The sequence below is a fragment of the Leopardus geoffroyi genome, chromosome A1, assembly GCF_018350155.1.
Source record: "Leopardus geoffroyi isolate Oge1 chromosome A1, O.geoffroyi_Oge1_pat1.0, whole genome shotgun sequence".
Lineage (NCBI taxonomy): Eukaryota > Metazoa > Chordata > Mammalia > Carnivora > Felidae > Leopardus > Leopardus geoffroyi.
In genome coordinates this window covers 25,105,001-25,327,822 of record NC_059326.1, presented here as the reverse complement: position 1 = coordinate 25,327,822, position 222,822 = coordinate 25,105,001, and the positions used below count along the sequence as shown (strand labels likewise).

Below are 222,822 nucleotides of genomic sequence, written 5' to 3'. Positions count from 1 at the left end.
TCAGCCAGGTCACGATCTCGCGGTCCGTGAGTTCGACCCCCGCGTCGGGCTCTGGGCTGATGGCTCAGAGCCTGGAGCCTGTTTCCGATTCTGTGTCTCCCTCTCTCTCTGCCCCTCCCCCGTTCATGCTCTGTCTCTCTCTGTCCCAAAAATAAATAAAGGTTGAAAAAAAAAAAAAAAAAGAATATAGGAAGGACACAGAGATCAGTACATCTTTGACTTGGCTCTTCTGTACAGAGCCCTTGACCACCAGAAATCATTGCTGAAGAATTAGCTAAAAATGGGGAGAAAAAAGGAAAAAAAGAAGGAAAGAAATCAAACACCACGTGAGAGTCTCACCACGGCATATATTTGGTTGTACAGCAGATCTAATTGTACTGTATATGGTGGCCAATCTGGAAGATTCTTCTTCTTGTGGTGTTATCTCCCGCCTGGGAACCTTCAAACCTCTTAATAAACTAGAAGGTAAAGAGGTATGTTCTAAGCTCCTTCACCTTCTTTCTAGCAGGGCGGTCAGCTTGCATTTAGGATACTCCTAAGTTGTGTGTGCCTCTGCAAGGAGCCAACAACATGTATTCCTGGTAGATTGCGGGGACAGGGCCTCAGTCAGATACGCCATTGTGGGGGTCATCGGCCCAGAGCCCCTCGAACAGGACCTACAAATGTCAATATCAAGAACACTAGTCCTCTCTAGACATACGCATGGGATGCCAAGCTTGGCCATCGTCCCAGCCTACCAGCCCTCTGCCGCCACGCTGGATGGACCGAGCCCCTTCTAAGATACAGATGACATCAAGGTTGCCAAGGAAAATCCCGAGCTGCCCCACTGCTGGGTGGCCGTTGGTAGTGAGACTTCCTCACAGTTCTTCCTGGATCTCTGGAAAATCTCCCTGGAAACTGCTAGGAGAAGCCTCTTTTTGCTGCACCTGTTTGCCTCAGGGCTTCTGGTTCTCTCTAATGATTTTCGGTGAGGGTGGGGGAGTAGACTTCGTGCTATCTGCATTATCAGCACAACTGATTTAACTGCATCCGGGACTGAGAGAAATTTTCAAAGATTTCCTTCCCTGGCAAAGCAGAGAAAACAAAATATTGTTGTTTAGGAATCAAATATTTGTACTCAAAAAAAATTTTTTTTACATTTATTTATTTTTGAGAAACAGAGTGAGACAAAGCGTGAGCGGGGGAGGGGCAGAGAGAGAAGGGGACACAGAATCTGAAGCAGGCTCCAGGCTCTGAGCAAGCGGTCAGCACAGAGCCTGATGTGGGCCTCGAACCCACGAACTGTGAGATCATGACCTGAGCCCAAGTCGCACGCTCAACCGACTGAGACACCCGGGCGCCCCAAATATTTGTACTTTAAAGCAAAGCTTTGCTGTAAGGAAAGGACAATGTAAACATGTATTCTCACTTTTGATCCAGAGTCAAGGAGATCTTTATTTATTTTTATTTTTTCATTTATAATTTACTTAGAGCGAGTGAGCACACAAGCTCAGGAGGGTCAGAGAGAGAGAGCGAGAGAGGGAGAGGAGGGAGAGACAGAATCCCAAGCAGGCTCTGCACCGTCAGCATGAAGTCCCAGGTGGGGCTCGAACTCACAAACTGTGAGATCACGACCTGAGCCAAAACCAAGAGTCAGATGCTCAACCGACTGAGCCACCCAGGCACCCCAAGGAGATCTTTAGATGTAAGGAGCATATCCTTATATTTTGTGCTATCCCTGGATATAAGGTCTGTTGAGACGAAACCAGAGCTCTGTTAAATTGAGGACAGGTCCATTGGTGGGTGTAAGCATGGGCCCGAGGGTGGTCTTCTCGAGGAAGGGATAAACGAAAGCCCAGCTGCTCCTTTTGTCTGTATGCATACACTTCACCTAGGTGAGGAGTGAGCCACAGGGTAGAATAAAGAATCCTTGGACTATTATCTCAAAATGTGAACAATTTTTATAACCTGTTCTAGGGGATGATGAACTCATCAAGGTGAGAAACTCGCCTGCTTTGAGAGAGCTGGGCTGTGACTGGGTGCTGTGTTCCAGTGATTTATAGTCCCCTTTAATGCAGTTGGGATTGGGAGCGAAGGTCAGAGTGGGTCTTTGAGCAGATGTATGAGAGTGGATTTTAGATATAAATTATGCAGCACTTGAAGTTCAACACAGATACAAATCGAGCAGCTCCTTCATGGCGTTTGGGGAGTTATGACTGATGTGTGGTCTGCTTATGAATGGGAGTCGGTCACCCTTCACTTATGAGAGTATTTTTCACATTAGGATACCCATAATTAATTAGGGGTTCATGTGGTGAGGTCATGAATGGAAATGCTTGGTGTTTTGACCCCCTAAATCTGTGTTCTTGCCCACAAGGCCTCAAGGATAGATTTCTCTCATAGTTCACAGAGGAATGATGCGATCTTGCCTCTCAGCACAGCAGGAAACACTTTCATGGGGCCATTAAATTGGAGCTTGTCCACGCTGCGGCAAGGAAGCTGATTTTTCGCGAGACAAATCGTGTAGGATATTTTATTTCGATCCAGGATCTAACTTGGAGACTCCTTGATGACGAATTTTTTTTTTTTTTTTCCTAAATATTTTGGATAGAGTTGGTTTACTTTTCCATTCGAGGGTGAAAAGGAATTCTAAACAACTCAGACTTTCGCCGGTCCAGCTAGTCAAATAAAGGAAAACTTGATGTGTTACGGCAGCCAGAAGGAATTTACTTCCCAGTGTAGCTAATCTGTGTCCACCTTCTGATGGTAGCATGCATGCCTGAAGCTTTGCTTTGAGTCGTTGCTGAAATAGTCAAGGAAGCCCCAGGAGCCCAGCTTATTTTTGTATGAGGTATTTGATGGTAAACATGTATACTCGGAGTGCTGGGCTCCTAAGAAAAGCAAGGCTTTATTTTGAAGTCCCGACGGCCGGCTCTCTGCCTCTCATTAAGAAGAAACCACCATGGGGCGCCTGGGTGGCGCAGTCGGTTAAGCGTCCGACTTCAGCCAGGTCACGATCTCGCGGTCTGTGAGTTCGAGCCCCGTGTCAGGCTCTGGGCTGACGGCTCAGAGCCTGGAGCCTGTTTCCGATTCTGTGTCTCCCTCTCTCTCTGCCCCTCCCCCGTTCATGCTCTGTCTCTCGCTGTCCCAAAAATAAATAAACGTTGAAAAAAAATTAAAAAAACAAAAAAAAAAAAAAAAAAAGAAGAAACCACCACGATCAACACTTGCTTTCTGCTCGAAGCCTGCAGGGTCCAGTGCTGTCGCATCTGAGAGGATTTTTATTTCTAGGTCTCTGAGTGGAAGTGCCTACCAGTTCTGTTCATTTGTTCCTGAAACGTGAGCTTTTGTAGTGAAGTGTCCTAGAGTGGACTTCAGTACAGAAGGGCACCATTATTTAGTAACACGGACTTTTGTGATGTTTGGAGCCTCCTGGGAAGGTCTGTAGGTTCACTGTGACCTAAAGCTTTTAAATAATTTATTTAAGTTTATTTATTTAGAGAGACACAGAGAGCGTGAGCAGGGGCAGAGACAGAGAGAGCGACAGAGAGAGAGAATGAATGAGAATCCCAAGCAGGCTCCACACTGGCAGCGCAGAGCCTGATGGGAGGCTCGAACTCATGAACTGTGAGATCCTGACCTGAGCTGAAATCAGGAGTCGGATGCTTAATCGACCGAACCACCCAGGTGCCCCTGAAGCTTTAAAATCAAAATCTTATCTTCCATGGGTTGTCTGTTTTGTCTTTCAGGAAATGCCGCAGGACTTTTTCCCTCCACATCAGAGGATTTTCTCCTTTTCTTCTCTATAGCCCACCCCTTACCCTGCCTCTTTCCTTGTCCCCTTGTTCTTCTTCATGGCTTCACAATTCTTGTGAGCACTTCGTCCTCTCTCTTCGGCACAGTAGGAATGGGCCACCTCATTCCACATATTCCGTTCTCGACTTTGCCAAACTGCTCAATGAACGCCAGTCACTGTTGCCCTCTAAATTTCTTGTTCGAGCCACAATCAGGTTTTCTGTTACTTTTAGCCGAAGGCGTTCCTGACTTAATCAGAAGGAAGGTACTTAATAATGATGAAGACCAGTTGTCAAAAGCCACCAGCAAATATTATTATGAATAATACAATGGAAAACAACTTATGTTAAAGTCAAGCAAGAACTGCACAGAGATGGTTCCTCCTGCCATTATTATTCAACAGTTTTTTCTTGAAGGCTCTAGGGAATGCGATAAGGACAATAAAAAGCAAAACAAACAAAACAAACAAACCAAAAAACCCAAGGGCGCCTGGGTGACTCAGATGAGCCTCTGACTTCAGCTCAGGTCATGATCTCACAGTTTGTGAGTGTGAGCCCCACATCGGGCTGTGCTGTCAGTACAGAGTCCGCATTGGGTCCTCTGTCCCCGTCTCTCTCTGCCCCTCCCACACTGGTGCTCTCTATCTCAAAAATAAACATAAAAAAAAAAAATACCATGAGACAAAAACATTAAAACCCATACAACAAATGGAGTCCTGAAAGTTCAACCGTGCAGAGTTGTATTTTTGTATTTTGTATGGTGTGCACCGTGGAATTGGGTTTTTGTGAGTTTAATAAGATCAGTTGTACAGCCAGCTGGGATTTGGGGGGTTAAGCCGTGCTTTCTAAATTAATTATTTCCTGGTTGTAGTTTGGTGCTATTTGATAGAACTTAGGTGTTTCAGCTTACGTATCTGTATAGCTGTAGGCTGGACTTTCCAGGATATTGGCAATTATCCAGAAATTTCTCAGATGTTTGGTTCCTGTTTCACTGGGTAAATTGGTCCGAGAGAATAACGGAGATCTGGGTATACACCACTCACTCACCTTCCCTCCGTATCCTCCCTCGTTCCCGGTAAAAAGTTCTCTTCTTTCCATTTGAGCTCAACTGTTGATTGTCTTATAGCAGACTTTGCACTATTACAGACTGGGTTATTGTTGATTTTGTAATCAATAGAAACAATAAGAAAAAAGAGATAAAACTTTTTTTGCATGTGATGTGACTGTTTTCTCTGAACATCTAGTAGAAGACAGAATTTGTTAAAGTGTTTGGATACCAACCAAACGTACAAAATAATAACTCTTCTCCGTTTTAGCAATACCCACGTAAAGCCTGAAAATGTCATTAACGGTAGTTACAAAACTTACAACATGCCGATGAAGAAACATAAGATAGAAAATGTAAGAAAAAATTTTACTTGAACAAATGAAAAATCATACTATATTCTTGGAAGGGAAGACATGATTGTTCTAAAAATGTCAATTCCCCCAAATTAATAGAAATATAATGCAATTGCAGTTAGAAACCCAGCAGTGTTGTGTTAATGTGTTTGTTTAGTTTTTAATTGGATAATGTGATCTTAAGGTTTATGTGGAAGAATAATTGTATTTGAACTTGCGAAAAAATATGAAAACAATAGTAAGGTGGTTTTTCCTTGATCAGATTTCAGAACACACTCTAAAGCCTCAAAACTGACCTGAAAGAAGTAAGCGTGATGACAAAGAGAAAGTGGCAGAGGGTAGAGAATCCAGAAATGGATTCTATCTAGTGGGAAGAGCTTGGTTTATTTAACCAAAGATACTGGCCCAAGGAGTTCTCCATCTAGAAGAAAATCAGGTTGGTTCCCTATCTCCTATTATAGTATAGAATAAAATTATGAAAGGATCAAAAAGTTAACGTAAAAAGAGAACAGTAAAAATTACAAAAGAGGGGCGCCTGGGTGGCGCAGTCGGTTAAGCGTCCGACTTCAGCCAGGTCGCGATCTCGCGGTCCGTGAGTTCGAGCCCCGCGTCGGGCTCTGGGCTGACGGCTCAGAGCCTGGAGCCTGTTTCCGATTCTGTGTCTCCCTCTCTCTCTGCCCCTCCTCCGTTCATGCTCTGTCTCTCTCTGTCCCCCAAATAAATAAATGTTGAAAAAAAAAATTAAAAAAAAATTACAAAAGAAATCTGGGAAAATGCAAATACAATCCAGGATTTGGAGAAACGGTGGTAATGAAGACTGAGAACCCAGTATCCATAAAAGAAAAGAGACAAGTTTGACTGTATAATATAGAGAACATAGAGGGTAAAATTGCCTTTGATAGACAATGTATTAAAATCTATATATACGATGACCTCTTACAAGTTTGACAAAAACATAAAACGAGAAGAAATTCGAAAGAAAAATGCCTGAAATGATAGGAGTAGACACCGTGGATGTGCAGACTTGTATCTGCCTCGGAGAGTGACCTCTTGGAATGCGGCCACCATATGAAGAAATCCGGACATGTGTTCCCACACCGACAGCCAGGACCAGCTGCCAACGTGTGAACCCGACCCTTGGGACTAGTTAGCTAAATGGCCAGTCACATGCATGACCTTAGCTGAGACCAGCAGAAGAACTATCGGGCTGAGCCCTGCCCAAACTGCTAATCTACAGAACCATGAGGAAATGAATGGTTGCTGTTTTAAGGCAGGGGTTGGCGAAAGGTTTTTTTGTTTTTTGTTTTTTTTAATTTAAAAAAAAGTTTGTTTTTGAGAGACCGGGAGCGCGAGGGAGTGGGGGACAGGCAGAGAGCGAGGGAGAGAGAATACGAGGCAGGCTCCAGGGTCGGAGCTGTCAGCGCAGAGCCCAGAGCCCGACGCGGGGCTCGAACTTGCCTACAGTGAGATCATAACCTGAGCTGACGTCAGACACCACCAGCTGAGCCACCCGGGTGCCCCCAAGGCAGGGGTTTTGCAAAAGTGTTTTAAAGGGTCAGGCAGCCTGTAAGATCTCTATCACGATGACTTACTTTTGGGTTGCGGGACAAGAGCAGCCGTCGACAGTAGGGGAAACGAATGGGTGTGGCTGTGCTGGAATAAAACTTTTTGTTTTTGCAAAGACAGGTGGCTGGCTGGCTGGCTGTCGTTTGGTAACCCCCACTGAATCGGTCGGTTGGGCCGCAATCACGAAGTGATACCGAGGGATGTCGGTGACGTTGTCAAGCGAACAAGGCAAGTTGCAGAACAACGCGTAGAGTGTGATTTTCGAAATTTTGGCCACAAACGTCTAAACCAAGCCCAGAAAACCTTCGGTATCCGTGCACGTCTGCATGCATACACGTGCGTGAGTGCAGCGAGGGCAGGGATGCCTCGGAGTAGTGGATTATTAGGCGGAGGCCCGTTGGAGGCGGGGTGTGCTGAGATGAATATTGGTTCCGTGCGGTTTCACGTTGTTTCCGGTTCTGCAACGAGCCAACGACTTCTGAACTTTGAACGCCATCGAAGAAGGAAACAATGAAAAAGAGTTAAATGCCTCGAGATTTCTGTCGCGCTCAGTCAAAGACCGCGTGCAGCCACTGGCTCCATCCACCGTCGTCACTAGAGGGTGCTGGGCATTTGCCAGGTGGCAGAAGGGAGCCCGGTGGCGGGGGTGGTAGGAAGACCGCATGCTGGAAAGAGGGGGGGGATTTTCTGTTTGAACTGTTGCTCCAGGCTTGGATTTTCTGAAGGCGGACGGAAGCCTGAAAGTCATTGGTCGTTGCCGAGTGGACCAAATACCTAAGGATTTATAGAGGCCATCAGCGGAGGCTCCTCTGACTCTTTGGGTGGAGCCTCCGCTGTTGGCCCATGGTCATCTATCCTAGGGGCCTTACCACAGAGCACCCCGCTGTCACAGCTGGGCCTTCTGGTGCGTTCTTGTAACCGTCATCTGGGTATCCGTGAGCAGAGGGGAGCCTCTGCTACGATTTGCGAGAACCCATCCTCACGGGGATGTGAAATTTCTCCCTTTCTCTGCAGAAAACCTCTCTTGATTGATCGTCCCAATTGCTGTGAGAAGGGAATCATTCACAAGAAGGATCACTGAGTAGCAGAGCAATTAAAAAAAAAAAAAGTGCTTAATAGCCAATGCCGCCAATTCCCGGCCCCGTCAGTGAGTCCACGATGGTGAACGTGGGACCAGCCCAAGCATCATGTTCTGGCGAATCCTCTGGCCCGTTGACACTTAGCCAAGCCCCTCACAAAAAGGCTGATAGAGCCAACTTGAAAGAAATTGTTTTTGGGCCCAGACGACTGAGAGTTTGAACATAAATGAAAAGTACAACCCATATGAATGGGTGGAGGAGTGTTTTCTTGTGTGGGGGAGGTAAGAGAAACTTTTTGACCAATTTTCATAGTATCTCACCTAAATATAGATGATACATAGGCATGTACATGTGTATATACTACACAGGCACATATATATATACACACACACGTATATGCCTACATATCATATATATATATATATATATATATATCTCATAACGCACACACAGCTTAGACTTGTCAGGCACAGTGTTTTAGCTTTTTCAAAGCAGTCTGATATCTGTTACCTCACTCGGATCAGCATACAGAGCTCTCGATGACTAAGTCAAACTTTGGTTTACTTTACGTTGGTACGCGGAAATGATCTCATCAGTCGGGGATGGCATGTTGGGGCGGCAATAAATTTTGAAGAAGATAATTTCGTCTCTGATTCCTGACTCCTTGGTTTTTCAGCGGCCTGGCAAGAAGGGACGGAAGGGGGCGGGGGCACCAGGGCTACAGAGGGTGCCAGAAAGGCGTGAGTCTTGCAAAGGCCTGAGCAGCAGCCGCGGCAGGAGGGAGGGAGGACGCCAGCCACCCTCCTGCCCTCTGTGCACTGAGCCCAAGACAAGAAGCAGGAATGAAATACTTGGAGGGAGTGGGAATTATCAAGTGCAGTCACATTTTAAGGGCATGGACGAGTACTCCCCCGGAGGACTTACGTATTTTTAGTGTTTTGTTTTTAAAGAAAAGGAAAAGAATACCACCACAACCGGAAAGGATTTGACACAACAGAATCAAGTTTCGAGGATGGGTTTGGAAGAAGTCATCCCACCATATGGCAGGAGTTTGAAGCCCCTTTCCATGGCTTCTTTCACTGTGGGTTTACGTGGCCTCCATGAAAACAGGGTGCAGTTTACCTGATGTCAACCAAGCACCAGAATCCTGCTTCTGTGCATGGTGGCCTTGGTGTGGTGTCTCAGCTGAGCCACATCGTGGCTCTAAGGCAGGCTTATGGGGTTCCTTGGTAATCCAGGAGGAACTTCAGTTCCAGAAATTTGGACCTGGAGGGACTCTAGGACTTCCCTTGTCCCACCCGCGTTAGGGGGCAGCCTCCTTCTCAATGCTTCGCTAGGACAAGTGACAAAAACAGTGAGGTCAGGAGAAATGTAGCCTGGGTGTGGGAGCGTGTGTCTAATTGTGTGGTACATGGGGTAGCGGGAAGGGAGGGAGAAAGGTGCCCACCGGGACAGGGGGACTGGCTTTCAAGGGTATTTGGCCTGAGCTTTGGCCTTCACTCCCCTTCGCCAGCATTCGACGTGGGACGGCCTGAGAGAGGGCAGGAAGGAGGTTGTGATGAGCCCATAAAACCTTCGGCTGTGTGGGTCTCCTACAGAACGTCAGTGTAGCTGTCTGCCTCCCTAGATTGCTGGTTCCAGGGTGACGGGAGGGGAGGCCTTGATTCCCACATGTGATCTCAGTGTAGAAGTTAAAGGCAAGGAGTGTGGAGTCAGACTCTTACTATCTGCCTGACCCTGGGCAAGTCACTTACGCTGTTTCTGAGTCTTCGTTAACAGGAAGCCAGTGATATGCTCCTACGATTAGTGTGGTGATTCAGTTCTATCTTTGGATGAAATAGAATATTAGAGGCCTGTCACAATCTAAGTATTTTTTTTTAAGTTTTTATTCATTTATTTTGAGAGAGACAGACAGTATGAGTGGGGGAGGGACGGAGAGAGAGAGGGAGAGCGAGAATCCCAAGCAGGCTCCGTGCTGTCAGCACAGAGCCCGATGTGGGGCTCGAACTCACGAACCCCGAGACCATGACCTGAGCCGAAACCGAGAATCGGAAACGTAACTGACTGAGCCATCTGGGTACCCCATAACCCAAGTATTTAATAAGTCACTGGGTTATTTAATAATAACCCAAGCATTTAATAAGCAATACGTGTATTGCTTCCCACCACACATCTATTGGGCTCCTTTTGGGCATCTGGAGTCAGATGGGGGCTAAGAGCCGCCTCCTAAGAGTTCATGACCACTGGGAGAGCATTCATTGGAGGCGTGCTCCCAATTTGAGTAATTGGCTGCTTTGAAATAAGCTTGATTATCTGGGAAAAGGAGGTGACAGTCCCTGAGGACAGGCCAGGGGACAGAAGCAACAAAGAGCAGCGTCTTGTTAGCGCGCTAGAGGGGCCTTCAATCACCGAGCCGGTTCCATTTGTTAGTGAGACTTGGGCTTTCCACACGAGGTGCCGCTCGTCCATTGCATTTATTCCGCCATTATCCAGCCGTAGAGCCCCGATGACAGTCCTTCATTAGTCCCCAGAGAGGGCTCTTCTTTGACCCTGACCGCATCACAGAGAACAGAAACTGGGCTGCTGATTGGGGAGGGCCGACGCATCATCACTCAGCTTGTGTTTGCACCGAAGGGGGGTGGGGGGGGGAAGTGACAAGTCTGCAGTTCGTGTTGTTACAGAGATGATGAGCTGTCTCAAACCAGCAATTTGGCTAAAAAGGAGTCTGCACGACTCCGAGCAAATTTGTCACTTTGTGTTCCCCTCCTCTTTCCTGAGTGTTAATGCAAGTTTGCAGTTGAATTTCAGATATTCTGAAATCGCATTTCCTGGCATTCATTGATGCTACGCTGAAAGCAGAATGCTAAGTACAGTACATTTTTTCTTTTGCACCCAAATGAATCTTGGAACTACATACGTATGCATATATATATATATATATTTTTTTTTTTTTCAATTCTTTTTGCTTTGGCACTATCATCTCCTGACCCAGACACCATCTCATTTCATTCAGTTCTAAACGTTTTTGTTTAGCTGTTGCTGCTGCACATCATCATTACTATGAGTTGTACCCAGATTTTTAACATAGCAGGCAATTGTACTTTTTCCAGAACCAAGTAAATGATGCGTGATTTTAGGATTTGTCCTGGCATTTTTTCTTTCCTTTCCTTCTTTTTTTTTGGGGGTCAGAAAAGGCTTGGAAGAAAATATCTAAAAACAGAGGGTCTCGAGAAACAAAACATCAGAAGATCTATTTAAAAATACTGTCTGAAAACTCCTTTGGCTGCACGGTTCAGATTAGGGGAGGGATTGGAGCTGTCCCGAGGAGGAATTTGCCCGTGGGATTCTGACGGAGCTGAAAATGCTGGAGAGTGGTAGCAGATAAGAGAAAGGAGGGCAGTCACAATCAGGAGGCAGGTGAGAAAGTTGTGGACTTGAGTCCTGGTGTCTCCTTGAGATAGATAATACAGGCTTCCGGTAGAGGTAGTCTTAAAAGGGTCATAAAAAGCCTTGACAGCTTGATGGATATGGACATCATCTATTTTTTTTCTTTCAGTGGAAAGAATGGGATCCTGTCAAAGCACTTCCTAACTAGGAAAAGGATTATCTGTGTGTAGACTAACTGAACGCACCCAGGCCCCGTGCCACCTGCTGCCGGCTGTCCTCACAACATGCCTGTTTACGCTGATGTACTGTTGGGTGTTTCGAGCCTCCTTGGACCGGCAGCGGTGGTGATGTGTTGTTCTCAGCCTTCCTGGAACCTTTCTGCATTTTGAGATCTCTTTTATATCGGTGACCGGAGCCGGTGGTAAGTACGCCCCCTAGCAGAAGGAAAACGCAGTCTGTGCGCCCGCCTACGCACAGCTCCGGTAGAAGACGAGGCGGGTGCCCGAACCACGACTGTTCCTCGAAGAGCCTACAGCAGTTCCTCGCTGCTGTCAGTAGTGGTAGTTATAGTCATAGAGCACTGTCCCCTGAGGAGCTCAAAGCACTTTGTAGACGCTGTGGCATTGATCCTCGTAACACGAGTGTAACAGGGAGAAGGAGCACGCATTGTTATCGTTTTATAGATGGGGAAACTTAACCGAGACGGGCAGAAATGACTTTCTGTCCACGTGGCGCAGGTCATGCCGTAGAGGTTTCATGAATTCTGATGTGTGTGCTAATCACCCCCGCTAAATCACCGCCGCGGACCAGCCTTTCTTAATAAGGATGTCAACTCAGGCGTATCGCAAAGACGTTGTTCCATAATGAAAAGTCATTCAAAGACAATTTAGTTCTTCTTTTATTTGTATTCTCACCAAAAAAGCTACAGGAGAGCTTATCGCAGGAGTTATCTCCGAGTCAAGATAAAAGAACAAAGGCCCCGGGGCGCCTGGGTGGCGCAGTCGGTTGAGCGTCTGACTTCAGCCAGGTCACGATCTTGCGGTCCGTGAGTTCGAGCCCCGCGTCAGGCTCTGGGCTGATGGCTCGGAGCCTGGAGCCTGTTTCCGATTCTGTGTCTCCCTCTCTCTCTGCCCCTGCCCCGTTCATGCTCTGTCTCTCTCTGTCCCAAAAATAAATAAACGTTGAAAAAAAAAAAATTAAAAAAAAAAAAAAAAGAACAAAGGCCCGATATCACGTCATGAACAGGGAGGAGGGGTGGGGCAGGGGTAAGATATGTGCTGGAAAATGTGTGCTGAAGCCAGTTACTGCAACGGATTTAGCTTTGAGATTCCTGGCAGTCAAGGCTAAAAGGAAAACTAGATGACTTACCAAGGTCTGCATCCATTAAAATAAAATATGCTGTGAGGCAACAGGTGTGTGGGCTCAAGTAGACCAATTAGCCTAGGAATAAAGGATAAATTTTGCATCTTCTGAAAATCATCCTATGACCAGATCATGGAGACGCTGGCTGCTTGTCCTAAAACACCACATGCACACACACACACACACACACACACACACACACACACCCCACCCCTTTATTTTCATATTCCAGTACGTAAAAGTTGAAGGTGATGTGTGGTTAAAATTAGCATTGAGAGCAGACCTAAAAGGCACAATGGGAATAGAAAGCTATAAGTAGCTGCTTGGTGACTGACAGGTGGAAGACAGTGGAGGGGACATTTTTGCCAGATATCAGCCTCGGTCTTTCTGCAATATATGATGGACTGTAGATTCTCCTTATATCAGCTCTTTCTGTCTCTTTCTCCTTGATTTACAGTATTGCTTGGATGTTTATAATCTTCAACTGTGAATGACCCCTGGGGACAGTTATCTTAACATTTACCTCAGGGGCCAGCTCTGATCTCCAAACAAATACCAAGTTCCAGAAAGAGTTCTTTGCTCACCGTGGCTGCAAAATAATCAGGTCTCCAAGCTCCCTGCAAATTGGGGGCTCTTTAAATGGTGTTTGAAAAAGAGGCATCTGGGCAGTTTTTCCTTGCTTATGCTTTTTACTCTAAACTGAGAATAACCTCAAGGGTTTTGCTTTTAGAGGCTTAGCTTTTCCAGTTCTGGAAAATGCATGAGGATGTCACCAGTTGTCCTAAACTTAAGCACTGCCCGAGACAAAATGTTGGCATGCTAAAAGTGTTGAAGGATCGAGAACATTCTCCTAAACACCATCTTTATGAGCGATGCCCACTTCAGCTAAATCCTGCCCAACTATATTTTCCTCGATGGTGTGCATGTGTGTGTGCATGTGTGTGTGCGTGTGTGTGTGCGTGTGTGTGTGTGTGTAGGAAATTCTGACATCTAGATATGAGGCAGAAAAGATTAGATGTTGCTTAGATAAACGGTGCCTCACAAACCACTTGCCGCCTTTTTAAACAGGGATAAAATACAACTTGATTTCGGTATTATTGATATTATTTCTGGCTCTTGAAGACCTATGAAATGAAAACTAAGCTTTAAAAGCTTTGCAGTTAATTGCTGCTGAGTTAAGTGGTTTTTTTTTTTTTTTTTTTTTTAAACACCTTCATGCTGACACATAATTTAGAAAATCAATCAGGGAGATGAGGATTAAAAATATGAGTCTAAAGTACTCCTGGCTAATTACAAAATGCTGTAATAAACTCTGAATGGCCCAGAGCACCACTGAGGGCCTGAGGCTCTTGCTGGGGATTGCTGGACAGAGGGATGTCATACGGCGAGGGTGAGAGCAGAGGAAGAGAGTTGGGGGGTGGGGGGTGGACACAGGAAAGGCCTCTGTCTGTTCTGCAAAAGGTGTTCCTGGTTAGTGAAAATCAGTCCTGCATAACATTTCTTCAAACACCGAGACTGTCAAATTATGGAGGAAGGCAGTAGTTGTAGAAATTGAAGGTGATATTTATGCCTTCCATAAATGGACACTGTGCCAGTAAATAAGGCCCACTTTCAATCCAGCCCTTGGTAATCTTATAAAGGATATAAACGTCTCGGGTCCTCCTGCTCTGTCTGTACCCTTTTTGTCCTAAGTGGCTCCTTTTCCCATTTACCAGTCTCCCAGTTTTCTCCACTCAAGAGGACATGCCTGTTTATAAACCATCACACCTTTACTGCGCATTTAAGCTTCCATTTTCCCTCCTGAAGGGGGTGATAATGCTCCCAAGAGAACAAAATTTTTTTCTCGGGTGGTGAGAAAAAAATAATATTCTCTTCATGTATACAGCATGGGTAAACATATAATGCATAAACAGATACACAGAATCTGTATATCTGCAGTATTAAATTTTATTTTTTTAAAAATTTTTAAATGTTTATTTATTTTTGAGAGAGAGAGAGAGAGCAGGGGAGGGGAAGAGGGAGAGAGAGAGAGGGAGACACAGAATCCGAGGCAGGCTCCAGGCTCCGAGCTGTCAGCACAGAGTCCGACGCGGGGCCTGAACTCACGAACCTCGAGATCATGACCTGAGCCGAAGTCGGAGCCCGACTGAACCACCCGGGCGCCCCAAGTGATAGTAAAACTTCATAGGTGAGAGCAAGTAGGAAAAACATGTCAATGGATCCAGTGTAGTATTGGGTACAGTAGTGAAAATGAGGTTGGGAACCCTTCTGTAGATTGAAGGGCCCAAGCGAAAGTTAAGTGGCCACTTCCCAGCAGGTCAATTCTTTGGCAAGGCTCTTTGCCAGTCCCTCTTCTGGGGGTAAAGAGGCTGAAGAAATGCACTGGGCACCAGTGCCTGGTCCCAGCCAACTGTGAGCTCGGGGTAGGGCAAAAATTTGAATTTAGAGCGTGGTGAGTCATTCCAGCTCGGGACATGAGAATTTTCAGAATTATGCAAGAGACAGTAGGCAAAAAAGAAGAAAAGGGAAGAGGAAGAGGAAGAAGGAAGGGCCACAGCAGTGGGAGAGCTGTGACGTCCTGCCATGTCCTGTGCGGAATATTTATCCCCGTTTCTCGGCTTTTCTTGGTTGAACACATCTGGCTGGTAACGCTTGGCGCTCGACTGGAACACTGCCTTGGGAACTGAACCGTGGGGAGGTGAATGCTTGTCTCATGCGGTGTCCCCCGCACGAGTTCAATCCTGTCCTTCCCACTGCTGGGCCAAATCCAGCTCTGTGATCCTTCAGACAGCGCAAAGCTTTCTTTCCCTGCCTTTGGCAGTTTCTGACTACTTGGGTCTTTTATGTGTTCTTAGTCCTTTCTTTTGGCCGGATGAGCTTTTGGTGCCTGATCTTGTGTCTGACGTCAGCCAGGGACATACAGGCTGTCAGGGAGTTTTGCGAAGTCTCGCAGATGAATAACCAGCCAGTCATCAGGGCATCGGAGGAGCACAGCGTCCTTATGAGGATTAAATTAGCACCAAACTTTGAGAAGGGAAGGAAGAGGCACACAGGAAATTACTAACCCATAACTCTAATTCCCTACCTGGTAAATTGCTGAAACGATCAATAGCACAGACCGTCTGGAAGCCCCCGGGGGGAGTAAAGGTGATAAATGTGTTGTGGTCCCATAATGGAGGGGATGGGGTCTGCAAATGGAGGCCCATCTCAAGGGGGACATTGGGGGGCTGCCACGGTAACCTCAGCAGTGTGCTCCTTGTGTCGCACAAGTGGGTCTGGAGTGTATCGGGCTAATTGGTTGAAGCAAGCAAAACACTGTGGGGTTGTCCGAGGTTTTTCTGAGGTGGGTCACATGATCACAAATCTCCAGGTTTTGGGGCCACGTGAATTTTTTACTGATTACAGTAGTGACTTGGGAGAGTCCCTGCAGGGCCAATGAGCGTCAGACTTGATACAAACATGAGTCACATGCGTTTAAGGCCTTGTTCATAGCTCCACTTGGGTCATTAATCCTTTAGCGTCCCAAGGTTAGGGTATGCTTTCAGTAATAGCGGGTATTAAGGGCTCAAGTTTGCGCGATTGATTACACTGAACTTGTTTTATACCAACTGATGAATCCATACCGGCTAGTATGACACCTGGCAGTGGTCAGTCACACGAGGATAATGGTGGACAGATGGTCAGGCCCCATGGCCCATGCATTCATGTGGATCAAACGATTGGGAGGAAATATTTGTTTTTTCTTCTTAGAACCTCAAGTAGGATGCCCTTAGAGACAGGTCCGTTGCAAACTGGTCAGCCTCAGATCTTACGTTGGACGCGTGGGCCTTTGAGGCATGGATAAGAGCCGGGGATCCCTTTGGGCACCCTGTCCCGAAGAGGAAACTGTAGAATTGTGCCACCGTCCCTGCATTCAAAGCCAGAAAACCTGGTTTCAGACTTCAGCGCTTGCTACCTACTCTTGGAAGGACCTTGAACAAGTCACCTGGGTCTCTTTGACCCGAGTTTCCCCTCTGTTAAGGGCAGATAATTCTACCACTACTTAAAAATGAGATTTTGCATTTATACATGGAAGATGTTGGCATATCATAGGCATCGAGTAGATGCTTAACCTGATTTTTACATGTGCTTGGTCCTGGCTGGGGAGGACCTGATTCTCAGGGCAGTAGGTGACACAGAGAGGAGGTCCACATCTATTTTCTTGACTTAAACTGACTTAAGGAATCTCCCAGCTGAACGAGGCATCCTGTTTTGTTCCTTGTCTTTCTAACGGCTGTGCAGAGACGGTCACAAGTAGGATGTGTCATTTCTGCCCCCATCCTTTTGAGTAGAACTCGGTCACACAGCCCCCGCCTGGCTCATGGGGGCTTCGGGATGCAGTCCCTGGATGGGCAGTCACTTCCCAGCGACATCTTCGCTCCACGCAGGGGCAGGAGGACACATCTTTGATGACCGGTAAGCTGTCACGGACACAAGTAGTAAATGTAGAAGGTCCTAGAACATGGAGGGGACGGGGTGTGAGATCATAGGCATTAAGGGGACAGGAAAAATGTTGGTTAATCCACCAAAAACAGTTTTTTGCCACATCAAGAAAACAGCTGTCTATCTCTAGCACCTGGCCTCTTAGCCACTCTTGTAAATGAATGCTTTTAAAGTCAACTCTCTGGGAGTATCTAAAAATACCATCTGACAGCCATTCGATTTCCCATTCGCTGTAAGCATTTCCCTGCAATGTGGGACATATCTACTGGGTAGAGTAGGATGTACCTGTAGAAAAGTGAAGTTTGACCCTGATGGGATTTCTAAGATAGGCTTATTTTTATTTGCACTTATTATGTTGGAAAATTGACAAGAGACGTTTAAGAGCCTGGGCTCAGGGTTACGTGGCAGGTTAATAGACTGTCAGGGAACAGGACCCAGGAGCCTAGCAATCCCAACCATGGCCCTCAGGACCCATTTATGACATGGATAAACCCAAGCTATGCCTTGGAACTCCAACTTCTGCAGTCAATGAAGCCTCTGTTACTCTGGCCACATTAGGAAATAAAGGTCCCCCTGCCCGCCAGCTGCGCGTCTTTTAATGGTGGGCGTGTTTACGGTAAAACTACCTCATGGAAAACAACTTGCCCCTTAATTGTGCTGTGCAATTGGAAATGGTGAACAGTTTCCTCCATTTAGTTCTCTAGGAAAATGAGCGGCTGCTAGGCCCAGAGCCTGCAATATCAGGCAAGTGTAAGGTCTGGATTGGGGTATATGCATGGCTTCTGCTTCCTTCCGGCCACATGTTCCTAACGTTCTGTATTCCTGGCCTTAATAGTTCTCTTCATGACCTCCCTTATTAAGAGTTGGCTTAAAATGGAATTTTCCTTAATGATGGTAGGTGAAAGCAGTTTCACAGAATCAATTTCAATTTTAAGAGCACCTTGAGGATTACCGGGAGTTTGTAAGTTTTATTAAATTGAATTGTGTTGTATTAATAGGCATTTCTGAAGCCAAGATTCTAGAGATCAGAATGTCAAATTTTTCCCTCTTGGCTTCACTTCAATGATTATAATGGAAAAAAATGATCTTTAAGTGAGACTTCTGAACAACATGCCTTGCCAAGGATGGTCCTCGTGGAAATCCAATCCCTTTAGCCACTCAAGCCTGCTACCGTTTAAAGTTTGAGGGTCTGTCTGGATTTGTGTGAAGAGTTTTCAAGGATTCGGGTCTTTCTTTTAGAGCTATTACTTGTATTTTCTACTCAGGGGGTAAAAGGACAATAATGTTCAAGTGCACAAAATTTATCCTTAGGCTCAGCTATCCTCAGGATTAGTACTTGAGGAGAGAGAGTAACACAATCTCTCTTTTTGACTGATAAGTACTGCCCCAGCCAGGACATCGTAATAGGACAAAATGCTGTCCCCTTAGGGAAGATTCTCAAGGTGATTTGCCCCTGTTGGTCTGGACTCCTGGTGAGAAGGCACTGTGTGACCTGCTTCGAAATCTTCAAGGTCATTTGTGTGTCTTATAACATTAGGGATCCCAAACTTCACTGTGCATTGGAGTCATTTAAAGAACTTTCCAAAAAACAGAAAATATGGAGTATTCAGGCTTCACCCTGACGTGTTAACTCTGAATTTGGGGGGGTGGCTCAGGGGGAATTCATATACTCAAAAAAATGTGCCTCGGGTCGGGTCCGTCCATTTGGAAATGGTGCTGGCTATGTTGTTTGCCTCTTACAAGCCGTCTTTGCCCTTCTCTTTGCTCCGAGACGCTGGCTCCATCGAGAGCTCTCTTGTTCTCTGCCTTCTTGGACTTGATTTGGGGAACCCTCAACAGGAGGTAAGAGGGATGAGAGTAGTGCGGTCGGGCACACTTTCTCCTGATTCTGCGTGCCTCCCTGCTGCCTGAGGCATCTCCTTGGGCTTGCTGTGGCCCTCTGACTCAAGATATTGCCGTCTTCTCCTTCTTTTTATGGCGGTAAAACTCGCATGACATTATATGTTTCAGGCGCCCAATGTTATAATTCACCACCTGTATACACAGTGAAGTGATCACTACCAAGTCTGGTCACCCTCCGTCACCTTACAATTGACCCCCTTCCCCTCTGGTCATTCGTAGTCAAGCTCTTGCTGCAAAGCCGTTGAAGCCAGAAGTGCACAAAGAACTAGAAGAGTTTATGGAGGCAATTAATCTGATTTTAACAAGTGAGAAAGAAAGTATAAGATGCCAGGACTTTTGCAGTGCTTTGTGCCAAGATAGAGAATGAGCATAAAAATCTCTCGTGCTGCAGGGAGTTGTGCAGTTTTCTCTTAAGGAGCAGAGTGTTCCTGGGGCACCTGGGGGGCTCAGTCAGTCAAACGTCTGACTTCAGCTCAGGTCATGATCTCGCTGCTCATGGGTTTGAGCCCTGCGTTGGGCTCTGTGCTGACAGCTCAGAGCCCGGAGCCTGCTTCGGATTCTGTGTCTCTGTCTCTTTCTGCCCCTCCTCCGCTCATGCTCGCTCGCGCGCGCTCTCTCTCTCTCTCTCTCTCAAAAATAAACATTAAAAAAAAATTTTTTTTTAATTTTTTTTTTTTAACGTTTATTTATTTTTGAGACAGAGAGAGACAGAGCGTGAACAGGGGAGGGGCAGAGAGAGAGGGAGACACAGAATCTGAAACAGGCTCCAGGCTCTGAGCTGTCAGCACAGAGCCCGACGCGGGGCTCGAACTCACAGACCGTTAGATCATGACCTGAGCCGAAGTCAGAAGCTTAACTGACCGAACCACCCAGGCGCCCCCAAAAAAAATTTTTTTTAAAAGAGCCAAGTGTTCCAAATTTGCTGACCCTTTCTTGGGGTGGCAAATCACTGTTAACGGTCTGCTGTCTAGGAGCCATTTTTTTTATTAAAAAAATTTTTTTTAAGTTTATTTTGAGAGAAAGAGAGCGAGCACGCACAAGCAGGAAAGGGAAGAGAGAGAGAGAGGGAGAGAGAGAATCCCAAGCAGGTTCTGTGCTGTCAGCACAGAGCCTGACATGGGGCTCGAACCCATGAATTGTGAGATCATGACCAGTCATGATTTCTGACTCATGAAATCAAGAGTCAGACGCTCAACCAACTGAGCCACCCAGGTGCCCCTAGGAGCCATTTTTAAAAAGAAAAATAAACCACACAATTATTTTTTTGCCTTCATGGAAAGGATGATGTTTTAAGAATAAGTGAGAGAGTTCAGAGGTTTTTGTTTTTTTTTTTGAAAAAAAAAAACAAACTTCTTCAATGAAGAAAGTGTTTCGAAAATGGAGGCAATTTTTAGTAAAAAATTTTGCATTATTTGGGATAGGACTGAATATTGAGTATTGTTATTTAGAAATTGCAGTCAATATATATTGTTTCATTTGGTTCTATGGATCTTTGTGAGGTACTCCTCAGTGATAGCCATTAAATTAAAAAATGTGAGGGGCGCCTGGGTGGCTCAGTCGGTTAAGTGGCCAACTTCGGCTCAGGTCATGATCTCGTGGTCCGTGAGTTCAAGCCCCGCATCGGGCTCTGTGCTGACAGCTCAGAGCCTGGGGCCTGTTTCAGATTCTGTGTCTCCCTCTCTCTGACCCTCCCCTGTTCATGCTCTGTCTCTCCCTGTCTCAAAAATAAAACATTAAAAACAAAAATTTTAAAAAATTAAAAAATGTGAGTCAATTGAATGTAGAACTTGACTTTGGGCTCACTGTGTTAAACCAAGATTTTGAGAATTACAGAACCACACTTAGTTACATTCTGTTCACTAAAAATATATATATTTAAAGGTTTATTTATTTATTTTGAGAGGAGGGAAGGGGCAGAGAGAGAGGGAGACGGAGAATCTCAAACAGGCTCTGTGCTGTCAGTGCAGAGCCCAATGCGGGGGGCTCGACCTCACGAACCTCATGACCCCAGCTGATATCAAGAGTCAGATGCTTAAGGGCGCCTGGGTGGCTCAGTCGGTTAAGCGGCCGACTTTGGCTCAGGTCATGATCTCGCAGTCCGTGAGTTCCAGCCCCGCGTCGGGCTCTGTGCTAACAGCTCGGAGCCTGGAGCCTGTTTCAGAATCTGTGTCTCCCTCTCTCTCTGACCCTCCCCCATTCATGCTCTGTCTCTCTCTGTCTCAAAAATAAATAAACATTAAAAAAAAAAAAGAGTCAGATGCTTAACCGACTGAGCTGCCCAGGCACCCCACTAAAAAGATTATTGATAACTTTTTGTAGAAGCAAAATATTTTTGTGTTATTGATAAATAAGGTACAACAACGTTAGGATGAAACAGTGACTTTATCTTCGTTTATCTTGTAAAAATTTCCGTTTGGGTAAGTTTTATCATATGCATACCATAATAACTTTTAAAACATCACGTTTGTAAATTAGGAAATACACCTGTAAAGGGTGGCACTCAAGAGAATTTACTGGTAGGATTTACTGGGAGAAGATTTTGTAGCTCACTGACTGTAGATTACCGATGATGGTATGTAGTTCTTAATACAGTCATTTGAAATATTGTGGGTCAACTTTATGAGAGAGTCCGAAGGATGTCTAGGGTCCAGGTTTCATACGCGGGATCTCAGGGTGTGTTTATCTGATAGAAACTCTGGTTTATAAATAGTAATGGCAAAAAAAAAAAAAAAAAAAAAAAAAAAAAAAAAAAGGCCCAGTAATGGCAATGCAGAATCAGATGCACCTAAACTTTATTAGACACCTACGGCATGCCAGGCACAAGGCAGGTCACAACAAACCATGCCATGGGGACTGCTAACCCATTTTACAGATGAGGAGACTCTGATTCTGAGGTGAAGTAATTATGCAGGGCTACACAGACGGCATGGAATATGCAAGCTGAAGACTTCCAAGTCCAAGTCCGGGATGTTCCCCTCGCTCCCAGTACGCAAGGCAATATTAAGGGCTCGGAATCGGAGGTCACGTCCTAGCTCTGACACTTGCTGAGCGATGGTAGGCAAATCACTTAACTTTTTTGGCGCCTCGCTTTCCTTACTGTAAAATGGGGCTAAAAGCAACAGGTGCTTAACCTTCTTGAATTGTTGACAAGATTAAATGGTAATAACAGCGCCTGGTACATAGTAAGCACTCAGTAAATATCTCCTGTTTCCTCAAATGCCGCTCTCTCGTTAGATTACAGTCCTTTTGGGGGCAAGAAATGGCATCTGATTTCTTCTCCTCTTTTTCTTCCTCATCTCCGCTACCAAGCACACTGCCTTGCTCAGAGACGATGCTCAAGTAAGCGTTCACTGATAAGGATTTCAGTTCGCCTGAACTTTCCAATCAGTAAATATTTATCGAGCGCCTGTGTGTGAGAAGCCCACGCAGCACCGTTTTGAAGTCTCGTCCTGTCCTGTGTTGTCTAATTTAATCCTCACCGCCACCCTAAATTGTAAGAACAATCGTGGCCATTCTGTCATCAAAGAAACTGAGGCTCGGTAGAAGGAATGCGGCAGAGGTCCCGCAGCTAGATGGGGGTGGACCCAGGGTTCCAACATAGGCACTCGACTTAGAGTCCGTGTGTCTGTCCACCGGCCAGTGCGGAGGCGAAGGTCTCCTCTGACACTATCACCTTAAGAGGTTGTCCTTGCTTATAGGGATGTAAGCCCGATCTCAGACCCATGTTTTGGAGACTGAACACGTTAAATCTCACAGAGCAAACTGAGTAAACGGAATCCTTATTACTTCTTTTTTTTTTTTTTTTAAGTTTTTATTTATTTATTTTGAGAGAGAGAGAGAGAGAGAGACAGCGTGTGGACAGGGGAGAGGCAGAGATAGAGGGAGAGGAGAGAATCCCAAGCATGCCCCCCACTGTCAGTGCGGAGCCCCACGACGGGCTCAGACTCCCAAACTGTGAGATCCAGACCTGAGCGGAAATCAAGAGTTGGATGCTTAACCGACTGAGCCACCCAGGCGCCCCTCCTTGTTACTTCTTGAAAAAATATTGTAATCGATTTATTTGGCACTATTCAGAGATCACATGCTATTTGTTAGCATTTCATTATCATTAAGGAGCAACTGATGGCTAATTAATTGAAGGGATTACACACTTAACTAATTAGATAATTTTTAAATTTCGCTTAGATTGGAGTGTACAGAATCACACAAATCACAATTAGAGTGGTGCTAATAAACAAAACCTTCAGTTTTGCCCCCGGTTGGTCAGAAGGGGAGACCCCCCCGACCCCCCACTGCGTCTTCATTGGGAAGCGTTCACTCCCATGGCTTCTGATGGTCTGCAATGACAAGGCCAATTATCATCTCCGACTGGGGCCAGAGACCTCACGGTCACTTATTTTTTAAATATTGTTGAAGTATAATTTGACATACAACGTTATATTAGTTTCAGCTGTGACATTTTCCAAACTGAAGGAGAATTTCTTAGAGACTAGAAGTCTTCTCCATAGGACATCTTTTTTTTTATTATTTTTTTAATGTTTATTTATTTTTGAGAAAGAGAGCGTGAGTGGTGGAAGGGCAGAGAGAGAGACAGAGAGAGAGAGGGAGACAAAGAATCAGAAGCTAGCACCAGGCCCCGAGCTGTCAGCACAGAGCCTGATGCGGGGCTTAAACTCACAAACTGTGAGATCATGACCTGAGCTGAAGTCAGATGCTTAACCGGCTGAGCCACCCAGGTGCCCCTCCATAGGACGTCTTTTAATCGAGCCTCCCTCTTGGATCAAATGAACAAATGGACTAATATTAGGAAAAAGTCAGAACTTTGGGGGGATTTCTAGCACTCCCAGATTCAGAAGGGAAGTTTGTAAGGATGGCGCTCAGCTCCAAAGACCCACGACTTTTGATGTTACTTATGAGGACCAGTCCTACACACGGTCTCCTTTCTGATTTTAAGAAGGGTTTACTTACCCTGGTTATCTTTGGAACTTGGGAGTGCCAACTGTTCTACTTTCTGGCACATTCTACCTCTGTTGGTTTCTTCAATATTCCCACACAGGTGAGTGGTTCTTCTATCAATAACGGCCATTCATCTCAACCAGCTGCCCCTGATAGCTGCCATTTTATTTTTTCACTTCCTTCCCTCTTAGATTTTTCCAACTGTTGACCTTTATTTGTTGCCCAATAGACTTACCAGCAGGCTTTCTTGGACGTCCTGGCTACTGCCTCCTACTTCCTCAGAAGGTGAGGGCCCCCAACTGTCTCTAAAGAGCTTGGCTCCAACCCTTGTTATCTGTACTCAGTGTGCTCCTTTGGCACCAAAGTAGACTATCCTCTGCCCTATGTAGCAAAAATAACACATATTCCCATCATGTCCTGCAATTTAGAGATGACAGGCATCATGATAATTTACTACACTCATCCAACTTTCATCCTCTTCTCCATAAATGAGGAGGGAAAGGTCAGAATGTCCCCTGCCTTGCCCACCCTCTGACTCCTGGGCCAACAGCTACGGTTTCTGTGACTCTCCGGGGAAAGGCAAGGGGCCCTGGGCTAATAGACCCTCCTGCTTGCTGAAATTTTCCCTGTGATTCATCATCGGACAGTTGCATGTAAAGAAAGCCTGGAGACTCTCAGATGCATGCTTGCCCTTTCCCTTTGTCTCTGCTCTACCTGTCTGTTTAGATTAGAAACCCACGAGGCATGTCTACCTCCATGCTCTATGTAGCGCCCACCAATTGTGGATGCTCACGGAACGTGGATGATTGATGATGGTGTTAATCTGAGTAATAACAGGCATTTTGGGTTTAATCGCAGGGAAGCTTCTCCGTACTGGGTTACGGATACGTGTGTTCTGCAGAGGAGGAAGGAGCCCAGCTAATGGACAACTAGGATGGCTCCGTTTGAAATGCTCCTCCCTTAAAAACAAAAGCCAACTAATCAATCAGGCAAATACAAAGCCTTCACAAAAGCTGTCCTATCAAGAATTGTAACAGTAGCTCCAGCTGTGCGTCAGCTGCTTGAGATTTTAAGTCAAAGGGGGAGAGAGGCGATTTCGTAGGAGGGCTTCAAGGCAGTGATTATTTATTGAGAACTTGCTAAGTGTCAGCTCCTTTATGTGTGGTATCTCAAATTACTTATAATTTCCTCATCTTGGAGACAAGAAAACTGAGCTTCTGAGGAGGGGGGGAGCGGTGACTTGTCCAAGTCACATGCTGTTTAGACTGGATGTTTTAGTCCCTCTAAAATTCCTATGCTGGAGCCCTAATCCCCAGTGGGATGGTATTCGGAGGGTTAGCTTTCGGGAGGTAATTAGGTTTTGTGAAGTCTTGCGGATGGGATTAGCGTCCTTGTAATAGATGAGGAGAGGCAAGGAACACACTCTGTCGCTCTCTCTGCCATGTGAGGACACAGTGAGAAGGTGGCCGTCTGCGAGACAGGAAGCAGGTCTCATCGGGAACCCAATCTGCTAACTCCTTGATCTTGGTCTTCCCAGCCGCCAGAACTGTGAGGAATAAGTACTTGTTGTGTAAACCACCCAGTGTGTGTGACATTTTGTTGTGCTGGACTGAGCTAAGACATACGGCCCGGGGAACTCCTTCTTGGCCTTCAGATTTGCGCATGGCCTGCTGACGTCAGCGTCCATGACCTCGCTATTTGCATCCTCATTTATTCTGATCAGCACTCTTTCCCTGGGTTCAATAAAAGAAGTTCTTGTTATGCTAATGTAGTAGGACAGTCCCTGTGCCCTTTTGTTTTCGTCCCTCCCCTCAGCAACCCCCCTCGAAGGACAGGAGGGAGTGTCTGTGGTCAGGTCACACTGGATAACGAGTCACTGTTATGCTGTGAGAGCCATCACTGTCAGCCACAGATACGGTAGCTGCCCCTTCACCCGGAGCCAGGCTGCTGAGCAGAAAAAGGCCAAGGACCAAGGCAGAGGTGAGGAAGGAGGGAGCCCACAAAGAGAAGGGCCCCGGGGCACCCATCAGAGGGTGACTCCACTGGGCCACTTGGCACTGAAATGGGAAAAGGGAGGATTTCCACCATTATCTGAACCCTGGGAGTTTTCGTGATCATCCGACAGCAAGACTTCCCTTCTAGGAATGAACCATACCCTCAGTTTCCCCTGAGATCATGGGTATAATCTGGGGGAATCACTGTACAAAGCCAAGAGGAACTTAAATGGGGTGGGGCGTTTATGACCACAATTAGAAAATTAAATTAAAAAAGAATCACTTAGAGAAGTTCCTCCCTTTATTTATTTATTTTTTTTAAATTTTTTTTTTTTTAATGTTTATTTTTGAGAGAGAGACAAAGTGTGAGCAGAGGAGGAACAGAGAGAGGGAGACACAGAATCCGAAGCAGGCTCCAGGCTCTGAGCCATCAGCACAGAGCCCGACGCGGGGCTCAAACTCACGAACTGTGAGATCATGACCTGAGCGGAAGTCGGATGCCTAACCAACTGAGCCACCCAGGTGCCCCTAGAAGTTCCTCCCTTTAAAATAAAAATACTAACAAATGTGAATAATTTCTTATATGCACATATACAATAGTAATTAAACACATCAGGCTTACTAGCCGGTTTCTTTGTCCGTGAAGAACCTTACGGGGCAGAGCTCGTGTTCCTTGGCCTTAGAAGTGCCTCCTGTGGGAGGAAGGCGCTCATCTGAACCTATTGGAGGTGAGCAGTCAATTCTTTGATAATGTGATTAATTACCTTCTTGTTTTTTCCATACATATATCTTTGAATTTCTGTACATTGCATTTTCTTAAAGCAAGGCTTGCTTGTAATCTGGGTGTGGAAGATTCCAGTGGGCAGTTACGGTGTCCCTGGATCTGCTGACCCTGGTCCACTGTTCTTTCCCCCAAACATGGCATAGTAGTGCCATTGGAGCTCTCTGCCTAATAAGAGGCTTAAGAAACACAAGAAGGCTCCCACTAATAGTCTGTAGAGGCAAATGACTTGACAGAATGCGGCCAGGGGGCCGGGCCACCCCTTTCACGAAGCCTGGACGTCAACACTGTGGTCTTGGGTTTTGTTCCCAGTTCCTGGCACAGAGGTCCTAAAACCCTGGGAATTGCCTGAGTGGTAGAAGTGCCTTTTATTATTCATAAGGTGCCCGTGTGAGACACATCTGAGTTTATGGTAATGAAGGGACTCTTGGTGGCCCTGAGATGGCTTCAGGATGGACACTGATTGCCAGAGGAATCAACCATGTGCAATCATGTGATTGGAGGGTTGTAACTTTCAGCATCCCTCTACCCCCGGGAAAGGGAGGGGTTGGGATGGAATTTTTCAATCACCAAAGGCCAATGACTTAATCAATCACTGCCAGGTAATGAATCCTCTATACAAACCCTTGAACGATAGGGTTAGGAGAGCTTCTGGGTTGGTGAACACACGGAGGAGCTGGGAGGGTGATGTCCTCTGCAAGGGTATGGAAGCTCCGTGTCCTTCTCCCCCCATACCTTGCCCTAAGCATCTTCCATTTGGCTATTCCTGAGCTGTATCTTTTATAATAAAACTAATGGTAAATATAGTGTTTTCCTGAGTTCTGTTAGCTATTCTGGCAGATTACTGAAGCTGAGCGGGGGTTTGTGGGAACCCCCAATTCATAGCTGGTCAGTCAGAAACACTGGTGGCCTGGGAGTTACAACTGGTGTCTGAAGTGGGGGCTGTCTTGTGGGACTGAGCCCTTCAACTTAGGTGACCCGACACCAACTCCAGGTGGAACGTGTCAGAATTGAATTGAATATAGGACAGCCAGTTGGCCTCAAAGAATTGGAGAATTGGTTGGTGTCAGAAAATATCTCAGGCTACATATCTTCCTTTGGTCTGGAATGAGTTCAGTTTTGCTGTCTTCCTTCTTGAGTGATACAACTCCAAGAAGAAGATGCTACCTTTAGAGAGAGGATAGGGCTCTCGGCCCATCTGGGCAGTGGGGAGGTGAATAGGATGACCAAACAGGGGGCTGGTGTTTGGATTATTGTGTGTCACATTCACCTTGATCAGTAAGCTGGACACAACCAGGATGAGCTCCTTCTGACTGTTAGATGCCTCATTCCTACCTGTGATCCTCGGAGAGACCATGAGCCCTGAAAAACACCATATTGTTCTGTGATGTCACCTCTGGAATGTTCTGAGTGTTTTGGTGACCAACTCCTGCACAGGACCTATACCTGGCACCTAACACTGGTATGGCTTTTTACTTGAGGTAGAAGTAATAATCTTAGCAAAGGTAATAGGTTTGGGCATCTCTGCTCCTAAGACTTTTTGGCGGCCCTTGACCCCAATGTGTCTTAATTTCTTAAAATCACATCTTATCAGATACCATCTTTATATGCTTTCAGACTCAGATTTTCATAATGTACATAAGTGACGAGAGGGGCTAAGTGAGTAGAAAGTCTCTTGTTTTTCAGGTGAGCAACTGAGGCTCAGAGGACAGGCTAGGAAGCAGAAATCTTATTTTCTCTTTTCCACAGCACTCAAGGCCAAATTTTACAAGAAAAGAGATACCAGGTCTGAAAGTCTAGAAATTCCCATCCCTCCCTCAGGTAGGGATATTCACAGAAGGGTGTAACTTAGTTGTAGCCAGAACAACTCACCCCTTTCCAACCTCTGGCAAGATATGTAGGATAAGCAGCATAGTCAAGGCCTCAGATTCAAGTTGCCAACCAGCCGTGTGCCGGCCAGTGGCGGCGGTGGGGCGGGGGCGGGGGCGGTTGCTTAGCCACTCTGGGTCTTGGGCTTGTCATCCCTCAAATGAGGAAGGATGGTTTGGCGACCTGGTAAGACCTTCCAGTCATCATAACACTTAAAGTTTCCATGACACTCTGGAATAAGCCCTTCTTCTCAGACTTAGATCTTTTGGGGCTTGCTGTTGTACAACCAGCCTGGAATTCTGGGGTCGGGTGGGATGGGGGAGAACGAGCACTGGGACCTGGAACCAAATTCACACGACCGAATCCGTTAAGCAGAAAAGCCAGGACGCGGGCCAAAAGGTACATGGTGCTTTGGAGATGCCAAGAGAATCGGGGCCTGCCGCATACCAAAGGTAGAGTGGAAGGGGGACTCAGGACAGAGGCCAATGAACGGGTGAAGTGTTGGTAGGCTGGGGAGTCTGAGGTCTCTTCCTGCTAAGCAGCCATTTCCTTGGTGGGGTTCTCCTGACTGGATTGTTTCCACTGCTGCTATGTCACAAAGGGGGCAGCCTTACTTCTTCAGAGTCACCTGAGGGCCTGTTGGAAGATGATGGCGGTGCAACCAGAGGGGCTGAAATGTAGGGTGGAGGAACCCAGTGCAGAGGTAACTACCTGAAAGCTACATACGGGGATGTGTAGGGACAGGATTGATCATCAGTGGGCATCATATCTATCTATCTATCTATCTATCTATCTATCTATCTATCTATCTCTATCCAGATATATAGATAGATATATCTATCTAAATAGATAGATATGGATAGATAGATAGATATAGATAGCTATAGATATATCTATCTAGATATCTATATATACTATATATAGATATCTATATAGATATGTATAGACATAAATACATAGCTAATATGTATATATATATAAAACATATTTAATGTAAAATTACATATATAATATAAACTATATAATTATATATAGTAAAATTATACATACGTTTTCTAAAGCCGTCTCGGGGTGCCTGGGTGGCTCAGTTGGTTAAGCGTCCGACTTCAGCTCAGGCCATGATCTCGCAGTCTGTGAGTTCGAGCCCCGCGTCGGGCTCTGTGCTCACAGGTCAGAGCCTGGAGCCTGCTTCAGATTCTGTGTCTCCCTCTCTCTCTGCCCCTCCCCTGCTCACGCTCTGTCTCTCTCTGTCTCAAAAGTAAATAAAAACGTTAAAAAAAAACAAAAAAAAAAAAAAAACAAAAAAAAAAACAAAGCCATCTCAAGGATTTTCAGAAGAATAGGATTAGAAAGAAAACCTTCAGCATTCTTTCAACAGGTAACAATCTAGGCAAGTATGTTCAGCAGGAGGGAGAAACAGGACACAAAAACATCCCAGCTATTTGTTTTCAAGTTATCCTTATAACCTTATTTTTTTTTTTAATTTTTAAAATGTTTATTTTTGAGAGAGAGAGAGAGAGAGAGAATGAGCGGGGGAGAGGCAGAGAGAGAGGGAGACACAGAATCCAAAGCAGAGTCCAGGCTCTGAGCTGTCAGCATAGAGCCTGATGCGGGGCTCGAACTCATGAACTGTGAGATCATGACCTGAGTCGCTTAACCGACTGAGCCACCCAGGAGTCTGTCCTTATAACTTTGTAATGGGCAGCCACTTCATCAGTTTCAGCTCATGAAGCTTAGAATACAAAACTTCGTCCTGGTCATCAGACGGCATGGTTTCCCCGTAGGGTTCCTACAGCTCTTAGGAACTTGTTTTAGGTCTGATTCTATCCACTGAAATGCCACGTAGTTCTGCTGACCACTACTCCCCCCAAGGGTGGGTTTGCTCCTTTGGTTTGTTCACAGCCCACGTAAATCACTCTCTGCATCACTAAGGGACGGGAAGAGGGTGCCAACCTGGGGGTGGGGGCAGGAATAGGATCTGCAATCGGGATCATGTGACGGAGAGGTTGGAAAAAGTCTTGAATCTACACCTGACGTAACTCTTCCTGCTTAGCTCCCAGAAACAGGCCAGCATGAAGGAGCAGAGAAGGGGAATAAAACCGGGGGGGGGGGGGGGGGGTGGCTTAAGGAGGCTCAAGCTTGTTCTGGGGCCATATCGACCGAGTGCTGATTCGATCATGTGGCAGGCACTAGGCCGTGTGAGTGTGAGGTACAGATTGTACAAGCGTGGGAGCCGGGAACCGCAGCCGCCCCTTTAGTAACGGCAGAGCTAGAGTTAGGGGCTTTGAGCCCAGGCCAGTGCCCACTCTCACTCCGTCACACGCCAGGCATGTGCCCCCAGGCTGGGCCTGGCCGCTTCTCAGCTCCCTGTTTCTTCTCTCGCTCTTAGGAAATAGCGCCTCCTCTCTCTGCATCCCAACTGCTTGTCCTTAGCTCCCTGAGGGTGTCAGCCACACGCTGCTTTATTCTGGGATCCGGTCCGTCTTGTTTAGAAGGGAATTGCGACAGCAGCTCTGTGTCTCCAGAAAGTGCCTCGGGCCTCCCAATCGAGTTGGGCATTTGGGCTTCTCAATTACCTGGCAAGTGCCGGTGGTTCACTATTTGTTCTCACCCTCAGGTCTTTTCAGGTCTTATTGATTTCCAGTTTTTCTTCTCACATTAAATATTTGTGTTTTCTGATCTATTTCCCAACAGCGCATTAACTTGCCAGCCATCAATGCTATTTCCTGCCCGAGCCCGCTGACCTGGTTCCCTTTGCACATAACGATTCCATTCTCGCGGGCTTCCTTATTTCCCCAATGAGTGCTAGCAGTGCGTCTCGTGAAGGCATTGTTTATGGCTGGATCATTAACGAAGGGTCTACACCAGACCCGATCGAGCTCCAACAGCATCCTCCAGTGCCCCGTGCAAGCCTCTTGTTCCCATTCTCCTTTGTTAGGGCTTGTTCTTCAAGAACAGGGAACTATGGAATCTGCCCACAATACCCACGTCTCTCCCCATTTGAGTAACTTTTAGGAGGAAGATCTCAGGAGATTGCATGTTAAACAATTTGCTGACATTTATTTGATCACCTATGATGGCATCTTTTCCTTATTGCTGTCAACTGTATAATTCTCTCAAAATCGATCGCATGGGCCTGGGAATCATCCTCTTACCTGTTAGCATTTATTAAAACCAACGTCGGCCGTATCGGGGTACTAGGCAGCTGAGTTAATTTCACAGTATGATGACACTCGGCCCTTGTCCCTTCATCTGAAAATTAGCAGCATACCCAGCTCTTCCTTTCGGCATCCTAGGGATCTCAGCTTCACGTACCTGAAAAATACCTCAGATGGCCAATGTTCTTTGCTGTAACCCTCAATAATGCTGGGAAAGTAGGTGTTTAAAAAAACCTGGTCAATAGGTTTTGAGTCTGCTGGGGCATTTGAACGCCTCTTCTGGTCTGTGGTAGCCGTAGTTTTCCAGGAGCAGAGAGCACTCTAGAGTACGTCAGCTACACCTGCCTAGTTACTGTCCAGTCCTCCCCAAACGCTTTAGATGGAAGGCCACCAACCTCAGACACTGCACCCTGGAAAGTCCCACTCAGAGAGTCCTGGTCCTTAGAAACTCCATGGATCTCCCCCTTTGTTCCCTGCCCTCCCCCCCTCCCCCCCACCTTCCTATTGGCCATTCTTCCTCCATGTTCTCCGTTTGCTGGAGGCCAGTGATCTGACAAAGGCACTCAGTGGTTGGTGATTTCAAGCATTTTCCTTGCAAGACCACTTGCATTGAAAAAGGAGATGCTGGGGTTGCCTGGGCAGCTCAGCAGTTTAAGTGTCCAGCTTCGGCTCAGGTCATGATCTCATGGTTTGTGGGTTCGAGCCTTGCATTGGGCTCTGTGCTGACAGCTCAGAGCCTGGAGCCTGCTTCGGATTCCATGTCTCCCTCGTGCTCTGCCCCTCCCCCACTCTCTCTTTCTCTCAAAAATAAATAAACACTGAAAAAAATTAAATAAAAAGGAGATGCCAGGGAGAGGGCCAGGTCTGATGCTACGGAGGGATTTCCATTCGCAGGGGGGATTCAGGCTCTGTGAGAGAGATGTCTGTGCCCAGGACCCTTTCTGGACCCTGGCACTAAGGCATCTTAGGTCTCAACTGGGAGCATGGTGCTCCTGAGGGCAGAGTCTCTCGGTTGTCTTCCTCACAAGGTGATGGAAAGGTCTGATGAGCCCCACGGCCAACTGTATTCCCCTTCCTGCATCCATCCTTTCAAGGAGAAGCCACACTTCTCCTCTTTCCCCTTCTGGGTCTGTATCCTTACCGGAGGACATTTCCCATAGATTAGGGAAGAGACAATCTCTCCTTCATGGGAAATGTTGGTCATGGCTGCTCTGGGGACCAGAATCATGCTGCCATAGCCTCTACCTCCCAGACTTAGAAGAACCTTTCAGAGTTCTGAAAGGCCCAGACCTCTCGGCAGACCTCAAGGACATCAAGCACAGATCAGTTTCGTCCATGATACCCAACTAGTGATACCCCTGGCTGTGGAGACCTATTGAGAAGGGGCTGGCTTCAAACATGGGCTGAGTCGTCCTGGGGTTTTGTTCCTCATGTGTTTGCTTAGCTCAGACGCTCGCTCCTCGGAAAGCCCAAACTTTGGTAAAGAAATACATTCGGCATTTGCTATAGTGCTTTAGGCCAGGAACATTCAAGCCTCACCGGCAGAACGGGCCACCTGTTTGGGCCTTATGACTGCTTGTCTCCCACTTCCTTGGCCTTTCACACCAGGAAGCAGGCAGAGCAGTTACGTTTAGGTTCATTTTAGAGGTGACATTCAGAGAAGCTAAGTGACTCTCTCAAGAGCACTCAAAGATGGGACTTTTGAGCCCCAAGCCACTGGGAATTCGGGGCCGCTACCCTCATTGGATTATATGTTCAAGATGGTGACAGGAAAACCAGCATGCTCGCGTGCAGGGGCCAGCCCCCTTTAAGGGCTACACGGATTCACCTGGGGTTTTGTGGAATTCACAGGGGAAAACCCCACTGCTATAGATTGGCCAGCGCACGGTCACAGCTGTGCAGTTTACAAATATGAATCGAAATGAAGATAGGGCTTCACCAAAGAGGCTAACTATACAAAGACAAATGAAATCACCACTTTGGCAGGCCGAAAGTGACGACAGGTTCATGGGGTTCAATCTGATCGCCTTCTTACTTTTCAGTGCATTTCGGTTGATTAGTTCACCCGCAAGGACTCATTATACCTCCACTGTAAGGGAAGCGTGCTGTTCCAGTTTCCATGTCTAGGCATGTCAAAAAAAAAAAGTGGGGGGGATAGGCCACTGCCCTCAGAGAACTGTAATTTATCTCTCTGGGGCGGGAAATGGAACAGGGCAGAAGAGAAGCTCTGCAAGGTAATGATACCAACACATGCGAAGTAAAACATCTGGGCCCTGTGAACGGCAAGAGTAAGTATGTGGTTTGGAGTCAGATATCCTGTTTTAAACCCTGCCTCTTGCCCCTTGCTGGCTCTGTGATTTTATATAAAACGTGATAGTTCTTCTCTGTAAGATATTACACATGAATATGGAAATCAACTAGCATATCCTCACATAATACTCATTCAGTAAGTGCTATTTCCTTTTCCTTGTTCTAGAAATCCTCCGCTAAGGAAATCTAAGCAACTTGTCTTTTTGAATTTGCAGTAATCATCTCGGTCGCTCTCTCTAAACAAAGAAAATGTCACACGTTGTCCCTTCATTGCTGAACTCTACAACAAACTCCCTGAGAGAAACAGGTCAGATGTCAGTGAGGTTGCTGCGGATGGTGGCACAGGTTGTGCATGGCAACCACAGTTGTGAATGGCACCCTCTAAAGCTGGTCATTGTAGAAACCCAGCGTGGCTCTGAATCGTGTTAGCATCCACATTTTCTGGATATGGAAATGTCAGTACAGAAATGAAACGATTTTGTACAGGTCATGCACCCAGACGGTGTAGAGCCGGGACTCTTTTTGGGTTTTGTGATACCCGGTCCCTTGATCCCCACATCGTACAGCCTGCATTAACGTATGCTCCTCTTTGACTTCCCTCGTTTGCACCCAGCGATAGTTGGTACTATTCACTGAATTTTCAAACTGACTGGAAGTTCCTTGGAGGCGGGTGGGGTCTGAGACTAGATGCCCAATTAATGTTAGCTGATTAATCAACGTAAATGTGGATGAAGAGTTGTTACAAGAACATTCAGAGTAGAAATATATTTAGGGCGAGGTGACCTTGTTTTCCTAAGGCCAAGAGGGAGCCTTTCTTTACGGACTAAATCCAGCTAGGTCTGACTGGAATTGGGGAAGAAAGAATTTGTTTTGTCTTAACGTTTTCTCAAAGTTTAATCAGGGTTCTCGGCGTCTCTGAAATGCCTGCATATTTGGTATTTTTCCTCAAATCTTCTCACTTGCAGAGGAAGGTGCTGACTTACTTTAGCCTCATCTTAGTACTATCCATAGGATTGTGAGTTTGATAAAATAGGTATGTTCTTCCAATAGCCATTAAAATAAATACATGACTATTAAACGTTGTTAAACGTTTTTGTGTTGTATCTAAGACAGTAGGCCATGAGTCAACACTGGCCTTGACCTCCTCCTTGATTCTGTCTGGGAATAGGAGGGAAGATACAGGACTCAGTCATGAGAGGAGGATTTGGTTTCCTGGGGAAGGAAGTCATGGGGACCTATTAGTCTATCAACATTTTCTGGATTGGGTGCTGTGGGCGTGTAACAGAGAAGGCACAGGGTCTGCGTGGGAAGCACTGGCCATTTAAAGGAGGGGACAAGATGCTAAGGTTGGTTGGTAAAAAGGACAGCTGGGGCTATGGCGGTGCCCATTTACAAACACGGATCCATCACTGGGCCAGGGAAAGTTAGACCAAGAGGTGATGTCACTGATCCCCGTTGTACAGATGTGAAAACCAAGGTCAGAGGGTAAGAGGTATCTGATGGCATGCACAGGGATAAGGGCCCAAATATCCAGACTGTTCACAGCTAGGGATCCACCACCTACACATTAAGGTTTTATTTAGTGCATTTCTGCTGAGGGAGCAGTCAGAAGTTCCTGGGGGAGCCCAGGCAGAATAAAGGCAGCTGAATATGATGATTTAACAACCATCATGGAGACTCTGAACAGTGATAAACAGGATAAAGGGCTAGTGATTCCTTTTCGGACGTTCGGTTGGATGAAGACGCGTATCTCTGTTTGAAACCGATCAGAAAATAAAGACAACTGGGGGAATCTGAACCCTGACTCAGTATTTGCTGATATTAAGTGATTAGTGTTAAATGTATTGTATTGTATTTGAAACATCTATTTATTTTTGAAAGACAGCGAGAGACAGCACAAGCAGAGGAGGGACAGAGAGAGAGAGAGAGAGAGAGAGAGAGAATCCCAAGAAGCCTCCTCACTGTCGGTGCAGAGCCCAATGTGGGGCTCGACCTCATGAACCGAGAGATCATGAAGCTGAAATCAGGAGTTAGACGCTTAACCAACTGGGCCACCCAGGCGCCCCCAGTATTAAATTTTAAAGGGATAATAATGGTATTGATGCTTTGTTAAAAAGACGCGCATTCACGGATTTATAGGCAAAATAACAGGATGTCTACACTTTGCTTTAAAATAACCCAGTGGCGGGGTGGGGGTGGTTGTGGAGTTGGGTGGACGTACAGATGAAACAAGTGTGGCCTGGCCTTGTGAGGCGGGGGGAGGGGTATGTGGACATTTATCGGGCTCTTCTCTTTTTGTATATGTTTGAAATTTTCCATAGTAAGAAGTTAACAGGGGCGCCTGGCTGGCTCCATCGGTTGAGCGACCGACTTCGGCTCAGGTCATGATCTCACGGTCTGTGGGTTTGAGCCCCGCGTCAGGCTCTGGGCTGACAGCTCAGAGCCTGGAGCCTGCTTTGGGTTCTGTGACTCCCTCCCTCTCTCTCTGCCCCTCCCCCGCTCGCGCTCTGTCTCTCTCTCTCAAAAAATAAATAAAAAACGGTAAAAAAAATTAAAAAAAAAAAAGAAGTTAACAAAAAAACGATCTTCACCCCCGTAACTACTGCAAGTGCTTTGATAAATCCTTGGCGATTTCCTGTGTGTGTGTTTCACACATACACGTTCGGGCAGCCAGGACTGGATTTGTGACCTCGCGGGTAAACCGGCACCGTTCATTTAACTTAGAGTCTTGAGTTTACTCCTCCATCTGTAAAATGGCAATTACGACAACACTTTATTAAGTCAGTGTTGCGAGGGTGAAGTTAATTCGGTGGGTAGAATGCTCAGCTCAGGGCCTAACACAAAACTGGAGCTCAGTGTTTGTTTTCTTCTCAAGACTGGGATATACACTGTTGACTACGACCACAATTCCCGTAGTAATGTGTTCTAGAACAGGATCCTGCTGTGATGGAGGCCCCCGTTGGCTGGAGAGGACCTCTCAAGACCCATTCCTTAGTGACTGTGGCCAATCGTCCCAGAAATCTAGGGTCAAGGGACCTTCAACTGACAAGGAAACGGGCCGTACTGCCCACAGTGACATTCATTCTGGTCTCAGCTTCGGCCACAAGAGCGACTGTGCCTTCCCAATTGGGAAATACGAAAACCACGGAGGCTGGATTTATTTAAAGTAAATGAGGTTCTGATTGCAGAATGTCCCTGCACCCTCACTATCTAGAAGATTAAGCACATCCTCACAAAGTTAATGACATGTGCTTATTGCAAAGTTAATGGCATAGAACTGTGCCTTCTATTTATCTAGCTCTTTGGGTCTTGAAGAATTCCAGCCAACATTATACACCGTGCAAATTATATTTCTCTCTACGCCCGAAGACATAATGCAGATAACCTGACTTGTTTTCTATCTTCTCTACCTGTAAAATTGTGAAAATAGCCTGAGAAATGAGGACTTGATATTTGGAGAGCATTGCAATGTACTTAAGGTGAAATGCTTTGGGTGTCTTTAGAAGTAGCTATGGTGATTTTTTTTTTTTTTTTTTTAATTCATTGCTGCAATTGTTACCTCTTCTCCAGGACACATTCCACCTGTTCACCACTTTTTGAATACACCTCAGAATTCTGCCATTAGCAAAACCTACTCTTCTCGATAACACCTTACGTTTCTGTGGTGCTCAGCAGTTTCAAAAACACGTTTGCAATTGTTATCTCATTCAGTCCTCACCACGGGGTGGTGACCCAAACAGGGCATGTGCTTTTATTTCCACTTTACAGGTACACTTAACTGACTTTATATGTTGGAAGGTGCCTAGGGGGTCAGGGAGTCTGAGTCCTTTTTACTAGTAAAAAATCTGGATCTCAGAGAGGGTGCAAGTGATCTCCAATTTCACAGCGCTCATCAAGTGACAGAACCAGGATGAGAATCCTTGTGATCCCCAATCTTAGCACGTTGGCCTTTAACCCTGGTGTAACCCCCACCTGGGCAAATGACACGTCCTACCTGGCTCCAAGCTGTCCCGAGTGCCCGCAGCTGGCATCCCTCGAGGGAGCTGGTTAGACATGGAGCTTCCTGGACCATATACCATACTGAGTGCATCAGTCTTACAAGTAGGGAGCTCGGAAATCTGCATTTAAGACACACTCAGACGATTATTCTACACTGGGAAGTGCAATTATCGGACTTAAGCTCTGTGGCTCTGATCCCCTTTGTGATATGATGGTCTTGAGGTGTATGGGCCACCAGCATGAATCGCTCCTTGGGAATTCCTTGGTGTCCCTTGCTGTCTTCGTTACCACATATCGAACTCTCACTGCTCAGTGATGGGTCTGTGATGGTGCCCCTCTCTTCCAAAATTACCATCTGGGCTCTGCTTTTTGCCTAACACTGCGTCAGCGGATGTTAAAGGGCTGGAAGGATAGACTCAGGGTGGCTAAGAGTGGAGGGCGAGCCTCGGTGGGACAAGGGAGAAGGCTCGGCTGGTGGACCGCACCACTGTTTTGGACGTAACGATTTGGGGGTCTGTCGGGGTGATTCATGGTGCCCCTTTGCCCACGCCGATTGTGGGGACATACCTGCAGCTGGGGGCGACTGAGAAGAGCGTGTGTTCCTCCACTAAGGGGACAGAAGTGTGCCAGAGCCCACGGTTAATGGTTTCATACGTTCTCTCTTTTAATCCTAAAAATATCTCTCTGAGGAAAGGCAGTAGATGTAGTTACCCCAATTTGAAAATGTGGAAACTGAAACTGAACTTGCCATATTCTTGTCACTGATCAAATCGTGGGGCTGGGGGCCCAAATATCAGGTGGACTTCAAGTGAATGCCCTTCCACCTACACAACATACGTGTGACGGTCATTATTCATGGATTCGCTATTTGTGTATGTGCCCACTCGCTAAAGTTTGTAACCAGCAAATCAATACCTGTGGCGCTTTGGTGGTCATTTACAGACATGTACAGAATGACAAAAAATTAAAGTCACCTGATACACACATTCTAGCTAAGGAACCCTTTTTTTTTTTTTTTAAGTTTTTTTTTTAACGTTTATTTATTTTTTTGAGACAGAGACAGAGCATGAATGGGGTAGGGTCAGGGAGAGAGGGAGACACAGAATCCCAATCAGGCTCCAGGCTCTGAGCTGTGGGCACAGAGCCCGATGGGGGGCTCGAACTCACAGACCCTGAGATCATGACCTGAGCCGAAGTCGGAGGCTCAACCGACTGAGCCACCCAGGTGCCCCCAAGGAGCCTTCTCGTTTCAGCTCTCACACTGTAAAATAGTGTCCTTTTCACAGTTTATTTAGGGCCACATTCTTGACGTTTTCGTGCTCTTTTGGGGGGTGGGGGATGATTGCACAGTTCAAATGGCCCCGAAGCACATTGCCCAAGGACTGTCTAGTGCCCTTTAATGAAAGAAGGTGTGATGTGCCTGATGGAGAGAACATGGGTTAGATAAGCTTTGCTCGGGCATGAGTGACAGCGCTGTTGGCTGAAAGTTCAATGTTAACGAGTCAATAGTGCATACTAAATAAGATGTCTTTCAACAGTAATCCACATGAATACAAGGTTATGTCTCGGTTGGTTGACAAAACTGTGACTAGAGGCGGGCAGGAACCGAACCCTGTATTTCTACCCGGGGCGATGGTCTGGCACTCGCGAATTCAGCGTTCGCGGTCACTTTCCAGACCCGAACGGCTGCAAGTAGGGGGTCGGCTGTATTTCCTTGCGAGGCCTCCGCGAAGCCAAATGCAAAAGTGTCCGCCGTGGCCCGGCCGGACTATCAGACGGAGTGTCTCGTGGGGGTAAGCCGGCCTCTTACCTGGCCAGCAGCCTCGGGCTCGTCGGCTCCTTCACTAACTCTCGGCTTCCCCGCTCTCTCCCGCAGAGGGGCACAGCCGAGCCTTTCCTGAGGCTCCACAACCTGTACCCCAGCCCGCGCTGCGCCAGGCAGGCCGCCCTGCCCAGGCTGAGCCGCAGAGTGACCAGCCAGCACTCCTACCCGCTGAATCGCTTCTCCTCCGTGCCCTTGGACCCCATGGAGCGCCCCACCTCGCAGGCGGACCTCGAGCTGGATTACAACCCTCCGCGAGTGCAGCTCAGCGACGAGATGTTCGTCTTCCAGGACGGGCGCTGGGTGAACGAAAACTGCCGCCTGTACAGAGAACTGTACTTCTCTCCGTCGTCCTCTTTCCACCACAAGCTGCACCACAAGCGGCTGGCCAAGGAGTACCTGCTGCAGGAGGAGAACAAGGCGCTGCGCGAGGAGAACAAGGCGCTGCGCGAGGAGAACAGGACCCTCCGCAAGGAGAACAGGATCCTGCAGGTCTTCTGGGAGGAGCGCAAGGCCACGCTGGGCCGGGAGGAGAGCAGGGCCGCCTCGCCGCTGCTGCACAAGGACAGCGCGGCCCTGGAGGTGGCGAAGGACGCGGCCTTGCAGATGCACCGCCTTCAGGAGGACAGCGGCCTGCAGCTCCTCAGGGAGGAGAACAGGGCCCTGCGACAGCGGCTGGAGCAGAGGAAGGCCTACTGGAGCCCGGCGGAGGAGAAGGCGGGCCCCGGGGAGGAAAGCACGGCGGTCCCCTCGGCCCACGAGGAGCTCCACGGCCCCGGGCTGCTGCCGGACCAGGGCACAGGCCTCTCCTCCCCTTTCGAGGAGTCCAAGGGGCCCTCGCCCCCCCAGGACGACTCCAAGACCCTCCGCGTCCTGCGCCAGATGGTCAGCAACCTGTCCGGGTCTCCCGGGGACGAGGAGAGCAAGGCCGGCCCTGGCCTGGCTGACGGGAGCCAGTCCCTGGAGCTGCTGAGGGAGATGCACCAGGCGCTGCAGGCCCTGCGGGAGGAGAACCAGAACCTGCAGGTCCTCCGCGAGGAGAACCGGCTGCTGCGGGAGGAGAACAGGGCCCTGCACGCGCTGCGCGAGGAGCACCGCGTCTTCCAGGAGGAGAACAAGGCCCTGTGGGAGAACAAAACGCTGAAGCTGCAGCAGAAGCTGGTCATCGACACGGTGACCGAGGTCACCGCCCGGATGGAGATGCTCATCGAGGAGCTCTACTCCTTCATGCCGGCAAAGAGCAAGGACCCCAAGAAGCCCAGCAGGGTCTGAGGCCCCCCCGAGGAGCCCTGGGCACGTGACACCCGGCCAGACAACGTCTCCTGCCTTCCCTTCGTCATCCCCGCCTCCCCCCACCAGGTGGCCCTCGCGGAAGAGCAGCGCTATCGCCTTCCTCAACTCAGAGAAGCAATAAAGGCATGGGGAGGCCGGCCGGTTAACATCAGCGTGCCGCTCTGGCTTCTTTTTCTTTCTTTTTCCGGCGGTTTTGGGTTCACAGCAGAAGTGAACAGAAGGTACAGAGAGTTCCTGTATACCCCTGCCCACCCCACCCCATGCACGCCCAGCCCCCTCCCCTGCTTATCAACATCCTCCTCCGGGGAGGTGCATCCTTCCAGCTCATGAACGCGCCTTAGCACATCGTTATTGCCCGAAGTTCCTGGTTTAGATTGTGGTTCGCGCTCAGGGTTGTATATTCTGTAGGTTTGGACAAATGGGTAATGACATGTATCCATCATTATAGTACCAGAGTATTTTCACTGCCCCCCCCCCCAATCCTCTCTGCTCTGCGCATTCACCCCTCCCTCCGCACCGCAGGCAACCACTGATCTTTTTACCGTCTCCACAGTTTTACCCTTTCCAGATGTCATAGATTGGAAACCCACAACATGTAGCCTTTTCAGGGTGTCTTCTTTTGTTTAGCAAAGTGCGTGTAAGTTTCCTCTATGCCTTTTCATGCCTTGGTAGCTCATTTCCTTTCTGTGCTGAGTAATATCGCGTTGTCTGGAGGGACCACCATTTATTCATTCACCTTGGACATCTTGGTTGCCTCCACGTTTTGGCAGTCATGAATCTGTCTTCTTTTGTCCCCCCCCCCCCCGCCCAAGTCTCGTCTTTCCTTATTGTCTGTTTTTCACTCCCCCCCTCCCCTTTTCCTTCTTTTTTTCTCCTACTCCTGTCCTCTTTCTCCCGTCTTTTTCTCTCGTCACCTTCAATTTCTGAAGTTCTGGCAATGGAGGATGGCCTGTGGGAGAAGAGGGCACTCAAGGCGAGGGCTGTTCAACTGCACTGCTATTGACACTGGGGGCTGGTAAGCCGTGGGGGGCTCTCCTGCATGTTGTGGGGGGGTTTATCAGCATCCCTGGCCTTTGTCCTCCAGATGCCAGTGACAGTTACCCAATCCCTAGTTGTGACAACCAAGTCTGTCTCCAGGTACTGCCACGCACCCCCTACCCCCAACATTGCTCTGAGTTTCTCAAAGTATATTCTCTGAGACACTAGTCCTTGACACGCTCTGAGACAATGAGGGCTTCCATGGGGAGAAATGCTGCCACGATCCTCTCCAGCAGACTCATAATCACACTCCAACTTAAAGGATCTGAGAAGTCCTGCAATGAAGAAATCTGCTTAACTTTGGTGAACCCAGAATACCTCAATTTGACTTGATCTTGAAATCGCTTTTTATGTCACCCTGCTGTTCTCCCAGTTTGGGAAGGGGTGCTCTGTGCCTTCCCCAACTCTAGGCTTACCTCCCTATCCCTGGGTGCCGGCTACTTACTCATAGTTCACACCTCCTAGTTGGATATAAGTGGTGGGGCAGGTGGCTACTAGGCTTATGGGAGGGAGCTACAGAGGCTCAAAATTTTGTGTCCTGGGCTTTGACTTCCCATTTCAAAGTTGGACATAGTGTAGAGCCAAGAGGTTGAAAGGAACCCTCGGGTGACCATAGAGGGAATGGGACCAAGGTTCCCAAACTCTGCTGTGTGGTATTGGGTATGACTGGACAGTGGGAGTGATTCCAGTCTGCAACAAAGTTGAGGAATCACAGGGGTCCTTGAGGTAAGCTGACTGATTCTCAGTATCATCTCCGTTCGCTAGTAATGGGTCTCTGTGAGGAGGCAGGTGTGAGGGAAAGAAGGAATTTACCCGTTTTGCTCATGGGAAACTGTTAGGACAGATAAGAGTTTGAGACTGGAATATTCCCACACCTAGTCCATCGTTCATGCTAGCTAGATTTCTGAGCCTTGAGTAAGGTCCAGAAGGTGAGGGAAAGGCAGGTGCCAATCACTTTTCATCCCTGTGATTCTCAGTACCTATGAGGCAGCCATTATGGTTTCTTCTACAGCTATAGAAACTGGAGTGCCAAGGATTTTCCAGAGGCTAGCTGGCTACGAAGGGCCAAACTGGGACTTCCGTACAGACCTAATGACTGCAGATCTCAAACTCCTGTTAAATCACATTGTCGAGTGAACCTGGGCTCCAAAAATTACGTTTAAAAATGGCTTCCGTGCTTATAGTTCAGATTTGGGAAGTTGTCGAGTCTTAACCAAAGTAGCATCAGAGATTCCAGATGAGGGAGAACAACGATAGGAGTATTTTCTCTTACCATTCAGTGACGACACATCTATCTATTCTGTACCCAGGGGCAGAGGGGCCTGATGGGCATGCACAGGCTCAGTGATTCATTCCCAGGTTGCCACCAAAATCTAACAGGAAGTTGTTGCTAATGGGCCTCTGGCCCTTTGCAGTTTTTTTTCTCCATTTGGTAAACGCATCACGCAAGGCATCGTGATATGCCATACTTTGTTTAGGGCAATGTCATAACCCCAGGGTGTAGGGTTTTTTTTTTTTTCTCCATTTATTTGATGAAACCAAATTGATTTCTGCAATTCTGGACAACTGGAAGACAAAAGGCAGACTCTCCCCATGTTTGTGTTACAAATATTAGCTTGGATTCATCTACACAACAGCAGCTGGGGGTTTCCTTGCAAGCTGAGGGAGCTCAGAGGACTTAATACTATTTAGCAGTGTCAACTTTCTCTGTCAAGCAGAATCTAAATGGGTGAAAAATTAGCAAGACAAACCATAAAATGTCATTTTTATGGAGTGGGGAAGATTTACTTCAAAACAGTGTTTCATTGCATAGTGCAATCTGTCACAGATAAGCTCACATTCCGTGGGAGCTAATTTCTTATAGAACAGTGTGAATTTCATTCTTCAAGGAGCACTTCCTTGAAACATCTCTGCTGCTTTTTCAGCTCTCTGTTGGCCTCAAGTCCCTCACTAATGTATGAGGCTGTTTTCTCTTTGCAGGGAGGATTTTGGCTGCAAGCCTCTGAGGTTTGCCTTTGGAGAGCCGAGCATCCTCCCTCTCCCATTTGGCCCTTGGCCTAGCTAACTGGCACTCTTGGTTGCTGGGGTCAACTGAACCCACCTGCTGAATTGGCTGAATCCTGCCCATAGCCCTGTGTAGTGCCCAATAGTGAGACATCAGGTCGAATAGAGAAGAACATCCACAGCCTAAAACAACTAGCTAGTTCATGGAAACTATAGTTGCCCAGAATTAATTCAGGGAAGGGATTCCAGTCGGAAAATCACCTAGGCGACGCGAGGACAGTGGTTGTGAGCTTACCAGAGAGTGCCAACAAGAGGGACCAGAATCAAAACAACTCGGAAGAAAATCTTGTTGGCTTTGGTACTCTCAGATTCTGTTCTTGAACTCTTCCCTTTGCTAAGGGCTTTTCGCGAAACGGGGCGACCTCGGTCTTCATGTGGCGAATGCTTGCCGTGGTCCTGTGTGACGCTGGGCAGCATGGGAAGTGGCTGGCACGAGGGCAAGATGTCTGATGGAGGAAGGTGGAGACCCTACGCCCTCAATAACCATCAGCTCATTGTCCTTGGAGTTGAACTTTTGATTCATCAGATGGAAAATGACTCTTACTGAAAGGCCAAGTCATTTTCGGAATATTCTGGATATACCAACAGGAGCTGCTGGAGACCACGTTCTTTCCGGGGAATGGGATTTCGAGCCCCTGAGTTGTTGGTAGGGCACAGAATGTTTGTGTTTGGAGCAGCCCGCCCCCTTCCTCATTCACATGCGAGTCTTCTGCAGCCTGAGCTCTTATCAGTTTCTCTGGGTAAATAGTTCTTTCCAAATTCTGTGCCTTCTTTGTTCACTCACACAATGGCCTTTGTAACCAAGAACAAAGTTAGGAACAGGTGACAGATTATTTTTAATGCTGTCAAGACAAGTGGCTGTTTAATTTTTTGACATTTTCTCTCTAGAAGCCTGCTTTTGTTCTTGGCGGATCGGGTGACTCAGAGCTATCAGAAATCCTCATGCCTTGGCAAGACTAAGTCCAAATCTTTTTCAGAAACTGGTCAGTCGTCATTTGGGAACACTGTGTGGAACAGAGTAGCATTGCTTGGTTGTCAGTTACTTTTTGTGGCCCTATGATTGGGTTGTCCTGACCTTTTCCCTCATTTCCTTCACTCATTCAGTCCATCACCAGGTCCTACTGATCCTGTCTCCTAAACAGCCCTTGGATCTTTCTACCTTTTTCTGTTCCCATGAGTGTGACCTTAGTCCTGGCCACCATCATCTTCTGGGTGACTCTGCATTGATTTCCAGACCTTCAAGGTTACTTTCAGCCCTTTTTCCGTGTTGCAGCCAGACTGGTTTTCTTAAATGTGTGTATGCCATCCCACTATTTCCTTATTTAAAATTCATCTCTAGCTTTCCGTGGTCCTGAGGATCAAATGAAACTTTACCCTGGGTCTCTGACTTGAGTGTGGATGCTCCTTTATATTCTTCTGGCCTTTTCTTTTTTTTTTTTTACATTTTTTTTTCAATGTTTATTTTTTTTGGGACAGAGAGAGACAGAGCATGAACGGGGGAGGGGCAGAGAGAGAGGGAGACACAGAATCGGAAACAGGCTCCAGGCTCTGAGCCATCAGCCCAGAGCCTGACGCGGGGCTCGAACTCACGGACCGCGAGATCGTGACCTGGCTGAAGTCGGACGCTTAACCGACTGCGCCACCCAGGCGCCCCACTTCTGGCCTTTTCAATTCAATTACACATCACTGTTTCTCAGGGTCCCCAGTGGGCTCATTCAGAATTCAACATAATTTAACCAAATGGCCTCCTTGTCTCTTGGAGATTACATCCAGAGAGGAGAGATTCTTCCTCCTGGGAAGGGCCGGCAGAGCTCTAGGGAAGATGTACTCGGACCAGTGAGGAAGGGTGGGGACACCTGGGCTGCCATGTGGTTGGTAATGGATCTTCCGTGGTCACGATCAGGCTGTTGGGTGAAGAGCCCAGTAACTTCCCACCTTGCCTTGTCTTTGGTGAAGATCACCTACTCTGAACCGCTCTGCACCCGCGGTGTAGAATTCAGAGCCAGCCTTCTGGGTACATAGCTAAGCTCCACCGCTTACTCTGAGACTTTGGGCAAGCCACTTAACCTCTCTGTGCCATGGTTTCCTCTTCTGGTGAAAGCAAATGGCACCTGCTTATCTCAGTTAGCTGTTGTTGCATCATAAACCCATTCCAAGACTTAGTGGCCTCTGAACCAGTTGTTTAGTTGGGCTGGAGTCAGCGGGGCAGTCCTGGTCGTGGCTGGGCCCGCCCCACCTGTGGTCAGCTGGCAGGTTGTCAGGTGACTCTGCTTCCGGCGGGTGGCCGACAGCTAGCTCTCCTTGACATGGCGTCTCGTCCTCCAGCGAGTTGTCCCAAGCTTCGTCTCACGGCAGAGGCAAGGGTCCGAGAGAGAGAGAACAGCATGCAAGGTCTTTTGGAATCTAGGCCAGCACTGGTCTGTCCTTACTTCTACTGACCACACCCCGTGGGCGAAAGCAGATTGTGAGGCCAGTCCAGATTCAGGGGGTGTGAAGGGCACTTCACCTCTTCATGGACATAGGGAAGCCACTGAGTAGGACCATCGATCCACTGAATCTATCCTACTACTTCATAGGTTGTCGCGGGGATTAGGTGAGCAAATGTACAGAAAGTGCTTAGCACTGAGACTAGTCTGTTGTCAACACTCAAGAATTTGTATCCACTTGTATCAGAATAATCACTTTTATGCGTATCTTTAAGAAAATGGGTAGAAATTGGAACAATTCACAGAAAACTGCTTCAACGATTTGTGAGTTTTGTAGTTTGTGTAGCTAGAATAATAATAATTATAATAATTATTATTATTATAATAATTATTATTATTTGTGGTACTGGAAGACTAAAGTCAGCACCTGAGTTTGTCGTTATGCTCTTAGATGCAGATTTTTTGGTGAGGATTGAATACATTAATGCATGAAAAATGATTAACTCACCATCTGGGATGTAATAACCACTAACTAATGGCAGCTATGATTATTATATGACCGCAACAGGGTCAATGATTTGGACAAAACCTGCCTTTTTCCCAGCCCCACTTTATTGCTAAAACAAATGAAGATTGGTTTAAAATGATGGCCGAGAACTCCGATCTAACAGGTGGTCAAGGTATGGCGCAGTAGAACGGAGCTTTATGATGGTGATTTGTCACTCACGTACACATAGAATGAGCCCCACACCTTCATGATGCAGCTTCCCTAGATCAATCGTGGCCAGTCTTCAGTTATTCTCCCCCACTTTCTTTCTTTTGCTAATCTTTAAATTTTTTTTTTTTTCAACGTTTATTTATTTTGGGACAGAGAGAGACAGAGCATGAACGGGGGAGGGGCAGAGAGAGAGGGAGACACAGAATCGGAAACAGGCTCCAGGCTCCGAGCCATCAGCTAAGAGCCCGACGCGGGGCTCGAACTCACGGACCGCGAGATCGTGACCTGGCTGAAGTCGGACGCTTAACCGACTGCGCCACCCAGGCGCCCCTCTTTTGCTAATCTTTAAAAGCAAATCCCCGACGTCACATCAATACTTCAGGATGTATCACTGATAGACATTTTGATTCATTTTCAGGAGACCTAACCACCCTATGATTGTCATATCTATAGCCAAACTAACCCGATTCTTAAATATCACCTAATACCCAGTTCATAATAAAACTTCCCCCATTGTCTGTGTGATTCAAACTAGATCCATATGTTATGTAAGAAACCTAAGTTTGTTTCACAGGAGGAGAATCCTGTGCAGTTCTTGGGGCATCCAGAGTTGGCTAGTGTTATTCGAAGCCCGGCCTGCCGAGGACCCGAAACGCACCTGATGCACGCAGAGAAAGTGGATGAATGTGGTTTCCTGAACCTTTTTTGCATCTTCCAGGAAATGTTAATGCTACCATTTGGTGGGTCTAAAGCCACATTGGTTTAGAACTATTCAGAAAGGTGCTCCCGAGAGCTGTGATGCGGGATGCCCCAAGATTGCTCACGGGTTAGCTTCATTAACCTCAAGGTCATTGGAAAGAGTAGAGACCCACGTTGTTACCTTGACACCTGAGATCTGGGTGAGAATAGAAGCAAGAGACTTGCTCAAGCTGAGGAAGGACCCCCACAGTGTGCTTCGATCCTGCAGATGGCAACTGGCCCCAAGCTATGGAGAACTTAATGTCAGGCTGTCACAGAAAACCAGACTTATTCTTAACATCTTTAAATTGTCTCTCTTTAAGGGTGTTGGCCGGGCTAGTCAGAGCTGGGGAAAAGAAGAGAGGATATGCCAAGAACCCTTAGTGAGGGTGTGTCTGCAGTAGAAAAATCTTAAAAACACAAACACGCTAGCTCTATATGTGTGGTGAGATTAATGGGGAAAGATCTTAATCTTTTGGACAAAATAGATTTATGTATTTATCCATTCATTCAACACCTAGGCTAGAAACCAGAGAGCCATGCTGAGTCCAAGCTCTCTCTCTCTTCCTACATGTAATAAATCACCAAATTTGGCCAGTTTTACCTCCTCAGAATTTCCTGAACTTGTCTCTTTCTCTTTATCTGTACAACCATCGACCCACTTCCCTTATCAGCTCTTGCCTGATCTATTGTGGTCTAATCCTAGATAAGTCCGTTTTCCACCCTGCAGTCATAGTGAGCCATTAAAATTTTTTTTTTTTTAACGTTTATTTTTATTATTGAGAGACAGACACAGAGCATGAGCAGGGGAGGGGCCGAGAGACGGAGAGACACAGAATCCGAAGCAGGCTCCAGGCCCTGAGCTGTCAGCACAGAGCCCGACGCGGGGCTCGAACTCACAAACCGCGAGATCATGACCTGAGCCGAAGTCGGACGCTTAACCGACGGAGCCACCCAGTGCCCCCAGAGTGTGCCATTTATTTAAAAAAATTTTTTTTTTCAACGTTTATTTATTTTTGGGACAGAGAGAGACAGAGCATGAACGGGGGAGGGGCAGAGAGAGAGGGAGACACAGAATCGGAAACAGGCTCCAGGCTCTGAGCCATCAGCCCAGAGCCCGACGCGGGGCTCGAACCCACGGACCGCGAGATCGTGACCTGGCTGAAGTCGGACGCTTAACCGACTGCGCCACCCAGGCGCCCCCAGAGTGTGCCATTTAAAACACTACTTGGACTCTGTTATCACTCTCCTTTAAAGCTTTGAATGGCTCCTTATTTCTTTCTGTGGACCTTCCACACCACAAATGCTGGACTGGATTATGGGTGTGCAGAAATAGTGATCCCTTTAGCTCAAAGGGTGGCCCAGTTGGGAACAGCCTCATTTATTTCCTCCCATATTCCACTCAGGTATGATTTACTGTGCGTGCCACCGTGGGAAGAGGCTTAGGGAATGAAATCCAAGCTGCTCAGACCTCTCTCTTCTCACTGGCTCCCCCTCCTGTGACTCCCGGCCCTGTGAGGGAGCAGTATGGAGCTGTCTTCAGCCTTCTAGATGTCATTCTTTGCTCACACAGGTCTCTGCATCTGGAACGTGTTTTGACCCCTTTTGTATCCTGTAATTCTTATTCATCCTCCAAGACTCAATTCAAGAATCATTTGCTTCAGGAAGTGTTCCCAACCTTTAAGCCTAGGCCAAGGGTCCCTCTTTTGTGTCTTTCCTGTTCCTAACCCATGGGCTATTCTCCTACCAGATCAACTCACCATATTACCAAGACATAGTTTGATTTTGCGTCTGTCCCTCCTTCCAATCTTACGGTTCCTTGAGAACAAGGTTAATCATCGAGAAATTCCTACTGCCCAGTACAGGGCCTGGCACACCGTAGGTGCTCAGTAGATAAAAAACACAAGGGATCGTGTAGAGGACAGCCGTGATACCCCTCGGCTGGCAGTTTAGCTCTAAACCCAATGTTTTCATGCCCTTTGCTAATGGGGTCTGATTTAAACTGTCCACCGGCACAGGATCATGAGGTCCAAAAATATCAGGAGACTGAAGTCAGCATCATTGAAAACATATAGTGGAACACTGCTCTCTCAGCAGTCATACTGTTTTTAACAGCAGCAGATGAGGAGAAACATGGCATTCCAAGCAGGGAGACAGAAAAGTGAGAATCGCTGCATTAGAAACGAAACCTTCCGACACTGACACGGCCTGTGGTTTGTATCACCACCTTCGCGGCCCCGAGGATTGAGTGTTATTTTAGTTGTTAGAGTTTGTAGGCTATCGCCTGGTAGAAAATAACCATTTCCAAGATGAGATAGACGTAAAGAGACTGGTACCAAATCAAGAGTGGAGAGCGATGCTATCATTTGTAGTGAGCGGAAGTTGGTAAAAATCTCCCATCTTGATCTTGCAAACACACAGGCACACTTGAGTTTGGGGGGGGGGGAGGGACATGCTCCCTTTAGAGCTCAGATTTGTGGGAGCCCAACAGGGGCAGAGATGTTCACCCAAGACTCTGTGTTTAGAGGTTGCCAAGATAGAGATGCCCTCCTTCGGCAACCATTAGGACAGCATGGTTAGGTCGCAATGGTCTGTCCGCTTCACTGATCATCCTTGGTGGAACAATGGTCAGGGAGGGAGGAGTGATGCTTCCGAATATTTGAGTAAGAAAGAAGACAGAGAAGTTGCAGCAGTGATTTTGATAACGGGCCCTCTCAGTAGGAAAGAGTTAGCTTTGACTTGATGCATGTTGCGTTCTGTGGGAAGGTGAATCAGAGAGCTTGTCTGTATACCATCTGCTACGTACAACAGAGCCTTACGGTGTTAGCAAGGGAAGACGTGATCATCACAGCCTAACTCATTTGTCTGATTTCCGGGGCTCTAGGGGTTTGCTAAACGTTCAAAGTAGCGAGATTTTCTTCCCCATTAACAAATTTCAGGATCCAAGAACTGAAACGCTCCAATACCCTGAAAAACAAAACAGAACACCCAAGTCTGTCTTAAACTGAGCAAGTGGAGGTGGCAGTATGAGAAAAATGATTATGGATAGGAGGGAAAACATGACCCCAAATCTCATTTGAACCCTAAATCTTACCCCATGTTACCAAAGTTCTGCCTTCTCCATGACTATACCTGATAAAGACTGCCCAGTAACCGTGACTGACATCTTTCAATATGGGACAGTTTTGATGATATGTGTATGCATAGCTGTATGAAGTTATCATTCATCATAAAGGGCTAGAGTATAGCTAGCTACAGTGCCTTAATATATATAAAATAACACATTGTCGATGCCTCCATTTATAGCGTATGCACATAATTTTTATATGTGTATATATAATTTCAAGAAAAATGAAAAAAAAAAATCTTAAAAAGATCCAAAACAGAAGAGGAACTCATTAAAACTTGTGTCATGGGTGAGAAAGGCGTGCTAATGAGGCATAAGCCAAAGGGCTATTCCATAATTTACCAAATGTTTTCTAAACACCTAAAACTGTGTTCCAGATTCTGTTACAGACACTGGGGGTTGTCGCTGAGGTTCAGGGCAGACATGGAGTTTACATTCTAGTAGGGGAGACAAACAGTAAACAAGTAATCCTATCAGCAAGATGATCTAAATGCTATGAAGAAATAAATCAGCTGCTGGACTAGAAGATATGTATGGTAGTTTCAGGCAGGATCGTCAGGAGAGGCCTCTGTGAGATTTCTGAAATGTTCAGTTCCCTAGCTCTATTCCCCTATTATTTAAAATTTATGGGGCGCCTGGGTGGCGCAGTCGGTTAAGCGTCCGACTTCAGCCAGGTCACGATCTCGCGGTCCGTGAGTTCGAGCCCCGCGTCAGGCTCTGGGCTGATGGCTCAGAGCCTGGAGCCTGTTTCCGATTCTGTGTCTCCCTCTCTCTCTGCCCCTCCCCCGTTCATGCTCTGTCTCTCTCTGTCCCAAAAATAAATAAACGTTGAAAAAAAAAAATTTTAAAAAAAAAATAAAAAAAAAAATAAAATTTATGTATGTATGTATGTATTTGTTTAGAGCATGGGGGAGGGGCAGAGAAAGAGGGAGAGACAGAATCTGAGCCATCAGCACAGAGCCTGATGCGGGGCTCAATCCCATGAACTGTGAGATCATGACCTGAACTGAGATCAAAGGTTGGGTGCTTAACCACCTGAGCCACCCAGGCACCCCTATTCCCCTGTTGTTATAAAGGACCCTCAACAATGCGATGGGAAGGGGTGGGGGAGGGAGAACATTCTGTAGTCTCAGTCTTCTGGTAAGCCTGTGGCTTTGACCATCACAGGGGCTCCTTAGATTTCATTCACTTAGGTGGGATCGGATGGCTACAGGGGGCTGGATTTGGCTATTTCCCTTCCCCAAGGTGGGGTGGGATCTGATGAAACCCCCAGCAGGTTAGGCTCTGGTGAGATGATTTTTCTCGAGCCCTTGTTAAAAAGAAGAATAGGGTGCTCTGATGTCTTTCAAAATGGCTACCGTTTCCCCTCCCACTGTAGAAAGCATGAGGAGAATTTTCTCTGATCGTTAATGTGAGAATCTGGCAGAACTCCTCCAGGTAAAATCCCCCAAAATGTGAGGGTCCTCCATGACCAGATCTCCCTCAGAGTTGTCCACATGAGCATCTAGTAATTCCTCAATCACAGTTCCAATTTTCCTACCCTAGCACTGGACTGGTTCTCATGGAAGTTTCTGCCCCAGTAAGTTGTGGTTCTCTGTATCTTCCTTTCTGTCTCTCCAGTTTGGGGGGTGACCCCAATTCTTAACTGATCTAAGAAGAGTCGCTGATTTCCAGTTTTTAAAGACTTTTTCTTGTGAGGATGGAAGGGAACAATAACTTTTGAGGGCCTCTTTGAGATAGCTGAGATGAATGAAGAAGAAGAACTGCCATGTGAGGGGTTGGGGGAAAGACTTTTCCAGGCAGGGAGTAGCATGTTCAAAGGCCCTGAGGTAGGAGCAGCCTGATGTGGAGGCCAGAGTGGGTGAGGCAGAAGGTGAGAGGCCATGGGTTCAAGACAAGCAGGGTCTAGATCGTGGAAGGGCTGGAAGGCCACGGCGGTGGGTGGGGGTGGGGACTCTTGGGGGAAGACAGGAAGGTTTTACATTTCAAATGGAAATAACTTATTTACCTTGGAGATAAAGACAAAATTAAATGGTATGATCCTGATAACTTTCCACATACTATAGAGGTAGAGAATTTACAGTAGAAATTCCCCACATGTCATTGTGGTTTTTGTATGTGTCTCTTAGCACACTACCATGTGATTGAACAAGCACGCTAGGAGACGACCCTTATTTGCTGATGGGTATTGCTCATTCCCTAGAGCAGCTTGTGTGAAGCCTGGGTAAAATCTAATTTGTGAGGGAGATGAAGCATATTCCCTGCTAGGCCTTATCTGCAAGGGCGACTGGGCCCAAGTTCTAGGAGGGTGGAAGGTGTCTCATCCTGCCTCCTCCAGATGGCACACTGTGGCCATAGAAGATTGGTTATGAACCCACATTATGGGTCATCCAAACAACGACATTGTTGCCCTCAGAACAAACTGCCCTGTTGTGTGGGTGAGGGGGACAGAGGGAGATGGAGCTGTGGGCTAAACATGGGGCCCACCCACAGTTTGCACCTGCCTTTGGTCTCTAGAAGTCAGATCTTGGAGTCCACGGAAATCATCGTTACGGTAACTTGGTTGTCCCGCAGGTAGAGGATGTTTTCCTAACCTTGACGAGGTACTCCTAGGAAAGTTGAATACATTAAAAAAATCTGGGTTTGTACAAAGAAGTGGACCAGCAATTGCCAGGTAAATTTGATTTGCGCAAAGTTCAAGTGCAGATTTTCACAAAAGCACCTCCCTTCCTGCGCCTTCTCGCTCCCCAAGTTCGCTTCTCTCTGCGCCACGTACCTGCTGAATTCTGTGGTTCAGGTTGTGCAGATTGTTGTGTTAATGCTCCAGTCGGTTTTCTAGGTGTGTAGGATGGTTTAGTGTTGGTCTGGCTGTATTTCATGGACGCGAGACGCACAAAAAACGTCCATGCTGTTCCGCCATCTTGGCTTCTCCCCCAAGTGCAGATTTTCGGATGAGAGAACTGTTTTTCCTCACAGAGCAGTTTTCTTGTTCTTTCTGAATTATTTGAATATGGTCCCGGTGATGCATTTTACTTCTCTGTTTGTATCCCGCAGACCTGATTTAGCTTTAACCGTTTCGAGTGACAAGACCTCCACCATCTACCTATAGAAATCATTCTGCGGACTAATTTTAGTTCTCGCAGTCACGTATTTGTCTATTATTCCTTTTCTCATTTTAATTCCATGATTTCTTTATTCCATCGCATGCCTTTGTTATGTTAAACCCTCCTGTAATATTTTAGGAAACTATGATGTTCTTGCTTAAGCACGTCCAGGTGCTAGAGATGCTATGGCTCGGAGTTTTCTTCATGAGCCGCCATCCCAATTTGGGGTCTCATGAGTGTAGGCATTTGCTCTCCCTGTTCTTCCCAAGGTAGACACGTGGAGCTGGGGGGGAAGCAAGCCACAGAGAGTGCCTGGCTGCCACCTGACAGTCAGCTTTCCATGGTCATGACTAGACTCTGAAGGCTCAAGGCAAGAATCCTCTCTGGCTTCTTTCAGCTTCCGGTGGCTCTAGGCCTTTCTTGGCTTCTGGCTACACCGCTCCATTCTCTGCCTCCATCTTTGCACAGCTTCTCCTCTGCATTTGTGTCTTCTGTTTCTTGTAAGGACACTTAACATTGGATTTGGGGTCCATTTGGGTAATCCAGGATGATCTCATTCTGAGATCCTAACTTAATTATATCCGCGAAGACCCTCTTATCCAAATAAGGTCACCTCCACAATTTCTGGGGGTTATGCATGGACATAACTTTTGGGGAGCTGTCACTGACCACACTGCAGGAGTCCTGACTCTTCCAACTTGCCGTCTGGGGCCTGAAATTGTCACCATTTAGAAACACAACTGAAATTTGAGCCCTGGACCTCTAGCAGGCCCCCTACTGAAAAGTAAAATAAAGTGTCTCTGAGAAAGGTCACTTGCACATTTAGTGTCCATTAGTACAGGACACAGAGCAGGATCCTGGGGGAAGGGGACAGATGAGGCCAATATTAGTAAAGCACTAACAGCTGAAGATGGTCTGGTACATGGGGCATTATTGGGCAAAGGACTGGGTTGTGTTCAGTTGACGACCTTGTGCCCAAGCAGACTGAACCCACGAAAGAGCACCCCCACAGGAAGGCAAAGGCAGAGTTTGACCATTCCTAGTTTTTCATCATATTTATGCTGGCCTCACCTGCCTGGGCTGACCATCTGGCCAGGAAAATTGACCACCTTCCTGCTCTCCTCTGTTGGGTCCTGAATCATCCCACAGCAAGTATGAAGCCTGCAGGGGAATTGAATTGGGCTTTAAAGCATGAATAAGATGTCAATAGCCATTTATCCGGTCATGAAACATAGGTCCATGAGTTGAGGGTCCTATGCCCAATGAATGGAAGAGTCTAGAGACTCCTAACCACATTTGGTTATCTCTAATGGTCTCAGTGAATTTTAGGAATGGGTTTCATGTATACAAACCTTTCTGTCAGAATTGGACTTTCCTTAGACAAACAGTTGACATCACAACATCCAACACAAGCTTACATTGCTTGCTCCCCAGGGGGTATGGCTTTGATCTCTCTATTTCAACTACAGCTTACAAGCCTGTTTTGTAACAGATAGAGGAATGAGAGAACAAATAAATAATTTAAACCAACCTTCCCTTTCAGGATTTTGTGTGTTTTCCCAACGTAAGAACCCAGGTTAGCAAACACAGCCCTGAGGAATGGAAGTGTCATTTAAGCCTCTTCTTACTGATTAGTGGGAACCTCAGGTCTACTAAGAGAATTGTCCATGCAGTTTGATCCATGAGGCTACGTAGAACATAGTGGGTAAGTTGTGTTCTGGAGTCAGAGACCAAGTTCACATTCTGGTTATTGCATTTAATTCACCGGGGGATCTGGGGGCTAATAACTTCTGTACGACCCAGTTTTCTCATCTGTAGAAGGGGAGGGGAATAATAGTCGCTCTCTCTTCAGGCTGTCGAGAGAACTAAAACACAGTAAACTTAGAGAGTTTGAGGTTTCAGGACGTGTTCATTGTTATGACTTCTCTCAGAAGCAATGCTTTTCACAGAGAGTTGGTCAAGATCAGATTGGTTGGAAAAAAGGACTTATATGGTCAATGCACAGCCCTCCGGGCTGGGGCAGGCATAAGGAGGTAACAGTTCTTTATAAAGGATCCAGTTTTGCCAACCTGGCTCTCTGCCTGAACACTTACTCCCTGCACCCCTCCAGGCTCTGAACCTGTCTTGCCTCTGACCTGCTCTCCATGGAGACCAGCTTTATGTGCACAGGTATTACAATGAAATTCATTATTAGAAAGATTTCCTTCAGGCTCCCCAAGCACATTGTGTGGCAAGTTGGTAATTATGTACGTTGTTGAGAATGCCAGGAGTTACAAAAATAAATATGCTGTAAACTTTTTAGAAGCGAGGGTTAGTGTGGAGATTACCCATGACTGTAATGCTTTCCAAATGCAAATCGAACATCTTTCTTTTGATCCCAAACAATGGCAAGAAGCTAACATGGACCTTTGATCCCATGATGGTGTCTAGAGAAATTATGAGGTCTCCAGGATGGGATAATAGATCCTCATCAAGACTTCTAGCTTTAGGAGATTGTTTAATCTCTATTCTCAGTGGCTGCAGCTTTGAGGCAGCTGTGACTGAATGGTCCCAAGTGCTATTGAAAATAGCTCATCAGTTCAGAACAAAGCTGATTATGTAAATTGTGCATTAAGATGCAGCTCCAATTTAATTTTACTCTGTAAATAAATATCCCATTAACATCCATCTGTTGAAAGTCAGGTAAGACATACTCTAAGACTATATGGCTAGAGTCCCAGCGAATGCTCCATAACTACTGACGGGGGCGGGGGGGGGGGGGGGGGCGGGGAAGGATTAGGACATACAAAAATTCACTATGTAGAACTTTAATTTGTTTTCTTTAAATTGCAAGCCAGCTATAAAAATCAATTTAGACCAAGAAGAGACTCTGATTGGCCAAGAAAGACACCGAATCTATTTCTGGCCCTGCTCTTTTGAGGGCATAGGAAAGCTTTCTCCGATTGCTGTCACAGAGATCAATAATAATTATGGCTCACCAATTCCCTCCCAAAATAAAAACATTTCAGCTGATGAGACGCGAACACTAAATTAGCACCAGCTCTTTCTGCTGCAGGGCAATTTACCCAGCCAGAAATGCCACTTGTGAGAGTTATCGTTGCTGAACGGGCGCAGCTGGCCTCTTCGAGTCCGGAGTGGTGGAAAATCCCACCCACCCTCGGGAGGGAACCGGAACCGGAACCAGAACTGGCAGTGGGGTTGCGGGGAGGGAGGCAGGCTGCCTTCAGAGGGCTGCCGTCTTCCGGTAGTTCAGGCCGGTAACTACCCATGGCCCCGGAGCCCTAGGAAGAGCTTCTGATGCTTCGACAGTAGCCTGTTAATATCAGGGGCTCCCAGCGGCGTGTTTGGTTGTTATTTACCAAGATTTTGGTGAAGATGGATTGCCGATCAGCTGCCATGAGGTAAGAGCCTGTTGTATTTTGGGGGCTGCTGCTTGGTGGTGGTGATGGTGTGGGAGGAGGCAAGGAGTGGGATTAGCAGGAGGTTGGGGACAGCCCGGGGATGACCCATCGTGGGTTACACGTTGTAATCTCTAATGTACTGTTTTCTAAACTGTTGGTCACTTTTCTTATAAAAATGACCATTTTGCGTGGCTGTGGGCGTCTCTGAAGGGTGTGAAGCAGAGGCCCTTCAACCAAGGCTACTAGGCCCAAGGTCACTGGCATATCTAGCGCTCTGTACGTACCACGGAAAGAACCTCTGAGCAGGAAAGTTTCAGAAAGGTGCCCCTTCTTCCCAGCCCATGAAGCCCCAAGTCAAGGCCCAGATTCAGGAGAAGAAAGTACATCTCGCCCATCCCTATCTCTCTAAAATGTGCCCCCTTCCCCCTAAACGTGAAGCCTGGGCATCTGCCCCACCTTTTGTACCACAAGGATGGGACCAAGGCTAGCTCCTCCCCTTTTCTTCTTACCGTCTCCAAGGCGGGCATGATCTTGGAGCTAAGCAGCCATCTTATAACCATGAGGCACCAACACTTTATCTGCTTAGGAAGGTGAAGCGAAAGAAGAGTGGAGCCTGGGTTCTTAATGACGTTGTTAAATTGCTACGCTGGACTAGTACATTCTAGCACATTCTTCTAGGGAATGGTCTTGTTCTATGAGAAAGATAAATCCCTGTTTTAAACCACTGTTAGTTAAATGTTCTGTTATAGCCAAAGTACCCGTAATGGATGAAGGGAATGGGGGAGCTAGCACATAGGTGAATGGTAGAGGAGTCTGGATTTCTGATTCTTGGCAAATTCATCTTCAGAGATGCCACTCACACTTCCTTTACAAGGGGACTTACCATCCCCCTTCCTCAGTGTTTGTCGAAGACCAACCAAATGGCTACGTCCACCCTCGTATTGTGCCCTTTTGCAGAATGCCATTCAGCTCTTCATCCCAGGGTTATTTTCTTTTATTTTTGTTCTGCACTGTCACTATGAGTCTTGGATTAATTAAGGATGCAGACCGAATGAGGCATTATGGTGACTGTCAGCCCTAGAAGTAAAATATCCCAAGTGGTTCCATGGGCAGGAGTGAGGTGAAAACCTGGGAACTACATAGCCAGGCTAGAAATTCCGGCATCAACTATTTCTGCAAGCCATGTTCCTTATGGGACCTGTGGTCTGAAGTGTCACTGAGGCCAAAAGAACACATCCTGGCTTCTTCTCTTCCACAGAAATAAGCACACGTGTGCACATGCGCAAGAATGATTGTAGGCAAGGTCATGATACAAGGAGCGTTTATTCCTCTATGCTCCCTTCCTACCATATGTCTTGTTTCCACCTTCACCCAGACTGGCTCCGGGTTGGTATCAGTTAGAATCATGCTGTGATAACGAACAAACCCAATCTCAGTTGCGTAGACTAGTAAGAGGTCTTTTCTTGATTACGCCGCCGTGGCCTGTGAGGATAGCTGGAGGGCTCTCTCCACATCATTGTCATTCTTACCCGTGGCTACCAGACGTAGCCTTATCTGGCACATTCTCAACTGCTATAGCAGGGGGAAAAAAATCTCTAGGGCAGCGACATCCGATAGAAATATAATACAAGCCACATATGTAAGTTCAGACTTACAAGTAGCCACGTTAAAAAGGCAAAATGAAGGTGATTAAGGTGAAGTTAGTTTTATTTTTTTAAATTTTTTTTTTTCAACGTTTATTTATTTTTGGGACAGAGAGAGACAGAGCATGAACGGGGGAGGGGCAGAGAGAGAGGGAGACACAGAAGGGTGAAGTTAGTTTTAATAATGAATTTCATTTAACCCAACATTATAATTTCAGCATGTAATTAATACAAGATATATTAATGCATTTTTATATATACTTTTTTTTGTTTTGTTTTTTGGATACCAGCTTTTCTAATCCAGTGTGAGTATTTTACACTTAAAGCACACTCAGTTTGGACCAGCCACATTTCAAGTGCTCAGTGACCACATGTTGGGATTGGCCGCCATATTGGGTGGCCCAGCTCTGCAGTTTCCTAGCAACAATTACATGCTCGATCTAGAAGGGACTAATGCATATCTCTTCTGCTTACAACTCCTTGGATAAAAGTGGTCAAGTGGCTGTATGCAACCACAGGGAACCAGCAAGGACAATCCTTCCTTGTGCCTTAACATGGAAAGGTGGGACTATTTGATAAAAGGCAGTTACGTCCACAAAGCCCTCCTTACTGCCCTTGACTAGGACAGCCCACCGGCTGGTGCCTCCTCTGGTATGAAAGTCTTCGGGGCCAGCTTTCTATTTTGACTTGACTCCATTCCTTGCTTGGCCAAAGAATTGGAGGCAGATATGCTAAATATTGCAGTATATGACTCAGAAGTTGTGCCATATTAATTTTTAGAAACAGAAACTCTTGGGGCATCTGGGTGACCCAGTCAGTTGCGTGTCCAACTTTGGCTCAGGTCATGATCTTGCAGTTCGTGAGTTCGAGCCCTGCGTCGGGCTCTGTGCTGACAGCTCAGCGCCTGGAGCGTGCTTCGGATTCTGTGTCTTGCTTGCTCTCTGTCTCTGCCTCTCAAAAAGAAATAAACATTGAAAGAAAGAAAGAAAGAAAGAAAGAAAGAAAGAAAGAAAGAAAGAAAGAAAGAAAGAAAGAAACAGTTCTTGGAAGCGTGAGGTAAAATACTAACAAATTAAGATAACTGGGAAGGCCAGAGACTGAGGTGATTCAGGAAGCGAAAGAAGACATTCACGGAGCAGGAGAATTTTTTGTTCATCCTTTACATTTGCCAATATCTTTAGCTTCCTTTCTGGCTGCCTTGTTGCTGGAGTCCCTGAGCCCCCCCATCCCCCCGCCTCCCAGAACACCACAGCTAGGAGGCCAGGAGCAGGATCACTGAACTGTCCGTTACGCTCTATAGAACACAACAGGATATTGGTGATTCATTTTTATACTGGAAGCTCTTGGAGGTCCGGGCCACAACTTATTTTTTTCTTGAATCTCGGGTACTGCCTGGTTTATAGCAGATGTTCAGCAAATATCTGAACGAATGAATTTTATATTAACTTTCACAAAACCGTTTCCTACACTGTTTATATTGGTAACGGGTGGCACTGTGACTGAGCGTCAGAACTGACCCTTGTGCCAGCTGTGTGGCTGCTAACAAAGAGCACCGAGTAGTCCTTGACCTGCCTCTTGGTAAGAATTCTTGTAAAATAACCCATGTGAAAATAAATCCGTGTAAAATGACCCATGACGTGTGGACTTACATTGTTTTAAAATGTGCCCTTTGTTGTTATTTGGGTATGGTGAGGCCAGCAGATCAGGGGGTGGCTGCCATGGAAAAGATAGCTTATTACTCACAGTTCCCAAGAGGCGGGGTGGCCAGCTAGGCCGTGTAGGGTCACGCGCGGGATGGGACCGGTGACAGTCGGGAGCCAGAGGGAGTGAAGGGAAAAGGTAGGCGAGCGTCTTTAGTGTGGTTTCTGCAGGAAATGCAAAGCAAGACGGGGCAAACAGGCTTAGGATTGGCTAGTTTGACTGATTTCAGTGAGTTCTGGGCTGTAGGTGCCATCCTTAGTTGTCTGGGGTGATTGGGACGGGGACATGATTCGGTATGTGAGAGTCTGATAGAGGACGTGGTGACAGTATGGGTCTTGGATTGGCTGGTCTGCATATACAAGGCACGCTGGCAAGCAAACATTTCCAACCTCTGAGAATTGGCTAGCTGGGGGAGGGACAGTCTCTTCAAGGTCAGCAAGCCCGCAGATACCAAAGCAACACAAACACAGAAAATAAAAAGACATTATTAATACCCACACAAATGGCCCTACTGAGTTCAAAGGTGCCGTTTCAGTCCCTTAGGGCCTAACAGAGAACTGCAGCTTACATGCCCTTTACTTGTGCGTGTTCAAAGGTGGGTTTTAGCACTTGTCTGGGGGGTTGAAGGGCAAAAACGTAAGGGCAGACGTAAGAGACCTGAGGTGTATTTGTGGTCCTAAGCGGACTCCCTGGCATCCCAGGAGGGCCCTTGGAGAAGAAGTTTCTGAATTTTTGGATTAAAAACAGCAGAGCTGTGTATACCCAAAAGGGATAAACGTTACTTGATAGAAATTGTACCTCCATCAATATGGCTCAAAAATATGTAGGTAAGGGGCCCCAGGGTGGCTCAGTTGGTTGAGCGTCTGACTTCGGCTCAGGCCATGGTCTTGTGGTTCGTGAGTTCGAGCCTCACATCAGGCTTGCTGCTGTCAGCATGGAGCCCGCTTTGGATCCTCTGTACCCCTCTCTCTCTGGACGTCCCCAGCTCGCACTTTCTCTCTCAAAAATAAGTAAACGTTGAAAAAATATAGGTAAACAGAACTGTCCTAAATTTTCCAGAGAGGAAATGAGGGTTCATTTATTTTCTTCCTTTTTCATTCTAACCCAGAGAACAGACTCACAGTTGGGTGAGAGATTACAGCTGGCGGAGTTGAGTGGGACGGAGGATGCAGGGATGATCGTCTGCCAGAACTTTCCGGCATGGATCAGGCTGCCGGTGCTGCACATTTCAAGTGCCATATGATGGGTCCCTAGCACCTCGGAGAGCAATTGGAGGGCTAGCAAGGGAAGATTGATGTTCTTGAAGTGTGTGGTGTTTGCGAGCACACTGAGCTCTGGGAGTTCCTCCAAAGCGTGTTAGATGCTTTGGTGCCAGATACTTGGAAAGTCAAGTGGGACTGAGTGTTGCCTGAAAAATGTCGACGCATCCTTTGGTGTGCCTTGAGCTTCCGTGTTATGCTTAAACCCATGGCCATTTGCTAGAATGGGGCACTGAGTCCAATCAGGAGTTAAAAGGGGTCTCTATTTCAGAAGGTCTGGAAGTCTCAATATGTCCCGTAGAATTGGGGACCTTGAATGCTGGGCGGCACGGAGAGCATCTTAAAATGGTGGTGTCTAGGGCCAAGGATGATAGCCATTTATAGCCAACAGCCAGTAGCTAATGCTGGCTTTGTGAATCATCGAGCACCCAGACAGATGCATGTGTGCAGCTGGTGGTGACACTGTGCTTTACAGTGAGGTCCCACCAAGGCATTGTCATCGGCCTGATGACAGCAAAAATCCTAGCCTGTTCTTCGGGGCTGGAAAAAAACAGACTTAAAATCTGTACTTTCATTTAAAAATATTTTCTACGGTCAGGAAAAAGCTTTTATGTGCTTACTCAGATTTACCCGGCTAATAAAAAAAGATACTGATTGATAGCTGGAAAAATGGATTAATGATAATACTAACGAGGAATGGATAATGTTAGTAGCTGATACTTAAGATGCGTCAGGCATTGGTCCATGTTACTCACACTGATTTGTTAATTCCTTACAACAACCCTGTGAGATAGATAGTATATTATCTCCTCTTCCCAGATGAGAACAACAGAGATTAAGCAATTTGCCTCTAGGTCATGCAGCTAGTAAATGATGGAGCTGGGACTGGAACCCATGTGGTCTAGCCCAAGTTCATGCTCACAGCCCCAGCACCATGTTAAGGTGGGGAGCACAGTTGCGAGGCCAGCACTCTCCTTGCCTTAGCTCGTTACTCACTTTTTGGACCATATTGATGTCTATTGAGCATTTCTACTGGGAGTTGTGGCACATATCTGGTGCCACAAGTCATACCTTCTAGAATCATGAGAGGGTCATTAACCTCAAATAGGCTTCCACAGGGCTTTTGGATCTTCCTATCACAGCTCTAGAAACAGAGGTCTAATGGAGTGCCAAAAATCTTAGCAATCGTAATTTTTAGCAACCTGGAATTTGGAATTTATCTTCCCACAATTTCAAAGCTCCCAGTTTCCTTGCTTGTTCCTGGTTCAAAAGCTTGCTTGCCGAATCAGTTACGATAGGCTAGAGTGTGCTTTGTAAAAACCATAATATATTAAATAATGTAACATTTTAGAGCAGACGTTTTTCACGCATGATGCATGCCCGTAGGTCACGTTACACGCCTGTCCAAGGTTACCAAGTGGTCTCTACTCATCAAAATCATTGAAAGACCCAGGAGGAGAGAGGAGCCACCATCTCAAAGTTGGCAGTGGCTATGCCATAGGAAAGAATGCCCTGGAAGGCACGTAAGACCTGCAATTAAAGGTCCTGCCTGGAAGAAACACATAATTCGTGGGCCCAACCTGGTCTCATGGCCTCACCCGATCACAGGAGACCTGGAAGTACAATCCTTACATGTGCCCAAAGAGGGGCGAACAACCCAGAGTTGGCAAACAGCATTAATGACCTCCACATGGTGCAGCCGGAACAACTATGAGCGAGAGGATTTTGGAAAGCTCCCAAGTACTTATCAGAATCTGCGGAGATCTTGGTAGCACAGCAAACAGGGATCAGTGCCCGAGTCTGACTTAAATGCATGAGATTAGAAAGCACTCAATTTAGCTGGTGGTTTTCCTAATTTCAGCGACTGCTCCCTCCAGTTTTCTCTGCTTCCCTCTTTTTTTTCTTCCCCCATCCACCTGCCAGTTCCCAGGATTATAACAGTGATGCTGTTGTCATCACTACTGGGATGAGACAAGGTTTCAGGGCCGCTTTTAGTCATCGTGATTTAAAAGGTTGAATGAAGCTGTGATTACAGAGAGTAAAGAATAAGAACAGATTTGTAAACATTTTATGTACCGTCCACTGATGTTGTGTTCGCAGCAGGGGGTGGGGGCTCTGTGGGACTCCATCCCTACCTCTCATGCAGTAGAATCATTTCATTCTGTCTGTGCTGTTTTTGGTATGTGCAAGATGCAGCTTTTTACCACGTGGGGACCCGCCATCAAATCTGACTCTGGATTGACCTAGAGCAGAGGAGGTATGAGACCTGTCACTATTTCTCAGTGTGACTGATTACGGGGAAACGGCTGAACTGCAAACATGGTTGATCTTGGTGTGTTCCCCACCAGGAAACAGGAAAGGGAATGGATTTTGAAGTCCTACAGACCTAGGTTCAGATTTTAGCGGCACCGCTTATTAGCCTCTGATCTTGGGCAGATCTGTTTCCTCATCCATTGTAAACTATCAAAACTCAGAGTCAACAACTGCTTACAAAGTTTGTCTCTTTAGACAGGCATGAAATAGGAAAGCACTAGGCTGCCATGACCTTGTCTCTGATGCTGACATGTTAGGAACCGTAGGAGGATTATTATGGCAATGAACCCACCAGGCTCTTCTCGGGTCCAGTACGTGAAGCCCAGAAGACACATGTTTACGTGAACTTGCCACCTGCTCCCCTTCAAAGAACCATAGTTAAATATTTCAATGTGTGTTTCACATTGAGGCGATGAGTAAGTAGAGATTTTTTACACGGTAAAAAGACCTTTCAAGGAGAGAGATGTCAAACTAGCTGGCGTGGGGTGGGGTGGGAGCTGATATTGTCACGTTATTGACTGTAAGTAGCCTGATTGTTAAAATTACACCATCCAAGTACATCAAAAGCCAGAAGGGAGAGAGCCCAACCGAAGTGGTTCTTTTTATTCCTTCATCACTGAAGAGAAGAATGCGTCAGTGCTGGGTGAATATACTCCATTGTGTTTTCCGGAAAATAGATTTAAACCGTATTTCTTGTTTCTTGTTTCATTAGAGTGAGAGATCTGACAATGATAGGTGGTCGGGATAGAAACTCATGAGTTCTGAGCAAACCAGTAAATCGCCAAGAATCACAGATTTTTACTAAAACAAAGGCCCCTTGCATTCTGTTGACTGTTCTCTTCCCAAGTCTAATCCTGAGTGGCTTGCCAGTTTTCCTGCCCATTCCTGTCGTGGCTGCAGTGATGGGTCACTAGAGCCCAGGACCACCTGACCGAAAATAACTCACTGAACCCAAATCCCTAGGGATGTGGCCCAGGACTCTTAATTTTTACAAGTTCCCAAAACACTGACATTTGAAAACCATTGATGGAACATCCACACGTGAAGTGATTCCTAAACTCCATTATCAGTGAGGAGAAGCCTCACACCTTTTAAGGATTGTGAAAACTGGAGGAGGAATGTTCCAGAGCCTAACTGTCGGCAGGGAACTTCCTGAGACCCAAGCAGTTATCCGCTTCTCCCCATTTTCTACTCACATCCCCAGGAAATGGGCTCAGTAAGAGACTGTTTGCTGGGGATTTTCCTACTTTTATTTTACCTTATTGATATTCTTGTGACATTTCACAGATGGCTCCTTAAGTTTTCACAGCTTCTGTCTTGCCCTTTTGACTATAGATGGCTCTCTTGGCTATGTTTTGTGTTCCCTTTTGACTCTAGATGGCTCTCTTGGCGGTGTTGTGTGTTCCCCTTTGTGTTCCCTTCTGTGCCTGGCGCATCATCTGTGCTCTATAGATATCTATAAATTCATTGATTTGGGCGCAGCTCAGGTGTCACTTCAGCTGGGGGGTTAAAGATACCCTGAAGGGGACGTCTGCATCTGAGTCCCCTGCTGCATCCCTCATGTGCTTGGAACAGAGCTACCACATGGCGGGTGCCCAGCAAATGCACCCTGATTGATTGACCTTGGACTTGCCATCTTATTTTGACCAATGCCTGCATATCTTTAGGAAAATCGGCTCCTGTTAGCAGTCACCTGTGACCATCCAGGCGTCACTCCAGAAATGGCTGCTTCTCAGGCAGCTACTCCGGAAGTTAATGCTAACACCCTCCAACTGCCTACTTGACATCCCCTCCTGGCTGTCTAGCGGACGTCTCTAACATCATACCCCCGAAACCGAACTCCTCGTCCTCTCTCCGTTCTGCTCCATTCCCAGTCTTCACCGTCTTGGGCAATGGCAACCCCATGCTTCCAGATGCTCAGGTCCAAACCTTTGGAGTCACCTTTCATGCCACTCTTCCTCTTACGTCCCATATCCCATCTGCAGTAAATGCTGCTCTATCTTCAAGATAACGTTGAGGATCTGACCGCATCGCAGCACCTGCACCGTTACCTCCCTGGTCTTAGCCCCCATCATCTGTCCCCGTCGGTTCTGTAATGGTCCCCTTGGTCCCATCCTCATCTCCCCCTGGTTTACTCTCAATATAGCTGCCAGGGTACATTTAAATCCTCTGGAAAGTTAAGTTAGATAGTGTGATTCTGCTGCTACAGACCCTACAATTCCTTCTCCCATTTCTCCTAGAATAAAATCCAAATCCATAGTACGGGCCCTTCCATGTCTCCGTGGCCTCGTTTGTAATCACATCTTGCTCAGTCTGCTTCAGTGGCACTGCTGTTTGGCAATCCTGCCAGGCACCCCCGCCCCTCGCCAGGAGGTGGCTGTTCTCTCTTAATGTGCCCCGTGGAGAACTCCCCCGTTTCATTGACATCTTCGCTCAGATGCCATCTTCACAGTGGTTCTGTCCCTCACCACTCAGTTTAAAACTCTACCATCCCGTCAGCACACGTAATCTTCTAACCCGGCCCTAATTTTCCCGTTGCATTCACCACATTTCCACACAAGGTACACATTACTTGATTATTGTGCTTGTCGGTCATATATTTTCCCAACCAGCGTGAAACCTGGGCGGGGCTTTTGTCTGTTTTGTTCCCTAATGTTTCCCTAGTGCCTAGACTATGTAGTAAATTGTTAAGCAGGAAGGGAAGGAGGGAAGGGAGGTCTAAAGGGAGGGAAGGGGGGAAAGAGGAAGGAAGGGAAAGAGGAAGGAAGGAAGGACGGACTCCATTTTGTTGGAAGACCTCAATATGAAAAACTACAGTGGTGAAGGCAAAATCAACGTAAATCCACACTGAACGGAGAGAAGAGCACCACATTTTCGAGAACTAGCAGAGGAGGCATTTCTCACATGTCAGTTGTTTCTGATTGAACTCTGAGTGGTCTGCAGCACCTGCTCGGATTGATTAAATGGCTCCCTGTCTAATCAACTCTCCATCAGTTATTATCTGTGCTCTCACTGTCGGCCATATTGAATGGTGAATGGCTTCCTCTGGCCCTTTGTCAGGCTTCCAAAGCTATGGGGTTCATGACGTAAGGTTCTGAGGAGGGTGGAAGAAGTCCCCAGGCTAAACAGAGGTTGAGAGCATCTCCCCGGGGGTAGTCAGAGGTCCCCACTGTAAGTGCCCCTTGGGAACCAAGGCTTTTGTGAGGACACTGGCTTCTGTGAGCCTGAAGGGGAAGCTTCATCCCGTTGCATTTGATCTAGGAGCTGCTGCCGCCTGTGGTGAGGAGGCAGATCCAAGAAAGGTGTGGATAGGTCAAAAGCCATTTCTGCTCATTAGCAATACCCTCTGTTAGCATTCAACAGCAGCACTGGTGTTCATGGGTCTTGTCAGTTCCATGATTCCTTACGAATATGGTCCTGGGGACACTCCCACAGGTGGGGTGGAGGTGAGCTCACCCTACTGCTATCTTCCAGCCACTCAGCAACTCACCCGAGTAAACCTGTGCTGTATTGGTTGAGGTCCTCATGGGTTGAGTTATCAAAAGGCTTCCGTGTGGGTCCCCAAGGCCAGGACCACACATGAGGGTGGTTCGTCTGGGTGAGAGTGGCGATTTTAAAATGTGGTCACAAGTTCTTTGACATGTCTTGCGTTGAGAGGTTGGGGTCCACGTCCTTCAGTCCGGGTGGGTTCTGTGATTACGACGTACCAACAGAGAAAGGTGAAGTGATGCTACGTGACTTCCAAAGTTAGGTCATTAAATGTCATGCCGCCTCCACCTTTTTTTGTGGAAACACTCGCTCTTGGAGCCCCAATCCACCATGTAAAGAGTCTGACCATGCTGAGGCTGTCGTGCTGGAGAGGCCACAGGGAGAGACTCCAATTGACAATCCCAGCTGAGCAATCTCATCCTTGCCCCTTCCTGACCCACACACCAGATCCGTGAGTAAAGAAGCTTCTTCAAGATTGGATTCTGCAGGCATCGTGGAGCAGCTGTGCCCTCTCCCTATAGACCCCTCGAGCACAATCAGATAGGTGCTGTTTTATGCCACTAAATTTTGGGGTCGTTCTGCAGCCATACCTAATCGGAACAGCAGCATATGGGGAAGATACCAGTTTTGGAATCAGTGATAGGTCAGTTCGAATGTCGGCTCCTACTTGGCCAGTTCTGTGACATTGGACGGGGTCTGATGCAGCTTTCGAGTGGGGAAAATATCACCCGTGTTTCAGGTTGATGTAAGGGTTAAATGAGGCAATAGATGTGCAAGGCTTATCAGGTAGTAGGCATTTGAAAAAAATCTTAGCTTCCCTTTTCTTCCCTTCCCTCCCACCTTAGGAAAAAGAAAACAATCGCCTGGCTGTGTCCGTATTAGAAGTGTGAGTAGGGCTAATGCATCCTGTGGTCCCAGGGTGGGCACTCTGTGTTAGAGCTTTCAGCTCGCTTGTCCCAGGGTCTCACCCGTTTGCCCCAGCTCTGTTAACCAGGGCCTGGTCTCCATGAGCTTAGAGCTTAGCACAGGGTCTGGGTCAAAATAGTTGCTCCAGAAGTGTTGTTCAATAAATAATGTGTTAAGAAGTGTATGCAAGCAGAAATCTGAACCTGTAGGTATGGCTTCATAGTGGCTAGGGGTGTACAAAGAGTTATAGTTCTAAGAATTAAACCTGATTTTTAGAAGTCAGCTGTCAAAGAGATCCAGACTCTGGCACTTAACTGCCAAGGGTCAAATCCTGGCTCTATTCCTTATTGGCTGTGTGACCTTAGGCTAGTTACATACCCTCTCTGTTTCTCCGTCTACAAAAGGGGAGACAAGAGATGGTACCTACCTAAGCGGTTTGTTGTAACAAGCAAACACTGTGCGTAAAGCACCTATAACAGCACCTAGCTCATGGTCACCTTATCGTGTTTCTCAAAGTAAGGTGCACAGGACCAGGAACATCCATATCACCTATGGACTTGTTAGTGTTGCAAGAATCTCGGGCCACACCCCGGACAAATCCGATCAGAATTTGTGTTTTAACAAGATCCACAGGTGATTCATACGCCCGTTAAAACTCGAGAACTGCTAGGGCACCTGGGCGGCGCGTGGGTTGAGTGGCTCTTGATTTCAGCTCAGGTCCTGATCTCACGGTTTGGTTTCTCACGGATCTTCTGAGATCTCACGGATCTCGCAGGGATCGAGCCCTGTGTCTGAGACCGCGCCGACAGCACGGAGCCTGCTTGGGATTCTCTCTGTCTTTCTGTCTCCCCATCTCTCTCTCTCTCAAAATAAATAAGACATAGAAGCGTTAAGAAAAATAAAACTTGGGAACCACTGCTCTAATAAGCTCAGGTAGCATTGTGGTATAAAGGAGAACTGTCCTGCATTTGGGAAAACGTCTTTCTAAAAATTTTGTGCGGCCCCAACAGGCAGGGTTTTACAAAATGGGGTGGCCTGGGGATTAGGCCAAAGGAGGGGCCGTGCCAAGGGCCACCATGCACCCGTCCAGCAGCGTCCTCCTCCTCTCCTCCTGCCACTCTGCTTCAAGCTTCAGCGTTTCTTCTTTCTTGCCCGTAGGCAAATGCACGCCTTGCCAGGGGTCTCGTGCTTTATTCCTGGGCCTGATCATTCCCTGTGGTTCCACTGTGGTTCACTGTCCGGGGCTTAGTCCAGGTCAAGGGACACGGTGTCATCTGCGGTGTCCCACGCCATGGAAATTGGCTTTCCATTTGTCAGAGGCCTCCTCTTGTGTTACACGGGTAAGTGCCCCTGTAATTTTGCCTCAAACCAAGAACACGTTAGAAAAACGTATTCCTTTGTGCAAAGCCTTAGCTTCCCAGTTAACCCCTCTGCCGCTCTTATGCAAAAATAACCGTTGTGGCCTATTTGTGGCCCGGTTCTTTTAGTAATATATACCTCTGTGACTGCGTGCATCACTGCGGAGACGGCTCTTCAGAAACGGTTTTCGGAATAAAGATAATCATTACTTTTAAAATTACTGCAGTCTGACTTCTCATTAAAATTTCATTAATGCCTTTCCCGGGTGTATTAAATCGGACACTTTTAAAAGCATATCACTCTATCATATTTCCATTAATATTGCCCACCATTTTAATAGCCCTGGAATGCGTTAATACCTCTGTGCGCCTAACGCAAGAAAAGCAATGTAGAATGACCTTACTAGAGTCCACATCCTTACACAGTGTTCGGCCCAGCCCTGTCTCATTCCCGCACCTCTGTAGAACCGCCTCCATAGAACTCAGCAATCAAAGTAGCAGTTCTAGGAAGATGTCAGTTAGGAAATCAGTGGATTCTGCACTAGGGGTCCTTGGGCCCCTGCGTTGTCATTTGAGCGATAAGGGCCCCCCAGGGCTGGGAATGCAGTTTTTCAGTGGCGTGCCGGCAACAGATGGGTCTACGGCAGGCAGGCTGTGGCCACGACACAGCTCTCCGGACTCCGTGCCTGGGTTGGGGGGCATCTTCCCCTCCTGCTTCGAGGTACTCCAACCCCCCCCCCCCCCCACCTCCTCTGCCTCACACAGCCATAGCCTCTCCGATCACGCCGCAGACGCCAGATATGAAATGGCTTGGAACAAAAAGGGAGGAAAAAGCCATCGCCTCACCGAGGCGCCCGTGTCCATGCTGCCTCCTGCTGTGGTTTAATGATTCAGTTGTGGGCGAGGAAAGCGGCATGCCTTTATGTCCCCAAAGGGAGTCACTCAAATTTGCAAAGCCTCCATCCCAGCCTGCAGGAGCCCAAAGGTTTTCTGGACCAAATGATCTCTCCCAGTACAGATGTTATTGTTTTAATATAATGAAAAATGCAGTGACATCAAGGGCTTACAATAGCCCCCATCATTCATCCTTTCAAGCCATACAAGTATATTTAGTGAACGGATGGAGTAATCAGGGAGCACAAGGCAGGCTGATCTATTATTCAGGTTATTACGGAATCGGCAATGTTTACTTTCTTATTATAGTTTTCCAATTAGTGGGAGAGCAATGGCAGTAGCCCAGCTTGGGGTCTCCAGGGAGATGCCTGAAATTTTATGTGCAACTTAAAGGGAATAGAAGAAGTTATCAGGGCTGCGACTTGGGCTAATCTTTGCTTTTCACCAAGGGATTAGGTGGAGGGCTGCGGATTTGCAGTTTTAATCAGAGGAACTGCTGGAACTTTCATCACGGCCTCTGAAGGATGCCCGTGGCTCCTTCCACCTCTGATGGAGCAGGTCACTGGATCCTTTGTGTGCAAGAATTATCAGGGCTTTTTGGAATTGGCAGCTGTGTGGTCAGCTGTTTCGGGCTCGACTCCTGGGTGCACCCCTGTCCGTTGGCCATGAGTGCGGTTGAGGACGCCATACTTAGATGGGCATTTCTCCTGTTTTACCCCCTCCCCCACTTCACCAGTGCCCATGGCCTTTCCTGGAATGCTCTCCTCCCTTCTCTCGGGCCAGCACACCCCTGAGGACAGCATTCTGCATACATGTCCTTCCTCTTAAGGCTCTACTTGTCTGTAAATAGGCCCTTCCTCCTTAAAAATATATACTATGCAGGGGCGCCTGGGTGGCTCAGTCGGTTGAGTGACCGACTTCGGCTCAGGTCATGATCTCACAGTTGTGAGTTCGAGCCCCGCATCGGGCTCTGTGCTGACCGCTCAGAGCCTGGAGCCTTCTTCAGATTCTGTGTCTCCCTCTCTTTCTGCCCCTCCCCCACTCATGCTCTCTCTGTCTCAGAAATAAATAAATATTAAAAAAAAAATTAAAAAAAATACATACCAAAAATCTAATTCTAAGAGCAGCTCGTTTTAGAAACTGTTGATAATAAAGAATATAACGTAAAGTAACATCTAATCCCACTGCCCCGAAAGGTAATCATTTTCAGCTTCTTAGCGATGATTTTTATGGTTACACACTCAGTTACTTTTGTCACTTGACAGTGTGTCGTGAGCGCTTTCTCATGCCAGTGACAATTTTTCTAACAGTGTCATTTTAAATGACAGAATAGGGGCGCCTGGGTGGCGCAGTCGGTTAAGCGTCCGACTTCAGCCAGGTCACGATCTCGTGGTCCGTGAGTTCAAGCCCCGCGTCCGGCTCTGGGCTGATGGCTCAGAGCCTGGAGCCTGTTTCCGATTCTGTGTCTCCCTCTCTCTCTGCCCCTCCCCCGTTCATGCTCTGTCTCTCTCTGTCCCAAAAATAAATAAACGTTGAAAAAAAAAAAATTTAAATGACAGAATAGTAGTTTATTTAAAGAGGTATCTTGTGTTCAAAAACAACTCCTATATTTTTGGCCATTTAAGTGGTTTCTAAAATTTCTCTCATGTAAACTGTGCCATGATGAATGTGTCTGTGCACATCTGTTATTATTGCCTTAACATATGTTCCTAGAAGTGAGATTGCCGAATTAAAGCGTAAAGGCCGGCTTGAAGGGTTTGACCAATACTGACATTTTATTCTCCGTAAATATCGTTCCAACTTCTTTTGGCCCAGCAAGCAAGTGTATTGTTAACGACTGCTTCCTTGTTTGACGGGGGTGGGGGGGTAAACGTGTAAGTTCCCGAAGGGTGGGAAGCACATCTCCTCACTTTGTCCCTATACCAAATACGGGGGATGAAGTCTCTTATCCATGGCCAGCTCACCAAGGCTGGATCAGGTGAGAAGCTCACCCTCAGGGTTGTGCCGAGTACAGGGTCAGATCTGGTGTTTATTTACAATTCTGGATTTGTTGGCACCCATCTTTTAAAAAATATTGCCAGAAAACATTTATTTTCATCCTTGACTTTGGGGCCCCTTCAATCTTACACCTGAAGAGAATGCCTGTGGGGGGCCGGGCCCCGGTGCCAGGCTGAGACCGGGTCGAGCAATGTTCCCTGTTGACTCAAGCCAACCCGGTGGTTCCCCCTCCCATTCCCCCACTTTCAAGGGCATACGAAAGCCTTGTCAAGGCCGAGAAAGTTAATTCCTGAAGCCTGTGGTCTGCAGGTGTTGGCAGTAATGCTACTTCCCTTTTTCTACCCCGAGTCAGATAGAAACAAACATGGGAATTGTGTTTTGCTAGCAATCTTATCAACAGGGTCTTGTGACCCGTCTAGAAAATGCACAAGAAACACAGAACTAAATGTTTTGGTTGGCAGCGATTATGTGAAACCTGTTTATTCTTAGAATGACCTAACCCATAAGAGTCTGGTTATAAAAGATTGTGTACAGCAACAATAAAGCCGTCACTCGGGCCATCAGCCCAGGGGACCCTCCTGTTCCCAAACTTTCTCTTCTCTCTTTTTTCTTGCATTCCCCTACCCTCAGGACCCTGACCTCGGTGTTTGTCGCGCCGGTCGCGACAGATGCCTCGCTGTCCTCACCCTACCCCTGGCCCTGTGCCAGCTTCTCTAACCCACTGCGGCCTGCCCTGAGGGGCCTGGCCCGGGTGGCCCATGTCCCATCCCTTGTTGATGCAGGCGATCGAAATGATGGCTCTGAGGTTGAGGTCACCCTTTGCCCCACGTGTTGTTTCCCCGGGGGCGGCTGAGGCTTGAGGAGGAGGAATAACAGATTCAGGGCCAGACAATGGGGCGGGGGTGGGGCAGTGCTTCCCCGTCCAGGGCTTTCCACGAGCAGAGGTTTAATTCTGGCCAGGAGGTTCTGCAGGCGCCCTGTAATCCTCCCTTCGTCCTCCCACTTCCTACATCCCAAGCGTTTCCTGCCTCACGGTCTTAACAATTTAATGGTCATAATAATAGACTCTGTTATCATGTCCTTACTGTTTGCCCAAGAGAACGCAGCCGGGAGGAGATGGAATCCTCACGTAAGCTCCCGTCACCCGGCCAAGGCAACGCGCTTACGAGCTGTGGCTCAGCGTCCAGCCCTACTGTTTTCAAAGTCTAGTTTGGCCGTTTTCAAACTGGGCGACTGGGCAAAATCCTTAAGCCTCCCTACGTGAGCCTCAGTTTCTTCAGCTGTGATGTGGGACTAACCGGGGTGGCCATTTTGTAGGTAATGCGTTGCTACCCCGTGCTTTGTACGGGTAAAGTGGAAAGCCCGGTGCTCAGCGCGCAGTCAGTGATGCTTCAGCGTTAGCGTGGCGGAGGCCCAGAAGCTGTTCTCTGCTGCTTCTATGGCACTAGAAGCTCCCCGGCTTTCTGGGCTTAGGGTCATATGGAGTATTGACTCTTCTTCCCAGCCTGCACGAGGCAATGAGCTCACCGAGGCCCAGCCCTACAGAGGATCATAGGCTGAGCCCGTGTCGAAGGGGGTCTTGGAGATCATCTCATCCTTTATTACACAGTGTGTGGCCTGACGTCCAGCAGCATGGCTGTCCCTGAGGCCTTGTCAGGAGCACAGAATCTGAGACTCTACCCAGCCCTGTGGAGTCGAGCCTGAATTTTCCCAAGACTCCGCAGGTGATTCCCAGGTACCCTAAGGTTTGAGAGCGCTGATCTGGTCTAATTCTCAACTCCGCCTCTCCTTCCTCAGGTCTCCACCTCTTCCATCTAACCTGTCATGCCCCTGCCGGCTCGGAGTGTTGATAGTGGGGACTGTTCCTCCCTCTCCTTTCTCTCTGGCACCCCCCTCCCACCATGGGGCAGAGAAATAGGACAACTTGATTCCGCGCATGCTTGCAAAGTCACTCTCCTTCTACTCTAGGCTCTCCAGATGCTCCTGCTTTGCCTCACGACCTGGATGTCCCCAGTCCGTCAGGCTCGACTGTGACTTATAGAGGCACGGTGACAGCGTGTGTAGAGCCACCGTTACCAGATTCTGTGGTGACTGCAGCATTCCCAAACCTGCGTGAGTAGGGAGCATGCCCCTGATAGGCCCTGGAGGGAGTTATTGTCAGCATGGGTGGTGCATTTGGGGGTAAGCACGGACAGGGAGCACAGTGAACCAAAGAGCTAGGATAGTTGAGTGACAACACAATTGCACCGGTGTCACACCCGCCAATCCTCCAATCTGCTGACCGGGACCCAGTGTCAGAAAGGCCAGGCGGTGACTCACGGGGAATTAGCTTTTCCGGGTTTGCAAAAGTTGCGTGGCTCTTTGCTCTCTGTATTTCTCTGGACTTGCCTTTTGGCAAGCTAGCCTTCACATTCAGCTTTGTCAAAAGTAGCAAAAGGACACTTATTGAGCTCCTACTATACGTTGGGCCTCGTGCAGGGGTTGAGGAAGTGGTGGTCCTTGCCTTGCTGTTAAGACATGGAGACGGAGACATTTGTGAATAACTGGAATCCAAGAGCAGCTGGCTGGAGCTATGATACAGACGCAGAACTGACAGGAGAGGAGTCCGGCATGGGGGAGGGGCAGACACCCTGACTGTCGAGCCAAAGGCCATCGGTCTTACTTCCTCCCAGCTACTGTCACCCTAACTTCGTGACCCCCCTTGTTGGGGGACCATGGGCTTCAAGGGAATTGGGTCTTATGTAACTTTGACAACCGACACAGATTAATGAAGAGCGGGAGGATTTTATCTTTTCCAAAAACGTCATCGTTGGAAGCGATTACGTCCCTCTGATACGCGTTTATGTCTTCTTAAAATGTGTCTCCTTCCACTGTAATAACGTGAGGCCCTTGACAACAGCGATTCTGCCGCCTTGTTCAGGGCTCTCTTCCAGCCCTTGGGGAACAGTGTCAGGCATGTGGCAGACATTCACATGAAATATACAGACCCACCCAGGCAGGCAGCTCGTTTTGATTCAACAAGTAGTTATTGACTTTTCTCTCGTGTGCCAGACCCTGTGTTGGGCCCCGGGGACGCTATGAACAGACACAGATCTGGGAGGAGACACAAAACAAGGTACTTGCAAGCGTGATGAGTATCATGCAGCAGAGGGATTTAAAGCAGGGCGGGCCTTGCGTTAAAGCGGGGGTGTCAAGAAAGAACGCCCCCACCCCGAGTCCCGGGAAGGAGAGTTACCCAGATAAAGGTGGGTGGTGAGCGGGAGGGAGAGCATTCCGGGCAGAGGCAGTAGCACGAGGACCCTGAAGAGCGAGGGTGCCGCACACGTCCTGGGAGAACAGAGTGCAGGAAGGTGGGCGAATGAGGCTGATGAGAAGGCGGGATCTGAGCAGGACAGAGCTGACAGACAGAAGCGACAGTAGGCTGGGGGAGTGCCCAGGCCAGGATTCAGACCTGGGTTGGGGGGCCGTGGAGGCCCACAAAGGGGGGAATGGCGGTGTGTGTGCGGGGCACTGCCGAGGCGCCTGCATCATTCCTGGTGACAGCTGACTGTGGCGAGCATTTTCCCCAGGGACACCCAGGTCCCTAACCCCCCTGCTGACTGAGTTCTGTGGATCCCACTCTTAGCCCGGTGAACTTTGGCAGTAGAGTCACCCCGACTCTGACAGGACCCCTGGGAGGGACCACGAGGGCAGAAATGGGGGTGGGGGTGGGGTGGCTATGGAACAGAGCTCTGGAAATCGACTTGGCATTACAACATGGCCTCTTAGGAAGGTGATACGTTTATTCTTCCTTGTTTTTACTGATGTGCGCTTTTAATTTCTGTTAAAATAACAGAATGGAAATGTCTGCAGCCTCTCCTGGGGGAACTCTAAGCCCTGAATTTAGCTCCATTAATAAGGCTATCAAGACTTCCCTTCCCTTGGGCTCACCCAACTGGTCTTTTCCCAGAACTATTTTGAGCTTAGCAGGATTTGCTGTTTCAACTCAAATCAGCAAGCATTTCTTGAGCAGGCGCTGTGTCAAAGTGCTCGGCACTGAGGGGGATCCAGAGGTAAATGGGACAGTCCTGGCTCAGAGGACACACACATTAGGGGAGAGGTACATAAACAGCTAAACTATGGTACGAGGAGGGATGAACTGGGCCCTTGAATGGCGTTTGAATAAAGCATTCAAGGAGTAGAGGATCTGGGGGCAGGGAGGAGTCACTGAGGGCTGACTGAAGCTTGCAGGCTTCATAGGAGAGAAAGGGAGTTCAAGGGTAGGAAACAGCATAGAGCAAAGGGCTAGAGGAGTAAACTCATCCCATGTACTGATGCATAGGATGTGTGATGGACACGTGGAAGACAAGCTTGAAAGATAGCAGGAACCCACTTGCGATGGCTTTACGTGCCACGCTCAAGCGTGAGAATTGCCTCTCACAACGGTGGGGAGCCATTAAAGACCCCGAAGGAGGAGAGGGACACGGCCTGATGTGTGCTGTATGAAGATCATCTTCCTGGCGGTGCAAAGGACAGATTGGAGAGACAAGCAGTCGGACACACAGGGAGTGGGGTAGGGAAGGGACGATAATTTTAGTATCCAGGTAAGAACTTGGAAAGAAGTGGTGGGCCTGGAAAGGAAACCTTAAGCACAAGCTCTGAGGGAGCGGTATTTTTCAACCCCGTCTGAAATGAAGTTCATAAATGATATAACCAACCTACTCTCATAACTTCAGAAATTATCAGACACTAAGTATAGTATAAAGGAGAAACAGCAAGAAAGTTCTTTACAAAGAAGGTGCATTTCAATATGAACTGGTCAGATATTTTCACCCGTGCTACGACCGCTGTGAAGGCGCCACCTGAAAATAGACATGACATAGTGTGTGGAGCATCTTACGTGGCAGTCTGAGTACCTTGAGCGATACCGCCATTTGTGATGTCATTTTCTGAAAGGTGGGCTGAGACGTGGGGAGCCAGTGGTATAGGGGAAGGACCAAGGGGATGCCGGGGTGGACTGGAAAAGCCAGCCGAGGAAAAGGGAAGGGTTTAAGATGCCCTTGGGGCTTCTAGTCCAGGTAACTGAGATGAGAGTGTGGCCTTTCCCAAGGCAGGGAACTGAAGGAGGAGGCAAGGTTTGTTAGGGGTGGCCCCTGGCAGGCGGAGGCTTCAGGTCCGTGTCGACCTGGGTAAACTGAGTTTCAGGCGCCTAGCGGAGCTCTCTGTGTAGTGTTTAGGAATTTCCTGGAAGTCCACGGCATCAAACGTGGGGAAGAGTTTGGGGGACGACGAAGTCTGGAAAGCGGCTACTGTATCTGGCAATAAGGCGGTAGGTAGCTTGTGACTTGAGAAAGCTGAGACGGTAGTTGTGAGGGATGAAGCTGAAACACGGAAAGGAAGACACTGGGGGCGCCTGGGTGGCTCAGTCGGTTAAGCGTCCGACTTCAGCTCAGGTCACGATCTCGCGGTCCGTGAGTTCGAGTCCCGCGTCGGGCTCTGGGCTGATGGCTCGGAGCCTGGAGCCTGCTTCCGATTCTGTGTCTCCCTCTCTCTCTGCCCCTCCCCCGTTCATGCTCTGTCTCTCTCTGTCTCAAAAATAAATAAACTTAAGAAAAAAGAAAGGAAGACACTGGAAGTGAATGAAGTAGAAGCAGCAGACTTGAAGAGTCTGGACTGTTGGAAGGAGGGGGAGTGGGAGATGCGTGTGCATGCAGGCTGTGTGTGTGCGTGCACGCACGGGCACACGTACAGAGAAATGGATGGGGAGAGGGAGCCAGGGATAGAGGAGAGTGAGGTACGATGCATTTGGCTTGAGTTCTACCTAGAACTTAAGAATTATAGCAGCAAAATTGGTTGAATTAATAAAAGCACTACCCAGGTTTTGTTTGGTTTTTTTTTTTAAAGAAATTTACAAGGCATGTGGCCCAGTGTTCCTGGTACGCATCATGGCCACTTTAATATTTCAGTCAAATCTAGGAGTTGGTTGGCCTTCCAGTAAAATGGAGGCAAGCTCATTAAAGGATTCAGTGGCAATTTAATTCTTGTTTTCTAACAACCAGGCCAAAGGATCTGGTGGCAGAGGAGGCCTCTCTTGGGCTAAGGCTCCTAGAGGAGGCAGTGGGCAGATTGCAAATATCGTCTCTCCATTTGGATATGGACAAAGAAAAATGTTTTTTTTTTAAAAAAAGGTCCATCACAGGGTACCAGCATGGAGACCCATGTGGGGGTGAGCCCTGAGATTCAAATACTTACAGGCTCCCATTCTGAGCTCAGTCACGGGCAATGTAGCCCCTCAGTCCCTCCCTTGGGCCCACTGCGGAGAAATTCATCTAATTCCATTTTACATCTCTGACCTGAAGGGCTTATTACATCACCTTTCCTCCATTCACCCAATTGTCTCGTACAACTGAATCAAGCTGACATTTTGATAGGAAACTCCAAGATGGGGTGAGTCTCAAATTTGGTGTCTTTTCCCCTAACATGGTTTTCATTGATTCCAAGAGTTACTCTTTCACAATTCCCAGGCAGGGACTGAGACGTTCTTCTTGGCGAGCAGGTGTGTGTGTGGGTTGGGGGCGGGGGAGGAGGGGGCGGTGGGGGGGGAGGTAGTGGTGGGGAACACTCTCTTTGTACCAAGATGGCTTAGATTTCTTCCCAGCTTCCTCTCCTGCAACAGCTCAGGAAGCATAAATGGGTTGGGGGATGGGCCATGTGTCGAATGGAAACGTTTTGTAATTTCAAAGCAACCAAACAAAATAGGTCCTTCAGAATGGTTTTATTTTCTGTGGCGACATAGTCGTGGGCACAAAAATCTCCTCCTCTTCTTTAACCTGCGTCCGCAGCCTTTTGCATTACCTAGTCAATAGCAGAAAATAGGATTTCTCACCTACAGATGGTGAAGAGAGAAGAGGCTAGCCTGAACATTAGGTAGAAATTACTTGTCAAGTTTGATCAATTCAGAGAAAATCCAAATCCCCTTTGAAAAGGCACCGTTGATGTTCCAAGATTAGTGGGGATGTCCTTATAGATCTATTGTTTGGCTAAATTGTCTGCATATGCAGCGTGTTTGCTAAATGAATGATACATTTGCATCTAAATGGTCCATAAATAATTTCATTCTGCTCCAGACAGGATAATAAACAAGCCCCCTCCCCACTGTTGGACTGGTGAGTTGCCTGTGAGTGTGGACTCCTCTCTTACTGCTTTGCGCTATTATTTGACAAGGCACCGGGGAAGGAGTGCACCAATCTATTAACGAGCACCAATCTCCATTATGAGCTGAGGTCTGAGTGAGCCGGCAGCAAAATCTTTCATAATGTGCAGCTTTTGGCCTCCAGCTTCATGGGCAAAAATTTTTAAAAAGAAATCAGAAATCAGAGCCGCTGCCACTGTAGAAATTCTGCTTTGCACATTGGGGACGGTGTGAGGCATTAATTACCATCTGCAAGCTGCTTTTTACGAGAGCATTAAGCACCTATGCCTCCTATCCAACACGCCGGTATTTATAGCACACATGCGGATGTGGGGCCCGAGATCTACATTCGAGTTGGTACTCGGAGCATTTTAGCTACTAAGTGGACACGGCCAGGTATTAAGGTCGTGCCGAGCTCTCCCTCCGTGTCCAAGCTGATGAGTTCCAGCTCTTAATTTGGGAGACAGGGAGCTTACGATGGCATTGACAGTTGCCAGTTTCCAGCTGCCATTATGTCATGCCTGTTATGTCAAAACCGTGACTTTTTATGGCCTCCTTTCATGAGATTTGTGATGTTCCGTTCTTTTAAAGGCTCCAAGGGGATGGTATACCTTGATTTAAGAAAGCTCAATATATTAAATCTAGCTTCACGCGAAAGAAATATAGAAGCACAGTTATTCACTTTGCAAAAGGATTCACAATGGGATTCTTTCAGTAATAAATATTATATGCGGCACTTAGAATGTGATTTCGTTCATTGTTTCAGGAATAGGTCTATTGGCAAAATGCAGCCTACTTAAAGGATTTTGGTGCTTTTTACTTCAGATTATTAACCCTCTGTTCCCCAGACCCCACCGGCATTGGGAACAATCTAGAGCTCAGGTGGCATTTCCAGGGGTAGCCGCTTCTCATCACCAGTTTTGTTCCTGGAGCTCTGTTGTGCTTTACCACAACTCCACGCAAACTTAAGTGGACTTGCTTAGGGCAGATGGCAGTCCCCTTTCAGTTTGCCCTCTTGACCAAATCTAAGACTGAAACGCTAAGTAACACCTGTACTTTGCAGTTTCCCTGGCATTTAGGGCTCTTCATATAATTTAGGGACTTGATTTTTAGGCACGTGTGGTGAATGGGACATCTGGCTTTTGTAGGGGAAGAGAAATCATTTTCCCTCTACCCTTAGGAGTTCTTATCTGAGACCCATAGAATAAGAGATGAACAAGAGAAAAGGTTTATTAATAGGTACACCTCCTGGGTACCTGGGACACTCGGGAGAAATGAGTAAGCTGAAGAAGGGACTCGAGAATTCAGGATTAAACACCATCTTAATGGGAGGGGGGGAAAGGAGGGATTTAGGCCTCTCAGGGGAGAGTAACTGATTTTTCAGAAAGGTGAAGGAGCCATTAGAAAAACAGGAGGGAGGTATAGTTTGTGACAAAGTTTGTCTGAGTGTGATGTTGCCTGGAAGTCTCCTCTCCATGGTCAAAGTCAGTCTGCCCCCATTGATGACATTCTGGGGGGGGGGCATTTATGACAACCGAGTTCCTGTTGGAGGACATATCTTTAGACTGATAAAGGGAGTTCAGAGAAAGCCTCTCCCTGCGTTTGCTCTTTTTTGAGCACCTACAGCTCAAAATGTCAGTATATCAAAGTGGCATATTTTTGGGGGGGGGGGGTGCTTCTCCTGAACTCCCACAAGCATGTTTTGCTACCCTTCCTTCTTCCGGGGCAGCTGTGATAGAGTTTCCGAGCCTAGTGTTTGGTCTCTAGCATCAAGGTGTCAAGCAGCAGAAAGCAACAACAGTGGTATTTCTGCCAGAAGAATGCTGTACATAGCCGAGAGTTTTCTCTGGCTGGCTCTGTTTCTGACTGTATGACTCTTTGGATCTCCTGTGAATTTCCTAATACACTTCTGTTTAAACTAGCTCAAGTAGATTTTATAGTCTACAACTTGGCTGATGTACCCTCCCTTCCCTGTGTGCCCTGGGTGGTTCACACTCAAGGCTACTGTGTACAGCTGTTCAGATTGTGCACTGCACAACTCCAGAGGGCACCATTCACATAGGCTGAACAACTTTGCGTTATGAATTGCTGTCTTCTTGAAAGCCTGTTGCCTATCCCTGAACTCTGCAGCTCCCGCTGCCTTAGTTTGGATCTCACTCCACAACTTGTGCATTAGCTGCCTCCCCAGCGTGAAGGGAGAAGTCTCTATAGAGATCACAACTCTTTCAGCCCACATGACCTTCTCCAAGAGATTAGAACTCTTTTAGGCTGGACATATTAATCATGTTCTGTTTTTTTGCAATTTATGACGCCTTGAGGCCTTGACCACCTGGTGAGGGACTGTTCCTCCCCACGTTAGCTAATTCCTAGAGATAGCAAACAACTTGCCTAGGAACATGCCTTCGACATGCAAACCTGCCAATCCTGAATCCACACCCCTATGCTATTTCTTTTATCTGGCACTTGCAGTCTAGCACTGTCTCCCTGCCCTAAATCGCCCCGGTGCCAGGTACCAGATAAATTCAAGACCACCTTGGGAGCATAGAGCCCACCCATTCATTTCCCTTAAAACCACATTAAAAGCTTTTGCCCATGCTTTCCCTAATCCTTCTGCCTCCTGGTCAACCCTGGTGCCACCTTGTGCGGCCCTGCATGGCCTGCTGTGCCCCCTTCTCTTGGGAATTGTGAGTAATAATTTTTTCTTTCAAAGGAAGTTGTTCCCATGCTGTTCTTTTACCACACCCAATTAACAAAAAATCCTGGTACATCTTTAAAAACTGGGAAAGAGGATATTTGAGCAGTACTACATACTATAATATTTCATAACCTTTTCTTTTATGATGAACTGGATTTCCCAAGACAGAACCTTTGTATTTTGACTGATTTCTGCTTCGGGGAAGTTCCTTGCAGAAGTATCCGTCCGTGCAGTCCCCCTCATTGTTAGAATGAAGCCGAATCCCAGTGTTAGGGACAGATTACTGACCATCATATTCAAAGTCCCCTTTGTCACTTATTTCAGGGAATCCAGCAGCTATCATATCATATGAGCAAGGCTGCCTGTGGCTTTCTAGAATCTTCTAGGTCTTCTAGAATCTTAGAGATGAATATATATATACAGATTCTAACAGCTCTCTAACTTCATCCTTACATTTGGAAGAAAGCTCAAAATGCCTGTATAGTTTCTAGTTATTCTACCAAATCCCCAAACAGGGAATTGCTGAGTGCTGAAGAACCCTACGAGTTACTTTATGTGCTTATTTCCTCTACTATTCTCTTCCTCATTCAGTACTTCGTCCAACTCTTTTCCCTTTGAATGAATCCCTTCTACCATTTCCAACAATTGGTCATCCCACTGCATCTGTCTGAATGTTAATTGTCGTGTGTTCTCGTGTAGAAATCAACAGACCATAGCCCCTGGGACAAAGTCATTCTGCTGCCTGTTTTTGTAAATAAAGTTTTATTAGAACACAGCCACACTCAGTTATTTAGGTATTGTCTGTGGCTGCTTTCATATTACAATGGCAGAATTGAATAGTTGCAGTAGAGGGTATATGGTGTGCAAAACCTGAAATATCTGTTATCTGGCCCTTTCTAGAAAGAGTTTGCCAACCCTTTTTTCTGGTAGATAAAATGGGCTGGTGGTCTTGGATATCAGCTATAAGTTCTTCAGGGACTATTTCAAGTTCTTTTTCCACGAAGCATTCTTTAATCATTTTAGCTGCCATCAAACTCTTCCTCAAACCACACCAGTTTAAACCTTAATCGTTTCATTGACTCTTCATTATATAAAGCTGCGTGTTGCTATTGGTAAACTGTCTATGAATCTCTCGTGTTTTTACAAGTCTAGGTGTGAACAACCAATCTGCTCCAGAACCATCTTTTCAGGAATTTCAGTAAAGCATGGAGAGAGGAACTCCTTCTAGAGCAAATTTGTTTACATTCCTGGATAGTAAAGAAAGAGGTATTCCCTTCTAAGAGAGATTTGCTTCCATTCCAGGGTAATGCGAATAATCTCTCTCTCCAGAGGGGAGGATGGTCTCCTAATCTCAGGGTTTCTCTCCTATGATGTACCCACCGCTCTGTGTGCAGGCAACACCTGGCCCTCATCCCATCGTCTTTTTGGAATTTGGTCAGGGAACCTGGACCAAAAGGTCGCCATTGCTGTGAATAATAAACTATCCAAACCCAGCCCTGTGGCCAGAGAGAATTGGTCACAGACTTGACTCCCCAGATCAGGGGCAAAGTTACCAAAGGGAACCCTCCCTCCCGAGTGCTTGCTGTAGATACCATCATCTCCCCGCGATAAAATGCATGCAGTTGATTCAGGAGGGCTCTTTCCCTCCTCGGCTGGCCGGACTTAGCAAATAAAAATCCAGGCCACCCAGTTACATTTGATTTTCAGATAAACAACAAGGACTTTTTTAGTATCAGTATGTACGTCATATATTGCGAGGATTCTAAAAGAGATACTAAATTGTTTTGTCGCTGTTGTTTATCTGGAATTCAAATGTAACTGGGTGGTCTGTATTTTATTAAACAGCCCTACTCTCTGCTGTCTCCCCACGGGAGCCCATTCTGCAACCCAGCCTCTTCCTCAGGGTGTGGCCCCTTCTCTAAACCAGCCCCAGTGATCAGAGTTTTTCTGAGTCTCCTTATCTACAGAGCGACTTTCCTGGGTTGGTGAATACGCAGAGCTGGATGGTTAGGGAAAGAACCAGCCTTTGGGTTTTGCCCGGCAGCCTGGTCCTCCTGTCACTGTTTGCAGAAGGTAGGACCACGGGGTGGCAGGTGGCCTGGCCTTTCGAATGATCTGGAAGCATTTCGATATTTTGGGGGTGCTTGATTTCCTGTTTGATTGTTTCATTTTTAACCTCTGTCATCCCCAGAATTGTCTGTCGGGTCCAGTGTGAAAAAATCACAATGTGTCCCTCTCCTGTGTCTTAATGAAAGCTGAACTGGGGCCCTGGAGGGGGCAGAGAGAGTGGGAGATACACTCACCCCCCAGACGGGTGGTAATCCACACCCCCAACTCTGATCCTTAATAGAGGCTTTTCCCATCGACTCCTTTGGAGAGGGCGTGCAGAGTATATCTTGTCTTGCTCTAGGCTAATAAGAAACCAGTTCAGTGATTTCCTTTTCTCTCACCCCACAGGCAAGGCTTACATGGGGCTTAGCTCTGAGCTGCCGCAGAAAGCGTCCCGATAATCCACATTCCCCCGGGAGGACCCTGAAATGGTGACCCTTCTCTGGCATGTTGGGGAGATTTGCAGGATAAATAAACGCCTCCCTGGGGATTTGCTAGGTAACTCCCTGTCAGCGCTGGGAGCAGAGATTTAAAAATGAGTTACCATTCCAACCTGGCAGGGATTCACAGATGAGGCCCTTCTGTGTTCATGGGAAGATTCGCACAGTCCTTTCACCGGGCGCCAGGCTGCGGGGGGTTGTCGCTGGGTGACCCTCAGCGCTAGGGATCGTTCTGCGCTGGCTTCCAGCAGCGGCCCTGGCCATGGGTGATGGCTGGGGAGCTCTGGTGTCTGTGGCACAGCTGCTTCTCTCCCTCCTCTGTCCCCGCAGCCCCCTGTTTCCATCCCAGAGTGATAGAGGAGTAGTTCCCTCTACTACTTGCTTACAGGGAACTCCTACCTAATTCTCTTCTCATATCCTTTTTGATCTCCACTTTGTGTTTCCTTGCTTCTCCATCCAAATGGAACTGTGGCCACTTCCCCAGCACCTCTTTTCCTGCCTTCCTCCTTTTTGTTTCCCCAATAAAAATTTTTTTTTTTTTTAGTGTTTGTTTATTTTTGAGAGAAAGAGCACAAGCGGGGAAGAGCCAGAGAGAGGAGAGGGAGACACAGAATCCAAGGCAGGCTCCCGGCTCTGAGCTGTCAGCACAGAGCCGGATGCGGGGCTCGAACCCATGAACAGGGAGATCATGCCCTGAGCTGAAGGCGGATGCTTGACTGACTGAGCCACCCAGGTGCCCGCTGCCTTCCTCCTTCTTACAGAAGGACCAGCTTCTTCAGGTCACTTCATCTGCTCCTTTGTTTTCTGTGGCTCTCTTTCTCACCAGTGAGCTCTGCTCTGGATTTGAGAATTGAATGATCAGCCATTCCCTTCACAGAATCCCATGGAAGAGAGTGTTAAAAAACAGAATCCTGGGGCACCTGGGTGGCTCAGTCAGTTAAGCGTCCGACTCTTGATCCCGGTTCGGGTTATTGTCTCCCAGTTCATGGGTTCGGGCTCCACGTGGGGCTCCATACTGACATGGAGACCCTGCTTGGGATTCTCTCTCCCTCCCTCTGTCCCTCCCTCTCTACCCCTCCCCTACACACTCTCTCTATCAAAATAAATAAACTTAAAAATCAGAATCCTCGGCTTCACTCTGGACCTTTCTAATCAGAATCTCTGGTTCTGGGGCCCAGAAATGAAGTTCTCCAGATTATTTCCTGAGGACGCTGAAGTTTGGGAATTAAAACTCCAGATCCCAGAGTGGGGCCAGGGTTGGGCCTGTCGAATCTCCCCACAATGCCAGAGCAGGGTCACCATTTCAGGGTCCTCCCTGGGGAATGTGGATTATCGGGGTGCTTCCTGTGGCAGCTCAGAGCTAAGATGCATGGAAGCCTTGTCTGTGGGGTGAGAGCAAAGGCCAGGTGGCTGAGCTTCTCCTTCCTTTTGGTGGAGTCTCGCCCTAGCACTAAGAAAACTTACTGCATGGCGTTGAGGGTATTTGGAGGGAAGGGGCAAACATCTGGGACACTGTGGGATGCGGGAATGTCCCAAGAGGGGACGTGGCCTGAGATGAATTAGGGCCTGGCTTGTGAATATTCATGCTGGCCACGGGGTCAGTTTGATCACTTAGATCAATCAAGGTGGTGTCTGTAAGCCCATGTGGGAGCAGGAAACAGGTTCGGGGAATAAGGAGGTAGGGAAGAAGATAGAAGTTAACATGAATGGACAGGCAATAGGATTAGTACTCTTGCTTAATCCTCATCTTGCGAGTAACTAACAGTGGCCTGAAATTAAAGAATCAAACCATGAAGGCTCCCTTGACAACTGATCTGATAGGCCCAGAAGTAAATTTCAGGAACACTGTTGTCAGGCAGAAGGAGGGAAGAGCTAAGAGAAGGGGCCCTGGGTGGAAGGGAAGGGGAGTGAAAGCCTGTCTCTTTCTTTGGAGTCCAGTGAGGGAGGCTTTGGTCCCCTCAGGGCTGCCCAATACATTGAAATAGCATTGGGGGCAACTTTGTTGCCAGGGCTTTTATTCACCTCTAGTAGCGCTGTCTTCCTTACATCCAATTATGACTTTAAAATCGAGGCAAAAATGAAAAGGTGGCGGGGGGGGGGGGGGGGGAGATAATGAAACATAAGTCAAATATGGCAGCTGGTGAATTTCTGATAATTACTTTGCCTTGTAGCATTTCGTCTCTGTCCCCGCATGTTGCACAGTAGCCTGTGGGGAGGGAAAAAAAACAAAAAACAAAAAACAAAAAACAAAACCAAAAACCCACCACCACCAACAAAAAACAACTCCAAAGGATCAAGGAAACAGTATCAAATGCAATTTAATGACACATTTCATGGGAGACAGGGTAGAGATAAAGTAACGTTCATTCTATGTTTGCTTCTTGCTGTCTGTAACACCATAAGAAAGCCTAGAAAAGTATATGTATACATCAATTCAGGATAAGTAAAATGATTCTCAATTTCTCTTTCTTATCTCAATGCCTTAAAAAAGGGTTAAAAAAAAAGAGAGGGGAGTGTGTATTGTATAGTACTCAAGGTAAAATATTTTCATACAGTATTGGAAAAGACAAACTCTAACCCATGTAGATAACCCATGTGATAACCTGATGTGGGAAGGAATATAAAATCAATGCTTATCTACAACAGATCTCTTGGATCTCTTTTCAGTGAGGTTTTTCTTGGCTGGCCATTCTTCAGGTGAGCGCAACAGAGAACTCACTAGTTCTTGGAGCAGATCTTCAGAACAAATAATCTGAAAGCCTAGCAATCTATTGGGAGACTCTACTTTCGATGCTATTTGTAGCTGACCTTTTAATCGAAGCATAGTTTTGTGATGTTTGGTCCATAGTCCCTTCCCTTTCCACCAGAAGTTGGATCCAGGTGGAAGCTGCAGCAACCCTCATTTCTTCCATCCCTCATGCCGAAATCACTGGAATCAGTGTCACTGACTCCCTGTTGACCTTGACATTCTGCCTGTTTCCAGACACTCAGCCTGGAGTTTCCTGTGACTTTTATCCTAGCGGGAACCATGCCTTTAATTTGGAAAGAGTATTGGTTAGAGTAGGCTGTAGATTGTGAACAGGATCCTTTGTTGGGATGCAGTGGAGAGAAACAGCCAGAGCAGGAAAGTAAGGTGCTGGGGGCTCTCTGTTCTTCACGTGGTATCCCTTGACTCGTTACCTTTTCTGTCTCTCAGCTTTGTGCTATGCTGTGCAAGGGTCCTATTTTGATGGTAACAGACTTTATGTGACGTTTGAAACCACTGCTCACGGTGCCCATCTCAGATGTGGGATATTTCCAATCACTAATTTCAATATATATATATATATATATATATATATATATATATATATATATATATATATATATGTGCGTGTGTGTGTGTGTGTGTGTGTGTGTGTTTCAAAGCAAACTGTTGCTTTCGATGAGGTTTTAGTCTACAGGTAGAGATAAGAAACATGACCCGTAAGAACAAGCAACAGGATATTTCAGACTCTTAGAGCTTGAGTTCATTTTGCAGATTGGGGCGGCCAATAGGCTAGTTCTGAGGAGCCATGACTTTTCCATGAAATTCATCAGGTAGGACTTCCTGCACCAAGAGCAGTAGTGCAAGGTCTGGAGTAGGTAGGGCAGGGAATGTGCTTGAAGTTGCTTAGAAGCCCCAGACTCCCTTCTACAGAATATTTTGTGTTTTCCCAATAATTGGCTGTTCGGCTAGCTTGACCGTAACCTGTGTCTCTGTCGGTGTGGCCAGTAGGATTTTGCTTCTCCTTGCAAAGCCCCCTCTCCTCCACAATGCCGTGTGCATCCGAGATGTCTTGGCAGTGGTGGGCTGGTAAACGTTTAACATCTAGTTCTCCTAGGCGGAAAGGTCCTGGCTTACAGCTCTTGACAGTTGCCAGTGGTGTAAACACTACCACCACGGCCAATTTCAAGCTATGGCTGTGACGTCACTTGGTTGAGGGGGGGTTGGTAGCCCGTCAGCGTGTACTCTGTTCACCATACAATTACGATAGATGTCAAGAATCTGTACATCTACATATCTAAAGAGCACAGGAAATAATAGAGTCCTGAAATAATTAGGAGGTGCTGAGTTTTTAGTATTTGTTAACTTTTGTTTTTAATATAACCAATTATACGTTGACGATTTAATTTTTAGTAACGGCCGTGCTTAATCAGCTCGCAGAATTCCTAAAACGTGTAACAACTGGTATCCAAAGCAGCTCTAGCACACCAGCCTGTCTTGGGCTGGGAAAAGCAGGGGGAAAAGGAGAAATCAAAGGGCACAATTAGTGCTAAAAGGCCTCTCTGCCATTCAGAGTTTCTGACCCTTGGGTCCGAGAATTCCTAGAGATAACACAAGTTGTTATTGATCAGAAGCAGCCTGGACGTGGGAGCAAGACCCGTGGGCTCCAGACCCAGCTCTACCATTTGTTAGCCGTGTGGCCTTAAACAAGGTCCTAACTCTCTCAGCTTTAAATTTCTCATGGGTGCAATAATGGTACCCATTTCATAAGGCTGTTATGGGATGAAATGAGATACTATGTTCAACATAGTCAACCTACTGGGTCACAAACCCCCAATAAATGGTAGCCATGGGTATTGTTATTGTTATTAACCTGGCCCCTTTCTAAAATGTCCCAGGTAGGCGCCTGGGTGGCTCAGTCCGCTGAGCGTCCGGCTTCGGCTCAGATCATGATCTCACAGTCTGTGGGTTCGAGCCCCGCCTCAGGCTCTGTGCTGACAGCTTAGAGCCTTGAGCCTGCTTCCGATTCTGTGTCTCCCTCTCTCTCTGTTCCTCCCCCGTTCATGCTCTGTCTCTCTCTCTCTCTCTCTCTCTCCTTCAAAAATAAATAAAAACATTTAAAATGTCCCAGGTAGCCATGGGTAGTGATGGGATCTATCTCAGATGCAGGTTCAGGCAAAGACTGTGAAAGACAATCTGCTTTGTATGGCCTGACCTCCATTTCAGCATCCGCCATTTATGTAGGCCTCCCTCAAGGGGAGGAATGTCCACACCTCCTGAAAAAATCATTCTCACAAATGCCTGAAATTGAAATACTGGTAACTCATTTCTAGCTGTAAGTGTGGCTTTCTCCCTAGGCTTTTAAAATGCAGACACTCCTTAGCAGGTTGAGTCATTAAGTCAGCACCTGGGTGTGAATGAGGCAACGGGATCCCTGGGCTCTTCACTGGACAGATTCCTGGAAATCCAAGAAAGAGGACCCTGGAGTAGGTAATGATCCCAAAGACTCCACAGCCAGTTCTCACTCCCACCACCCCATCCCCTGGGGTCCAGGTTGACCACTTCTTCAAGTTGGGCTGCCATCTAAAAGCAAATCCACTCCAGTCTCTCTCTCTCCCTGATCCCTCAGGTATCCCAGAACCAAGACCCAGTTGACCCTCAGGCCCACAGTCCACTGATGAGGCGGGAATACTGCTAAATATTTGGGGTCGGTCTTCCTTTTTCAAGAATACCAAATCCGTAGGCAGTTGGCTAGGTTCTAGTCATGGTCCCACCCACTTGACGTGTGACCTTGGGAAGGTCATTTCGTGTCTCAGGATCTCTAATTTTTTCTAGTCTATCGAGGATGCCAATAAGGATTAACCCGAGATTCAAACGAGGGGGCCCTTTGTGGCTATAAAGCTCAACACCACACACTTTGTTCGTATCGTTTTCAATTCTCTATTATCTTTTTGTTTGCTCTCTTTTCTTCAATTCCTCAACATCTGGATATGGAGAGGCAGGCCTTCTTGGGAGCACCATAGATGGATGCAAATAAAACATTTCTACCCTTAATTCTAAATTTTTTTTTTCAACGTTTATTTATTTATTTTTGGGACAGAGAGACAGAGCGTGAACGGGGGAGGGGCAGAGAGAGAGGGAGACACAGAATCGGAAACAGGCTCCAGGCTCTGAGCCATCAGCCCAGAGCCCGACGCGGGGCTCGAACTCACGGACCGCGAGATCGTGACCTGGCTGAAGTCGGACCCTTAACCGACTGTGCCACCCAGGCGCCCCTCTACCCTTAATTCTAAACATTCCTAGGAACCCAAATACCAGTTCCTATCTGGGGTCACTTATGCATAATACAGTCTTGTGTGCAGTAATAATCACCTGAAGTTATTCCTAGTCTGGCTCAGGTAACAGCACGACAAGAAGGCAGAGGTGATGTTTGCAGGAATCCTAAGGCCCCTGTGAACTGTAATTATATTCTTGTTGAGGTTTTGTTTGTTTGTGTACCTGGGGCACCTGTGAGGCTACAATAAATGTTTCAGAGTAGTTGAGTATCGGAAACCCGGGGAGGGACTGTGGCTTCCCGAGGTGTCAAACTTACAGGCAAGGGGATCTGAGGTTTGGAGGAAGGACCTGGGAATAAAGGAAGGAGCCAAGCGGGCTAGTCTCTCCCAGCACCGGCCAACCAGCCTCAGCTTGATTCCTGGGCTGTGTGGCACGAGGGGAGAGCTGGTGTCCTGGAAGGATCTTCTGATAGAGCAAACAGGTTACAGCCCTTTCCTTGGGATTGTGACCTGATGTTTGCCTCAGTCAGCGACATGATGTTTACGGGCCCCCTTAGGGTCTAACCTAACAAAAGTTTGGCCCCAGGGTCTGAGTGATTGCTGTGTGACTAGAGGGGGTTGCCTTACGAAATCTACTGACCGGTGCTGGCGGTGTGGGTTGGCAGAATAGGTGACTGGAGGAATACCGACTTGGGGGGAGAAGGGTGTTGTGTCTCAGGATCCAACACTTTTGGTGAGGGAAAGACTTGCTGATGCCAGGCCAAGCCGTCTGAAACTAAGGACTCGTTTGGAGGCCTGCTCGGATGCAGCCAAGACGCCGAGGGAATAGGGCAAAGAGCAACCTCTGGGCGGCCGAAGGCCCACTCAGTTCTAATGAGCGTTGTGTGGGGTTTGGGCGCCATGCTTTTCAGCGACTGGAGAGTAGCCAAGGAGAGAACAAAACAGCAAACAGCGGGGAGAAGAGGCCCACTGGGAAGGCTGAAAGGTATTCACCTTTGGACAGAAGAGACAAAGTCGATTAAACACGCGTACTTTCTTCAACTACACGAGAGAGACTTCCACGAGAAGGTGCTGAATTGTTGCGACAGCCAAATAAGAGAAAGCAGTCTACAAGCAAGCCATAAGAGAAAGCAATAACAAGCGAGATGGATTTTGTCACCTTTTCATTCACGCTGCAACAGGGCGCTGAATAATAGTTGACCAGTGACAACGTTTGTGTGCTGAATGGGGCCCTCGGAGCACTTTGAAAGTAAGGAAAGAGGACCCCTTTTCCCCTGCCCTAGGTGTACGAGTGACCTCTGACCCCCAGAGGCCAGAGGTCCCCTGCACACCCTCCATATTCCTTATGGTTGATGCTAAGTCGTGGTTCCGCCTTCCTGACTATCAAGAGTCAAGTGGGTCCTTTGCACGATACCAAAGTGTTCTACCCTAGCGAAAGGATCGATGGATTTTACAATTTGATAATAAAACTCTCTACAGAGAGAACGCCCTCCCAGAGCTGGGAGATTAATTTTATCTTTTGTTTTCTCCGCTGCTTCCCTTCCCTTGCATCTTGCCTATTCTTCTTTCCTACTCGCTCCACAGAGGGCAAAGAGGTTTTCACGAAATCACAAAAAACAAGAGGACTTTGATTCCAGAGCAAGAAACCATGGCCCAGGCCGACAGGAAGCCCACAGCAGCCCACCCAACAGAGGGTTCAGCATCTGTGCACCCCCTTGAGCCCCAGGATCAAACCGGAGGGCTCATGGCGTCGTGGTACCTCCAGCCTGGGTTCCCTGGCCTTCAGAGGTGATGCCACGTCCTCGTGTCCAGGCAGCTTAGCCCTGACCCTAAGGGTCGTGGGAAGCTGTCAGAGTTGCATCTGGTTGGTCTGGAATACACCTCAGAGCTGGCCAGGTCCCCTTCCCCAACCTGCTGTCCTCACACAGTTCAGTGGTGGCTTGGTCCGAAATAGACTGAAAAGAGAAGGAAGAAATGATTGGGACACCAAACCTCCTTTCAACCCCAACGGTCCGCTTTGCGGTCTCGGTGGCTTTCGCTCATTGGGGGAGCAGCGGAGAAGGGACCTGGGGGTGGCAGGAAATAACCCTCCTGATCAAATGAAAATGCTCTAGATTTTAAATGCTCTAGAGGATTAAAAATGCTCTAGAAAACTCTACCGACAAATCAGGACAAACATCACACCAAGGTCTTGAATCACAGGATGTTTACCTACTAAAATGCCCATGGCAGACAAAGACTAAGTACCACAAAGTACCTGAGACAAAAAAAAAAGAAGGGAGGGAAGGAGGGAGAAGAACAAAAAGGAGCCTGGAGTCCCGGCAACCGGGGATCCCAGGGCCACAGGCAGAGTGTCTTGGCGGAGGGGGGCCGTGCGGGAACGTCCGTTGGCCTCTGGCTTCACACCTCGGCTTCTGCGGAGCAGACCTCGGCGGCGGTGATGGCGATGCCGATGGCGAGGCTGCCGTTGTCGGAGAAGAGCTGGGCCAGGGAGGTGTTGAGGACGAGGCAGTCCCCATCGGTGATCACCGAGTCCACGCACTCGAGAACGGACCGGGGGGTGGCCTCCCACTTGAGACGCCGGTGGTTTCTGTTGAGCTCCAGGCGGTAGGTGAAGCAGTCGGCCTGGGTGGGGGTCCCGATCAGCATCATGGTGGCAAAGAACTGGGGGTGCCCTTCGTGCCTCTCCTGTTTCCTGAGCACCAGCAGGAAGTGGTGGCCGAGGCAGGAGTGCATGATGATCCAGTCGGCTGGGGCGGGGAGGTGCATGTCCGTGGCCAGGAAGACTATCTCCGCTCCCTGGAGGATGTCAACCCTGTGCATCTGCCGCAGGTGGGGCACCACCACCTCCAGGTGGCCTTCCCACTGGCAGGAGAACAAGGGGCACATGCAGGGGGTCACCTGGGCGGCGTGCAGCCCCGCCTCCTGGTGGCGGAGGTGGTGGGGGCGGGCGTGGTGGCGGAGGTGGTGGTGGGGGCGGTGGGGGCGGTGGTGGTGGGTGAGGTGGTGAGGGGGGAAGCCGCCTTGCTCTGGTGCGCTCTGAGTGACGGCGCGTCGGCTGGACACATACTGCGGGAGAGAGGAGAGTGTTAGTGGCGGAGGCCAGTCCCTCGGCCTGGCTGAGGCTCCCCAGGTGTGCCAAGAGTGGAAAGCAGGCGGCAAAAGCTTTATTTCTTAAAAAAAAAAAAACAAAAAAAAAAAAACAAAACCAAGGGGCCGGGGCTACCCGGGTGGCTCGGTCGGTTGAACATCCGACTCTTGATTTCGGCTCCGGTCACCATCTCACGGTTCGTGAGTTCGAGACCCACGTTGGGCTGACCCGTGCAGCGCCTGCTGGGGATTCCCTGTCTCCCTCTCTGCATGCCTTCGCTGCTCCCCTGAGCACACCATGCGTTCTCTCTCTTTCTCTCTTTCTCAAACTAAATAAATATTAAAACCACCACCCCACCAGAACGAGGGGAAACTGCCAGACTGTTCTCCAAAGTGGCAGCACCATTTTATATTCCCATCGGCCGGGTAAGAGGATTCCAGTGTCTCCCCGTCCTCGCCAACACTTGTGATTATCCGATTTGACAGATGCTTTCATGAGACACAATTAAATTGTTCTGAAGGTCTTGCCAGATCTAGGTGCTGAGACATTGTTAAATCTTCTCCATGTCGTGTCATTTTGGTATAGAATCTAAATTGTGCCAATTAAAAACGGAAGCTCCCGCAAAAAATTCCTTTCGCAAAGAAGATATTTTCCAAAGCTAACAGCATGTTAAAAAAAAAAAACAAAAAAAAACAAAAACAAACCCCTAAAAAAAATTGAGGTAGATGCCTTGGGTGGTTGAGATTCTGAAACTTGAATCCAAGAAAAGACAATATTTATGTCTTTCTGATTCCTTAACAAAATACTGAAACACATAGGCAATTTCCCCCTTCAACGTGCATTATGATGATCATTAGTCATAAAGACAAAAAGCAATTTTGTTTTTGCTTTTTTAATACCGCTAATATTTTTGTGCAGGCATTAGAAGCCAATGGAATTCCTCCCCTCCCTTTCTTATCATTGATATTATTATATTTTTTTACGTTTAATTATTTATTTGGAGAGAGAGAGAGAGAGAGAGGGAGAGAGGGAGGGAGAGAGACAATCCCAAGCGGCTCCGCACTGTCAGAACAGAGCCCGACGTGGGTCTCGCACTCACGAACTGTGAGATCATGACCAGAGCTGAAATCAAGAGCCGGCCGCCTAACCGACTGAGCCACCCAGGCGCCCCCATTTGCTATTCTTATTAGAACAACGCTGCGGTAAGTGCCTGTTTGTCCTTCCAGTGCTGCCAGGGGTTGTGCCGTCTTGGGTGCCCTCCCCTGGGTCCTCAGGAGGGATGCAGAGCTGATGATGTGCAACTTGGGCCACAGTTCCCAGGCAGGGAGCCTCATCTGTGACTCCCGGGACTTCGCCCTTACCCCCGACCACCCCCCCAGCGGGCACATTTCTGCCCTGTTCCAGGCTCACTGCTCCAGAGCAGCTTCCCAGGGGCTCAATGCGAGGAAGCCTCCACCCCGAGACTCTCCCGATCCTTTGTTCCGCATGGCAGTGTGTCCACAAACACCCCCCCCTGCCCCAGGAGCTGTGATGGCTCTTTCTGGTCAGGTATCAGTAAACACTGATTGAATACCTTCTCTGGCCGGACCGTGAGGGTGGCAGGATGAACCGTGTTTCTGGCTGTGGGTGGCACAGACATCAGCGTGCGCCTCATTAATTGTGATTTTCGCAAGGGTCCTCCCTGTGACCCGAGGACTACGGTTCCTATTTTTCAGTTGAAGAAACCGGCTTCTGTGGTTGTGTGCCCAAGGTTACAAAGCTTGGCCGTTTTGACACCCCCCTGACTCTGAACACGGCAGCCCTGCTCCCCCCCTTCTCCCTCCCTGAAGCTCTCCCTGCCTCCAGTTCCTCCCCCATTCCTGGAGTTCCAGCTCGGGTTCCTTGAATTAGCCTGTGGGACCAGGGCTGTGTAGTGAGGTGGCACCTCGCGGGGCGCTCGGGGCACGAGGCCATCCCGGGGCAGCTGGCCTCCGGGCGGAACTCAGGCACCGTGTCCCTTGTGCCCCGGCTCTCCAAGCCCTATCAGGACTGCAGGTGCCTTTGGACCCTTGCCTCCTCCTCTCAGTTCCTTTCGTCCCCAACGTGGAGAGTTTGAGGGTGAAGGTCTGCCTTCTGACTCGTGCCACTGTGGCTGCCAGGGTGCCCGTCTCCCTGGGCTCGAGGATGGCTAATGGTGGAGGCCTGGCTGGCTTCCCTTTCTTTAGGGTATCCTGGGCCCCACCCCGCCTCCACTGCGTACACACCCCCCACATGGTGTGCGGGTCGCCCTGTGGGCTCGGGTGACCTAGAGGCAGGCGGGCATCGCACCAGCTCTGTTCTGGGGTTGTTAGCTCCAGCTGCCAGTTTCTGTGCCCTGCCCACGGACGGCAGCCAACCTGGGGGGTGAGCCACAGGGGCCTTTCGGTGGTTCCTGCGCTGTTCCTGGGCGGAAGCGGAGGGGCAGCGTGCCGTCACCCATCCTGCACCCCTGCCAGGCCCATGAGGGAGGCTGTGTTCCAGAATCCTGCTAGTGATGGGTCTGACTTCCCCTTTCGTGTTAAATATAGGAAAGGGGACTGACTGACTAGTAGGTAACCTCTGCTAAGAATTAGGCACTGTGGAAAGTTGGTATTTTTTTGCATAATTACTTCATTTAATTTTTCACAGGAAAGATCAATTCCTCTTTATTTTTTTAAAGTTTATTTATTTTTGAGACAGAGAGAGACAGAGCATGAACAGGGGAGGAGCAGAGAGAGAGGGAGACACAGGATCTGAAACAGGCTCCAGGCTCTGAGCTGTCAGCACAGAGCCCGACGCGGGGCTCGAACTCACGGACCGTGAGATCGTGACCTGATCCGAAGTCGGACGGTTAACCGACCGAGCCACCCAGGCGCCCCGATCAATTCCTCTTTAAAAAACAAATGAAAAACTTAAATCTGGCTTAGCTCCTACCTGCCTGCTGGTGGCATGTACCATTCAGTCAGTGGGAGAGGGGGAGTTTCTTGTATCCCTTGGGAACGTACAAAAGCCCAGGGCTCGCACACTGTCGGCCACATGCCAGGGTCCCCCCAGGTCTTTCCAACAGACTCAGGCCTGGCAGTGGGGTTCATCTGCTGGGCTCAAGAGGACTGGTCTCGACCTCTCACGGAAAGCCCCAAACACGGTCCCCTCTCCCAGCCTCTGAGAAGCTCCTCTCTCTCACTTTGTCTTTACAACAATCACTAGAGAAACATATTATATTTGTCTTGCAGATGAAGAAACCTAGAGATGTTGAGTCCCTTGCCCAAGGTGACGTGGCTCATAAGGGGTGCCGCTGGGAACAGAGCCCAGATCAGTCAAAGGTGACAGATCAGAGTCTGTGATGATCACAGGCTGGATGTCCGCAGACTCTATTCTGTTTCACTGTTTATTTGTCCCGTAGCCCTGATTAAGTCAGTTTCCCTATCAACAAAATATGTATCTCAAAGGGTTGTTTGGGGATCGAAGGAAATAATGCTTGTGAGACAGCTTTAATAACTACATCAAATTATTACAAGTATCGCAATACTTGTTATTAAGTATTACATCAAGATGGCATTTCCCTTTAGGTGTGGATTTGGGTGATTACTTCCGGTGGCCTTCTGCCTCAGTCCATGCCTGCCTGTGTCTGTCCTGGCCAGATGATCTTTGCACTTGGGCAGCACTCTGGACTGAACACAGGCCAACATAAGGGCCTGGAAACCCCAACATTGCACTTGGCCTGGGCCTCCTGTCCCAACACAGACCCATGATGGCAGAACATCCTGAAATTCCCGTCGCAGAAATGGGTCTCTGGGGGGCCTGGTAGAGATGGAGAAGAGGTGGCCGTGGTGCTGGAGAGCAGCCAGAGGCGGCAAGATATCACCGGTGCTCAGGGGAAGAAGTCATTAAGGGGCCCAAGAGACACAGCTTCCTGCGGTAGAGCGCTCCTGCGCGCTCAGGATGGGGCCGGTGGTAAGTCCCACTCTTGTCCAACCAGAGGACCTTAGCAACGGCCCTTCCACCTTGCTTCCTGGCTTCCTTCGACCTCATCTTCCACTAGCCTTTTCATTTTTTAATTGCTGCTGGGTGACAAAGCCCAGGGCACAACCTGAAGCCACTAAAGTGAATGACTATGCAAATAGAGCGGGACACTATCAACTCAGGGAGCCCCTGCAATCGCTGTGCCCCAAGAAGGCTCTAGAAATAAACCCAGCCTTAATTCTTCCCCTTCTTCCTGCTCCATTTTCTGATGCAAAATATGTTTCGTTTAAACGATCTTCGGGTGAGTGAGGTCACAGGGCTTCTGGCAGGGAGAAAGGATTCTTTTAATTGGCAAAATGCTAATCGTTTTGGAAAATGAATTCTAATCTTCCCATCTAATACAGTGGATGTGTGAGTAATTACTTTCCTTCACTAAACTGTTAATGCAACATTAGTGATTACGCTAATTAAAACTAATGAACTCTTACAGGCTGATAAACTCCTCAGTCAGTCAGCAGATGCCTTCCTCCCATTGGCTGTATTTAACTTCCCATTTGGAAGAGAGATCTTGAATTAACCTTTAGAATAATGTGCAAAATTGGGTTTAGAAGTGTTAGGCTTTATGGACTGGGTATAATTCTTTCCCCAAGCATTAGTGAGACCATTTCCACTGAGGGTGTAATTGAATTTAAAAAACGCCTTCCTTAATTTGATCAGCCACACTCCTATGGTTGGTAATAGCTCTCTCTCCAAATCCTGGCCTCCAAAGAGGACAACTGCCCCTGGAAAATCTCATGACCCTTTCTGCTCTCTGTGGCCAGCAAGCCCTGCTTGCTACTGTATTTCAGCTGGGGGAGGGTTTGCACCCAATTTCAGATGACAGGCATTTGCTTAGACTTTGCTCACGCAAAGTCTCTTTTGTGAGAGCAACTTAAGGGGGGGGGGGGTGTGGGGGAGGGGAGAGCAACATGCTTATCAGTGCGTTTCACACCCAGGGCCGAAAAGCAGGTGGGAGAGGGGGTAAAATTTCAGGGTAGGTATCAGAGTTTGGGGATAACGTCAGGGCCTGCACCAAGTTTGTAATCAGGGCTGCTAAGAAGAGGGAATAATTGTTAGCTACCCCTACGTCCCACTCTGCAGTGCCTAAAAATTCTCGCTCTTTCCAGGAGGGACAGTCAAGGCTGAAGGCTGAGCGTTGCCTGTTCTATTTTCCCCGGACACCTCGGCCCTTCCCCTCTTTTCGTCAAAACCTACCGTGACGGTAGACGTGCCCACAAAACCCAGGAGGACTCTGGAATGCCTTCCAAGCAGTCAAAAAATAAGCTGAGAGCAGAAAACAACAGTGGGACTCTTGTCACCTGGGATAGAACATCTTCATTAGAGAATGTGTCCCATGCTCCATTTCCCCCAGACTTAGTTATACTTGGGACACAGATGGATGAGATCTTCCTGTGGACAGCATGGTAATGTCCATGATTTTCTTTGAAGTATTTTAGTGGGAGGGATGTGGTATGAACGTGAACCTTTTTAACCAGACTGTAGAGGCTATCAGTTCCCTAATCAGGAAGTCACTCTTTGAGGTGATCATCCGACACTTTAGCAGGAAGGCCACACTCCAGAGATGACAACTGCCATTGCCTCAGTATCCATATTTCTGATCCACACCAGAGGCTGCTAATTAACATTTCGCAGAGGCTTCCGTTGGTGAAATTGGTGGTTAGTTAGTCAGAATAACGAAGGCTAGAAACGGACTTGCCTGTATGAAATTCGTGGTTTTCAAGCCATGAAGATCGGTTTAAGTATTGCAGAGAGATCCTTCACTGTGGGGGTGGGCCTGGAAGCTTATTCCCTAAACATTGCTGTATCTGGCCACCGAGTCAAGGCCCATCTCTAAGAATACCTGATTCTTGCCTCCGTTACATCACTGCACACACAGTTTCTTTTACCGATGAGCAAAATTATGTAAATTCAGCAGGGAGATATGGGTTAGCAGACACACAGAAGGCTTGGGCCTTGGGATATATGTATGCCGTTAACTAATTGGAAAAGAGGACAATGAAAACGAAAATTTTGGTGAACCAAACTTTTTTTTTTTTTAACATTTATTTATTTTTGAGACAGAGAGAGACAGAGCATGAACGGGGGAGGGTCAGAGAGAGAGGGAGACACAGAATCTGAAACAGGCTCCAGGCTCTGAGCCATCAGCACAGAGCCCGACGCGGGGCTGGAACCCACGGACCATGAGATCATGACCTGAGCCGAAGTCGGACGCTCAACCGACTGAGCCACTCAGGCGCCCCTGAACCAAACTTTTTAAGAACCAAGATCCATGGGCAAAGAGCAGTCAGAGGGGTCCATACACGTGTCTGTATGCACACCAGTCCTATGATTTCGAAAGCCTCTTGACCCGCCTGGTCAGGTATACATCCAGGACAGTCTCACTCTGTGAGGAGCGGGGAAGGAATATGTGGGTGACGTTTTGAGAACAAAACCTAGGACTCAGATCTTGAGCTCTCAGGGCCCTTCTTTAGTTCCTAGGCCCTGGCTCTTGGCTGCCCGGGGCTGGTTGATTTATACATACTTTCCTGCCTTTTGAGAGCCTTCGGGATGGGGTCTTGTTGCTCACACGTCCTCACTGCTCACATGGTGCCTGACACGTGCTAGATGCTTGATACATATTTGTGCCATCCATCGGGCTATTTTTTTTTTAATTTTTTTTTTTAACGTTTATTTATTTTTGAGACAGAGACAGAGCATGAACGGGGGAGGGGCAGAGAGAGAGAGGGAGACACAGAATCAGAAGCAGGCTCCAGGCTCTGAGCCATCAGCCCAGAGCCCGACACGGGGCTCGAACTCACGGACTGCAAGATAGTGACCTGAGTTGAAGTCGGACGCTTAACCGACTGAGCCACCCAGGCGCCCCCCATCGGGATATTAGTGACACCTTCACGTACGAGGATCATGTTGGCTCTTGTCCTTTATAGCATTTAGGTGGCTCAGCCACAGTCCCGACTGGTGTTGTCTGAGACCAATAAGCCTCCATAAGATGGATGCGGCCTCTCTCTCTCTGCCCTGTGGACTCAAACGGCAGTTAAGACCTGTCCAGCTCATGCTGAAATTACTAGCTTGCGGCCTTCTCTCCTCAGCTAGGGTGGGCGTCCTTGAGTGCAGGGGCCGTATTTAGTTTGCCCAGTGCCTAGCCCAGTGATGGGCAAATCCAGCACTTGGAAGTATCTGGCATCGGGTAAACTCTCCATCAGCTTTTGTTGCTGGAGTAAACGAATGCGTGAATGATGTATAAACGGAACCCTGTTCTGGACCGTATCCTTGGAAAGGCTGTTTGTTTTCAGGTGGAGGCCCTGTCCTGCGCCTTTTATTTTCGGCTGCTGCATTCTCAGGAGCGCGTAGGGGTGTGTGTGTGTCCTTGTGAGTCCACGGCTGGGGGCTTATCAGGAAGGTCTCCTGGCAGCCCCTTACCCAGAACCCAGCGGTGATGGGACACAGAGTAGGCGCGGGGCTCTGGCCAGGAGGAGGACACCGAGGACAGTGCTCAGCTGCTGTCGTAGGCCATAAAATAAAAGCCTTGAGGAACAAACTTTTCATGTCAGAGGGGTACTTTATTTGCTTTTACTTGTTTTTACAGAGATTACTCTAAGCCTCAGACATTCCTTTTATTAATAGCAGATTGCTCTTTACAAGTTGTTTGAGAAGGACAGGCTGCTCGATCAACCCAGGAAATCTGTCCACTTGCTAGACTGATCTAGGCCCACTTTTCCCCTCCCATACCTCGGCAAGACCGCTGACGTAGCAAAAGGCTGAATGCACCCATATACTCTTCCGGCTATGCCCCTCCTCTTGAGGTGAGGCACTGATGGGTTGTGCCTGCCCGGAGCCCTTGAACCGACCCGTGGAGACCACACTCCAGATAACGGAGATCCCGTATTCCCTACCCAACGGCTCTAAGTCAACGTCCTGTAGCTGTGCTATTTCTGGGACCCAGCATCCAGAAGGTGGACCGTTAGACATGAGATACGGCCCATGGATGACTATTTCGGGGGATATGCACAGAGTTGGGATGTGTGGCCTGTGGAGGTTCATTTGCCTTTGCCTGGGACCTGTCACAGTGCCAGACTAAGCCTCATGACGAAGAACGCAAGACAGGCCACTGGCTGGGGGTCGTAGCCATGCAGATCACTCCAGAAGGGGGGATTCCTAAAGGGGGAGGATAGAACATATTTTAAGAGTCTCTTACCTTGATTTGTACTCATAAGTATCTGAACTTGGAAGCGTGTAGACCTCCATCTGCACTTTGGCCTTGAGCCCTGCAAACGTCAGGGGCGGCCTGCAGTCCCACCACGTAGTCAGAGGAGTGCCTGTCCGTCTTCATTTACTCTCTGGCTCTGCCTTTCATCTGCGAGATTTTGAGCCTGCTAATGAGTATTATGAATCTTGCAGATGAAAGGACTTTTTCTTAAAAGCAACTTTTCGTGTACTGACATTTTTATATCTGCATTTGGCAAGCGAAACCCGGTGCCTGGGTGAGCCGTTTAAAGGTTAAAAATAGGGGCGCCTGGGTGGCTCAGTCGGTTAAGCGGCCGACTTCCGCTCAGGTCATGATCTCGCGGTTTGTGGGTTCGAGCCCCGCGTAGGGCTCTGTGCTGACAGCTCAGAGCCTGGAGCCTGCTTCCGATTCTGTGTCTCCCTCTCTCTCTGCCCCTCCCCTGTTCATGCTGTGTCTCTGTCTCAAAAATAAATAAACATTAAAATAATAATAATAAAGGTTAAAAATAAATGAATCGAAACCCCGTGAACGTGAGCATCTCCTTAGGAGGAAGGAGGGAGTGACGCAAGGGGGGTGTGGCCAGCCTGCTGCGAGAACCACTTTGCCCAGTCTGCACAAGCTCAGGCTGCGGGCATCGGTGCCGCTCAGGGTTGTGGGTACGGTAGGAGCTGGTGCCGGAGCCTGGGACGGGGGCCTCTTGCTGAAGATGGCTACGTGCCCACAGGCCGACGTCACAAGTTGTGAGGGGCAGAGGTGTGTCCTCGGTGTTCTGGGACCTTCTGGTGGCCAGGCTGCTCCCCTGGTCTCCAGGGACTCCACAGATTCAGCCTGCTCTGCCAGAGCTCCGTACCTTCCTCAGCCTTTTCGCCTGGAGCACCCTTTGTCCTGGCTAAGTTGTATTCCTCCTCGGCGCGTTCCAAACTCTCAATAGGTCGGTCTGTTGCTGGTATATTTCCTTTGTAACACACAACACGCTTATTCAAGGTCCAGGTTTCTTGTTAGACCCGAGGTAAGCTCCAGGTGGGCGGGCATTATATCTGTGTTAACCCCGCTGTATCCCCAGTGACAGTAGTGTAGGAACGTGGTAGGTTCCCCAGAAACATTTTTGGAGAAGACGAATGAACCGACCCCTCCCCATTGACCTGTTATACTAGCATAATCTGACCACTTTTCACCGTCTGGCTGCTACTCCCCTAGGGCAAATCTCCCTCATCACCTCTCTGGGCTTTACCAGAGCCTCCTGACTAGTTGTCGTGGGGCTGAAAGGTGGACCGCCAAAATAGGTCAACCTCCTAACTTCTGGAACCTGTGAATGTGACTGTATCTGAGCAAAAGGGGGCTTTGCTGATGTAAATAAGTTCAAGATCTTGAGATGAAATCATCCTGGATTATCCAGATAGGCCCTCAGTCTAACGGCAAGCATTCTTAGAAGCGATGGAAGAGGAGACATAGGCAGAAGAGACAGCCGCAGAGGAGAAGACCATGTAAAGATCAAGGAAGAAGTTGGAATGATGTGGCCGCAAGCCAAGGAATGCCTGGAGCCACCAGAACCAGAAGAAGCAGTGAAGGATTTTCTCTTAGAGCCTTCAGAGAGGATGTGGCCCTTCAGAGGGGAAGTGACCAGGTCATTTCACCCAAAAGACCAAAACACCTTCCTTCAGAATTTTGGCCTCCAGAACGGTGGGAGAAATTTTCTGTGATTTTGAGCCATCAAGCTGGTGATAATTGTATGGTAGCCCCGGGAAACTAATACATGAGTCTCCCTGTGTCCGTTCTTGCCTCATACGGACTGTAATTTGTCTCACCAAGTATTTTAATGGGTTTCCATCCCATTCCGAATAAAGCCAAAGATCCCTCTCATGGCCACCAAGAGCTGACACACTCTGGCTCCCAGCTAACTCCCTGGCCTCGCCTTTTTCCCACCCATATCCTCCTTGCTCCCTTTGCTCTAAACAATTTACCACTTTTTGTGCGTTAAACGTGCTGTCTACACCTGTCACAGGGCCTTTGCACGATCTCTTTGCTTAGGACACTATCAGATACCCATGCTGGGTCTCTCTCCCACTTCATTTGCAGCGCTGCCCCACAAATACCTTCAATCTGAGGCTGCCTTCCCTCCCCTTCACTTACAAAAAACCTCTCTCCATCCTCTTACTCTAATTTATTTTACTCCATGGCATTTATCAACACTATGGAACTATAATGTACATATAGTATAGGTCATATATATACGCGTGTGTACTGTACTGTCTTCTCTAATGTAAGTTTCTTGGGACTAGGAACTTGGCTATCTTGGTTAACTACTGTATCTCTAGAACATTATCTGGTACCTAAAAGAGAACAGCAATTTTTTTTTTTTCAAGTGAATGAATAATTTCCTCTTGGTCTTAAGCTCTTCCATCTTAGAGGACCCGAGTGAAGCGTCCCTGTCACTGGAATGTCGATGTGACTGTCCTCATTCCTGACACCCTGCCCCGGTCTCCCCATCAGAGTTTTGGGCAGCTGTGACTTGCTGGGTTTCTCCCAACCTGTGACTGCTGAAACCATGGAACTTCTCGTGTCTGCAGGGAACTAGGAAGGCAATGGAGAGAGGCATTCGTTCGTGTGTGTCCTTGATCCCTGCATCAGTAGTATCTCTGAACTACTGATTTGCAGATTCAGAGTAAGATGTACCAGAAGCATTCCTGAGCTCACTCTAACTTTCAAAGTGGGCTCATGCTTAGGGTCAGGCCTAGCTTACTGTGCATTGTAATGTTAGGCCTGTCCTCCAGGACTTTCTGGCCCGTCCATCCTGGCTCCCAGCCTCCAGATTTCCTACCCCTGATGAATTCACACCTGCACACTGTCCTCCTCAAAGGCTTCTAGGCCCATCATGTCCAGGCTGTGAGAGAAGCAGAGGTTCTCTGCATGCCTAGGACCCCCAGAACTAGGAATTCTGGTTTCCTCCCTGAGAACTCGCCTCTTTCCTGGATGATTAAGACTGGGAACTGCTTCACTGTCAGGGAACACTGTCTACACACAGGCATGGATATGGCCTCTAGTCCTTCCGGGATGATCGTCAACTCACAATCCATACGCTAATACCAGAAATGCACAGATCTGGAGCAGAGGACCAGGTCGTTTCACACAAAAGACCATCTTTTGACAGCAGGCTAAATTCCCAAATAATGATCTTTAGCAGATTAGGCCTCCCTAGAAGCTTGTCCTTAAAATAGGAACTGTGTCGTTTGATCAAGAGTAGATGGCAAGTTGGTGCTACATATTGGAAAGAAAACATATTTGAAGTCTGACAAACTTGGAAATGAATCCTGGCTTTGCTACTAAAACCCGTGAGACTGTGGACTCGTTAATTAACCTCCCTGTCCTTCAGTTTCTTTATAAGGTGGGGATTATGATGTCATAGGGTTGAAGTGAGGACTGAATGAGATGCAAAGTACATTGTATAGTATCTGGCCCCAAGTAAGGAGATATTCTTACCGAAGTTATCATTGTGTTCACTATTATCTTTATCTGGCTAGTGGATGGAGATGTGAGCTAAGGAAATTCACCCTGCGTAATTTCTAGGCCCATAGCTGAGTTAGATGAAGTCGTAAAAACACCAAAGCCCTTCCAAATCTCCCATAAAGCTCCCTGAAAATTCTCACCCGAGACCGGTGTTTTCACTAGCAAAAGCCTTTTACTATTTCCATCTCATCACTGGCCAACGGATGCTGGTTGCAACGTAGAGAGAGGTTTAATGTATGTAAAGAGCCCAGCTTAGTGCTTGGAACATTGGTGGCCCTCAGTAAATGATTACTGTCACCTTCATCATCGTCGTCACCCGCTAGCATTATGGTCAATGCAATGCTGCTACAAAGTTTAATCCTATGAGCGGGTCTGGCCCTTGGTCCTCCCACCTTTCCCACCTGCTCATCCCTCTTTGCTCCACTGAGGGTCTCTCTTTGAGGCCTGTCACCGTGCTGGCACGGCCTGAATGGCATTGGGTAGGTAGTGCCTTCCCTTGAGACCAGCTCTCCCTGCCTAGGAGCGATCTCATACTTTCTATACCTTTAAAGCATGTTTCCTGAGGGAAGTTTGCCCTGTGTGTCTTTCTCTTTCCCCAGAGCCTCCGATCCACGCTGCCCATGGCAGTGATATTCCTGATGGTTTGTACCATCATTATAACACCTAAGCAGGCCTGATATGTGGAAGAGTCCCTGAAAGGGACAAAGGTATGGCCACACCACAATGGCTCAAATGAAACAGACCAACAGTACCAAGTGTTGGCAAGGGTGTGGAGCAATTGAAACTCTCATACACCTGCTCATGGGCGTGTAAAATGATACAATCACTTGGGGAATTTTTTTTTTTTTTTTTTTTTTTTTCAGTATCCGTTGAAGCTAAATCTGTGCCAGATCCTTTGACTCGGCAATCCCACCCCTGGGCATATACGTGTGGGGAAACAATTCTTCATTGATCTCTTCCATTTTTCGCATATCTTGCAAGCGTAGCACTGAATGTCCTTTATTCGAGACTAGGTTTTCAAGGATGTTTTTAGAGTGAACAGCCTTGAAATATAGAGTTAGTGATTCTTTGGAGCAAAGGGCCAGTTTGCTTATAGCCTTGGGACACAGATACCATATCTGCTTTTGGGATTGAGGGCAGGTGTGCTTGCTATACATTTTAAGAGATTTGGGTTCCCTAAGCTTTTGTAATAATGCAACATACTGTGTGTGCAGACCTCATCTGGCCCTCTCTGCATAACCCTGTGGGAATTGAGTTTCAAGGCACTGGTGCAAAAATGTGAATGCCTTAAGACAGTCTTTTCAGCAAGTGGTGCTGGGAAAACTGGACAGCGACACACGGAAGAATGAACCTGAACCACTTTCTTACACCATACACAAAAGTAAACTCAAAATGGATGAAAGATCTCAACGTAAGACAGGAAGCCATCAAAATCCTCGAGAAGAAAGCAGGCAAAAACCTCTTTGATCTTGCCCGCAGCAACTTCCTACTCAGCGTGTCTCCGGAGGCAAGGGAAACAAAAGTAAAAATGAACTACTGGGACCTCATCAAAATAAAAAGCTTCTGCACAGCGAAGGAAACAATCAGCAAAACTAAAAGGCAACCGACAGAATGGGAGAAGATATTTGCAAACGACATATCAGATAAAAAGCTTCTGCACAGTGAAGGAAACAATCAGCAAAACTAAAAGGCAACCGACAGAATGGGAGAAGATATTTGCAAACGACATATCAGATAAAGGGTTAGTATCCAAAACCTATAAAGAACTTCTCAAACTCAACACCCAAAAAACAAATAATCCAGTGAAGAAATGGGCAAAAGACATGAATAGACACTTCTCCAAAGAAGACATCCAGATGGCCAACTGACACATGAAAAAATGCTCAACATCACTCATCATCAGGGAAATACAAGTCAAAACCACAATGAGATACCACCTTACACCTGTCAGAATGACTAACATTAACAACTCAGGCAACAACAGATGTTGGCGAGGGTGTGGAGAAAGAGGAACCCTTCTGCACTGCTGGTGGGAATGCAAGCTGGTGCAGCCACTCCGGAGAACAGTATGGAGGTTCCTCAAAAAACTAAAAATAGAACTACCCCGTGACCCAGCAATTGCACTACTAGGCATTTCTCCATGGGATACAGTTGTGCTGTTTCGAAGGGACACATGCACCCCCATGTTTATAGCAGCACTATCAACAGTAGCCAAAGAATGGAAAGAGCCCAAATGTCCATCGATGGATGAATGGATAAAGAAGATGTGGTATACATATATACAATGGAGTATTACTTGGCAATCAAAAAGAATGAAATCTTGCCATTTGCAACTACGTGGATGGAACTGGAGTGTATAATGCTAAGTGAAGTTAGTCAGAGAAAGACAAAAATCATATGACTTCACTCATATGAGGACTTTGAGACAAAACAGATGAACATAAGGGAAGGGAAGCAAAAATAATATAAACACAGGGAGGGGGACAAAACAGAAGAGACTCATAAATATGGAGAACAAACTGAGGGTTACTGGAGGGGAGGGGGGATGGGCTAAATGGGTAAGGGGCACTAAGGAATCTACTCCTGAAATCATTGTTGCACTCTATGCTGACTAACTTGGATGCAAGTTTAAAAAACCAATTAAATGAAAATTAAAAATAAAATAAAAACCACCTAAATGCCCTTTAAATGGCTACATTATGGTACATTCACACAATGGAATGCTACACAGCTATAGCAAGACAATGATTCCCACGGCACACAACAATAGGAATAAACTTCAAAAATAAGTTGGATAAAGAAAAACTAGACACAGAAGAGGACACACGTAATAATTCTATTTGTATGAAGTTCAAAAGCATGCAAAACTATGGTGACAGAGGCTTGAACAGTGGTTAGCTTTGTGTGCGGGCATATTGACTGGGAACAGACATGCGGGACACTTTCTTGGGCTGCGCACATTTTAGCTCTCGATCTAGGCGGTGGTTCTATGGATGCACACACACACACGCACGTATAAATCCACCGAGATATTGCTAAGGGTCTGTGCACTTCGCTGTATACTATACGTGGACAAACGAACAAAAGAAAGGAGTGGTGCATGTGGCCATTGTCTCTAGGTCACTGTTAAACGGGCCCGTTGTGCAAAGCTTAAGGAAGAACGCTAGAAACCTTTTCTTTCATTTCTCCAGGTGCTCATTTGACCCCTGGATTGATCTGGTTGCCTGTGACGCTAATAGCTAGGGGATTGGAAGCTGGGGATGGGAGTCACAGCAGGGACGGGCCCTGGACTCAGCAGGTGGGCTTGCGGCTGCCATTCCTAGGGCGACACAGGGCCCCGAACCCGGAGGAAAAGCAGTTGAAGGTATTCACAGTCATGCCTGGAGTGGTGCAGGCCCAGCCTTTTGGTTCTAGGGGCAGCAGCCCCCTCTCTGAGCCTAGATTAAGGGGCTGAGGACTGAAACTTGTACCACAGCATGTCAGTGGGTTAGCGGAGGCTAACTGTGGGCTGAATACAGGCTCCCTCCCTCTCTGCAGTGTGGTTCTCCTCACCCCAGTTGAGGACCAGCACCACCGCCCCGTTGAGAAGCGGCTGACAGCTCTGAGTAAATCCCCGTAAGCGAGGGGGCAGGTGTTTTATTGACTCTAAAGCTTTCTCAGTAGCTGGGTACATATTTAATAAAAATCTTAGGCTTCGGGGGAAGACACGGGAAGGCAGAAGGGAGAACAGTTGCCCTCTGGGCTTGGGAGGTTAGCAGTCTGGCCAGTCCCTAATAACTCATTCATCCAATATTCATCTTTTAAGTTATTACAGTCACCATGTGTCTCTAAGGAACACGTTTATTAGTGTCCACTCAGATAATTAGCCCAATGTACTTCAAGGCAACTGACATTGTTCCCGTAAGTGCATTTCTTTCCAGATTTCTCCATGGCTGCCTTTCAACGTTGGGCCTGTTGTGTTCGTATTTCTCCCGTAGTCCCCAGTGGAGGGTGCTCACTTTCTACTGTTGTCCCAGACTCTCCAGCTGGCCCAAGGGGAAGGAGACTGAGAATCCACCTGCGGCCTAGGATTCTTGCAACCTGCACAACGCCTGCAGCTTGGGTTACATCTAGGATCACCCCAGGGGCTGGGCTTGCCTCCTATCAGTCTGCTTTTCCCCATGCTCTAGGGGAATGTTGTAGAAGGGAAGGCATTTGTGGAGCTCTGAGCGATCCAAAGCACTTGCTTTTGTGCCCTGCACGTGTATCAATCCCAGCGCACCTCTCGTAGTTTCACAAACTGCAAAGCTCCTTTCACAGCGGGCTAGACCGGCGCGCCTGAAACACTGCCGTGTGCACACGACCCCCCTGGGCATCCTGTGCAAGCGCAGACTCTGATTCAGCAGGTCTGGGCCGGGGCTGACGTGCTGCATTTCTAACCAGCCTGCGTGTCAGCGCTGCTGGGGCACAGACTCCACTTGGAGGAGGGGGGAGCCAGACCGGCTCTTCTCTGCCCACTTACGGCCTGCCGGGCATCCCTTTTGGAATCAGATAGAGGATTCTTAATGACCGCAGACATTCCTCTTAACTCTGACACTTTAACAACCTCCAACCCTCGCAGGTTCCAGAGTACCTTCCCGGAATCGGCTGCCCGATTGCACACAAGACACTGTTTCGTTTGTCAGTCCTCAGGGTCCCCGTGCCCAGAGCTTGGAGCACAGACTGACTTCAAGGCGGGGAAGGAAGGAAGCAAAACTCCGAGGGAATTTTTTTTTTTTTTGATTTTTTTTTTTTTAACGTTTTTATTTATTTTTGAGACAGAGAGAGACAGAGCATGAACGGGGGAGGGGCAGAGAGAGAGGGAGACACAGAATCGGAAACAGGCTCCAGGCTCTGAGCCATCAGCCCAGAGCCCGACGCGGGGCTCGAACTCACGGACCGCGAGATCGTGACCTGGCTGAAGTCGGACGCTTAACCCACTGCGCCACCCAGGCGCCCCTCCGAGGGAATTTTTAAGCACAGAATGGGAAGGTGGTTTATCTTCTTTCTTTTCACTGTATTTAGAGTCATTCTTTCAGAGAGCTTAGCTTTAATTAATAAGTCCTTTACTTTTACGGCTGCCTGCAGTTTCCTACTATTTAGATAAATTGGGTTTTCACGGTCACAAGTTCAAAGCAGCTTCCTCCTCTTCGTCTTAAGGAGTAATGCATAAACAAACATCACTCTCTTCAGCGGCATCCATCGAGTCCCACACTGTTCTGCTGTTACATGGTGAATTCATTCGTTCATTCGCTCATTCGTTTATTTCACAGATATGTATTGAGCAGCAACTATGTGCTGTGGGGGGGTGGGGGTGGTGGGGATAAAATGGTGACCAAAGCAAACAGGGTCCCTGTTGTCACAAAGCAGGTTTTTCTAGTAAGGACAGCAGATGCTTTCAGAGGTCAGGAAGGCGTTTGTAGAGAATGGTCAGGGTGGCTTCCTCTCCAGTTTCTGGCAGAGGATGGAGTGCAAATTGCCCTGTCCTTGTTTGCTTTCTCTTCTATTTCTTAAAAAAATGTTTGTTTATTTTGAGGGAGAGAGAGGGAGAGAAAATCCCACGCAGGCTCTTCACTGTCAGTGCCGAGCCTCACAGGGGGCTTGATCCCACAACTCTGAGGTCATGACCTGAACTGAAATCAGAGTTGGACACTTAACCCACTGAGCCACCCAGGTGCCCCTTGCTTTCTCTTCTCTTAATGTGGAACCCAGCGGGAGGAGAGGGAAGGGCAGAGGGAAAAGAAGGAAGCCTTGGATGGGAGGTGAGGAAGGAGCGGAGTTTGGAAGGAACTTTATCTTCCTCCCCAGCCCTTCCCCTATGCCACCACTGTCAAAAGATTCTTCCATGAATCCAATGGTGGAGAATATTTCAGAAGGAAGATGAATTGCTAATGGCACGAAAGCGTTCCTCCATAGAACACAGGAGTGACAAGTCCTCAATCCTCGCCCTGCTAATGTACCAACCTCATGACAAGAAGCCAAAATGAGAGGAATTTTCCTCAATTTCTCCGCATTACTAGAATTCAGTATTTGCACAGCCCTTGATCTTGGCCAAGCGCTTAACAGTCATTCCCTGGCTCATCGTCGCAAGTCTTGATGAACAGACCTCAGGATAAAACCTACATTTCCTCGTGTTGGCTGAGAAAGGGAGTGGAGGCAGAGAGTGTGTGTGACGGGGACAGGGCAGGGGCACATGGAAAGGAGGCTCATGGAGAAAGGAGATGTGGTCTCTGTCCTTCGTATGAAACCAAGAGCAGCTCTTTTCACCTTTCCAGGACTTTGTGTTCATAACTGTAAAATGAGAACACGAATACTTGCCTCCCCTCCTACCGGAGACTGAGGAATGTGTTAAAATGTGCCGTAAAGAGTGAAGTACATTTGGAGGGAGGTATTATATGGATGCAAATCATGGGAAGGCATGCCCCCAAACACACAGCTGTCCTGACTCACACCTGCTGAGGGCCTGTGCTAACCCCATCACACACATCGTGTCATTTAATCCTCCTCTGGGCTCCCGGAGGTGGATGCCACGGTCACCAGCAGTTTGCAAACGAAGAAATGAGAGCACAGAAAAGGATAAGGGTCTTTCCCAAGACCTTGGGGTTAGCGATAGCGGAACTGGGGTTTGACCCTCAGGAGTCTGGCTTTTGAGCATGGGAACCGAGCCCCTCCCACCCCCTCTCTGTGCGCGCAGCCAAAGCTCAATTATCTGCCTGTGGTTATCTGTAGCTATTTCGTTCCATTCCAAGCTGACTTTTCCTGCCATGCAGTCCAGCTCATTAGTTGGCAGGGGGCTCGGGGACTTAGAACTAATCCTAATATTAAGTAAAGAGCAAAGCATAATTAGGAAGATAAATCTTCTGGGGGGAAAAATGTATGTAACAGACTCCAAAGTCAAGCATGGGTAATTTTTCCCATCTTCTAGATGATCTACACCACTGTTCTCCTTTTCTAGCAGATAACTATGGGATGGTGATAGATTTAAAAAAAAAACAACTTTTTTTTTTTCTAATTAGAAGGGAATGTGTTCTCATTGCACAACTTTTAGGAAATTGTGCGTACTATGAAGAAGAGAAAACTCACCACGCCAGCATGCTAACAAAGAACACTCTTACCATTTCGGTGAGTACTTTTTTCAGTGCCTTTTAAACACAAATACCTAAATACTATATGTGAATTCTTATAAGCTGCTTTTTTCCACTTCATATCATATGGAAAAATACGTGTCAGAAACGTTGATGAACACCATCATTTTAATTGGCTCCATTTGGCCTTCAAGAACTCAAGGAGAACTCATAGGGATGTGGCGTAATTGGTTTCATTCAGACCCGGCTACGAGAGTCACGATTGCCACCTACCTCCCATCATTTCCTAGCTCATTCATTCGGCAAACCTGCCAGATGTTGGGATGAAAAGAAAAATGAGATTCAGTTCGGATCCCTGAAGAGTCCACGGTCTTGTGTCAGAGACTCTGCATCGATGTTTTTGTCTGGCTCAATTTCATTGTCTTCTGCGGTCCCCTCCTTCCTTGCCTACACAGGCTAAGAGGTAGCTTTGTCACTGGAAGTGGTCAGGTCTTATTTGCTAACCCTCCCCCACTTCCAGTCCCTTCCCTTTTTTTTTTTTTTTTTTTTTTGGCCTCTGGGTTTAACAGTAGCATAAAACTAATTTATAGCTCTTGCCAGGAAGAGGACAAATTTTCATCTCAGCCCGTCATGCGAAAAGCACTAGAACAAATGAATCATTGTTGACCCGCGCTACCTATTAGAGACGGTGCTGGGGTCACCTCGTTTGTTGTTTTAACACATGAAATTAAGCGCCCTGGTGAGGCTTTCCACGGGGACTGAATTGGTAATGAGAACATCGCCTTTGTGGGTGACCTCTCCTAGCGCCATGTTCCTGGCGGGGAGGGGGATGGAGCCTCACCCACGACTGTCCCCCCATCCCCTGAGAAGGGCAGCTTCTGCCTGTGTCCACTTTTGATTGTAGGTTCAGAGCCATTTTAGCCCAGGGTCCTTAATAATTAGCATATGCCTGTAGAGCAATTAGAATAGGCCGGATTCTGTGTGACGCGTTGAGGGGACACGGCCCTTGACTTTGCTGTTTTGGCCATCAGGGAGCTCACCAGAACCTGCCATATGTGAAGCCATATGTTTCTGCAATAGAAGAGTTCATGGAGAGAAGCAGGCTGTGCTCTCTTCAGTATCAAATGGCTTGAGTTGTAGGAAAAGGCTTGTTCAGGGGGTGACGCTTGAAATGGGCCAGAAACAATAGATGAGGACTGGGTGGTGGGCAGATGAGAGGAAACTGCTCCTGGAGGATGGAGAACAGCTTGACCACGGACAGGAGCTAGTCTTTGCCAACTGATGAGGCCTCAGCAGAGGAACGAGAAATAAGGCCGGGCAGGAACCGTACAATCTGATTACTGAGAGCTCTGAAAGCAAGACCGGGGTGGGGGGCAGACATGGTGGCAGAGGGTTTCACAACACTTTCAATCTGTTCCATATCCTGGATATATGACCATGATACCAAGGCTCTATTGAATGCCTTTTAATATGAGTATCTAAAATGACGACAAATTGTCCTAATTGTCATATGTGTGTGTATAGAGCAGATGCACACAACAGGGGCTCAACAGGTATTTTAGTAACCTGTTAAACTAGTTGTCCTTATGTCCTCTTTCCAGTCAAGAGCTATGGCCTTGAATCATCACTAGCATTTTTAAAAGTGTTCTCATACCTAGTGTTTCAGGTAATCCTGAGCATAGGTAAGGTCACCCAGTCGCCCAGTCGATGACATTTGCTGGCCGGTATTCCCTATGTTCCAGGCATTGGTCTAGGCCAGCAGGTGAAAACATTAAAGGACAGCAAGGCTGAGTTTCAGTGAAAATTGTGCCTGTCCATACTGACTCTGGAAGATACAGGTAGCAGGAAGGGAAAATGCTTTTCCTAGAGATTGGGATATCATGCAGGAGAATCAACCAGAGAATTAGTACAAAGAGTAAGAAAATTCAATAAAGTGGCAGGGTTATAGGAGCCTACTTTCTTCTAGCCACTGGGCCCTGACCTGACGACAGTAAGGTTTATAGGGCTAGATCTTTTGGATTGTTGAGTACAGTCCTTGGGCAGAAAGAAGAGTAGCGAAAGCTTCCGGACCGTTAGGATAATTCTCATCAAAGGCATTCGTACACTAGCCAGGGAAGCCACTTTTGCTGTTACGAGGAGCCACAGTTCATGTCTTGAAATAGGCAGGGGAGGGGGAATGCTGTGGGATAATGCAGTATTCTAAAACGGAGATCAGAAGCCTTGGTGAGCCTCGCGAAAGCCTCCGGGTCCTTTCTGTTCTGTACTCAGCACGTTGCCATCCCACAGACCGACTGGAGCCACTACTAAAGGACAGTGTGAAAATGTGAAATGAGAATCAGCTCGGACAGAGGGGAAATTGGTAGAAATTATAAACAGTACTTTGCTTCAGCCCGTATGAATATGTGTCTGCTTTCTCTAAAAACGATGAACGAACAAAAGGAATCTCAGAAAAGATAGAAAATCTGAACACATTAGTTGCTAAGAAGCAACAGACATCGTGGTCGCTCCCTCCTCTCCCAGAGCTCTCCCAAGATGCAACCACTAGGCCAGATGGTTTCAGAGGGATTCTTTACCAAGATCTTTACCAAACAAATGACCTTCATCCTGCTTAAATAAAATAATAAAATTTAATGAAGATAACCCAAAAAGAAAACCCTAGGCTAATCTCATGAGTATCATTGTAAAAATCTGAATAAAATGGTAGCAGGTTGTATATAGCAGCAGCACGTGGAAAGAATTATATCCCTAGGCCAGAAAGGGTTCATATCAGGAATGTAAGGATGTTTCAATATTTAGAAAGCTATTAAATGATTCACCATTTAAATAGGTCAAAAAGATCTTCCTTGATGTTGAAAAGACATTTGATAAAGTGGAAAATGAGAGAAAAGTATCCAAATCATATATCTGGTTAAGGGACTCGTATCCAGAATACGTAAAGAACTCTTACGACTCATCAACAAAAAGACAGCTAACCCAATTTAAAAATGGGCAAAGGAGAAGTGTTGAATCACTATATGGTACGGCTGAAACTAATGTTACACTGTATGCTAATCAAGCAGAATTTACATAGAAACTTAAAAAAATGGGTAAAGGAATTAAAGGTGCGTTCCTCAAGAGAAGATATATAAGTGGCCAACAGGCACGTAAAAAGATGCTCAGCATCACTAGCTCTTAGGGAAATGCAATTCAAAACCACAGTAAGAAACCACACCCCCTAGGATGGGTAAAGTAAAAAAGATGATAAGCATTGGTGAGGATACGGAGAAATTGGAACCCTCATACACTGCTGGTGGAAATATAAAATGGTGCAATTGCTTTGGATGACATTCTGACAGAAGGTTAAACACGGAGTTACCCTATAACCCACTAAGTACATACCCAAGAGAAGTGAAAACTTATGTTCACACAAAGACTTTTACAAAAATGTTTATCACAGTATCATTCATAATAGCTGAAGGCTGGAAAAAAAAAACAAATGCCATCAACTGACAAATAAATACACGAAATGTCATCTATATCCACTCAACGAATATTATTTGGCAACAAAAGGAATGGAATATTAACACGTTCCAACATAGATGAATCTTGAAAACATTATCCTAACTGAAAAGATTCCAGTCACCAAAGACACAACTTGTATGATTCCATTTGTATGAAATGTCCAGAGTAGGCAAATCCTACAAAGTCGATTAGTGGCTTCCGGGGGCTGGGGGGCTGGGGGGCTGGGGGGAGGAGGGAATTCAGGGCTCTCTAATGGGTATGGGGTTTCTTTTGAGGGTGATGAGAATGTTCTAAAATTCGCTTGTGGTAATGGTTGTGCAACTCTCTGAAGATATGAAAACCAACTGAATTACACACTTTCGAAGGTGTATGAAGCCTATCTTAATAAGACTTATAAGCAATAGAACCAGACAGAAACTTCCTTAACAAGTAGGCCGGTCTCATTTATAATGGGCAACCTCGGGAAACATCACTGAAACCTAGAGCAGATCAAGCATGCTCACTGTACTCTTATTCTTTTTTTGTTTTTTAATTTTTTTTTTCAACGTTTATTTATTTTTGGGACAGAGAGAGACAGAGCATGAACGGGGGAGGGGCAGAGAGAGCGGGAGACACAGAATCGGAAACAGGCTCCAGGCTCCGAGCCATCTGCCCAGAGCCCGACGCGGGGCTCGAACTCACGGACCGCGAGATCGTGACCTGGCTGAAGTCGGACGCTTAACCGACTGCGCCACCCAGGCGCCCCACTGTACTCTTATTCTTTAAGATTCCACAGCAAGTAGCCGAAGCAATTTGACAGGAGAAAAAATGAGAGGTATAAAGATTCAGAAAGGAAGGGACTAACTGGAAAATTACCATAAACAGTAAAGAACTCAGTAAAGCACAGGTTTAATAAATATAAATTAATAGTTTTCATAAGTTCAAACACAAACTAGTTATACACATTAAAAACAATACCTAGGAATACAGTTTACGAGAAACATTCACAAGCTATAAGAAAAAAAAAGTTTAAAATGCTACTGAAGAACGCAAAGAATTGAATAAAAAATATGATCTATTCAATAGGATGGTTCACTTTGATAAACATGCTGACATTCCATAAATTTAAGAAGACCATCACAAATGCGTGATTGGGTTAAAATAGGCTAAACACAACCAAACAAGTGGATTTAAAAAGTTTATATATATTAAAAAAAAAAAAGCACGCGACTATAGTCAGGACATTACGGAAAAGTGAGTGGCAGTGAACGAGACTAGCGGACCGGCTTGTTTTAAAACCAAGAATGAGTTACAGTAACGAAAGCAATGTGGTTCTGCTGTGTGACAAAACAAACAGGCCAGTGGAACAGCACAGAGTTCAAAAATACACTCAAATAGATATGGGTCTATTTAGTACACTTAGTAGAGCAGAAAGTCACCACTGCACATCATTAGAGAAAAGACTCTCCAGCTCTCCTAATGAGTTTTAAAATCTGCATCTCCGTTGATCCACAGAAGTGAGCTGAGAGAGAGCTTATGGACCTGGGGAAGATAGTGTGTGTAGAAAAGTCAGGACACAGCAGTGACCTGCTTAGGCCGTTGGCCAGACGCCACATGGCAGCAAGAATTCTTTTTTTTTTTTACTTTTTTAAAAAAAAATTTTTTTTTAACGTTTATTTACTTTTGAGACAGAGAGAGACAGAGCATGAACGGGGGAGGGGCAGAGAGAGAGGGAGACACAGAGTCGGAAGCAGGCTCCAGGCTCCGAGCCATCAGCCCAGAGCCCGATGCAGGGCTCGAACTCACGGACCGCGAGATCGTGACCTGAGCTGAAGTCGGACGCTTAACCGACTGAGCCACGCAGGCGCCCCGGCAGCAAGAATTCTTAATAGTTGTGTCATTATGGATAGATGAAAACAACTAGAAAGCATGCCTGCCAGATCCAACCATCGACAGCACACAGGCTCTCTGTGTATCAGCTCACAAAGGCTAATTATTAAAATTTCAAGAATCTTGTGAGCTGATTATGAAGTGCACCCATTGTTAAAATTAAATTATGTAAAATAATTAGATAAGTTATATTAAGGACGATGGTAATACGGGACAGTTGGGTGGCTCAGTTGGTTAAGCATCCGCCTCTAATTTTGGCTCAGGTCGTGATCTCGCAGTTCCTGAGATCAACCCTGCATTGGGCTCTGCGCTGGCGGTGTGGAACCTGGTTGGGGTTCTCTCCCTCCCTCTCTCTCTCTCTCTCTCTCTGCTCCTCCCCCCCACGCTCTCTCTCTCTCTCAAAATAAATAAAACTTAAGAAAAAAAAAAAAGAACAAAGGTAATAAATACTCCAAACTCATCACTTCCTGATTATTTTGCTTACATGTATTCTTGAGGTCATTCACATATCAATAAATCTGTATTTGTATCTTTGTATGGTGGAAATACGAAATAATGGTAAGCATCTTCTCCCAGCTTCATGAAAAATGACACCTTGGTAGCTTGAAATTAACTACGGTGGGGGCATTTATACCATGGAAATTGGCAAATGCTGGAAACCAGGGCTCAATTTTCTGGGTTTTTGATTGTCTAGACTAAAGAAAGCGATGGAGAAAATGTTAATAAGGCACAGTAAACTAAAGTGTGTTGTGTGCGTACCTGTTACTTTGTGTGGGATAGCACACAGTGTTGGGAAGTTTAGTATTCTAAAATCGTTATTCAGTTCAGCCAAGAGGTTGTTTGCGTCACTGATGAGTGAGTGATATTCTGACATTTACCTTTGTGGTTTCACTTGCGTCTCATTAGCATAAAAGCAACTGTCAACCAACAGTCATATGGAAATCACACGTATTCATCAGTGGTGTGGTGGCTTCTCGTTGTAATCTGATTTTATTAAGCAGTGGCTGAATTGCACCCATAGGTTGCCTAGGGGTACAAGAATTCAGCAAACCCTGCGAAGGCATTCTGAGCGGCTGTGTGGAATTTACAACTAAAACTATTGCATATTTTATTATTGTATTAAAATTGTGTCACGCATCCTTTATGTTACTGAACCTGTGTACATATGTGTATGCAGGCTTCTCCCCCCTCCACAAGAGCTGCTTGTAAATATCTACCAGAATATCACTTCGTTGGCCCCTCAAAACTTGGACACAATTGTGGGCAAAGGCAGGGAATCTTTAGGTTGGCTAATGTTAACTTTCCACTCTTGATGGAATGGGAACCTAACATATATATTAAGTTCAGTTACAGTTATTACACCCCTCAAATTATGAATATGTTTAAGATTTCTAACCGTTTCTCATCTGAAAGAGCCTAGTTGAGTAAGGGTCCTCTGAAGCCAGAGTGTCCTCTGTCTACACCTCCAGTGGTGTGTCCCACATGGTGAATGAGGGGGCTTCCAACCCACTTGTGACAATATTGATGGTCCCTTCCTGCTCCTGACTCATAAAAGAAGTCGATGAGGGTCAATGAGTCCTGAAGTGGACATAAATCCTGAGACTACCCTGTATAACCTCTGACCTTTTAGTGGCTGTTGCCTTAAAATAATTGGCTGAGCTGCCGGGCATTAGGGTGGGGGAATGGGCATGTTGGGGGCTCCACAGAACCGAGACCTTTAAATGGACCCCATAATTCTCATTCCACACTTAAGGCTACACTGGAAATTTATAGACTATGGTCTGGGAATCTTTGCAGGCCCTAGACATGTTTTTTTGCGCCTGTAGATCTAGGAAATGAGTATCTCTTGACATTGTAACAAACACCCCAGATAAATAGTATATGCCCGCTGCAGATGGAGAGCTGTGCCTCATGGAGATATTTCCAGGCGTGAGTCCTGACCAAGGGCAGAATCAGCGGCTTCGTGATTGTGAGGAGAGGATCAGTAATTTGGCCCATCTTCTTGTAGCCTGGCTGAGACTTGAATCGGGGAATACAGGGGCTGAAAGGTGCCCAAACTGCTTACGCAGGAAGGTCGTACCTGTGGACTGATCTTGTAAACTGTTTATGTTACTAAAAAAAACAGGGGTGCCTGGCTGGTTCAGTTGGTTGAGCATCTGACTCTTGATTTCAGCGTGGGTCAGGATCCCAGGGTGGTGGGATCCAGCCCTGTGTTGGCTCTGTGCTGTGTGTGGAGCCTGATTGAGGCTCACTCTCTCTGCCTCTCTCTGTCTCTGTCTCTCTCCCCCTCTGTCCTTCTCCCTGATTCATGCATGCTGTCTGTGAAAAAAAAAAAACAAAAACAAAAACAAAAACAGGTAAGACTGTATATGCATATCACTATTTAATGCTCTTCTTATAGAAAAATAGAGTCACATATATTGCATTGAAAATGTACTAGAAGGGGCGCCTGGATGGCGCAGTCGGTTAAGCGTCCGACTTCAGCCAGGTCACGATCTCGCGGTCCGTGAGTTCGAGCCCCGCGTCAGGCTCTGGGCTGATGGCTCGGAGCCTGGAGCCTGTTTCCGATTCTGTGTCTCCCTCTCTCTCTGCCCCTCCCCCGTTCATGCTCTGTCTCTCTCTGTCCCAAAAATAAATAAAAAACGTTGAAAAAAAAATTAAAAAAAAAAAAAAAAAAAAAAGAAAATGTACTAGAAGTACAGATACCAGAATATTAATTGTGTCTATCTCTGGGTTCGATTATGGGTAACCTTTTTCTTAGTGGTTTTCTATATGTACTGGGTTTGTAATTAGAAAAATGTTATTTTAAAAATAATGTGTGTGTGTGTGTGAGAGAGAGAGAGAGAGAGAGAAGGAGGGAGGGATAGAGGGGAAGTACAACAAGAACAAAACCAAAAGCACTTCCATTTAAAGCTTCTGTCGGCAGCCAAGCCCACGGCTCCCTACCTGAGCTGGTCCTGACCCACAGCACCCAAAGTTCTCAAGCCAGCGCGGAATCCTGGGGCAGCAGCTGAAGGCATAATTCAGCAGGGGCGGCTGAGAAGCCTTCAGCTTAGCTCATGATGGCTAGTGTTCCGGACCTTCCCAGGAGACTGAGCTGTGCGTCCTCCCGGGAGACGCCGGGGTCCCCCACTTGCTAGCCCCATGTCCACCTTCCAGGGGAGGTGAGAGACGGGCAGGCCCAGCCCCGTCTAGGGTGCGTGGGGTTGCTCCATAACGGCCAGTCGGCCGAATGGATGGATGAACTTCTGCTTCGCTCCGGAGTCAGCTTTCACACAGCGCCCGGGTGAGGAATGGTTTGCACCAGGAGCTCCCATCTATCTCGACTCTTGTGTGTGTTACCGAGCTGATATAGTGCTGCCACAAACCACTCTGGATACTTAAAATCTGGGAGGCATTTTTCAAACTCTGCTACCAGCAGCTGGTGTTTAGTGGCTTAGACGTGGGGTTTTGATGTGCCCTGGAATCAGAGCAAATCACCGTCTGGAAATAGAAAAATGCCGTGACATGGGCCAATGAAGGACTGGAATTTGAGCCCAGCATTTGCCTGGAGCTAGTTGATTTCTCCATTTCTAAGCTTGAAGTCAGAGGCAGCCCCTTAGAGAAATAATATGCTGCTATACTCTGTGACTGCTGGGAGTCTAGAATTGATAGTCGGCGAGAATGGTTGCTTTGAACAAATGCTACTGCTGAAATTTGGCCATCATTGTCACTGCTGATTCAGTTGCAGGCAGCTCTGGAGATAAGAGGCAACAAATTTCCCCTGGGCCCTCCGGTTCATGGTCTCCATGGAACTTTTAGTTAAAACGAGGGTCTGCACGGACAGCACCTGAAAGGGCCTGGGAAAGACTTTCCAGAAATCAGGCACGGAGTCAGAAAGAAAGGGAAGGCACGACTGGCGTGTTCATATCCTTCTGGCTGGCTTCCACGAGAAAATGGGTAAAGAATATTCTGGTTATGCCCAAGAGAAGTAAGATAGGGAAGAAGTTAAGAGCATGGGGGTTTGCATCCCAGTGGAGCTGCTCATATGCTGTGCCACCTTGGGCAAGCTACTTCACCTCTCTGAGCTTCACCTGTACAATTAGGCCAGTAATAAAACTTCTGTCATAGGGCAATTTTAATAATTAAAAGAGAGATTCAGGTACCTTAGCACCTTGCCTGGTATAGAGTCGTTGCTAATCAGTGTTAGTGGTGGTGACAATGATGCTGATTCTCTGAACTTAGTGAAGCAGGATAGTTGGAAGGGATGGAGGTAGGACTGTACTGTGTACATGTAATCTGACCATGGCGGGGGGGTGGGGGGTGGGCAGTGACCATTTCTTAAGGGAAATGAATGTTTTCAGCCTAACTAGATCTTGAAAACTGTGATTAGGCTCTGTTGATAGGACAGACAGACGTTCTGGAAAAGTACTTCTAATGTCCTTCAAGTGAAACCTTATGGGGCACATTTTCTTTGTGCCTCGGGAAATGGCTTGGGGATCTCAGGGCTGTGAAGCCACCGCGTGGGACAGGAGATGACTGCTTCTGTTGTCGTGCAGGTTTCTCTTCCCAAGGGCTCCCAAGCCCTTCCTCTCCAGGAGCTGGCTGCTTTGGGGTTTTACTCCTGCTCCTCGTGTGCATCAACCCCTACTGACCTCAGAAGGGCTCAGAAGTCATCTTGGAGAAAGTCTTCCAAAGGGCAGCCAATTCTGTGTCTGGGGGACCAGAGGGCGTTCAGCCTGTCCCGCTGCGAGAGGCTTCGGGGCCCGAGGGCGCCTCCACACTAGAGCCCTGTGGGAAGGTACCATCTGGACTTTCAGGAGAGTTCTTAGCTATCAGCGGGGGAGGGACACATCACCCGGGCGTGGACACTGAGGACACATTCAGAGAACAGGGCCACACTCTCCCCATGTGCTCCTTTTAGCCCAAAGCCTCTACTCCAGAGGACACCTCCCAGCACCCGTGCAGACGGAGACAGAAGTGAGTCATGTGTGAGCCAACATAGGCGCTTGTGAGACGGAGCTGCTGGCAGAGCCCCAAGCTGGCTGAGGTAGAAACTTGGCCTGAGAGCTCACAAGGCAGGACCAAGCCTGGGAATCTGTGCCACTTGCTGGTTTCCGTAGGGTGTTCACTCGCGTGATCTCGTTTTCGTTCTCCCCCAGCCCCCGGAGAGAATTCTAAGCCCTGCGAGGCTGTGTGATGGAGGAGAAAACAGAATCGGAGAGGTGGTAAGACTGGCCTAAGGCCCCACAGCTAAGACAGGGCAGGGTGGTGGCCAAGTTGTGGCTCTGTTCCTAGTTTATACTTTTCTCTCCGCCCCCCCCCCACCCCACCCCAGAAAGAGGTTCAAACCAGTACTTGCTAAAGAGCTTTCCCCAAGGACCCGTGGCACTTTGTTCACAGCCTGCCATTAATCCTTACAGGCATTCTGGAGCAGCGGGTGGCTAACATTATAATGATTATACCGATCGTTATCATGATACGGGATCACTAGGACCGGGGTATGACTTCCTTAATGCCACGCTTCTCTGTGGCACGCATGCATATGTACATACACATACATACATACATACATACCCGCATGCACCCACACCCCCCTCACCACCACACATACACCCCTACGCTAAAGAGCAACCTGGCGAGACAGCTAAGTGCTAAGAACGAGGCCTGAGGCCCCAGGACTCGGAAGCAGGAATGCCCTGGGATTTTTCTGATGCTCCAGTGATACAAAAGCCTTTGCAGATGACACACACAGGGCGTGGACACAATCAGAGAAAGTTTTGGGGATCGTCACAGGCTCGACTGCAGGTAGCAAATAAAGGTGCTGTGCCTCTCCCGGGCGGGAAATATAAGGCCACAGACTGTTCTGGGGAGGAGAAGGAAAACTGTGTACGGAGGCCCACCCATGCCTTCCAGGCTCCTGTAGGGGCGGCTGGGAAGTAAGAGAGCACCCGGGCCTTGCTGTCGGTACCTTCCGCTCTCAGAAGCAGATTGGCTAGACCCAGACGGAGCATGTGAGCCTGCCCCCCCCCCGCCCCCTCCCCCCCCTGCCCCCCAGGACCAGGTCCTGGCACACTGTTGGCCTCAGCTCTTTACGTGGTGATGCTGTCATGCAGATGAGAAGGGCAGAGGTGGAGTGTGGGAAGGAGGCTGTTTGGGAGCAAGAGACAAAGCCCCAGACCTGGTGCCAGGGAACCCGAATGTTATGGTCTGAATGTTTTTGTCCCCTCCAAATTCATATGTTGAAATCCTAATGCTCGGTGTGACGGTGTTAGGAGGTGGGGCCTTTGGGAGGCGTTTAAGTCGCGAGTGGAACCATCATGTGTGGGATTACTGTCTTATGAAGGAGGCTCTGAAGAAGTCCCGTGCCCCCTATGCCATGTGAGGACCCATGACCCAGAAGAGGGCCCTCATCTGATCATGCCGGCACCCCGACCTTGGCTTCCAGCCTCTAGAACTGTAATAAGTTGCTGCTGTTGCTCAGATGCCCTGTCTGTCGTACTCTGTTATAGGAGCCCGAATAGACTAAGACACTGGAGCACAGTGTTCCTGGGTCTTGCATCGGAGGCCCCTTCCGCCAGCTTCCTGATGACAAGCCCTTCTCCTCAGCCTTACAGAGCCACTCCTCTCATTTGCTCATCGTGGTTCACTCAGGCTGCCGTCACAGGATGCCATAAACTGGGTGGCTTAAGCAGCAATCTGTTTCTCAACAGTCCCGGAGCCTGAGACGTCCGCGATCCAGGTGTGGCAGGACTGGTGTCTGGTGAGAGCCCTCTTGCTGGTTTGCGGGTGGCCGTCTTGTTGTATCCTCATGTGGCAGTGGGGGCGCTACACTCTCCCCTGTGAGGACACTAATCCCATCGTGGGGGCTCCACCCCAAAGGCCCCGCCTCCTGATGCCACCCCATTGGAGGTTAGGGTTTCCATGTGCAAGTTTGGGGTGGAGGTACAAGCGTGCATTCCCTAACACTCATCCATCCGTGCAGAAGTGAACTGAGAGTTCAGTGGGCGAAACCGACAAGTTGTTAAGCAAGTACGTTACACGGGGGAGGTGCCATGGCATGGGGGAGGCGCTGGGGGCCAGAGGATATTTGACAGGAAAACCAACATCATCTTGGGGTGGTAGGGAAGGCTTCCCAGAAGAAGTGACCTCCCTGAGAATGAGCAAGAACTGGGAAAGCAAGGAGAAACAGGGGAGCAGACTTGCCGGCATGGGGAATAGCACGTGCAAAGGTAGGGTTGCAATCTGTAGCCTTCATTCTCTCTCACCTCCCCAGATCTCAGCTTCGCCCCACAGCACCATGCTGCTCAGAGCGTTCCAGGCTGCTGGAGGAAGTTCCAAGTGTATTTGCTCACAAAGATCTAGCAGAAATAAAAATCTGTCACCCTGGGTGCTTGCCGGGGAGGGGTTGTACTGATGTATTTCATCTTTTTGGATGTGATGGTTGTAATGGTTGATTTTAGGTGTCAACTTGGCTAGGCCAGAGTACTCAGATGTTTGGTCAAATACCAGTGCAGATATTGCTGGGAAAGTATTTAGGGTTTTTTTGTTTGTTTGTTTGTTTTTAGTTTTTTAATGTTTATTTTTGAGAGAGAGAGGGAGAGAGAGAGGGAGAGAGAGAGAGAGAGATAGATACAGAGCCTGAGTGGGAGAGGGCAGAGAGGGAGGGAGACACAGAATCCAAAGCAGGCTCCAGGCTCTGAGCTGTCAGCACAGAGCCTGATGTGGGGCTCGAACTCACGGACTGTGAAATCATGACCTGAGTTGAAGTCGGATGCTCAACCGACTGAGCCACCCAGGAGCCTCTTCTCTTCTTTTCTTTTCTTTCTTTTTGGATAAGATTAAAATTTAAATCGATAGACTTTGAGAAGGGCAGATTACTCTTCATAATGTGAGTGGGCCTCATCCAATCAGTTGAAGGTCTTAAATGAAAACAGACTGACTTCCCATGAGGAGGAGGGAATTCTGCCTGCAAATTGTCTTTAGATTCAAGCCACAACATCAATTCTTTCCTGGGTTTCCAGCCTGCCACCTGCCTTGCAGACTTTGGACTTGACAGCTCCCACAATTGCATGAGCCAGTTGCTTAAAATAAATCTCTCTCTTTCTCTCTCTCTTTTGGAAAATAGATCCTATTGGTTCTGTCCTCAAAGAACCCTGACTAATACACTGGGTAAGCCCTGGCATCTTAGGTTGCCTGATTCATTTGAAAGCATTACATCTTATCCACCAGGAAAGACCAAACTTTCTGGCTTTCCCCACTGATTACAGGTATTCATACTATGATCTCAAAGGGCTGGGTAGAAAAAACACCCCTGAATTCCATTCTTGCCCCAGTTTGGATTGAGACTCCAGAGCCCAGACAAGCTGATTAACTTCCTAGGAGTCATTTCTTCATCTGTCACACAACCGACAGAGGCTGTTAAGGTGACATGGCAGTGGGGGGGGGGGGGATGCTTGTAGTAAAAGGATAACAGATACTATTCATGTAACATTTTCAAAAACCAGGACTCACATTACACGCACTGTCTCATTGAATCCTCACAGCACAGTTGTATGTGAGGAATTATCAGCAGCCCCACTCAAGAGATGAGAAAAGTGAGGCACAGAGAAGCTTAGCTGCATTGCCCAGGTTCTCATGAAACTGAGGCAGCCAGGCTGGGCTCTCCTGCTCTCCCAGTGTGATGGGCCTGGACTGAGACCAGAAGCTCCATCTAATTTGTTTCTCTTCCATGCCATGCCATTGCACAACTCCAGGGGGCCCTCTGCTTTCACACAGACTGCAGGGACTGGTGCCCTGCGGTCTGGCAAACTGGTGGCCCTGTTTCTGCTGGCCTCCTCACTTTAGGATCCTGATGCCGAGACTGGAATAAAGACAGTGAAGTGAGGTTCAACCAGGGACACCTGTTCATATCCCAGCTAAAGAAGAGAGGTGTTTACAGCCGCTTATTTCCACTAACACGTGGCCTGGAAAACTAGGCATATGTACCTGTCTTTGAAAGTCTCATTATAAATTAGAACGTTGAGTCCCCAAACCCTTGAGGATTTAGCATTCATCTGAAAGTAAATATCAGCACAGCCCTAGGCAAGCAGCCCCTCTCGTGGCCACGCCCCGGAACTACTCTGCTCCTTTGCTCGTGCGCTCCAGGGTAGAGCACCAACAAAGTGCACTGCTCACTTTCGCCTGCCTGGCCTCCAGGAAGGCGAAGGGTCAGGGGGACTGCTCTCTGACATCACATGAGTTCGTGAGTTCCGCAGGGGGCTCTTTTCACTTTGGGCCGCGTTGAACTGCTTCTCACCTGCCCTGGGACAGCCAACCCAATGTGGCTGGAGAAGATCGCCGAGTGTCTGTGGGAACCACCTGTGCCTTTAGGTAGCAGCAGTAGGCACTGGTGATCACAACAACAACAACAACAACAACAACAACAACAATGTTGTGAGAGCTTATGACCGACCAGGTAATCATTGCATTGGATCAGGTAATATAAATCCATTGAAAGAAGGCAGTACTACCTGATGATTAGGATTTGCACTGAATTTGCACTAGACGACCAAATCCCCTTCCCGGCTACTTCCTAGCTAGTGCCTTAGTTTCCTCATAGGCAAATAGGAATAATAATCCCACCAGCCTCTTAGTATTCCTGAGGATTAAATGAGTCATTTACAGAAGACACTTAAAATAGCGTCTGGATCACGGTTAGCCCTTTAATATATATATATATATATATTTTTGATATTATATATTATATTTATGTTATATATATATAACGTATATTAATATTTCATATGTGGCTTTGTGTTTATGTGTATTTTTTACTCCTCCTATGGCATGAGTCAGGCAGCATCGCTATTCCCATGTTAGAGAGGAGAATACGACATGGGGGCAGTCAGAGCCCCGAGCCCCCGCTCTCACGCGCTGTGCCCCGTGGGCGTCTCCTGTGTGTGTGTGTAGGGAACACAGCATGTGCGTTACTCACCTGCTGCAGGTGCCCGGCCCGCGTTCCCTGGCCACGCACCCTTCCCACACACGCTGGTGCCTCACCCGGCGAGTGTCTGCGACCCTGCCCCAGGGGCAGCTGTTGACACGTGATGACCAGAAACTGGGGGAAATACCCAGATTCCTCCTTCTTAACGGGTAACTCTGAGGCGTGTCTCACGTCTCCCAGTGGGTCCCCAGGGCGACTGCGCCCCAGGTGCCGACGGCGGTAACTTGCTCATCTGTGCACTATGTGGCTGCCTTCCGTTTGTGGCTCATGGTCTCACTTCCCTCAGTTTACCTCCCAGATAAACTACCTGTGTTCGTGTCCTTGTCTCAGGGTTGGTTTCTGGGGATCCTCAACTAAGGCACATATACACACGTAGATGTATTTGTTATGTTTATGTCTGTAGTTACATTAAATGACGATGTTTTTGGGGCGCCTGGGTGGCGCAGTCGGTTAAGCGTCCGACTTCAGCCAGGTCACGATCTCGCGGTCCGTGAGTTCGAGCCCCGCGTCGGGCTCTGGGCTGATGGCTCAGAGCCTGGAGCCTGTTTCCGATTCTGTGTCTCCCTCTCTCTCTGACCCTCCCCCGTTCATGCTCTGTCTCTCTCTGTCCCAAAAATAAATAAACGTCGAAAAAAAAAAAAATTAAAAAAAAAAAAATGACGATGTTTTTTTAAAGCGGCAAATAAGTATATTATTTTCCCAAGGCTGGTGTAACAAATTTAAACTACCACAGACTCGGTGGTTTAAAACAGCAGAAGCTTATTCTCTCACGGTCCTGGAGGTCAGAAATCTGGAGTTAGTGACACTAGGCCGAGCTGTCAGCAGGGCCGTGTCCCTCCGGAGGCTCTGGGGGAGAATCTGTCCTTGCTTCTTCCAGCTTCTGGTGGCTGCTGGCGTCCCTTGGCTTGGGGCTGGGTCACTCCAGTCTCCAAAGCCAGTGTGTTCGACTCTCTCCTCGCTTTGCCTTTGTATCATCTTCTCCTCTGTGTGTCTGTGCCGAATCTCTCCTGGCCTCTGTCTTCTAAAGATACATGTGATTGCATCTAGGGCCTACCCAGTAACGCCAGACAATCTCCCCATCTCAGGAGCCTTAACCTAATCACACCGGAAAGACTTTGCCATAGAAGGTAGCATTCACAGGATCCAGGGATTAGGACGCAGACACCTCTGGGGTCCATTATCAGCCTACCACAATAAAATAGTAATTCATGCAAAAGAGTTTTACTCTTAGTCCCTGTCAGGTGCAGGTACTAGGGATGCAGAGATGAATAAAGCACAGCCTTTCCCCCTGGGTGCTCATATTCTAAGGAGAGATGGACAAGAAACCCCACCTTTCCAGGGCACTAGGTAAATGCTAAACCGGAGCCGTGAAAAGGGCATGGAGAGATCAGAGAGAAGGGCACATGACTGAGCCTGTTGCAAGGCACGGAGGGCTTCTTGGAGGAGGTGCCCCTTGAGCCAAACCCTGAGGATAGGCACCCGCAGAACAGAAACTGCCAGTGACCATTCAGCACCCAATCTCCCTGTCTTCCTTCAGAAGTGCGCCTGAGTTTTGTCAGGGGCCGTCAAGTGCTTGGCCAAATAGTACATATTTCCTTCCTACCATATAGATGGGGGTGGCCATCGAGATGTAAGTGGAGGCTGATGGTTGGACTTTCTGGAAAGCTCTTTAAGGGAAAGCAACCTCAGTGCATGTGCCCTTAACCCTTGTCCTTCCTTCTTACTGCCGTGTGCATGTGATGGCTCAGGCTGCCAGGGCCAGCTGTTGATCTTCTGCAACGCTGAGAAAGGAAGTGAGAGGCCGTCGTAGAAAGGCTTAGAAGGCCGGCCCCCGAGGGCCTGTGTGGTCACCATGCTATCGTGGGCCTGCCTGCCTGCCTCCAGCCTGCTTTACCATAGCAACACGACCAATCGTACGTGAGCCGCTGTTTTTTTGTTGTTACCGTTTGCTGTTTGCACTTGATTTCCAACAGACACAAGGTGGGAAGAGCATGTCAGGAAGAAAGGAAGGACAGTGGGCACCAATTCACAGAGGCAGGAGGAAGTGGGCATGTCTGGGGGGCTGCACCGCCTTGGGCATGGCTGGGATGGGGGCGTGTGTGGGGAGAGGTGGCCGTTGGGGAAGAGTTGGACGACCAAGGGCCTCGACAGGAAATCCATAATTCCAAATTTAAGAAAAAAGTAGCAAAAGGGAAGTCAGACTTTGGAGGGGGGGGGGACTGAGGAAAATCAGATAAGAGAGAATTTCCCAGAAGTTGGTATTCAGGAGAAAGTTATTTCTCAGGTGGCCACACAGTTGGCCGCTGCATGTTCAAGGGTGAAACAGGCCTTATATCCAGTCAGCAGAGCCCCTGCCTGGGCCTGCATTTCAGAGGCCCGCCCCGGGCTGCACCCACCCACAGGGCAGAGTCCACAGGGCCTGCACCCTGCAGGGCCCCCACTCAAGAACATATCATGCCACCAGTACAAACCTTAAGCCAAAGGGGGTGGTCAGGAGGCTCTGTTTGTGGGGGCAGAGGGGAGGGGTGGATGAAGCCTCCATGTGTGGGCTGGGCGTCCACACCTACGCAGGAATGGCCTCTGCGGTATGGGATGAAGCCGGGGGTAGGTTGAGAAGGGGTGTGGGCTTTGGGCCAGGGGCGGGCTCCCCTCCCTCCCGCAACTACATTCTGGTGAGGAGCTCCTCGGAGTCCAGGAATCGTGAACTTGAGCTTGGCCTTCCAGGTTGTCACAAGGTCATGTGTGGAAAGGTGGGAAGATAGAACATATTTTGTCTAACAGCGTGATAGCTTGATTTACGACTTCCAAGTGCAGAGACAAATGATATGAGGGCTTCCCTATGCCCCGGGCCTCACAAATATCGGGGGCTGGCCGGCTCAAGATGACAGCGTGAACGATTCCAGAGTACTTCTGAGCGGCAACAGTGCCCTGCCCCCACTACCTCCTCCATCCCCTCTGCCAATATCAAAATTACCCTGCTGCAGAGAGCAGACTCCGCCTGGGAGTCTCTGGGTTTCCTGGGGCTTCTTGCCCTGATGCTGGGGCCCTTGGAGTAGACTTAGCAGGGAACAGCTCAGCTGTGGGGCTTATTCCTGTCGTGTGATTGCTGGTCTAGTTTTCTAGGAGGCTAACCCCTCCCTCCGGGCCTCCTCTCTCTCCTCCTGGGACTCTCCCACCAGGATCTGTGGTCCCTCCCCTGTGGTCCCCTGTCTGCTTCGTAAATATATATGCGTGCGATTATGGGTTGAATTGTGTTCCTGAAAAAGATGTTGAAGTTCTAACCCCAGGTGCCTGTGAGTGTGACCTTACTGGAAATAGGGTTTTGGAAGGTGATCGAGTTAAAACGTGGTCATTAAGATGGGCCCTAATCCAATATGACTTGGTGTCCTTATAAAAAGGGGAATTTTTGGACACAGAGACAGACCTCTACAGAGGAAAGATGATGTGAAGACACAGGGAAAGCACCATTTACAGGCCAAGGAACTCCTGAGGCCACCAGAAACTAGGAGAGAGGCATAGGACAGATTCTGCCTCACAGCCCTCGGGAAAAACCAGCCCTGGGGACCTCTTGATCTGGGACTCCCAGCCTCCAGAACTGTGAGACCACACATTTCTGCTGCCAAAGCCACCCGATTTGTCGTACTTTGTTCTGGTGGCCCCAGGAAACGAATGCAGGGACTAGTTGCCCAAACACAGCATGCGACATCGATTTGATTTGTCTCCCCGTCTAAACTGTCAGCTTCCTAAGGGCCCAAACCACAGTGTCCCAGGACCTAGCACAGTGCCTGGCATATAGCAGGCAGTCAAAAATACACTGGTGCCATAAGAACAATTCGACTTCAAAGTGCAAAAGTGCTGGAGAGAACTTTAAGCGTCATCCTGATTAACCACAACAGATGCAAATTAAAGCAAGTGTTCTTTCAATGACTCTGTGGCCCTCTTAATCGTCTCATCACCTAGTTACACCCCCAGGGAAATACCTGTTCCTGAGTTTTGCTTTGCTGATCAACGAGTGTGAGGCAGAAAAGCAGTGAGGCAGAAAAGCAGTGAGGCGGGGTGGGGGGGAGGAATTCCATTCTGCAAGCTGGGTGGGAAGAGAGAGCCCGGACCCTCGTTCACTGTGATACACCTGGACGTTCTTTTCCACGCACTGAATTGATTTCGGGTGCTTATCTCGCAGCACCACCCGCCACGAAGCGGGGCTGAGGGCCTGGGGAAGAGCCAGGAGTGATTTATGGGGCCCTCCGCGGCGGTTCCGGGGAATGCATCATAGCCGTGTGTTCCTGGCTCAGACTACACGCCTTTGCTCTGGGGGCACGTGTTCCCCACTGCAAGCGACAAGCGGAACCCAGGGCATCTCAGAGGAGTCCGGCTCCAGGGGCTCCCGGTCCAAACTCCCAGGGCTAGTCCTGAGACCTGTTCAGCACTCTCTGGGGACCCGGGGATCTCAGCTCAGCCCTGTATACTATCCCACTCTCATAATTTGGGAGCAGTCGGCAGAAAAACTGCAGTCCTCCAGAAATGTGATTTGGACACTTGTTCCCCAGCTCCACCGTAACTGTCTTAGAGGTGAATATATTTCCCCAGTAATTCATTATTTTTTTTTTCAACGTTTATTTATTTTTGGGACAGAGAGAGACAGAGCATGAACGGGGGAGGGGCAGAGAGAGAGGGAGACACAGAATCGGAAACAGGCTCCAGGCTCTGAGCCATCAGCCCAGAGCCCGACGCGGGGCTCGAACTCACGGACCGCGAGATCGTGACCTGGCTGAAGTCGGACGCTTAACCGACTGCGCCACTCAGGCGCCCCCATTATTTTTTTTTAAAGTATAGTAGGCAGCATACTGGGTCATGTAAAAACACACTGTGCTAAAAGGAATTATCTTGTAATTAAATAAGCTGCATTTGAATTTGAATCTTTTCTGAGCTAAGCTTCAGCTCTGAATTATTACTCAACAGTGATCAGTGCCTTGAGAAAGCGAGCTTCAGTTTTCATTGCCAAATGTACGTATGATAACTAGGGAAAAAGGCAAAAATAATAAATAACAAATAAATAACAAAATAATAAATGGTAAATAATAAAATAATAATACATTTTAAAAGGCAATCAATAATGATTACCCCTGGACCATGAGATTATGGGTGATACAAATGTTTTTATATTTTTATTTTCCAAATTTTGAAAATTAACATGGTTTTTAAAACAGTTTTTTAATGTTTATTTATTTTTGCAAGAGAGAGAGAAGGCGGTGGAGAGGCAGAGAGAGAGGATCTGTGAGATCATGACCTGAGTCAAAGTCGGACGCTCAACTGACTGAGTCACCCAGGCGCCCCTATTTATTTCCTTTATTAAAGTACAGATGAAGACTGGAGGTCATGGGTCCTCCATGGCAGTCTACACTTGGGTCACCCTGGAGAGAGGCAAACACTGGGGACTCTCTTAATCCCCCTCTGGACAGTCAGCTCCTTTGGTTCAACTGGTCCCTTCTGCTATAGATTAAAGTGGTTAGTCCTGGGGCGCCTGGGTGGCTCAGCCGGTTAAGCATCTGACTTCAGCTCAGGTCATGATCTTAGGGTTCCTGAGTTCGAGCCCCGCATGGGGCTCTGTGCTGACAGCTCAGAGCCTGGAGCCTGCTTTGGATTCTGTGTCTCCCTCTCTGCCTCTCCTCTGCTCACACTCTGTCTCTGTCTCTCTCAAAAATAAATAAGCATTAAAAAAAAAAAATTACAGCGGTCAGTCCTTATTTGAACCTCAGTAGACTGCGGGTACCTTATTCCATAGTAGCCCTGGGTCTACTTGCATAATAGAATGACAACTCATATTTGCATGATGCTTCAGAGTGGCGGTTTCTCAGCTCAAACTGCACAATTGAATTGTCTGAGGAGCTTTGCCAGCCCAGCCCTAACCCCAGAGTACTGACTTAATTGGTCTGGGGTGGGCGCCGCTTTTGGAATCGTGCAAAAGCTCCCCAGCGACTCTGATACGCAGCCACTGCGGAGAATCACTGCTTCCGAGTTTTTAAATCACTTGTCCACCATTTCAGCTGATTCTTGGGGCCGCTCTCGGCAAGGCAAGTCCGCTCTAGTTTCCCTGGCAAGTCTTTTTATAGGCACTACTTGAGAAACCTTAAATCTCATTCTACCTCTGGAGTTTTTCCAATTCTCTTTCTTTCTTTTTTTTTTCTTTTCCGCGGAAGCTATGATTGATATGCCTTCCAGCTTTAAAATTCTTCAATTATCTGAATGTAAACTCTTGACTCTAGAGAGCTTGGTCTCTTCTGTGATTCCCAAAGCCCTGGACACATTTTGGTGTCAAAATCTTCACTATCCAAAGACAATGGGAAGCCTTTCCAGCTTCTGACCACCCAGAATTGTCCTACTGTCCCTTTTAGGCAGAGGCCAAAAGACGTGAATGCGTTCTGGGGAGGCAGGGACTGTGACAGTGAGCGTCTGGTGGCTTCATCCTAGAGACATCCCACAGACAGTATAGTGAGTGGTGCTGAATCATAACAGAAGGAGTGGGCCTGTCTCACCCGAGGCCTGGGTCCCGACCTGTGACCTTGGGCAAATTGCTTACTGGTGTTGAGCTTCAGTTTTCTCCTCCGTCGTAACACGGGGATGATGTTTTATGGCTCACAGAGTAAACTCTACAAAGTTCAAAGATATACTTTCATCCCTGTGGTCGTCACACAACCTAAGTCGGGGCAAATTTTTACATCCCATTTTACCAACTAGGCAAATTTGACTTAAGGACATTTAAGTGACTCGTTCAAAATCACACAAATAGCAAGCGACAGACCTTGGTTTTGAAGTCAATTCCTATTAATTCCAAACCCTTTATTTGTTTCACTACGCCATGTTAAGTTCCCTGAAAGTGTCAATAATGTCCCCAGCCCTACAGGGTTGTTAGTAGGATTGAATGTGATAAGGCCAGGCAGCAGGCAGGGGACCTGCCTGTCGTTTTGTCAATAAAGTGTTGCTATTAATAAAAATAGAGTAAGGACAGGCCCCCTGCCACTCACCTGTCTCTTACCATATTCTTCCTTCTCTCTGTAAATCTTGAGTGTTGGTTTTTGGTTTGTATTTTGTAATGCGCGCACCTGACTGCAGCTTTCATTGCCTAAGCATCCACTTCAAAGATGACTATTTCAAATAAACACATTGCCAGCCAAACAACCAGATAACTGGCCAGGCCACCTGCCCCTCGGAGGCCCCTTTGTTTTAGAAATCTTGATTTTTTTTTTTTTTTTAATTTTAGTTAGTTAACATACAGGGCAGTCCTGGTTTCGCGAGTAGAATTCAGCGATTCTAGTCACATACACGCAACACCCAGTGCTCATCACAAATGCCCTCCTTAGTACCCATCCCCCATCTAGCCCATCCCCCACCCACCTTTCTCCGTCAAACCCTCCGTTTGTTCTCTATCATTAAAAGTTGTTGATTTTGATGACTGACCATTTGGACCACTTGTTTTTTGTCTTCCCATGCTTTAAGTTCCTGCTTTTGTGTTTTAAAATCAGTAATTAAGAGTGAGTCCTGAAACCCTAGACCCCACGGGAGCAACCTCAGTAAAAGCAGGACCCAAGCAGACCTTGGGCTCAGGTCTCTCTCCCTCCTCCCTCCTCCCTCCGCCTCCCTCTCTCCCTCTACATGACCCGCTGTGTGGTCCCAGAGTGCTGTGTAATTTCCAGGTCCTATAGGTGATAAACCTTTAGTTTTTCAGTTTCCTGACGGTTATAGCTACGGGCATCTTGCAGTCCTAGTAGGACCACACAGGCCAGTCCGATCACAACCTTGGTTATTGATAGGCTGAGATTGGCACACCGCCCTCTCCCACACTCTAGAAAGCTCCAAAGGTCTAAGCCTGCTCTCATGTGACTAGAGCAGAGTCTCTGGGGGAGGGACCCAGGTTTGGCATTTTTTTACTTTTTTTTTTTTTTTTTTTTTTAAAGCTTCTTAGAGGGGCCCAACGGGCGGGCAGAGCTGAGAACCACTGTCAGAGCAGGTGCTGGCTTTCTCTGCAGCCCCCGCCCACCCCACCCACGCCACGGAGGCTGGCGCCCAAAGAGGTGCTCCGTGGTTTGTGGACACAGTGGGCTGGAATTGGCCAGTCCAGACTTAGATCCTGAGAGACAGGGATGTATTCTCTCTGTGCCTCGGATTCCTCATTTATTAGGAAACAAAAATAGGAAAGCAGGCCATGCTGTGCTGTCTCAGGGGAGGGCTGAGAGGCGAGTAAGAGAGCTACGGTGTGGGCTCGTGTGCTCACGTTCGTGAGGCTGGAACGTTGTGCAGACAGGTAAGGTGGTAGGACCGTGTTCTAGGCGCTTAATAAATATTTATTGATTTTTCACAAGCTCTTACTTACCCATCTTTTATTCACCCTTAAATATGAAGCCGGGGGAAATAAAGAAGAAATATAATTGCACCTCACACTTCAGGACTCCCCGGGCATCTCACATGAATAGGGCCTCTTCAGCCATCCTCTAAGTGCTAATAATTCCTGGGCGTTTTGATGGTAGCACTTTCTCCCAGAGATGAATTGACCCCAGCTAAGAGCCCAGCTCCTTCCCAAATCTCATTACAATCAGGCTTGATGGCAGGCAGGCTTCAGGATGTAACAAAATTAGAGCTTTTAAATCATTATCTCGACGCCGGGAGCATCACACTAATAAACGGGAGTGAAGATGCAGGAGAAAACGCAGGGAAGGCACCGCGGCCTCCACGCCCGGAGCCTCCCTCCTGCCACACTCCCCACTACAAATCACCGGGAGGGAAACCGATGGCCCCAAACCAAAGCCGGGGGGGCCCCCCGCTCCCAACCGGGAAGAGATGTGCTCAGCATCGCCTCATCACCAGGGAGGGCCTTAAATCTGAACTGACCTTTTCACTTATTTGTAAATTAGTGCTCCAGATGACCCACTTCTCCCAGCTCGCTTTTCTGCCGAAGGTACCAGTTGGGGAAAGTAAGAAAGCCCATGTCTCTTAGGACACGTCTTGGTGACTGAGAGGTGACACGGGAGGCAGTGCTTTCTGCGGCTGCACCTGTCTGCCCGCGTGCTGCTTTCCCAGGCTTCCGAGCTGTCTCGTGTGTTCGTTTGTTCCGCAAACATGGGTACTCACCTGGCACCCGTCAGTGGTAAGGTGCCAGGCGGACCCTGTGGAGCAATCAGAGATAGAAGCCTGGTTCTGTCCAGGCTAGAAGCTTCTAGATAGAAGCTTCTCCATTCTGCCTGTCTCCCCCATCACCTCTGTGTTTCCCACCGCCCAGCCCCCTCCGCAGCGTGGATCCTGGTCATTTCTGGATGTCCTGACACCTCTAATGGGCCTCCCATCCATCCTTCCCCAAGGCGGTCATAGCTACTAACACGCTGAAGACACCTCTCCCTCTTAATCCCCCACCGAGGAGTTCCCAAGGGTCGAGCACAGGGACCCTTCTCCTTCTCCGATGTCACACCTGCTCCAGTGACACACTCTCTCTGGACCTTTGTCATTATCCTGCTTTGGCTGCAGGATGGCCCTTCTTCCTGCTCTCTTCTCGCTCCCTGGATTCATCCTGGAAGTCCCCACCTTGCTTCTAGACACCCCCCTACGCCCGCAACGCACACAGAGGAAGCCCAGGACCCTCAGCATTCATGAGGCTCTGACTTCCTCCCTCTGGCCCTCAGTGCCCCAGCCCTGCAGCTTTGTTTCTTGGTTTCTCCTTAGCCCCTGCCCTGCAGATGTTTTCCCCTGAGCCTTGAAGGGCTCGGCCTAGGAATATTCTTTTCCTGCAGATTCTAGGTCACGTGTCGCTTTTTGAAGAGAAGGCTTTCCTAGATGACCCAGTCCATAGAAGCTTGTTTTAATTCTCTGTAAAGCATTTAACGTTACCTGACATATTTACCTGGGTTTTTTTTTTTTTTTTTTTTTTTTTTTTTTTACTTCCTGTCTGGACTAAATGGAGATCAAGTCCGTGAGGCCAGGGACCTGTTTACCTCATTCACTAATGCATCCCCAGTGCCTAGGACAGTGTTTGGCATAGAGTAGGTGCTAAATAAATATTTGAATGATTGAATGATTTTTTTTAACGCCTATTTATTTTTGAGACAGAGAGAGACACAGCATGAACGGGGGAGGGTCAGAGAGAGGGAGACACAGGATCTGAAACAGGCTCCAGGCTCCGAGCTGTCAGCACAGAGCCCGACGCAGGGCTCGAACTCACGGACCGCGAGATCACGACCTGAGCCGAGGTCGGCTGCTTCACCGACTGAGCCACCCAGGCGCCCCGAATGACTGAATGATTGAATGAATGAATAGATGGGTGGATCAGTAGCCTTCCCTGCAAGCCCTCCTTGACTCTCCAAGCTATGCTATTAAAGACACTCTGTGCCTTCTCCTCTTACTCCCCTCAGGTCTGTGTTGTAGGCTTTATTGCACGTTAATGGGTTGTAGCAACATTGTGGTGCCTCACACAGTTGACATCATTAAGTACCTTTCTTCACGCTGAACATGGGCTTGCCCCCCAGGAGCCTGTGATCCCACAGGAGAGGGAGGGCATGCTTGGAAAGACCAGGCACCCGTGTGATCTCAGGATCCCCCAGGACTGTTGCTGGGAGGCATACGAGTGGACTGGGATGAACTCAGGGCACAAGAGGTGTCCATAGAGTAACCAGCAGTCTTAAGTGCTTACTCAGTACCAGCTCTTTTCTCCCCCGCCATGGTTACCAGTATTTCAGTTTTGTTCATGGCAGCTTAGTGACCACTTCCTGGTCTGAGCCACTGAGTCACTGTTCTTTGTTTTCCCAGCCCTTCTTAGCAGTTCGGGGTGGCCGTGTGACCCAGTTTGGGGCAGTGAAACGTCAGGGGTATCCTTTGGAGGTAGGGACCCTGAGGAAGCTTTTGCTTTCCTTTTTGAGACCAGGGTCACCCTTCGCCTTCTGTTACTCTTGAACGCAGTCAAGATGGCTAGAGCCACAGTGAGCATCTTGCAACTACAACATTGATACCCTGAAGGAAAGAGCAGGAAAGTCACAGAGTGGCCAATCTTGACATTTTGAGCACCCGAACTAACACTAGAAACCCTCTATTCCTGGTCTTTGTTCTGTGAGACAAAGAAACCTCTATTTGTTCAAGCCACTGATGCTTGATCACTCTGTTCTTTGCCACCAATCTTATTCTTTTTTTTTTTTTAAACGTTTATTTATTTTTGAGACAGAGAGACAGAGCATGAACGGGGGAGGGGCAGAGAGAGAGGGCGACACAGAATCGGAAGCAGGCTCCAGGCTCCGAGCCATCAGCCCAGAGCCCGACACGGGGCTCGAACTCACCTGAGCCGAAGTCGGATGCTTAACCGACTGAGCCACCCAGGCGCCCCTCTTATTCTTAATTGATGGGGAATTATGCTGACATGGCAAGTCCCAGGCCTGGAGCTGAACCAGAAGCCACAGAGTTCATAGAGGGACTGAGAAAGTTCCAGACAGCAGAGAATGAAGCTAAGGACTGGATTCCTTCCCACCTTCAGTACAGGCGGCTTGTGCCCGGGACAGACTCCTCGGTCCCATAGGTTTCAGGAGATACCTGGGCTCCTGGCTGCATCTGGTTCTGGTTAGAAAGGTCACTAAGGTAGCCTTGTGTCCATCTATAGGAAACCAGAGTAGCAACCAACCTGTGCAGCGGCACAGGGCCCCGAGCTTAGAAGGGTCCCAGGCTTGATTTAATGGATTACTGACACCACCATGAAATTCTTGATTTTTTCAACCAAGGCCCCTTATTTTCACTTTGCACTGTTGCCCACAAATGATGTAGCCAGTCCTGCCTCCATTTATGAACTTTGTGACTTCAGGCCATGTCTTGGCTTCTCTGAGCCTCAGTGTCCTCGTCTGTAAAATGAGAATAATGAAAATTGCTCGGCGGGGTTGTTGGGAGGGCTACATGAGGGGTCATGAGCAAAGCAGCCCCACTGTGCGCACTCTGTTCAGCCGCCTTCCCTTGAGTACGTACTTCTGCCCGATTCATAATGAGATTCGCATCTGCATGGCTGAAGTTCACGTTCTCAGAGCCTCATCCAGAGGAGGGCCAGTTAAGCTCTCTGGGGCCCAAGACCCTCTTTATTTCTCCCAGGTGCCTGGGATGGCCCCTTGTCCTTGGTGGGCACTAGGAAAGGTTTGGTGAATGTACAAATACTATTCTTGAAGCTCCTAGAACTCTCTCAAAGCCCACTTCTCCTCGTGAGGGTGAATTTAGGGAACAGCATACTTTAATAGCAGTATAATAAGGAGGGCGTGTTCAACATTTTGGAGACTCAAAAATGGCCATCCCAGCGTACCTAATCTAAGAACAACCAAAATCTCCCCGCCACCCACGCTGAGCTTCCAGTGTGGAATGAGACAAGAGCGAGGGCATTACACATGGGGAATCAGCTGGAGCCAGGATGAGGGCTCTCCCCGGGGCCAAGGTGAAGTCCCCCGTGACAGCAGTAAAGGTCTTTTTCAATAAGCCAGTCTCAGCAGCCTGCTCTCGTTTCCCTTCGGATTGAATTCTGTCGCATTGTAATGCCTGATGGTGAAGGGAAACCTGCTTACCACGCAGTAAAGTCCGACACCTAGACCGAGTGTGGTTTACAAGAAATCAGGCAGTGAAAATGAGTGGTATCGACAAACTAGTTAGAAGAGAGAAGAGTTTTGGATAGAGCCAACTCATTTTTGTTGTTGTTTTTCTAAGAAAAACTACCTTAAAAAGCCCACACGTCTCAAAGTTTCAAGCCTTTAAAGAAGCAACAGCTTACATAGCTAATGCAATAGTAGTTAATGCAGCTAATATAATAAAGAAGCATGGCTGACTGCGTTCTCGCTGCTTCTGCCTTTCCCGCAGCGCCGCGAGGTAGACGTGTTGATCTTACCCACTATGTATTAAGTAAATTGAGGTTTAAGAGGACAAGTAACTCGCTCAAGGGCATTGAGCTGGCAAGCCCAAGCTGACTTGTGTGTAAAGTGCATTGATCTCAGGTGTGCAGCTTGGTGAATTTTCAGTCTGCGTGACCCAGTAACCACCACTCCTCCGATCAAGACAGTGGACACTTCCTGCGTCCTGGGAACGTCTTTCAAGCCCCTTCTCAGTCAGTCCCCCTGCCTGTACCCGCCTCCAGGTGACCCTTTTCCTGACATCTGGGAGATAGTTCGAGACAAAACAATCTTGCTTGTCCCTTCCTCCTCTTTCTCAGGCCTGTGAATAAATCACACACACACACACACACACACACACACACACACACACACACACATACAGACACACACGTCTTTAAGGTTTTCCCTTCACCATCAGACACTACAATGCAACCGAAGGGAAACGAGAGCACAAACTCGCTTTTTGAAAAAGACCTATTTAGTGTAGCAATTTCCTTGTATTTTTTGTTCCGGACGTGAGAACCATATCTCACGATCCCCTCTCCTTGTGATAGGGATGCCCTTCTTTCCGGCTGAGGTCCAGGCCCACCCTCAGCATTAGCAAGACCCAGGGCAAGGGTCAGATAGAGGCTCACAAGCCGTTTAGATAGATGTTTCAGAGTTACATACTAAGCCAGAGACTGTTAAATAAAATACGTGTTTTCGGGGCGCCTGGGTGGCTCAGTCGGTTAGGCGTCCGACTTCGGCTCAGGTCACGATCTCGCGTCCGTGAGTTTGAGCCCCACGTCGGGCTCTGTGCTGACTGCTCAGAGCCTGGAGCCTGTTTCAGATTCTGTGTCTCCCTCTCTCTCTGACCCTCGCCCGTTCATGCTCTCTCTCTGTCTCAAAAATAAATACACGTTAAAAAAAAATTACAAAAAAAATTAAAAAAAAATAAAATACGTGTTTTCTTCCTATCTTAATAAACACCTTCACAACACATCAGAAGGCCAGCCTTAAATTTAGAGGGCCCAGACTCCTCAGAGTTCCAGAACGTGGTGGTGGAGAGAGAGAGTTGGCCATGGGCAGCCCGCCTCTCTGTTCTTCCCATCTCCGTCCCTGTCCCATACCTGATGTACGTCCGTGGCCACCCCGGCCTGTACATCTTGGTTCTGTCCACGGTCTCCACAAAAAGGAAGCCGGGCCTAAGGGCATGCATACTGGTGGCACGGTGTGCCCTTGGGAGGGTAGCATCTGTAGAAGACAAGCTCTGGATACCCAGGGAGAGGCCTGGGAGGGAAGGTGCAAGCTCCAGGCGGGAACATTCACTTGTGGCTGCAGATTCCTCAGCCCACAGGTGGGACTCGGCCTGAGGAGGGCCAGGAGAGACTTGCAGAGCACAGGGTTTAGGGAGCCATCTTGTCAGGTCTCAGGGTGGTGACTCCACAGAACTGAGATCCTGGGTCTCCATCAAGAGACCATCCTCTTTATTCTCAGATTCACTCTGAAGAGCTCAGTTTGGTTAAACCCCTCTTCAGTGAGCGCTTGCCATATGTCAGGCAATGAGCCACGCACCGAGATGGATGGAACTTGCTCCCAGCTCTCTGGGGCGGCAAGTCTAGTCGGGAGAGCCCGGCAGTTAACAGTTTTGCGTCACAATAGGAACACACGCTTTCAGGGAAGGGCTTCTGGAAGGGGATGACATCTGAGCAGTCTTGAAGGGTGAGAAAGTACTAACCAGACAAGGAAGTGGGGGAGGGTATTCTGGGGAGGGAGAAAGGCATGAGTTAGGAATGGTCTATCTAGTGAGTGCGGAAGGGTTTGAGGGGTGGCATGGGGAGTGTCAGGAGAGGCCAGCGTAGGCTCTACCAGGAACATGGACTATTCCTCCAGGCCCTGGGGGAGTGGTGGAGGCTTAGAGCAGAAACGGGACAAGGACAAATTGACAATTTGTCCGTGTAGTGACATGACTGGCGCGCCTATGGAGACAATGAAATTGAGTAGAAGATAATCCGGGCAGGAGTTAATGAGGTCTGCTTATCCATTGATTCGATAGATACCTACTGAGCCCTATCATATGCCAGGCATTGTTGTATACTGGGGGTACCACAGGGGGCAAGGCAGAAAAAGTCCCTGTTCTCAAGGGGTTTACGGTGTAATGAGAAGGCAAGGACACTGTGGATACATAAAGAAATAAATACTTCAAATTATTTCAACAGACGCAAATGCTATGGTTAATGAATATTGGGATAGAGATAGAGGGGAGATGGCGGGGGGGGGGGGGATAGATGGAGTAGCTCATTTGTACATGTGTTTCTTCATCCAGAATGGATGCATGGACGTATGTATTAAAGCCTATTTATTTGAGAGAGAGAGAGAGAGAGAGAGCGAGAGCGCGCACATGCGTGCAAGCTAGGGAGGGGCAGAGAGAGAGGGGAGGAGAGCATCCCAAGCAGGCTCCGCATCGTCAGCATGGAGCCCAACGCAGGGCTTGAACTCATGAGCTATGAGATCGTGACCTGAGCCAAAGTCCGACACTTAACCTACTGAGCCACCCAGGCGCCCCTAGAATGTATTTATTTACCGAGGACCTCCGAGGGGCAGTAGCACTAACATGGAGAGAGTAAACAGACACGGTCCCTGTTACCACGGCATTTATGTCTCATGGGAGAGCCAGACATGATTCGAATATTCCATCGTTGGAGCTTGTACTTTGAAGAAGGAGCATGGGTCTCTGAGAGTGTAACCAAGGAACCTGACCTGGCGTGCAGTGCGAAAAGGCTTGCTGTGGGTGGGTGGGGGGGCAAGGTGAGCGCTATGGCTGAACTGATGCCAAGTGGCTAGAGAGGCAGGGAAGACAGGCTTGGGGGGGGGGGAACCCCGCCCTAGGCAAGCAAGGGCTCTGCCCTGCCCAACTTTGTCCAGGAACTTTGCCTTCATTTTTAAGCGAATTATATATTTTTACTATGATAAAATCTTAAAACGCAAGATTTGCCATTTTTGCTATTTTAAGTGTACAATCCAGTGGCATTAATTACAGTCATAATGTTGTATGACCACCACCACTATCTATTTCCAGAACTTTTTTTTGCCATTCCAGACAGAAAGCGTGACCCTTAAGCAGTAACTCTCCACTTCCCCTCAGCCCCTGGTGATCTTGAATCTACCTTTTGTCTCTGTCAACTTGCCTACGTGAGATAGTTCGTATGAGTGGAATCGTGCGATCTTTGTCCTTTTGTGCCTGGCTTAGCACTGTGTCTTCAAGGTTCATCCATGTTGTAGCATGTGTCAGAATTTTATTGATTTTTGTAGCCGAGTAATATTCCATTGTAGGTACAGACCGTATTTTGCTTATCCATTCATCTGTTGATGGATTCTTGGGTTGTTTCCACCTTTTGGCTATTGCAAATAATGCTGCTGTGAACGTTGGGGTACAAATACCTGTTTGAGCCCATTTTCAACTCTTTGACATGGAATTGCGGGGCCACACGGTAATTCTATATTAAATGCTATAAGGGACCTCCATACAAAAAACTCCTGTTTTTTTTGTTTGTTTGTTTGTTTTTTACAGGAGCTGCACCATTTCACATTCTCACCAACAGTGTGCAAGGTTTCTGGTTTCTCCACATCCTTGGCCAACACTTGCGACTTTCCAATGCCTTTGCCTTTACCCTAAGAGCATCATATCTAAATCCTCTCTGAGAACCTTCTCTGACCTCACGTTGGGCAGGCAGTCTGAGGAGTCCTCACTTATGGTAGGACTTTGATGAGGGTGCTTTCCAGTTGAAAGAATTCCAGGGAATACTGCTCAGCATCTCTATTACCAACGTCAGCTAGAAGGCAGGGATGGAGATGGGAGGAAACTGGGAAAGAAAGCTGGGTAAGAGTTGGACACTGGTGGAGAATTTGCGGCCTCTCCCATGAGTCAAGTAGGTCTTGTGAGGGTCCTTTTAATCTCTTTATCATGATGCCACTCCCCTAACAGTCCCTCAGTAAATAAATATATCTTCATAGCCAGAGCTCAACAAATAGACACTTGAATGAGTGGGCCACTCCATTTGCTTTTCTCCCTCACCTCTTATCTGTAGTGCCTTTTGAAGAGCCAGCAAGGGTTCTACTCCCTCAGGGGCCCTCAGGCTCCTGTCCCGTGGACCCTACCAACCTTCCTAGGTCTTTTCTGGTCTTTTCTGGCACTGAACCACTGCCTGCCTTGATAGTTATTCAACACGCTGCTCACAACGATGCTCACAACACGATGCTCACAACACGATGCTCAACGCGATGCTAGAAATTAGAAAAGAATAGGCAGGTTGCCTTGAGTCCCTTTTAGGGCTAAGCAAACAAACAAAAGAAGGAGGAAGGGGTAACTTATCCAAATAACACTCTCCACCCACATTGTGATACAAAGATCGCAGTGCACTTTGCTAGCTATTTTCTCACCCGAGCCTCACCATAAGCCACTGAAGTTGGCAGGGCGAGTGCTGTTTGCAGGAGGACAGATTCGGAAAGGACAGGTGACCTGCTGAAGGTCAGAGCGGAAGTGGCAGGGACGGGTGGGACTCCATGCCCAGTGCCCGCTCCCCCCACCCCCGCCCAGCACAGTCCGTGACTCACCCCTGCCTTGCTGCCCCCGCACCTGCTCAGGGCCCCAAGGAAAAGCTCAGCCAGGCTTTTAATAATCAATCAAGAATTTTCCTGAGGCGTCTGCACAGACTTTTGGCTAGTCTTCTCAGAAGCTGTTCTTGCAAAATGCTTTCTTATTTTTTTGCCCAATCAGAACTGAGGTCAAAAAAAAAAAAAAAAAAAAAAAAAAAAAAGCCCTTCCATTCTCTTTTTCTGCACCAGCCAGCCTGGCAAAGCCGATTTCATTCCTGAAATTCAAATTGGAAGCCGCCTTCTGTTCTCATTAGTTTGGGTTGTAGCAGTCATTACATTCTAAACAATTAATCCCCGAATGCCAATTTCTTACTAGAATTATCCTGGACCCAACAACTGGTTTTCTTAGCAGGAAGGCTGAAGCAATTATTCCTGGCTTTTGTAACTAAACATGCTGTGCTTGGCACTTTACAATGTTTTCATCATCATTGAGTTATCAACATTTATCTCTATCAGGGGAAAGAAAAGGCTGTCCAATTGTGAAGGCCCAGCGATCACACAGACCTGTTTACTGACATCCGCAGGCTCCCTGGGGCTTCTTCCCTTTGCTTGGAAAAGAGGGAAGAAGTCCCCCAGGCCCCAGGCCCTACCTGTTCTCAGACGGGGGGGGGGGGGGGGGGGGGGAGGTCTGAGAAGTAATAGAAAACCAAGGGGAAGAGGCGGTGGAGGGGTCTCAGGCTAGACAGTGTCCTCGGCCATAAAGGAGGAGTCTTTGGGGCACAAAACCTTCCTTCCTTCCAAAGCTGGGCTCCCAGAGTCAGCAGGAATCTGGGACTCTGGTGGAGTCTATGGGATTTCTCTTTCCTTCCATCGGGGAAGGCAGGGCTGCTCTGAGTGGGAGACTCTGGGGTAGCCGGCAGATGAACTCACCCTGGGCTGGGAAAGGCCAGCTCACCTTCTCGTGCATTTACCCAAACTTAGGCCTTCCGGCGAGGTGGCATAATAGGAGACACACGACCAGCTCTGGGACCGGGCGCCTGTGTTCATGAGCCTGGCCTCGTTGGTCCCTGCTGTGAGCTTGTGAGCACATTGCTTACCCTCTCTGTGCCTCCTTCCTCACCTGTAAAGTAGTGACAAAGATTGCTCTATTTTACAGGGTTATATTGGAGATTGTGTTAGTATTTGTAATTAGAATAGTGTGCCTGGCACATAGTAAGTGCTTTACAAGTATGTGTTTAAAAACAAGTAAGCAAGAACTCCCCTTAAGAATTGAAGGGGTTTTAATGTTCTTTCGCCCCCTTTAGGCCTGAGAGCCCCCAAGACAGCATAAAGACAGAAAGAGAAAGCTTGGTCCCCCATCCCTCAAGCCACAAAAACCCCTGATTCACTTGAGTACACCGGCAAACAAATCTCACACCCGTGTTCTTTTCAAAGTCAACCTGTGGCACCGCGGGGGTAGGGACTGTCCCAGGTCTCAAAAGGCGGAACCTGAAACATCTCCCAGCAGCACGTAGAGAACTAATCTTCAGATGATCAACCCCTCACCAGGTGAAGTGGGGGCAGTTGTAATACAGTAGATGGAAGCCAGGACCCATGAGATTTCTCTCTCCTTTTACTGTATCACCGTCAGGACCTATGGACCGTGCACGCCCCCCGCCCCAACCCCCTCAACGTCTGGTAATGACAACACCATCACCAATGGCAATAATAGTAGCTGGCACCTGTGTAACATTCACTCTGTGCCAAGCACTTTATCATATCAACTCATTTAGTCCTTACAGCAACGCTACAATGCAGGTACTATTGTTATTCCCATTTTACAGGTGGGAAAACTGAGGTATAAGATAAACTAAGTTAGAAGTCCAAAGTCACAGGGCTGATAGCTGTGGAGACAGTCATTGAACCCAGGTAGTGTGGCTCCGGAGTGCATCACTTAGCATCATACTACATTTTCCTGTATCATCGACCTCAACCATGAGCCTAGATCCAGCCCAGGCTCAGAAACCCAATCCTATCCTTAGGCAGGAAGGATCTGGGAGGTTGGACCAGGTCTCGCTGTTTGTCTAGCTCTGGCCTTATGACTGCCCTCTTCATACTGAGTTCATAGCGTAGAGCAGGCTTCAGGATACAGGCTCTATCTTTTTTTACGAATATTTTATTTTTGAGAGAGAGTGTGAGTGGGGGAGGCGCAGAGAGAGAGAGGGACAGAGGATCCGCAGCAGGCTCCGCGCTGACAGCAGAGAGCCCGACGCGGGGCTCGAACTCACGAACCGCGAGATCATGACCTGAGCCGAGGTTGGACGCTCAACCGACTGAGCCACCCAGGCACCCATCTTGAATCTCTGTCTTGGTAACACTCTCAGTTCTCCTGCTTCCTTGCCTTGTTCTTACCATCCTGAGCCTTCTACTTATTAATTAGAGCTACATTTACTAAGCACCTACTATGTGCCATTCATTCATTTATGCTAAGGCTGAGGACATGGGGCTCACCATCTGATAGGGACACAGACATGCAGACAGCTGCATGGAGCGAACGAGTCTGAGGGCTGTGATTAAAACCAGCGCAGCATCCGTGAGATGGATGGGGAAAGCGGTTACCAGGAAAGGCTTCACAGAACAGGTAGCAGGGGCTCCTTCCTGCTGCCACACCCCGCTGATGCCAGCCCGTTGCCTAGAATTCTTGCTGCCTGTCTCTTTGCAGGCTGTCTCTTCATCCTGCCTGCCTGGACATACCCATGTGACCTCAGAGGGTAAGAAGGAATTGCATTTGTCACCTCTATTTTCTAATTGGTTGGAGGAAAATGTGCAGACATCTGCTGTCCCAGCACCTGCTCCAGGCAGGGGGATGGTAGGTTCTAGCGCCCCCTGGACCACCTGGCCATCCTGCTGTTGTGAGGCTTGACGTCTGTCTGGAGTCGTGCCCTCCATAACGGCAGCCCCCGTCCGTCCCTGGTCTTCCCGACTCCATGTGGAATGAACGTCCTCCCAGCATACCTTCTACTCTAGATCCCTTGGAGAGATCTGGGGCCCCTGAGGGGACCCCTCTTACTAATTCCTCACCCAGATAGCAAAAATTAGATGCAAAAGTAAGTCACCTGGTGACTTTGGATAAGTTCAGTGAATCATACCCCATCTTTAAAATTTTCCCTTCCTTGCACGTCAGGGATTTCTTTCCTTCATAATTCCAAATTCTTTCCCATCCCCACAGAGTCCCTTCTCACCCATTAGTCCAATTATGACAGAAGCATTTCCTGGAGACTTTCTTATTTAACGTGGAAAGACAAATGAAGAGAAAGAAGCAAGGAAGGAGAAAGGAAGGAAGGAAAGAAGGAATAGAGGAAGGAAGGAGAGACGGCAGGCAAGGAAAAGAAACCAGTGTTTATAAGGGCACCACTACGTGCTTGGCACTGGTCAAAGTGCTTTTCTGTATATTTGCCGCATTTAATCCTCCATTAGCCTTACACTGCCTGCCTTATTTTAGACAAGGAAAGCGAAGCTCAGAGTGGTTAAGTCCCTTGCCAGGGGTCACCCAGGAACATTGGAGCTGAAGCCACATCTGAGTCCAAAGGCCACGATCCTTATAATTTCTGCCACTCACTCTGAACGGGTACGATGGGTACAAATCATACAACGAACCTGCGTGCATTCACCGTCTTCCTTCCAGTTTCTTCCCCCTGTCACCGCACCATGTGGTTCTAAACTGCCTCAAACCTCCTTTGAAAAGAGGCAGCCTGTAGATGGGGTCAATGAGGAAGGGCCAACCTCTAGCCAAGGTCACTTTGGAGGGAGGCACAGAGCAAGTGTCACCGTCTCACCTGACAGATGGAGAAGCCAAGGTGAAATGACTTGCTCAAGACCCGGTGGGACCGAAGCCAGGCTCTCGGTTCTGAGAAAACCTCCTCAGCCAAGGATTCTCAAGAAGTGGGTGGTAAGTGGCTGGGAGCTCACTTTCCCGCCTCTGATTTCTCTCGGATTCTTGGAGAGCCTCGTGAATCTGGCACGTGCTTCAGTAAGCACGCCGCGGAGGGTCCAGCTGGCATTTATTTAATTACCATAAACAGATGTATCACTTTGGCTTCAGTGAGGTTGGTTCTTGATGTGCTCATCAGCCCTCCTGCTTACGGGGAGGCCGGGCGGGCACGGGGGCAGCACAGGGTCCCCGGGGCGCCAGCCACCCCCCACCCCCACCCCGAGGGGCGCTGGGGCGAGCAGGTGTCACGGGGGCTGGATGGTCATGGCACTGGTGCCAGGGGCACTTTCCTCACAGACGCGCCGTCATCCCTTCCACGTCAGGGTGCCCCGTGAGCCCTGTGTGGCTCTCCGGGACTGTCCCCAGATGTCAGGGCTGCTGGAGGAGGCGCCTGGGATTTACTTTGGTGATCTGCCCTCGGCAGCTCCCGGCTGAGCGTTTTGCTCCCGCCCTCCAAAGTCAGTGTAAACACTCCTCTGCATTTCTCCAGCTTGCACACTGGACACAAAGCTCATCCACGTCGTTCCACTTTTCTCTGACAAGCTCACCTCGCAGATGGATGCCTCCCTCCCTCAGTTCTTCCCACAGCCACTTGGGAAAGAGAAAACGTTTGAAAGGAATTAGGGGGAAGGTTTACCAGAGATCCAGGTGGACACTGAGTTAGATTAGGTAGAAAATGGTCATTGATATTTCATGTCTCGTTGATTTTAGAAAAAAAAAAAAAATTAGCGATCAATGTAGCTGCCGACTCAGACATCCCTTCGCCTGACAACACCTGTAACCAATTATTTATTTACTTATATCGAAGTAAAACTGGCATATAACATTATATTAGCTTCAGGTGCATAACATAGTAATTCGGTATTTGTATACACTGCAGGGCGATTGCCACAATGAGCCCAGTAACGTCTGTCCCCACACAATTGACCCCGATCACCCTTTCGCCCGCCCCCTCCCTTCTGGTAACCACCAGTCTGTTCTTTGTATCCGGGAGTTTTGTTTTGTTTTCTTTTGTTTTTTAGATTCCACATATAAGTAACATCGTACAACATCTGTCTTTCTCTGTCTGATTTATTTCATTTAGCATGAGGCCCTCAGAGCCCATCCATATTTTCACAAATGACAAGATTTCCCTCTTTTTTTTTTTTTTTTTTTTAATTTTTTTTTCAACATTTATTTATTTTTGGGACAGAGAGAGACAGAGCATGAACGGGGGAGGGGCAGAGAGAGAGGGAGACACAGAATCGGAAACAGGCTCCAGGCTCTGAGCCATCAGCCCAGAGCCCGACGCGGGGCTCGAACTCCCGGACCGCGAGATCGTGACCTGGCTGAAGTCGGACGCTTAACCGACTGCGCCACCTAGGCGCCCCAGATTTCCCTCTTTTTTTTTATGACTGGGTAATATTCCGTTGTGTGATATCTATCTCTCTCTATATCTGTCTAAAGATATGTAGATATATATCACATTTTCTTTATCTACTCCTCCGTTGATGGGTACTTAGGCTGTTTCCTTATCTTGGCTATTGTAAATAATGCTGCACTGAACAGAGGAGCCCATATATCTGTTTGAATTAGGGTTTTCATTTTCTTCAGATAAATACCCAGAAGTGGAATAGCCGGGCCAGGTAGTAGTAGATCTACTTTTAATTTTTTTAAGATTTTTTTTTTCTTATTGATTTATTTGAGAAAGAGAGAGAGCACGCGAGCAAAGGGCAGAGAGAGAGAGAGAGAGACGGAGAAAATCTTAAGCAGACTGTGCATTCAGCACAGAGACTGATGCGGGGTTCGACCTCACAACCCTGAGATCATGACCTGAGTCGAAATCAAGAGTCTGTTGCTTAACCGACTGAGCCATCCGGGTGCCCCTGGCTTTTAATTTTTTGAGACACTTCCATACTATCTTCCATAGTGGCTGTACTAATTTACATTCCCCCCAATAGTGCACAGATGTTCCTTTTTCACCATATCCTTGCCAACGTTTGTTATTACTTGTCTTTTTGATAATAGCTGTTCCGACAGGTGTGAGATCGTATCTCGTTGTGGTTTTGGTTTGGGCGATGAGTGATGTGGAACATTTATTTGTGAGCCTGTCTTCTTTAGAACAATGTCTGTTTAGATCCTCTCCCCATTTTTGAATCGGATTTGTTGTTATTTTTTCTGCTGAGTCAAGTTCTTTATATGTTTGGATGTTAACCTCTCATCAGATGTATGATTTGCAAATATTTTCTCCCCTTCAGGAGGTTGCCTTTTCCTTTTTTCTTTTTCCTTTTTTCTTTCTTTTTTTTTTGTTTTTGCCAGTTTCCTTTGCTATGTACCCATTTTTAAACAAAAGTGGTCACAGAGCACAGATTTCCTTTTATGCACGGTAATTTGGAGTTGAGCTTGTAGGTAAAGTGGTTGCAAAGTTTCCCCTGAAGCATCTTATGCAAATCATAGTTTTTATTGAGCCTGAATTTGGAGGGCTATGCTCTTTGTAGAAGTTTCCAGACAAGCAATTGTGTTATCAAGAGGGAGACACAGCTTTAGATAGAGGTTAAAAGCACCAGCTAACCTGTATTGCTCATTGAACGCATCCTTGGACAGGTTACTTAATCTCTCTGTGCCTTAGTTTCCTCTTGTGTGAATTGGGGATACACTGATGGCATTGTTCTGAGGATGGTCAAACAGGCAATTCAGGTAAATCACTTGGCATAGCAGTTGGCAGTTTGTGAGTGCTCAATCAACATCAGCCAATAATAATAATTTTAAAAAGCACGCGCGTATCCATAGTCTTAACTTGGGTTCTGCAAAAATAGAGCCTGAGAGAAAGATTTGGATGCAGGAGTTTATTTGGAAGGTGGTTCCAGGAAGCAGGAGGAAGGAGGAAAGTCACTGCTGTAGGCCACAGGGGCTTGATTCTACCAGGCGGCACAGAGAAGCCTGGAGAATGCCTCCCAGGACCGCCCGCCAAGGGCTGGGGCAGCTACGTGTGTGTTTGATGTATATACACAAGGGTGAATAAGACAGGATCCCACCTCGGCGTGTTTAAATGAAATCTAGTCCACTCGGTCCTCGTCCTCTGGCTCAGTTGTTGTGAAAAGAGAACACTAATGGACGGCATGTCAAGAAGTGCTTAAAGGCACAGGATTTGAGTTTAAGAAAGCTCCACCCCAGTGAACCAGCTCTTCCAGCGTTTTCTGCTTTGTTATTCTGTAGCACAGAGGAGGAGAATCGCATACCATTTCCCGGCAAGAACTAAACGCACAGCATTTCCCACAGTTCCTGGACATAGCATGCCTTCCACAAATGGCAGCCACCGTGTGGCTGTCATTGTCATTATTGTTATCACTGTGTGCGTACCCGACAGCGGAAAACCATTGTCTGATGGTTGCAGGATGTGTAGCTCGCTTAGCTTCGTGCAAGTCATAATACACCCCGGACTTATAGAAAGGAAACCCGAGGTTCCGGGTGGCTACTTGCGTTGGCCTTCCTGGCACATCTTTGGTGACGTCGTAGGAGTTAGATCTGGGGGGCCCTGGTGTCTGGCTGCAAAGCTGGGCAGATGATGAGACTGACCAGCCAGTCTCACAAAATCTGTTATTGACCTGCCTGTGGTTCTGCCTTCCTAATGCCCAGGGAACCCCCTCTTCCCTTGCCAAATGTGGTCTGTAATGGCCTTGCTCCTCCATAGAAGACATTCTCCAGTCTTGTGCTGGGAGGCCCAGCCTTGCTCCTTCCCCAGGCCACTCTCTCCTAGCTGGAGTTCCTGGGGCCTCGGCTGGAGACAGCCCTGCAGCACACAGCTCCCTCCTCATCACAAATCTGTGATTAAAAATACATTAAAGGACCGAGAAATTATTAAGAGATACGGCATCTTGCAAGTCAAACTGACATTTCCGGTTAGATCACAATTCTCACTTAGCCCCAAGGACCCTGTTCGATGGCTAAAAACATTAGGCTGGTTTCAGATCTGCTTTCTGAGGGCATTTTCACCTGGGGCCCGGGGGTAAGATGCAAATGTAGCTTTTTGTACCAGAACTTGATCCGTCTACTATCTGAAAGTCTGGGGTTATTGCTTCGTGGCTTTGGTGAAGCCATTTGGAGCCTCATCTTCCGTCTGCTGTGTATTTGAGCCAGTACCAGTGATCCAAGGAACATTGACCTTTTTAATGCCCCGCTGTTGCCTGGCTGGTTTACACCTGGCACCTTGTCCTGAGGACAAGGACCCCCTGGGAAGACATCCAGCATTGCCACAGGGTCCTATTATTAGAGAGGCAGTGTCCTTAACCAGCCCTCTCCTCCTCCAGCAGTGTGGGGTCACAGAGCAGTGGGCTGTGCCCATCAACAGCTCTGACCTTGGGCAAGTCCCTTCATCCCTTTATCATCCTTGTTTCTCAGACCAGGACCTGAAACTACAGCATCACTCTAGCTCTCTCATCTTGAGCAGACTGTGCTTCAAAATCTTGGCCACTGGACAGACCGGTCACGTTACTGCTGCCCCCTCCCTCCGTTCATTTGGAGCAAGGGGAGTTCGGTCACCCACACAAGTCGGGCAAGGGAAGCTTGCTCACCTCTTGTGCCCCGAGTAATATCCCTACGGGACACAGCTTAAGAGTAATGATGGCTCCCTTGGGGCGCGTGGGTGGCTCACTCGGTGGAGCGTCCCACTTTGGCTCAGGTCATGATCCCACAGGCCGTGGGTTCGAGCCCTGTGTCGGGCTCTGTGCTGACAGCTCGGAGCCTGCTTCGGATGCTGTGTCTCCCTCTCTCTCTGCCCCTCCCCTGCTCATGCTCTGTCTGTGTGTCTCAAAAATAAATAAATGTTAAAAAAAATTTTTTTAAAGAGTAATGGTAGCTCCCATTTATGGAGTATTTACTATGGGCTAGGTGCTGTGCTAAGCACTTGACGTACGTGACATTATTCCATCCTCGCAACAATCATTTTACAGGTGAGGAAATTCAGGCTCGGGGAGGCCAGAGAAATTAGTCAAGGAACAACAGAAGAACAGCACTGGATACAAACCCAGATCTGTCTGTACTTTAAAGGCCTCAACTAGAATGTTGCTCCTTTCTTTCCCAACACTTTCTTTCTCCCTTGACCTCCTTCCTGAGGCTGCAGTGGTCAGTCACAGATTGGACAGGAGAGACGTGTCTTGTCCATCTCCCTCTTATTCTTTCTTCCACAGTCCTGGGGGTCAGCTCTCCCCCTCCACTGGGCTTTGCGTCCTGTGGTCTTGCACTGCTATTCAGAGACCACGCAGGGTCCCCAGAGGTCAGCATCCTCAGAATTACCATCGATTGTGCGAGTGAGCATGAGTGAGTGTGTGTTTAAAATTTTTTTTTAATGTTTACATATTTTTGAGACAGAGAGAGAGAGCATGAGCGGGGGAGGAGCAGAGAGAGAGGGAGACACAGAATCTGAAACAGGCTCCGGGCTCTGAGCTGTCAGCACAGAGCCCGACGCGGGGCTCGAACCCACGGACCGCGAGATCATGACCTGAGCTGAAGCCGGACGCTTCACCGACTGAGCCACCCAGGTGCCCCTGTGAGTGTGCGTTTAGAAACTCAGGCTGGAGGGCGGGAGACCCAGGTCTGTGGACTCGCTTAGTACTTTTAGAAAGTTCTCTGATAACAGTGGGATCCGGGAATCCTTTCCTGGCTCAGAAAGGTCAGAGCATCTCTCTTGCCGCCCCCTCCCTTGCGGGGCCTGCAGCCTGGACCCAGCCACACCCCCCTTCATCCTTGCCCTGCTGAGAGGGAGGCTGCTTCTCAAGGCAGAGTGAACCGAAGGGCGGAGAGAAAACGTCCAGTCTCCCAGGGAGCGTGCAGCGTTTGCGCACGGACGTCTCCCCACCCCGCTGAATCTCTCAGTGGTGTCACCCAGCTCGGATCCACACCCTCCAGATCCGATGCCCCTCACAGAGCCACTTGCCCATGTGCTTACTCAGCTGCTGCTAATGAAAAGACGTCATGCATAAGTCATGAGGGGCACGTTTCAGGATGGGTGGAGATGGGGACGTATCTGCACGCCTCCTGGCTCTGTGAATGACAGGGCACCCGGCTGATCAGCCCCTGTCCCGTGACAGGCACCTGTGTCCTGAGACCCGGGCCCTGTCCCATTGGATGAACGGCCTCAGGACCCAGGCAGCATCCAGTGTTGTATGGAAGCGATGCCTTAAGGACAAATCTTACTTTTATATAAGGCGAGAAATTGTGCTACTCAAAATTCCCTTCGAGGCCAAGGGCAATTCACGAATACCAAAGAGCAGCAAGCAGGAGGCTTGCAGAGAGGGCGGGAGGGCAGAGAAAGACAGCCCGGTGGGGCTGCAGGGAGTGGACGCGGGCTTCCAAGGAGCTGCTTTCATCGTAATGACCATCGTTGACAGTAACTGCTGCCGTTTACCGACTCTCCTCCGCGGCAGACATTTTCCTCGTAGGCGCTCAGTTCAGCCTCAAGGCCACCCTAGCAGGTGGGCACTGTTTTCTCGCTTTTAAAGATGAGGAAATGGAGCCTCCGGGGCCGGGGCTCAACCATTTGTTCAAAGTCACACGTCTACACGTGGCATACTCTGGATTTGACTTCAGGCCTGGCTCCCCCAAAGCCCGTGTTTCCCCGCCCCCCCCCCCCCCCGACACCCACTACTTCTCCCCGTATTGACCTGGTGGGTGTAAAGGGCTATGCTTTTGACTATGTGTCTCTTTACTACTTGATTTAAAAAACACAATGTGCACGCAGAATGCAGGTTTGGTGAAGGGGGATGATAGGTGTGTGGTGCAACCCGCGGGGTCATACTGCTGGCCCAGGGCTGATGGGGTACAGGACGGGGGTCCCTGTAATTTTCTGCTCTGACGGCACGCACCTGCACGAGGGACATTTCGTTGGGGCTAACTTCAAGGCAGCCTGGGACAGCGCAGGGGATATGGGTCTGGGATTAGGAGACGTAACTTAACGCTTCCATTTCTGTCGCCGGATGGGTTGACATTTGCAAAAGTTGTGTAGTGGGTTGAATGGCGGCCCACACGATGACATGTTCACATCCCCTGGAACCTATGAGTATCACTTTACGTGGCAAGAGAGTGAATATGACATGACCCAAAGGTAGGATTGAATTAGGGTCTCGAGAGGAGAAGCTTATCAAGGATGAACCAGGGAGGCCTTCAATGCAATCCCACGTATCCTTGTAAGATAGCCACACAGAGGAGAGGACACGCGGAGGAGAGAAAGGGACGGTGGGACACCACCGAGGCAGACATTGGAGGGATGTGGCCACAAGCCAAGGAGCACGTGGAGCCACCAGAAGCTGGACGAGGCAAGGAGCAGAGTCTTCCCTGGCGAGCCTTAGAGCGGGCAGGGTGCTGCTGACACCTTGATTTTGGACGTCTCACCTCCCGAACCGCGAGGGAATGCGTTTCTGTTTAAGCCCCCAGTTTGTGGCAGTGTGTTACAGCAATGCTGGGAAATGGATGTACATCACTTCCCCCTCTCTGGCCTCAGTTTCCTCAACTATAAAATAAGAAGCTTTAGGGGCACCTGGGTGGCTCAGTCGGTTAAGCGTCCAACTCTTGGTTTCAGCCCAGGTCACGATCTCACGGTTGGTGAGTTCGAGTCCCGCAATTGGCTCTGTGCCGACAGTGGGGAGCCTGCTTGGGATTCTCTCTCCTTCTCTCTCTCTCTCTCTCTCTCTCTCTCTCTCTGCCCCTCTCCAGCTCATGTGTACACTCTCGTTCTCTCTCCCTCAAAATAAACGAACTTTAAAAAAAAGAAGGTTTGACCTTCCATTTCATTTAATGACTCCCTGTCATTCCCTGAGTCCCAGGCCCCTGTGGAGGACAGGTCTCCATTCCCCAGACTGACCCCTTCCGTGTAACAATTAGCATCTAAACAGGTCAACTTTCGCCTTTGAGAAACAGAGCTATTTGATTCAAGATGACTTTCAGGGTAAAATACCTTCACAGACGGTTATTTCCCTCCCCCCCCCCCCCATTGTTAATTGCTAGAAAAATACTCTGCCTCACCCTGGGGAAGTCATCCAAATAGCTCTGACCTCTCTGTGGACTTCAAGGAAAGCTTGCCGTACCGGTTTTCTCATTTCTGTCACAGAGTCTGCAGCTCGAGGGACCGTGGTTAAGAGAGTTACATGAAATCTGCTCTGGCGCCTCTGGATACGTGGGGGACAGAGGTAATCGGCTCACCTCGCCTCGGTGCCAGCTTCGGCCTGCCTGCAACTCCATCACCAGCTCGCCAAATGACTGCTCGGGGCCCCGGGCCTTCACTTATGGGACTCGGGAGCCTCGTTTGCAATCACCATTAACCAGAAAAGCTGCACAGCCGCTCGGTGCCCGTGGAGTTGAGTGTCCTACAATATCCACGGGAACCCGAGGGCTGGAAGAGTCTGCACGGGGAGCTTTTAGAATAAGGCCCAGAGAGCGACCCCCACTAGTTTCAGCTCCTCTCTTATCCTCTCCGGGCCCCTCCAAGGTGCTAATGAACAACTGTGCGGAGGCACAAGAGAGACCAGCAAAAGGAAGATGGTGACACTTCCAGAGGATGGGGCCCGGGGTTCCTCAGGGGTGGGTTATGTCAACCAGAGCCGGGTAACCCACACTCTGGCTATTAACCAGTCTTGGCGGAAGCCTTCAAGTGCTTTAAAACAGGTATTCAGGCTGAACGCTCCAAAGGCCGCCTCTAAATCCCTAAAAACAACGTTCAGGTCTTTAGCTCTCATTCGGCTGCCTGCCGAGCCATGTCAGGCAGAGTTAGGGAAAGCCCCGGGGTGAGAACGGGATTTCCAAAGATTACCCACAAACAGGAGAGGTGATGTCTGGCTTTGCCACACATATCTCCTCGGTCCCCTCCTTTGGTGATCCCCCTCCTCCGCCTTGCAGTTCCCCCACCCCCACCCCCCCATCACCTGTCACTCAACACACATTCATCCACACCGGCTCAGGTTAGTCTTAGAATAAAAGGCGTGTGGATGCTTCAAGTAATGGTGCGGAAATGCCCAGATTTTAGATGTAGTGTTAGTCAGGCACTGAAATTAAAGCCATCATTGTCCCATACGCCCCTCCCATCTCATGCATGTGTGTGTATGTGTGTGTGTGTATTTCAGTCTGTAAGCCCAAGGTTAACAGGTTAAAATAAAGAGGTTTAGGACCAGCTAAATGGAGGTATGAGTGGCCTTCCAGGACAAGTGGGGACGTTACACCCTCTGTTCTAGATGCTGGTGAGGGCGCTGGGGTATTCAACAGGGACTTTGGTACCGGCCAGGGCCTTCAGAAGTTTGCCAGAAAGCTCTCTGCTGGTCTTTCCGAAACCAGTTTATCAAGGGCTGTGGTTGAGAGGAGGAAGTCGTCCAGCCAGCCTCAGCTCAGGTACTGTCTGCTTGGAAAGCTCTGAGGACTGGCCCTAGAGGGGCCCTGGCATCTCCAGAGACAGGGCGGGAGAGGGGAAGGCTACCCAGGACAGGGCATTATAGAAGTGGCCAGTGCCAATGGGAGAGGAGCCAGAGCAGAAAGGCTTTCTTGGGTTGGAAACAAGCAAAAAGCACGAGGGCGAAAGGAGTGCCGAGTCAGGACCAGGAGCTGGCGCCCTCACCAGGGCCGGCCCGAAGCCTGCTGACCACATTTCTGTAACCTCTGTGAATGAAGACGGAGAGGGCAGCAAGCCAAGAACGCTGGCTTCTTGCTGGTGACCCTTTATAAAGTGGGAAGGAGAAATGTGGGGGCATCATCTGGAATCCTTATGTGTGCAAGGAGACAGACACAGGGACACACAGAGTGTCATTTGCGCCCCATGGAGAGGGCGCTGCAACGGATTCTTCCTCTGCTTGCCCCTTGCCTAAAGCAGAGGTCCCCCGGGTTCTGGTCTCCTGTGTTCCAGTACAGCTACTCTAAATGCCCCCTTTTAATTAGGGTGGGCTTAAGGGGTGTCGTGGCTTTATCCAGGGTGTCTGCATTGCCAGGAAGGCTTCTGCCTCCCATGTAGAAGGAAAGGAATCCGCTTGCTTGAAGGAATCCCAGGTTACTGAGTAATCGCCATAATAAGATTGAGGATGAAGGTGACCTCAGGAAGCATGGTAAATACACGATTTTCTCTGCTCAGTAAGTGAATTTTGATTATAACTCAGCACTTGCCTCAGGTCCTAAAATACTGTTAGCATTCTCTGGAAAGCCCGGGAAGGGACGAAGTGCAAAAAATGCTTCCACAAAGAAAAACGCAGGCTTCCCAGCCCTCTTTGTAGCTACACACAACCTAGAAAATTGAAAGCGAGGTTGCAGTCTCTCTGTCCTTGGTCACCATTTCACGTTCCAGCCTGTCATACAAAGTGCACGGAAGCACCACAGATCAATAGCTATTCTGGGTTAACGTTGCCACAGCCCCCCCCCCCCGTTTTTTTTTCCTTTAAAAAAAGAATTTTTTCCTCCGTGTAGATCACAGCTGATTATATCCAAGACATATTTCTGCGGTCTATGGAAATTCATGCTTAGTAGGAGCACCTTTTCTTTGAGGTTTTGTTCACTCACTTTTTAATGTAAGTGAAGCGGCCAGCAGTGCTCCGATCGAACTGTTCCTTCAAAAGCTCTGCAAATGGCTGTTAGCCCCCAGGTTTGCAAAGCAGGTATAACTTACCTGATGGGCCACCTGGACCTCCATAAAGGTGGTCTGGGCTGTAGAGGTCTTTCTGCCTGGCACAGCACCCGTGACTCCTGTCTTCTCTGCCGGACCCCCCTGGTGGCATTCACAGCCCTCAACTTGCTTTGTTTACCTCTGGGGATGCTTGCCTGGGCAAAATCCCTAAGTGGTTTTTTTTATGGGAAATTAAAAAAGCCAAGTGAGAACGGAAAAGCGAGCCATGGAAAATAGTCTCCCAAAGCATATGTCAGAGATTTTTATGTTACTGCTTATATGGTTTCTAAGTGGGCTAAAGGCTTTGAATGACAACTTTTAAAGTTCCTACCGGAACCCCCCACATTATGTGCCATAACATAATTCTTTTTGGGGAGAGTGCCACGAGGCACGGCCACCCCTTGTAACTCTTTTTAGCCTCACAGAGCCATGGATATACTCATTCATATGTCCATTTCGAAGGTGGAGAAGGGAAGGCTCAGAGAGGTTGAATCTTTTGAGGGCGCACAGCTGGTCAGAGCTGACCCAGAGCCTCCAACCCTGACTCTGAACTCCTGGGTTTCGGGCAGCAGGACTACTAACCAATGTCCAGGCAGACCTCGCTAAAAAATACACACAGATGTGTCTCACCCCAGCCCACCCCACCCCACCCCAGATCTGAGCCGTCTCCTCCTCCCGTCATCAGCTGCAGCCAGCGAACCATATAAATGCAAACTTTGGTCTCAGACACAATTTTTAAAGGCATTAAAATGCAAAACAGAAGTAAACAAAACGTCTTGCCACGGGGAAGTAACTAATGTAAAGTGACAAAATAATGGGAGTTTGAGCGCGGTCTCCAAAGTGGCGGTAACGTGGAATTCAGAATCACGTTTTAGTATGTCCGCCATGCACTTGCTTTGCCAAGGATGACTGGCAGTGGACTGTCATTTGTATAACTAAGCCACGAATGCAAAAGGAGCCAGTGGAACAAGGGGCAGGAGAGCTAGAGCCAGAAAGAGAGAGCATAGGACGGAGAGAGCAAATGCAGTTCATGGAGCTGGTGCTAGTCACAGACTGGGTACTTCCGAGAGCTAGTTCCTAGGTCTGTGCACCGTAGCGATCCTGGAGCAGTCCAGCACCCCTCTGCCCAGGACTGGCCGCCTCTACTGCCACAGGCACTCCAGGCAGCTGTCCCTCCTAGGGACTTCCAGGAATCGGGGCGGGGGGAGGGGAGAGGCCCCCATCAGTCCTGACCTGCAGGGCCGAGGAGAGTCTGACTCTTTATAGGAGTTTATACAGTGATGAGGGACGAGCAACACTTTCCCTACCCAAGAGCAGTGGTCAGAATGAGAGATCTATCCTGCCAGGCTGTTCCGGCACTCCCCTGCAGACCTGCCCTCCTCCCTGTCACTCAGCCCTGCGCATGGTGAGGTAGACAGGAAAGCAACTCCCAGTGAGTTCATCGTTTATCTTAAAACAGAGCCAAGGTGGCTCGGAGTTTCATATCGGGGACTTCAGCTGAGCCCCCCACCCTCCCACTCTCTACTGCCCTGTCTTATCTCTGCCCCCACCACCCCTAGCCAACGGTTCTTCGTTCATTTCCCTGTGGATCGCGGCTGTGATGTGGAGCGGTCTTCCCAGACCCCAGATTTGGGCTGTTCTTGTAAAGGGCTTTGGCCCGAAGACACAAATGCAGAGGCGGTGGCGCCAGACGCGGCCCCGGGCAGCCGGTGGTGATTCACACACCCGCAGCTCCCAGCCGGTTTCATTATTATACAACTGAAGCAAATCCCGCCCCCTCCGGTCCCCAGCGCAAGGGGCGCAGCAGCTCACAGGGAGCAAAGACTAACTCCTCCTGATCTTTCAATCTCTCTCTTACACACACACGCACATGCACACACACGCCGAGTCTGAGCAAAAGGCAAACCACTTTGCAGAGAGAGCCCCCCTCATCCGCTCCCAGGTCAGGCTCCGGGGGTTGCGCGCCCCCGCCCGTGGCCACTTCAGCGGCAGCCAGCAGAAGGGGGCTTCCGCAATCCATGCGCCTGCCTGCCTTTCCAAACACATGGGACAGTGTGCAATTTGGGTAACTTTTCACATCCTGTCTCCTGAACGCTTGCCCACAAATATTTGGGAGCTAGAAGAGGACGCCCCCTTCCCCCTCCGCCACCCTCCCTTCCGACCCCGCTCTTAGGCTGACAGCTCCGGGGAAAGAGACTGGACTCTCACTCCAGCTGTTCTGCCAGTCGGGGAGACAACACGCTGTCACCGAGAGCACGAGAGACACCTAGAAAGCGAGAAGGAGCCGAGGCAACCCCTCCGGGTACCAAGCGCGTACTAGCGCTAGCCAGAGAGCCTTTGCCAGGAGCTCCAGGAGCACGCGCGGAGGGTCACCGACCAGCCCAGCCGGGAGAAAGGACTGGAACCCGAGCCGCGGGAATAGAAAATGATAGCAACTCACCTTTAGGTTGTGCGTGGGGTTTACAACGCAGACAAGTTGCCCAGCGGCGGAGAAAACCCGTTTAGCCTTGTAGTGCTGAAAGCGGAGGTGAATGAGATCTAACACAGCCCCAAAGCACTGGGTAAAGAAAAGCATCACAACTTTTGGGGGGGTTGTTGGCACAGGAAGGCAGCGGGAAGAAGCTGGTAAGTCCTTGGGCTCTGGAAGGAGCACAGCCTCTGAGACACTCCGCTCCAGCCCGGCTTAGCGTGCCTTCATATTCATCATCAAAATAAGACGGTTAGAATCTTGCAGCAGTGAGGCGGCCAATCAAAAGGACAGAAATGTTATCCTTGAGGTGCAGAGACAGCCAATAACAAATGCCTCCCCTACCGAAACTCCCTGATGAATTGAGCCTGGCGGAGAATGTATTATTGAACATTACCATAGATCAGCACATTGCATTTATCTTGTGATTACAGCCAACCATACATAATGCTGGGGAGATAGGCTGACAAAATTGATTGCTTAATGTGTCTCCATTTATTAATTGACTTAATTTAACACGAGAGCCTTTCTCAACGCGCTGGCAAAAACGTAAAGCATTTAAACCGCCAAATAGTAAAGCGCCCGGCTCCAAAGTAGGCAGATGGATAACGCAGATCGTGGCTCGACGCACCAGAGCTGCTTGGGAGAAAATCAAATATTACAAGACTCCGATTCCAGATAAGGATTTGGCAGCATGGAAACGTGCATCTTTCAATCTTGTGCTCTCTGCGATTTGGATTTCAGCCCCCTGATAAATCTTACTTTCCAATCTTTATCAAAGAAAAGAATCCCTAACAAATAAAAGCATTTGCAGTTGGGAGGTGGGGGGATACATATATATACTGTAATTACTGAAGCCTGAAAATATTAAAGCATAAAGATGCACGGGATCTGCTGCTAAAAATAATGAAATCCCTGATGCGTGAATGCACACACACACACACACACACACACAGAAAAACCTACACAGAGAGGAAAGTGGCTTGTAAATCAGCAAAATAATTACAGATGTGGAGGGTCTTTGCTTGTCATTCATTTGCATATTGGTGGGCAGCAAATTGCTAATTAACCACTAGATTGTTGGAGACATTAAAATAGGGATTAGGAAGTGCACATACCACATTGTTTGCTGGTCTCCGGGAATGCCAGCGGCACATTTCTGCGGGAGCAGGCAGAGGGCATTCTAGGCTCCTGACGGCACTCCCTCTCCAGAGTGGGGCTGGCGGGGGCACTAAGCCCACTCCCTGGTTCCGGAAAAGAGGCTCATGAACAGCACACCCAAGTGTCCTAGGGTATCTGGGGACTAGTTCCGATGGCTTAGTCAAGTCTTTGTGACTAACACAGCAGAGTTAGGTGTGTTTTGTCTCCTTTCGTCTTTTGTTGTTTCAGCACCTGGGGGTGAGTTGGATCAGCCTTGTATGCGAATTGCACCCGGAGCCCAGGTTCCTTCCTGATTGGCCCTCACTCTGCTGGGGCGACAGTGCTTGTGTTGTAACGTACACAAAGCCTACACACGCCTGGGACACCCACGTCTGTGACCTGGTCAGACCAGTTCAGCCAACAACAGATTAAACTATAGGGGGGCGAAGGTACAGGTTTACTGAAACCAGGACAAAGGCAGGGATTCGTTTTGACCCGAATTTAAAACCACACCGATGCTTTAAGAAACACGCCAAACACTGAATTGTTGCTTCCATTTTCATTAGTGGAAACTTTGTACTTTCTAAAAATGACTGCACTCACACAAAACTAGAAGGTGACCACATTTGAACCGGTTAGAAACTCACACGCCGTGATGCGTGCTATAGGACATGAGTTCCTAGACCCTCTCATTATATGGTTCATAAATCAGGGTTGCTAGACCACGACCCTGGAATTTGCTTTCTGAAGTTTTCATTCTCCAGAAGCAGCTTTCGGGAGTTCAGCAGGAAAGCATTCAGTGTTCGTGCACTGCCTCACTTAAACAAACAAACAGAGATTGTATAACCTCAGACAGGTTTCTTAATCTCACTGAGGCTTGGTTCCCACACTTGTAACGTGGGGATAACAGAAATTTATTTGCTTCTCAGGGTCGTTGTGAAGACTAAGTTGATGTATCTGTGAGTACCCTGCACAGTGCCCGGTTCAAAGCAGCCTCCCAAGTCTTGAGTCTACTGCATAGCTCTGGCAGAAGGGTGATTATTTGCAGGTATGTATTTTCTTCCTGCTCCCTGAAGTATTTTTCCCTGTGGAGATTCACCCTACCACTGAGGGCCACACAAGCAGAGGGCACGGAAACAGTGGACTTTGCTCCTGCTGTGTTCTTAAGGATAGGTATTCCCGATATGAATTGGAGGCCACCATTGAGGGCTGGAGACCAGGCCTAGGAGTCAGGACCCAGGGGCTGAGGAATGCATGTTGACATGAGCAGTGGGGGCAGCACCCCAGACCTGCTCTGCTGGATGTTTTTCTTTAGTTCCGGACGTGAGCCCTTGCTCTAACTCTCTACCCGAAAACTGGTTTCCGTTACTCTAGTTTAGGGTATTCAGCACATCATCTGTCCTCAGAATCAGTTCTCACAAAACTCATCCATTGGAAAACGTTTGGAGTTAACCCTAACAGCAGCTGTTCATGCTTAATGTCTCCAAAATAGGGTGGCATAAACCAACCTTCAAATAGAGATTTAGAGCTGTGTTGCTGTTTACCACTAAGTCGGGTCCTCTGCAATAGCCATGCCAACTCCCCCACCCCCACCCCCCTGCTGCTTCATGTTACACCGTAATGTTCAGGGCTTCCCTTCACCTCCACAGCAACCAGATTTATATTTTATCTGGACTAGAAAGTCCTGACAAATTTTAATTCAAACCCTGTATTGCTACTTCCTGTTACTTTGGGCAAATTGCTTTATTTCACTGATGCTTGGTTTTGTTGTCTTGTGAAATGAAGCTAATAATTTCCCCCTAAAAAGTAGCTTACAGATTTGGGGGGCCTGGGTGGCGCAGTCGGTTAAGCGTCCGACTTCAGCCAGGTCACGATCTCGCGGTCCGTGAGTTCGAGCCCCGCGTCAGGCTCTGGGCTGATGGCTCAGAGCCTGGAGCCTGTTTCCGATTCTGTGTCTCCCTCTCTCTCTGCCCCTCCCCCATTCATGCTCTGTCTCTCTCTGTCCCAAAAATAAATAAACGTTGAAAAAAAAATTAAAAAAAAAAAAAGTAGCTTACAGATTAAATGAGATAATAGAGGTCAAATGACCAGGCCAGTGGTTTTCATAATAACTTCAACGAGAAGCTATTCTCCTCCTCCTCCTCCTCTTCTCATCAAAAATATTTTTGTACAAGTCACTCCAAAGTGTTAGTGAAGATGTGGAACAACGAAAAAATTTCGTGCACGGCTGGAAACCACTTTGGAAAACTGTTGGGGATCATCTACTAAAGCTAAGTGTATCGATAGCCTGTCTGCGACCCAGAAAGCCCACTCCACGTGCCCAACAGCAGTGTGAGCACGTGCTGAGCAGAAGACTTGCGCCAGGATTTTCGCTGCAACATTGCAGCTATATCCACAGCGGTTAAAGACTGGACACAGCCTAAATATCAACAAGAAACTGGGTAAATTACCCCATTTTGTCCTCCTTTTGCAAATAACTACCTAGACACGAAGACGTGAATTCTTTGCTACCTGCAGCCATGCAGTAACGTGGATCTCACAGATACGATTTTGAGGCACAGATGTGATACGGAAGAGTACATGTCGTGTGATTCCGTTCATGTGTCGTTGAAGAACACAGAAAAGGTAATCTACGGCGTCGGAGACGGGGCTGCGGTAACCTTGGCAAGGGCTTGTGGCTGAAGAGAACGCATGGTAGGTTTTAGAAAGCTAGGTGTGCTCTGTTTCTTGATCCGTGCTCTAGTTTTGTGACTGTTGTGGGTTGAATTGTTTCCCTAGAAACAGATTTGCCGAAGTCCTGACGGCCAGTACCTCAGAATGTGACCTTAGGTGGAAATAGGGTCATTCCAGCGGTAATCGAGCTAACGTGAGGTCATTAGTGCGAGCCGTAATCCACTATCACCAGAGTTCTTATAAAAAGGGAGAATTTGGATACAGAGGCATGCACACAGGGAGAATACCGTGAGGAGGTCAACGGCAGAGACTGGGGTGATGTATCTCCAAGACAAGGAGCACATAGGCTGACCAGCAAACCCCCAGAAGCTTGGGGGAGGGCATGGAACGGATTCTCCCTCACAGCTTCCAGAAGGAACCAATCCTGCTGACATTTTGATCTCAGATCTCTCGTTTCCAGAACTGTGACACAGTTGATTTCTGTTGTTTAAGCCACCCGGGTTGTCGTACTTCTAGCTAACGATCCTAGCTAACTAATGATTACGACTATTTCGTGGAAATTCTTCAGGCCCTGAACTTACCATCAAGGCACCTTTCTTGCATGTAAGATAAATGCTCCAACTAATACTAAAGTAACATGTGGATGAGCATATAATTGTATTTTGAAATAGTAAAGAACTCCATTAAGATTTAAAAAGCCTATTGAAGTAATAAGGGAAATACTTGATTGTGTAAAATGTTAAACTCTGTGAAATAATGTCTAACAACTGAAATTGAAAACAAAAACCAGAGCAACCAACACGCTGGGGGATATATTTGCATCCCCCAACAGCAAAAGATTTGTATTCGTGATAAAGAAGCCTTGTATATACATTCTAAAGAACTAAAATCATATAGAAAACATAGATGCAAAATATAAACAGATTACACAAAAGAAAAAAATTATTAGTAAGTGGAAAATGTTTAATAGAACTAGAACTCCAAGAAATGCCAATTAAGACAAGGTAGCATCTTTTACTCGTCAAATTAGCACTTTTTTATTTTTAAACAATACTATCCAGCGCTGATGGATCTTCTATGAGACTGACATTCTCATCTGTTGGTGGCAGTAAGACTAATAATGACAAACGTATAAATGCGAAACCTCCACATTATCCCTCTGTAGGGGACTGGTTGAAATAAACTATATGCATCTATATAATAGTGGCTATTAGCCTTAAAAAGAAATGACAGTTATCTCTAAATACTGTTATGGAATGAATTCAGGTGGTATTAATATGAAGAGTCTTATGCATAAAGTGCAGATGTTTATCTTTGAATGGGGGATTTGTATTTGTTATTTATGCTTTAAAAGTGGAAGAATAAATAATAAACTAAAAACAAGGATAGTGATAGGGAGAAAAGGGAAGAGAGAGAAGGCAGAAATGAAGCCACACGTCTCTGAATTCACTTATTCTATGGTTTGACTTTGAAACCTTGAGGTTATTTTGTAAAATTGTGAAACAAAAACTAAAAAGAAATCCCCAAAAGTTAAAAGCGAGGTGAGATAAATCAACAGTTTTTCAAGTTGATGGGATAGGCACCCAGAAAGGACAATTTTAGGTGACTTTGGAACATGATCATGTGACTGTAAATCTTTAGTGAAATACACCCTAAGGACAAAAATAAGTTAAACGTTCAGCTACACTTAGTAATCATATTGTTGACGATAGTGTTTGTAGTGGTTTAAAAATATAATACCGCCTACAGAAAGACCCTGATCTGCCTCCGCACGAACGTGAGACGCTCATTAGTGACTTGCTTCTAATGAAAAGTGTGGGAATGTTGATGGGTGACTTCTGAAGCTAGATCATCAAAGGAATGGTGTTTTCTCCATGGTTCTGGTGGATCTCCTGCTCTGGGGCCAGCCTTCATGCCATGAGGACATTCCATTAGCCTTCCAGAGAGACCCATACAGAGAGGCACTTATGTCTCCTGCCAGCAGCCAGTACTACTTTGCCAACCGTGAAAACGAGATACCTTGGAAGCAGATCCCTCAGCCTGGGCCACACCTTCAGGTAACCTCAGCCCAGGACACATTCCTTCCTGCAGCTTTATGGGAAAATCCCCACCAGAACTAGCCAGCAGAGTCGCTCTCAAATTCTTACCCTACAGAAACTGTGGCATAATCCCTGTGTAGTGTTGCTTTAAGCCACCAAGTTTTAGGATAATTGATCATGCAGCAATAGATGACTACGGAATTTGTGCCAGGAGTAGGGTGCTGCCATTACAAAACCCTCAAGTTTAGGAGTGGCTTCGGAATTAGGCCGTGGACGGAGGCGGAACGTATTAAAAAGGCTTAGAGGTTCTTGAAAGGACTGTTTGTAGAAGCCCATGATCAAGGAGGGCTGATTTTTGGAAGAGTTTGTGAGTGTGGTCTTGTCCGAGTAGGCCACCACCAGAATCGCAGGAGATCCAAGAGGTTTTTAAGAGAAGTAAATTGGCAGAAGTCCCACAAGGTTGGATTGAAAGGTGGCAGAAACGGTACAAAATGGTAAGAGGCCTTAGGACCCTGAAGCTTCTGCAGGCAGGAAGCAAGCTAAAACTCTTCTGCAAAAGACCTGGGCTGCCTTTCTCAATGAGACGAGGGTAACCTAGAGGGTGGAGTAAAGAGAAGAGAGGCTGGAGCTGAGAGCTAGGGAGACTCACTTTCAGGCATTGAGTCCTAGTCAAGGAACTTCCACCATTTGCCCCTGTGGGTTTTGCTATGGATCAGAGGCTTCTACATGTCTCCTGTTTTCCTCTATGGTGTGTGTGTGTGTGTGTGTGTGTGTGTGTGTGTGTGTGTGTGTTGGGGGTGGGGGTGGTCCATAGTAGTTACCCTATGCCTGTCCCACTGTTGTATGTTAAGTGTGTAGATGTGCAAAGAGGTGGCAAATATTTTCTCTTCTATTTATTTATTTGTTTGTTTACTTCTTTATTTATTTTTAATTTTATTTAAATCCAAGCTGGTTAACATACAGTGTAGTAATGGTTTCAGGAGTACAATGTAGTGAACCATGACTTACATATAACACCCAGTGCTCATGCCAATAAGTGCCCTCCTTAGTACCTATTGCCCATTTAGCCCCAGCCCCAACCAACTCCCCCCCCAGAAACCCTCAGTTTGTTCTCTGTATTTAAGAGTCTCTTATGGTTGCCTCCCTCTCTGTTTTTATCTTACTTTTCCTTCCCTTTCCCTATGTTCATCTACTTGGTTTCTTAAATTCCACATATGAGGGGCGCCTGGGTGGCGCAGTCGGTTAGGCGTCCGACTTCAGCCAGGTCACGATCTCGCGGTCCGTGAGTTCGAGCCCCGCGTCAGGCTCTGGGCTGATGGCTCAGAGCCTGGAGCCTGTTTCCGATTCTGTGTCTCCCTCTCTCTCTGCCCCTCCCCCGTTCATGCTCTGTCTCTCTCTGTCCCAAAAATAAATAAACGTTGAAAAAAAAAATTAAAAAAAAAAATTCCACATATGAGTGAAATCGTATGGTTTTTATCTTTCTCTGACTTATTTCACTTAGCATAATACACTCTAGTTCCATTCACGTTGTTGCAAATGGCAAGATTTTATTCTTCTTGATTGTTGAGTAATATTCCACACCTTCTTTATCCATCTCCTTTATCCATCCAGTGGATGGACATTTTGGGCTCTTTCCATAATCTGCTGTTGTTGCTAATGCTGCCATGAACATTGGGGTGCATGTGTCCCTTTGAATCAGCATTTTTGTGTCCTTTGGCTGAATGCCTTGTGGTGCAGTTGCTAGATTGTAGGATGTAACGTTTCTTTCTAGGTCGTAGGTCTTCATGTTTTGAGAAACTGTACTCGAGGAGCTATACTCTAGGAATCCCGAGGTGTTTTCTCCACACCTGGACCTGATTTAGGTAACAAGATCCTAGACTTCAAGCTGATGCCGTAAAAGAATGAGTTTTGGGGAGTCTTTGGAAAGGTAAGTGTACTTTAACATTTGCAGTGTAAATCAGTAAGCCAGAGACTAGAAAGAAACATGCCTACACATACTTTGACATTGCTCTTTCAATGGGTGGAGAGTCATTTTCCTCCCTTTGAATATGAGCAGACGTGGTGATCCACTTATAACAGCAGAATGTGATAGACATGACAATGTATGATTTTTGAGCCGAGACCGTGAAAGTCATTGCCATTTACACCTTGCTGTCTTGAGTACTCACTTTAGGGGAAGCCAGAAATCATGCTGTGAGGACCCTCCAACAGCCCTCTGAGAACAACTGAAGTCTTCTGTCAACGTCCAGCGTCAGCTTGGTGGCCATGTTAGTAGGTCCCCTTGGAAACAGTTCTCTCAGCCCCAGTCGTGCCTTCCCATGACCACAGCCCTGGCTAACGTTCTTCTGCAATATCATGAGGGACTCTGACCCAGAACTGGGCAGCCAAGCTGCTTCTGATTTGCTGCTTCCTTGACACTGTGACATCGCTAGTGTTTATTGTGGCTTCGTGCCATTAAGTTTTGGAGTAGATTAATGTGTGTGCATTGTTGATGAAACAAATAGATAATTGTGTTGGTGTCATTGGGGTGAGAGAAAGGACCCACAGGCTTAAGATTGATAAGGTTTAAAAAATACTGTAGTCTTAAAGTCAAATGGCAGTAATTGCAATGGGATATTTTATGTTAAGGAGCAGCCAGAGGAGGAGGAGGAAGAAGAGGAGGAAAGGGAGAGCAAAAGCAAAGTTTGTTAATTCCATCCACAGAAAAGACCTTGAAAAATGAGTACCTGAAAACCCAGGTTGCGGCTTCTGTGTCAATTTTCCCCCTTGAACACCAACAAACTAGATATTTATGAAGAAATGGCTAGTTCCAGATCTGGAGCAGAAAATGTTTCAGATGAGCCTGGAGCATCTCATCACACCAAAAAGTAACGAGGCGATAAAAAAAACCCAAAAAACAAAAAACTAGAAAAAATGCTAGAGTCTTCTTAAGGATTCAGAAAGCAATGCAAAGAGGCCCCTACTGGCCAAAGATGGGACAATTGAAGCATGATTAAGAATAATAACTGTAATGGATTAAAACATATCAAATATGTTTAAATGAATTCAGAATGATACTAGAAAAACTAATTAGTTCCCTTTGGATCGTACTTGGCACTCAATTCATTATCGTGATAGCTAGCGAATACAAGGAATAAATTAGGCCTTTATCCTACCTTTCTTCTATGAACTGTACCTGAGTATAATTAAATAGGCAACGAGAAGTTGTTTCTGTCTGTAGAAGGACTCCAGTTCACAGATGAAGAAATAATGGTGAAATGAGAATATACTTTTTTGAAATTCCTAGTGGATCTGGATATCACAGGAAGATAGCCAGGCAGGCAACTGCGTGCCATCGGGGAGGTCTACAGCACCGTTTGCAAAGCATTCTTGCCAAAGTGACAAATGCACATTGATCACACTTCCAGGATTAGCTACCAATTTTTAGGAAATGTAGGGGACAGAGGAACGTGCTAAATGGCAACATGGGGACCTGAGTAGCAAATTCCAGGTTGGATAAATGACCGGGTTCTTTAACCAATAACACAGACACTGCAGAGACAGAGAGAGAGAGAGAGAAGGATGGGAGAGAGAGAGAGAGAATGTTTCAAATAGTTTTTATAACATGCAGAGGCGCCCGGTGTATATTGAATTAGGCAAATCAGGATATAAAATTGCATTTATAAAATAAATCCATCTTATGTTTTAAAAGTAACATACGGCACAAAAGAAAAAAATGTAAAAAATCGTAACGGTGTCTGGGGGCAGCAGGGTTGCTGGTGGTATTTAAATATTGTTCTATATTTTCCCAATCTGCTTTAAGATACAAATATTATTTTTATAATCGCTACATTATCTCTTTGTTGGAATAGGACAAATAGATAAATTAGTCAACATATGTCTAGAGTCAGCAAAAACGCTTATAAATCTAAAGTACTTGTTTTTTCACACGGTAGCCCTGTGATCCCATCCATGGAGATTCTGTTTTCTGCCATAACATGGACTAACCCCGTTGGGTTGTAATGTGCTGGGGGGGTCCTGACTCCCTAGCAGCCGCATATGTTTGACTAAGGGTCCTACGGGAAAACCCGAAACCAGAGGAATGAATTGGCCCTTCTAGCTGTGAGACAGGTCTGTAATTCAGCGTCTGAATTACGAAGTCTGACTTTTGGTGGATGACGAACAGGAAGAGGAAACGAACAGCCTCAGCGTAGCTCAGGTTGGGTACAGATGGTCCAAAAGCAACAAGTTTATGCTGTAACGTTGCCAAGGCAACAGCAGCTGCTTCTGTGGCGGCGGGTGGGGGAGGGGAAAAGCAGTGGAAATGAAGAAGCAGGATGATTCCGTAAATCTTTCCTAGGGAAATAGGGACGGATGCTATAAAATATTGAATATTCTCTGGGTGAACGTACTGCCATAACACACGAAGCGTCGTCAGTAAAAGGAAGGGCAAATGGTGTGCTTCGTATTATAATCTGCCTGGACCCCAATAGGAGTCCGGTGCCTGTTGTCATCCTGTCATTTTCCCTTCCATGGCTCCAAACAGCGGTAGACGGGGCCTTCTTACAGCTCCGTCCCCTTGAGTGTTAAAACACATTGACGTTTACTTGTGACAGTTACGGCGGCATCTATTCACAAGGCTGAAAGATGCTTATTAGGTTTTCGCTATGTCTGGACTTGAGCGGGAGGAAGAGAGGAAAGGGATACTTCGGTCTTCCCCCTCCTCTTCTCCTCCCCCTCATTCCTGCTTCCGTTCTTTTTAGCTGCAGAGGAAGAAGATCAAGGAAGGAGAGTGTGGCAGTGAGAAGAGAGCGAGACCAGCAGGTCCGGGGAATGTGCTAGAGATGTTTTCAGCCAACGGGTAGTGCAGTCAGCAGGCTACCTGGCCAGAAGGCGGCCCCCTGGGGTCACCGGGAGCCTGGGAGGAGCTGAGTCAGGAGCCCATCTCTGCAGGTAATGAGGGAGGGGTCAGAGTTGGACATGAAGACAGAGGTTTGGAAACCATCAGTGGGACATGTGGAGCATCTCAGTCGTTCTCCAAGTGGAGACGCTCTGAACGCACCGGCTCAGGGAAAGACTCTCTTCCCTCCAGAACCTCATTTCGTGTGTTGAGAACCTGGGACAAAGTTTGGTTGGTTTTCACGTGCGCTCAAGTAAAGAGAATTTAGAGCCCTGCTCCTGCCCAGTTGGTACTGAATGTTTTTTCAAATGCCAAACCACTTTTACAACAATGCAGCGTGGCATAGAGGTCGAAAGCCTGAACTTGGGAGTCAGGCAGGCCAGCCGAACCTGGATCTGAACCCCAGGCCCGCCACCTGGAGCTGCTCATACTATTTAGTTGGAGTCACGTTGACAAGATTAACTGCAGGGAACTCAGCCTCCCCAGGCCTCAGCTTCCTCTTCTGTCAATGTGGGCCCAAGGCCAACCCCCTAGTGTTGGGTTGTGAATTTGGCACAGCACCTGGGACGTTACTGTTTCATCATTGTCTTTGAACTTGTCTTTGAAAAGTAGGATGGAATGGAGTTAGTTTATCTATGCTTGCTTCTTGACTTTGGGAGTGACACTAGATAAGGTAGAAACCCTGACCAGAAAGCTCTGTCACGAGTTGACGATGGGCCTATAAATAGGGTTCTCCAAAGAAACAGAAGCAAGGATCTATATGTATATTTATAGCTGTATCTATATCGTCTCTCTGCCTATCTATCTATCTATCTATCTATCTATCTATCTATCTCTCTGAGAAAATAGAACTTATTTTAAGCAATTGGCTCACATAGTTGTAGAGGCTGCAAGTTCAAAATCTGCAGGGCAGACCAGCAGCCTGCAGGTGCAGGGAAGATTTGATGCAGTTCAAGTCCAAACGCAGTCCGGAGGCAGAATTTCCTCATTCTCCGGGGAGGTCGGTTTTTTCCTATTAAGCCCTTTGGTTGGGTAGATGATGCCTGCCCACCTTGTGAAGAGTAATTTGCTTCACTCAGAGTCTGCCGATATAAATGTTAACTCACTGGGGGGAAAAAATCACTTTCACAGAAATATCTAGAATAACATTTGACCAAATATCTGAGTACCGTGGCCTAGCCAAGTTGACAGAAAAATTAACCATCGCAGGGCCCTTAGAGCCCTGTCGGAACTTTGGTATCTCCTCACGAATCAGTAACCGTGACCCTAGAGAGTCACTCACGCAGTGAAGAGGGTCCCATTAATGCAGTTAATGTCATGGCATCTGTTGAATAGCTGGGGCCAGATTTCACTGTTTTCATGATCTGTGCTGTACCCTTCCTCAGGAAAAAGTCAAAGCGTGACCAAAGTTGATAGCAGGAAGTATATAAAAATGGCAATTTTTGCCATAGATCCTGGGGCTAATAATATGTATTTATTCCAATGTCTTAAATCTTAAGTGAAAGAGTGGAATATTTAAAGGGAACACTGGGGGCACCTGGGTGGCTCAGTCAGTTAAATGTCTGACTTCGGCTCAAGTCTTGATCTCACGGTTCATGAGTTCGAGCCCCGCATTGGGCTCGCCCTGGTGGTGCAGAGCCTGCTTTGGGTCCTTTCTCTCCGTCTCTCAAAATAAATAATAAAACCTTAGAAAAGTAAAATAAAAAATAAAGGGAGCACTAGACTGGGGACCAGAGGTTCTAAACCCTAGCAAAGTGATGATCATACCTGCACTAAAAAATGTAGCCGTAGGGAGGATTTGCTATAATAATCTATGTAAAAGCACACAGATGTCAACTCTACTCAAATCTGGAAAAGAGTTGAAAGCTGAAACCTTGCCGGGGGTAATCTAACTTTCTCAGAAGAGCTGTATAAACAGAAAGCATTGCTGCTTTTAAAACAGAAGGGAAGGAAAGAGGGAACCAAGCCACATATCTCAGGCTGACACCTTGTTCTTCTCTTTCTTCTTTCTCTTAAGCAAAATTTCACTATGTTTTGACAGCGCTTCTCAGTTAGTCCTCCAGTTTATGGCTTCCTGCCCATCTTCCTTTGTTTAGTGCACACGAGTGGTGCAGAGCTCTTTCTGTAAGCTGCTGTCAGGGAGTGTTGGGAGTCCAAGGGCAAAGACGACCTACAGGACTTTAAAAGGTGCCTTTCATGGGTCTAGGGAAAGAGGATTTCTTAGACGCTGTTGCTAAAAGTGTAAATCAGTATAATGTCCTGGAGTACAATTGGGAAATACAGAGCAACTGCCTCAAAAGTGTATATGTACCTAGCGTTTCTGGTCTAAGAAGTTTATCCTAAGAAAGTAACAGATAAGTATGCGAAACGTACATACAAAGATACTCATTAGGGTCTTTTAACAATGAACGGCTGCAAGTAACCTAAATGTCCAAAGGTATACAGGATTGAATAAATGAATTACAGTTCATCTTGGAAATAGAATTATTTGGGGCACTGGGTGGCTCAGTTGGTTAAGGGGCCAACTTTGGCTCAGGTCATATCTCATAGTTCCTGGGTTCAAGCCCCGCGTCGGGCTCTGTGCTGACAGCTTGGAGCTTGGAGCCTGCTTCAGATTCTGTGTGTGTGTGTGTGTGTGTGTGTGTGTGTGTGTTCCTCCCCTACCTCAAAAATAAAGAAACATTAAAAAATTAAAAAAAAAAAAAAAGAAAAAGAAAATAGAATTATTTAGGGGCACCTGGGTGGCTTAGTCAGCTAAGTGTCCAACTTCGGCTCAGGTCATGATCTCACAACTCGTGGGTTTGAGTCCCACGTCAGGCTCTATGCTGACAGCTTAGAGCCTGGAGCCTGCTTCAGATTCTGAGTCTCCCTGTCTCTCTGCCGCTCCCTCTGCTTGTGCTCTGTCTCTCTCTCCCTCAAAAATAAATAAACATACAAAATTTTTTTTAAAAAGAAAGAAAATAGAATTATTTAACCATTAAAGATAATAAAATGATGTACATGTGTGCATATAAAAATATATAAAGATATTCATAATATATTAGGACAAGTAGATCACTAGTATTTTTTAATGTTTTTATTTATTTTTGAGACACAGAGAGAGAGAGTGTGAGCAGGAAAAGGGCAGAGAGAGAGGGAGACACAGAATCTGAAGCAGGCTCCAGGCTCTGAGCTGTCAGCATGGAACACAACTTGGGGCTCTAAACTCGTGAACCATGAGATCATGACCTGAGCCAAAGTCGGAAGCTTAACCAGACAGAGCCACGCAGGTGCCCCAGTGAATCAGTAAGTATTAAATATAGCATTAATTCCGTTAAAAAATAAACACACACAAACATATGGAAAAGTTTTGATGAGATGTCTTAGTACATTTGGGCTTCTGTGGTAGAATACCATAGACAAGGTGACTTATCAACCACAGAAATGTTTTTCTCATAGTTCTGAAGGCTGGGAAGTCCAAGATCAAGGCATGAGCAAGTTCATTGTCTAGCAAGGACCCACTTCCTGATTCATAGATGGTAGTCTTTTTCCGGTGTCCTCACATGGGGGAAGAGAGGAGGGAGCTCTGGGGTCTGTTCTTTAAGGGCGCTAATCTCATTCATGAGGGTTCCACCTTCATGGCCTTATCATTTCCCAAAGGCCCTACCTCCTAATCACACTGGAGGTTAGGGTTTCAACATATGAATTTGGACCTGGAATGGGGGTGGGAGGGACATAAATTTTCGATTGATAGCAGTGGATATACACCAAAATGTTTACAGTGATTTTCTCTGGGTAGTAGAATTTTGGTTGGTTGTTTTATTTCTTCTTACTTATCTGTGTTTTCTATTTTTCTACACTGAACATATGATTACTTGTATACCTGAAAAAACAAGGGGGGAAATGCCTTCCTTAGATAATATTTACCGCTCTGCAATTTGCCTGTTCTTGATTAGAAGGGGGAGTGCTGTGAATTCTAGAGGATTGTCATGACATCTGGGGAGGAAAATTGTCCTCAACATTACTTGTTATTTTTCACCTTCCATTGGCATTTTGACATCAGTGCTGAATGTATCCCCTCAGATTGATTTTCTCTCTTCTGTAAAAAAGAAACTATTAGCAGACGCCAACCCTGGAGAGCTCTTTCTGAAGAATCTAGATTGTGAGCCATTGCAAGGTCAAGCAGCCATTTACCTGATACTCCCAAAGACACCCTGGCACCTGTATTATCATAAGGACTGTAATTCTTGGAGGTTTGCTAACATGAACTCATCAAGAAGGTTCTGGGGTTAATGCTAAAACCTGAAGTCAGAAATAGAACCCAAGTTAACACTGAGAAAACCTTGACAGGTGGGTATGTACTTCCATAAGGAGGGCTGATAGTTTTCTTCCTTTGGGCGGATCATGAGATCTGATATTTTTAGTGTATGCTGTGGCAGGGCTTGAAATGATGTTACTTCTCGATAACGCGGGGACACTTCACCCTGAGTGCCTGTGTAGGTAACCCAGAAAACACTTAGCAGGTTGGATACTATGGCAGAAAATCAGCATGTAATCATGTTACCCTGCCCTTCTTTTGGGCTGTTGAGCTGTAATGAGAGATTTTTGTCTCCTGACTGCACAAATGTTAAGACCCCTTGAGGTAGCCTCCGGCTTCTAGATCCCGAAACACAAAGCAGGATCACAAACGCCACTCTGTTTTGCAAAAAGGCAACAACTAGTGAGTCAGGATGGGTAGACAAGGAGGCTGTGGGGAGGAAGGCCGACATGCCATCCATTTATCTGCAGTGTCAGGTTGGCTCCAGCTTCCTGAAGGGCCTCTTCCCTGTCCCCACTCTCATACAACAATGGAGGTCATAGATTGTTCTCTTGCCGTATCTCTACCCTCCCAGAGCATCGACTAGCCTTTATTGTCTCTCTCAAGACGGTCACCTTATCTTGCCTCGTGTTGTAGTTATATATGAATACTTCTTAAACTCTTACTAGCTTGCGAGTTCCCCGAGGACACTGACAGTTTCTCAATTGGGTTGGCATTGATCATGGACGGTACCCAGCAGATGTTCAGTATATATTAAAAAAAAAAAAAATCATTGAATGAACAAATGCATGAATGGATGAATGAACAGTAGGCATTCCACATTTACTCATTTCCACTGACAGAGAGAACAAGAAGTTGGAGCTCTCAAAAAAGCAAGTTGATTTTCAATCTCCCAATGGTTTAATGGATGTGTGTGATTCTCCCTTCTCAAGGAAGGAGTTGGCTCTGGTATCCTTGACATCACTGCTTTGATGCTTTACTCTTCCCCTCATGGTAGAAAAGGTGAATTTAGCTAGGAATCCAATGGACTCATTCAAGGACCTGCCATTATTCTGGGACCCTGCCTAGTCAGTTTCTCTCTGACCCCCACTGGTAATAAGCTGACAGTGAAGCAGGCTTAATCTTTCCACTTACAACCTATTAAATGGATTCATAAGATCAACCCATAGGTATTTGTTATTCAACTATTACACTCCCAACACTGCAAGGTACAATACTCCTAGAGTTTTTGGACTGAACAGTAAAGTGTTTTTTCATAGATTACAATATCTAGCATAGATCATTTAATCCCTCCCCTTTCCAGAAGATTGCACCAAGCCGTTCCAAGGCATCATCATCATCATCAACATCTCTTCCTCCCCTTTCTCCTTCTCCTCTTCCTCCAATCATCAGCCAAAGGCCCTGTGTACATAGTGCTATGCTGAGTGTGTAAAATGTATACAAGGAAGGGGCGCCTGGGTGACTCAGCCGGTTAAGCGTCCGACTTCGGCCCAGGTCGTGATCTCACAACTCGTGAGTTCAAGCCCCACGTCAGGCTGTGTGCTGACAGCTCAGAGCCTGGAGCCTGCTTTGGATTCCGTGTCTCCCTCTCTCTCTGCCCCTCCCCAGTACACGCTCTGTCTCTCTCTCAAAAGTAAACAAAGATTAAAAAAAGAAAAAAAAACACAAGAGAGAATAAGAGGAGTGGATTATATCAAGAATCTTGTGATCTCAAAAGTAGTGAGGCTAGGGGCATGTGAGTGGCTCAGTCGGTTAAGCCTCTGACTCTTGATTTCAGCTCAGGTCATGATGTTGCAGCTTCGCGAGTTCAAGCCCCGTGTCAGGTTCCGTGCTGCCAGCTCAGAGCCGGGAGCCTGCTTCAGATTCCGTGTCTCCCTCTCTTTCTGCCCCTCCCCCATTCGCTCTTTGTCTCTCTCTCTCTCCTTCAAAAATAAACAAACATTAAAAAATTTTTTAAATGGGGGCGCCTGGGTGGCGCAGTCGGTTAAGCGTCCGACTTCGGCCAGGTCACGATCTCGCGGTCCGTGAGTTCGAGCCCCGCGTCGGGCTCTGGGCTGATGGCTCAGAGCCTGGAGCCTGTTTCCGATTCTGTGTCTCCCTCTTTCTCTGCCCCTCCCCCGTTCATGCTCTGTCTCTCTCTGTCCCAAAAATAAAATAAAAACGTTGAAAAAAAAAATTAAAAAAAAAAATTTTTTTAAATGAATACAGGGAACTGTTAGATCAATATATGCATATCCATAGAACTGTTTTCATAGTATAGTTTTACATTGTGGACTCAAACAGAAGCTATGCCTTCCATTTCTAATGATATCCTGGTGCTCTGTCCCTCCTTTGAAGGACATGCTAGTAACATTAATAGAATGTACAATAATTTGCTGGCCCCATGCCTCTTTCCCTCTTGTAGGCTCCCAAGGAGCACAGGCACAGGTAAGTTCTAGGTGTTTTTATTAAAAGGGCCATGGTCTCCCTGCTGGCATCTCCTGGGAGAGGGGGGCTGGCCCTGTGATTAGGTAGGACCCCCTCCTTGGGTTCCCCCAACAAGCGTGAGCTACGCATTCCATCACACGTACGGGCTATGCCTTCCCAACTCGCAGACTCCCTGTAGATCTTTCTTTAGTGAAGGAACTCCACTCTCCCTTACCTCAGATTCAAATGGAGCCTCAGACATGCCCCAAATCATCGGGCCAAATCTGCCAGGAATCATAAAGGAAAAAAAAAATTTCCGGGAGTGAGTTATATATGGCGGTGAATTCATACACTTTGTGTAGCTCATTTCCTTCCATTATGCTAATTCTTCTAACCCAATAACTTAATTCTACCACCGCCCCTTCCCCCTGCCATACACACACTTTTTTTTAATCCAGGGAAGAAGCTGATTGATGCTGAAGTCAGAAGCCATCCAATTTTGTGATGGTCTAAGTACTCCAGGCAATTGCCCTGCAGCTGCCAGTGGCTGTCTTAAGCCCTCGCGAAAACAAGCACATTTTCAGCAGGCTCATTTAGAGCTGCAAGGAGGTCGGCGGCGTGTGCTACGTGTACATTTAGGAGTTTGTTTGCAGCTGCGCGTCCTGGACAAATGCCAAGGTCAGGAAATCTATAGAGGGCTGTCCTAACACTTCCCCCTTGATCTGTATCAACCTGCCTGTGTGCCACGCGGGAAAGTGCTGCTCCAGCCTGTTGGCCTCGCTCCCTCACACAGTCTGTGCTGACTCGAGGCTTATTTATTATGCAATTATTAAAGTTATTGGATGTGCTCATGGCTTATTACCCTCTGGACGCATTTACAAGTAGGATAAGAAAAACCCACAGCAGCTTAATTTCTGTTGTGATCAAGAAATGTGTACTTACTGTGAAACATTGTCTTTGTTTCATAAAGCTTCTCAAACCTTAATTTTCCTTTGTAGGGGCCACCTAAAATGTATATATGTGTCTTTTATATGAAGTAGGTTAGAAGCAGGCATGACTGATCAAGAGACTGGGCGAAGAGCCAAGAGCCGGAGCTGTTGGGGAGAGGGCCTCCGTGAGCTAAAAGCTGCAAGGTGATTTCTGGCTCTTGGTTATGTCAACATTTGCTTAACAGACTATGTTTCCATTCCTTTCTGGTCTTTCTCAGAAGCTTACTCTCTCTGTCTCCAGTTTGTGGACAAACAGATGTGCATGCAAGCAGATGCACACACACACACACACACACACACACACAGCTGCAATATTGCAGCCTTCTATCCACCACACAAACAAAGAAGCATTAACAATTTTCTAGGGATGGAGGCGATACTTTTCCAAGCATCTCAGCAGATCCTCCCTCATGGTTTCTTTCAGAGGACAGAAGGTTCTGAAGTTCCTGCACTGCCGTATCCCCTGATGCAAAAGGAAGGCCCTGAGTACATGTGGACTGACTTCACCTGGGGATAGTCTTGTCCTCTGCACGTCAGATGATACAGTGTGCATAGAGCGCCAATAATATGCAGAACATTTCTCCTTCCTACTTAGGGAGAGAAGTGCTGGGATGAAAAGGATCTGGGAACCTAAGTTTTATTGTTCTGGCTAGCACTTTTCAGTGATTGTCAAGAAAAGAGAGGAACGTGAGAGTTCTGTCATTTCTTCTTTCTCATTTTCTCTCATTCCTGCCCTCGTCTTACCGCAACCCACCCCTATGATTAGGGGGGACTCCGACCACCCTGACAGCACTACAGAGATCATTTGGAGCCCACATGATTTCCTTGCCTCCTGGCAGTTCTGATCCTATCTCTCAGCCAGGTATTTATCAGAATCTCTGCTCTGGCTTCTCGAGGTTCAGGGCGGGGACAGGGCAGCAGTTAACTTTGACCTCTCCCATAGTAACACCTGTATGTTCCATCCACTTACCTTCTCAAGGCTTAAACAGAATGTCCCAAAGAACTTACATGCCCCTGGAGCCTAACCAACCCTGGCCAATCTCTGGAGAAGGGGCCTGATACTAGCCCACGGCAGAGGCCATCTGAAATAGCCCATATGGGATTTTGCTAGATGGGCTGGGGCCCCCGGGGACAGCACCCCGTTGGCTCCCAGCTCCCACTCTAGTCTGGGTTCTAGAACCTGGGAGGACGTCACCATTTGCTGAGCTTCGGAGTCTCCAGGAAAGCCAGAAGGCGGAACCCTTTCAGGGGTCCCGAAAAGCGTGAGCTCTTCGAAGCAGGTGTTTGGTCTCTTAGAGCAAATGCTTGATTCACGTGGATCTGAGCTGTGGGCGCTGGCTGGTTCTGTCCAGGGTCACGCTCAACCTTAAAAGCACCGCTGACCCTGAAGCACTGGAGAGGAACATTCCGAGTCATTCAGACACTAAAGGAGTGCTCACCGGTTGTCTGTCGATTGTTCCTACTGCCGCTCTGTTATCTGGCCAGCGAGCAGCTCCCTCACCCGCAAGCTGCTCCCTCCACATGATTTGCCAGCCACCACAGGGCAGCGACTGAACAAAATGCTCTTCTAGGGGATGCCCTGTTCCACTCCATTCTTATCTCAGCATTCCTGTCCTTTAGATGCGCTGCTGCAATTCTCACTCCCCGCTGCCTAGGTACGTAGCATCCATTGTGTATTTCCTGATGATGCGCTTTGGTTTGTCTCTTGGAAACACTGTTATTGCACCCCAGGGACGCAGCCTCCAAACTGTTGCATTCAGCCTTCTCCTTCCTCAGCTGTTCGAATCCCATGACAAGGGTGACTGATTCGGCAGCACCATAACCAGCAGTCACTTCCCCGCACCGCCCCCCCCCCCCCCAGGCTTCCCAGAGGAAAAGCTGTGCCGTTGAAACGCAAATGGCTGATCAAAAGCGGTAAATCCCTTCCAAGAACAAGGTCTGTCTTTGCCACTTTGGGCTTTGCCAAATATTTCAAACAGCCTTTCGCATCTGGGCAAGGGGGAATGTTGGTATGTGTCATCAGGCTGAGGCAGTGTTCTTAAACTGTGGTCATGATCCACTAGGGGCTTCTGAAATCAGTTTAGTAGGTTACAACTGCATTAGAAAATAGAATCGAACCAAAGAGAATAGAGTAGACGTACAGGAGTACACAGCCCATAAAAAGGTTGGTTTCTTTGTGAAATTTTCATTTTGGTATAAACACACGCACACAGATACATAAACGTGTGTACTGATGAGGGGGCACGAATGTATTTCTGTTTATTTTTTAACCTTTATTTTAACTGTGACGTATTGTTAAACCCCCAGCAGCATATATACAATTTCTATTTTAAAGACTCATTAGACCAACTCCTAAGTTTCCCCCACTGTGACTGAGAACGAGGACAGAGCTGAGACCTTAGAAACCGTCTGTCTGGAGGCACCTGGGCGGCTCAGTCGGTTAAGCGTCCAACTTGGCTCACGTCGTGATCTTGCGGTCTGTGAGTTCAAGCCCCGTGTCGGACTCTGTGCTGACAGCTCAGAGCTTGGAGCCTGTTTCAGATTCTGTCTCCCTCTCTCTCTCTGCCCCTCCTCCGCTCGTGCTCTGTCTCTCTTGCTCTCAAAAATAAATAAAACATAAAAAATTTAAAAAGAAACCGTCTGTCTGACCCTCCTCACCTCATTCCCCTTCCCGGCCCCCAGAAGCAGCCGCACTCCTGACTTTTACAGTAATCATCCCCTGGCTTTGGTCACAGTTTTGCCCCCCACATCTACATCAGGAAGAACACTGAGTTTGGTCTGCCTTTGAGCTCTTCCTACGAGTTCTCCTGGGATTTGCTTCTTCCCCTCAAGGCTGTGTTCCTGAGATTTTTCTCTCGTCGGCACGTTCACCTGTAGCTCAAGCATTTCACTGGCGTGTAGCTTTCTTCGTAGGATTGCACCATGATACCGGCACCATCCTGGGGCTGGTGGACACGAGAGTCGTTCCAGATTGGGTGTTTACAAACAGTGCTGCTCCGGAACCTTCTCCCTCATTTCCCCGGCACGCCTACAGAGGGGTTTCTCTGGCACACAGGAGAGGGCTATTGGATCTGTGATTCCTGCATGTTCTACGTGACGGGGTGCAGCTTGGTGCTTGCACCCATTCTCCACCACCAGCCCACACGTGGTTTTGTTCAGATGTATTTCTGACTGTGGTCTGTAACCAAAAAAGTTGGAAGACATGTCTAAAGGCTCCTAAGGTAAGAATGGTACTTCTTTAAAACTAAGAATTTTTTCATTGCCGTGTGTGTGTGTGTGTGTGTGTGTGCGCGCGTAGGTGAGCCTGGAGGAAATCAGAGCAGGAGAAAGGATGAAAGGACACTCACATTGTGAGCACTTGTTACCCACCATGCACCGAGCACAGCGCTTTACCAATTTGCACGTATTTTCTCCTAAATCTTCACATCAGCCTTGTGAGACGTGGTTAAATCCCACTCGGTAGAACAGAGGTTCAAAGAAAGTAAGGAACGCACCCAGAGCCATATGGCAAGAAATATGCTGGAACTGGAATTTGCACCCAGGCCTATCGGTCTCCAAAGCCACCTGACCACTTTTCCCATCTCGGGTGCTCTTCCCAAGGCCCCTGCCTCTGCAGGTTGTACTTCCCTGCCTCACTGGCACATGACCTTGGCCCAGGATTGCCTCCAAATCACCGTGAGAGAGGCACAGTTCATCCCAGGACTTCAGATCGTCCACAGAGTGTCCTTGGCCCCCTGCCCAGCTCACACCTGCCCTCCAGATGCCAGGACCTGAACAGCTCACCATTCCGCCCGATGCTTAGACGGCTCTTGCCAGTCGCTGGCTCCTTGGTCTCTCACTGTCTCTCTCTGTCTCTAGATGGTGCCCTCTTGCTGGAGGACCGGCTCGACCTTTCCTCTCTGAAAGTTTTCATGTGTCTGCTCCCACCCAGGGAGGTGAGTTTTAGCTCCCCCTCAAACTGCTCCTAATGGCGAAGCCTACATCACTTGAACGTTTGCAAGGAAGAACTCCTGTTCTGACCTTGGCCACAGATTGCCTGGGCGGCACGGGGCGGAGTTTTCAGTTGGCAAAATGGGGTGTCTGAGTGGCTGCCCCAGCAGGAGTTCTTCCGGACTCTATCATAAACGGCTCCCCCAAACTTTTCTCACAAGACCTAAGGGCACTACCTGTAGCCAAGGAGCTATTCCCCTTCATTCAAAACAAAATCAAGGATGGAAGGGAGGGGAGAGGAAGGACGTTCGTTTGCTCATTCACTGGACATTGACCGGGCACTTTTGGGGATTGGGGGAGGTCACTGCTATAAGACACCCCAGCCAGTCCTCACAGAGACAAATACGAAAGCACACCCATGCATTCTGTTTTTGATACGCTTGTGTTGATACAGGTGGAGGCTTTCTTTTGGGTATTTTCCGTTCTTCTGACCATGAAAAGGGCAATCACGGAGGAGATGTTTCATTATCAAGGTATTCTTAGGATGTTTTTAGACTGTTCTCACAGCTCTAGCAGTTCACGCAACAATTAATATATTCAGGCAGATTAGTCACTTACCAGCAAAACCCTCGATTTCTATAGCACTGCTGGAGGCAGAAAACTCACTGTGTTTAACGGACTTAATTAGTAGCTTGGAGTTACAACTGAGATCATTTGGAAGTCCCACGGACAAGAGAAAGTGGCAGGAAGGACTGATCACCAAAGACTGAGAAAATGTGTTTTCTAGGCAAATTACACAGAAGGGTTTCCACTGGCTCAAATGGGGCTCACTTTCAAAAGACAGGCCCTACTGATTAAGGACTTCTGTTCAGTGAGCTACTCTGGAGAGTCAACATTGGCCCACATTCAGCCCCAGTCCATTCTACCCTGAGTTATATACCGCATACGTGTGAGATAGGTAGGTAGGTAGGTAGATAGATCGAGACAGACAGACATAAAGAGATTGGATTTAAGGAACTGGTTTATGGGATTGTAGGGGCTGGTAAGTCCAAAATTTGCAGCACAGGATGGAAGGCTGGAAACTGAGGCAGGATTGCTATGTTGTAGTCCGGAGGCAAAATTCCATCTTCTTCGAGAATCCTCGATATTTCCTCTTAAGGCCTTCAACTGACTGGGGGAGAATGACGTGGACTGAATTGTGTCCTCCCAGAATGCTTCTGTTTAGGGTCTAACTGTATTTGGAAATAGGATCTCTCAAGACGTAATTCAGATTAGATGAGGTCACAGGGTTGGGGGCCCTCATCCAACCGGACTGGCATCCTTATTGGAAAAGGAAGGAACACCAGGGAGGGATGCGCAGAGAAAAGGCCATGTGAGGACTCAGGAAGAGGGAGGCCATCTGAGAGCCAAGGAGAGAGGCCTCAGGAGGAACCAAACCTATTGACACCTTGATCTTGGGTTTCGAGCCTTGAGAAATAAATTTCTGCTGCTGAAGCTCCCCGGTCAGTGGTCTTTTACTGTGGCAGCCTGAGCACAACAGTTCAGAGGCCCACCCGTATTATTGATTGCAATCTCCTTGATTTAAAGTCAGCTGAGGGGTGCCTGGCCGGCTCAGTCGGTAGAGCATATGACTCTTGATCTCGGGGTTGTGAGTTCGAGCCCCACATGTGGCATGGAGTTTACTTAAAATGAAAATCTTAAGGGCACCAGGGTGGCTCAGTTGGTTAAGCGCCTGACTTCGGCTCTAGTTGCGATCTCACAGTTTGTGGGTTTGGGCCCTGCATCGGGCTCTGTGCTGATGGCTCAGAGCCTGGAGCCTGCTTCGGATTCTGTGTCTCCTCTTTCTCTCTGCTCCTCCTCTGCTCACATTCTGTCTCTCTCTCTCTCGCTCTCTCATTCCCTCTCTCAAAAACAAAATTAAAAACAAAAAAAGAAAAATTTAAAATAAGTAATTAAAAATAACGGGGTGCCTGGGTGGCTCAGTGTGTTAAGCATCTGACTTTAGGCCCAGATCATGATCTCATGGTTCATGAGTTCGAGAGCCCCGCATCAGGCTCTCTGCCGTGAGTGCAGAGCCTGCTTCGGATCCTCTGCCCCCTCTCTCTGCCCTTCCCCCACTCTCTCTCTCTCTCTCTCAAAAATAGATACACATTAAATAAATAAATAAGTAAGTAAATAGAAAAAAACAGCTGATTGCCGGCATTAATCATATTAAATTTACCTTCACAGCAACTTCGAGACTAGTGATTGACCAAACACCTGGGCACCTAGGCCCCCACATCACACACATGGAACTTCAGCAGCAACATTGGATGAGTTTCACACTCAGATGAAGTCTGTTGCTAGGCTCCCTTGACTTCAGGTCCGATTGTGCCACCAAATGAGTTTTGGGAGCTTGGGGGTCTGGGGGGAAGGGGTGGAAAGGACCAAAGGTTAATTTCACTTACTTTACGGTTTCCATTCTGATCAGGCCTGCTTGCCAAAGTGCAAAGGGCTGCTATCTATGCGTAAGAGCGATAATAACGGCAGTCAGTTATTAAGTGTGTATCATGCTGCCAAGTGTTAAATAACTTTGTTCTCCTGTATCTTTCACGGCAGCCCTGTGAAGCACGTCTTATTTTTCCCATTTTCTAGAAGAGGAAAGTAAACCCAGATAAGGGAAGGACTTTGCTCCAACTCACACAGCAAAAAAGAGGCCGAGCTTGTGACCAGCTCGCTATGCTGCCTCCTTCTCCGGAGGGATGTGTGCAGAAGGGAGAAAGTGTAACCGCTCAGAAAACATTGGGGCGCCTGGGTGGCTCAGTCGGTTGAGCGTCCGACTTGGGCTCAGGTCACGATCTCGCGGTCCGTGAGTTCGAGCCCCGCGTCGGGCTCTGGGCTGACAGCTCAGAGCCTGGAGCCTGCTTTGGATTCTGTGTCTCCCTCTCTCTCTCTGCCCCTCCCCTGCTCATGCTCTGCCTTTCTCCCTGTCAAAAATAAATAAACATTAAAAAAAAATTAAAAAAAAATAAGAAAACAGAGAAAGTCCACACCCTGAAGCCAACTCACCGCCAAACCACTGACATCCTTCTGAAGTCCTTCCATGTGAGTCTGCCCCCTAGACTGTGGCTGGAGGAACCTCCTGAAGATCTGGCATGGGCACTCCCTTTCTCATACATCCTCAATGGCTCCCCATTAATTAATTACTCAACACAAGCAGGAAGCCTCACCCTAAACTCAAGCCCCCCCTCCCCCTGCCCAAACTTGGCCTTCATGGGGTTCTTGCTTTTTTTTTTTTTTTTTTTAGCAGCACTGAATCTCCTTGCTGCTTTTTGCCCCATACCGTCCTCCCTAAACTGAACACCCCCTCCTCCCAGGTTGCAGAACGGAACTTCTTGTCTGATGGAAGGAGGGAGCGCTCTGGAGTCCTCCCGGTCCCAAAGTCTACCATGTGGAATCACCACTTCGGTAAGTTGCTCGCTCACTCTGAGCCATTTTCTACTTGTGGGTACCTTCTCCCCGAGGCTGATGTGAAAACTCACAGGTAAGGTACAAGGACGACGCGTCACGCATAGGACGCGGAGAAGTGCTCTTTCCTCCCCCCTTCCAGGGAGCCGCTGAGCCAGGGGGCAGGAACAGCCTCACCCTTGCTCACAGGGTGAGTGTTCACCGTCCCTTGCTCACACCCTTCACCCACCCTTGCTCACAGGGTCAGTGTTCACCGTCCCTTCCTGCGCCCATGAGTGGCCTCAAACATCTGGCCTCTTTGGCTCCCAGAACAGCAGAAACCCCTTTGGTGACTGCCAGCGCCTGTCCTCACGCCTTGGGTCAGAGCCGCTCTGGAAAGCTCTTCCCCTCTCAGCTCCTGAGTCTGTGATTGACATGCTTGTTTCTGGGGGTGGAGGTGTCAGTGAAATTCCACAGGCTTGAAAAACATTGAGCAGCGTCTCACTGAAATTGCTTTTTCCACCCCGCCCCCCCCCCCTTCATTTTTAATTTGAAGAAAACAAAAGCCCAAACGCTGCAGCGGAAGATTCATTAAATAATTTACTGCACCTGCCATTTTAAGGGGTAATTTAATACAGCCACCCTTCGAGCCACCTTTATGACAGAAATTTTCCGCCTTCTTTGGGAAGGTGGCTGCGTTCCCTGGAGTGGATGCCTGGGTAGCAGGAGAAGCCAGAAGCCCTCCAATGTTTTCCAGCCCCGACAGAAGCCAACCCCATCAGACACACGGCTGGGTAATGACTGCAATTTCATGCAGATTAAATTTACCTTTGGGGGCGAAATATGGACACAGAAAGGAAACCAAACCCCGTGTTTTCAAAGTAGCCTAAGATCCAAGTTCAAAGGGATCAGAAAAGAGGTTTGTGATTTGGGGGATTTAATAACTTTTCATTCTTTCACTGGCTTTTCAAAGTTTACAGTGCCTTTTTCTTTGTGAATCCATCTGCATTAAGGATACCACTGCTGTCATTAACCCCCCCAAAAAAAAAAAAAAAAAAACCAACCTAAATGGATTTTTTTTCCCCCCTTAGCTTAATGCGTTAATTGCATTACTTAAAAAAAAAACAACAAACAAACCAAGTCTGGAATAAAACGCTCAGGAAATCACTTGTGACACATCTTTTCAAAATTATGGTTAAAAATACACATGACATGAAATTTGCCAGCTTCATCATTTTTAAGCATACAGACCAGTGGCCTCTGGTGCATTCACGTTGCTGTGTTACCGGAGACACTTGCACTTCCTCCTACCCCCACCCCCAGCGCCCCAGACTCACTAGAAAGGGTCATAGCAAGATTTTGTTCAGTGATCTATGTATTTTTTTAAGTTCATTTCTTTCTGAGAGCGAGCACATGCACGTGTCTGCATGCGAGAGGAGGTGACGGGCAGAGAGGGAGAGAGAGAATCCCAAGCAGGTTCCATGCGGTCAGCGCAAGCCTGAGGTTGGGGGGTGGGGTGGGGGCGACGGGCTCAATCTCACAAACCGGGAGATCACGACCTAAGCCAAAATCAGGTGTCGGACACTCAAGCCACAGGGCTACCCCGGTGCCCCTGTTGAGTGTTATTTCTGCCTGTCCCTTTCCAGCTTTCTCGGGATGTTGTGCCTTTATCCTAGGAGAGTCCCTCCTCCAACTGAAAAGTAACTACCATCGAACTCGTCTATCTTAGCCAAGTACCCACAGAACTAGAGGGACATATTCTTCTCTAATTTAGAGTCACTCTTCTTCGCACGAAGACTAAGGAAAAGTTGTAAGAGGAGAAGCAGCCGTTTGTTGGGTAGCTCTGTGCTCCTTTTGTGTTAAGCCGTTTACAGATGTCTCCCTATTCGCTGTTTACAATAGTGTCCACCACCACGGGCACAGAAGTTGTGGCCCAGAGGGGTGAGCGAACAAGGTCCCGCGGCTAGGACTGAACTCCATGGCCAAATGCATCCGAAATCTGATATGGCAGCTCAGCCAAGAGAGAAAGAACCTGGAAAGGCAGGAAGATTTCTGGGAGGGAGACGGGGAGGGTAAGCGAGTCAGGAAAAGAAAGACCATGCTGGCCTCCCTGGTGGGGAAGAACAACATCATCGACTTGGGCTCTTAACAGTACTTGCAGAGGCTATAGCTGGCTGGGCTTCACTCTTGTGGAGAGACCTCCCCCAGAGGGCTTCCAGACAGCGCCCTCCCCGCTTTGGGGGTCTGATTACAGACATGACAGATTACTTTGATCACTTGCCTTCTCCTGCTCAGAGGGTCACTCCGAGCTGCAGGCAGAGTTTCTGACTCTGCCTCAAATTAAAACGCCAACTCGATGTCACGATAGATTTTCTTAACCACCCGTCTCTGCGTGTTGGAATGTCTCTGTCTGGTTGAAAATGCCCCCTGGAGAGTTACCATGGCAACCCTTGTCTGCAGCATGGCAGGATCAGATCTCTAAAAGAGACTTCCAAATTGGTGTGGCCACTTTCAGCCACAGGCCCACACAGGGTTTTGCTTTGGGTACCCAGCTGATGACTCCAGCCTAGGGGGCGAAAGTCCGGGAGAAAAACTCAGTGGTACCAGAACACACGAGGCGCTCCCCCCTCCTTCTCCCGGAGCCTCAAGAGTGGGTTTGCATCGTCTCTGTCAGGCTGTACTTATTTCCCTCTGTGCTTCCTCCATCTTCCAAGCTCAAGGTCAAACCCTTAGAGGTAGATTTATTTCTTACAGAAAAAGACTGACATGCAAGTTAGGGAGGAGGCAGCCGGCTCAATAAAGTGGGATAAAAGAAGATAGAAACCTCTGAAGGTTTGAAAACTGGAATTGGGTTTTGATAAAAGATTGAGATAATTTTCAAGAGACTCAGTGACTTGCTCTTTCTTTCTTCCTTCCTCCTTCCCTCCCTCCCTTTCTTTCTTTCTTTCTTTCTTTCTCTTTCTTTCTTTCTTTCTTTCTTTCTTTCTTTCCTTTTTCTTTCTTTTTCTTTCCTTCCTTCTTTCTTCCTTCCTTCCTTCTTTTTCTTTCCTTCCTTCCTTCTTCTTTCTTTCCTTCCCTCTTTCTTTTTCTTTCTTTCTTCTCTTTCCTTCCTTCCTTCTTCCTTTCCTTCCTTTTTTCTTTCTTTCTTTCCTCTTTTCTTCTCTTTCCTTCCTTCCTTCCTTCTTTCTTTTTCTTTCTTTCCTTTTTTCTTTTTCTTTCTTTCCTTCCTTCCTTCTTTCTTCCTTCTTTTTTTCTTTCTTTTTCTTCCTTTCTTTCTTTCTTCTCCTTTCTTCCTTCTTTCTTTCCTTCCTTCCTTCTTTCTTTTTTTCTTTCTTTCCTTTTTTCTTTCTCTTTATTTCCTTCCCTCCTTCTTTCTTTCCTTCCTTCTTCCTTTTTTTCTTTCTTTCTTTCTTTCTTCTCCTTCCTTCCTTCCTTCTTTCTTCTTTCTTTCCTTCCTTCCTTCTTTCTTTTTTCTTTCTTTCCTTTTTTCTTTCTCTTTATTTCCTTCCTTCCTTCCTTCTTCTTTCTTTCCTTCCTTCTTTCTTTTTTTCTTTCTTTTTCTTTCTTTCGTTCTTCTCTTTCCTTCCTTCCTTCCTTCTTTCTTCTTTCTTTCTTTCTTTCTCTCTCTTTCTTTTTCTTTCTAGAAATGGAATAGAAATGCACACAGCCAGAAGATTTGGAATGTATAATTTGTGACAAGCAAGTTCAAAGTTATACAGACTCCTATGCCAGCATTTAATTAGTGCTGTGATCCACCTAAAGATGGGGAACAACATACCTTAGCACTTAAAAGCTGTGCAAGCTTGATTATGTGAGCGGGTAGAGGAGATCCACGAATGTTGCAGAAGCACCAGCCATTTCCAGATCTTTCTGGTTGTAAAATATGGCCACATTATTATTTTCAGTGGCTGTAATCACCCAGGAGGACTCAGAAGAGTCCATTCATCCCTTTCTTCCATTCCTATCTGCCCGATCTCTCCTGACATCACAGTCTGACCCCCTGACCAGGAACAGCGTGGATTCCTGCAGTAAGAGACTCTGAAGCACATAGCCAAAGAGCCCCAGACTCGTAGAAAATCCAGAAGAAGGAAACATTCACTTTTATCATGGGTCAGTGTATTAGTTTCCTAGGGAGCTCTAACAGAAGACCACAAACCGGATGTATTAAATGAACAGGAATTTATTCTCTCATAGTTCACAAGACCAGAAGTCCAAACTTGGGGTGTTGGCAGAACTGGTTCCTTGGGGGAAATCCTCAGAGAATCCTGTGTGTGCATTTATTGTAGTTTCTGATGACTACTGACAATCCTTAGCGTTCCCGGGCACACGCATGCATCGCTCCGGTCTCTGTCTCTGTCTTCTCACGGCCGTCTCCCTGTGTGTGTCTGTGACTCTTCTCTTCTTGTAAGGAGCCAGTCATGAGGGCCCTACCCCGATCCAGGGTGACCTCAGCGTAACTTGATTTCATTTGCAAAGATCCTATTTCCAAAAAAGGTCGCGTGCAGAGATGGGGGAGCAGAGATCAGAACTTCAGCATGCGATTTGGGGGAGACACAGTTCAGTCCGCAACATGGGAGTCCATCCCGAAAAAGACCCCGAGACAAAGATTTGAATGCAGATAGGGTTACGTTTGAGGGGATCGCAGGAGGTAAGTGGAGAAGTGAGGAAGAGAAGGGAAGGAGGCCAATACAGAGGGCATTAATGAGCAAGATGCTGTTGTGGGCAGTTGGGGGTCAATCTTGTTGGGGGACTCCAGGAGACAGTGTCAAATGCATCTCCGAGCTGTCATACCCGAGGAAGTTAGGGGATTTATCCCCTGTTTTCTTTCATTGGCTGAAAGCCCATCAGCAGAGCCGTAGAAGGGACAGTGGGAAATGGCTAAGTGCAGGAATGGTGAGGGCCGTGGCTGGACTGCCAACATCTTCTGCTGGAACATCTGATAATGACACCTTCTCTGATGCTGAGAATAAAGACTTCGCATTGTAAATCACTCCAATTACTTTTTGAGCATTGGCCGATAACTACTGTATTATAAATTAGAAGTAAAAAAAAGATATTTACTCCAGAAGCACTCTGTTCAAATACTGCCCAATTATAGATCATCTCAAATGGTTTTTTTTTTAATTTTTTTTAACGTTTATTTATTTTTGAGACAGAGAGAGACAGAGCATGAATGGGGGAGGGGCAGAGAGAGAGGGAGACACAGAATCGGAAACAGGCTCCAGGCTCTGAGCCATCAGCCCAGAGCCCGACGCGGGGCTCGAACTCACGGACCGCGAGATCGTGACCTGAGCTGAAGTCGGACGCTTAACCAACTGCGCCACCCAGGCGCCCCTGAACTTTGAAGACCCTTGTGCTTCTGTCATATCTTTCCATCTCTTCAGAGTTTGACTTTCAGTCCTGTGCCTTCCTCTCCCCAACTCATGTCTATCTGCTAAAGTCCTATTCAATCTTTAAGACCAAATTGCGTCCCTCCCCCTCCCATTGACTTTAAGCTCCTCTTAGTATTCCTGTACTACGGAGCACAGCGCCTCACATGGTTGACGAATGAATGCATGAACGTGAGATCACTGGTTCTCGGAAGCTCTCCATAGCACATACCCAGAAAGTCACACTCTAGCAACAGAACCGTGCAATTCGTTATACTTCGAAAGATGTCATCAGCCAGAACATACTTTAGAGTCCCACAAACACCTTGAAAATAGTTACAGTTTGGGGCGCCTGGGTGGCGCAGTCGGTTAAGCGTCCGACTTCAGCCAGGTCACGATCTCGCGGTCCGTGAGTTCGAGCCCCGCGTCGGGCTCTGGGCTGATGGCTCAGAACCTGGAGCCTGTTTCCGATTCTGTGTCTCCCTCTCTCTCTGCCCCTCCCCCATTCATGCTCTGTCTCTCTCTGTCCCAAAAATAAATAAACGTTGAAAAAAAAAAAATTAAAAAAAAAAAAAAAAGAAAATAGTTACAGTTTGTTCAGGTACCACGGAAAAGGCCAGCGGTCGCCCAGCTTTTCTCCCCGCGGTGACGGCCCCAGCGGTGCTTTTGTTCCAGGGCCAGCAGGTGTTCTGTTCACAGCTTCCGGTCCCTGACTCCACGTCAGCTTGCTGCCCCCTCCCCCTGCCCCCGAAAGAGCCAGCCCAATGCCCGTCACTGCCAGCAGACCTGACTCAGTGGCGCTGGCATCCCGGCACGTTCGGGCCCTGCTCTCTGGGCTCTTGGTGCAGGCGTGCGGCAAACGCGAAGGTCTTTTCCCGTCTTAGACCTTCTGGGTTTTTTTTCCTGGATTTCTATAGGAGCTGAGGAACATCTACAACACAGGCAGCCCAGTCTCTCGGGGCACCTGGGTGGCTCAGCCAGTTGAGCGTCTGGCTCTGGATTTTGGCTCCGATCATGATCCCGGGGGCGTTGGATTGAGCCCTCCATCCTGAGTGTGGAGCTTGGTCGAGAGTCTCTCTCTCTCCTCTGCCCCTCTCTCTGGTTCGTGCATGCTCTCTCTCTCTCTCTCTCTCTCTCTCTCAAATAAATAAATACCCAGTTCCTATTCCTCAAAGTCCCTGATTTCCAAAGTTTCATGTTGAAAGTTTTATGGGCACCCAAGGAATCTATAGTGTAATGAGGAAGACAGATGATAATCTGACACTGGAGGCAATCATTGATATCACGGAGAGCTTCCAAGTGGAGGACAGGAAAACTATCAGTGGACAACGGCTAGAGTGGGATTGGGAGAGAACGTGGGTATGACGGTGTTAATGCACCTTGGCCCAGGCTTCAATTAGTAGCTTCTTGTTTCTGGAGGGGTGTGGTTTTTTTTGTTGTTGTTGTTGTTTGTTTGTTTGTTTGTTTTTGCATGACCACTTGGCAGCCACGGGGCAGGCTGATGAGGAGGAAGGAGGTCCAAGGATGAGCCAGATGATGGTCTGCCCGCTGTCCAACCAGCGTATATTCTAATGTCTGCAGACAACTGTGAGCTGAGGTGGAAATATGTGCACCATGGGAAAGGGTCCCGTCAAGCTCTCTGGTGCAAGCCCAGCAGGCAGAAAGGAAACAGTCTCCACCCAAGAGAAGGAATCACTTGATGCCCACACAGGGCCCGATGGTTATGGGGGCTCCATGCCCCAAACTTTGTCTTCGTAAGCGTATTTGATCCCGTCGCTAAAAGAGGCCAGTAAGGCATGTGGCAAATTGTTTCTAGGTTCGATCAGCAATCCGCTGAGCATTGTGGATGGGCCCAAAATGCCGGCTGATTCTGGTCTTTTACTTTTCGCTCTCCAAGGGTCGTCCACCTGGCTTTCCGCACGCCCTGGGGTTGTGTGTTAGGAGCAGGAGGCACTGAGGACATGGAGATCCTGTAGCCGGGGTTTCACTCTGCCGGACAGAGAAAGGTTCAGTGATTTGTCCAAATCGCACGGCCAAGAAGTGACGGGTTAGGATTTGACCCCAGACCTGTGGCACTGCACAGGCTCCGTGTGTGGTCTCAACCACAGTCTTCCTGTCTGGCGAAGAGTCGTGCCATAGAGCATAAGCCTGAATTGGGACAAGCCCTACGACTGAAAACATTAAAGGAAGAATTATGTGAAGCTGAAAATGCTAAGAAGCAGTAGTTGAAAATATGCACAGAGGTGCCTGGGTGGCTCAGTCGGTTGAGCACCCGACTTCGGCTCAGGTCGTGATCTCACGGTTCGTGGGTTCGAGCCCCACGTCGGGCTCTGTGCTGACAGCTCAGAGCTTGGAGGCTGCTTCGGATTCTGTGTCTCCCTCTCTCTCTCTGCCTCTCTCCCATTCACACTCTGCCTCTCTCTCTCAAAAATAAATAAACATTAAAAAAATTAAAAATAAAATAAAATATGCACAGCACAGACCTTGCCCTCCCCTGGGTGGCCAAGGCTCACTTCCTCGAGACCATAGCTCTCCTTCCAGCAATCCGGTCCAAGTGCTGAACTGGACATTAGGGCAAAGTTGCCGTAGATCAGAAGCCAGCTGGCAGGCGGGGTGGGAGGAGAGTGAACCTGCCCCTCTGATGTGTCATGTTAGGGCCTCACGGTGTTCTTTTTTAACTTTTGAATTGGAGGCCGATATTTAACATGCAGGACATTTTACACAAAATACAGATTTTTCTGCTTTTTCTTGACAAGCCATGCTGGACGAATATTCCTGGGCATTCCCAGGAGTTGGGTGGCTGCGTGGGCTCCATCATTCACAGGATGTCCCTGATCCCCCCTGGGCATCGTAGCCTCGACCGCTGCACAAAGTCACGTCCTCGGCCTGGAGCCGAGACCCGTGAGGTTTCTGGCGAAGAAGGAGCCAAGTGTATGCAGACTTGAGTCACACTCTGTCACGGCGAAAAGGCCAGAATTGGCATTTTAAAAATTCATCATCTTCTAATAATAAAACTCTGTATTTACAGAGAGCCGTGCTTCCGAGAGCATTCGGGCTTGTGCAAACATCGCTTCTGGAAGGATCATCACAGAGGCTCAGGGAAGTGAGAAGGTGACTCGGAGTGGGGTCTCTGCAGTTACGGCAAGAGGCATGAAGGAAAAGTGGCCTGTTCCAGGCGGCCAGAGGGATGTGATGTGGGTCCAAAGAACAAATATTTGCTGAGCAGCCACCTGTGACAGGCGCCAGTCTTTGCCCCGCGGAGCACCTGCCTTCAGGGTCCTGTGCTCAGTTCCTTAGTCGTTGACTGCAAGCCAGATGGAGGTGGAGGAAGCTGGTCCTGAGGGCCAGAGGGACAAAGTGCACCTTGGTGGCTTCCTGCAAGTCTGCCTGGCCTCGCAGTCACCCTCTTTCTATTAGGCTCCGGGCCCTGGCGTATCCTGGTCCTTCCGCAACTCGTCCAGCTGGCAAGGGCCCTGCTCGTCCTGGCCTCAGCTCAGAGACCACCTGCTCTGGAAAGTACTTACCCTTTTACAATTCCTCTCTGGTCTCCCTACCGCAGGGCCCCCCTCTCCGTGAGGGGAGGGAATGTGTCCCTTAGGGGGCGTCTCTAGTCCCCTGTCGCGTGCTGGCAGGTGGAGGGGCTCCAGTCAGCACACCCTTCCTGGCCCCGTTCCCATCCTCACTCATTGCTTCTCTGCAGAGGGGTAACGGGCATGGGGAACCAGGGTGCTCGGTAAACCAGCCCAGAGTCCTCTGGGCTCTCCCCTTCCTTTCTCTCTCCGTCTGGCCCCCGTGGGGGAGCTGGGGATGCCTACCCGCTCTCAGCCTGGCAGTGAGCCCCCGGGGGCACGCTCCACCCTTTGGGGGAGGCTGCCGTAGTCCGGCTCTGCAGCGGTGGGCTGGACACGTGTGGAAAGTAATAGGAACCTTCGTATCTACGCTGTGCCCTCCAGTCTGGCTTTTGCCAGTGCTAAAGCTGATATTTTCATCTCCACCTGTCTCACTCTTGAGTATGTCTATCCACTGGTTTTGAACTTAGAAACTGGAAACAGAAGGATAATCTCTTTCTTTTGTAGACCCACGGTAGTGTCTGTTTTCTATCCCTGCGCCTAGTACATGCCTGGCACAGAGGAGGTGCTCTCCATGTTGAGCAATGAATTTCTCAAAGATTCTGGGGTAGGAGGCCTCTGCTTTTCCTCCCTCAAGACAGGAGAAGTGCAAAGCACGCCCATTGTCCCGGCCCCTGAGTGAAAGTGCTTTCAGGCAGGAGGCCGGTGAAGCCTCCCAATTCGATTGGCTGAGGGTCTCCTATCTTTGAGGAAGTTATGTATGAAATGGCATTGGCTTCAGTTTGAAATGCCCGGGGCAAAAATGCCCACACCTATCTATTGAGAGAACAAAACACAATGTGAACTTGACGAAGTTGAATTCTTTTTCAGGACAGGAAAATAACTGCTGAAGTTTTTGTTTGAAAAGCACCACAGCTGTCTGACAAAAAGGCAGTGAACGAACGTTGAACTCGTCTCAGCCAAGCTGCCCCTCTGGGCTCAGATCGAGACGGGGCTTCGGAGGTTAAGTCTCCCCGCTTGTGTCTTCCTCAAAAAGCAGCAGATTCTGTGGGCGGATTTGGGGAAAGAGAGGGAAGAGGAGGTGTTCCCAGGCTTGACTGTGAGGAGAGGAGAAACGCCATGGCAGAGGTCAGGTGAGGCTCAGAACTCAGGTGTCACCTTTAATGCCACCGGGGCGCTAACTGAAGCTCTGGGCTGCACGCAAGCCCCAAGGAATGACAAAGTGAAAAAAATGTCTTTTCAGAGAGCATAAAAGTAAAATTAATACGAGGGACATGAGAGCGATCCCAAAACATCCACCCACGGGACAGAGAAGGAAACTGTAGAATTCTTCCTAAGAAAGTAAATGACAAATAAGGTGAAATTAAAGATCCATTGACAAAGGTACCCAGTAATCATCGCGTATTTCTGTTGTCTTGGTGCTGAAGCAGGAGTAATGCCTCAGGCTAAGTCTTCCAGGCCACACAAAGGATATTTTTCTTTCCCCTGTCATTTTGTGTTGTGTGTGGGGTGGGGGTGAGGCCGGAGTGGGGGGGGGGGGGGAATGGAGCGCCCGCCCGGCGGGAGGTGCGCCTGCAGAGCAGGTGGGCGGGGCTTCCTGCCAGGATGTGCAGTTTCTGGAGCGGGAGGCAGCAGGTTTGCCTGATGGGAAACACAGATCCAAACCCAAAAGACCGGAGGCCCTTTGAGCAAATGCAGATCCCGGTAGGGTACATTCCCATCCGGCAGGGCTCTTTTGTTGCTGAGAGATGGGGAAGCTACTGGTGCGGGGCCAGGTTGGAATGTTGGCTCTTCCATTCACCCAATTTTGATGTTGGGCAAGTTGATGAATCTCATTGTGTCTGTTCCCCATCTTTTACAGGAGGATGAGAGCGTATATTATTTCAGGAGTGGTGCAAATTAAATAAACGAGCGTTCTGCGCCACAACCCGCTTTGTCACCTTGTGGTAGGTCCAGAAATCCCACCCTTAGAAAGCATCCCTCTTGTACATCTCTTTGGAAATCAACCATTTAGATGGCTTCCTGCTACGGTAGTCGCCCCAGGAAGCAAGGCCGTTCCAGGATGGGCCACAGATAACCCCGGGGCGGGGAGTGCTAACATGATGGCAATACTTAAAACCTCCATTCGTGGAAATGTTCGTTCATTCGAGGTGTGAGTTAATGTCTCCCAGCCTGGGAGGAGCACAGAAGTTAAGTGGAGGTCTGCCTGGGTGGCATCCTCCTGCCGGGGCTGTGACTTTGGGCAGGCTGAAGTCTGTTTCATTTTTTTTTTTTTAAGAGTTTTATTTATTTATTTATCATTATTTTTTTAAATATGAAATTTACTGTCAAATTGGTTTCCATACAACACCCAGTGCTCATCCCAACAGGTGCCCTCCTCAATACCCCTCACCCACCCTCCCGTCCCTCCCACCCCCACCCCCCAAAACAGGTTGCCTGCTCTGTTTCAGAAGCCCCCTCTGAAGACAGAGCCTATCTGTAAATTAAAGATACATGCATGGCGCCCTCCTCAAAAGGCTGTCGTGAGAATTCAGTGAGCTAATTATGGGATGGGCTCACAAGGGTGCCTGGGACATATTAAGCATTCAGTAGACATTGGCTCTTATGATCATGATTGGATTCGTCCTCCCAGCTGGAACATTCCTGAAGGGAGACAGAGAAAGAAGCTCCTGGAGCCCAGGGGAGGGGGCTGTGCCACCCTCCAACCCCCAGCCCCACCCCGTGATCGTTAGCACCCCGTAATCAAATCTTAGCAGACTCTTTTCTCAGAGATACAGGAGGGCGATTGCCTGAATCTGCTAAAAGAAAGGACTAGCGCTTCTGGTCACCAGATTGAGCAGCTAATCAGGGCTCTCCATCTGTGATTATAAAGTCGTGAGAGACGTGAGAACGGGGAGCTTGTTAAGAACTGAACCAGCGTTAGCCACTTCTAAGAGACAAAGCTTGCAATGAGCATCAGAAACTGCTGTGTCTTAGGCATTAATCAGGCAATAGCTTATGATGTTTTTTTTTTTTTCTTTCTTTTTTAAATATCCAAAGCCAAACCTCAAATGCCTTAAAGATGAGGACCCAGGACAGACCAGGAGTCTAAAATACCGGAGGACCCAATGAACTCAGAGGTTCTAATGAGGTGTTGAGCGTATCACTCCATTCAGAAGACTGTCCTCTGGCTTCAGCTGCTCATCAGGGGGTTTAAAATACTTGCTTTCCCCCCTTCTTTCTCCCTTGTGTAGTGTTTTTAGTGTTTGTTCCTAACCAATCTGCGATCGCCTGCAATTACTTCATTTTCCCCCCTCGACTCTCCTGCAGTGTGCCAGAGTCTGGACACCTAGGTGAATTAGTCACCCCCAGCTTCTGGTTGCTGTGTTTCTCTCGCTGCTCTGACAGGGAGCAGAGGCCTCCCCCGAGCCCTGTCCCTAGCTGCAGGGTCCTCACGGAGGGCAGGCAGCAATGCTCTGCAGGTATGCAGTGGTCCCTGACCGGCGGTTTCCAGGGCCCACACCCGCAGGTGCACACGTGTCCCTGCACCCTGGCCCTGGGACCCGGAGGGAGGCGCCTGACCCAAGAACTATAGAACTATAGTCATCTGGCTTCCAGGGATGGCTGAACCAATCAAATTCCTTTGTTCAGAAATCCATACTAAAACAGACCAAAACAAAACAAAACAAAAAACTACAGACAGCACATTTACCCACTGTTTGCAGCTGCTACCACTGAAGGGTCACACAGCGGAGGTGGCCGTGGGGGCAACCGGCCAGGATGGAGGGGCCGCTGGCGGCCCAGCGGAAAGGAGCAGATGGGAGGCGCGTGTGGCCAGGCCTGACCAGAGTGGAGGGCCAAGGTGAAGGTCCAGGCTCCAGGTGCGTCCTCAGAGGTTTGACCTGATTACAGCTCCACGTGGATCCTCAAGATGAAGCCTGTTTTAATAGTGCCGGCTGAGCAGGATGGTCTTTATTGCAAACAGATGATCCCGATCCGGCTCATCGGTACCCTCCCATAAGATGCCGTCCGAGCGCAGCTCCCTGATCTCAGAACGAGTCAGCCTGGCCGTGGCTCTGGGCTGGCCGGTGGGACCTGAGGCCAGTTGCCAGGCGTGGCCTCTGAGTAGCTGTGACTTTAAGAGCTGCCTCTAAAACAAGTCCTTGTGGCTCACTTATAGGTAAGTGACAACTGCTTCCTAGTTCTAAAATTGCTTTTTGGAGTCGGCATGTACGTAACTACTCAAAACATATTTATTGGGTCCCTCGGACGTTCAAGTCTTTGCAGTAGGTGCTGAGCATGATTCGAAGATAAAACATTCAGGCTCTAGACTCATAATTTTGAAAACTAAAACGCGCCTCTGTAGGAGTCAACATAAAAAGTGATAACTGTCCTACAGAAGTCCAGATAAAATGCCATAGGCGTTCAGAGCTGAAACCAGCTACTTCCTTCCAGAAGGATTAAGTGACATGGTGAGGCAGAGATGACATTATGTCTGGGCCCTGACCATCCAGTAGGACTTGAAGGCTGGTTAGTAGGAGGCATAAACAGGAAATAGCTCATGGTTAGCCGGAGGGGAAGAAGCAAGAAAAGGGGGGGGGGGACCTAAATCAAATTGTGGAGGCAGATTGTATATTCGTCATCTAAGATCTGTCCTCACATGGAACCTGGGGGTTCAACTGGGGGGAGGGTGCTCACCCCACTGAGGTCCAAGCAGCCCTGACCACAGGAGCTTTTCCCTCGTCAACAAATTTCTTTTCTCTTCCTGATGGGCCCCACCTCCCTCCATGGTAAAACGTTGCCAGATGGATTTAATTCAAATGCTACGTAATAAAAACATAAAGTAAAGAGAAATAAATGGGAGTGCTTTAAGTAACGCGCTCTGGCATCTCATAAAAGCCTCTTAAATTGATCACATCAGAGCGCATGGTGTAGACTCAAGAAAAAGGAGGGTTTTATGGGGGCTCTGGCAGAGCCCCAAAGTGGAGTCGCGCTATGCTTGCCCCAATCATAACCCTTCCTCATCACGTTTTGTGCTTGAAATGCTGCACCCTGCACGATGGGCTTTCCTTCCCTGACCACGGCATGTATTTAAAAACAAAAACCTGCGGTCGTTAGCAATTCCGGTCCATTCTGACCAGACTAATCATACCGGGCCACTTGGCTGCTAAAATCCTGAGGCCTGTTTTCCAGCGATCAGGAAAACCAGAACGTTAAAAGCGTTCTTCCAGAGGTTGAGAAAGATCTGGGTTTTTTTTTTTGCCCCAGTCTGGCAGCCTTGGGATGGGAGTGGGGGGCTGATTTTTGCATGGGGCTTAAGCCCATTTCCTGGTATTCAGTATAGAGAAAACTAGCGGCAGTGTTCTTTGCAGCTGGAAAACTCCCCACGAGGTGCGAAGATCTCTTTCCAACTCCACTCCAGGGCGTCCTCTTGCCTGTCTAATTCTCTTCTACAAAATGCCATCCAAGTGCAGATCTCGTGACATCAGAATGAGTCCGCCAGGCTGGGGCTGGGGGCTGGGACAGGGCGGGTGGAGGGGCGGGGGTTGTTGGCCAGTGGATTAGAACGCTGATCCCAGCATTCTGCGGAACAGCATGAGGCAGCCTGGTTGCCAAAAAGTTGGCTTGAGCAGAGAAACACCCGGCAAGACTTGGGAGTAATTTGTGTATCACAGAGGTGGAAGTTCCTTTAAACTGGATGTCAGACTACCAGAGACCTGAGGTGCCGCAGGCAAAGTTCAAGAGGCTGATTGATGTGTTTTCTATGGATGGTTGACATTGGTGCTTATAAGACCAGGAATAACTTCCGTGGTTTTTCTGTGCCCACACACTTCCCAGGTACCAGTGCGTCTTTCTCAGTGTATCGACCTCCTGGCTCCTATCTTCTTGAGAAGCAGATCTGATCCTTAGAGCTAAATCAGGAAGTTTCTTTTCACAAAACTCCCGTATTGCGGTATTTTCCCCCACAGGGTACCATTCTCCCAAGAAGCCTAGAAGACCTGTGCTTTGCCCCTCTGTGCCCCCCCCCCTCCCCCCCACTCTGTTGGCTGAGTTGACTGAAAGTCTAAATGCCATTCTGCTGTAGGTCAGAGATCAACAAGATCCAGTCCTGGCCTGCCCAGAACTCACAGTTCAGTGGTGTGGGGATTCTCAGACAGGCACATCAGAATCGCCTGGAGCACTTAAAAAAAAAAAAAATTCCTGGGCCTTTCCCCACCCATTAAATTAGAATCTTCAAGGATTCAAGGATGCAACCTAACAATAGGTATGCTCTTCCCGGTTGACCTTTGTGTAATCAAGGAGGGAATTGCTGGCCTGTAAGAGAAAAATAGTTACAACCCTATGTGGTTAAGTGCTGGAATAGAGGCCTGAGCACTGAGCTGTGTCTGCAAGGAGGGAACTCTGAACTGAGTTGTTGGAAGGGGGTTGGTGGTCAGGGAAAGCCTGAGCAAGGTAATGCTTGAACCGGGTCTTGAAGGGTGGAATAGGAGTTGGCTACGGGGCTTCCGGGCCAGGTAAAAGCTGGATGGGATGGGAGATTCCTTAAGACCGAAATGGACGCCTTAAAGATCAAATGGCTCGTGGCTGGGGCTCCATGCAGTTCCGCGCGGCTGGGATGAAATGGACAAATGGGAAGTGTATGGAGATGTGGCCGGAGGCCAAATGATGCTAGCTTTAGAGGTCTTGCCAGCTCATTTGTATGTTTTCCCTGCAAGCCATAGAAAAACTTTGAAGAGTTTCAAAGGGGATGGAATAGGATTACATTTACATTTGAGAAGGATAAAGGAGGGGCGGTGTTAGGAAATTGAAGCTGGCAGGATTAGCTAGGGTATTCTTAGATTAATTTAAAAGACAGACCCGGCATCTCTGAAGGCGCAATACTGGAAGGCAAGATGACTTTGGCAGACACACAGGCTGGACTCATCAGACCCTTTACAAATGTATCCAAATCCCTCAGTTTGCATTTATTCCCCCTGGAAACTTAGTGCTCTTTCTAGTGCCTATTGTTCCATCAACCACACTCACTCAGTGTGAAGAGGGGTTTATAAGCCTCAGTTAATACAATGACGGCTTTTTAAGGCCCCCATCCTCACGATCACATGATGCATGAAGACCTGACTCTTGAGCCAGTGTGCTTAGTATGTACCAAGTATTTGTTGATCAACTTTGGCAGGTGATAACAATAGAAAGAATCAACACCTTTACTTCATGCAAAAGATGTTTTCAAGGAAGCACAAGCTTTCATTTCACGGTTAAATCAAAAACAGCTTGTTGGGGTGCCTATGTGGCTCAGTCTGTTGAGCGTCCAACTTTGGCTCAGGTCATGACTTCACGGTTCGAGCCCTGCGTCAGGCTCTGTGCTGACAGCTCAGAGCCTGGAATCTGCTTCGGATTCTGTGTCTCCCTTTCTCTCTTGCCCCTCCCCTGCTTGTGTTCTCTCTCTCAAAAATTAATAAATAGACCTAAAAAAAACATGTTAAATTTATTGTCTTGAACACATTCTCTATGATCCCCAAATATCCAGAACTGATAAACACAAGTGAATGAAAAACTCTTCTGAGTTCCTGTAGAATAGCATACAATGCTCACAAATAGTTACTAAACAGCTCAAAGATAATTTTTAAATCAAATGCTTACTTAGACCTAAGAAATTTGAGTGCTTCAAACAGCTTTGTGACTTGAAAAAGTAGGTAAATATAGATATAGCAGTTTCAAAACCCCAAATGAATGCAGTTAAAGCACCCTCTAGGAAAAACATTATAAATGGAAAAGCAGATTGGCTTAAGAGCCAAATACTGAATGAAACAACCAAAAATGATATGATCGCATGTCACGAACAAATACTTTAAAGTGTGAAAATAGATGACAGTTGTGTTTATAATATATGCTGGGGTTAAAAACTGGTGTCTCCATTATTTTGTACTCCATTTGCTTGTAACCTAACTTGGTTTGAGAACGGCCTTTGTAAGTCTCAATACACTCCCTGCTTTTCAAGCACCAGTCCTCTAGCTTGAAGAATATCGAAAAGCGGCAAAAACCGACTGGAAAAAAATGCCTGGAGATTTACATTAGGCTCATGAGCCTAAATCATGATTTTTATATGCATAAACAATGATGAAATCATCAAAGAGGTCAGAAAAAGCCACAAAGCCCTAGCGAAGCTATTAACAATTCAGCATCTTCAGATCATGTGGAAATTTTAATTCTGTCTACCAAAGATGCGTGCAGAAATGGTATTCGTGATGATTAAGACCTGTAACTGTAAAAATGTGAAATTTATAGCCTCATAAAATGGTTTGTATAAAATGCAAATATCCCAGCTGGGTGGGTTGGCCACGGAGGTCTCAGTTGGGTTCCTGCCTGATCTGATTACCATTCTGAGTTCAGCATGGGCATTGGTTTTTGAGAAAGGCAGCATGTTATTCTTAAGTAGCTTCTTTGATTATCTTTTGAGCACTGTGATGGCCTCTTCAAATGGTGAACAGCTGTGCAAGGCAAACACATAAGCAAAAGTATGTTAATTTGGGGGGTAAATTAGGGCATTATGTTCTTAGGCCTACAAAATAGTTCATTCAAGTCTAAGTAAATTAATGTTGTGTTATCTGGTATGCAAGAGAAGCCAGAACCACTAAGATCACATGTTTGTGGACCTAAATGGTTGTAGGAGATGTAGAGAAAATAAAAAGTGGGAGTAAAGTGGCATTCAAGGGAGAAGGAAAGGGAAATTAGATGACCTGTAGGCATTGCTTCCAAAAGCATGGCAAGATTCTGAGCACTATGGTGGGGCCCCCTGAGCAAATGTAATTATCTCAGAGAACTCTTTCCATTGGTCCCATGCTTTAGTCAATTTAGACTATTAGTTCCTTAGTCATAGTCCCTTCTCTGGGATTATCCCTGCCCTTAGCTCCCCTGGAAGAAGCAGGTCTTGGCAGACTTGGGTGTATCCTGTGATTGTGATGGACTGAAATTCACACTTCTAGTCATGGCTGAGTGGACTGGGGTCCAATTTAATGGCCGTAGACTGATCAATCGATTTCTCTCCTGGGAATGTGAGTTAAGACACGGTGTTGCAAGCTCACCTCTATTATCACATAGTTGGGGACATTGGAAAATGCATGGAGGTATTTTAGGTTGTGACAATGAATTTGTGAGGAGACCTTACTAGCATTCATTGGGCAAGGGAAGAGAAGGCTGAATCTCCAGCTATGCACAAGACCATAGCTCAATGAATGCCCCATCCAAGTTGCCAATGATGTTTTCACTGGAAAAACATGATCTCCAAGGAAGAATTTCTTAGGGTGTTGGGGGCACAGGCATGGTTAGTAAGCCAGCGCAGTGACAGGAGATAGAAACACAGTGATGAAGGGGACCACTGGCCCTGAGGGATGGCAAGCCTTGCACCTCCATGCCTCATACCTTCCCCATGGCACTCAGGCCTGGCTAGAATTCCTCCACTTGGTTCTGTGAGCTGTCCCTATAACCTCTCAAGAAAACACTTTTTTTTTTTTTTTTAATTTTTTTTTTCAACGTTTTTATTTATTTTTGGGACAGAGAGAGAGCATGAATGGGGGAGGGGCAGAGAGAGAGGGAGACACAGAATCGGAAACAGGCTCCAGGCTCTGAGCCATCAGCCCAGAGCCCGACGCGGGGCTCGAACTCACGGACCGTGAGATTGTGACCTGGCTGAAGTCGGACGCTTAACCGACTGCGCCACCCAGGCGCCCCAAGAAAACACTTTTTAACTTGACCTCATTTCAATCGGATTGGTTTTTTTTTTTTTTTTACAATCAAATGGTTCCACACGGAGGCAAAAATCTATGACCTGATCCCCTCTGTAGCAAGCTTAGAACTCAGTTAAGGGTCAGGATCATGTATGTTAACAACACCAAGCATCATGTAATGTCTTTATTAAGGCAGATGGTGTGCTCCAGTGACAGGATTCTTTGTCAGCCTTCGTTTTCCTGAAGGGAACATAATACAGGTATCTCTTTCATGGCAGCTTGTTAAGCATGCCTGGGAAAAAAAATGTGCTTCCTTCAAAACAAATTATGTTTATGTATTTGGGACTTGGGAGGGAAGGAAGGAAAGGAATGTTGGGGGCAGATTGTTTGTTTTGATTTTTATTTTGAGACCGAGGCCCAGGCTGTGTTTGGGTAAGAAGCAAAAGGGAAATCTGCGGGGCGGGCCTCCCACCACACACCCCTTTGCATTTTTGCACTGGCTGTTTTCTTGCAGCGTTGGGATATACAACGTTTTCTGCAGAAAAGCCAGTTTGGGAAAAATACACGTTTACATTTTCCCTCTTTGAAACAAAAAGTAGCATTATTGCACTCCACAGAAACAAAAATACAAGTTGACAATCTAGATGACCTACTTTATTTCATAGGGGAATGTCAGTGGGAAATGTGGCACTATTTTGCCACAAATTATTACTATCTGAGTGTATTTGAGAAGAACTCACATGGAGACAACTTTCCAATCCATCTTCCTGGAGCTGGATTGTAGAGAACAAAGTGGGTCCCATAAGTAAGACCCCAGCTTCTTGAGACGGTCCTCACATACACCTGTTGTACCTGCAGATTAATGCCACCCTCCTGTAATCTCCAAGGCATTCCAGTTTGAATGACCTTGTCCTTCTGCACATGGGGTATGGAGACTCTAGGTTTCTCTTCACTGAGTTGAAACAAAAGTCTTACACGAGCGAAGGTCTTTGGGCCCTGGAAGCAGCCAGACATTTATTTCTTCTTCCAATTATTTTTTATTTATTTTAATTTTATTTTAGGGAGAGAGTGAGCGCATGAGGGGGAGCAAAGGGGGGGCGAGAGAGAGCAAGCAAGCATCTCAAGCAGGCTCCCGCTAAGTGTGGAGCCTGATGGGGAGCTCTATCCCACGACCCTGGGATCATGACCTGAGTTGAAATCGGGAGTTGGACGCTCAACCAACTGAGCCACCCAGGCGCCCCTTTTCCTCTAATTATTAAGAAAGATTCTTTCTGTACTTAACCTCTGACTGAGCTGGGGGCTAGAGGAACATCAGAAATATCCCTGCCATTGCAGAGCTCAAATCTGTAACGCTTGGAGTATATTAGTGAGCAAAGCAGACAAAGATCCCTTCCTTTATGGACTTCAATTCTAGCAGGAGACAGTGTGAACAACATAAACGACAAAGGTATAACATGTTAGAAGGTGATAAGTGTCACGGGGAAAAATAGATCAGGGTAAGGAGATTATGTGGGCCATTCATTGTAGAAGTAAATAGCGTCAGGGTAGTCCTTTTTTCCTCTAGCTTTATTGAGCTATAATTGACATAACACTGTATAAGTTTAAAGTGTAAAACAAAAGGACTTGATGTCTGTATAGGGTAGACCTTATTAAGATTGTTTATATTGTCCAGAAATTATATCTCTTGACCATCCTACATGACCAGCTGGATCCTAGAGATTTCTACAGTGCTTCTCAAACATTGTGGCCTTTCCAATCACCTGGGCATCTTGGTAAACTGGGGATTCTAATTCCAGAGGTCTGGGGTGGGGTATGAGATCCTACAAGCTCCCAGAGGTTGCTGCTGCTGTGTTGTGTCCTTATCAAATTAACATTTGTTAAGTAGAGCACTGAGGTGTGGGATGGTGAGCAGAAGTTCAAGGAAAGACCACAGAGGAAATTGAAATAGGTCTATTACAGGTCCTGGCAGGAGGTGCACAGCATGCCTTGAGGGGACAGGTGGGGAGGTCAAGGCAGGGTGCAGGCAGAGAGAGCCCTAGGACCTTGGGCACAAGACTTTTGTCTGTTGTTTTTAATTTTTTTTTTTTTCAACGTTTTTTATTTATTTTTGGGACAGAGAGAGACAGAGCATGAATGGAGGAGGGGCAGAGAGAGCGGGAGACACAGAATTGGAAACAGGCTCCAGGCTCTGAGCCATCAGCCCAGAGCCCGACGCGGGGCTCGAACTCACGGACCGCGAGATCGTGACCTGGCTGAAGTCGGACGCTTAACCGACTGCGCCACCCAGGCGCCCCTGTCTGTTGTTTTTTAAGTATAATTTATTGTCAAATTGGTGTCCATAAGACACCCGGTGCTCATCCCAACAGGTGCCCTCCACAATGCCCATCACCCACTTTCTCCTCTTCCCCACCCCCATCAATCCTCAGTTTGTTCTCTGTGTTTAAGAGTCTCTTATGGTTTGCCTCCCTCCCTCTCTGTAACTTTTCCCCCCCATTCCTCTCCCCCATGGTCTTGTGTTAAGTTTCTCAGGATCTACGTATGAGTGAAAACAAATGGTATCAGTCTTTCTCTGCCCGACTTATTTCACTTAGCCTAATACCCTCCAGTTCCATCCATGTTGCTGCAAATGGCCGGATTTCATTCTTTCTCATTGCCACGTAGTATTCCAGTGTATATGTAAACCACATCTTCTTTATCCATTCGTCAGTCAATGGACATTTAGGCTCTTTCCATCATTTGGCTGTTGTTGAAAGTGCTGCTATAAACATTGGGGGTACGTGTGCCCCTATGCATCAGCACTCCTGTATCCCTTGGGTAAATTCCTAGCAGTGCTATTGCTGGGTCATAGGGTAGATCTATTTTTAACTTTTTGAGGAACCTCCACACTGTTTTCCAAGCCTTTTGGATTGGTGGATGGAGTGCTTTGGGCTTCCTGTGGTAAGTCCATTCAAATGAAAAGAGTGAAATTTCGGTAAGCTTCTTGGAAGTTTTGTCTTCAGGGACATCCAAGGGGAAGGCCCTGGGCGGCAGGGGAGAACGTTTATCACGAGGGCTGTTGGAGAAGTCGTATCAGGAACTTGAATTTACCTGTGCCTCTGTGGGCTGTTATCCAGGGCACGTGCTTGTGCGAGGAGATATTACCTGTCCCTCGTCCCTGTGGACTGCTTGGCCACACCAAATGGATGCTGAGGCAGGAAATATCATGAGTAGTTTGGTTAAAGTCTCCACATGCTGGTTCTCAGACCACACCTGGCACAGGCAAGTACCCCACCTTCCATTTCTGTTGAATTTTCCAAGTTCCCTGCATTGTTTAAACAAGTGCTCTATAAATAGGTGTTGAACAACTGAACTGAAAAAAAATGACCTAACACAGAAGATGTCAAGCAGTACTAAAGAATAGCTAAGCTATGGTGATTGAGTCTCTTAATGGATTCCTTTTCAGAAGCAGTGCCTCGTCACCATTCTGTTTGTTTGCACTTCATTTTAATAACATTTAAACCATACAGAATTAATGTAGTCTTAAATGTGGATGTCATTAGTGTTCCTGAAAGATTTCTTGCCCTGGAACTTTTAATGAATTCATCATGAATTTAAATTTGTTTTAGCTACGTCCCCAGGGCTGGCCCCATGCTTAGAAAATGACCCATCTAGTATAATTTGATGGGTGCCAGAATGGGCCATCTGCTCAAAAATACTTCCTGCCCTGACTCCAGAAAATTCACCCTTACAGTTTGACTTAATAAATCAGCAAATAATTTGATTGATAATCAAGTCAGTAAATATTTACAAAATACCTACAACTTGCCAAGAACCAAAGGTTGTACAAAGATGAATATGACACAGTTCCTGCCTGTGGGGACCTCTTAGCTTGATGTCAAGTTAAGAAATAGATATTTAAAGATGCATGAATGACATAAGTTATTTGTTAGAATCCCTAAGCTATGCTAAGGAGTGACTTTCTAGTTCCCCAAGCTTTGCAATCACAAGGGCCTCTAATTGCGGGGCGAGGGGAGATGGAAGGTAATGATACGTAGCCCATGATTATAGGGACTTTGGAGCCAGTGGTGCAAACTAGGTGCTTTTGAGTAAACTCCTTTCCTCGCTCAGCCTGCTTCCTTGTCGGCAGCAGAGAAATTTTACTGAAATAGTATATTCAAAGCATTTGGGATACCGTATTTGGTGCAATGCCTGGCTGGATTAGACCTAGCACAATGTTAGTTCTTGTCCCCTCGTCATTTAACTGGAGAAGACTAAGCAGTGAGAAACCCTCATTTCTTCAGCGCTTTCTTCATTAGACACTTACCAAGCACTTACTAAGTGTAGATACCAGGTTAGAGGTGGGGATAACAAGTAGAACAGCATTCCTGTCCTCACAACAGTCTGGTTGGGGCCAGGACGTAGGAGGGTCAGGGCTGAATCTGGAGGATGAGTAGGAGTTGACCAAGAAAGGCAGTAGGGGCATTTCACTGGGAGAGAACAGCATTACTGAAGGCTTCTGAGCTAAGGAGAACAAGGTGTTGCAGGAGCCTGTGGCAACGGGAATAGGCTGGAGGAAGATGGACCAGCTGATAGGTATTTTTGTCATCCGTCCAAGAGGTGATCAGGACCTGAGGCCGACAGTGGGGGGTGCGAATATTCCTGAGATTGGCACAGGAGAAACCACTAGGAAGAAGTAAGAGGACACTTGAGGAGGAAGGTGTCATAGATGGGTCTGTTTGTCAGCCCCGTGTCTGGTCATCAATGCCTTTTAATAGAAGGCTTAATTCCTGTGAGAGGAAGCAGGCTTGGGCAGGTGGCAATGATCTCAGTTTCAGACCAGCTGAGTTGTAGTGGCTTTCAGGAGGAAATGCCATTCCTCTGTGTACGTACGTTCCAGGAGCCACCTGCCATGTGCAATATGCCTACAAGTAGTAACCTACTGCATCCATATGTCTTGCTTGTGCAAGATTTTGTGGAAGGGAGAAAAGTAGGAGCACAGAGATGTGGGTGCCTGGAATGTTTTTAGTAAGAAGGCGAGAAGGATCCTGGTCCCAGGTGTGGAGATGCAGACAAAAGTGAGGTGTTTCTCTCTCTCCCCAAAACCAAGCCCAACACCAGTCATGGGCCCCATGCTCTGCATCAGATAAGAATATGGTCCTTATTGAGGCCACTCTGGGCTCCTCTCCCCTCCTTCCTCTCTACTTTGGAACATCTCAGGAGTGAAGGGTCCCTTTTCCCTCTTAGACCATCTCTTCTCCAGATACTGATCTGTGCCTGTGGCCATGGTCATTCTCACTAATTACTCGTGCCCTGGACTCTTCAGTTTCACCAACCCTATTGTATTCATCTTTGCCTAAAAAGACTGGTCAATTGTACCTTGTCTTAAAAAGAATAAATGGAACCAATCCTTCCCAAACCTTGTTACTCCTTGAATTACCATTTTCTTTCTCCTCATCCCTTCAACTGAGACTTTTTTTTAATTGAAAAAATATAGTCAGGAGTCACAATACTGTACGTTATACTCCCTGGACTTACTCATCTTGTAACTGAAACTTTGTGCCTTTTGACCTCCTTCACTCATTTCAACCCCACTCCTGCTTCTGGCAACTGCCAATCTGTTTTCTGCATCTATGAGTTCAGGTTGTTTTAAGACCTCTACATATAAGTAAAACCATAAACTATTTTGTCTTTGTCTGACTTATTTGACTTACCTAATGCCTTCAAGGTCCATCTATGTGGTCACAAATGGCAGGATTTCCTTCCTTTTGGGAGTCAATATTTCATTCTATAAATAGACCACATTTTCTTTATCCATTCAACCATCAGTGGATACTTAGTTTGTTTTCAGGTCTTAGCTATTGTAAATAACGCTGATATGAACATGAGAGTCCAGAAATCTTTTCAAGATAGTGATTTCACTTCCTTCAGACAAATACCCAGAAGTGGAATTGCTGAGTTATATGGTAGTACTATTTAATTTTTTTTTTTTTGAGGAAATTCCATACTGTTTTCCAATTTACAATTGATATTCCCACCAATAGTGTACAAAGGTTCTCTTTTCTCCACATTCGTACCAATACTGGTCTTTTTGGTAATTGCCTTTCTAACAGGTGTGAGGTGATATGTCATTGCCTTTTTGATTTGCATTTCCCTGATAACGAGTGATGTTGAACATCTTTTCATGTACCTATTTGCCATTTGGATGTCTTTGGAAAAATGTCTATTCAGTTCATCTCCACATTTTCAAAACAGCGTTGTTTGTTTATTTGTTTTGCTATGGAGTTATAGGAGTTCCTTATATATATATTTTTGAAATTAACCCCATATCCGATATATAATTTGCAAATATTTTCTTCCATTGGTAGGCTGTCTTCATTTTGTTGGTAGTTTCCTTTGCTATATAGAAGCTTAGTCTGATATAGCCCTACTCATTTGTTTTTGCTTTTGTTGCCTTTACTTTTGGTGTGAAATCTGAAAAATTACTGCCAAGACTGATGTCAAAGAGCTTACCCCCATGTTTCATTGTAGGAGTTTCATGATTTCAGGTCTTACATTTGTTTGTCTTTCATCCACTTTGAGCTAATTTTTGTGTATGGTATAAGATAGTGGTCCAATTATATTTTTTTTGTATGTGGCTGTGTAGTTTTCCCAGGACCATTTATTGAAAAAAACTATCCTTTCTTCATTGTATAATCTTGGCTCCTTTGTAATAAATTAATTGACCATATATGTATGGGTTTATTTCTGTGTTCTCTGTTCTGTTCCGTTGATCTATGTGTCTGTTTTTTATGCCACTAACATACTGTTTTGATTACCATACCTTCATAACGCACTTGGAAATCAGCAAGTGTGATGCCTCCAGCTTTGTTCTTTTTTCTCAGGATTAATTTGGCTATTCTGAGTCATTTGTGGTTCCATACAAATTCTAGGATTGTTCACTCTATGTAAAAAAAAAAAAAAAAAAAAAATTCTATTGGAATTTTGATAAGGATTGCGTTGCATCTGTAGATAGTTTTGGATAATATGGACATTATAACAATATTCTAATTCATGAGTACATAATATCTTTTTATGTGTATTGTCTTCAATTTTTTTTCCATTAGTGTCTTAGTTTTCAGTGTACAGATTTTCACCTCTTTAAATTTTGTGTTTCATTGTTTCTGATGCAGTTATAAATGGAATTGTTTTCATAATATCTCTTAGAATTCATTACTAGTGCAAAGTACAACAGATTTTTGTATATTGATTTTTGTATCCTACAGCTTCATTTGTTTATTAGTACTAACAGTTTTTTGGTGGAGCCTTTAAGGTTTTCTATATATAATATGTCATCTGTAAATAGGGAATTTTACTTCTGTTTCAGTTTGGATGCCTTTAAAAATTTTTCTTATCTAATTGCTCTGGCTAGGACTTCCAGTACTATGTTGAATAAACATAGCAAGAATGGGCATCTTTATCTTACTCCTTATTCGTACTGGACAAGCTTTCAATTTTTTTACAACTGAGTGTGATGTTGTTTGTCGGCTTATCATATTGGGGCTTTATTATGTTGACATACTTTACCTCTATGCACAGTTTCTTGTGAGTTTTTATCATACATGGATGTTAAATTTGTCAAATGCTGCTTTTTCTGCATCTGTCAAGACGATAGGATTTTTATCCTTTGCTTTGTTAATGTAGTGTATCACATTGATTTACAGATGTTGAACCACCCTTACACCCTGGAATAAATCCCACTTAGTCATGGTATATGATTTTTTTAATGTATTGCTGAATTCAGTTTGCTAATGCCTTGCTGAGAATTTTTTTGCGTCTATGTTCATCATGGAGATTGCCCTGTAATTTTTTTTTTTTTTTTTTTTTGGTAGTGTCCTTGTCTGGTTTTGATAACAGGTTAATGCTGGACTCAAATGAGTTCAGAAGTGTCCCATCCTCTATTTCTTGAAGGAATTTGAGAAGAGTTTGTATTAATTCTTCTTCAGATGTTTGGTAGAATTCACCAGTGAAGCCATCTGGTCCTGAACTTGTGTTTGTTGGGAGGTTTTTAATTACTGTTTCAATCTCCTTACTAGTAACTGATACGTTCAGATTGCCTATTCTTCTTGATTCAGTCCTGGTAGGTTGTATGTTTCTAGGAATTTATCCATTTCTTCTAGATTATCTAATTTGTTGAGATAATCATTCATAGTAGTCTCTTATGATCTTTTTATATTTCTATGGTATTGGTTGTAACATCCCTTTCATTTCTAATTTTGAGTCCTCTCTTGTCTGTTCTTGTTGAGCTAAAGGTTTGACTATTTTGTTTATCTTCTAAAACAGCGCTTAGTCTAAGAGCTTTTGATCTAAGCTATTCTATCTGAGAGCTATGGATCTTTCCTATTGCCTTTTTAGTCTCTATTTCATTTATTTCCACTCTAATCTCTATTTCCTTCCTTCTAAATTTGGGCTTATTTTGGTTTTCTTTTTCTAGTTTCTGGAGGTACAAAGTTAGGTTTTTTATTTGAGATCATTCTTCTTTATTAATGTAGGCTTTTATCACTGTGAACTTCCCTTTTAGAACTGCTTTCGCTGCGTTTCCTAGGTGTTGGTATATCGTATTTCTATTTTCATTTGTCTCAAGATATTTTTTGCTCTTTGTCTTTGACCCATTAGTAGTTTAGTAGCATGTTGTTTAATCTCCATATTTTTCAAATATTCCAGTTTTTTCTTGTAATTGTCTCATACCATTGTGGTTGGAAAAGATGCTTGATGCTCTTCCAATCTTCTTAAATGTATTGACTTGTTCTGTGGCCTAATATATGATCTGTCCTGGAGAATGTTCCATATGTGTCTGGGAAGAATATGCTGCTTTTGGATGGAATGTTCTATAAATGTACATGATGTCCATCTGCTCTAACATGTCGTTTAAGTCTAGTGTTTGCTCATTGATTTTTCTATCTGGATGATCTATCCATTGATGAAAGTGGGGTATTAAAGTCCTCTGCTATTATTATATTACTATCTATTTCTTCCTTTGAGTCTGTTATTATTTAGGTGCTTCTATGTTGATTTCATAAATATTTACAAATGTTCTATCCTCTTGTTGGGTTAACCACTTGATCATTACATAATTACCTTCTTTGTTTTAATGCCTATTTTATCAGATAGAAGTATGGCTATCTCAGCTTTCTTTTGGCTTCCATTTGCTGGGAATATCTTTTTCCATTCCTTCACTTCATGTCTATATGTGTCTCTTGTAGACAGCATATGGTTAAAGCTGAGATGAGTCTCTTGTAGGTGGCATGTAGTTGGGTCTTATTTTGTATCCACCCAGCTACTTGATGTCTTTTGGAGAATTTTGTCTATTTACATTTAAAGTAATTACTGATAGGTAAGGACTTACTATTGCCATTTTGTTAATGGTTTTCTGTCTGTTTTATAATTCCTTTTGTTTGTTTTCTTCTCTGGCTATCTTCCTTTGTGATATGATGATTGTCTTTAGTGCTATGCTTAGATTTCTCCTTTGTGTATGCACTGTAGGTTTTTGTTTTCTGGTTACCATGAGGCTTATATAAAACATCTTAGAGGTATAAAGTCTATTTTAAGTTGATAATAACTTAAGTTTAAATGCATTTTAAAGTTCAGCATTTTTATTCTCCCCCACCCCCAACACACACTTATATTTTTGTCTTTGATGTCACAATTTATACCTTTTTATCATGGGTATCCATTAACAAATTATTGTAGTTATTTTTACTATTTTTGTCTTAACCTTCATACTAAATTTTTAATTTGTCCACCACCATTACATTAGACTATTCTGAATTTATGTACTGTATATATTTACCTAAAACCAGTGATAATTATCCATTTATATGTGTTCCTATTACTAATTAGCACTCTTTTATTTTAAATTAAACAAGTTCCCTTAACATTTTGTGGACTGGTCCAGTGTTAACTCCTTTAGTTATTGGTTCTCTGGAAAACTTTTTTTTCTCCAATTCTGAAGGATAGTTTTTCTGGGTAGACTGTTTTTTGGACTTTCAGAACTTTGAATACATAATGCCACTCCCTTCTGGCCTACAGAGTTTATGCTGAAAAAATCTGTTAGTCTTAAAGTAGTTTCTTTATATCCAACAAATAGTTTTTCTCTTGCTGCTTTGAAGATTCTCTCCTTATCTTTAACTTTTGACAATTTAATTGTAATGTGTCTTGGTTAAGAGTCTGTTGGATTTATCTTCTTTGGAATACTCTGGGCCTCCTGGATCTGGATGTCTGTTTTCCTCTCTGGGTGAGGGAAGGTTTTAGTCATTACTTCTTCAAATAAGCTGTCTTCTCCTTCTGGGACCACCATAAAACAAACACTTCTCTTGATATTCTCCCATAAGTCTCTTAAACCATCTACACCGGTTTTTTGTTTGTTTCAGTATAGTTGGCACATGATGTTATGTTAGTTTCAGGTGTACAACTTACTGATTTGACAAGGTTATACATTATGTTATGCTGCCGTCTGTCCTGTTACATCACTATTACAGTATCATTGACTGTGCTCTCTGTGCTGTGCCTTTTATTCTCGTTACTTACTAATTCTGTAACTGAAAGCCTCTACCTCCCTCTTCGATCCACCCATTTTGCCTAATCTCCCACCTCCCTCTCAGTACAAACATATTCTAACCAACAAAAGAGTCCTTCCCTAGGTTGGGGAAATTATCAGTTACTATTTCTTCAAATAAGTGTTTTGTTTTTTTTTTACACCATTCTTTCTCTCTTCTTCTGGGACCCCTATAACAAGAAGGTTTGTTCACTTGAAGTTGTCCAAGAGATCTCAATGTATCCTTATTTTGTTTTAATTTACTTTTAATTTTTATTATTTTCTGCTGTTCAATTGTGTGCTTTCCACTTCACTGTCTTCTAAGTCGTTGATACATTTTTCTGAATCTAACGTGTGTGTGTGTGTGTGTGTGTGTGTGTGTGTGTGTCACATCTTCTTTATACATTCATCTATTGGTGGACATTTGGGCTGCTTCCATATCTTGGCAATTGTAAATCATGCTGTTATAAACATAAGGGTGCATGTATTCTTTTGAAATGTGTTTTTGAATTATAGAGGTATGTATCTAGTAGGGCAATTACTGCATTGTAGGGTAGTGCTATTTTAAGCCCCCTACTATTTTCCAGAGTGGCTGTACCAGTTTGCATTCCCATCAGCAATGCACAAAGATTCCTGTTACCCCACATCCTCACCAACACTTGTTGTTTCTTGTGGTGTTGATTTTAACCACTGTAACAGATACAAAGTGATCCCTCACTGACGTTTTGATTTACATTTCTCTGAGTGATGTTCAGCATCTTGCCATGTGTCTGTTGGCCATCTGTATGTCTTCTTTGGAGAAATGTCTGTTCATGTCTTCTGCCCAATTTTTAATTGGATTATTTGTGTTTTTTAATTCCATTGCTGATCATTTCTTCCACTTTATCTAGTCTGCTGTTGAACCTTTCATGGAAAAAAATGTTTTTCAGAGAATATGAACAGGGAAGAGGGGCAAAGGGGGGAGAGAAAGAATCAAAGAATCATCTTAAGCAGGCTCCACATTCAGTGCAGACAGCGCAGAGCCTGCTTGGGACTCTATATCTCCCTTTCTCTAGCCCCTCCCCTGCTCTCTCTCTCTCTTTCTCTCTCTCTCTCTCTCTCTCTTGTGCGCGCGCGCGCTAAATAAAAAATAGAGAAAAAAAAAAAGAAATTTTCACTCTTGAACCCAGGAGTCTGTGTTGTATGGCTCATGGCCTTGCCTCCTTGACCACCCCAATTAGCTCTACTTCAGGTTCAGGAAAAGGTCTCACCTTGCTCTGTTCAGTTCTCAATCAGTAGAACTAAAAATAGTAAAACCACATCTAGCATTCCTGTAAGTTCTGCTGTGCTCTATGGAGGGTTCTTATGAAAACTTCAGGACCAGGGACAGCAACACCGATCGCACACACAGCTAGCTGGAATGAGGCCAAGCCCCTCTGGTTTTTTTGTCTTTTTGTCCCATTACCGACAGTGTTTTTATACCGGGAGAGACCATTACTTAGAAAAGTGTTACTTTCATCCTTAGAACAGCCACATGATTTAACATCTTAATGGAAAGAAAATGATCAGTATGATCACAATCGAAGACCTTGATTCCCTAATGGAATATTAGCCCTTCCCCATTCATCTCAGACCTGTGGAAAGAGTAGAGACCTGGCATCTGTGGAATTAACATTTGAGCTTTAGAATCATTGAAAGAACTGATGAGCTGGAGTCTGTCACTTAGCATCTCAGTGTGGTTTTGTCTTTTTTTTTTTTTTTTAACGGGTTGTATTTTATGGGAGAGTGTATACTTGAGAGAATTGTGCAAGTCTCAGAATCTCTTGCAAATGTCAGAGTTGTAAATACATTTTAATAAGATATTTATATTTCATTCATTCAATGAAAATACGTGGGTGCCTACAACATGCCACACACAGTTGTAGATACTGTGGGTATGCCATGATTAAGACAGAAAATCTTATCTGGATTCCCCCACTATCCAAAAGCAGAGTGTTCCTGTGAAAGCTTTTGTAAGCCAAAATGGCGTAAAGAAGCAATTATCATTAATTTATACGGGAAAAAACGTTGAGTATCCCCAGACCCCAAAAATAATCTCTCTTAGGCTTTCCTGATACCTTTAGGACACATCTTGCCAATGGATTCACACAATAAGTTGGGATAAAGCACAGACACCATTCAAAGCTGTGGTGGCTTGAGGCTGAGTTGTTGAGTGTGGTTCCTGGGGAAGGAGCTTGGCGGTACCATCTTGGGGCTCAGGATGTGTGCCACCTCTATAAGGGCTTGTTGCAAAACAAGTGCTGAACCCTGTTCTCACTATGTGCCTTTTCTCCTGAAAATGAAAATCGTCTTCAGATATCTTTAAATTAGTGGAAAGCAGGAACTAATATAGGTATTTTTGTCAAAGCACCGTGTAATGCAAACTTTCTAAAAGCAAGGGACCCCTGCACCTGCCCTCACATCCATTTGGAGGAGACAGAGAATAAACAGAGAGACAAAGAACTAATATCCTTTTCAACTGTAATGTGCAGAAAATAAGGCTAGAGAGTGATTAGGGGGAGGGGATGGTTGGGGTCCTTAAGGTGACATTTGGACTGAGCCCTGAGGAGTGACGAGCCAGTAAAGCTATGTAGCACTCTCACCTCTCTTGACTACAACTTGCTCATCTCCTAGAATGAGAGTGTGCAGTTCCTGCCAGTGTTAGCTTTCTGCGTATATCAGTGGGGAGGTTGGTTAAGCCTCTTACCACAAAGGTTCAGAGCCATAAGTCCTTTGGCAGAAGCTGGCATCAGATCCCTTTTGGAGGATACTGGTGAGGTTTTCAGTGTCCCTGTTTCTGGTGAACAACTCCGAAGTGGAAGATTTGATTCAAAGTTTGTGGAAAACCACACGGCAGCTCCTCAAACAATGAAATATACAAGTGCTGTATAATAATAATAATCCCACTTCTGGGTATATACTCAAAAGAATAGAAAGCAGAGACTAATACTTGTACGAGAGTGTTCATAGCAGTGCTATTCACAACAGCCAAAAGGTAGAAACACCCAAATGCCCTTCAAACTGAGTGGACAAACCAAACGTGGTGTATACATCCAATGGAATATTATGCAGCCTTGAAGAGGAAGGAAATTCTGACGCACACTGCAACACGCGTGAACCTTGAGGACATGCTAAGTGAAACTAGCCAGCCTAAGAGGACAAATAGAGTGGGCTTCTACTTATGTGAGGTACCTAGAATAGGCTAATTCATAGAGCTAGGAAACGGAGGTTCCCAGTGGCTGGAGGTGGGGGTGGGAGTGTTGGGGTGTTATTTGGTATAGAATTTTTGTTCGGGATGATTGAAAGTTTCTGGAATTAGGTAGTGGTGATGGTACCAGGTCTCTGCAGCTGCCTCTCTGTCAACTTGTTGATTCCACCCCTGCTGTCAACTCCAGCTGGAAAAGGGCTGGAGCCCTGGCCTTGGGCAGGGGTTGGGGGAGGGAGGTGAAGGCTGTGCTGGTGCCTACCCACCGGGCGTACCGGCCTGTGGCCAGAAGAACCATTCACCCACCTGGTGCCTCTGTCAGTACCTGTCCCTGCTTCTGGTGGCTGAGGTGGCTCCGAGAGCCGGAGTAAGCCCTGAACACGGTGATTCTCAAAGTGTGGTCCCCTGGAAACGTGTGAGAGCGTAAACTCTCAGGTTCCACCCGGACCTACTGATCCAGAACGGCAGGCATGGGGCCCAACAGCGTGTGCATGTGTGAACAGGTCCTCCTGCAGGAGGTCCCAGTGTTGGAGCTGAAGTTGGAGAAGCACTGCTATCAAATGATGCAGGAGCCAGGCGGTCTACGGGGCTGTAAGCCTACATGCTCAGCGAGCTCCTCCTGAACGTAGAGCCCCGGACTCTATACAATGGGGACATAGATCTCAGGGGACACACATTCTCCTGGGGCACTAGGACTCAAGAACAGGGTGCTTGAGTGCCTGTGAGCCCAAGTCTGGGACGTGGGGCTGAGTCACACCCTCTCCTGGTGTGGGCAAGTCTGCCGGAACCCCTTCATCGTGGGTGCCGTGGTGCTGCAATGTCAAGATAATGACCTCAACTCGGCCATCTGTGTGTGTAAAGCAGATGTGTTGTCACTCTGGTCCCTGCCCCAGCTGGGCTATGTGATGCTCACTGTACCCCACTGCACAGAAGATCCCCCCGCCCCCCACCAGGGCATCTAGGCCAGATCCCATAACTTTCAGGCCCCATTGGATCTTAAAGTTGAATCCAGTCTTAAGTGAAACTTCCAGTTACACGGGAATTTCTTAGTCCATCTTGTCCTCTCTCCAGGGGTGGGATTTTCCTGAATGACCGCACAGCCAACAGAC

General features: G+C 47.4%; 2 protein-coding genes, 3 long non-coding RNA genes and 1 other non-coding gene across 9 annotated transcripts; 4 read left to right on the top strand and 2 right to left on the bottom strand.

Moving 5' to 3' along the window:
* Positions 1-333: 333 nt before the first annotated feature.
* On the bottom strand, positions 334-7,372 carry LOC123597656. Its single transcript, XR_006712200.1, has 2 exons — positions 6,767-7,372; positions 334-1,064 (listed from the first exon to the last, which is right to left on the bottom strand). It is a non-coding gene; the product is annotated as an uncharacterized LOC123597656 (long non-coding RNA).
* A 20,611-nt stretch (positions 7,373-27,983) lies between these two features.
* Positions 27,984-41,292, top strand: CBY2 (chibby family member 2). 2 transcript variants are annotated; one of them, XR_006712192.1, is made up of 3 exons: positions 27,984-28,188; positions 28,433-28,504; positions 39,896-39,989. XR_006712192.1 is itself a non-coding variant. In XM_045476798.1 (2 exons), the coding sequence occupies exons 1-2, from the start codon at positions 29,199-29,201 to the stop codon at positions 41,111-41,113; spliced, it is 1,275 nt and encodes a 424-aa protein (XP_045332754.1). In that variant the 5' UTR covers positions 29,101-29,198; the 3' UTR covers positions 41,114-41,292. The 2 variants fall into 2 exon arrangements, 1 of the variants encoding a protein (XP_045332754.1); XM_045476798.1 differs by lacking the exons at positions 27,984-28,188; positions 28,433-28,504 and adding an exon at positions 29,101-29,255 and having other exon boundaries at positions 39,896-41,292.
* A 52,644-nt stretch (positions 41,293-93,936) lies between these two features.
* Positions 93,937-165,186, bottom strand: SIAH3 (siah E3 ubiquitin protein ligase family member 3). 2 transcript variants are annotated; one of them, XM_045476784.1, is made up of 2 exons: positions 164,642-165,186; positions 93,937-94,816 (listed from the first exon to the last, which is right to left on the bottom strand). In XM_045476784.1, exons 1-2 carry the CDS (start codon positions 164,678-164,680, stop codon positions 94,148-94,150), a joined length of 708 nt encoding a protein of 235 aa, XP_045332740.1. In that variant the 5' UTR covers positions 164,681-165,186; the 3' UTR covers positions 93,937-94,147. The 2 variants fall into 2 exon arrangements, with proteins under 2 accessions (XP_045332740.1, XP_045332730.1); XM_045476774.1 differs by lacking the exon at positions 164,642-165,186 and adding an exon at positions 163,497-164,543.
* Positions 165,187-166,841: 1,655 nt separating this feature from the next.
* Positions 166,842-182,637, top strand: LOC123597625. Of its 2 annotated transcripts, XR_006712187.1 has the most exons (5): positions 166,842-167,288; positions 171,154-171,302; positions 171,537-171,642; positions 181,995-182,090; positions 182,371-182,637. It is a non-coding gene; the product is annotated as an uncharacterized LOC123597625 (long non-coding RNA). The 2 variants fall into 2 exon arrangements; XR_006712183.1 differs by lacking the exon at positions 166,842-167,288 and having other exon boundaries at positions 171,004-171,302.
* Positions 182,638-185,062: 2,425 nt separating this feature from the next.
* On the top strand, positions 185,063-188,232 carry LOC123597617. Its single transcript, XR_006712176.1, has 3 exons — positions 185,063-185,881; positions 186,331-186,409; positions 188,106-188,232. It is a non-coding gene; the product is annotated as an uncharacterized LOC123597617 (long non-coding RNA).
* Positions 188,233-196,916: 8,684 nt separating this feature from the next.
* Positions 196,917-197,001, top strand: TRNAR-UCG. The gene has a single exon. It is a non-coding gene; the product is annotated as a tRNA-Arg (tRNA).
* Positions 197,002-222,822: the final 25,821 nt, after the last annotated feature.

Excerpts from the sequence above, each read along its gene's own strand:
- CBY2 (XM_045476798.1), top strand. The coding sequence starts at position 29,199 with ATGATGGCGGTGCAACCAGAGGGGCTGAAATGTAGGGTGGAGGAACCC. Across the intron at positions 29,256-39,895 it reads TGGAGGAACCCAGTGCAGAG|AGGGGCACAGCCGAGCCTTT; the intron begins GTAACTACCTGA and ends TCTCTCCCGCAG.
- SIAH3 (XM_045476774.1), bottom strand. The coding sequence starts at position 163,631 with ATGCTTTTCTTTACCCAGTGCTTTGGGGCTGTGTTAGATCTCATTCAC. Across the intron at positions 94,817-163,496 it reads ACCCCACGCACAACCTAAAG|TATGTGTCCAGCCGACGCGC; the intron begins GTGAGTTGCTAT and ends TCTCTCCCGCAG.